The sequence below is a fragment of the Anas platyrhynchos genome, chromosome Z, assembly GCF_047663525.1.
Source record: "Anas platyrhynchos isolate ZD024472 breed Pekin duck chromosome Z, IASCAAS_PekinDuck_T2T, whole genome shotgun sequence".
Taxonomy (NCBI): domain Eukaryota; kingdom Metazoa; phylum Chordata; class Aves; order Anseriformes; family Anatidae; genus Anas; species Anas platyrhynchos.
The window spans coordinates 62,928,294-63,197,500 of NC_092621.1; the positions used below are offsets into that span (position 1 = coordinate 62,928,294).

General features: G+C 39.0%; 1 protein-coding gene and 1 long non-coding RNA gene across 7 annotated transcripts; both read left to right on the top strand.

Annotated features, from left to right (window-relative positions):
- The first annotated feature begins 12,159 nt into the window (after positions 1–12,159).
- Positions 12,160–136,579, top strand: LOC106018567 (uncharacterized). The gene is made up of 14 exons (XR_011805868.1): positions 12,160–12,448; positions 17,798–17,946; positions 18,367–18,599; positions 18,754–18,825; positions 20,913–20,993; positions 105,244–109,628; positions 110,139–110,479; positions 111,740–111,890; positions 112,009–116,921; positions 121,006–121,187; positions 127,207–127,283; positions 129,833–129,891; positions 129,960–130,047; positions 132,431–136,579. It is a non-coding gene; the product is annotated as an uncharacterized lncRNA (long non-coding RNA).
- Positions 136,580–169,281: 32,702 nt separating this feature from the next.
- On the top strand, positions 169,282–246,186 carry KCNN2 (potassium calcium-activated channel subfamily N member 2). Of its 6 annotated transcripts, none has more exons than XM_072030921.1 (9): positions 169,282–170,430; positions 170,513–170,608; positions 189,456–189,874; positions 217,535–217,694; positions 230,171–230,254; positions 232,047–232,157; positions 234,728–234,855; positions 239,940–240,009; positions 241,957–246,186. In XM_072030921.1, exons 1-9 carry the CDS (start codon positions 169,297–169,299, stop codon positions 242,242–242,244), a joined length of 2,490 nt encoding a protein of 829 aa, XP_071887022.1. In that variant the 5' UTR covers positions 169,282–169,296; the 3' UTR covers positions 242,245–246,186. The 6 variants fall into 6 exon arrangements, with proteins under 6 accessions (XP_071887022.1, XP_071887023.1, XP_038026379.2 ...); XM_072030922.1 differs by having other exon boundaries at positions 217,553–217,694; XM_038170451.2 differs by lacking the exon at positions 230,171–230,254.
- Positions 246,187–269,207: the final 23,021 nt, after the last annotated feature.

Genomic DNA, 269,207 nt, shown 5'->3' on the forward strand with positions numbered 1-269,207 from the left:
TTCACCAACTGAATCCACGTGCAAGTGAAATTAAAGCACTCCCCATTGGCACATAGAAAATTAGACCTGACAAGACAGCTCTCTTGGGTCTCCCTGTTTTAATTTCCTTTGTACTTCATTGTGATCACCTATGAGCAAGTTGAACACTCATTTTCAAGTCCAGAGGAATAGTTAATTTTTGGGAGGTGTGTCAGCAGCAAATGCTTCCCAGAAATAGTTGCTTATGATTCTCTTTGATTTCACAGAGCCATTTCTTATTCAGACTTTCTGACTGTGAAGCTGACAAACAACACTTGGCTGTCACAGTAATCTTTGTGCAAAGGTGATTTTGGTCTTGAAAGGAAAACAAGCTGCATTAGTGTACGTAGCATAACTAGGTCACTATTTCTGAGAGGAATCATTGGAGAATGTTACTTAATTTCTAGTGAAAAGATTTAGACTTATTTGTTCTCCACTGAATTATATCAATACTCCATTTCGTTGATAGCAGTTTCTAGCAAAGTTCAGAAAGAAAATAGTGTGTTTCTCCTCTTTCTCCCAGTTATTTGCAATCTAAGGGTGCACAAATAAGGCATTTTTATTTGTTCAGTTGCTACTGAATTTCTTTCCTGGCTAAGATCTGGCTAATTTCTGGATTTCTTTCCTGGCTAAGAAGTAGTCTCCCTCAGGAAGGAGTTCATACTGTGATACCAGAATATATGTTTGTTTAGTCTTGTGGCCCTTGCTGAAATTTGCTTGAGTTCAGTTAGCCTTATATTGAACAATCACCAAATTCACCAAATCATTATGCTAGGTGTAGTGTAGCTAAGCTAGCTGTAGTTGGTGAAATATCTTTGCACTGAAAATTCAGTACTGAAGCATTCCTCAGAGATGGCAGATGAAAAATGTTTCCACAAAGCATTGATATTTTCTAACTTGTGCATTGCTTTGCAAATGTATCAAATTACATGAATGAAAATGCCATCTTATTTTAAAAATTAACTATGTTTTTATTTTTCTGTTATTTTACTCTTTGCACTTTTTCAGTGCAGTCAGAAGTATTGAGGGTAAAAATCAAAACCCACAGTGAAGGGGTGAAGGGGAACTGTACAGTAGAAGATAAACAGGGTTTTATTAAGGTCTGTCAGAGTCTCTGCATGAAGTTAAGAAAAGCAAAATAAGGTTTCTAAAAGTGACTTTCATCCTCTTGGGCTATGCACTGCTTATCAGAAGATTTAGGGAGCTGTAATGAAGAGGTTGCTAACTGCAGTGACCTTATACTTGTTTAACACATTCAGAGCTGTGCTTGCTGACTGTAATTGCAGCCATCAGTGAAGTAGTGTAGACAAAGCAGTTTTGTTACATGTACCTTTGTGGTCACTATTTGCTGCAGCCATGAAACTGTGCTTCCAGTAATTGGGGTGGTTCTCTGTGTCTCAGGTTATCTGTTTCTTCATGAGCAAAAATGGATAAATTCCATTCCATTACCCTTCTCAAGCCAACAAAGATACCTGAAGATAAACTTAAAAGTATTGCTTCCCTTTTTCTTTTCTTTTACTAGCTCAGGATGTGTGACTTTTCCTTCATCCTTTCTGGCAGGCCACAGCACTCCACTCAGAGAAACTAATTTTTGAACAGGTGTAAGCATAGCTCTCTCATTTTCCCTTACCTGAGGGTAACTGCTGAAAAATTCTGCTTTCTGGGGCAGAAAATTGAACAAACTAGATTTTGGTTATACTAAACAACTGGAAAATCTGTCTACCATTTACAGAAAGCTGGTAATGTGAGAATTGTCTTTCTTCAGGAGAAAGAATTCAAAGAATTTGTATTTGGTGTCATTGAAAAAATATTAGCTGATAAAAAGGGAATAAAAAAGGTTAAAGATTATTATTATAGCTAACAGCAATGTCAATTCACTCTTTACATTGGTCTGGACAAAACTAAAACTGAACTCTTCTGTATCTTCCTACATTTTAGCCTTTAAAAGTCTTCACAATTTTAAAACTGTAATAGAAAGCTACTGTCTTTCAGGCACTTATGTGGCAGTGTTTTCCCACAGCTAATTTTCTGGTGTCCACTACATGGTAGCTATTAAGCTGGTAAACATGCATTCATGGGAGATTGTTAAAAGAAGTGGATGCTTTCACTACAGCTGTGTTAGTGTTCTGCTAAACCAGCTGTTTGTTTGTGTATATGTGTTTATATATATAAACACACACATATATATATATATATGAGCACAAGCCCGCTACATGTTTATGGTTAGATTTGTGTAAGTGAAGGTCAGCAATTTACAGACAAAGGGCAGCCTCATGCTTGGGTGAACTATGACTGACAGAGTGGCTCCTCAGGGGGCTATATGACCATTTGGTTTACGTTCAGGAAAATGGCCAGAGCCTTCAGACACATGAGCACAGACCTTGCTGAACAGACTTTGACTGTGTCCTGTGCTATGCTAATGCTCTTCTGCTGCATTGTCTGTGTGGTATATGAATATTTCCCTCTAGGAAATAAAGGGAACTCAGGATTTGACTTTTATTTATTTATTTATTTGTTTACTTTTTGCGTGGGTTGCATTCCCTTCAGGCTTGAGCATCGAGCATTGTAAGTCCTCTGTAGATCTTTTAAGTGATAAACAGTTACAGATCTAATATGCGGAAGAAATATTTCCAAGCAAAAATGAACAAACAAAGCTGAGAGATTGTAATGAATCTTTGTTGATTTTGTGAATAATGGAGCCTAAGATGTTTCTGGCTCAGCTTACAGATAGCAGTCAGTTTGCCTTTATAAGAGTCTGGATATGGCAGGCTGGCTGGCATGGTGAATTAGCACACTGAAATTTTTCATACTCTGGAGCTGTTCGGTTATCAGATATAACCAAAATGTGCAACTTGGCAACATTCTCAGCTGTCTTAAATCATCTAACAGAGCAGTGATTAGGATGTTTTTTAATTTAATTTATCAATAAAAAAAACCTTCTACCTTATTTCTGTATTGTTTATATTGGTGTCAAGGTGCTTTTGGTACATCTGCAGTAGGAAGTAGCCTACAATGGACAGGCTATTGCTTTGTCCATGGGCCTGAACATAGGGTTAATATTCTTGAATCCCTTGGGATGAATTTGAATACATCAGGAAATATCCATAAGTGCAGAGATGAGTTGTCTCCCTGAGTATTTACAGGAGTAGACTGTAATAAAGAGTTAGCTCCTCAGAATTCATGCAAAATAGTTCTCTGTCCGAAGGACAAAGTCTATGTGCTTTTTCTGACTACATTGTTCTGTAACCTGCTATGAATGTATAAAATTGCTTTTGGAAGCCAAGTCTTTTGGCATTTTGGAGGCAAATTTTGCACCATGCTGAAGAATTACAAAAAGTGATATAAAATTATTTAATAGGCTGTTGATCTGCAATAAAAAGCCCTTTGCATCAGGGTAGCACATGAGTAGCTGTTTTTACTTGCTGTAAATAAGTATAGGTAGCATAAATATTCTTAAATATAACTTCCTAAATATTCTTAAAGAATATGTATGAACAATGAGAATTGAGATATTGTTGCCTCTTTACATCTGACTTTGCAGAATATGAATTATAGGTCATTCCTCCTAGAAGGAGAAACTGCTGTTAAAATGTTTATATATGTTTGCAGCTTTGTTTATTGCTCTTTTTTTTTTTTTTTTTTTTTTTTTTTTTTTTTTTTTTAAGTGTGTATTCACAAAGAATGAAGATGAAGCTTGTTGCCATGATTACTATATGTTTCTTTCCTCATAACAGCAAAGGTCCTTCAACCTCTGAGCAGGTTAAAAACCCTTACCTAGGTAACTTCATTGTGAAGTTTCTTTTCCTGCTTTGTTCTTCTTCTGTTCCTCTTTTCTTCTTCCATACAAACCCCATTCACTTTAAATAATGCTGTGCTTTCTCCCCTTTTCCCTTCTATCCTGTCTCCCAGTTCAGATTGCTAACATTCTTGAGGCAGTCCTAAAGAAAGATATTTGCAAACTGTGGGTCAGTGCCCTCTCTCTGAATACCTACTGTTGCTCCTTTGAACTGTCATAGAACAAAGAATATCAATTGGAACACATGGGATTCCACAAGACTTCATCTAGACTTTATGTAATATAAAATCGACCTTAATTGTTCCACTTGAACAAGGCACAGAGCAAGAGAACTTCCAGTTTTCAAACGAGTCCAGTCCCCACTTTTGAAGATGTCAGTCGCATAATCTTATTCATAAAGTTTTCAAATGCAGTCTGAAGCTAGTTTGATTGCCAGACTTGTTATTAGTCAGAACAGTCAGAAACATTTTTACTTCTGTGGCTAATATGCATACATTTAGCTGGAGTGCAAATTAGCCATAAACATTACTTTTCCTCCCTTGTTATAATCCACATGGGCATCTCTGAGTAAAATCTGTGGTCTCATTCTGCTGTCATTTGGCTGGATTATCACACCTAGCTCTGTTTCTTTCTTCATATGAGAAATTCATTGTTCCTCCAATTTACAGAATGTGCTTTTAACCGAACATACATGATGTATGTGTGTATGTTCAGTTAAAAACACTTTCTGTGAATTTTGATCAAACAACCTCAGTGTTTTATTCTGTAGAGAGGTACTAATATTTCCTGAAAGAAATAAGCTTTAATATTCTCATATATAAACTTCTGTGTTCTCTGAAGGAAATCCATGATTGATATCCCTTAGAATTGCTTGTATTTTTCCCCCAGCTCCCCAGTGATTCATAATCACTCTCTGGTTATGCAGCTTGCTCTTCCCCCTCCCACAGATAAAGCCATATCCTGTAACAGAAGTTTCTCTTCTCCATCTGAGCAGTGGGACAATGGTGCTTAATGTTCCACTGCCCAGTGCTCTTGGTATGGTGTTTCAGTCCTCATCTGTGCTGAAAATGCCTCTGAGCGTTGTGACTTCAGCAAATTCCATTAGCATATTTCTACATGCTTTACCTTTAATAAGAACACACAATTCTTATAATCCATCCATCTCCATGCAACCTGATTTATTTTCGACTATAAAACTCCTTGCACAGCACATCTTTTTCTCCTTTGCTTAGTTCCTTACCAACTCACAATTCTTTTATTGAGCTGGCTTTTCCAGATGAACAGTTTGCTGTGTGGTACATTGTAGGGGATTGTTTTATGAGATTCAGCAAGACTAATTCTAGTTCATTTTCTCTGTTTTATGTTCTTTTTTTTGCCATTAGTGTCATGTTTGCTGTTTCTAGACAGGGAATCTTGCTGACAAATAAGGGAAAAATATTTGAGTCTCAATTTGCAGTTTAATGCAGGGATGGGAATTACTTGGTTCCCCAGTTTTCCTTCATTGCATTAAATTCTCCAGTTTTGCTTTTGCCTAACGTGGGGTGAACTCACCTCACTTGAAAAATAGATCAAAATGTTTATTCCTGTTCCTTCACATGAATAGTTGCTTTGCTTTTTTGTTCTTTTACTCATATCATTAAAGTATCTTATTTCTGGGTTGAGTTTACCGTCACCCTGACTTCTGACCTTCTAGATGTAGCTTTTTGTAGTCACTTGTCCATTCTTCTCTAATTTGAACCCCCCTGACTTTATTTAAGTGTTTATTTATCGAGGTTATCTGGATCTTTTCCCCCTGGTTAAAAAAGAATGCTACTAACAGAAAGACCTTGTCTATGCTTTGATTTATTTTAGGTTTATTCCTATTTGACCAGAGACAAGGTCATGAAATAAACATATATGATTCTGAGTGCTGTCTTTGGCATGTCTATAAAAATGAGTGCTTTTATGTAACACTATAACGGTGTGAAGCTAACTGTACAATTTGACACTTAGGGAGTTTTGATTTGCTATTAGCATTTACACTTGGCAATTACTACTCAGTATAACAATTCATCGACTTTATACTTTAATGACTAAGAATTCTATATATTTATATGAATTAAAAATTCAATAGTGTTCCTACATCTTATCAGCATGATGAATCCATCCTATTACTATCAGATTAATAATGCTCCCTTTCTCTTTCTACAATATGAAAACAAAATTGGTTAATTATTTTATTAGGAGCTCATTCTCTAGTGGTGTGTATTCAACATCAAAAAAATATTCTCCATTTTTAATTTAATAACTGTAGGAAAAGAATCTTGAAAATTATACTGTATATAGTGAGATCATAAAAAGGTAGTTATTTTCAGTTTATGAAAAGGTGTGCAGACTGAAAGATCTTGTCCTTTTCTAATCAAATTTCCCGAGCCTTATTACTGGGATAATAATGCTGACCTACCTCTGATGAGTGCTGTAGTTAGCTCAATTTTTAATGTTTATACATTTGAGATATCCAGTTAAAGTGCTACTGCAATAAAATGATAAATAAGCACTAATTAACATAGATTAACATTAAGAATATTCTTAATGATAGTTATTATCATAGCATCAAAGAATCGTTTAGGTTGGAAAAGATCTGTCAGATCATCAAGTCCAACTGTTAACCTAGCACTGGCAAGTCTACCAATAAGCTGTGTCCCTAAGCACCATCTCCACACATCCCCTCCAGGGATGGTAGTTCAACCACTTACCTGGGCAGCCTGTTCCAATACCTCACTACCCTTTCAATGAAGATACTTTTCCTAATATCTAAACTAAACCTCGCGTGGCACAGCTTGAGGCCATTTTCTCTTGTTCTGTTGCTTGTATGGGAGAAGAGGCTCATTTACCCTCCTCCCCCCAACTCCAGCCACCTTTGAGGTGGTTGTAGAGGGTGATAAGGTCTACCCTGAGCCTCCTTTTCTCTGCTAAACAACCCTGGTTTCCTCAGCTACTCCTCATAAGACTTATTCTCTAGACTCTTCACTAGCTTCATAGCCTTCCTCTTGACCTTTTCTGGACATACTCCATCACCTCAAAGTCCTTTCTGTACTGAGAGGCCCAAAACTGAAAAGTGTACTTGAGCTGCAGCCTCACCAGAGTCAAATTTAGAAGGACAATCACTTCCCTGGTTCTGCTGGCCACGCTATTCCTGGTACAAGCCAGGATGTTGGTGGCCTTCTTGGCCACCTGAGCATACTGCTGGCTCATATTCAGCTGGCTGTCCAACAATACCTCCAGGTCCCTTTCTGCTGGGCAGCTTTCCAGCAAGTCTTCCCTCAGCCTGTAGTGTTGCAGGGGGTTGTTGTGTCCCAGGTGTGGGATCTAGCACTTGGCCTTGTGCTGGAGACACCTCATACAGGTGGCTTTGGAGCATTGGTCCAGCCCATCCAGATTCCTCTGTAGAATCTTCTTACCCTCAGGCAGATCAACACTTCCGCCCAGCTTGGTGTTGTCATCCTCAGGCTTACTGAGGGTGTACTCTATCCCTTTGTCCGGATCGTTGACAAAGATATTGAAGAGAACTGGCTCCAGTACTGAGTCCTGGGGGCACCACTTGTGACAGGCCTCCAAGTGGATTTGACTCCATTCACCACAACTCTTTGGACCTGGCAGCTGAGCCAGATTTTTTACCCAGCAAAGCATACACCTGTCTCAAAGCCATAAGCAGACAATTTCTCCAGAAGAATGTTGTGGGAAACTGTCAAAAACTTTACTAAAGTGTAGGTAGACAACATCCACAGCCTTTCTCTCATCCACTAAGTGTGTCACCTTGCCATAGAAGACATCAGGTTTGTCAAGCCAGAGACCTGCTTTTGATAAACCCTTGCTGTTTGGGCCCGATCGCCTGGTTGTCCTGTAAGTGCTGTGTGATGGCAGTCCAGATAATCTGCTTCATCAGCTTCCCTGGCACCAAGGTCACCATGACAGGCCCTGGATCCTCCTTCCAGCCTTTCTTGTAGATGGCTGTCACATTTGCTAGCCACCAGTCCCCTGATAGCCAGGACTGCTAATAAATGATGGAAAGCAGCTTGGTGAAAGCACCAGCTCATTCATTACTCTTGGATGTATCCCATCTGGCCCCATAGACTTGTGTACATCAAAGTGGAGTAGCAGGTCACTAATCATTTCCTCTTGGATTATTCTGCTTCATTCTGCTCCCTGTCCCTATCTACCAGACTGGGGGCTGAGTACCCAGAGAACAACTGGTCTTGCTGCTAAAGACTGAGCCAAAGAAGGCATTAAGTACCTCAGCCTTTTCCTCATCTCTTGTCACTATGTTTCCTCCCACATCCATTAAAGGATTAAGATTCTCCTTAGATCTCATTTTCTTGATTATGTATTAATAAAAATATTTTTATTGTCCTTAACAGCAGTAGCCAGGTTGAACTCCAGATGGGCTTTGGCCTTTCTAATTTTGTCCCTGTACAGCCTCACGATGTCTGTGTAGTTCTCCTGAATGGCCTGCTCCTTCTTCCAAAGGTCATAAACTCTCTTATTCTTCTTGAGCTCTAGCCAAAGCTTTCTGTCCAGCCAGGTTGGTCTGCTTCCCCACTGGCTCATCTTTTGGCATATGGGGACAGCCTGCTTCTGCGCCTTTAGGATTTCATTCTCGAAGAGCGTTTAGACTTCCTGGACTCCTTTGCCCTTCAGGACTGCCTCCTAAGGGACTCCTCCAACCAGTCTCCTTACCAGGCTACAGTCTGCCCTCCAGAAGTTCAGTGTGGCAGTTTGGCTAACCACCCTTCTTTTCCAAGAGTTTCTTTTCCAAGAACTCTTATTAATTCATGATTGCTATGCCCAAGATGGCCTGTAACCTTCACATCAGCCACAAGTCCTTCTCTTGTTCGCAAGCAAAAGGTTCAGTGGGGCACCATCCCCAGCTGGCTCACTCACCATCTGTGTCAGGAATTTATCTTCCACACACTCCAGGAACCTCCTAGACTGTGTTGTATTTCCAGCAGACAGTTGGTAAGTTGAAATCCCACATGAGAACAAGAGCTAGCAATTGTGAGACTTCTCCCAGCAGCTTATAGAATACTGTGTTTGCCACTTCATCCTGGCTGGGTGGTCTACAGCAGACTTCCACAATGACATCTACGTTATTGGACTCCCCCCTGATTCTTACCCATAAACACTTACAGAATCACAGAATCATAGGGTTTGGAAGGGACCTCTGGAGATGATTAAGTCTAACTGCCCTGCTAAAAGCAGGTTCCCTACAGTAGGCTGAGCAGAAAAGTGTCCAGGCAGGTCTTGAATATCTCCAGAGAAGGAGATTCCACAGCCTCTCTGGGCAGCCTGTTCCAGTGCTCTGTGACCCTCACTGTAAAGAAGTTCTTATGCACATTTGTGTGGAACTTCCTGTGTTTCAGTTTTTGGATATTGGCACTTGTCCTCTCACTGCACGCAAATGAAAATGGACTGGCCCCATCCATTTGTCTCCCACACTTTAGATATTTGTAAACACTGATCAGATTACCTCTCAGTCTTCTCTTTTCCAGGCTGAACAGGCCCAGGTCTCTCAGCCTTTCCTTGTACTGGAGATGGTCCAGGCCCTTGATCATCTTTGTGGCCCTCCTTTGGACACTCTCTAGAAAATCCCTACCTTTTTTGAACTGTGGAACCCAGAACTGAACGCAGTATTCCAGATGTAGCTTCATCAATTTAGTTGGGCGAGTAATCCTGTCACCTTATTGAAGGTTATTCATACCTTTTTTCCTGTTATTGATATATTCTTTCCTGGATCCATACAAGAGACACAGATAGCTGTAGTAAAGAAGAGCAATGTAGTCTTACTGTATATGCTGGAAATTAAATCCTGTAAATGAGTAAAATTGTACTGTGCCCTAAGGAAATTCATGTTTGCTTTTGGTTAATTTATTTTTGAATGTAACTATTTGGTAAAGAATATGTATGTGAAAAAAACTCTTAGTCCACTTCAGTATTCCTGTGGGAGTATCATATTTTTTAAGGGCAGACTGGGCAGTTAGTTCAAGTACTTTGTGATTTACAGTTCCAATCTGAAAAGTAGATCTGGGTTCCCAATTTGATTGATTACCAAAGAACTTTGCTGAAATTCAGATATGATGAAGGTCTGGGTTTTGATATTGAGGAAATGGAGGTTTGTGTCTGTTAATACAAGATCAAAACAGTGTGTTGAGTATTCATGGAAGAATGTAGTCTAGGAGACCTTTGAAACTAATATGAAGAAGGCAGGTTCCTTGTGCCCTGCTATTTGCTGAATCTATGCCATTTTCATCTATAATAACAGCCCAATTTAAACACAACAAGTAAGTGCAAATGAAAATCAATGAGAAACAAATTTGGAACAAGTGGGAGAAAAGTTTTCCATGCAGAAAATGCTAAGTTTTTGTAGTGACCTCAGAGGTGAGGTTGTTGTGGAAGTACTTTAGTAGAAAGAATAATGGACTGTTGTGACTTTAATGTGATAATAATCTGAAATGATGTTGTATTGCCTTTACTTAGCATCTCAGGCCATGCTTTCTTTTAGGCTGCTCTCCTTACATCCCTCAAGGCTTCTTTTACAGTGCTTGGGACTTACGTTTGAGAGGGACAGCAGACTACTTGTTATAGTAATGCTGAGAGATGTCCAGCTTCCAGTGCAAACCATTCTCCAGTTCTTTTTCCCTTTCTGAGAGGAATGCCTTGTTGGGAAAGCTACTAAAAGAACAGTTTGTTGGCACTAGGAAGCTAGAATTATACTTGAGTTGCAGTTGAGAATTACCAACTGAGCCACAACAGAAGACAGTGAGATGTGATCCTACAGAAGCAAGTTACAGACACCAGGTAGTTTTACCTTTAGACTGCTGTGCAGTATTCAATCATAGGTGAAAATGAACTGAATTTTTATAGTAACTGTGCCTATTAATTTTAAACTGTGCTGTATTGCACACTACATTGCAGGAGTTTTCTGAAATATCTTTACCTTGGTTCTTGGCATTTCAGATATACTGTATAGAAATATTGACTCCCAGGAGCTCATTATGAAGTCAGTTTCTTGTGCATCCAAGCAAATTATGAAATCAATTAGGAACCAGAAGGGAATCTGTAACACTGTAGATAAAGCAAACTGTAACACTAACATATGGATTCTTTGCATTTCTAATTTGTTCTTTCCGCTAACATGTAATATATAAATTGGTGGAGAAGCAAAATCAATCCTGATAAATAATGTAATTATATGCATAAAGGGTTTATGAGGAAAAAGAACCACAGCTGCTATTTGCTGATTTCCACATATAGAAAACCAATATTTTCCAGTATTATTGTGGAAAATGCCACGATGATTTAACAGAGAGGTGTTCCTGTGAACAAGACCCTGTGCTTTATTGCACTTGTAAATCTCTGTTGAAGCAATGAAGTAGAGAAAGCAAATGAAGAAGCTTCTTTTGTCACTGAAATATACCCTCTAAGAAGACAGTGAAATTGAGAATTAGATGTTCTTATCAGCAGCTGGGTTCAGACAAAGAAACAGCTTGGCTTTTTTGTTCCTGGGAACATTCTGTTCAAAAAGTGAAATACAGCTGGTTATTTGGACTCTATGTCATTAGGCTTAGGTGAAAATGCCATAACATTATTTCAATTATGAACTGGAAAAAATTCTGTTCATTGTGAACATACTTTTCAGCTAATTTCTGAAATGTTACCATTCCTATCCAAACTTGTAGCTTTCAAATTTGTCAGGCTTTTGGGAGAATTATTTGTTTATGCTTAAAGCCTGTTTCATTTGTATACCTGTTTTCCAGATCCTTTTAGGCTTGATTTGTTATATATTTTTATGGTTGCGCCAAACACCCTCATTTGCTGGTCAGTTTGTAGCTTAAAAAAAAAAAAATCAAAAAAAAAAAAAAATCGGAGGTAACATGGTAAGGATTTTTCAAGATTTATCACGGAGCAGTTAACATGGGAAGCAAAGCAGGGAAAATGTTTTCTCTGTTGAATTTAGGCCAGCTTCATTTCTGAGAGTTTTACAAGGTATTGTTTACACGGTATAGTGGACTAATGCTTCAGGAGCAGAATATGATGGATGTATTTCTAGACCACCTCTGTTTGACATAGCAGTGGACTGACTTGTTTTAAAGAATCTGTTGTGTTCAGCAGGTGCTTGATGAGGCACATTGCTTGATAATGACTCTGGTTGCAGATCCTTGGTTTTTGGAAAAGGTTATATACTGACATTGACAAAGTAGTTAGCAAAAGTCCTTGAGTTTTTCAAAAATCCTTGATTTCTTGGCTGCATTTCAGTTCATGGTATGATACTGTGATTGCCTCACATTTCTCTCATTTTGGCAACACTACTGACTGTGTACTGGTGGTGATAATTTTCAGTACTCTGTATGACTTTGAGAATGTTAACCATAAGGTTAAATTGACCCCATTGTAGATCAGAACAGGAACAGGTGTCATTGTGCTTGAGGGGTATGACAAATAAGTGGAGGAGGGCAGTGTATTGTGTGTTGGTTGTTGTGATCATAGGCTTTGCTTGCAGGGGAGGAGATCACACAGGCAGCATGGATACCTGTCCTACCCAAGCTCCTGCTCATTTTCTTCTGAAGGCTTGTGGAGGATTTTTCAGGAGATAATGAGGTGGGTTTTTTTTTTTTGTTGCAGTAACTTTATTTTATGGATGATGTCCAGAATCTGTGATGCTATTTCATTTCACAAAAGCTGCTGATTGATTGACTAGGCATCACTTAGGATTATAGTTTGAGTGGTTGCAAGCTGGCTCAAGTACAGACCAGGTAAGACAGGAGAGGAGTAAGTTAATTTGTGCATAGGAGACAATTGGGATTAATGAACTAGACATCAGCTCTCCCATCACATTATTTGTCATTTTTAAGCCTGCTTCCTCCACAAAAGACAGAGTAGCTTTGTTATCCCAATTCTGATCTGATGAGGAGAGCTTTGAGTAAGGACAGAAGGTTGGCTAAAAGAGCCAGTATATAAAAATAAATGTGAATAACATGCACAAATAAATAAACAAATAGGAAGGACGAGGTGCTCTTACTAGTGTTTAGCTTCCTAGTGGTATCGATGATGAAGCTTTGGAACATTTTGAAGCAGAACAATGTGATGTGTCTGTCCCTGAATTTCAGAACAGGGCAGACAGACAGAAACTTGTAGCTGCCTTTCACTAGAAGATGAACAGGACATCCTGCTGGAACCTCTTTTGTGTGGTTGTTACTGTTGTAAGTGACTCAGGAAATGCCTTGGTTGCTACAGAATGGTTAATTTTCCTATTCTTACATGCAGTAGGTCACTTAAACATACAACAAATGCTTTTCTTCTGAGGTGGAAGTTTGTCTTTATAATTTATAGAGTATTCAGGTACAACACTAAATAGAGATTCCTGCTGAAAAGCTCAGTTCCTGGTTTTAGCATCTCCCAAATTCAGAGTTGTTTAGTACAGCATGAACAAATATTCGTGTATTATAGACAAAGAATATATGGTAGTTAAGAAGTGTGTGAAGAAGTTCATTAGTGGCAAAAATAGAAGATATGTGTGGACATATATATGTACAAATTTTAAAGTAGACAAAGAATAAGAAGCCCAGCCATTTATAGGGAGTCAAGTATTTATTATTAACTGATTATTATATTTAAGTAAATTTCCATTTTCCAGTTTAAAAATATTTTTTAAACTCAAAAGCAGAACAGACCATTAACCTTAGCTCTTAAAAAATTAAGGTAATTTAAAGAAGTGGTAACATCAACCAGAAAATTAATAGTAATGAGATATACTTTGCCAAAGTTCACTGTATGTGTGAAATTATCTGCCAGTTTGAAATCAGGATTAATTGTGTCCTGCATTGTCAAGCATTTCTGGGTGATAAAGATAAATTGTTGTAGACTGAAACCACACACTACACAAAATAGTTGTTTGCCATCTATACAAAGATGAGAACACATCTTTACTGAAGAGTTTCTTCCCTGCAGAAATGTGAAAATTTACCAAAGCATGAAACATGATTGATCTTTGAATTCTTGACACATCAAGGACAGATTTATGAACCATTTTGAATAGAAGGAAGAAAATGTTGGCTTTTGAAAATTGTTTCCATGAAGAAAGTTCATGTTTGCATGCTATTCTTAATGTCTTGCCACTTTTTTTTTTCTTGTGAACTCTGAAAAACTGATTATCAATTGTAGATTGATGCTGTGACCTTGATTCCATAGTCTAATAAGAACCATTCTATATGGATGTTGATACTTAGTCAATAATGTCTCTGCATATTAAAGTCAAATAATTAATATAAAATTGACTGGCTACATAATTCTTCCTGTTTTAGGCTAAGGAATTCAGTTCTGAAAATGCTTATGTGAAAAAAAAATAAATTAGCATGCTGAAAAATATTTTCTTGTGAATAAACTAATTTTATAAAGTAAAGTAGGGACCTACAAATTGTCTAGGAAAAAATATATATATATTTCTATTTGAAATTTAGAAAAGGAGGCTTGGGGGCTGTTTAACCCCTGAAGTGCTGGGATAAATAGGGTGATTTTTCTAAAGACTCAAGAGAAAATTTATTGTTACTCTCATGCCTGCCATTGATAATTTCACCTTTTGTTTCAGCAGTATCAGAAATATGTTGAGACTGAATGCTTTTTAAAAATCTGCTTTATCTGCCTGTCTATCACTGAATGATTTATTCCCTTTATTTTGACTTGTTGTTTTAATGGAGCCTGCACACCTGCTGCTGTTGTGGAATTTCTTTGGGTAACTGGTATGTAAAATCATGCAAATATGGTAAGTAAGCCCTGCAGTGTCTGCAGTTGAAGCTGTAACCTTGTCAGTAAGTTAAGTTACTTCTAAGTCATATAAACACATTACAGTTAAATTCTCAAATTCATTGGATTCTTGTTAACATTTAAAGTACCCCACTCTTTGGAAGCCAGCTCTGGATGAACAGATTTTTACCAGTAAACTGTTTGGCTCCCCTTCCTTACTGCCACATAGCATTGCTGAAAACATCATTCATTCCCATTGCTTAGCAGCTGGCTCAACTTCTTATTTGAACACTGTCAAATGAAGGGACATAGGTGAATGAGAAGATTAGCATTCATTGCCAGTGCTTTCAGTAGTAAAGGAAGATGGTGCTATGTTCAGTAGTTCTGATAAGTGAGAGTTAACTGTGTAAATGGAAATTAAAGAAGGTTAATAGCAAATTGCTGCAAAATTATTTAGTTTGAAAAATGCAGTGAACTATCCCATCCCTGCATATTTTGCTGTTTTCTGAAACTGTTGTCATGTGGTCTATTACCTTTACTATATTTTGAATTTGATAATTAGTTTTGCTTCGCTGTTGCTGCATGTGCACTTCAAGAGTATGAAGGGTGATGTTTTTTCACAGTGAAGTTTTAAAACACATCCATAGAACATCTTCTCACAAAGAGATCTTTATTATTATTATTACTATTGTTATTCAATTTTAAAGCTATTGAAGTCCATTTTCCATCTCACAGTGGAGTTTGTAACATTTGAAGATCAGCCCATCTTGTAGGAACAGTCTGTGTTTTGTGTCTTGCCTCTGCATTAATGTAGCACTTCAGCCCTGTGCTTTCAGCCCAGGGCAGATGAGGAAAAGCAAGGAATAGCAGTGGCTGGTGTGTTTGCAGCTACATTCCTGTTTGTCCTTGAATGGAGACTCATGCTGTGCTTCAGGAGTATAGGCTGCATATAGTCCCCGTATAGAAAGTAGATGGTCTTACTCCCTGTGTGCCATTGCCAAAGCTGTCTGAAATGTGCAAAAGTCCAAAAAAATAGAACATCTCACATGTTTTTTGTTGTTTTATTTTTATTTATTTACTTATTTATTTATTTTATTTTCCCTGAAAGGAAAATTATATAAAACAATACTAATGGGGAACATAACTGTAACGTGCTGACATGTACTGACTCTTTGGATCCACATCTGTGACATGCTTCTCTGTGACCACAGGGTACTCAACTCAAGGAGCCTAACAGTCCCTTCTGGGCATATGTATGAATGTAAATCGTCTTTTCATTAATAAAATACTGAGTTGGAACCATTGTGAGTATTTGGGTTTTGGCTTCAATGAAACAAGGACATCTTTCCTTTCCTGCTTTTTTTTGTTCCTTCTGTACATGAATCATGACACCATCTACTGTGCAATTCTGTGGTGTGGTTGCCAGTAAGGAGGAAGGATTACATTTGTCCCAGCACCTTGTAGTAGCAAAAAAAAAAAGTAGTCATTGATCGGTCTCTTGGTGACTGCAAGAAAAATGGGAGTCAGTCATTTGGCATCTGAGCTTTGGCTGTGTTGCCTACTCTCTGTAAGTTATTACAAATGCTTATAGCAATTGCCCATCTTAGTTTTTTTTTTCAGAACTAAAAAGGAGGATGTCATAATTCCTATTGTTCAAAAGACCTGACCTTGGTAAGAAAAGAACTGGTTTTGGTTAACTGTACACAGTGGGCTGGGAAAACAATGTTTTCACCATTTGGGACAAATTGAAATTTCATCTGCCTTTCAAATTGGAATGGAAAGCCAGAGTATCTGAATGCTTCAGGGAACAAAAAAATGTTTTGAATAAAGAATCTTTAAATGCATAATTCAGACTTTTTTTTTTTTTTCAAACAAAATATGCAGTTTCAATATTCTATTGAATATACATATTCAATAGACAATACATTTGGAAACAGTTTGAAATGGGAAGTTTCATTAAAAAAAATATTACTTTTATTTTGGCTCTCTAGAGATGACTTTTTTTTTTCTTGTCATTGTTAGGTTTCTCCATAAAAAATAGTGTTGTTTTGTTTTGTTTTGTTTTTTGACAATGAGATTTTCCACAGACAAACCTTGAAGTATAAAATTTCACCTAGCTTTTAGAACTGAAAATTCTGGGTGGAGATTAAGGTGTACTGGGCAAGTTTTTAACTGAAATATTGCCCTCCAGGGCCCTCATGATGACACAGAAGAATCATAATGTGGCAGTAAATGGGTGATGGAGAACTACATGGGTGAATGAGGGCTTCTTTAGTAGAGTAACAATTTAAGACTATGTTTGTCTCCAGGCTGGAGTGTAGTCATGCAGTTATTTCTCATACGCTACAGTATCAGCAATGTTAAAAATGCATTAAATAATACCTGGGTCAAAATTGAGCGACCTGAGCGACCTGATCTAGTGGGAGGTATCCCTCCCTGCACGTGACAGGGAGTTGGAACTGGATGGTCTTGAAGTTCCCTTCCAGCCCAAACCATCCTATGACTTTATGTACAGGTCATGCTTTTTCATCAGTTAGGAGGTGGACAGCGCTGCAAGTGAAATGTGTGTGTGATTCATCTCATCCTAGAGTGTACTTCCACAGTGGCCAGGCTAGGCTGCACTGGTGGGATTATCACCAGCTCTCCTTTGAGTGTACAGGGAAGATAGGCAATGCAACTGTGCATATCTGTATTATAAACACCAGAAATTAAATGAGTTGAATTTCACTTCTGAACAGCTTCTCTTTTCCATTTGCCCTTTCTGTGACTTATTCTTTTTCTGTGAGTTTCCTTTTAATTTGATGCTTCTTTTTCTTTTTTGCTTGTTGCCTCTTTAGTAGTTCTTGAAGTCCTTTCTCCAGTTTCTATAGTCTTCAGAAAATGCTGTACTTCTTATCTACTGGCTTTGTTTCCATCAATGGTTTTGAACCCAAACCCAATGAAACAAGGGAGAAATGTTTGTTGCATCCAGCTGATATCCTACTCCAGCAGAAGCAAGTGGTTTCTCCTTTTAAAATGCAGTATACCTGCTGGATAAGCAGAACAAGTTCCACCACAACCATATTCCAACTCGTGTTTAAAACTGTAATTCTCTGAAAATAAGTATTTCCTTAATTGTGAGAGGGTTTTATGCCTCTACAAATCAGGAAGATTTATATCAGTATGTAGAGAGAATTATGGGAGAAGATTAAATCCTTTCTCTTGCAGAATGTTCACATTCAGCAGTAGCTGTGAAGAGAGCACAGTGTTAATGTTATTGCCTTTCCACTGGTCATGCCAAAGGTGTCCTTCTCCTGCAGTGCAGTGCAGGAGCACCCTGTCAGTGGAGCTATGGCCCCATGGGATCAGGATAACAGGTAAGGTTCAGGTCCAGGGAGGAGCAGAGGCAAAGTTGCTCTGCTTTGATATGCCTGGTGGAAGGTGGGAATGCGTTGCACCAAACACTTTCTCGGGGGATGCTCCACTATTAGCCAATGTGTTTTCCATTGAGAACAACCTCCTTGGTGTGATCTGCATGTGTTTCATATACTCTGTGGGGGATCCGTGTGAAGCCCTGTCATGGATGCACTTTGTGACACACAGTCATTCCTTGCTAGTCAGAGGTGTGGCAGGAGTTTCTGAATGCATCTCAGTTCATGGGCGTTCCCCAGCTGACTATGCAGAGAAAGTGAAATAGCAGTTGTAATGCCATTGATCTGTGCTGCCTTCTCATCACCTGGAGTCTTTCTGCGTGGGGTTCTGCTGAGGAGAGATCTGCTGCTTGTTCCTCCCTTCAGTTTTCAAAACCAATGCCTGTGGCCAGAAATGACTTGCCATGGACTTGTTGTGACCCGACAGCAGAAAAAGTGTGCAATTCACCAAAGTGATGGAGATTGAACTGTGCCATTGTCTGGTGTGTCCCTTGTGCCACCTCCCAGATGCCTATTGTCTCCTCTGCCTACCTTCCCAGCAGTAATGAAAACACAGGGACATGGTCCCACTTTGGAGCTATTAGCTGTTGTATCACTTGGTAAGTTGGTGTCAAAAATCCCTGTTTACATTAATAAATCAGTAAGAACTGCTGAGTGCTTGTCCGTTTTGAAATGTAGATGTGTTTTAAAACCTAAGTCATTAAATGAAAGTGCATCAGGATGCAGCTGGGAATAATTTGCTCTCTTTTCCAGGTTTCTTACACCTATGGAGAATTTCCACCAGCTGCAAAAGGTGAAGCAGAATTTGCATTTCAATATTGTATTGTAAGTAACTTTCTTATTTAATCTATATAATCAAAAATATTCTCATGAATACAACCATGAAGCTTACAATTCATGAAGAGGCTATGTGTCAAACTTTTCTAAATAAATAGCGAGACGTTGAAACTTAATAATGAGCAAAAAAACACAGGTGAAAATCATTTCACAGAATATAACAAGGATGTAACTGTACCACACAATTGTTAAGCTTTAAAATGGAGCAACATATTTTTTTAATGGGTATTCATACTGGGGGATATTGTGCTATTTTGCTTAAAGACAAAAATAAATGAAAATGAGTCTGTTCTGAGTGATGTGAACTATTATTTTTAGCTTGTGCCGAGAAATAATATGGTTAACATCACTGGTTAATTTGTCTTCCCCAGTCCAATAGATCAGGTACATTTTGTGTAAACAGTTTCCTGTTAAAGGCATCTGATTGCCCAAAATGCAAATGATTTTTTTTTGCCTTTGTAATTCCTTCTCAGTTACTGGACCACTATACCTATTCCTTACCTTTTAATGTTATAATAAGGAGAATTTTGCAATAGAATTAACTATCTCTGTTTACCACTAAGAAAACTTATCTGGCCATAAAATCACATAATGAGAGTTGAGAAACTCCCCAGATGGAGGTTCTGATCCAGAACCTGTGTAAAGCCACTGGGACTTTGTGCTTGGAGGGAGAAGCATGGCCACAGATGGCTGTTCCCTCTAAGTTGTGAGAGATCCACCCCTCCTGCATCTACCGAACAGCACAGAGATAATCTGTGCACTCCACACATCTAGCTGAGAAAGGTGGTGACTGTTCAGCTTAAAAATACCTCTCCCATGCTTCTTCTTAAGATGCTTCCTTCCCTGTGTGAACAGTCTCTAATTGCTAACCTAGGAAAATTCCATATGGAGAAGTTCAGACTTCACTAAGTGACCTCCCAGCCTGACTGGAAATATACTGTTGATGACATATAAAAACAATGCTGTTGGATCCCAGCAGACTAAACTAAGACCTAAACTTGACAACTTGTAGCCCTGTAAATTAAACCTGTTTACCCTCTCCTTTCCTGAAAAATATTATAGGACAACATCGTTACAAATCTCACAGACCCATCTGCTCTTAAGAGTTTGTCACAATATTGCAATTTTTACACAGGAAAAAAATGTAGTTATCCAAAAAGTTATGCCAAGCAGGAAAATATTATCCTGATTTCCATGATCTTGTTTATTTTCAAACCTTGTTTAACAAATATTGTTCTTTGCAATGGGATGGCTGTGGAATATCCACTAATCATAACTTTTCTGTATGTAATGATTAGTTAATTTTATGAGGTATTTAGGTGTTTGTTGATCCTCTTACTCTGTTTCAAAGATTTGAAGTATTAGGAGGACAGTAGCAGTGGAAAATACTAAAATGAAATGCATGGACATTGCAAATGTAAGTGTTCTTTTAGCGATGGTGTGATTTGGATGCGGACAAGTAAAATCTCCATGAGAGCCAAGAGGTGCAGTTTAGGGATCATGTTGTGACAATTTAATGAGGAGGTAGCCAACTTCCCCAAACCACGTGCCAGAATTTCCAAGGACAGGGCATATACCTGATCCCATACCTGGGTTGCTGGTGCTGTGTTAGTGGCTTTCACTGGCTTGCTTCCTGTTGTGCCTGGGAGTGGGGATCCTGCAGGAGCTTCCATCAGTGGTTGCACACTGTTGTATCAATTCTGTGCTGGTACTGGCAGTGCTTAGTTGCTCATTAGTTGCTGCTAGCTGGCTGTTCCCGAAAGCTAGAGCTGCAAGTCAAGCCACTAAACCACTGGGTCCTTTGTTCTTTTGGGCATAGCTAATGTGGAAAAGAATATTTAGGGCATAGAGGAGCAATCTGCTGTAAAGTTGTAATTTCTTATAAGGCTTTCATCTCTGAGAAAACGAAGTAAAGAATATTGGAAAATCCCTAAAGTACCAATGGGAATACAAAAAGTCTCCCAGGCAAACACATTTTAGTGAGTAGTTGCTGATATAATGGATAGGAGTAGAGAAAAACAGGGATTATTGATCATTGTGTACTTAAGATATATTTTTAAACTTGTTTCCTGCAGCTGCATATTGAAAGCGTTTTTCATCTTGCTTTTTGAAGACAGTGGTGCCCGTTTTGTCTGCAGAATGGTACTCACAGTAAGGTACAGTAATTATATGAGAAGTGATGTTGAAAAGAACGTATTACTTTTATAAAAGTTAGGAGATGTTTTTATTAAGCCCTTGATGATGTGCTTGGATATTTTTCTACAGAAAGATTGTTTCTTTCTGTGCAGAAGATGGGCTACTCTGAGGCTTAATTAGTATTCTTTTGCAAAAGGGGTTGTGCTCTATCGTGTCATATCGTAGAATGGCTGTCTCTGTCAAACTTCTGTCTCATTTATTGTACAATCTGGAAGATGTGCAGTGGACAACAGAGAAAAGAGCAGGAGGAGAAAGAATGAACCAGTAGTTACGACAATGCTACCCTGGTGGGCTCTATCTGCATTTAAGTGAAAATCAGCAAGGCTATAGGAAATTGAAGAAAGGGAAGTACCAGAGAGGTTTAATAACAATTGTGTTAACAATCCTACCATTAAGGTAGTCAGATTTGTTGCTGTTGTTTGTTTTATAAAGCCTTATATTATTCCACATAATGAGTAATGTTTCACTCATTAGAAACCTTCTGCAATTTCCTCTTTGTTGTGAGCTAGATTTACTGTGATTATGTAAATTAATGAGGTAAATCAATTTGCCTGTACTTTCCATTTTGTTATCTGAACTGCCTCAATTGCTAGAGCCTTCAGAATCAATCTGCAGAGTTAGAAAACTTTCATACAATTTTTTAGGGCAAGAAGTACTATAAGGATGTCTTTTCTAATGATATTTTGGGGTTTCCAAGTTCTCATCCATGAGAAAACACATTTTGAAAATGGCTTGGTTTCCATAATATTGAGTGAGTATTTGACCAAATCCTCAAATGCTAGAATGAAACAGCTGTGTCAGAATAAGGAGTAAGAATAAAGAGCACACAGTTATTTACATGCTGTGGATCAGAGGAGGTGTGGGTTCCTGGGTTTCACCAAAATAGGATGAATGCTTCTTTATAGTTGACGTTTGTAGAATCTTTATAAGATGCTGAGAGAAAGCTGCTGGTATTGATGTAACTCTTTTTTTTTTTTTTTTTTTTCTTCTCCTGAGCATCTCAGGCTATGTAACTTTGAAGGATTAAGTCAGTACCTCCTGTGTGAGGGCATTGCCCCTCATCTCCTGTCCCTGATGTGTTCTTATGTAAAAGAGCTGCTTCCTGCAAGTTTTTCCTGTAGAAGAAGCAAAGAAAAGTTGTTCCTATGGAGCAACTTCCCTTCATGCAGTTTCTTCTTTTGCACTGTAGGGAATGGAATCACTACAAAACTTGTAGATTTTTTTTATAGTAGACTTATACAGGCTCCTTTCAATTGGCTATTTCTATATATTTTGTTTAGTAGCAGCACTGATTCTCCATTTGTCAACAGGTTATGTCTGTTAAAGAAATGCTGCCCATCATTCATCATTTTGGTTTTGACTGATATTTTACATAATAATTCCAGACCTCTATCACTGTGCAGTCAGTGGCTATTCCAGCAGAACATTTAATTGCATATGGGGTTTTGTTTATACATGAGTGTTTTTCTTTTTTTTTTTCCTTTTTTTTCCCCATGGGTATCTGGCTCTATAGAACATAAGAATATGACAGATAATCTTTATTTATACATTAATTTGCAGTTGGCTGCTTTGCTGCAAGCTGAGCTCCTTTTAGTAATAGTCCTCCCACTACATGAATAAACTACATGAATTTGAATAAAACACACAACTATGTGTTTTATTCAAATACAATATTCTTAAAGCATTACTCTGTTTGTGCACTAAATTTTCCTTGAGGACAAGAGGCTTCCTACTTTAGTGCAGTTCACAGAAATTGTGAACTTGTCTTGCCAATGGATCGTCGGATCACAAGGATGCTGCTACTTCCCCGCATGGATTTCCCAGGTATTCTAGTGTCTCTAGTCCATACTGGGAAGAGTAGTGGTCTTGAGATGTCTTCCAGTCAGTATGAGGGAGTGAACCTGGGCTGGGTTGTGGGAGCATTGTTCAGCAAGGTATGTATACAGAATCTAAATACTCCAGGCTTTCCAACAACACTAAATTTCAAGTCTCTAGAGCAATTTCCTGTCCAGTGTAACAAGTTTTAGACTTTTGGCTGGAATAAGGAATATTCAGAAGGCTTTGCAAATGCCAAAAAAAGGTTATAAAAATGCTAAAAACAGAGGGATGGTTTATTGAAGAAAATAATGCTAAGGTGTAGGAAGAGCCAGCTACAGATTGTCTTAGAGAATCAACATTCTGGGAAATGAAATCCTCCATAACAAGACATTGGTTACTGTGGTCTTCAAAACAGTAATTTCCCAGAGGCTTGCTATGCTTATAAAAATTGCTCTGGCAAAGATCTAGTGGTTTGAAAGGTTTGTGAACAAGAAGTGGAAGTCCTGAAAATTTTGTTCAAATTAAAATGCTGATAAAATGACTAAACATTTGTAAACATTAAGGCCAAGGAGCATGTAAATTTCGTGACTCAGGTCACCAAAAATACAGTGCAGCAAATTAGTAGAAATAATTCATATTGCCACTTCCAATGCTATTATTTTTCAGCCAAGGTAGGGAATCCGGTTAATGTTTTTGTATTTAACTTATCCTCACACTTTCTGAGTGGTAGAGTGACCTTGCTGTTTTCTAGAATGGCAAAGAGAAAGTGGGGCTAGTGTCCCAGTCATGAATTTCCTATTGTGCTGCATTTAATTTTAAGTGCCCTGCAGCATTCTGAATAGCTCAGAAACCAAGATTTGGGATGGGAAGTCATGGGGGACTTAAGACTGTTAATGTGATTTTGTGTTCCTCTACTCTGTCTATTTGTGGAAGTGCTTTTACTATAGGTATACATCGATGTGAAGCAATGATATACATATATGTGTATGATATACATATACTTCTATATGTCAAATAATTCATATGATTTTATAGAAGTCTGATTAAAATGTTGTACCATCATTTGCAACTGCAGCTATTATGCCTTTTGAGAAAGGTTGGATTGTCAAGTATTTAAGTGTTTATTTTCTCATACTGTTTCCTCTCCAGTGATGAAGATGTTTATACATGTCACTTTTATTGGTATATACCCTCTGATTCTGTCTTCCCACTAGATCAATTGTTTACCTGTGAGATTGCCTTTTCACTTGTGACATGGTGCCACTGCAAGTGAACCACACATTTTTAATTGAATCCCCATCTCTGTGTGGAAGAAATGCTGCTAACAGCATTCTTTGCGAACACTGTAGGACTTAAGAACAGTTTGTTGTCTTGTAGTAGCCCAAATTGGATGATTGTCCATGATACAGAATCTGTATACTTTGCTAGTGCATTTTGTATAGGGTTGGATTGGATTGAAATGAATTGAACTCCTCGGATGAAGAGTAACTTCAGGATTGATGGATCCACAGTTTACTGGCTGAGGGAGGGAGGCAAAATTGGATTGTCTTTGTCTGAATTTTTTTTCCCAATGTTTCCAGGAGCATTATGCGCACCTTCCAGTAAACAATAGGGTGCCATTATCTCTTAAGTAAGCCTCTCTTTATTATTGGAATGTAATCAAATAACAGCTTCCTAGTACAGTGCTCACAGGCCTGCTAAACTCTAAGGTCTTTCCTTCCTTTGTCACTTTTCTTTTGTTTTAGAATGCTGCTGTGCCACCAACCGTGCCTAGCAGGTGAGGCAGTGGTATGGATGGGATAGCTTTCTGTATCATGTTAGTACTATTCTTAAAGCTGCTCACACAGCAATTCTAGAGAAAAAGGACAGAAAATAAAAAACATTGGTCATTATCACCCGGATGTGTCAAACAAGTTTTCTTTTGTATTGATTAGATTTTCAATTTTGTCTACCTGGGCACAAAGTAAATTAATTCCACAGAAAGAGTATTGATTTGAAATACAATTGGAAAGAACAGAAGTGAAAAAAAAAAGATTAAAAAAAAAAAGTGTTAGTTTGGCAGTGCTATGTAAGCAAATCTATCTCCCTGAAATAGAGAAGAATATTTTGTTGGAAAATTAATTTCTTTCACTGCATTCAAACTACTGTGCTAATATGTTGGGTGGCCAAAATCACAACCTTCATTTGGGTGCACTTAAACCCGAATTGTTATCCCCTATATGCTTGACTTAAGAAACTTAGATACTCTCTTTAGATCTTAAAATGTAGGGCTTCTTGAGAAAACACATGCTGATATTTTGTGCATTTTGTGATGAGTGATAAAAGAATAACTAGAACATACTGTAGTAAGCCCAACAACAGCCTCCCTGTGCTACTATTTCTGGAACAGGTCTTTTTTTTCCCCTGTAAGAATAAGGGTTTTATTTGCTTGAGCTAACACCATCATAGAATGTGTTCACAGCCTAGTGGTGAGGAGTAAGAAGGAATTACTTTGCATCTCTCTGCAAAGGATGATTTTTTACCTAATTCTTTTTTGCTGTTGTTTTGGTCTCTACATGTAGAGAATTTATCTTCATCATAATCTTTTACACATATAAGACCAGTGTCTATCAATTGAACTCAGGAGGCCACATATAGCCAATGACTTGCAGATTGTGAAGTTTGCTTAATTAAGCTATTATAAAGCTTTTAATGCTAGTAATTTTCTAACTTGATCTTACAGTTGCAAAAAGTGATCTTAACAACTATATACTCATATTGATGCACATGAGCCTATAGAAACACAAAAAATAAGACAGGTGGAAAATGCTTTCCAAATATTATTTTGTTTTTATAGAGAGTAGCAGAGAATTTACATTTCCAAACCTAGATTTTGGAATCTAGGTAATCTTGTCCTTACTTCTGTCCTTTAGGGAATAATGGACCTCCAGGATCTTGCCAGGCAAATATTTTCATTCAGAAACAGGCCAGGCTGGGCTCAAAAAGTGAAAAGACACTAGAACTCTCATGCTTCTGTTGAAACATCTCATTGCTTACCTTCAGATGTTTTAGGTGTTGTATAGCCAAGTTCTGGATTTACTCTGGTCTGACAGACCAGTCTTCATACCCAGGGGAACAGTTAGTGGTGGACAAGCAGCACTGCTTTTTTGACAGGGATTTTCTGTCTTCTGTCATTTTAAGCAGATGCATGCTAGGTGTAACAGTATTATATAGCAGAAAAACCTTTGTTATTCCTATGTTGAGGAAGATTAAATCCCATTGTTAGCAAGAATTAATAAGCAGAACCTCCCTTACTGTGCCCAGTACTAGCAGGAAAGATGTTACCCCAGTATCTTACGCTTCAGCTAAGGCTTTTTTGAAGCAAGAGTGTGATGTTGCTACCTGAATATTCTTGGGGAGCTGATGGCAAAAATTATTTTAATAAACCCCTTACTTTTGTAATCTGTATTTCCAATTGTTTGTGTCTTGCCAACTCTTCTATCCTGGATCTTCTTTACCACTCAAAAATAATTTAACGTATTCCAAACAAAGTTTTTTTTTTTCTTTCCTTTTTTTATTTTTTCTTTTTCTATAAGCCTTAAAAGAGTCTGTCTCTCCATGCCTCCAAAGTCTGAAGGACTTTTAATATGTTCCTCCTCAAATGATTGTTTTCTATCTTTCTTTCTTTTTCTATCTTCTACCTTACCATTAATACTAAGAAAAATGTCTTAGGGTATGCGTGCCCTGAGACACTGCTAAACAACCCTCCAGTTCCAGCAATGCTGCAAAGCTTGGAAGCTGAAGACACATGAGTTTTGAGTTACCAGGTAGTTTCTTTATTCCCACTGTGCTCTGTCTGTACTACAGATTCCTTAGAACTACATGGGGTAGAAGAATACTTGCAAAATTTTCAATGTAGGCACACTCTGATTTCCCCAGCTTAACCTCTTTAATACACGTGATAATGGGCCATGCCAAAGAAGCTCTTTTCCAGGATGAAGAGACTGCCAATGCATTTTATGGAAGTGATTATGCAGGCTTTGTGTATAATTGCTGCTGATTGCTATTATTTAAAAGGCCGAAGACACAAGATACTCTTAAATACGATGTTACACTTTTCTCCAAGTCACAGAAATCAAATATGAGATGCATTATCTGTGAAATTCTTTGAAAAATAATCCATTTCACAAACAAAATTAATGTGTAAACTGCCACACGATCTTATTCATGCATAAAATTGCTTTGTACTGATTTTGCCTGACACTGCTTTGGACTGAGAGTTTTGTAAGCCTAGCAATTGGATTGTTTAAAATCTCTTAAGTAGAACTGTGCTGGCATTGAATTACTGATGGACTCAAACCAAACATGCCTAATTTAAACTACCTTCTTTTAGTTCATTTCAAACTGCTTGAACATCTGCCAGAATTGTTAGTCTGTTGGTGTCCTCGTGAAAGGAAGCAAGTTTTGAGCACTCTCAAGGCTATCCACCCAGATGGTCCTCTGGTCAGTGCAAGAGTAATTTCCCTTTTGCATTCGGATCCTCAGTGGGGCTCAAAATACTTTTGGTTCCTGAAGTGCACAACAATGACTAATAGAAGCATCTAGAGGTGGGTGCCTCGGAGTGCTCTTGTCTCTGTGTGATCTATCAGAGCCTTTGCACTTTCTACTTTTCTACACATTGGTTATTTTTAATATAAAAACAAACAGACAAAACAAGAAAAGCAACAAAAAGTGTGGTACAATATCCAGCTCTCTTCAGTTTTGCATTTCATGCTTGTCTCTGACTTCCAAATCTGGTAAGAGGAGGAAATTGAAGGTATTAACTGAATGTAAGGTTGCAGCTTTCTGTAAAGGGGAGATGAATGCCTCATTGTGAATAAACAATTGGGTTGGTGCGGAAAGATGTAAGTATTCACTCAAAGAAAGAAGAGTCCTGCAGTTTTTAATCCTACTTTTGCAAGAAAATAAACAGTGAAAATGAATTATTAAATGCTTTTGACCTGCTGTCTCCAAATTCTCAAAGTATTAGACATTTTAGCTGTATGTTAATATTTTGGCAAAACTTTTTATTTTCTCCACCTGGATCAGTGCAGTTGTTAACTATAGCTTTCTGATAGGACACTTCTACTGTACAAAATCAAAACCTACATTCTACCAATAATACCCAAGATTTATTAAAACATGTAATTTCCAATATTGTTTGAGACAGTGGGATTTTCCTCTTGGGATGAAGTTTAACTCTCTGTTGATCCCCAACATGATATCTAGGTGATAATTGTTTTCCCAGCTAATTTCTTCCTCATCATTGCAAATGGGATCTTAAGGCTAGTATACTTCAGTTCAGCTTTGACAACCTGGTCTTGAACACCTCCAGGGATGGGACATCCACAGCTTCTCTGGGCAGCCTGAGCCAGTGCCTCACCAATGTCTGAGAGAATTTCTTCCTAACATCTGATCTAAATTGGTCCTCTTTTAGTTTAAAGCCAATCGCCCTTGTCCTATAACTACACTCTCTGAAAAAGAGTCCCTCTCCTGCTTTCTTGTAGGTCTGCTTTAGGCTGCAATGAGGTCTCCCCAGAACCTTCTCTTCTCCAGGCTGAACATCGCCAGCTCTCTCTGTCTTTCTTCATAGGAGAGGTTCTGCAGATCATCTTCGTGGCCTTCCCCTGGACCCAGTCTTACAGGTCCATGTTCTTCTTGTGCTGGGGCCAAGAGCAGAGTAGTTCTGTAGTTCTCTTGCTACAGTGTTTTTTTTTTTTTTTTTTTTTTTTTTTTGTGAACAGACATATTGTTCTCCTTGTGTCTAATGAACAAACTCACATTTGAGACATACAAAGTGTCAGAGAACTGTTAGTCTGACATTTAACCAGCATGCTGTTTCCTTGGTACTGGGCAGTGTGTACCTCAATCAATGAAATGCTAATTGCTAAGTGATGCCATTTTGAGGCAGTTGGTGAGAGAAGATACTGTTTCAGGTCATTTTCTGTTTGTGCTGTGCTCTCCTAATCACCATGTGAAGACGGTTCTTTAATGACATCTTCCAAAATACACACATGCCAGCAGTGCAGACCAGGGGCTTGTCTGAATGAATTCTAAGGGAAGGTCACAAGCCCCAGTTTTTAATGCCACTGTACATTGAAAAACAAGTAATGACCAAGGCTTGTTTCACGTGCTAGGTTAAAACATTCTGGGGAGCAGTGTTAAGGAAATAGGATCCACCACAGTTAAATACATGATTAACATTTTTATTTGTTCCTGAAGTTTCTCAAAATCCTTCCATGGTTGTGTGGTAAATTTTTTCATTTGCATCACACCAGATACAATAATTTTTTTCTTTAGTGCCACTTACCACTTTTCCCTATTCCACTCTGTGGTGCATTTATTTTATTTTATTTTATTTTATTTTATTTTATTTTATTTTATTTTATTTTATTTTATTTTATTTTATTTTATTTTATTTTATTTTATTTTATTTTATTTATTTTATTTTATTTTATTTATTAATTCTGAGCTTATTGAAAATTTTTAAATGTAAAAGTTCTAAAAGTCTTGTAAAAATAATCCTTAAAATCTCTCCTTAAACAGTATGATTCTGTTACAGCTGCATATCATTCTATGTAATATGGACCAGGTGAAAAGTGGGATAAAACTTCTTCTCCTTACTTGAAATATTTAATTGCTTTGATTTTTATCCTCCCTGTTCTGTAAAGTTACTTCTTATATCATCCATGGGTTGCTTTCTGTGTAATCTTTTGCAAGTTCTTGCTGTTACCTGTTTGATACATGCTTGAAGTAATGTAATCTGATTCTTACCTGAGATAACCTTATGTACTTAGGGTCATCTAAAAGGAGTTTGAAGGGAAATTTTGTTGTTTGGAAAGATGGAAATAAATATAGTTAGCAAACATCAGTGCTTCTGCAGGAACTTTCTTTTGGGGATGATAGGAGTACTGGCATCCTTTCTGCATCATTGCTGTTTAATTCTTGTCGTTGTTTCTGTAGTGGTAACAAGTAGGTGCTGCAATGAATCTGAATGGTGTATATAGGAAAAAAAAAAAAAAAAAAAGTCTTGCACTTTCTGAGACCCAGAACTCAAAATTATATAGACTTTGTTATGAAAAAGTTTCTATGAGATGAAAACTGGAACTGCTGCCATGAATACACTTCCCTGCCTTAGAAATCTTGAAGTCTGCATTAACAGAGGATGGTGACAGCAAAGTGCCAGCAACTAGAACACTGTATGAAGTGCAAAGAATCTGGTTGCACAACTCATCTTTGTAAATGATTAGAGAAGGTATTTCCTTTGAAGGTTTACTCTGTTCATAATCTTGCAGAGCAAGTAAGGATAGTACCAAACTGCAGTACCAACAAGATAATCACAGTTCTCAGCTTTGCTAGAGACAAAAGCCATCAGTGACAGGATCTGTATTTTTTGGCTGTGAAACAACTGACTGGAACAAAAAGATCCTGTATGCTCTATCAATCATCTCTGATTATTTTTGTTCTGCTTCTATTCATATGTTTTTAAAGCTTGCAGAACCAAATAAATCATTCTTCAGTTTTTATTGAAGCTTCAGTTTACATATTTGACTTCTTGCCAGTATTGAATATTAAGATACACAAGAGCTTATTCCTTATTTCCACAAGAAAATGGCTGGAATCAGGCTATTGACATAATGAAACTTTGACCTTAGGTATCCAAGAGGAAGAAAATTCATCTACTGACAAGAGAAATGTGTCTGGGAGACTGAACCGTAGAATCATAGAACTGTTTGGGTTGGAAGGGACTTTAAAGACCACCTTAAAGTCCATCCCTCCCCAGTCTACCTGTAGGCCCCCTTTTAGGCTCTGTAAGGTCTCCCAGAGCCTGCTCTTCTCCAGGCTGAACGATTGCAGCTCCTTCAGCCTCTCTTTGTAGGAGAGGTGCTTCAGACCTCTGATCATGGCCCTCCTCTGGTGTCATTCTAACATATTCCTGTCCTTTTTTGTGGTGGGGACCCCAGAGCTGAACACAGGGCTCCAGGTGGGGTCTCACAAGAACAGAATAGACAATCACCTCCCTCGCCCTGCTGGTCACGCTGCTTTTGGTGCAGCCCAGGGCACAGCTGTCTTTCTGGGCTGCAAGTTTACATTGCTGGCTCCTGTTATTTTGTCCAACAACACTTCCAAGTCCTCCATGGGGCTGCTCTCATTCCACTCATGGTGCAGCCTGTTTTTACATTCAGGATTGCCCTGAACCAGTTGCAGGACCTTGCACTTAGCCTTGTTGAACTCCATGAGGTTCTCACGGGCCCACCTCTCAAGCCTGTCCATGTCCCTCTGATGGCATCACAGTGTGTTGACTGCACCAGTCAACTTTCTGTTCCCAGATGACCAAAAAGCTACTGCTGTTAATTTATGGATGAGGTTGTCTTCAATTTAAATGGCCTAACTTGACAATCTTGGGGTTAAACTTATAGAAGAACACTGAACACAAACATCTACAGTCAATAATTTAATTAGTATTAGGGAGTACTGTAGAAGGTAAAATACCATGTGTAGTTTCTTTGCTCAGTAAAGAAAGCAGAGTATCCAGCAGAGATGGGACTAGTGCCTTTTGTGCTTTGTTCCTTCCAGAGCTGTCCTAGCACAAGTTCAGTCCTGTTCAGATCTCAGAACAACATTAAGACTAGCTTCTGCTGGTTCTCAACATTTTGCTTTCATGTCACAGTCACAGAGGAGAGCATGTACAACAACGCTGGCTCAGGCAGATAAGAACTTCTTTGCTGTTGGGTTTCTTTGTCTCCAGTTCACTCTTCTATTTTAAGTATCCAGTTTACTTTAAGGGGTGAAGTCTAATGGATACCTACAAAGCATTTGAGATTCTTGTTTGAAAGAGTCTGTGTAAACTGGAACCGTTCTGAACACATGGCAATGTTTTCAGGTGGCTGAGACTTGGTAATTTACTTCACGGTACCTGGCAGATGTTTGCCAGACCTGTGGTCCCTAGGCAAAATGGTGTTGTGGAAATAGAGGCTTGGATTAAAACCACACCAATGTCATCAAGTACAAGACAGGTTCATGAGACAGTCTGATGAACTTGTATGCTAGAGATTAGTTGTATGCTGGAGACAGACAAGATACTGTTTGTGCAGTTTAATGATATTTTCCATGGTAGGCGTTAAGGTTTAAGGTTTGATGCCTTGCAAATTTCTCCATGTCTAATTCTCTAAATAGATCTCTCTGCAACATAGCTTTCTGAAGCCCAGGGTCTTTGCTGTGTGAAAATGAAAAGTGAGGCTTCTCAACTTATATTTCAAGGCAAATGATGGAAAGCTAGGTTCTCCTGGCTTTTTTTTTTTTTTTTTTTTTTTCCTCCCAAGGATAAACAGGCTGCAAGTTGAGAAAACCAATCTGCTTCTATTCCTGCATCTCTTCAGAGTCCATAGTTTGTGACTTTGGTGCCATTCATGTTCTCTGAGCAGCAGATGTCCTGAATGACCAGTCACAGGCATAATGGGTTAAAATACAGACCTGAAACTAATGTATTATTTCTCTCTAGTTGGAATTAAAACTGCATACTGATTTCTAGAATGTGTTGAACTCCAAACTGGACCATTCTCAGTTCTCATGGAATCTTGCCTAAAAGCAAAGCTTATGTGGTTTTCATACATAATTACTGTTCTGCCTCACTGTAAGAATATAAAAAATTTTCATCAGTGGGAAGTTTATAAAAAACGTCATCCTTATTTAATGATATTCTGCTTCTGCTTGTTTCAGAAAACAAACAGATACCACCAAGATTTATTATTATTTAGTATTTAGTATTTAGTATTTACTATTTAGTATTTAATTTACTGTTTACTATTTATGATTTATGATTTACGATTTACGATTTACTATTTACTATTTATTATGGCTGTTTAGCAATGGTAAGATGTATGTTGTTCTACTTGGCACCATTTACCTCACCTGAGTGAGGTTTTAGTATAATGTTGATGGTTTTGGTTCATGAAGGCCACGATGAAGTGGTGTGAATACAGTATCAGTCTGAATGCCTTTATGGGAATCTTTAGTACAAGTGTTTCTGTAATACTTCCGTAAGGACATTCCTGAAAAAAAAAAAAAGCCTTTGTTTACTCTGTATATAATGGTGCCATATTTATATAGACTGACTTAGGGTCCACTTGTGTAAATGCAGAACCAAGAAAGTGGGGTCCATACCTTTGTGCAAGAGCTGTGCTAGAGAGTGGAGCCCCGGGGCTGAATCTGCTCTGGCTTTTGCAACCCAGTGGATGTGAATTGGAAGCATGGGTTTGAATCACAGTGACCTTTCTCCTTTTCTCCATGACTTATAGGGTTAGGCTTGAAATAAATTATCAGAATTCTTTGAATGCTGTCTTTGTTTAAAGCTTTCAAACAGGGCAGTCCTCTATAGACAATAAGCAAACTCACACACTTCATGGTATCGACCTTTTAATCTATTTCCAGTGATGAGTGAGAACTGAAAGAATCAGCATAGAACGAGCAAGAACAATCTGAGTTTCTGTGATTTGTGTTTAGTCTCCATAAAGCGTCACACACTTAATCTTCCATATAGGTAGGTCACTCACTGCTTTTGGGAGCTTTGAGTCACTTTTATTCCTTCTATCCTTTCATTTATTTTGGACCATATTTTGCTGCAGTTAATTCCCTACAAGCCCATAACAAATAACTGCCTAAGAAGCAGCTTTTGTCAATGATCTGGCTTTGTGCTCTTTCTATTGGCTCATGAGGAAAACCAAGTAGCTCTTCAAAGATGAAGAGAAACTGGATATTTGGGCAGAAAACTCTTTGCTGAATCTTTTTCAAAAGTCAGGACTAAATTCTGACTGCATTTAAATAAGAGGAATTTCGCTGCTGACTTAAGATTGAATTTCTGGTGAAGTTCATGTTGTATACCTTGTAAAAATGTGGGTTAGTTATAGTGCTTTTGTTGAGATCTTTGCTTATTTTGTTATATGCATTCAGTTGAAAGGACTGAAGTACTTGTATTTAATTTCCCTCTGAGCAGATGTATTTCATTGATGTCATATTTCAAATGAGAAACTTTTTTTTTTTTTTTTTTTTTTCCTAAAGCCTCTGGGAAGTATATACCTTAATTAATTAGAGATAGTGATATGATTAGAGATCTCTGCAGAAGATATAGTAATTGTTAATGCTGTTTGTCATTTAGAAAATACCATTATTTGTGCTAGTACTGAACAGCCATTAAGAAACCAGAGATCCAATCCAAACTGTTCTCTTTTGGCATGAAAAGTTCAGATCAGAATTATAGTTATGATCTGTGTAAATAAAATCTGATACAACCTTTTTTTTTTTGCTGTATAATGCCTTAATTTGAGAAGGAGAAGTGGAGAGGAGCTTGGCTGATTCCCCTAAGTCTTTTGATTTCAGTTTATTTGTTAGGTGCTCAGCTTAGTGTCAAAGAATAACTGAAGAAATTACACTCTCAAGAAAATATTACTTTAATTATTTGTTCTTTAGACAGGTTTGTGGTCACCAAACAATCTGCCAGCTTAATATACTTGTTTCTATATTTTTGTCCTATTCAGAGGAGACTATTATTTAATGTTGGTTTTTCTTTTTCCCTTTCTCAACACAATGCAGATTGAAAGAGCAAAGTAAATTCATGAATACATAAGCCCTAAAGCCTGACTTTATAAGACTATTAGTGTTGTTCAACCGTGTATAAATCAGGGTGCATGTGCTTTCTGTACCAAACTTAATTTTCCTTGCACTATTGAACCAACTCTTATTAAACCATAAGTCTGAAAACACTCCTGTGCTAGAGTTCTGCTTTTTTTTTTTTTTTCCTTGCTTTTTCAAATAAGTCTTCAGTAGGAAAAGAGATGCTTATATTTTTTTTTTTTTTTTTCTTTGTGAGAACTTAAATTTTATTCACATCTTTGAAGGGCTACAAAACTTGCTTTCTATTCAGTGTCAAGGATTTTGTAGGATATACATTGTTAAAAGTGCAACCTTAAAAAACATCCCACAGCAGACCTCTACCTCACCTCTTTATTGGCACCCCCGTATTTTTGTTCTAAGTCTAAAATTCGCTAGCAGAGTTAGGTATATAATAAACCCACATCTGCAGATTTTTCCTGCTATCATTACAATTTTGGTCAACCTAAAATAGCATAAGTAACAATTAACATTTCTCTAACATTTGAGACAATATATCTCATGTTTCTTTTGTTGCCATCTGTCTCCAGAAATAAAACCCCCATGTGCCTTGTAAGCTTCTTTGTGCTTGCAAGTATTCGTTACTTTAGAAACATTCAATAATTTCTTTAGCTATTGTATACTAATTACCATAATTACATTGATAATAGGACAACTAATTGTCAGTTAACAGCATGTCCTCAATCTATTTCTGCCTGTCAGAAACACCCCAATTAATTTGATCTTTCTCAGGGGTCATATTTTCACAATTTCATTGTTTTTCAGATTTTCTCTGGTAACTCATAGCCAACCAAAAGAGTGGGACAAAAGGATTGTTTCATAAGTCATGCAGATTTTATTCTGCTTATACCTCCCTGAATATTTCTTAATACATGTTCAGCTCTTCTCCCTTTCTTCCCCTTTCTTCTGTTTTCTCCCCCATTCTCCTACTTTCTCTCCTTTCCTCCCCTTTCCTTCTTTTCCTCTGCAGTTGCAAATCTGTGTTTCCTGCAACTGTGTGCCATTTTATTCAATTTTTTGCCTTCATCCTTTTGTGTTGTGTCAAATGCTTTAAGACCATTCCTTCCAGTTGTACAAGATTAATTTTATGGTGTGAAAACCTACTTTTTTTTTTTCTCTAAAAAAAAAAATCTCTTGTTCCTTTTGTTTTCTTTCTTGGTCCTACATATAAATATAACACAATTAAAATATTATTGAAATGGAGTCATATAGAAATTTAGGTTAGAAGTCGGCCATTTGACCCTGTGTTTGGAGGAGATCTCACTTCAAAGCCATATCAGATTGCTCATAGCTTAGTCCAGCTGAGTGTTGAAAATCTCCAAGGGAGGACATGACAGTACTTCAAACTTTTTTTTTTTTAATATGTATTATTATTTTTTTTAATATGTAACTGTTGTAAAAGTAACGTAGACAGTATTTCAGGTTCGTGATTGTTGCCTTAAGCTGTGCTAATTAATTCATAATTATTTTTACAAACTAAGTGGTGTGCTTTCATTTCCCAGTTACTTATTAGAGATATGGAATGCCTTCAACATGAACAGATTTCTTAAAATCCTAAGCTTCCAGAAAAATAGTATTCAATTTCTTCCCAAGTGCTCTGGAGACAGACCACTTTGGTCCACTCTTTTAATGTTTTCCTGACAGAGAAGGAAACATTTAAATCAAGTAAGAGTAAGGAGAGAATGTATCTAATTATGTTTTAAAAATTGAACCAGAATATTTCCAATGGCAAAATTAAAAGGGTAGGAACATGCAGAGCCATTTCCTCCTGAAGACACTTGCCCATTTCCTAGCGGTATTATATAAGCACTGTAGGGCTGTAAATAAATTGTCATTGCTCCTGAGTCAGTGCCAGTCACTAACCATGCATTACAATTATTTGTCTTTAGGTGTGGAAATTGCCAGGGTAGGAGATATGCTGTCTTCTTTACATTTTAACTCTTCATCCATCTCTTTTTGGTGCTTGTCACCTATTTCTGCATCAGAAAGCAGTGTTTCTTCATGCCTTCCATTTTGTCTGCCTATGCTCCTTCCTGCACTGTTGCTCCTGAGTCCTTCTGACACAGCAGAGCAGTTTCCATCCCTGAAATCCCACACTGGCAGTGTTTTCCCAGAAATCAGGAGCCCATCTTGAGCCTCACAAGCTCAGACTCTTACTCTTATTTTGTCAGTCTGTCTCTGTGTCAGCCGCAAAGCAAGCGTCTTGGTCAGCAGCGAGCATCTACGGTCTCTTTGTCTGTAGATTCAGGGCTGCTCACTTGGACTAAGGCTGACAGCCCTGTGATCTGAGATGGAAGCTCAAAGCATTGTTGGTGGGATCTGAGCTATCTCTGCAGGTTTTCTGGGCAGCACAACTGATAACCTGGCTATGGCAACCTGGTCTGCACTGCAGCCAGAGGGGGATTCATGCAAGACTCCCTGTGAGTTTGTTTTAAAAGCTGAGATGATGTCAATGTAACCAGAAAAGCTGAGGACTCAGGGACATATTAGAGATATGTATCAGGGTAAGTCTCCCAAGTCTTTTGCTATCTCTCTAGTCATTGCACTTTGCTTCCTCTCATTTTGCAGTGTGGCATGATGGCTTGCCAAATCCAAATAGGAAATTCAATGTGGAGTGACAGGGAGAAGTGTAACACTGGTGAACATGTAAGGGGAAGTGTTTTTACTGCTTGAACTCCTAGTTAAAACCCATAAATTAGCTCTTATGTCTTGGCTTTCTCTTTCAAATTCAATTAGAAGAAATGGAGCACAAGAAATTGAAAGTCACTCTGCCATTTATGGGATACTTATGGGACATAAAAGCTTCAGCTTGTAAAAAATCATGAATTAATCATAACACAATGCTAGGATGTGATGATGTCATCATCGATTGGATTTTAGTACTCTATATTACACATATTTTCAATATTTAGATGCATTTTGGAGTTATTTTGACACACCCAGACTGTCACTTGATCTATCACTTTTCTGTGTTAACTGTAGTGATTTGGTACCAGATAAAAGGTTAATTTTTCCACTTGGATACTGATAATTAAAAAGAATACATAGATTTAATTTTCCTATAAAGAATTCATAGAAGACACTGAATTACATGATAATGACTATTCATATTATGCAATAGTACCACTCTTGATTTCATTATTATTCCTTCCTTGGGAATTATTAATAATTTCACAGCTAAAACAGTTTATGCCCTTCTGTTACAGAAAATTAAAAAGTAGTGGTAATGTACATAATTTTTAGATCTTATAAAATTTTGACTTTTTTTTTTTTTTGCTTTGTTATTTCTAAAAACAAAACAAAACATAAAAATTGTTTGTATTTTTCTTGTAATGAATTCTTGTACATTTTCTTGGCCTGACTCTACCTTCTAATGCTTATGAATGGTGTGTTGCAGTCAAAAAATGAACAAATATGAGCAAGCAGCCTCTGTGTAGTCAGTGGGACCATAGTTCAATTCTTGACCCAATGGTCCAAAATTTTTTCTTTTTTTTCCCTCCTTATATTACTTAATGACAGGTAGAAAGAGAAATGGAAGGGCTATGCAATTTTCACTTCATGCCAGTAGGCAAATGCCCTAGGTGCTTATCAGCATACAGGAAGAGACTAAATGCTTTGCTGGCATAGAGATTAAAGCTTGTTTATTATTATTTTAAGTGGAAACCTTTCACACTCTCATTAATGTGGATTTTCAACATGGAAAGATATCTTCCCTCAGTTATGCTCTGTGTATCAGCATGAGGAGCTGAACTAGGCCCTTCTCTAAAAGGTGGAGATGGTGTGGGCATGACAGATTTCCCTCTAGAGCTTCCTCTGGTACCCCGTGGCAATTTTATTGTCAGTGGGGAGCCACTGCTCTGCAGGGCTGTGCCTCCTGCCATTTGCTTTCCAGAGCCCATGCTCCCACCCTGTAGGCATTCCTGCTGTCTTCAGCAAGAGCAGGCTGCAGGTCTAGCGCCCAGAGAGAGAATAATGTGTGTCCTAAAACATGTAGGACAACTTTCAGGGATCCTCTGCCTTTGGAGGTGCAGTGCTAGTGCCCAGCAGTTTGTAGCCAACCTCATTTGCTGTCCTCTTCCATAATGCAGCCTGCGATGGGGAGGACAGCTTGCGGAGGTGCAGAACCAGCAAAGAAAAAACTGATGTCCCGGGAATGAGGCCAGCTGAAATCAGCTCTGCCTGGGGCTGTTTTCCACAGACTGGTTGGTAGGCTGCTCTGCAGTCCTGCTTATGGCAGCCCACACTCAGACGGACTGTAGTTTCCACTGTAGTAGTACACTGTGCCTGGGATTTACAGCAGCAGCCTCAAAAGAGCTGCTGCATCCTAGAAATAAGCTTACCATTTATAACATAAATAGATCTACATATCTTTTTCTGTATGGTGATGTTATGCCCCTACTCAGAGGGTGATGATATCATATCAAGTGAGTCATCTCTTTTCATAAATAAATTTAATATCTCATTCCTTAACTTGTGCCTGCAGTATTTCAGAGTGGTAGCTTTTTCTGCTTGGTCGTAATAGGTAGTGTTATTAAAACAACAACAACTGTATACAAATCTTCCCACAGAAACAAGCCAGTTTGCACTTCTATTATGAAATGAATGAGGGTATTCTTTAAACTTAGAAAATGGTGGTAGGATAAGATTTTTCTCACAAAATAGAAAAGCAGATGGAATTTCAGATGCAATCTCAGAGCCATTCATAGAATTTATGAAAATGTCATGTCCCCAGGAGGTTAGCTGAGCATAAAATGCTGAACAGCTAATGGTGAGTTCCCCACTGCAGTTGAAAGCAAATCTATAAATAGAACGGCAAAGGAATAACCCTCCTGCTAGTGAACAAGAGAACAAGAGATTCCCTCCTTGGACTTGCTTTGCATACTAATAAGGACAAAGAGTGGGGGAAGGGAGAAGGGAAGGAAGGAAGGAAGGAAGAAAGAAAAATGTTGGTAGATTACTCATTTACCAGATTATAGAGATGCCATGTGCTTGCAAGTTCATTTAAGTGCATTTTTCTCAGCACCGATCAAGAGGAAAATAATAGAATCTGTTTTTCAGAACATGACTTATTTGTGGATTTCTGTGACAAAGAGGGTGACTTGTGGCATTTTCCTTCTGAGCATGTCTTTTATTGTGACTAATGCCTGTGGGATGTACAAAGCAGAAAAGGGTCTGTGAAAGAGGCATTTAATTAAAAAAAAACATTTTTTTTTAATTTTTTTTTTTTTTTTTTTTTAATTTTTTTTTCCCAGTGGAATCAGATACTTTCTGTCATTCCAGCATTGGAGGTTGTGAATAGCTCATTGTTCCCAATGTCTGTGATACTGCAGTGATCCTTTGTCATCTATTGTTCCCATTCTGTCTGCTAACAATTATTTATCCAGTTGTCAAAATGAAATTTTTTCATTTGATATCTAGCACGAATTATATCACAGCTACCAATACTTGTAAAGGATTGACAGTAGGTAGATGGGAGCACACGCAGAGCTGTTTATCATTTTGGTAGCTTTAGCGCTAAAGGCCAGGCAGCATGCAAAAAACAGTTGTGCAGTAATCTTGCTAAGAAGTGCATTTTTCCACACTTGTACACTTGTCTAGATGCATGAAGAGCATCTTATATTATATGTTAGATCATATTTATGTAGGCAGCAAAATTCAACTCTGCATCTAGGGGAAGACTGCAGAAGTGAGGCAATGGGCTTTGTTTATAAAAGAAAAGAACATCTCATCTGTACTCTTGAGCACATCCAGCATTACTCACAATGTTCCAATTATCAGAATCTTGCTTTTAATTTTCAACTGTTTATTTTTCTTATTTTTTTTTTTTTTTAAATAATTATACTTTTTCCTATCCCTATCTGCTTGCTTAGCTCCTCTGCCCTCTTAAACCAAATAAGTGGGATTGAACGGAATTGACTGGTGTTCCTGAATTACAAAATGTTTACTCAAAATTTCATATGTTTTAGTCTTATAACATTAGCTAGATACCTACTAAGGGAAAACTCCTGGAGTATTAGGATGGGTGATGAAAATATCTGCTCAAAGGGTCCCACAAGTTTGTGCTGAGTCTGTGTTAAGTGAGGCCTGTGGTTAGGTTTCAGGGTGTCTCTGCTCTTTGCTGTACTAACTTTAATGGGTTTGGGAAATTAGATCACTGCCTTTATAGTCCTGTTCTTAGTAATATGGTATAATTGGCCGATTGCAAGATCCTGCACCTGGTTTGGGGCAATTCCAAACTTGAATACAGGCTGGGTGATGAGTGGAGAGCAGCCCTGTGGAGAAAGACGTGGGGGTGTTGGTGGACAAAAAAACTGAACATGAGCTGGCAAAGTGCACGCTGGCAAAGCACCATTGGCTTCGTGCTTAATAGCCCACGAAGCCAATGGTGCACTGGGCTACACCAAAAGCAGCATGGCCAGCAGGGCGAGGGAGGTGATTCTCCCCCTCTGCTGTGCTCTTATGAGATCCCACCTGGAGCCCTGTGTTCAACTCTGGGGCCCCCAGCACAAGAAGGATGTGAATGTATTAGAACAAGTCCAGAGGAGGGTGATGAGGATGATCAGAGGGCTGGAGCACCTCTCCTATGAAGACAAGCTGAAATATGTTAACAAATAACAATATGGAGCTATAGCCTGCATTTGCAGCATACCTTGCTGAGCTTACACATTTGTGAAAGACAATAGTATCCAGAGAGCCAAACCGAATTTTAATATTTTAGCAGTTTTACATGTTAAACTCAAAATGAGTCTCAGGTGGTTATGTACGCATATTTTTAAGGTGAGTGTATAGGCAAACCAAATAGAAGTACAAGTTATATTATGCATTTTTGGCATTTATTTGGGACTTATCTATTAACTCATATGAACTGAAAAGTCCTAAAAAATTAAGAAAATTGCCTTTTTCCTTACCACATTTTTTTTTTTTTAATACCTTTGAACACAGTAGAAGTGAATATAAGGCATATGCAATTTTGTCCCTTAAAACGGGAACACCTGCAGGGGACTACCAGTTAGGCAGTGGCTGCAATGCTAAAGAGTGGTCTTTAGTCATTTAGAGGCTGTGTTTATTCCTTTGAGCTCCTGAAGCTGCAGCCCTGATTCTTATTGACAGCTGTGACATCTTCTGAGGGAGCCTATGTTCGCCAACTGCACATTGCTGTGCTCAGCAAGCAGTTAGATCACTCCCTAGTGCAGCTCATCTTTTTGATATTTTCCCCCAGGTTTTGCATATAGTTCCAGTATATGCAATCAGCAGAACCTCTGGGCAAAATGTTTATTTGAAGTGGCTGGCTATACATGATCAAAGAACTCTTTGGTTATTAATCTTGACTGAATTTTTACATTATAAATTATTCAGTCATCAAGAAGAAATAGTACTGTAGAGATAGAAGTGTTTGCTACTGGATTAATAAGTGAAAACAATAGTATTAAGTGGGTTATCAAGGCACAATTATAGCAATTAGGCTTTCTTGGTGTTTATTTACGCGTTATTTCAAGGGTTGTACAACTGCAGAATGGAGGCAGCACTGGTCCGCAAAATAGTGATGGTTTTTCTTTTCTTAAACCTGCTTTCATCATTGCATTTGTGTATGCATTGATCAACACTCATTATATGAGTACTTCTTTCCCCCAAAGTGCCACTGAAGCAGATGTAAAATTTGCAGGTGCTCAGGGATCAACCTCCATTTCTTTTAGTCACCTGCATTGCAGAATATCTAACACTGCAGCATAGTTATACCCTTCTGATTTTCAGAGGTTTTTAAATCACTTTGTGAATTTATCTGATCATCTGTATTTTTCTGTTGCATTGTTGTTCACATTTTTAATAACTGTTGTATATTAAGCTGCAATCTTTTTATTTTGAACTCCAGAAATAGAAATAGTTAACACTCATAAAATCAAGTATTTTGTTTATAATCAAATTCTTTGTTTTATCTAATTAGTTGTGGTATATGACATTAATGTAGAAGTATAATTTCATGACTAGTATACTGAGAAATTAGTGATTTTTCATATTTTGCTCACTATAGATAAGTATCAAAGATTGAGAAATTTCATGTTTCTCCATAGGAATTAACTAAAGGTTCCTTCATTAACAGAGAAAACAGCCAAGTCTGGATAAGAGTTAGAACGGAGAGACAATATAATTCATTACCATAATATACTACAAAATAGTCCATCAGAAAAGCATAATTGTATGCTCTCTGCAAATTTGTCATGCAGACAGGTATTGCATGAATGTATTTTTAAGTAAATGTATGCAAAACACAGTTTTATGTCATTACAGTTTGTGATTTTTGCTCTTATGTCTATTAACAATAAAGATCTTCACAAAGGCAGGTATATTCACAGTTGCAGTTCTGTTTCTCCAGGTTTTCCCTATACATTGACAGTGCACTACTTATGGCTCACTGCATGCCTAGTCTGTGTGGGAACATACTCTAAAGAGAGAATTAAGAGTGAGAACATTGCTGAATGTAAAAAACAGAAATAAAAATAGTCTCAACTATATTTTTTTATGTATTTATTGATTTAATTTGTCTTCTAAATATTTCTTAATTATACAAGAACAATGTTAGTTTTGGGGAAATGGTTCAATGTACTATATGGGAAAGAAGACAGGTGATTTCTACAGAATATTTCCAGTGTGATAGGGATTTCTGTGTGCCTTTTAACCATGTAATTTAAGAGCTTTTAAAAATCCAGCCATGGTCTTTCTCTCTCTGTTAGTGTCCACATAGCAGAATATTTCATCTAAGGGGGAATTTCAGTCTTGCAAAGCAGAAGCAATAAAGACGAGTGTCAGCTTTCTTCAGGACAGCCCCATGTGCCAGTCCCTTCACTCTGCTTTGGAAGGGAGAGGTATTGGTGTCTGTGTTCATTTTTCCTTGAATCCAAGGTCAAGAAACAAAACAGTGTATGGTGTATAAGAGTGTACACAAGAGATGCGACTGTGGGTATCTTCTGACAAGGTACCACCAAGCAATGAGACATGCTGACAGCAGGCCTGTTCTTTGCTTTGTAATGGTACCTTGTCTTGCTCCATTTGTCACCTGGCTCCTATTCAGCTTTGAAAACAACAGAGAGGACCTGGTCCTGTTCAGCTCCTGCACTCAGAAACAGTAACAGAGGTGGTGCCAGTGGAGATTTTAGTTTAGATCAAACTGTAGGAAGCAGGGTTTTGCAGTAGTGATCCCTGAATTTTATTGCCATTAATGAACCTAAAGCCAGAACAGAACAGATGGTGGTTATGAAGTCTTGTACAGTCACAACATAATCAACATTTTTTTTAATTATTATTTTTTTGAATATGCTCAAAGAGAGAGATTTCATGTCAGTATATAGTGAAAGCTTCTCTTCTGCATAGCAAAAGCCTGTTTAGTTTTATCTGAAAGCTACAAGGCCTTGTAGATGTAATAGGTCTGATTCACAAGCTGTCTCCTAGAGAACAGACTATTCAGGTGGATGAGGTGGTAAACGACTTGCTAGGTCAGCTGTGTAACTTTGGAAGACTGTTTGTCAGCACTGTAATACTAAATGGACTCAGGTCTCTCTGGAAAGTGGTTTTCTGTGTCCTTTGATCCTTGTTTGTTACTTCTGTGTCCCTCAGAAATATGACTGAGAAGAAAAGCTCCTATCCTTTTCCTGCCCTCAGCAGTGATCAGTGTTTTGTGCCTCTTCCCAGCACAGACTGTGCAGAGACCATACCAAGGGTATGAAATGTGGACAGGAGCAGTCTCACCATCTCAAATTTCATTTGATAAACTGCTGAATTAATGCAGTGGTTGGACAACTTGGGTATATTTATCCAATTCAAAATTCCCCATATATTTTCAGAGTGCACTATTGAACCTGTTATAGATAGCTGTCCCTATTGTAGATAAATACTCCCTTTAGTTTCTTCTTGTTTATTAATCCACAACATAGCTTCTTCACAAATAGGTTTTCCCTAAGATGCCAATTTTTTGTTTGTATTTGTAGGGAGAACACAAGAAAAGCCAAAGTTCAGCTGGAGTTTACACTGGCCAATGTGGTGTCAAACAACAACAAAAGGCTTTTTCAAGTGTACCAACAGCAAGAGAAGGTCTAAGAAAAACACTGGACAGATACCCAATGCACGTAGTTACCTAACAGGTAGGGATGAGGAAAAAGTGGAAGCATTTTTTGTCTTTTTGCCCTCAGAGTTTAGTATTAACATTAGCATTTGGACTGTCTGGCCCTCTAGGTGGAGGACAATGACTGGGGGAGCAGTGACTTTCCATTAGTGGTAACCAAAATTGTAAGGGATCAGTTGTATCAGGTGAATATTTTTAAGTCCATGGGGCCTGGCATGATTCATCCCAGAGTACTGAGGCAGTTAGAAGATGTTATATCTGGACCTCTCAACAACTTATCAATGGTCTTGGAAGTTTAGTGTTGGTTGCAGGAGGTAGCCAGTGTTATATCTATCTGTGGAAAAGGTGTGAGAGAAGATCTAGGAACCTACAGACCTGTCAGTGTAACCTGGAAAAGTTACAGAGATTGTCCTGGGTGTTATTGAAAGGCATGTCAAGAAAAAAGCTACCATCAGGCCTTGTCAACATGGGTTCTTCAAGGGAAAATCCTGCCTTAATAACTTGATCTCTGGATTAATTTGCTCTCTGCAGCTTCCTGAGGAGGGGAAGGGCAGAGGGAGGAGCCAGTCTCTGCTCTCCGGTGGATGTGTGGGAACAGCAGAAAGCTGAGTCAGGAGAGGTTCAGACTGGGCGTTAGGACAAACTCCTTTACTGAGACTGGTCAAACACTGGCACAAGCTTACTAGAGAGGTGGTAGATGCCCCATGCCTGTCAGTGTTCAAGAGCCATTTGTATAATGCCCTCAATGACACATTTTAACCTTTGTTTAGCCCTGAAGTGGTCAGGCAGTTGGACTCAATAATCTTTGAAGGTCCTTTCCAGCTGGACTATTCTATTTGGTTCAGTTCTGTTGGAGATCAATTAGTTGGAGTTCACCTAAAAATATCAATGCTTCTACAAGACCCTACATCTGTGCAAATGTAAAATAAAGGCCAGGGAAAACATCAATAGACAAATATGACCCCAAGAAAGGACTTTGATTTTTTTTTCAGTCTTGTCAGGTTAGTCTGAGATAGATAATACATCCCCCTGCAAACCTTGACTTGTTTATATCCTTAGGCCGTCACAACTGCAACAATATTGCTACTACATTGACAAATTTCTCTTAACTGATTTTCCTTGACTTATATATATTGCAAGGAAGAATTGAGTCATCTTTTTCAGTTAAGAGTAGTATTTTTTTTCTGTCGTTCAGCCTTAATTCTATGAGGAAAACAGCCTTTCATTTCAATGAAAGAATTCAGTGAAATATTTGTAATATATATGAATAATATCAAAGAGGCTGTATTAGTCTTTGTGTAAAATTAACAATCATAACAATAATCAGACAAAGAGAAATAATAGGTGTCTGAATTATATACAGTATTGTAACTAGTAAAACCTATTGGAAAGAAGACAAAATATATAATACACGCTGTTCAATCTGCACTTATAGGGCCATTGCCTTGAATTAGGAAAATAGTTTTGTTTGAAATTTGTTTTTCAAATGAATCATGTTAAAGGAATATATTTAGGTTACTTATGAGTATCTTATTTAGTGAAAAATAGAGGAGAGTTTGTGCAGGGTGTTAAATATCTGCAAATACCTATCAGTCAAAAACTGTTTCATTTATTGGGTATAGCTTCTGTCAGATCTGAATAACTAGCAAAATGCTTGGCGCTTGTCAATATATTATATTTGTTCCAGCTCTAAATAAATATATGAGATATGAAAAATGCAAGACATGAAATTCAGGTTTTCCTGTTTCACTAAGTTAATAGAATATACTGTCATCTGTGTTAATTTTTCTGAATTAAGAGCTCACTCCAGTTTCTCAATTTCTGCACTGTTTCACAGGGTATGAAAAACAAATCTGTATATTGCTCCTAATATTGGTTTAAGTTTACTAATTATAAATCTGTAATCAAGCTGTGCTTAGGTATTAATTTCCTGTATGTGTATGTGGAAAGTATTTTACTGGTAGACCTCTGTGGTGCTAAAATCATGCTTCATGACTTTTCAAGACAATGGATTTTTGGGGTACTTTATCTCATGAAGATGTATTTGCCGCAAAATTTCAAGAAGTAGAAATGAGCTTGCAATCAATACTTAGCTTTTGTAAGAAGACATGGTTGTGAATGAGAGAGTGAAAAAATGCATTTCTATTTACACGTTGTCTCTTGTCAGAGGAAAGATGTGGGAGTACTTTCCCATTCATCTGAAGGGAAGAAGGAATGTCTCTGTTTGGACTTACCTTGCTTTAGGTTAGATACACTGTGCCAAATGTGCCTGGTGTGGGCAGTATCTTGCTCATCATTCTCTGCCTGCTATAGGCAATGCTGGAAACTTTACAAGATGTTCAGAAATGACGTTTTGCAGCAGTGATACAGGTACATGCACATGACATTTTCAGTGCCAGAAAACTGGCATGCCAACTGGCGTCAGGAGCCCAGAAGGAAAGGCTGTCTGAGAGTGCTTGGAAGGTGAGGGCAGGGAGACCTGCCCTGCTACATTCTCCTCACAGTTGCAGCTGCAGGAAGGCATCTTCCACGAGTTTCTCATGTCCCCAGGGGAAGCAGCTAACTGCAACATTGCAAATATAGGTAACAGCCAGGTGGAAAGCATAGCGGTGCACATGTTTGTGTGGGGGAATTGCATTCAGAATGGCACTGAAAGTAGAAATTTCCACTTGGTAAGGAGCAAATTAGCTAGACTTTGGGAACCAATTTATTGCACACTTTGCAGGGTTGTAGTTTGTCATTCATACAGCTGTTCAGTAATAATTAGTCCATTGATGAGTCACTGGACTGATGTAAGCAGCCTGAAATAATCTACTTAGAAGCAAGTCGTGTATGACCAGTAATGGGAAATTCCTCCAGTTCTTTACTTACTTCTGAAAAAACGATCTCTTTTAATAGCCTCTGTCATGCATCTAGAAACATCAAAGTGGAATTCAATTTAAAGCTGGAGGCCAATGGCCTGCCCTCTGTGGTGTGTTTCCTCTTCAGAGTTTGCCTGCGCTTTTGTTTTGGGATGTGTATGCAGAGAAATTAAATAGATGAGGTGGGAACTCATGAAAACAAAAACACTCCCACTGAAGTTAATGGAAAGACTAGAGACTTTGAAAATACCTGAAAGCAGGTGGAGACAACCACTGGGCATGAGTGGGACATGTGGATTTGTTGAGGACCTTCCTGTAGTGTTGAAGACCCTCCGTTGGTCTTCCCCATAGTCACACTGTGGTAAGTAGCTACTATGGCTGCTAAATGCAGAGTGGCAGATCACAGATGGTTGCTGATTTCTGTATTGCCCTGTATTTCTGTTCTGCACACCACGGTTATGCCTTTGGATATGGACCCCAAACTGTAATTTTTAAGGCAGTTATCAGCTATAGGTTTGGTGTGTTTGGCACTAACCCTGTAACCCCAGGCAGGAGGGCAGATAAATGCTTTTGCCTGTTTCTGGAGTTTGTGTGTGTTTCGTGGGCAGCTAGGAAAATGTCTGTAAGATGCTTTGCTCCTGCAGACCAGGGCTAAAGCCAGGAACAATGGAGGTGTGGCTAATGTAAGAATGTACTGCTGCTTGCTGTGGGGTGCTCCTTGGTACATGAACCAGGTAAATCTAGTGGGATTTAATCTAGTGGCTAAGTCTAGCTCATGTGGGAGCTCCCCCACACCTCTTGCAGCTTTAAGGACAACCACAATAGGAAACATGTGAGTGGAACTGGGATTTCTGTGGCTATTTAGACAGTAAGAAACCTGGGAATGGTTCTGACAAATTCTTCAGACAAACTTCCACGAAGGAATCCTTTGTGCTGAATAACCACTATGGATTAGTGAGGCGTAAATGTTAAAACTCTGCACATCCTGATCAGACTTACATCAGGCAAATGAATAAACAAAACACAGCAAAACAAACCCAAACTATGCAACAAAATTTCCATAATAGTTTGAAATAAGATTATTTTGCTTTATTTTTCAGTCAGTACAGAGTACATAAAGAAGGACAAGGAAAGCCCAATTACTATGATGTCTATGAAGACTAATAGTTACATCTTTGTCATTCAGTTAGAGCTCAAATTGCCTGGGAAAGAATGACTTTTAAAAACAGTGTTATCCCAAAATAGGAAAGTGTACTGATACCTGATATATTTTGAAATCTCATTAAATTTCATTGAAAGCTCATTTTTTATTATAGTAAATGAGGTTGAATTTTCACTTTGATTAATAGGCTCCTTCCATTTGGCAGAAACAGAAAGATTAATTTAACAGCAGAGGTAGTTTGGATTGTGTCCTGTGTTTTATTTTTAGCCTTTTATGTTGATCCAATATAATTAATCTTGCCATCTTATAACTTACAGCCAGGCCTTCAGCAGCTCAGGGTGCATGCTAGTATCATTTACCCTTTACCATCCACATCAATGAGGTCCTATTAATCAGTTATTGTAATGAGCTGCAAGTGTAGTGTAAGCCATTAATTCATTTACCAAAGCCAGCAGGGAAACTAAAGTCTCATTTGTTTCTTTGTTGTGTATTTAGCACACACTCTACCTGTTGCCCTGTATGGAGGCAACTGCCAGAATGGCTTCACTGAGCTCAGGCTCTGTTGCCTCCTGCTAGCAGCCCTATTTTTGCACCCCATATGAATAATCCTTTCCTGATATAAGGGGAAGGCTGTAGTTAGTCCTTTGCTATGGAAGTTGGCTTCAGAAAGCATTGGCAAAGGAGGATAAAAATTTGTGTCGTACATTAAGCTCCCTTTCTCCTCCCTCATTAGTTGCCAAAGTGTTTATTATCACTTTAAGTGAAATTTGAGCATGGCTTTTTATTCTGCTCAACAGTCCTTGTACCCAATGTCTGTGAATATATTCCAGGTCTCCCTTACTATTTGCAGCCTGGCACATCACTGTTTTTCTTGCTTCTTTTTCAGAGAAACTGTCTACATGTCTTTAACCCGCCTGATTCCTCTGCTTCACATTTCTCATGGACTTGTAACTCATGTCCAGATCTGCATTGCAAGTTAGGCTTTGAATGTGTGGAGGTGGATGTAACCACGGTCTGGTTTGTGGCAAAAGTGTAGACTTTTTCATGTTTGCAGATGAAAAGGAAATGCAACTTGTGAAGAAGGCTAAAGAGGTATTTTGAGCTTCAGACTCTGAAAATTCAGGAGCACTTCCCTTACTGAAACAGTATAGGCTTTGAAGGCAGTTCCTGAGGCCAGAAGTATTTCCTTTTTTCCCTTCTTTCCCTTAAATTTGGTCTTCAAAACCACCTAGGATGGGTTGGAGGAAAGAAATGCTAAAAGACAGATCAGATTTTCCATTTTCTTTCACTTAAAGAAGTATGAATTAACTGTTATTGTCTGAAACTGTTTGCTAAAATCAGTGTAAAATTTGTCAATTATTCCAGTGGATCTCTACCTTCCAAAAAGAAGCTTTTCAAAGTTGGAAATTTCATTTGAAGTGTTTTTCAATTTTGAGAAGTAAACCTAACCAAAATAATTAATTTGGATTATGTGTTGTTACAAGCTGTTCTAAGCATTCTCCTTCCTGAAATATCTGAAATATCTTAAGAGGTTGAATGTTTGTAAAACTATGAAATGAGCAGAAGTTACTTATACTTAAAGTTATAAAAGTTTGGTCCTGGGCCAGCATCAGTTTCTATCAGACTAAATACTTAAAGTGATTTCATCTCAATATTGGCTTTTTTTTTTTTTTTTTTTTTTTTTTTTTTTTTTTTCAGGTCAGCTTCTAATCCTAAAAACAACAACAAAATACCATGAAATTAAAAACATTTCTGTTTAAAAATGATTACAAAAACTGATTGTGGCACTTTCTCAAGAATGAGAGCCTGAATCCAGAACAAAAAATAAATGTAAAAAAAAAGTTTGGATTTCCAGTTCCTAGTTGCAGTTCTAATTTCTTTACTTTTAATGAAGCTGGGCTTTGAGCTGTAAGGAAAGGCTTAGGAGTCTTTCACAAAACCAGGAAGAGAGAGGAAGTGGTGCCAGCATCATTATTAGCTGGCAACTAAGACATTTGCCTTGATACTAGATGTTTGTAGAATCTGGCTTTGAATAAAGCACAGAGGAGACTTGAACTCATATTTTCTGTAAGCTGGAGGCATGACAGACACACTAAGCTAAAAATTAATGTCTTTTCTCTTTAATTAATGACATCTAAATATCTTCTAAGCTGGAATGAATTTACACATTAAAATGTGAAATCAAGATTCTTGTATATTTTTTTTTTTCAGTGTAATACCTGCTCTAGACTATTCTCTGATTTTATCTTAAAGTCAAAGCAAAATGTCCAAACCCTTTCACTTTGAACAGAGAATAGCCCATATGATTTATGTCTTCTGGGAACATGCTCTTTTCACCACATTTTTCTAAACAGATTTGATATTCCCTTCTGTGATATGTATGGCATGTAACTGAAGTGAGACCACAGGAACAGCCCACCTAGGTGATTACATCATTATAAAAGATGGAGTTGTGGCTTTGGAAACAAGCCAGAGGCAGGCTACTCACAGACTACAGGCTCCTGAAGAAGTTGTCTTGCTCAGGGTCTCGTAATGTTGTGTCTACAGCTGAAGTCTACCGAGTCTAGAGCTGAAGTCCATCCAGTGCATTCACTGGTCATGCTGCCTTTACTGAACAACGTAAGAAAAAGAAGCTTTATCATGGAAAAATATCTTCTTACCATTTCTTCCTTTCTTTTTTCTTATCTTCCTTGTTCAAATTCTCTTTCTCTCTCTCTCTATTTTATTTTATTTTTTATTATCTACACATAAAGATGTTTTATTTGACCCCATTATGCTTTTATTAATGGCATATAATTATTGGCTCAATGTGAACTCAATGCCAGCAGTAGCAAATGTGGAGCAGCCCTGTCCCTTAGAAGCATTATTCCCTTGGTGTGGGGACAGGTAACTTTACAGCTAATTCACTAAAAGCCTGTGCCTATTGATTACAGAGTCTGTGGAGCAAGCATGATTAGAACCATTAATAAAATCATATGTGAAGTAAAGAATGTGTGGTTTCAAGTGCCTTACTGCAGTAGAGAATATTAAATTACTTGTTCAGGATAGAAATTCTTCATATTGCACTTTCAGCACTATGCTAACAGTTTAGTTCACTTTAATGAGGGAGATATTTTAAATGTAACAGGAGAGGAGCCATTTAAATAACTGTAGGTTGTTACTGGGAAGTTATATTCTACAGCTAATGTGATAATAGAGTAAGATGATTTTAACTAACTTTAGAGATAATGAAATAAATGTATACACTTATGGTTATAATGATGACTGTCCTAAATGGCTGTCTCTGTCATGAGTGTGGTTCACTAGATTGCATTCTTGCAATCTAGGCTCTAAGGACCTTGGTCCCACGAAGTCATTCTTAAAACAGGGAAGTCAACAAAGTGCTGTAAGAAACCGTGCTTTAGGTTCCCTAGACTGCTGTTCGGTGTTACATTAATGCTTCACCTGTCCCTGACATCTGCAATGACAAAGATGATGCGTTCTCTGATTCTCAGCTGACAAGATAGGAAAGAATCCTGAATCACATTACATAGCCCTGCCAAAAATTTGCAAAGGTTGAGCTTAACAGGAGTTAAGTTTCCTGCCCTGCTGCTGTGATCGTAAAACCTGGTGCTGAACCCCAGTCTTTGCACTGTTCAGTTCTGGCTGTCCCACTGATCTGAACTATCAAGTTCTTGGGCTGTGTCTTTTCTTTACTTCTATTTGTGTCTTACTTTTAAGAGCTTTATACTGGGAGAGATGCTGTACTTAACTTCAGTAGTGGCACATACCGGCTCTCTGACATTAAATTTTACTGTTTGTAACATCAGATTATGGAGAAGAAATAAAATCTCCACAGTTTTGCTGTTCTATACTCTTAAAAATGAAGTCTGATTTGATCCTAGACAACTGGCGGTGGTGGTCTTAAATTATGAAGCACTGTGGTGAAAGCTCTTATATACTTTTATTTTCTTTAGACTGCTAGAACAGTTTGTGAGTTTTGATTTTGGCAGCTTATTTTTCATACTAGGAAGTGATTTTGGAAGTTGAAGTTGTTGGGGCCCATTTTGAAACACTTGTCGTAAGTAATTTAGAGGAATGTCATATCAGTTACTCCTGAAAAAGTTGGCAACAAATATGTAATCTAATTTTTTAATTTAATTTTTGTCTCTGCAGTATCTTGTGAGTTCCAGACATGAACTTTGTACTGTAAACTGAAAATTACACCTCCAGCTGTTCACCGTGTTGCACTTTTGAGCTCATAACTCACATCTGTACATATTGTATGGAAAGCAGGTCTCCTATAGCTGTCCATGGCAAAGAGCAATGAAAATATGACTCATCCTTTTTCTATTAAAATAATAATGCCATTTAGCATTTATATGACTCTGTGCTTAAAGTCTTTTACAGACATTAACCAATTAATCCTCATAACAGCACTCTGCTATGTTTAGCCTACAATTAGGGGTTGCGTTGAAAACTGACTTCTGTCCTTGTTAATTTCTGTGTGAAAGCTGAGCTATCAAGCATCAGCTCTGGGTTTGCTCATTTGCAGCAATACACTACAGCATTCACCTAGCCTCCAATTCTCTGCTAGGAAGCTTTCATAAATGTCGTTTTGGCCTGTATCTTGACCCGGTAATTAGAAACACTACATTTTCCCGGTCACTTTGGAGAATAAGACAGAAGTAAATAAACGAGTAAGTCACACCAGCACTCTGTTGTCCTTGTGTTTTCTAAGCTGGTTAAATTACTCATAAATAAGAAATGGGAAAGACATTTGTCATATAAGCAGACTGGAAGCAAGTTTTTTACTGAACAATGAATTTGTGATTACGTGTTTGTAACGTGTGAACCTGAATACCTACTTGGGTTTTGAAATTACAATGATAAGAAAAGATGACAAAAACCTTGTCTGTTAACTTCTTAGAGATTGCAAAAAATTCTGAAGTCATGAAAGATTTTTAATAACAAGATCGGTAGATAAGTGAATCATTACTACATACCTGAAAGATATTACTATTTTAAACTGGGTAAACTGAGACATGAAAACTTAATGGTCACATAACATAATAGTGGTGAAAAGAATTTACAGCTTGTCGCCTCCAGTTCTGTGCCTTTACCTTGCTCGTATTTGACATTCTCTTCCTAAGGCCTCCTCTCATGTCAAATGCCAAGAGCATCTGTAACAGGCTGTCCTTACAATTACAAATATCCCAGCCTTGAACTGTGAACTTTAAGATAGCAATTCCAATTACTCTGGCTTCTGCGCCATTTATTTCAGTTCATGTCACTGTGGGTGAAAAAGTCACCTGAAACTCCTGCATTACCCTTTTGAGATTCCTTGTGGTATTCATTAGAACATGAAGAATATCAAGGCTGAAATTAAACTTGCAGTAAACTGTGAAAATGTACTTTATTCCGTCTCCTCTATTTGTGTATAAAATGATACCTCTCCAAGAAAATGAAGATTTTGAAGATAAAGAGTGTCATGTTTAACAGCCAGCCTGTTCTTTATTTGAAAGTTAACAGCATTGATATACTTCCACATTATTATAAACAAATATAATGTTAAACTCATGCAAACTAGAGAACAATTTTGGGTTAAAAGCTGCCTGTTTGATGGTGCTTTGATTTTATCACATCCAAAAAGAACCTTTTTTCAAACTCAAGGGAGAGTTGAACCCTAACCACTCAAATGTAAAGAGACTTGATTTTATTCAATACTCAAATCTATTGTTATGATGTATCAGAAGCCACTGCTCTGTTACAGGGGTTGCTGGAAAATATTGGAGTTCCTGTAGGTAAAATAAGCTTGTAATCTTTTGTGCTTTATTCTATTATGAAAAACAGCCCTGCAGACTGCTTCAAATTGCTCATACTTACAAACATGAAAATTTCTGTTTTAAAATCTCTAAATAGATTTGATATTGCAAGAACAGGAAGGACAATTAACATCAAATACACAAAAACTATAGAAACGGTGTTTTGAACAACAGATTGTTGCTTAGCTTGCAGAGAGCTCCACGAGAGTGAGCACAGACTTGCTGCTGTAGCAAGTGGGGTTAGGGATCTGGCTGTGTTGATGGAGCATGGTCTGCCCTGGGCATCCTGCACAGCCATCTCCATCAGTAATGCTTGCTTCTCAGTGATTCTCTGTGACAAGGAGAACTGCTTTTCCTTGCTTGTACTCACTGTAGGCTCTTCTGCCAGTTTTTCTGCTGATCTTTTAGTCCTGTGCTACCTGTGCTACAGCACAGCAAGTACAAACCTAGTGTTTTGAAATGTCAGCAAAATTACTGACAATCCCCTACTTCTATTCTGTATTATTGGGATAGGTATTGGAAAATAAGCAGTTGTCTCCAGTACTGTTTATGGAGCTATAAACAACCATGTACGAAAGGAGCCAGTGTGTAAGAGGGAGATGTGTGATGGGTGACTGGTTTGGAGAAGATAACCATGTGAAGCAATAATAATGGAGTGACAATTTGGGTAATTCCAGTTTTCTGTGTGGATGCAAAGGGCACTGTGTCTTTAACAAGGAGTTGTTAAAGGGTAGATTGCTTGCATGAATAGAGGCATAAGGCGAAGAGCATCCTAAGGCAGCCAGTGTTCCTTAATTTCAGTTTCATATGTCAGTGCCTCATATCAGTTTCCTTGGTGGACTGCTGATCTCCCCACCGTATGAACAATGTCTCTTTTCTGGTATTGCAGTCAGAGGAGTCAGGGAAGTGCTGCAGCATCAGTTAGCTACTTGAGATGATTTACAAACATTCACAGGTTCCAGGTCAGAGATAATGTGGTTGTTAAAATCTCCTGCAATTTAGCATTTATTCATGACTATTCATCTCTTCATGAACAGATAGCATAAACCAAAAGAACAACTGACAGCAAAATAAGTCTATCACTTTAAGGTACATGTTCCAGGAAAATTCTGCTATCACAATTGCAAAGGCTCAACAATAAATTTCATGGATGCTCTGCAGTTCCTTCTTCACGGGCCTGGGCTATTCTTTGGAACAGTGTTTGCCTTCCAGGCTTGCATTCTGAAGGAGGAACTAGAAAGCAATAATGCTGGAGCAGATTCTTACTTTTCATTTATGACTGAGAAGTTTAGATTAATTGAGGCTCCAGCCCAGCTGCCTGCCTTTTATTTGGGTGTGTGCAAGTGAATGCTAGGGAAGAAAGCTGTCTCCCTGTGAGGCAGAAGCAAGACACTGATAAGACCACAAAGGCATCCTGCAAACCGTGATATGGAAGTATAGGCACTTTAATGCATTTCTACTTGTTTTGTGAAATGGGCCATTTTAATCCAGGGTTTTCTTACCTGATTACCCTTGCTATGATGGAGAGCTTGTAGTGTTGAGAAAGATCTTCCTATGAGGTTAAGAGGCTTAGCCTTGTGATCCTGTGGGATGACAAATGGCCTGATAAAGTAATATGACCATTGGTGAGGTTTAGTGGCTTAAAGATCTTCCAGTAGCACCAAGCTAAAAATAAATAGCTGCCTCACTGTGACCCTGGTGCATTGAAATGGAATGGATATTCAGAGACAAGCAGAAACAGAAAATGGGGGAAATTGTAAGATGGGATTTTGCTGTTGCTCATTTGCCAGGGATCAGCTTTCCATGCCTGAATACAGGTGGGTTTCTGGTGAGGACCTCTGCCTTTAGAGTTTGGTATCCAAAAATAAGATCTAAGTTTTATTTTCTTCCATATCTTTTTGCAGAGTTCTTTTAAATTTAGCTGTTTTTGTTGTTGTTTGGTTGGTTGGATTGTATTTGTTTTGTTTTTCTCAGTGAATTTATAATAATCTGCCAGCAGCAGGGTGGGGGAGAATGAATATGGACAGACTTATTTATTTATTTATTATAAATCACATCTAAAATATTACACATTCTAAAGGCATTAGAAAAACACATAGCATAGTACAAGAAACCAAAAATTAGCGGTAGCATTCAGTAGTTACTGGATCTAGTAGGAGAAATGACTGGGTGAAAGGGAAAAGAATTCCATCATTCTTTAATTCATGTAGTTCTGTAACATTTCAAGGTTGCAGAGAGGGTTTTTTTTTTGTTTGTTTCTTTTTTTTTTTTTTGGGGGGGGGGGGAGGAGGGGGCTTAATATATTGTGGAACAGGAGAGGACTCTTCAGTTAAACTTTTAGGAAATACCATTGGTTTGGACTTGAGGATCTTGAAGGTCTTTTCCAACCTCGATGATTCTGTGGTTCATTTCACTGTACCATTTGCTTGGTTGTTTTGAACAACGAGGCAGTAAGGATTTGGCAGCAAGGATAATTTCTGAAGTACAAAGGTCTTTGAGATCCTGTCAAGACACAATACAAGCCGGAGGGCCCAGCTGTAGAAAGGACTTAGCTAGCATGCCTGGGTCTGGGTGGGAGCAGACCTGAAGTCACTGAAGACCTGATATCTGTAGTTTGATACTTCGGGAAAAAAATTAAGAGTTAGATATATAAATGGAGAATGGCAGGAGCCGAACTGAGCTGTGACCTGCAAATGTGTGGTGACATTTAAAAGAATATGCAGTGAGTTCTAGGAGTCAACATACTTAATTTTATCTGCTGACCAAGGGAAAATTATAAAAACATACACAGTGTGCCAGGAATTTAATTACAGAGGCCTGCCAGCTGCCTCTCTGCTTGAGATCAACTCTTTCTGTCGCCTCCTTTGAATTTCCATATATTCTACTGCAGTAAAGCTGCTGTTGGGACAGGAGCTGTATTGGCCCTGACAGATTATGTGAAAGCTCCAGAGAAGGAAGAAAGTGTCTTTTCACCTGGTGCCTGGGTCAGAAAAGCAATGTTTGTTCTGCTGCACTTGTAGTGGAGTACAAGGAGTTCGCAAGATAGCTTAGGATTGATATCAGCAAAGCAGAGAGGAAAAGCTGATTCAAATACCTCCCAGTGGGCCTGGGAAGTGGGCTATCCATTTATTCTCTGTGTTGTGTGCAATCACATTATCGTAAGGCACCTGGAAGAAATATAGAGAACTAAATTCTACTTGAGTATATGTGAAATCTTCTGGAAAGCTAGAGTAGTGCCGTGTCTTTCATTGCAGTCACTGCTTGCACATGCCTGGTGTGAACCAGGACAGTTGAGCTCTATAAATGGGTGCTCTGTTGTCCATGGCTGTTCTGCAGTCAGAAAATGAGTGCATGATATTTCTTTTAAATCAGGAATCATGCCAGGAGATATTTGAGAGCAACATAAACACGGACGTTACTGATTTACTTACCTCTTCGCTGCCACGGAGTGGCAGCATGAACACAGCTCTGCAGTGAATTAATTCCTGACAAGTGAAGCCCTGGAAAAATCTGATGGAAGTAGTAATCTATAATAGAATAAATAAATCCTTTCAGTTTCTCTACTCAGACTTTAAAAGAAATGAAGTCTATGGCATTAAACAATGAAGAAGGAATTAGCTATTTGTTCAGACAAAGAAAGGAAGCATTCAACAGTAAAGTTAAAATTACTCCTTAATTGTATAGTACTGACAGAGACAGTGGAAAATGAGTGCTCTTGAGCTAATGCCTGGATACCACTGAAACGAGTAAGTTAGAAATGCCTCTATACATACTGAAGAGAGCACTGTGGATGCAAAGGTGGTACATCTGGAAGCGTAGCTTACAGTCTTTTAACCAGTCAATTGATCCCACTAGATTCTTTAAAACAATGCTTTTCTCCTACTCCCTCCTACTCCTGTCCCCTCTTTCACCCTCCCACCCCCCCCCCCCAAAAAAAAAAAGGAAAAAAGAAAATAAAACAAATTCCATTCGTTACATTTAATAACTTTAACACAGCTGAAATTGTATCAGCTCTGAGTGAGTGAGGAATGGGGAAATCTGTGTGATCCCTTCTGCAGAGTCCCTCACCTCTTAATGTCCTGGCCACTTGCACAACACCAAGGGAAGGCAAAGCAGAAAAAGAGCAGTGCAGCTACTCTGCCCCTGTCTCACTCCAGATGTGTAGGCAGATTCTGGCCTCAACTGAATAGGCATCACTGTAGTGTGCTTTCCAGATCATACACACATACATCTACAAGTACACATGCTTGTATTCCTCCTCCATGGCCAAATTACAACAGGGAACAAACACAATTAACTGTGGAGATGACTGTCTCCACTAGTTATTAATTCAGAATTAGGGAAATAATTACTGTTTTTAAAGAGTCAAGGAGGGATTACATTTGAGAGGGGATTACAGAAGGGGAAGGCCTCTTACTGAGAGCCCGAAGAAATGCAGGGCAGATTCCACACGCCCAAGATCACAGAATCACAGAATTTCTAGGTTGGAAGAGACCTCAAGATCATCGAGTCCAACCTCTGACCTAACACTAACAATCCCCACTAAACCATATCCCTGAGCTCTACATCTAAACGTCTTTTAAAGACCTCCAGGGATGATGACTCCACCACTTCCCTGGGCAGCCTGCTCCAGTGTCTAACAACCTTTTCGGTAAAGAAGTTCTTCCTAACATATAACCTAAAACTCCCCTGAAACAACTTAAGCCCATTCCCCCTCATCCTGTCACCAGGCACGTGGGAGAACAGACCAACCCCCACCTCGCTACAGCTTCCTTTAAGGTACCTGTAGAGAGCAATAAGGTCTCCCCTGAGCCTCCTTTTCTCCAGGCTGAACAAGCCCAGCTCCCTCAGCCGCTCCTCGTAGGACTTGTTCTCCAGACCCCTCACCAGCTTCGTCGCCCTTCTCTGGACTCACTCAAGCACCTCCATGTCCTTCCTGTAGCAAGGGGCCCAAAACTGAACACAGTACTCGAGGTGCGGCCTCACCAGAGCCGAGTACAGGGGGACAATCACCTCCCTAGCCCTGCTGGCCACACTGCTTCTTCTACAAGCCAGGATGCCGTTGGCCTTCTTGGCCACCTGAGCACACTGCTGGCTCATATTCAGACAACTGTCCACCATCACTCCCAGGTCCTTCTCTGCCAGGCAGCTTTCCAATCACTCATCTCCCAGCCTGTAGCTCTGCTTGGGATTACCGCGCCCCAGGTGCAGGACCTGGCACTTGGCACTTGGCCTTGGATGCCGTTGGCCTTCTTGGCCACCTGAGCACACTGCTGGCTCATATTCAGACAACTGTCCACCATCACTCCCAGGTCCTTCTCTGCCAGGCAGCTTTCCAATCACTCATCTCCCAGCCTGTAGCTCTGCTTGGGATTACCGCGCCCCAGGTGCAGGACCAAGGCCAAGTGCCAAGTGCCAGGTCCTGCACCTGGGGCGCGGTAATCCCAAGCAGAGCTACAGGCTGGGAGATGAGTGATTGGAAAGCTGCCTGGCAGAGAAGGACCTGGGAGTGATGGTGGACAGTTGTCTGAATATGAGCCAGCAGTGTGCTCAGGTGGCCAAGAAGGCCAACGGCATCCTGGCTTGTAGAAGAAGCAGTGTGGCCAGCAGGGCTAGGGAGGTGATTGTCCCCCTGTACTCGGCTCTGGTGAGGCCGCACCTCGAGTACTGTGTTCAGTTTTGGGCCCCTCACTACAAGAAAGACATGGAGGTGCTTGAGTGAGTCCAGAGAAGGGCGACGAAGCTGGTGAGGGGTCTGGAGAACAAATCCTAGGAGGAGCGGCTGAGGGAGCTGGGCTTGTTCAGCCTGGAGAAAAGGAGGCTCAGGGGTGACCTTATTGCTCTCTACAGGTACCTTAAAGGAAGCTGTAGCGAGGTGGGGGTTGGTCTGTTCTCCCATGTGCCTGGTGACAGGATGAGGGGGAATGGGCTAAAGTTGTTCCAGGGGAGTTTTAGGTTGGATCTTAGGAAGAACTTTACCGAAAAGGTTGTTAGGCATTGGAACGGGCTGCCCAGGGAAGTGGTTGGGTCACCATCCCTGGAGGTCTTTAAAAGACGTTTAGATGTAGAGCTCAGGGATATGGTTTAGTGGAGGACTTGTTAGTGTTAGGTCAGAGGTTGGACTCGATGATCTTGAGGTCTCTTCCAACCTAGAAATTCTGTGATTCTGTGATTCTGTGAAATCATCAATCTAGTCCTTAGCTGTGTGTGCTACTGGTTTCCTTATTAGCAGACAAATGACTTCTTGCACTCTTAACCCACTTCCTACAGAGCCAATCATAATGTTCCAAACTAGTATGAAATCAGTTTTCAGTCTGCACCTGCCACCACCTTTCTGTTTTGAATTGTAAGAAGTTGGATTATTTTTTTCAAGCCTGTAGCTTACACTAAATATATGTCAGTTTTACTGTGAAACTCTTTAAGCTTTTCAAATGATTTGAAGATAATTGTCCTGGTTTTGGCTGGGATAGAGTTAATTATCTTCATAGTGGCTGGTATTTGCCATGTTTTGAATGTAGGAGAAAAATAATGCTGATAACACGTGGATGTTTCAGTTGTTGCAGAGCAGTGCTCACACAGAGCCAACGACCTTTCAGCTTCTGGTGCTGCCCTGCCAGTGAGGACATTGGAGGTGCACAAAGGCCTGGGAGGGGACAAAAACAGGACAAGTGACCCAAAATGGCCAGAGGGTAGTCCCTTACCATGCAGTGTCATGATGAACAATAAAACTGGGAGGGTGGGTCCATGGAGGAACGCTGCTCAGGGACTTGCTGGTCATCAGTAAGAAGGTGGAGAGCAATTGCACTGTGCATCACTTATTAAAATAATATTTATAGTTATTTTTTATCATCATTATTATTTATCTTCTGTTTCTATCCTATTAAACTCTCTTTATTTCAACCCAAGAGATTTTATGTTTCTTCCTCCTGATTCTCTCCCCCATCCCGCTGGGGGAGATGGAAAGGGTGTGTGAATGGCCGTTTGGTGCTGAGCTGCCTGCCAGGTTAATCCATAACAGCAATGCACTAGAGTAGTAGTGGAAGAAGAGAAATGGCATTCAATAAACCCAAAGCAACTAGAGGAAATTATTCTGTAGTATAACTTATTATAAGCAATGACAGTCTTGCAGAGAACATTGTTTATGTCTTGCACGTTCTTGGTTATCTCTCAAAATAGTTTATAAAGTTTCCTGAGATGTTCACACACCCCTTACTCATACATCATCACAGATTTGTTCACAGCAGGTAAAGAATAGTTATCTGTTGTTAGTAGCAGAGGAGTTTTACTAACTTATAAACAGAAATGGCATACTAATTATTTTAGTTTGTTTTTCTTAAAGATAAATGTGATGATTCTTCAGGAGAGAAGAAAATTGGATGCAACATACATGCAAAGTCTCTTATCATACCCATAAAAAATGTTGCCTTTTCTCAGAACAATTCCAAGTATCACAGAACGCATGCTATGATAATGCAGCAAAGTTAACCTTGAATGCATATGCGCACCTGTTAGATTTAATAAATTTTTTTATTCCAAAGGGTTTAGTTTCCTCCTATGTGTCTCTGACTGACTCTTCCTTGGGGTTTCCAACACTGGCATCTTCATCTTCCCTGTTTTCTGCTTATGTTTAAGGTGTAAGTTATTTGCTATGGAAACTTTTGTCTTGATATCACAGAATCATTAAGGTTGGAAAAGACCTCCAAGACCATCTGGTCCAACCATCCTCCTACCACCAATGTCACTCACTAAACCATGTCCTTAAGCACCATGTCCAACCTTTCCTTGAACACCCCCAGGGATGGTGACTCCACCACGGGCAACCCGTTCCAATGACTGATTGCACTTTCTGGAAAGAAATGCCTCCTAATTTCCAACCTAAACCTACCCTGACACAACTTGAGGCCATTCCCTCTAGTCCTATCACTAGTCACTTGTGAGAAGAGGCCAACCCCCAGCTCCCCACACCTTCCTTTCAGGTAGTTGTGGAGAGCAATAAGGTCTCCCCTGAGCCTCCTCTTCTTCAGACTAAACAACCCCAGTTCCCTCAGCCGCTCCTCACAGGACTTGTGCTCCAGACACCTCACCAGCTTCATAGCCCTTCTCTGGACACACTCCAGGGCCTTGATGTCCTTCTAGTCGTGAGGGGCCCAAAGCTGAACACAGTACTTGAGAGGCAGCCTCAACAGAGCAGAGCACATAAGGATGATCACCTCCCTGCTCCCGCTGTCTACACTTTTCCCAATAAAAGCCAGGATGCCATTGGTCTTCTTGGCCATCTGGGCACACTGTTGGCTCATGTTCAGACAAGCATTGACCAACACCCCCAGATCCTTTTCACCCACAGCTTTCCAGCCACTCTCCTCCAAGCTTATAACGCTGCATGGGGTTATTGTGGCCAAAGTGTAGGACCTGACGCATAGCCATGTTGAACCTTATCCCATTGGTCTCTGCCGATCAATCCATTCTATCCAGGTCCCTCAGCCGGGCCTTCCAACCCTTTGGCAGATTGATACTTCTTCCAACTTGGTGTTTGCAAATTTACTGAGGGTGCACTCAGTTCCCTCATCCAAATCATCAATAAAAATATTAAAGGGGATGGGTCCCAACAGCAACCCCTGGGGAACACCACTCATGACCAGCTGCCAGCTGGATTTCACTCCATTCACCACCACTGTCTGGGCCCAGCTGTCCAACCATTTTTTAACCCAGCAAAAAGCGTACCTGTCCAAGACATGGTCTGCCAGCTTTACAAGCAGAATACTGTGGGAGATCATGTCAAAGTCTTTGCTTTCCTCATCCATCAGGTGAGTCACCTGGTCATAGAAGGAGACGAAGTTGGTCAGGCAGGACTTGCCTTTCATGAACCCATGCTGTCTGGGCCTCATCCTCAGGCTGTCCTGCACATGCTGTGTGATTGCATTCAAGATGACCTGTTCCATCACCTTCCCTGGCACCAAGGTAAGGCTGACAGTCCTGTAGTTCCCTGAGTTCTCTTTGCGACTCTTGATGAGCATCGCATTAGCAAGTCTCCAGTCATTTGGGACCTCTCCAGATGACTATATGTATGTAAAATATTATGGTAGAACATGTTTTTAAGTTCACTTTGTCATACTAAATGGTCATATTATGTCCTTTGACCTCACATTGCAAATTGCTGTGAAGGACAGTCAGATGCTGTGAGCTAGGTCCTTGGTTTGGCTCAAATCACAGATGGCTTGGAGCCTGGGTAGAAAGAACAGGAAGGAGAGACTGTTTATTCACCTCTAATTTGGCTGTATGGTCTACAGTATAAATTTAAACAGCATAAAGGCTGTGCTGGCCAAAGATTTCTGTACGCTTACCACATTTCATAGAATCATAGAATCATAGAATATCCTGAGTTGGAAGGGACCCTTAAGGATAATCAAGTCCAACTCTTGACACCGCACAGGTCTACCCAAAAGTTCAGACCATGTGACTAAGTGCACAGTCCAATCTCTTCTTAAATTCAGTCAGGCTCGGTGCAGTGACCACTTCCCTGGGGAGCCTGTTCCAGTGTGCAACCACTCTCCCTGTGAAGAACCCCCTCCTGATGTCAAGCCTAAACTTCCCCTGCCTCAGCTTAACCCCGTTCCCGCGGGTCCTGTCGCTGGTGTTAATGGAGAAAAGGTCTCCTGCCTCTCGACACCCCCTTTTTCTCGACACTCACATTTGCCTCTTCATTTCATCTTAAGTGGGATATTTTACTTAGCTGTGACATCTTTTTTGTTATGCACATTTCAGGTAGACAGATGAAGATCACCTCTGCCCCTTGACAACCTCCTTTTACAGTACACAGTAACACTGGGGCCAGTATTTGGTCTTATTTAAATTGCTACGTAATCTGGTCATCTTTTGAATTGTGGGACGATGCTGCAAATGACATGTAAGCTGCATATTCATAGTCCATAATAAAAAGAAAGTAAAAAGGGATAATACAAAAAGGAACAACATACTCTGCTAAATCTCTGTCCATGAATGAGACATTCCTAATGCACCTGACTGAGAATCTATTAAAATGAATGCTGCCAGTTTGTCTCTCTGAAGTACAATTTTATTAGACTGTCATTGTTAAGGTATTTCTGCAAGCACATAAGTTATGAAAAAGCTGTTCTTCACCACCTTCATTTCTTTGCTGTGCTTTGGTCATGTTCTCTTAACTCCTGCTGTTGTTGCCACTGTTTGTTGAGGTTGTTGTTTGTTTTGTCTTAATTTCCTTCTTCCTTTTCTTATGCTAAAGTGTTCACAGATTTTTGGAGGGAAAATAACCTATAGACCAAAAGTCTCTACCATTTAACTCTGAACAGGCTGATATCTGTGGTCTCAGACAGACGCTGCCATTGGCTATGGCACAATTTGATTTGCTTTGTTTGAGTTTCTATAGAGCAGCATACCTAAGCATTATTATTTTTGTACCCCTTAAGTTTAGTGGAGAATAAGTTAGGCCATTTTATTTTGCTTGTTTGAATGACTTGGTTACAACAGTTACATTGTGGTTGAAACATTATGGTGGTTCCTGAGAACAGGAACATGCAACAGTCATTTCCATTGCTTCACCAGGATACACATTTTATTAAGGTTATGTATGTGGCTCAGCCAAAGACTACCAAACAGTTTTACCAAAATATGCATTTTTTTTTTCCTGACATCTGGTGGACCAGCCAGTTGGTCAAAGCCTGGGGAGGGCTGTTCTGCACAGCATCTTGTAAGGATGTGGGAAGTTATGTGTTTGGTAATGTCTGTGCAAAATCTTCAATGCATCTACACCAGCCTCTGTCTGTCAAGTAACTCATATATTGGGATAGCAAATGTAAACAAACAGCAAAATGCTATTTTAACAGTACAGATTTTACTAGTAATGAAGCATGATAGATAGTATGTATGAAAATATAGCTATGCTATATATATGCTATAGCTGGGCTACATTTTCCTGTGGTAGAACTGATAATATGATGCGAGAAGCAGCAATAAATGCTTAAGCTTAAAGCTTATTTTCAAACCTGTTCTGGAAGGTAGTAGGCTTGACAGCTGCAAGGCAACAACATTAAGCTGAGAAGTTGTAGTGAAGGGAAACAGCTCCACAAAGAGACAGCTTGTCCTTCAGGGACAGTTTTTTCTGCATTGTGTTGTGTCCATTGCCCAAAACATAGAGGCACTCGCAACGCAGTAGAAAACACACTGCATTTGTACAAAGTCTTCTGCAGATCTGTTGGTCCACCTACCCATCTAAAATAGAAGAACTAAGTCTCTTTTATTCCTGTGGCTTTCATCTTTTTGGGGTGTTATATTTTCCCACAGTTATATACTGTATTACAGTGTTTATTTTGCAGCCTAGGGAACAGCTGAGGGACTGCCAAATGGCAGCAACATTATTTCTTTTAAACCTGCTACCTGCTGGTTCAGACTGTAATTCTAGGCAGCTGGGTAACCCTTTAATTTCCCAGGAAACATTAAATCCCCTTTTCTAGTCACTACTTGATAAATGCAAACTAGAGATCTTCACAACATTGTGTCTAATTCTTCTTAAGAAATTATGTCTGGTTTCCAAATAACCATTATTTTGCTTCCCTATCCTTTTCCTTTCAAGTACAATCACTTCAAAATTGGGAATGGTGCCAGCTGAAACCTACAGAAGGCTTCCAAGCCTTGGGGAATTGAAACTATTTAAATCTTCACACATTAGTTCTTCACAACAAGTTATGTGCTGAACCTAGCCTCCATTCTTTGCTCACTTGTTATCACTGAATTTGCTTTGGCTTTACTAGTGTTTGCTTCTTGAAAAGTTAGTGTGAAAACACCTCTCTACTTATAGCTTGTGTTTCTTCATTGCTATTTGTGATTTCCTCTTTTGCAGAGGGCCAAAACAATGTCTAATTGATATTTTAATCCCTCTTGCAATGGCAACAGTAACATATCTATCTCAGGCTAGTGATTGGAGGGCTGAAATTTAAAGTATCAGGTGGAATTCTTTACTTTTGGCATTAGGTTAGAAATAGGAGGAAGAAAAAGATAATTATAGAGAGAGTGTCTTAAACAGTCAAGTTATATTTAGAGATGTTTAGTTCTCTGGTCTTTTTTGGGCACATTTGCTTCCTCTTGACAAACTTTACTGGTTCAAACTTTCAACAGAGTATGAATTAAAGGAATTGAGAAAGCTTCTGATTTTCATTTATGATACCAAAAAAACTCTAAGTACTTTGGCTAATAGCTAGTTTCCAATGCTATTACACCTTGTTGTGCATTTATTTAGAATACTAAGGACACCTGTCACTTTTGCATGAGTACTTGGATACGTATTGGAGAACTTCATACTCCTCCCAGATCCCTTCCAACCCAAACAATTCTATGATTCTGTGATTTATTCTCCTGTGGAAAGAGACTGAAATGTCTGTCAGCATATCTCTACCATTAGGCCTTCTGAATCTGTCTTTTAAAGTTAGAACTCTTCAGGGCATTAACTGAAAATCTGCTTCCTGTTTGCATTATTCAATGATTTGACAAAGAGAGAAATAAATGCTAAAGGACAATGTCAGATATTTTTAATGACATTTACTTTTTACATAGTTAGACATAATGTACTTTTCTTATTAGAAGCTTGAAGGAAAGTTATTTTCTGCTGATTTTGACAGTAGCCATTTGTCAGGCAGAGTTTATCCTCTTTAGAAGAGAGGTAAAATTAATGATTGATGAGTAGTAAGATGAATATGATCAGGCATTTATTTGAGGTGTACAGTATTTTATTATGTCAAAACATTTGTATTTATTCATTAGCATAATTGATGATGACAGCACAGAACTTGGAAAGAGAGAAATCAAAAGTATATTATAGCAAGTACTTCGGTCTGTTAATGCCAGAATCAAACATTGCTATTCAGATCTCGGATTCATTGCCTGAACATCTCAATGAAGCAATTCCCATTACTATGAGAATATTAAGTATAGGCAACAAATAGAAAGAACAACAGTCCACTTCAACATATAAACTTACAGTTCTGAAAGCTTGTGGTCAACATCTTTGAAGACCAGCACAAATTATTCTCATTTCTAAGCCATTTAAACCTTCCTTGTTAATTCAGTTTCTTCATAATATTTCCCTTATTTTCTTATTCAACAATCTTTCTATACACAATTTTCTTTATGTCTTTTTGAGGATTCTATCTAAGAGGCTACTAGCTGCAGTGGTCTTCCACAATCTTTTTTTTTTTTTTTTCTTTTTTTTTTCAAAAAAGACCTGGTACTTTACCATTCTGTCAGATATCTATATATTACACATGGTTGACAAATTACTTGAGTTATTAGAGTACAACCTGTATGAAGATCTGCTTTTGGGGCTCATTGACTCTATCACTATCTTTTAATGATAGGTTTTATGTTTGTGCTGCTTTTCTGTATCCTTCATTGGAAAGACGAACCCCAAGGAGTTTGGGAAAGGCTTTTTTTTTTTTTTTTTTTTTTTTTTTTTTGGTCAGCGATAAAAGGTAGAAAGGTAGAAAATATCAGGTCAGTGTCTGCAAAGAAAAAATAAAGGAGCTGAATGAAGGAAAAATCGAGTAGAAAACAAAATAGATCATTGTGACAATGTAAAAAGAAGTAGTCATGCTTTGGCTCATTATTACAGGCAATAAGTAGCAACTGTTGTAGTTCTTAAATATTATACCCATTAACATGAAATATCTAGGAGAATTCCTAAGGTAATATTAGGTACATTTCTAAGATTTTGAAAAGAGTCAACATGTAAAGAGTTCTTTAATTATATTGATAGGAAAATAAGTTAAACAAAGACTTCTTGTTTCAAGGTTTTGATTTACTTTAATTAGAAAGCTTTTACAAAATTAATCAAAACTAAAGCTGATGAATTTCTACTTTGTGCCTTCTTGTTCTGATTTTCAGAATGAGTACAACCTTCTTTATGCTGCCACATTTCCCTAAAACCTTGGCAATATTTCCTGCCTAATCTAAAATTTTAAATCCAGAGATGCAGGGAAGAACAGCATGATGGTGTTTCTGACAGTAATGTCAGAACAGGTGCACAGGCTTCTGAAAGGAAATACATGCACTGTTGTATAAGCAGTATAGAGTACATGACTCAGAGGTTTGCATTTGTCTGATAGTCTGTTGTGGAAAGCTGCTATAATAGTTTCTGCTGTAAAGGCACTGTTTTCTGAAAAGGTTCTCTAGAGAGAGTCACTTAGAGTCATCTTTGCAAGGGGTATTTCATTTGGCTCCTATGTGAATCTTCTCCATCAAAGTTTCACGCTGTATGTGTGCCTGATTCCTACTTTCCACATAAAATAAACACCAGAAAAATTATCCTCAACAATAGCCACATATGTCAGATGAATACAACGTTTGATATACGTCAAAGAATAACTATTTCAGGTAGTACAAGCCTGTAAACAACCCTCTGTGAGAGACAGAGACATTTCAAATAAATGAATTTATTCAAGTGTCAAGGTTATACACATATCAGGATTCTGCTATAGCAAAAATGTAAATCTTCAGATAATGAATAGAAGCCTGGGAGATAAATTGTCACAGCGATTCATCACAGGCTCTTTTTGATTGGGTTCCAAGAGGCTCAAGAATTTTTGAATATGTGTGGAAATAAATTGGCTTCTCCTAAACATTTTTTTTAGGCACATATAGCTGAAATGGTGTAGTGATTTTGCTGTGCTCTATGTGAGTTCATTTTTCTTCAGTGAACAAGCTGCAGGAAGAGGCAAATGGATCAGAAATGGAAATTGGCTGTCAGAATGCAAATTGTTTCTGAAGCTGTCCATTTCTGTCTAGCACATTATGGTATTTTCTGATTCACAGGCAGACAGGATGCAGTTGAGAAAAAATGCTGGATAAATGCTCCCTTTGTGAGGATGTTGTGTAGAGCTAGTCCACTGCCCAACAGTCTGCCTGCAGGTCCCAAACATGCCATGGACAAGACACATGGTACCCTTCTCCAACAGAGGGAAAACTATGGGTAGTCTACAAGGAGTTCATCCTTCACAACATGAGCCAGATAAGCCCAACAAGCTACCAGTTCCACTGCCTTGTTGTTGTAGGCAGACTCTGAGATCCCAACTTACAGGCTGTCATTATGGACTCTTTAACTAGATTCAATTTATAATGATCAATGGTTCTACTCAGAGAGTAAAGGAAAGGATTGTGCTCTTCCTAGCAGGAATTTTCACATACAGTCCCAGGTGTGGTGGCTTTACTCAGGTGAGCAGCCAAGCTCCACCACAACTGCTCTCTCGTTCCCCTTCCTCAAATGGAAAGGTGGAGAAAATACTATGAAAATGGCTCCAGGATTGAGACAAGGAGAGGGAGAACACTCAATTACCATCACAGGCAAAACAGACTTAGTGTAAAGAGGTAAGTAAAAATTATTGCCTATTAGTAACAAGTTAGAGCAATGAGAAACAAAGGAAAGAAATTAAAGACACCTTCCCCCCCATCTACCCTCTTCTACATCCTCCCACACAAGCAGCACAGGGGAACAAGGAATGCGGGCTGCGCTCACTCATGGTCCCTCCCTGCCCCTGCTCCCCGTGGGGTCCCTCCCAGGGATGCCGTCCTTCCCCAACTGAGCCTGCGGGGGCTGCCCACAGGCAGCAGCTCTTCAAGCACTGCTCCCACACGGCTCCGTCCCACGGGGTCCATCCATCCATCCATCCATGCCCCAGGAGCAAACTGCTCCAGCACGGGTCCCCCACGGGTGGGGGCAGCTCCCCCCAGACCCCCTGCTCCTGCGTGGGCTCCTCTCCACGGGCTGCAGCTCCGGCCCGGGGCCTGCTCCTGCGGGGGCTCTCCATGGGCCGCAGCCTCCTCCAGGCCACATCCACCTGCTCCAGCGGGGGCTCCTCCACCCATGGGGGGGCTGCAGCGTGGAGATCTGCTCCATGGGGGACCCATGGGCTGCAGGGGGACAGCCTGCTCCACCAGGGGCCTCTCCCTGCACAGCCCGCAGGGGAACTGCTGCTGCCTGCCTGCCTGCAGCACCTCCTGCCCTCCTGCTGCACTCATCTGGGGGGCTGCAGGGCTGGCTCTCACTCCTCACTCTGCCAGCTGCTGTTTTGTTGTTGTTTTTTCTTTTTTTCTTTTTTTTTTTTTTTTTCTTCTTCTTCTCTTTCTTTTTTATTTTTATTTATTTATTTATTTATTTATTTATTTATTTATTTATTTATTTATTTATTTATTTTTACTTTTATTTTTATTTTTCCCTTTCTTAATTCTGCTCTCACACGGGTGTAAACAATGTTGCTTATTGGCTTGGCTCTGGACAGCAGTGGGTCCCTTTGAAGCTGGCTGAAACTGGCCCTTATCTATCAGCTGCTGTATTCTCACAGAAGCCACTGCTGCACCTCTGCACTACCAAAAGCTAGATGCTATAGGCATCACATCACAAATAAGTGCATGGCTAGTTGCTGGTTTGAGAGTGGCCCTGGCAGACTGCTGATGGAAAGGAAGTTTCTCAGTCTTGTTGAATTTGTGAAGCTGCAGTTTACTGGCATCTGTTGTGTATTTATGTAAAAATTACTTTATTAGAGTGATTACTAATAGAGAATAATAGTATTGATACATACTTATGAAGTCAAACTCATTTTAGACTTTCTGTTGAGGTTAATAGTCAGTCACCCAAAATAAGCTCTTAAAGACCAGTCACCAGCATGCTCTTAACAGCACAATTACACCAGTATAACACAGAATCACAGAACTCTATTATGTACATCTACTTGTGTAGAGCTTTGGTACGAGAGTGCACACAGATGGGTGGTTGTACTGATATTAGGCTAGTAATATAATTATTCTACTAACTTTTTTTCCAGTACATTTTCTTATATAAACAACTTGACATTTCTGGCATAATGAATAATGCCACTGTACAGAGGAACATAGGAACTATATAAAGTTTTGTAAATTTGCTAGAGATTGGCAGCAGTGATAACAGCAGAAAGTAAATACATAATTATAGAGCAAAATATATTGTGTTGATGGTAACACAGTGGTCCTAGGAATGGAGGTCAAGTGACTTTGAAAGAGTTTCACAAATTGTAAAGAGATATAGTATTTTGAATAAGTTGTGGACAGAAGGTCAAGAATGTTAAACAGTAGAAATAGAAACTGATCGCTAGAAAAAATGCCTCAGATTATTTTATAATGATTTATACTAGTAATCAAAGTCAATTGAATTATCTTATTGAAATTAAATAAATATATGAGTAAATGTGTCCCAGAATATCAATTTAGAACATGCCAGCATATGCAAAAATGTCAGATCCTGAATCTTTGGCAATTTGAAATTGCAGAGCACTCAGGGGTAGACATTGTCCAATCCAATACCAAATGTGTGATTAATCTTTCCAGTCAAGGCATTTCCTGATACCTTGTGAAAAGTGGTTATCAGCATCCTAAAGATAATGTCCAGGTCTGTGGTAATTACCACTGTCTTTCATTTATTGATGTGTAAAGTGAGCCATTGCCTAGAATCCCAGCAGAAAAGCTGGAATATTTTTACCACAAACATAAAAGCATTTAAATATATATATATATAGTGGTAAAAAACAAAACAAATCAACAACAACAAAAACAAAACACTAAACACTACATTTTCTATTTATAAGATGTGTAAATTGTGATTTATGAATTAATACAAATTAATGGTTTTGTCATGGAAAAAGACCTCATTTGTGCACCAGCCATCGTGTGAAAGAAGGGAGGAGCTTTTGACAGAAGTAAATGGAAGTTTCTGCTTCAGAAATGTTAACAAATACAATAGCAAATAGAAATTTTGTCAGCAAAAAATTCTAAACACATTTTACTGCTGATGTAGTAGGACAAAATGTTTTCTTCATTGATGTTCTCAGCAGGAATGTCTAGTATACAGAAATGAAAACAAATAGTCAGTCATTTCATAGTGAAGCTGAAAGTTAGCAGCAATGTTTCCAGTCACATGCTAGCCTTTATGCCAATGGCATAAAACTGCTTGCAAAATGTAATATCAGAAATTTCCAGCTGAAATGCTTGCATGACACATTTGAGCTGTGAGAACGTTTTCAGTCTGAGTTGTTTTAAGTTGAATTTTGTCATATGATTTAACCTGATGCTTGCAAAACTGCTTAGCTGAGCTGGCTCATCATTGTTTTGTGCCTCTGTTGTTTCTCAAGGAACAGAAACACTTCAGTCTTTCAAAACTCAAAAGACTCAACTTCAAACTGTCCTCTTCAAGTCTGTATTTTCACTGTGGTACTCTTTTTGCTCTTTATGCCATGACCAGTGGAATATATTATAGCACCTGATTCCTTTGTTTCAGCAGCGTGGTACAGCCTGGGTGTTATATCAGTTTCTTGATGGCTTCATTTTTCCTCCTTAGTTGTGTCATTTATGTTTGAAAAGTGCCAGCTATAGAGATAAGCCATCGTTTCAGCTTGGAAACCTTGCCTTATCTGAATTCACATTGCCCTGAACAGTTAACTTTATGTGGAGAAGAACTAGAAATGATACTTAATAATGCTACTGCTTGTGTAGCAAAAGATTTGCAAAGCAGAATATTTCTTTAATCTGAAATTATTCTCTCAGATGGAATGTGTAAAATTGTCTGACAGATACTGCTGGTTTCTAAAAATCTGAGCATAGTTAGCACCCATGTTTTCTCTAATTTTCTTCTGTTATTCTTAATTAGGCCTCTGTTAGTTCTTAGTAAAAGTCATTCACAACTAATGAGTCTGGGTTGCTGCTAAGCAAACAGATGGCTTTATATAGCAGAAGGCAAGCAGAAAGAAATGCTCAGTTATGTGAATTGAAATAGGAGAAGGATATTAATTGCTGTTCAAGCCATTAACATAAAAAGAAACCTAGAAACAGCAATGTGTTTATGTTTTGAATAGGTATTAAGTATTTTGAGAATTCAGGCTATGGTGCAAAAGCTTTGCAGAGCCATGCCATTATCCTTTAACAAGCATAGGAAAAAGAAATCAGTCAAATAACAGCTTTTCTTTTCCTTAGAAGGATTAGGAAAATTCACAGCACCCACCAAAGAGGTGTCAGAACTCAACACCAAGCAAACTTGATAATCATAGCACTACAAGAGTATGCTTTTGAAGGCTTGCAAAAAAGAAGGCTTCAATGAGATAGTCTAATTAGGATGAAGAGCAAGCGTGTTTGCCCTGTGTACACCTTGTTTTTGGGAACCTGACACACACTCTGAAGTGGTGTGCACTGTTCGTTCGTTCAGTGATCCCTTGGCCTTGTGCCTTGGTAGATATGTACTAGCAAGCCACTCAGTCAGGAACTCTGATGCAGTAGTTTAGTGCTTTTGGTAGCCTATTCCAGATTGTTTTCAGCATGGCTCTCCATTTGACACGAATCACAATAAGGCATCTGGCCTTTTCTGTTCAGGCAGGGTTTTATAGGTTGTGGAAGCAAAAATTTTTCTACAGAGTCCTGAATTTACAACTGCAGGAGGGTGACATGGACTATGCTGTCTGCATGGATAACGTAAAACTCTGCAAACCTGGCACACACACAGCATTGCAGCATGGGGAATCACATGAGAGAAGTTTGGGATATGCCTCACAGGGAAAGCATGGAGGCTGAACAAGGGCAATTTGGTAGCCATGGATGCCATTGTCAGGGACCTGGTTTTACCATCTCTGATGCCACTCGTGGCATGCCCATGGGCAGAAGGTTTGAGGTGAGCAGTGCTCTGGTGATGCTACTAGGCTTGGTGCACACACATCACTTGCTGCTCTCCTTGCCTAGCTGTTTGGCAGCAAGCAGAGCTGACTCCAGGCATGGGCAGAATAGGCAGCTGTCACCTTCATCAAGCTACTGAGGACCATGAGATACTCCAGAGCCTAAAGTGCCCTAGGTGGAGTAAGAAAACCTCAAAATATGGCTCCTTCAGGGTCACCTCAGGGCATGTGCAACTGATGGCAACTGCTGGGCAGACCACTCCGGGAAGCAGTAGTCCCAGTCCCTTGTTCTTCTGTCATTTGGCAATCTCTGCTCTTAGAGCCCTCCCTTGTGTTCCATGACTCTTTCACCACAGGTGGAAAAATTCACTTTTGTCTACACAGTTGGGAAAACTGGAACTGTCTGTGAAAATAGCCTGTGTTATGTGGCACAGTTTAAGAGTCAGTCCTTGTTATATAAACTTAAACAATATAGTAGAGGGGATCTGATAATTACTGTGCCCATTAAAAACAGAATTTATTTAATACTAGGAAAAGATAACATAGTAGTGTCCTACATTTATATATATGTCTCTGTATGAAGTATAAAGATTGTTAAATCAAATTTTAATTGATTAATTAAGTTTTCACATTTAACTGCTCTAATAAATTTAATTATATGATTAGAAAGAAGTTATTCTCCAATCTTATCTGCAATCTTCAAATAAATAACAACAGCAAAAAGTCTTTTGTCTATTTCTGTATCCTGTGTGTAATGAATTTGTATTGCTCTATTCCTAAAGTTTGTTTACTTACAACTGTAAAAATTGTCTTGTTCAGAAACTGCTAAGTTTCAGGCAAATAGTGCATGAGAAAGTACATGTATATCAGGAGAAGATATGTACCTTGTGTTGTTAGAAATACAGATATGCCAGTAACAGTTATTTTCAGAAAAAAAATTTAGTAGCCTTAACTAAAGTTACCTAACACTCTTTTGTAAATGTTTTGTTCTATTCCATCATATGTATTGCTAGTAAATCCCTTTAAAAGTTAATTTTCTTGCTCGGAATTTTCTACTTATCAAAAAGAAACTTTGAAGCAGCAGTCCTTTGATGGAGTGGAACATTTTCATGTCTGTGTTCTTTAGAGTAAGCAGCTTTATGAAGTTTTCTTCTGGATAATACAGCAAGAACCAGGGATTTATGTGTCTAAGACTCTTGTTTACTTATGAAAGGATTAGGTGGGTGACAACATGAGATATTTGTAGTGAAAAATTGCTGTATTAGCAACTTCACTCAGTCATTAATAGCAAAGTATCATATTAATGCCTGATAATTTAAGCAGTGTCAGGGTTGGGAAGGACACTTGCACCTATTTAAGACACAAAAGATTTAAAAAATAAATCAGGAAACTATTTGTAAGAGTGATTTGGATCAGTCAGACATTTCCCTCATGTCTTTCTCTCACTTTTTTTCTTAATCCAGATGGAGATTTATTACATCTACTTTTACTTATTTGTTTCACTGCTGTCTTTTCATCTCTTCCTTCCCCTAGATAAGCTGGAAACCCAACACAACTCTGAGATTTTAGGCAATAAAGTCTGCAATTTTAACTAACACATCAAAGGACATTCATATAAATAAAAGACTAAATCAAGACAGTAAGTATTAAGAGAGTATCACTGAATGTAACACGATTCAACATAGTCCATGGTATTCTTCAAGTGATGCTTTTTCAACAGAACTTTTCTTTTATAAGATCATTAATTTGTTTCCCAAAGAGCCAGCAATCACATTGGTGGCATTAAATTGTACTGACATTCCCTTTTGAGTCTTAATTTTACGTATTATGCAAACTTAATTAGATATCAACATTAATAGACTTCTTAGGGATTATTTCTGCTGCATTTAGGGAAAGGATTTTACATTTGTTTGGAGTCATTAATCTCTCTCTCCCTCTCTCTCTCCCCTACTATCACTTGATGGCATATATCTGTGAAGGCAAGTTTTGTATGCAGTCCCATTTGATTGACTGATGATGTTATGCAGCAGGTAGCACAAGTCTGTGCTAAAGCACTAGGCAGTGTGATTAATTACCCTGCTTATTGATACGTTGAGGCCAGCTCCTGCTTGTGAGCTTTTTATGAGCTTTGTGGAAAATCTATTATAACTGCTAAGATTGGAAGGGAAGATAGCATGTCTTTTCCTTTACCATCTGTGCTTGCATCTTGCTGTGACTGACAAATTTAACTGTTGCTTGATGTTACTGCTGTTTTGTGTTGATGATAATGCTGCTGGCTTGCTGCCCTAGACTGGGATCTTCTGCCAGTTTTAGAGGCTTCTGGATGATATTTGTGTGGATTTTACTGCTTTGCCATTGCTTGAATTCTTTAAGATGTCATTAATCATGTAATTGAAAACTTAAGTGAGTGTTAGATTAAGCAAAACTCTGGATACTCTGGCCCTGATGAGGTGAAGAAGTTAGTTTAACTCAAATTTCAAGAAAAGTTGTATGTATCACTGAAACATAGAAACACAGAATGGTTTGTGTTGGAAGGGACCTTAAAGACCATTTAGTTCCAAGCACCTCAGGGACATCTCCCATGAGACCAGGTTGCCCAAAGCCCCTTTGAACCTGGCCATGGACACTTCCAGGGATGGATCATCCACAGATTCTCTGTGAAGTATGTGAATGTTCAGGCATGGATTCTGTAGAAAGCAGAGCTAAGGGGCCTTGAACTGGCTCAGACTTACTACGGAGGTAGGGAAAAAATAGTGTGAGGGATCTAAACTCCCTTGAGATAAGAAGCATTGTCTTGGTTCTCAGTAGAATAGGAAGCAGCCCAGGTCCTAGGGTAAGTTTAAGCTGCACAGATATCCTTGGAGCAGGTGCTGAGCACGGTCCCTTGGGTGGCAAAGCTGGAGTGCATCCAAACAAATCCTACTGTGTTGTTGCTGTTCTGCTTCTGTATTTGTCCATATGTCTTGGCAGGATACCCTCTGATCCTGTGAAAGAAAGGGTGAGTGCGAACTTCCCGTGTCCATTGATTTAAACTATACAAAATGTATTGGAAGACTATCAGACTGAAAGGAACTTGCCAATGTCCTTCTTGCAAAATGATTGTACTTATGGCTAAACTAAAACACAGCTCTGTTGTTAATCCATGATTGCAATCTGCTAGCAAGTAATTGCTAATGCACAGCAGAAGCTTGATTTTCTTTGGAAATACATTCACCTGATTGATGTCAGTCTTCTCTTATTCAGTGAAAGGATTTTATGATTTTCAGAAATGAATGACAAGCTGATGATGCACCTGTAATATGCAAATGTAGAAGGTGTCTCATAGAAAATAAGTAATGCATTTTATTTACATACTAGCTATAAAATATAAGAAAATATGCTGTAAAGGAATATTAATTATTTATGTCCTCAAATGCTTTGTTTCCTTAATGCTAATTTATATTCTATCTAGTTTATTGTGATATGGGGAACATGGCCAATAATGCCCTGTAATGGTCAGGATATTTAGTTCTGTGGTTCTGTAGTAGGATTATTGAATTTAGGCAGTTCATCAGCTGAGTCCACTCCAATGCCCTGGTCTCCACATTCTTGCAGAAAATATTGCTTTGATGATTGTTAAAGAATGTTAAAGAAATGCTTCCATTTACCCGTCTGCCTGTTGAATGATTTAGCTATTCTGATCTTAACTTCTTTGCCGTGGAAAGATCTTGAGTTTTCTCTAAGTATTACGAAGAAGATGACATAGCAGCAATGAGGATCTAAAACAGGGAACTACTGAGAAAAATGAAAGGACCAAGTTTTTGTAGTGGTTCTAGACTGCATGCACGTAGGATTTTTTATTCTCCTATAATCAAATGCATATGTTTTGTGAAGCCACAATATCCTTGTAAAAATAAGAAATAAATCTACAGTTAAGGCAGTGTTGTAGCAGATTTTATTTTCTACTTTGCAATTTCTTTGTTTTTCTTCCCACCTTCCTGCCCTTAAACTTTATCTAATGAAAGACACACCTTAAATCCCAAACAGTGGTCAGAAAATGGTGGTTAAGTAACAGCTGGTTATACTGTTTGCTCAGGCAAAACTTCTTGAATTGTTCCCGGGAGGTATGCAAATGTAGGTGGGATTTCATGCCAGATTTTAATTGTGCAAGAACTTAATTGCATGACCAGTGCTTGTCCAGGACTAGCTCATCACCCATATGTTTTCAAGGGAATGTGATCCCATATTTCTATTGTAACACTCTCAGCTAGCCTCCTCTCACTTCCCAAATACATCTGCTGAGTAATGATGCTGACCAAATTTATGACAGAAAGATGATTACATTCCTGGAGAACTGTAATCCCTGTATGTAAGAAGATAATATGTTGCTAATCTTTGCTACATCCTCCACTTTCTGATTATAATACCAATAAGATGCCCATTAAGAAAGCAGACACATTTGAAAGCATTATATTTGCTGGAGACATTAGCTACAGGAGCATTAACCATTTTTAGGTAGAATATAACTGTGTTTTCTGAGTTATCTGTACGTGTAGGTACTTGTTATCAAGTACCTACAATGACCGTGGTGATGAGTAAGCTTTGCATCAGTATTGCGAGTACTTCTGAATTCTTAAATCATAGCTTTATATGTGTGTGTTTTACATTAACATCTCTGTCTTGTGGATCAAGTTTGTGAAAGAGCTGCCCACTGCAAATACCGTGTGAATTAAATTCAGGAAAGTGACCTGAATTCACAAATTTATTCTTGGCTTTGGCTTCTGAAAGTGATTGTGATTGAGACTTTCCTTGAGCTAGAGAGCTATTGTTTTGGCCTTTTGCAAAAGAGATGATTAGAAATTGCATGACAGGGATTTTTCTTTATGGATAAAAATATGCAAACTGGAAAGAGAAAATTTTACTTAAAATTTCTTTTGATGGTAAGTATTCCTCCAGGCCAATTCCCTTCCTGTTTGCTCTAATCTGCTCTGTCATTCTTCCACTTGGTCTTCATTCTGGTCAAACTTCTGCAATCATGTTCCTAACATCTACAAAGTAGCCTATCTTCCTTCAAGTCTGTTCTCTCTCAGCATTATGTGTCCTTCCCTTCCCTTCCCTTCCCTTCCCTTCCCTTCCCTTCCCTTCCCTTCCCTTCCCTTCCCTTCCCTTCCCTTCCCTTCCCTTCCCTTCCCTTCCCTTCCCTTCCCTTCCCTTCCCTTCCCTTCCCTTCCCTTCCCTTCCCTTCCCTTCCCTTCCCTTCCCTTCCCTTCCCTTCCCTTCCCTTCCCTTCCCTTCCCTTCCCTTCCCTTCCCTTCCCTTCCCTTCCCTTCCCTTCCCTTCCCTTCCCTTCCCTTCCCTTCCCTTCCCTTCCCTCCCCTTCCCTGCAAAAAAGAACAAAAAACATCCACTACCACAAGAACCATAGAAATAATACAGATACATATGGATTTACAAATGTGTCAAAGGGCGAAAAGTCAAGCAGCAAATATTTCTGTGGTTACAGAGATAAAGATTCAGCTACTTTATAAATGACTTAGAATATTAAAGATTTCTTAATTTTAGTAAAGCATTTTTACTGAAATTTACTTCTCTTCTAGACTTTAATTTACTTAACAATAATAAAACTTAAGCTTTATTTGTTGCATTTAAAAAAATTTACCTAGATGTTTCCCAGTAACAAATTACTTCATAATGAATGAAAGTCCCATAGATTCCAAGGGATTAACGTAGATTTTGGTAGAACTTTTCTTTTCCCACAGTGACTAATAGTGTATATAGCCCCCATTTGCCCTTTCCTTGTCTCCTTTTATCCTTCCTGATGCAAAAGACATTGACAAGTCAGCAACTTCAGTCCGGACCAAGTGCGGGAGCCATGAAGAGTGCTACTTGTGTGAGTAAGAGGTAAAAGCTGGATGTGCTGGATTTGGAGTGCAGAGATGAGATGCTACGTTGCAAGGAAAACATGTTAAAAACTATTAAACTATTTGTACTTTGTGTCACACTTTGTACAAGTTTCTGTTGTGAAGGCTGCCCCATCAGATGTGTTCTTTTATTTTCCATTTTCTTTGCTGTATACCTGTTGGAAAACAGGGTAAAAGGCCTGGAAGTATCTTGAGATTTCATACTTCCTGTGCATGGACCAAAGCCCTGGTCCATGAAATATGTAAGCCTGTACTTTAACTATGCAAAGGATATGAATACCTTGCATCCTTCAGTAAAACACTAAATAAAACACATGCTTAGATTTGCATCATTGGTAATTAACAGCTTATTTAATGTTTTAGCTGCAATAACCTTTCCCTCTCTCTACTGTCTCTCTGCAGTCACACGTTTTCATCTGTCAGTTTTTCTTTGTTTTGCACCTGGACTGAAAGCACTTTGAAGAGGAGTCTATACAAACACAGGACTGAAGGACTGTGAGGTTAGCAAAGTGAGGTTAAGGTGCCTGTAAACATAGTAGTAATTTGTATAGTTAAGGCTGACTTACTGATACCTGCAGACATCCTAGAGGATGTCTCTCAAGCTCTGTCTTTACTAGTATTGTCCTTTAGTTTTACCCTTTTTTAATTTTCCATGTCTTCAGTAGGTAAAGTTGTAATCCCATCTCTGTGTCAAAGGGCAGTGCCTGTTCTTCTGTGTGCCAGTGGAAAGATGAATGGGTCTTCAAAGATTGTGTGCTATTTCTTTTTCTGGAATTGTTCCGGAGAGGTGTGCAAGAACAGACTTAATGTTCCTTGAAAGTCATACTGATGCAGTTGCATAGAAACAAGAACATTTATCTCCCTCCTCTCATCCTCTCTCCCTTCATGGACAAGAGGAATCTTGAGGTGAATCAGTTGAGACTAACATTTATACCAGCAATTGTTTTGCAAGGCTGTATACGTGTTTAAAGATAATGATGATGAAGCAGATAAAACAGCCCCCTTTTAGCTAGAGACCCTGTAAAACAAGCAATAAATTATCAAATCCACTTTCCATCAAATTAGTTTTTCTGGTTTTAATCTAGACTGGGTGATGTTTTATAGTGCTGAATCCACAATAAATCTGTTTTTGAGATCTCTATTTCTCATGACATTTTCAACTTAAGGCTATGATTATTTTTTCCTGAAAAAGTTTCAGGAAATAACAATTCAGTTAGTTTCCAGAGTTAAGTTGGGAGAAAACTGTTCTCTACTGCCCATAACAACCTTCTGTGTTTAAAGGACATTTAATTAAAATGCTCTTGCTTCTGAAGGTTTGAAACTGCATTTCAAGTGTCTGGAGACTCTAACATCACTACCATGATGTTAGAGTTCATCCTGCCTTTTCCCATTTCTTTTATGGAACAATTGTCCATGAATTTGTCTAGTCCCTCTTTGAAGCCTCTGTCTGTGTGCACAGCTTTTGGTGGCAGCATGCTTTGTCAAGAATTTTGTTTTGCTTTTACATGTGGGCTAAGCAATCCCTGTTCTCTGGCAGCCTCCAGCCCTTCTCCATTTTGATCAGTTCTGACTCACCCTGAGCAATTACATTTCTCCACTTTATGTGGCCCGCAGCCCCAATTCAGTTCTCATGCTCACCTATGAGGCAGTACTCCATTTCTGACCTGTTATTCTGAGTATACTCACTCTGATCATAACTTGTTCTCTCTTATCACTGTGAGTTGAGGGCTGCCACCATGCCTGCCAGTTGGTCTTTCCATGATATCTACCTTTGGTACTTTCTCACCTTTTCTCAGCTCGCTACATGCTGTCTTTTGTTCCACGAATATTCTTGGAGATTCACTCAATTTCTTGTTCATTTTTTATCTTTTGGGGTCTCCGTCCCCATTCCAAAAGTTTCACTCTGCCAGTTTCCAACCTTGTGTTCTCTTGTGGAGTCTGTTTTGACTCAGGGTGTCTATACCTGTGCTCCTGCTCAGTTGTCAATATGTAGTATGGGTAGGGCCACACCAGACATTTGTTCTGCCAACCCCTGTTCTTCCATCTCCCTTTCTAACTAGCTGTACTTCTCTCCCTTGGTGCTTTGCCACTTTTGACTCCTCAAGTTGTCATCTCCTCCTGCACTCTTCACTACCTAGATTGTCACTGAGAAATCACACCGATGACATGCGACATAACTGACCTCTTCCCAGCTCATCTTCCCCTCATCTCTTTGCAGCTGTCTGTTTTTTTCCCTCTTGAGGTTTTGACATCCAATGTGCAGGTACTGAAGACTTCCTGCAGAATATTATTTATGTAGCCACACAACTGAAACCCTTATGTCATATCCTTACCACTTGATTACAGCAATTGGCTCTTCTCTGGCCTAGAGAAACACATTTCTTAGCAGTGCAGAAAGTGCAAAAATCAGTTTTGATCATACTAACTTTCTCTCTTCATCTCTAAGAAGTTCTTTATCATATCAGTCATACATACGTTTGTATTTTCACTGCCAAAGAACACAATGCTCCCTTGCTTATCTTTTGTCTATTATTTGGTGTTAAGTAATCCATCTTCTGAATAGATCTTCCTAGAAATCCTCCTAATTTATGAAGTTTATTTCAAGACAGGAACTACACTTTCTCTCATATGTTTACTCACATTTGGGAAGAGCTCTCTGCAAGTGTATGCAATGCTGTTTCACTGTCAAGACAGTCTTTTGTTCAAATGGTTGCAGGTGTTGTGGCAACAGACAAGTTACTGTTGTGTTGAAGACACACATCTGCTGGTTATATGTTCTCTTCTCTTAGCCTATTCTCTCAGTTGTCCTTTGCATTACACTGTGGGCTTTTTGAGGCAGGAAGTGTCCTGACCTTATATTTGCATGGTGTTTTTTATTCACCTTCTTTCTTGTGTTGAGCAACTTGAGAAATTTCAACCAATTCCAATACCAAACTGCAGTACCATAGGATCTCAACTAGGAATTTAGGAACTCTGTAGGCAGGGTAGTGTTTAGATACTCAGTGGGTTAAATACCAGTTTTCATCTCTGGGAACATGAATGCTAGTTCACCCATAAGCACCTTTGCTATTGTACCCAAGGGAGAATTAGGAACTGTTTATTTTTCACATCAGTATTGTATCATGAAGTTCTTCCATTATGACTGAAACCTTGATAAATGGACTGCTCTTCCTGGTGCAGAGGGATAAAAGATCAGCCATAAGTATGCGTAATTCCTTTGACAGAGCTACTTACTTTAACTGAAAGAATTATTTCAAGATACTTAATAGAACAGTCTCATTTTCAAAAATTGTCTGTTCACAAATCTGTCTTCTTACTGACAGACATCAAGCATGACAGCAATAATTTCGTATCAGAGCAGCTTTATTCCTATTTGAATGTAGAATTTTGGCCATAAATATCAGTGCTGTTCTCTGGATGGAACTTGTAGCTGCTTCTATCTGCATCAATGAAAACAAAAGTTCCACGCATCCGTTTTTGGAGGGAGTGGAGGTAGGGGAGAATTTTCTTTTTTCTTTTTTTTTTTTTTTCTTTTTTTTTTTTTCTTTTTTTTTTTTTCTTTTTCCCCTTCCCCTTCCCCTTTCCCTTCCCTTTCCCCTATATACATGTATATAGATTTAATGGATTAAATTCAGTTCAGGTTTGGACTGATAATATATATACATGTATATATATCTTGTATATATAACATATATTCAATATTATATATATATTATATTAAATATATATATATATTTAAAATATAAAATATTCAAAACTGGAAGTCACATATATATATATATGAATATATATATATATATATATATATATATATATATATATATATATATATATATATATATATATATATATATATGAATATATATATATATGTCACATATATATATGTGACTTCCAGTTTTGAATATTTTCCGAGAGCAGAAATCATGAAAAACTACAGCCTACATTGGTCTACTGTGTGGAGTGCAAGATCCTGTATAATTTTCTCTATTTCCTTAAGAGAGAAAATAAAAAGACTAGGTTTCCAACCATCTAATTGTAACCATGTAAATATGGTTTACATATTTACTAACTCCTTCTGTGATCAGTGGAATATATAAATATGTAAGTAAAATATGTATTCCCAGAACAGGACTCAGGTGGTAGAATAGAACTGTAGAATCTATTTCCACTAGGGCATGGCTGCTTTTCTTATTACAGAAGGAACCCACTCAAACAGCTCTGAGGAGATGCCTGACTTTCAGATGCCTGTGATTAGTCATAAAGTCACAGAATCATTTAGTTGGAAAAGACCTCTGAGAAGATCAAGTCCAACTGTTAACCTAGCACTGCCAAGTCTACCACTAAACCATGTCCCTAACCACCACCTCCACAACTCTTTTGAATACTTCCAGGGAAGGTGACTCAACCACTTACTTGGGCAGCCTGTTCTAGTACTTCACAACCCTTTCAGTAAATAATTTTTTCCTAATATCCAACCTAAACCTTCCCTGGCACAATCTGAGTTCATTTCATCTTGTACCATCACTTGTTGCTTGAGAGAAGAGGCTGACCCCACCACACTACAACCTCCTCTGTGGTAGTTGTAGAGGGCAGTAAGGTCTCCCTGGAGCCTCCTCTTCTCCAGACTAAACAACTCCAGTTCTCTCAGCTGCTCCTCACAGGACTTGTGTTCCAGACCTTTCACCAGCTTTGTAGCCCTTGTCTGGACACACTCCAGGGCCTCAATGTCCTTCTTGTAGTGAGGGGCCCAAAACTGAACACAGCACTCGAGGTGTAGCCTCACCAGAACTGAGTACAAGGGGACAATCACCTCCATGGTCCTGCTGGCCACGCTATTCCTAATACAAACCACAATGCCGTTGGCCTTCTTGGCCATTTGAGCTCACTGCTGGCTCATATTCATTTGGCTATCAATCAATACTTCCAGGTCATTTTACGACGCACAGATTTCCAGCTCCCAGCCTGTAGCGCTGCATGGGTTTGTTTTGCCCCAAGTGCAGGACCCAGCACTTGACCTTGTTAAACTTCATACAGTTAGCCTCAGCTCACCAATCCAGCCTATCCAGATCCCTCTGCAAAGCCCTGATATCCCCAAGGAGATCAAAACCTGCACTTCTCTTGGTGTTGTCTGAAGAATTCCTGAGGGTGCGCTCAACCCCCTCATCCACCTCATTGACAAAGATATTGAAGAGAACTGGCCCCAGTACTGGAGGTACCACTTATGGCAGGACTCCAAGTGGATTTGACTCTATTCAGCACAACAATTTGGGCCTAGCCACCTAGCCAGATTTTTACCCAGCAAAGCCTACTCCTGTTCAAGCCATGAGCAGCCACTTTCTCCAAAAGAATGCTGTGGGAAATGGTGTCAGAAGCCTTACTAAAGTCTGGGATGACAATATTCACAGCCTTTCTCCATTAATTAAGACCACAAATCTCATTTGTAGCCTCTATCCTACCACTTGTTTGCTCTAACACTATATTAATGAGCACAGTTTCTGAAATGGATATACAAATCTAAAATAAAAAGAGAGACCATTTGAAGTAGACATGCAGCTTGTCTTCTGATATGCATCATTAGGCTAAAAGCAGTTTAGTTTGCAATATATTTTTTTTTTCTGAAAAAAAAAGAGAATAATTGCTAATTGAATACTCCAAATGGTTCTGCTGTTTGCAAGGAAAGTAGATTGTTTCAGGATGCTGCTGAACCTGGCTGCTTCAAACTATTTTCTGTTTGATTTGTTATGATGGCAAGGCATGGTCCCAAAGTGTTCCATATGAGACATTTTTTGCATACTTCTTAAACAACAGAAGTAGTTGGGGAGTCCAGACAAGCTAATTTATAGAGCTCTTCACAAAAACTGGTATAAAAACAGAGAGATGCACTGTAATTAGCACAGTGTAGAGACTAATTTTTCACTAAATTATTCATGTAGAAGTAATCCTGGCAAGGAAATGCTTTCCAGTCTGCAAAAATGTGAGGCTGATATAGTGCTCCTGTTCTGTTTTGAACAAAGAAGGTGCAGCAGAAAAGAAGGCCCTGTCTGCTATTTTCACCCAGCACAAAATAGCCAGTAACCCAGGAAGAGACAGACCAAACCGTGACCTGAGGAACCTGCACACTTGTTGGAGACACCTGAGATGACCCCCTCTATTCCCAGGCTGTAGTGGCTCTGGGGTTTGTCTCATACACACACAGTTTTAATGAGAAATTTTGTCACATTTACTGTAACACTGTTGTTTCTCAATAGGAAATCAAATTGACACAAAATTTTCTTCTGAAAAGGATCAGATCTGAAGAGAAATTCCTCCCTGATTCTTCATATTGCATTGCTTGGTGTCGTGTTTTAATCAAGGTGGCTCAATTATTAGCAGTCTCCTCTGAAATGCAGCAAGCCGCTGTTGTAGTTTCTGCCACTATTTCAAGACTTTTTTGTATTTACACAAAAGATTTAATATGTGTTAATATTAATGTTTATCAATGTGTTTTGCTATTTTAGACTGTTTTAGCATCTTCCTACCCTTTGTTAACTCAGGTTTTGAGTTCAGAACGATGGTAAATACATTCGTTCAGCCCTTCAGTTCTTTCAATTTACCATGTCTTCCTGTCTTGGGTAGAGATTGAGTGAGCAGCACTTTCTTTTATGAGCCCACATGTATTTTCTATGTTAACTCAGGAAGCTTTAAACTGTTTGTGAGAGAACACAATTTAAAAAGTCATTTGTATAATATTATTAAATGAAATACAAGATAAAGTAACAATGCCAAATATCAAAAAGTGGTGAATGCAGTTTTTTACAGACAAACACTGTAAGGCAGGTGGGTTTATTTATTTATTTATTTGTTTGTTTATTCAAAAAGTAAGCATTTTAATGTTTATTTTAATAAGTTAGAATAATGTCCTGTATTATATGAATGCTTTTAAATTTCTGCCAGCGAGGAATATTTTTTCTAGCTGGATTACTGCTTAGTGTTGAGTTTTAGCTTCTTATCTTTTAAAGACGATGATGATGAATTTGTTAATTGTTGAGATGAGTTATTTTAATACTTAATGATTAAGGAAAATATGAATGCTGAATGTTGTGTCTAGTTTGAATCATTCTTATTTTAACTATAATTTCTGTAGATTGATTTTTTTTCTGACTATTCATTTCTGGCAATAGAACTTTCTCTTCAAGTTAAAGAAAGAGGAAAAACAAGAGAAAGATGAAAAAGAAAGAGAAAAGAAAAAGGAAAAGAAAAAGAAAAAGAAAAAAAGAAAAAGAAAAAGAAAAACAAAAAAGACAGAAACAGAATAGGAAAACAAACAATCCCTGACAAAGTAATTTCACATTTCAGTCAGATGTGATAAACATTGAAACATTAATATAAAAAATATCTTGGTTCTTTCATAAGCTTCTGTGTGTACAGTGTGTGAACTGCTATTACTCAGGAATAACAATATGCATACCCAGTATACTCTTTGCCCTTTTCAAATAAATCAGCTTCTGTTCCCAACACTTGACTAATCTTATCTTGAGCTTTTTTTCTTGGTCTTGAGAAACTGACATCCATAGATCTCCATAATGACTATAAAATTTCAGAAGTAATGGCATCAGCTGTATTAAAATTGCTTGCATAGTCTGTTACAATGCCACTATTTCCTCTCAAAGCTTTATTGTGTCATTTCCAATTATTCTTTAAAGTCCACTTTGATACATCTGGGAGCAGGATTGTGTCAGTAGATATTTAAATACCAGCTTGCATAGTTTGTCATTCTGCTTCTTCCCTTGCATATGTGTTAAAAAGAACAGAAATCTAACTTGCTTACTGGACATGGCTGTTGTCAAATAATCTTAGACTTTCACTGAAAAACAACTATTGTCCATCCTTGACATCATCAAAAGAAAAAAATTTCAATTAAAATACCCAGATGACTATTAAGATAGTTACATATATATATTAATATATACTATATATATATAGTATATTATATATTATTAATATAATAATATATTATATTATGTTTATATGCAATATCATTAATATATATCATTAGTACATTAATAATATTATGCATAGTTATATATTATATTATATTATATTATTAGATGTATTATATATCTATATCCCCTTATATATTATATATATATATATATTCTGATGCTGTCTTGCATAAGAGGAAATAAGATCTTGAAAAATACAATGTGCTTTCATAAAGTTCATATTGGGCATCTTAAGATTGCCATTTTCTGTCATGCCCCTGAATAACAGAAACTTAGTTCATTCAGACAACCATGGAAAGGCAAGTGAAAAGCCAAGAAGTTTATATTGATTATGACTTATGAAAAACTTATAGTGCAAAAGACTTGCAGTAGGACTTGCCTTCTGTTTTTAGTTTTCACACCATGTCTGGCAGGATAGTGGCTCCAAAGAGAATTGAAACCTGCTGCTCTAGTAGAAAAAAAAACATATTGTAAAAGTCACCATATGCTCAAACACATCCACACCAACATTTCTGTTATCTTAGTTGTGAATGTAAACTGCATCAGCTTGGCATGGACTAGAGAGAAAAGGTATGAGGGGCATAGACAGGCCTTTATTGAACTGCCAAGCTGCTAAGCTGCTATTGAACTGCTAAGAATAGGATAGGGTGGGCTAGATGCGCTCACTTTTTTTGTTGTTGTTGTTGTTTGTTTGTTTGTTTGTTTAATTTATTTTATTTTATTTCAGTGAAGATGGGAAGGATGGATTTCAAACCAGTTGTGCCAGCCTTTGGATAGCATACTGTGCTGTCTTTCTGTTCTGATGAGATATATCAATCATTTGGGGAAAAACAAAACATAACAAAACAAAACAAACAAAAAAACAAAAACAACAACAATGCCATTATAAAGTGGTTGCTTGCAAGGATGCAATTATTTGTAAGGTTTTAAAGTTATTAAACACATTTGTGTATGTTCATACAAGTGCTGTGTATCGTAATTGGCTGTATAACACTGGCTGCTGCTACAGCTACAAGCATGTTTTTTTTTCAAACATATACAATCATAATTGTCCTGGAATATATTTAGAGACATAAAACAGATACTTTTAGGAGGAAGCAGTTAGAGTGTATGCTGCGAAGAAGGTTTCTTTCATTTCTCCTGGGGCCCACTATGCATAACAGTATGTTTTTATGGTGTCTCACCAGCCAACTCAGAAGTGGTTTGTGTTTCTCAAGCCTGCTAGCAGGCACCACAGGTCTATGCACTATGAATAGAAACTGGCTTGTGCAGTATGTCACACCACGTCTTTCTGAGTAAGCATGTTAAGCATATACGTATGGTTTTTTTTTTTGTTTGTTTGTTTGTTTGTTTCCCTCTGAAAATCCTTTGGTCTGTTATTTGGTATTCACATAGTCATATTATTTGTCAACTTTTCTCTGATTTTTGAAACAGTAAATATGCCCAGAATGATTCTTTGGAATTATGATTACATTTTTTGAGAAATCCAGTGGTGACATTTTATGGCTTGCAGATGTATGTGCTCATGAACTTCAGAAAGCAGACATGATATGGACTCTGATTCACAGAACCACAGAATCACAGAATGACCAAGGTTGGCAGGGACCTCTAAAGATCACCTAGTCCAACTGCCCTGCCAATCAGGATCACCCAGACCACATTGCACAAGATGGCACCCAAGCAGGTCTTGGATATCTCCAGAGAAGGAGACTCCACAACCTCTTTGGGCAGCCTGTTCCAGTGCTCTGTCACCCTCACAGCACAGAAGTGCCCTCTCATATTGAGCCAGAACCTCCTGTGCTTCAGTTTCTGCCCATTGCCTCTCATCCTGTCACTGGGCACAGCTGAAAAGAGACTGGCTCCACCCTCTCAAGACCCACCCCTCAGATATTTATACACATTAATGAGGTCTCCCCTCAGTCTCCTCTTTTCCAGGCTAAGCAGGCCCAGCTCTCTCAGCCTGTCCTCATATGACAGGTGCTCCATTCCTCCCATCATCTTCGTAGCCCTCCTTGGGACTCGCTCCAGTAGCTCCATGTCCCTCTTGTACTGGGGAGCCCAGAACTGGACACAGCACTCCAGACTGTAGGAGTTCATCATGTACCAAAGCAAAAAGGACATACATTAAAAAAAAAAGAAAGGATTGAATCTTGTTCTGTAGGTGCTTCATAGTAATAGAGTCCAAATTATCATTATAGCACCTAATTCTGCAGTAAGATATCTGCTGCAATTTAAAACAATCATAACATTTGAGGTTTCATTTCTATTTTCTGCTCTTTCATTTTTTAATTTTTTATTATTTGTTATTTTATTTTATTTTATTTTATTTTATTTATTTTATTTTATTTTATTTATTTTATTTTCATGTGTGTTTTGTAAGTGTCAGACTAGATAGGAATTCATTAGTTCATTATTGTTTGTGTATACTAGGGTTTCAGAAGTCATGTATGCTTGAGCATGTTTGAGCAGCCCAATGATTGGTATCATGAACAGTGTGAAAAACTGACATATTTTTGATATCCTGGAAAGTCCAAGAACTTGGAAGAAGAAGAAAAAATATATTTCTGCCCTCTGTCATGTTACATTTTAAAAGTGATATTAAAGTGAATTTCAAAATGAATTTTAATAAATTTCTCCTTTGAATTTTTTTCAAGGCTTGTTTTCGCACAACTAATTTGTTGCAATTGACACAAATGAACTAAATATTTGGTTGGACATGTATCTATTTATTTTTATTTTTTTTTTGTCACAAGTGTTTGTCTTAAAACCTGGACCTATTTTTATCATATTAGTGCTGGTTACTTGCCGAAGGTTAGAAGACTTCAGTGGAACAGATGTAGAAAATGTTGTCAATCTGTTTAAATAAGTTGGTTAGGTTACCAGAAAGTTATAAGGTAGCAGGAACACATTTGGAATTTGAACTTATCATTGCCAGTCATAAGAACTACAGCTTTGTATATTAGTTTTAAAGTATATTGGAGGGGTTCTCTGTATCTATATGCAGTATTGGAAGAGACAGAATTGAGGTATGGGGAAGCTCAGGTTTTTTTCATGACTGTATTCTAAGAGTTGTGTATTATTCATCCATTGCTATTACTAGTTACAATATAAAGGAAAACTGTTGACATAACTTACTCTGATAATTCCTTGTCAAGAGTGTCAATTTCCATCGGGTTTACTACCTCACATGGTCTGTGAGACACAAGAAATTTCCAAAAGGTAAACACACGATACAGAATGTCTGCTTTCAGAGAATGTCTCTCTATCAAAGTCTTGTTATTTGCTCCTCTGGGAAAGCTGTAACATTTTCTGGACATGGCCTATGGATAAAATATTTGGACAATTATGAGTCTTCTCTTTTTAATGATATCCTACAGAAAAAGGATTTGTATGCTGGAAGAAATCCCAGTAGAAAATTTTATTGGAGGTTATGAGGAAGACAGATGCAGTCTGTTTGGATTTTCCCCTTTTAAGCTTTGTCTATTTACTTGCGGACTATTCCAAGCCAAGAGAAATTACCTGTATAATACAAAGAGAAACTGAACTTTTCTGTCAGCCTGTAGGCATCTGTGAAACACTGAGTGGTTCAGAACTTGTTCGTCATATGAGAAGAAGAATGGTAATTACATATTTATGATGCAGGGTGTCAAGAAGAAGCAGTTGAAACCAGAGGGATATGTGCTATATGGTCAAGACCTTCTGTGATCATCTTCCAAAGATGTGTGTTGCAAGAAGTTTCTCTGTGCATCAAGGATCTGGAGGAATCAAAACAATGCAGAGGTTGAAATGGCTTAGTTACACATATGGATTAAACATTCATCTCTCTTTTAATCACAACAGCTTTTTGACGTGTCTTCTCTTGGGAAAAAGGATGGTATTTCTATTGTGGTGGAAACCTCAACTTGAGCTGTTCAACATGTTACACTAAAAATATAAATAATTTAATTCATCAGACTGGAAGGCCTGTGGGACAAGGGTACCCTACAAAAAGGTAGTTACATTACGTATGCAACTGCCTCACTGGCTGCCTGCCAAACTAGTCAGACTTCATCATCCTACTGCTAGTATTTGTAGCAAAATTTGAAGAAATTTTGGAATTCTGTTGGTGACGTGACTGGTGTGAGGTCACTGTCAGTTCCACCGAGATGTAACAGGTTTGTTTTGACCACTGTTTTTATCAGTCTGGCAGTTACTTACTGGAATTTTGTGGTTTTGAAATATAGCAGTGCTCTTCATCCAAATAATTTTATTGATTAAATCATTCCTTGCTTGTGATGTATGTTTCCTTATAACCAGTTCTTCCTAGATGTATCAGTTATTTTATGAATTTACCTTATAAACCGTACTTCCACTTTTCTTTTAAATGGTTGATGGATAAGGCTGAAGAAATTTGCAGAGTTATTACTCTTTATTAGATTTAATTCTATAATTATAGGAGTTCTTAAAATTATGTAGTGGATACTCAAAGTCTAGGTGCAAACTGAATGTTTTTATTAAAAGAAATGCAGGCATGAATAAATATTCTACTTGGGGACCAGACCTTCCTACTTCTAGACATGATGAATAATGTTTTACTTAATAAAAGGTGCACTTATATCATTCAGATAGCTTGTTGAGTAGGAAATCATTCATCTGAGAATAGTTATATGAGTATGGTTCATTAAAATGTATGTTCATTATGTGTGTGTTTGTCTTGCTTCATGGTACATTTGGCTATGCATTAAACATAAGTTTGATGAATTGATAAGTCTTCCTTGTTTTGGTATTTAAAAAATACAGTTAGTTAATTGGAGCCCTGAATAAATCTTATTTATAGAACTACCATGATAGAGTTCAGACTTTAGCTGCTTTTTTGTCCAAGGTGCTACACAGCTTATTGTTGTCTGTGTAGCTTGCATATATGGCTAATGAAAAGGAACTTTGAAAAGAAAAGATGACATAGCAATTGGCAATAAAAATTGTACTCTGGTCCAGTTGTGAACTTGAAGCCCATTGAGATTTGTGGGGTCTTCCACAGCTGTTATCAGATCCAGTGTTATAGTACGTATTTGATAACTAAATTTACCACAACCTGCCACTTAGTGGGTGTAAAATAGCAATTTTCTGCATGTATTCTGGACTGTGAAGGAAGTAGGAGAGGGGATTTATTAAAATATGATAGGCGCTCATCAATATAGACGTTCTCTTTTATTAAGTTGTTTCTCTGGGGAGAAGCAGAATAAAATGTGAAGATGCTTGCCTGCATCTCACAAAATTGGGAATGAAGTTTAATGTTGTTGTGAGACCATATGGATGGCTTGGATGGGATTTCCTGTAGATGGAGATAAATATCAGTAGTTCCTAATTGCAGTGTTGATGTGTAATGTTTTGAACAAACTTTGAGTCTGTTTTGTTATGAAGTAAAAGTCATTTAAATGTGCTGTATGCAGATTTTTTCCCACTTCTGCTAATGTATCCACTCTTCCTTACATCTCCCAGAGCACACAGCTTTTGCATGTACTCCCTAGCCCCAGCTTTGTCCGGGTGTGGTACTGCCATTCAGATCTGCATCTCTCACAAAAACGAGGCCTTGCCAGCTTGGGTCATGTGTGTCCTGTGATCTTCTGAACTCTGCTTATATTAGCCACCCGATCTGCCACTTTTCTGGAAAAAAAAAAAAAAAAAAATCATATGAAAATTAGATTCATAAAAAAGTAAATTTTTTCATAAAAAAAAAATTCACCTTGCTGTAGCGAGGTGGGGGTTGGTCTATTCTCCCATGTGCCTGGTGACAGGATGAGGGGGAATGGGCTAAAGTTGTGCCAGGGGAGGTTTAGGTTGGATATTAGGAAGAACTTCTTTACTGAGAGGGTTGTGAGGCATTGGAATGGGCTGCCCAGGGAAGTGGTGGAGTCACCATCCCTGGAGGTCTTTAAAAGACGTTTAGATGTTGAACTTAGTGATATGGTTTAGTGGAGGACTTGTTAGTGTTAGGTCGGAGGTTGAACACAATGATCTTGAGGTCTCTTCTAACCTAGACAATTCTGTGATTCTGTGATATTCACAGGCCATAAACTGACATAGCTGCATATACAAGTGATACAACTTGATATGTCTTCCTTGTTTTGCTATATAAAAATGCAGTTAGATAACTGGAGCTTTTTGAATATATACCTTTTTGAATATGTTTCTGATTATTTACACTGTCTTCATTATTTTGGACTATTACTGCTCTTTCTGTCTGAAGAAAACCTGCACTATTCCATAGAGGGCTTTAGAGGAAAAAGGGAAATTCTTTCAATGAGAATTCTCCATTAAGTGAGGTGTTTTGTATCCTGGTTTCAGGTAGGATAGAGTTAAATTTCCTCTTATTAGCTGGTACAGTGCTATGTTTTGGATTTAGCATGAGAATAATGTTGATAACACAGTGCTGTTTGACTGGTTGCTGAGCAGTGCTTACACTAAGCTAAGGGCTGTTCAGCTTCTCACTCTGTCCTGACAGCGGGCAGGCTGGGGGTGCAGCAGGAGCTGGGAGGGGACAGAAGCAGGACAGCTGACCCCAACTGGCCAAAGGGGTGTTCCATACCATACGGCGTCATGCTGGACAAGTAATGCGGGGTGGCTGGCTGGGGGACTGGCAGGGGTACTGTCTGCTCAGGGATAGGCTGGGCATTGGCTACTGGATGGTGGTTAATTGCATTGTAATCACTTGTTTTGTACACATTATTAGTAGTAGGACTATTATCATTTTTATTATTATTATTTCTTTTCTGTCCCATCATGTCTTTATCTCAGCCCACAATCTTTTACTTTTTCCTGATTCTCTCCCTCTTCCCACTGTGGTGGGAAGGTGAATGAATGGCTCTGCAGTGCTTAGGTGCCAGATGGGTTAAACCACAGAAATATGTCAGACTAAATCAAAACTAAATTGACCCCAACACTGTTTATCAAAATCTGGATTCTTAGTTATATCCAGCCACGAAACGGAAGCAAACTATTTGCAACATTTAAATTTACTATAGGACTTGGAACTTTGTGTCTTTTGCTTGCAAAGGACTGGCACCTGCCCTAGGCCAGCTGCGAAACACTGTTAACCCAAGTATGCATAAAAAAATGCTGGTCACAACCAGCTACATTTATTGGTGTTCAAATACTGGAACAAGGTCTGCACTCCGATAAATTGATGTGTAATTGGCAGATTATAAAACTGAAGGCTGTGAAATAAGTTCTCCATGTTTATATATATTTTTACTTTGAAATTAACAATAATTTAATGCATCTTCGAGCAGTGCAAAATAAGAGTCTTGTTCATTTGGTTTTCCACAAATAAATTTTCATGAAGTAGAACTGCAGTTCTGTGTCCTGATGGCTTTTGTGATGTTTTTGTCACGATGAAGATACTATTTAGAGCAAAATATGTTCTTGCTTTAGTAAGACTTATTCTGTATGCCTATTTGTAATGACTGTCCTGGCTGCTGAAGCAGTTTATGAAGGCTTATATATTTCATAGAAATATTTCATATGTCTTCAAAAAAATATTTTGAATTTTGTTGGCTGTATGAGTGTATATACCACAAGCTCTGGTCTACAATATCATGATAAATACATGTTACTGAGTCAGCTGCATTTGAAATAGAATCCTTTTTAGAAAAAGAAATTCCTATCCCACTGTCCTGTCAAGTGGTCCATAGGCTACCTGATAGTTTTGTGGGTATTTTGAAATATGCAATAATATCTGGTCAGTTTCTATTTCTCTTGAAACACCATTTTGTCTGTCTTAATAATTGATAGAACTCTAAAATCTGTAGTTTAAGGATATGCAAAAATTTGCTCAGACTCATCATTTTCTTTCCCTACAATGAAATACATGTCTTTCTTGAGTTTAATTAACAACTGTTGCAGATGAAAGCTCATGGTTTTAATCTGAAGATTGGTATTTAAAGAAAATAAGTCAAAGCATATCTTTGGTAAACACAATCAATCTATCAGGCTGCTACATGAAAATTCTTATTACTTTGCTTTGGGATGAACTACTATAATTCTTGCCTGAAGATATTTCAGATTTATATGGATGAAAAGGATTTGGTGGAAGGATATCACTTGCTGGCATAGGACCTGCTTCCCTAAATCCAGCAAAAGAACTGCAGCAATAGCCTTCGCTGCCCCTTGCTGCAGCTATTGTTATGGGTGACTCTTGCTCTCAGAGATCCTGTTTTGCCTGACTGACATTTTTAGGCTTAAACTGGAGAAGAATAATTATCTAACCAAATTCAGGAAGAAGCAGAAGAGAAAGCAGAAATGTCTGAACAAAGGAGAGTGTTAAAGGAGCAAATAAGCACAGCATGTTTTTAAGTGTGTGGTTGGGGGCGGGAGGGAGCAGAAAAAAAAGCTTTGTTACCACAATGATGTAAAACTGAGCATAAGGGGAGGTGAAGGCTGGGTGCATGGCCAGCAACCACACATTCTTCATTCAGAGGCAGAGCAAGAGAGATATTTTTTTTTTATAGTGCCAGTTATCTTTCACTTATATATGTGCTACGTTTCAGGAAAAAAAAAAAAAAAAAAAAAAAAAAAAAGCAGAATTAATAACAAGGAACTATACCCCCTGTTTCTGCTTATGGCTACTCCTCAATACATAAAAAAAGATATTACCTCAGTCCAGAAGGATATTGTCTTTAAATGACATCGGATTTAATATTTAATTAGACACATCTTCCCTTCTTTTTCCTGGGAAGGTACTCAGTATCTGCCCTGTCTTGTCTTTGTGTTCCAGCTCTGATAAGGGCAGTGGGCTAACAGTACGATGTCTGAAAACGAAACAAAACAAACAAACAAAAACACTGTAAAACCCAACCCTGATGTAGTTTATGGAGAATGGTCATCTAATAACAGAGCAGCTAGTTCCTCCAAGTAGCTGAATTCTCTCTCTTCCAGTTAGTTATATATGTACACACTGAAAATCAATACAGTGTCATTTAAAATAATTTACAAAGTCATCAATTTTATTAACTGCTATTGTCAAACTCTTAAAATCAGTATAAGTTACCACTACTGTACAACTTTCTGGTAATGTAACCAACTTCTTGAAACAGACCTACAACATGTGCTCCTGTCATTGCACTCAGAGGCTCACTAATTTCTGGCAGGTAACAACCAGCGCTTCCTTTTAAGCAAAAATTTATTACATATTGTGACTACATATTCTCCCCAGAAGATTATTTCCCTGTGATTTTTCTTAGACTACACACGTGTGGAAAGACTTTCTCTAAGTAAATATCATATATACCAAAGTATTTGAAAAAGAGGAGTTCCAAAAATTGCTTGTTTGATTCCGTCTTATATTGACTAATACACACTAAGGTTATTTGAAAGGATAAGATCTTCTGAAGACAGCAGAGTTCAACTAGTCCACATCACAGCAGAGTTGAAATTGACTGTTGTATGCAAAGTGTTAACAAGTGCAGTTGAACGTTAGATTCTGTCCTGGTTGTACTAATGAGGAACCTGTCAGGGGTCAAAATAGAAGTTCTTTTACCTATGTTTACTAATACCTCTACACATCAGTTGAAATCCTCATAGGGATGGAAGCCAAAATTCCATGTTTTATGCATGAGCCTTAGTTTGAATGATCTATGTATTAGAAAAATGAATGACTCCAAGTCTTGTTTTGAGGCAAATGCGGTTACAGTGATATCGATGCAGATCGGCTTGCACTTGGTATTTTACAGACTGCCCTTGGTTGCCCTCTGCTGCACCGTGGGATGGCAACACTTGTGCAATGAGGGACCTGAAAGAGGTTGTTAACCACAGGTGATGCCACTCACCTCCTTACTTCCTTTCCTCATGCAAGGGTTACAAAACTGTTGTGTCTCTATTGAATTAATTAACAGCGTCCCCCCTGACAGGTTAATGAAACAATGCAAGCCTTTGGGGTCATTGTTAAAGTTTATTATTATTTCATATACACACTACCAAGAATTTGCTCTGTTGCATGAGTGCAAAACATCACCTAAAACTCCTTTGAGAATAATGCCTAGTTCTGCCAAATCTTTCATGATAGCATCACAAATACTTGTGCAATTACATGTTCTTATATGTAATTAATTTTTAATTTCCAGGGGTGGCTTTCCAAAAGCAAAGTTAATGAAAAAAATTATTTCCCTTATCAAAGCAATGTCATTGTGTGAACAGTCAATCAGAAACATTTTCTGATGAAATTTGTTTTATTTTCTCCAGGAATAAATGTTCAGAATTTGAATAGTGATTTTGCAAAACAAGTGTGCATTTCAAAGAGAACTTAGAGGTCTCCTGTGGTCTGGAAGCAACTGCCAGAGTCTTAAAGGGTCAGAGGTCACTGGTGTTTCCTGTGGGAGACCTTGAAGAAGATCAACACAAGATCACTCATTGAAATCTTGCTGTGCTAAATACATAGTTTTTCAGCAATATGTAAAAGAGAAAAGCACACCTACCAAAACTGCAGACTTATGTAAAGAAATAGAGCTGATAGAGTGAAATTAAACTAATATCATTTGATGCAGTGCTAATAAGTGATGCATTAGGAGCAAATGTCTCACTGAGCACATTAGAAACTACTAAGTGATGAAGCAACCCTGTTATTCTCTTTTTCTGCACATTTATAAAAACCAATGTAAATGGGTGGTTTATAAATAATGCTCTTTATTCTTGTTATGTCATAAGATATCACACAATACAAAAAATCATGCTTAATTAAATTTCAAAAGTTAAAAGATTGCCTCATTTTGGAATATATTTTTAATGGCAGCAAAGTATGAGAACAAAAGTGTAAAAACACATTCATAATTGCCATAGCAGGGGGCTGAAACAGAGCAGAACTACTGCTAGAAACTAGGCCCATTTTACAAGAGATGAAATGCTCTTAATTTGATAAAGCCCAGTACATGCAGCAGCTAGTTTGGTTTCTTTTTTGCTCACCAAGATCTTCCACAGCTTTGTTAACACAGTTACTTGGGCAGGAAGTAGAAGAGGAAACAGATCTACTAATTTGCTGATGTCTTCATTGCAATTAGTTAAATCTTCTGTGTTTGGTCCATTTGCTAACAATTTGAGTGTATTTGAGTGTGTGTATCTATAATATAGCAAATTTTCATGTCTAAATTCCATTTAGTATCGAACAGTCTTTCCCAAATGGACACAGTGCTCAGAATATGAACAACTGAAAGCTGCACACACAAATACTTTTATGTATAGGCTGAAACTGGCTTGCCGTCAGCCTTGTAGTAGTCCACAGAATATAAACTCCATTTCCAAATTTGAAGCTAATGTGAAATTTGACATAGATTTTCTCTAGCTTAAAAACTCATAGAAATGCACTGAAGTTCATTTTTATTACATCTGCCCAATCTGCAGTCTTGCAACAAAAATCAAAATGATTCAGAAGTTTGAGTTTTATTAGTTTAAGGGAGAGATCTGAGATTTGACTAATTTTAACTTTTTTGAGTTATTTCAATAATAGTTAAAATAGTAATAATTAAAAAAAAAAGTGCAGCAACACAAACACTGGATGAGAAAACTGATGTTAGTAGTACTGCTTATTTGGAAGGAAATAAGTGCCCCAGGTATGCAAAATAAGAATGTTCATGACAGGCTCCAAAACCTCCTTCCTTACATTTTCTAAAAACAAATGCTGTTTCAGCATCGTTTTTGTGCTCCTACCTAGTAAAGACTGAACAGCAGCAGTGAATGAATTTACAATCTGAGATAGTTTGGGGCTTGTAATGGTGACAAGCATTAAAGAGGGATATGATTATTTTTTTCTTTGTTGTGAAAAGATAAATATGGTAACTAACTTCTAGCTGGCCTGGTTGGCACTAAGATACTTAGAAAATGTACCCCACTTGGTACAATCATTTACATTTACAGCCTTTGCTTTTTATATTTTTTTTATTTTTTAGGGTTAAAATTCAAAGAAGAGAAGGTTTTTTTGATAGTTCGGAACAAGGCAAATGCAAACAGAAAGCATGAACAACCTCTTTTAAATACTGTTTGATGTCTTGTTAATTGTGTCAGGATTTTCTGATCAGAGTTCTTCAATACGCATTGAATTCATTATTACTTAGCTTGGGTTCAAGGTGTTCAGGACCCTTTGTGTATGCAAAACATTGTTCATGTCAGGAATGTAAGATTCAACCCCTTTGTTTTTATTGTGAATTAGATGCACATTTTATTTTAGCAATGGAAATAATAGTTCAAATGTTCAACTGCTCAGGCTGTAATACAGTGATGAGCTACTGAGTTTTTCTGTGCTATTTTTGTTCCAAGCAGATCAGTACATTCCTATTTATTTCTATTTTAGAAATCACTAGTTAATTTGAATACTTTTTTTGGACGATGACCCATTTGGTTGGCTTGCTTGTGAAGCGAGAATAGAAAATTGCAATTACTTTTATCAGCCGGTTCAGTTCTTCGTCCTTGATTTGCAGTGATAGATGTGAATCAGTCATGCAGCAACTTCTGTAAGGTTATTGATATGCTGCAGCTGCAAAACTCCTTGAGGCAAATGTACAGAGATGGAGCACGAAGGAGCAGAGGATGAAATCTTCATGAGAGAAGAGAGGTGGAAAATGAACGCCAGTTAGCATGAAACCCTGCATTAAGAAATAGTATGGCAAGTGCTATGGATTGATGCTATGGGGTCAGGGAGCCAGAGAAGAGCTCTGCATTTCCCTTTCCACTGGGTGCCATGCTATGGACAGTCCTGTTCAGCCACAGAAGGTCAAAGTGTGAAACCACCACCACTATTCTGGTTTGTGGCCTAAAGACCTGTTATAACCTGCGCTTTCATTGCAGGCATATAAGGAATTTTTAAATGTACTCCTATTAATGTAAAATGTCACATCAATGCATTTGTATGTGTGTGCAGCTGTTTGTAACATTGGATGCTTGGCTTGTAAATATGTCAAAAGGTGGAAGAATAAATATGATACATTGTGCTGACAATATAGGTAAAACAATGGTGGATGGAAAACCAAAGCCAAATGGCCTTTAAAAATTGCATTCAGCCATATTGACAGCACCAGAACTTCACTGCTGTTTTGATTGCAACACGGATTTGATGCTCCCTAAAGTTCAACTTTATCTTTCATATTTTGCGTCTTCTAAAAATAGGCATTCCCCCAAATGAAATCAATTATAAGAAACAGAATTTATTGAAATCCTCTTAAAAAGACAAGCCAATGGCAGAAGAAAACAAATGCAAATTCTAATATACAAAGTGCTTTTATATCAAATACCCATTGGTTAAAATGAATGTAGGGACTAAATGACTTGTTGAGACAAACACAGACAAGGGAATAAGGTCTATTGGTTATTATCAAGCTCCTTAAAGAGTGACAAGAAAATTGCTTAGAAAAGGATGGATGCTGGTCATGAATAGTCCATTTCATATAAACATCAGAGTCTTAAATAAGACATATGAGATATTTGATGAATATAAATATATATTTTAGAGGCTTCTTGAGCTATCATTATAACAATGATGTGATCCTTTATTAAATTTTGCAACGTGATTCAGAGTCTTATGCCCTCTATTCAATTTTATATATGTAATATGATATTTTGTGAAGGTTCTAAGCAAATGACTGAGAATTATACTTCGGTTTCTATTTCCAGAATGCCAAAAGATTGTAAGTCGGAACATTTGAACTTATATATTTCAAGTTTAGATGGTTATTGTTTTTCAGCTTGCTAGGAAATGGTTAGTGGCTTGAGTTCCATTGAGAGCTAGAAGACTTCAATATCAAGGCTAATATTATGTATTATTGAGATATCAAGCCAAAGTAACAAATGCTAAGAAAATACATTGAGTCCTAATACTGACTGGAATTTAAAGGTAAGCTGAGAAGTGATGTGTAAGTTATGCTTGGTCAAATTATCCAGGGACTTGTTAACACCAGGGAACTGACTGATGTAGTATAGTACATGATAACTTGGTATTCAGGGTAGTTCCAAAAAAGGGTATTAATTCCTGCTAAGGATTATCTAAATTTTAGTAGGGCTCATATATGTATGTAATGCTTACAGAAGAACGTTACTCCAGAACGGATGTGCCATTCATTTTTCCTATATAGACAAATCCATTAAGACTACTGACACTCATAGCTGATTCTAGATATAACAACAAAGAATATTTGTGTTTCAGGCTATTTTCCTCTTAATATTCCCCTCTTTGTCTTCTCTATTGCCTATTTATTTCTTTTCTTTTCTTTTCTTTTCTTTTCTTTTCTTTTCTTTTCTTTTCTTTTCTTTTCTTTTCTTTTCTTTTCTTTTCTTTTCTTTTCTTTTCTTTTCTTTTCTTTTCTTTTCTTTTCTTTTCTTTTCTTTTCTTTTCTTTTCTTTTCTTTTTTCTTTTCTTTTCTTTTCTTTTCTTTTCTTTTCTTTTCTTTTCTTTTCTTTTCTTTTCTTTTCTTTTCTTTTCTTTTCTTTTCTTTTCTTTTCTTTTCTTTTCTTTTCTTTTCTTTTCTTTTCTTTTCTTTTCTTTTCTTTTCTTTTCTTTTCTTTTCTTTTCTTTTCTTTTCTTTTCTTTTCTTTTCTTTTCTTTTCCTTCATAAATCTTTACTCTTTGAGCCAGCTTTGGTCTTTCCCATGTTTTCTCCTCAAATGCAGTATTAATAACACTAGGAATTCCAGTGGAGAAATGTAGGTGAAAAGAAGGCATATTTTGATTGAGTGAATCTCAAGGATATTTCTCTTAAGAGTGTTTAAGTTATTGCAAGTATAGCTTATCCATCACTTTCAGTGTTTATTTTGTGAATTCAGAGAAACTTTAAGGAACTCCATATGAGTATAACATGGTCATTGAGAAGATGACAAGGAAGTGCCAAGCACTTAATCCAAAACTCTCCTGAGAGCTTTTCAGTGTTCTTCAACTTGCAGGTCACCAAAATGTTTTCAATGAAACTGCAAATTCTTCATGTAATGAACTCAAGCCTGTGAATCTCATAGCTTTTGACTATACACCATCCAAAAGCAGTTCTTGCTTCTTCCTCCCCTTGATTGTAGTGTCAGAGCTGAGTGCATCAGCAGCCTCTCCCCCCTCCTGCAGCTTTGGCTGCCTGGGAAGGGGGCCAGATCCAGCAGGGCAGCAGTGCAGCCTACTGTCCGAGAGGTGTGAAAAGCCCTGGCTGGGGATTTGACCTTCCTTTCTCTCGGGGCTGGCTTCTGAGATGCGGTCTTGCCCTTGGTCTCCACCTGAGCTATGCTACGGGGAGGCTGTGCCTAAATTCACACTGTCCTCACTCTGGCTTGCTGACTTGCCTTCCTGAATAGACCTTGGGTCTGCTTTGTTGCAGGGGCTGGAGTGGCAACCACAGGTCCTTTGGCCACCCCTCTTCACTGTCCTGGCCCCTTGTTTCTCTTTTAATTTGGGCACGGCAGACCTGTGCCCTTGTCAGTGGGTCACTGCCTCTGCTGTCCTTGTGATGCTTGGTCCTGGTTCATCTTCCCTTGCAGAGCAGCCTGACCTTGCTGCTAAATGACACGTGGGTAGAAAACTGCCAACAAGAACAAATTAGACTAAAGCAGTGAACATCATCTAGGAGAAACAGAAGTGCTTATTAATGCATTCTGCCCAAGCATGCAGTCAGGAAGAGCAAAATGACAGAAGAGTGAATTACATTTTATTATTTTTCTGACTATTCTGACAATTCTTTGCCTCGAATGTAAAGCATGCATATCTAGAAAGATTTTAATTTAATTTCTTGTAATCTTTTCCATTTGTTTATTTATTTATTTATTTATTTATTTATTTATTATTTTTTATTTTTTTTCCTTCTTGAAGGGTGATTTGGAGACCTAGCTGTTGTATAAAAAATATAATGAACATTTTGGGAGAGTTTTTTTTTTCTTTAAATATCGCATTTTTCCTCCACTGAAGTGTCTAGAAGGTAGAGAAGAAGCATTATTCATGGAATATGCAGACTGAAATGTCATCCTTCATTTGAATTTAATCTTTGACATTTCCCTTTGAAAGAGGATATTGGTTGGATATTAGCACATGTTGGCAGAGGTCTGCAGTAATTAATATGTACAAGAGAAGATGCTAACAAAACAAAAAAGGGAATAGCTTGCAAATATTAAACTCAGGAAGGTCTTTGATATAACAGTTGATGACAACACCTGTTTACAGATAGGAAAACTGCATAAACACTGATGAAGGAAAGAGTGGGACTAGATTTGTCTTGTTTATTCAAATGCTCTTAAAATATAAGGAGTCTTGAGTTTTATCCATGCTAATTTTGAGTTTACTAATCAAAATTGATGCCTACAGATATTAAGCAAAGGGCAAAGAAACGTGTTTTTTTCCTAAGGTCCTAATAATTCTTTGTGTTTCAGAGTTTCTGCTGAAGGTTTGGTGAGATGTCATAGAGGGGCATTACATGCTCCATGCAGCATCAAGTTACCAGAAAGCTGAGAATGGCAGTCTCTCCCCCTGTTAGTACTCCACTGTGACACTTTGGTAGGGAAAAGCTGTTGGTGAGGGAGGGAGGGCTGCTTGTTCATACGTATTGGCATGATGGCTACATTTACCAGAATGTTTTTTTTTTTTTTTTTTTTTTTTTTTTTTTAATAAAAAGTATGGGTAACAGAGTGTTCTCCAAGTCAGCTCCAAACAGATATTATAGATATTAAGAGCTCTAAATTCTTCTATGGTCTTTTCATGCCCACGTTTTCATTTTTCCAGTTCAAATTACATGCACATTCATGCATACTCCTTTGCACACCTGATGGAAATAAGATATTTCTGCATCTGAATTTGTCAGTGGATCGCATGGATAAAGTTTCACTCAATGCAGTGTTGTCTTCTGTGTATCCTACTGTGAACACTGGCATGCTAATGGGGGGTAAGAATCCCATGAACAAAATAACATAGGCTATATAATCACAAAGTCTACTAAACTTTGAGTCTTTTCTTTTCTTGATTTTCAGTGGCTCTGGATCTTGATGACTAATTTGTGCCTACTTTAGATCTAAGGAACAAATTGAGAGACCCAGGCAAAAGACTGGTTTGGGCAATGGCCCTATGATGAAAAAAACCTTGCACAGCAGCTGAGGCTGCCATAACCCAGGCAGTGGAGTGGTCTGCAGCCTGCACAGAGAGCTGTGAGGAAGGAAGTGTTCACATCTACACAGTGACTAATCCTTCTTCCCCTTCCACAGCATCTCCTTGCATCTGGCTCTGCTTCACTTAATTCTGCAGTCCCTCCATGACCGTCGTGCTTGGCTCATCTTCTTCAGCAGAACTGTGTGACACTTACCTGGGATGAGCTGAGGCTTGCCCTGCAGCTGTGATCCGCATCTACAGATACCTGCAGTGAGATGACTGCTGGTGGAATGATGGGAGTTAAGTCTAGTTTTTTTTCATGTTCTCTGGATAACTTTATCTATGATGATAGCTACTATAGTTATCTGTGAATAAAATGGATGTCAATTTTAGATTGGGACTATAATGACAATCATGCCAACAAGTGTTTAATTGCCTGACTATGTCATTAACTTAGAGGCAAAGTAACTTTTTGGCAGCTCCCACATGATCCAAAACCAGATTGCTTTCTGACCTTCAGAAATTATACAATACTAATAAAACTATTTATAATCTTTAATGAGAGCTTGTGTTATCAGAAGTAATTTAAAATTCATTTTTAGGCCCTTTATGCATTTTGAATTTTGTAATTATTATGCATGCTTTAAGTTGATAAGGGATCAACATATATTCCTCTGGTTTAGAACAGTTTTGTACTTGGCAATTTTCTCTAATGTATATTCCCTTCCCTTGTGAATGTACAAATTTATGTCTGGATTAACATTGTACTGATTGGTTTACCGAGACCAGCAAGAATTAAAGAAGCAGCATGTAGAGGTTGAGTGACAAAACTCACAGGTGCTGTGACCTATTCTGAAATGAGTGGTGTTGATGAGAAATATTTAGAAGGTCTGTTATCTATGCTATGTATGGTTGCAAGGGGGAAATATGAGTAATGATGGCCCCCTTACAAGAAGGCCAAATATTCACTCATTTAAAACTCCCAACATAAGAAGTGCACGTTCAGACATGAACACTGAAGCATGGTTTCAACTTGCATATGTTTAAAATCATTTGACTAACCTTGAATGTTGTTAGCTAAAGCACGTGTTGTTATTGACCTGAAAGGAGGGGGGGGTTCAGATTACACTGATTATTTCATAGAATGGTCTTGAGATATTGAAAACATTTTTATTATTATTCTGTCTTCTGCTGTTTCCTTTCTGCTGAGATCACACTAAGCTTAAGGATGCAACTGTAACCAGTGATTTAGACTCTGTGTCTTTACAAGCTCTGTAATAATACTCTGTGGTGTAGTAGCCCTGCATGGATTTTGTGTCCATCCGCCACAGAAATAGTTCTTGTGGTTAGGGGCACAAGAACTGTATCTGCTGTAGGGAACCTAGCCCTAAAATTGCATATTTTACAAATGGGTTATAGTGGCCTTACCTGTTTGTTTTGTTCTTATTGTTGTTTTGACTGTTAGTCTTGCCTTTACTTTTTTGTTTTCCTGTTCTGACTCAGCTAACGTAGGATTGTACAGAATGGATCACTAAAGGGTTAATTTTATTTGTCAAATGCATAACATTTTTTTTTATTATTACTCTTGGATCAGAGATATTTTTCAGTATAAACAAGAGCATGCCAAAATCTGGTAGGCTGGTGCAGAGTTACAAAGGGGTAGGGAAAAGGATAGAATTTGTATGACTCAACAGATTCTACACTTAACTCTTCCTTTCTTTTCTTGAGTGCAAATTCATACCTTACCAGCCTGCCAGAAGAGGCCATAAGTTCTGGGCAGAATTCTGAAGCAAAGATCTCTTATTATGTGTTTTTAGAAGAAGAAGAAAAAATCCTCCCAAGCCTAAAGGAACAAATTAAACGATTATGAGAAATGAAGAAATTATAAAGGAGTCAGAACAGAGCTGCACCTGCTTCATCTTATGCTACAACATAAACTGAAAAACTGTGACATGGATTATAAGGAAACCTGATTTTCCTCATTGTTATTTGGTTGATTGAAAGGAGTATCTGATTATCACAAATTTTTGCTGGTGTCCTAATGGGAATATGCTTCATTTTCTGAATGATGTAGAAAAATTAGAGCTTGATACACCAAAATATTTGAGTAAACAGGTTGGCTTAATGGTTTAGGCTGAAGACATATTTAGAACCTTTGCTGGACTGGAGTAGATGTCTCATTCAAAGCACAAAATATGCTATTAGGAGGTACAGGTAATTCTGTCAGTCAGCAAAGTGGGTTGCATAGTGGTGGTGGAGGAAGTAAGGCAGCTCCTAGGTGAAATGTCTATTGTTCTTGGTTGTTGCTCTTGTGTTGTTCAAATGTCTTTATTGATGATCAACACTTCCATGGCATAGCTATAGCCATATGGAATCATTTAATCGACTGAAAAGGTGTTTTAACGTATCACCTTAGACCCATATTAAAAAATTATCATTTGGGTTTCATGCTCTACTGAGGAAAAGCATAAAGATGTAGTGTAGGCAAAAGGTGATGTCTTCATATTCCTTTCTGGGCCTCAAGGCCAAAGGCTTCCATCAGGTAGAAAACACTGGCCGATATTCTCAGAGGCATATCTTGCACCGATGTCTATCGTGAGAATGGGTGTTGGATCAACAGCTGGGGAATACAGTGGGGATTTCAGTCTGGTGTCACATCCTGTACTGCGTACTTACCTTTTCAGGAAAAATTCATTCATGATCTCCTAAAATTCTTTTTTTTTTTTTTTTTCTCTACCAAAACAACTTAGGAGCTATTCTTCAGTTGCTAGAAGTTTCCATTCTGCAACTTGGGAAGAGAAAGGAAGTAAAGTTGTGAGACACATGTGGTGATGTGAAGAGATGAAGGCGGAAAGCAGGCAGTTGAATGTGATGGAGCAGTGATAATAATGAGGCCCGGCCCTGTTGCTCTAGCTTTCTGACAGCCTTGTGGCCACTGCAATTTTGATTTCATACCCTTTTCCACTGGCATTGCATTGCCTCTCTGCATGATATCTGGGGACTTGTGCTCTCATCTGTCCACCCTTCTTTTTTTTTGAGTTAGCTTCTGAGGAGCAAACAGTGCAAATGTCCCAGAATATGCTTCTTGGATGAAGGTGAAAAATTGCTGCAGGTTGGAGTGTTCTTGGTGTGGTGTCTCGTGGTAGCAGTACCTCAGCAGGAAGGATGGCTGGGACTGCACAGAGCTGAGTCCTGTTGGTCTGTTCCCTCATCACTGCTGAGCTTGTGGGATTCAGGTGGGAGTCTGGGTAGGTGTCAGGACCTTTTGGATTCTTACTTTCTCCTGTTTGACACACTCTTACTGTGCCATGACAGTTGTTTTCAGAATAAGTTATCAGTCACTGCTTCTTTCCTGTCCTTTTACTTTCATTCCAGTAAAGTTCAGAGGCAAGGATCTGACTACAATTTTACTGTCTTTGCTTTTGACACCTCCATAGCTGCCGAGCAGAGTGGTTATCTCTATGAAATGTCATTGCTAGGACTCAGATCCTGAAGCACCCTCTTGCCCCACACCCCTCAGAAGGTGATGTACAAACTACACTAAGGGGCACCCGGTACCTTACAGTATTGGCAAGTTTTCCCTGGCATTCCTGTGGTGTTTTAGGTGTGGTACTTAAAGGTAAGTGTTAACAGATTGGTGAGGGCACAGAGCAGCTCCAGGCCAGGAGAGATCTGTGGCAATGACCTCCTCTCTAGTGAACATGAGCTGTGAGGAACAGATTAAGGAACCCCAAGAGCTGAGAGGACACGGTCTTCTGCATTTACAGACTGCTGCAAAAGCAATTAAGCTTATCTCTGCTCTGTTATGGGGCAAGTTGTAATGGGCTGAGGTTTGTGGTCAGGAGGGTTCAGTTAAAGTGGTATGGAAAACTTGTGAAGAAGTGAGGAAATGCTAAATATATTGGTGAGGTTGGCCAGAGAGCATCTGTTTTGGGAAACCTCTGAGAACAGATGAACAAGTGACTAGGTAGGGGTACAGTAGTGGTCCTCAAGCACGGGAATTGTGGGACCTCAGGGGGTAACTCTGTCCTGGCCAATCCTTCTATGATAAGAAACATCAAAAAGTAGTGTGAAAGGAAGACTGAGATTGTATGTATGTTTCACAAAATACTGGCTACAGCAGTAGGCTACAGTGTTCAACAAAGAGGGTAAATGAGAGCCATATCTGATATTAGTCATAGGCTGAGGACATATATGCAGGTTTTGTATCAGCAGTTAAGCCCATGGAAATTCCTGATTTTCCACGTATTTCTGAATTTGAAAGAGTATCTGAGACCAATTTTCTCTCTAACCTGAGTTAGGGCACATGTTGGGGATACTGAAGACTTTCCATCTTGAGCTGCCATGCAAATGGAATATATACGTTCAGAGACATGATGAATAGGCAATATCAAGAGCTACCTGACCCAGAAGAAGTCTGGAGAAATCGAGCTGTGAAAGTATTCCTCCTTTAAGTACTTGGTGGATGACAGAGTTGAATGCACATAAAGCGACACTACTGGTAAGTGTTGTAATTAACCAGCAATTACCTCTCCTGATCTTACTTACACTTTGTTCATTGCTTTCCCTGTTTCAGTTTTCTTTCTTTTTTTTTGTCCTAAAAAGTTGACATCTTGCTGATAAAGAATGGGAAATATTTCAAGTTTTCTGGGATCAGAAAGTAGCTTTTCCATTCATCTGCTTTCACCATTTATAGTCCATATATAGAACTTTCCTTTCCTTTCCTTTCCTTTCCTTTCCTTTCCTTTCCTTTCCTTTCCTTTCCTTTCCTTTCCTTTCCTTTCCTTTCCTTTCCTTTCCTTTCCTTTCCTTTCCTTTCCTTTCCTTTCCTTTCCTTTCCTTTCCTTTCCTTTCCTTTCCTTTCCTTTCCTTTCCTTTCCTTTCCTTTCCTTTCCTTTCCTTTCCTTTCCTTTCCTTTCCTTTCCTTTCCTTTCCTTTCCTTTCCGTTACCATGCTTCCACAATTTTATTTATTTATTTTTTTTTTAATTGACAAATTTGTTATATTTCAGCTTTGAAGCCATGGAATGGACAGAAACATTGCAGCACCTTTGGCTTTGCTACATCCCTACATGTTTGTGGTTACTGCTTTTATAGCAGTGTTTATCGGCTATTGATTTTTTTCAAAATAACTCAACATACCAGACCTAAATTTAAAAAGAAAAGAAAAGAAAAGAAAAGAAAAGAAAAGAAAAGAAAAGAAAAGAAAAGAAAAGAAAAGAAAAGAAAAGAAAAGAAAAGAAAAGAAAAGAAAAGAAAAGAAAAGAAAAGAAAAGAGGAAAACACCAGAGTTACATGCAATGAACAGCAGGACATAAATAAGATTATGCTTACAACATAGTACATAAAATAGGTAATTGTCTTTCTGGATTAGATGAATAATCCATCCAGTCTGGTATTGTTCTGATAGAAGTTACTGTCTCTTTCTCAGGAAAAAAATGTCAGAAGTTATTCAATGAATAGTTACTGGAATAACCAGTTGTCTTGAAAACCTGGGGTTCAAATCTGCTCCATTTTGTTTACAAATGACAGCTATGGGTGTTCTCATAAGCTATATCGTAATGACTTTTTGAATCTCACCACATTGCTTTTCCTGTCTTGTGGCCTGTAGTCCAACAATTCAACCCAGTTATAGGAAAAAGTTCCTTTTTATCTGTTTTGTAATTGTTGTTTTTCAGATTCATGAAGCGTACTTGGCTTTGTTTTCTTCCAGTCATTCACTGTTCTTACACCCATTCTTGTTCTTTCTCTAATTGAACAGTTCCAATTTACTTCAATCTATTCTCACGTGTCTATGTCTCCAACTGGATGAAGCCTACTTGTGCCTACAGCAATCTGTGGCATAACTGTACTCTCCTCTCTATGTCTCTGTTTGAAAGAAGTGCTGCTAGATTTGACAGTCACATTAAATTGCTGTATATTGGACTAGACAGGATATAATTTTCAGTATTTCGTCTTTATTTGTTTAATTGAACATTTTGTTTGCTTGCTTTTATTTCTGTCTGTTGCTGAGCAGAGATGTTTTAATTCCTTGATCAATAAACCTTCACTGTTTTCCCTGACAGGTTAATTTGGGACACAGCAGTATATGTATATATTTTCTTTCCCTTGTATTATTTTTGTCTGAAATAAATTTCTTTCTGCACTGGGGTATCTGCTGGCATGAATTTATTACATTCATTGGTATCTTCTCAAAATCATCCCTATAACTAAGTAATATTTCTAATAGAGAATTTTAGCCTGCTCCTGGCTGTGTCCTACTGTTCCATTATGCCATCCCAGCAATTGTCCCTTGAAGGCTATCAGTGCCATCTGTCACCTCCAGAACCACTCAGCTGCAAGGCGTCCACTGCCGAGTGTGTCTCCATCATTCTGTCACACACTCTTCAGTTCTCCTGCATTTTCTCTAGCACCTTGTGGCCCGATACACTGCCAAGTACTCAGGCCTCTCACTGCCTGCAGTAGTTGTGTCACAGGAGCATTTTCTGATGAACACCGAGGTTAGCAAAGAGCAAAAACATTCCAGGGGCTGCGGGTGAAACAGCAGGGACTTCTCCAGTGTCAGAAACACCTTTCGTTGCCTGGCCTCTCATATCTCAACCTTTCATTGCAGCTGAGAAGGGCCGGGTGCTCCTCAGCAGTGTTGCTGCTCCCAGGCCTGTTGAAGGTACTGCTGAACCTTTCCCAGGAACTTGTCTCTGCATGCTGTGAAGACAACACGCTCTCTGCTGTTTGGATTAATGCTACAAGGACCATGGGAGTTGGTGAGGTTTTCTTGTTGAATATAACCTGTCTCTTGCTCTTCACATGAGCTTTTTAATAATTTTCTAATATTGCAAAATTCAAGTCTCTGGTGGGTAACTGGGAAATGTTTGCCAACAGCTCTTCTGCAGCGCAGGATTGACTTCTGTAAGAGGAATCATTGCGGGGACAGGATTCATTCACGATCCGTATCCTTCTCCTCTTCACTGGGACAGCGGTTGGCAGCCAGGGGTTGGCAGATGCTTATCAAAATGTCTATTACTAAACAAAAACTGGCTTTTAGTCTACATGTGTTTCTAGCTAATAAGGAACTACCTGTTTGTATCCTTTCCCCAGATAATGCGAAGTTGGTTTATTTTTCCCAATTAATGCATAGTTCTTTGGATTAAAAGCAGGCTACGCTGTGTAACCCTCCTGCCAAGTACTTAAACTCCTAATTAACTGGTCCTCTTAGGACTTGGTTCTTTTCTATGAGCAATGCCAGTATTGCTAAAATTTGTAGTGTGGTCAAGAATAGACTATGCTTTCTGCTTGGCACTTCCAGGAACACTTTGTTCATGAAACAAGATAGGCTTTCCCACCTTTATTTTGGGCATTTTTTCCCTCTTTTTGGACCTGATGGTAGCATTCTCATCTTATCCAATTTGATCCACATATTCCCTTACTCATCTATCTGAACATCAATAAATTTATTGCCAAAACTTTAGTCTTAAAAAGAAACCTTACCCCATGCAGAACTGGCCTTGGTGATACTGTCTACACAGCTGTTGCCAGTTAATGGAGCAGTGGGCTCTTCCTTTAAAAAGAAACGGTATTTAGGGGCTGGGGAGGAGAAAGTGTTTTGAATGAGACCTTAGTGAGACTGTGCACCAGCTGGAGCATGGTGATTTTTGCTATGCAGTAGGGAGTTTTAACATAAGTTCAAAGGTAGTAGTAGGGGCTCTGGGAATGCAGGTTGTCCAGACTGCTGGTTTAGTGGCTTATTGGGAAGCGTGGGGAGGATGGGATGCCTTCCCAAGTTTCATTCCTCAGAGAGACAGGGCTCACTGGAAGGAAATTTAGTGCCAGAGAGCAGCTCTGGCAAGGAGCAAGACAAATCAGTTATTTCTCATATCACAAGCGTGACAAACATTGAACCCATCCTGTATCATTTCCTTAAAGCAAGGTGTGCCAGACACAGGAAGGCTTTTAATTTCTATCACTAATTTGACTAAAACACAAATGAAAATGATGTGGCTTTTAAAATAAAACAAATTCAGGTTTGCTGGATGAGACAAAAAGGTCTCCAGGTAAATCTCTCTCTCCCATCAGTGCCTTTGTGTGGTTGGTGCTTTCCACTTTGTGCTCAACCTGTTTCAATGGATAAAAATCGATGTCAAGCCAATGAGTCTCAGGGAAGGGGTGCCTTGCCTCACTTGTGTCAGTCAACTGCAAGCCCGCTTTGACTCATCTGCAGGTCCCCACCCCACTGGCCTCCCAGGCATGCTGTGGGGTTTGATTGCTCCTCTGCATCACCAGCTGCAGCCCTGGTCAAGGAACACCACAGCCCCCAGCATGAGGAACCTGCTGGAAAAATAGAACTAGTAACAGCAAAACTCCAAACCTGACCCTTTTTTCATCTTCTTCTCAGATCTTTGATGATGTTTTCCAGTTTGGTCTCTGTGTATCCTGAAAAGCTGCATGTGAAACACTTTCTCAGCAGACTGGGAATTTGTACCTCTGGGAATTTGGCTTTGGGGTAGATTTTCACTGGTCTTGCTGTCTTAAAAGAGTCCCAAGTTTTGCTAATATTAACTACTGTTAACCTAACTATTGGCCAGCTAATCTGTTTTTATGCCATTCTCTGTTGCTATGTTGTGTACATTTTATTTTTTTCCTTCATCTCAGTCTTCAGGAGAGGCAGATTTCTGCATTTCTCTGAATTTTCTTTAGTGCTTCCTTTTCTACTTTGCTGCTTTGCATTTGTGTTTAAGCTTATTTCACTTTCATTTGTTTTACCTTTAAATCAGATGTTTTATTATTATTTAGTAGCTTGCATTTTACTTGTTGGTGTATTCTTACCAAACAGTTGTCTTTCCTTCGATTATGTCATGAATATCTTTTTGGTACTAACCATTTACAGAGGAACTATTTGACTTCTCATTTCTGTGTAACTATATGGAGATGGAAACTGTAAGTTAATTACAAATGTGAAGACCTATATTGTAAATAAATATTAACTAAGTGAAACCATCTAAGGTACTCCAGATATGTAAAGGAAGAAGGAAAATGATCAAAGTATGTTTTGTATTGAAACTCATTAACAGTGTAAAGAATATCTATAGTTGTTCTTAGGCAATGTTTTACAACATAAGAGCTAGCAGAACATTTTTGTGAAATGGCTAAGTAAACTGAAATGAGAAAATTTTCCTTTTTCTCTTCTTGAAGAGATGACAATTTCAGAGGTGTTGCAAAGCTGTAACAAATTTTTCTTTACAGTTGACCTGTGATACTGATCAGTTCTTGCCTTGAATGTTCAGCAGCAAATGTGTTCTGATTGAATAAGGCTGAAATGAAATGATGATAATCATAAACCTTGCCAAATTGCAATAATATAAACTTCCACTTTTTCAAAAGTTAACTTTTTTTTTTTTTTTTTTTTTAAGTAAATAAAAATAAATCACCATGGTGGAAACGCCTCATATTTTAACTAAACTGTCAGTGCAAATGTATCACTTCATTATAGCCTATTGATTATGTTTATCAAGGAAAGAAGCTGAAAAGGTTGCAAAAATAGTACACATTAAGTTAGCTTAATGATAGAGTAAATGATTGACTACATTAGAAATTGAAGTAGTATTCTCCTCAGTCCATACTTCAATATAGTTCGGTTTTCTTTGCTGAGAAAATAATTGTGGAACCATGTATCCCAGTCTCATATTCTGTAGGGAATTGCCAACAACCCATATAGAAGCTGATTTACTGCCTAAGAGGAAAATATTGATTTAGATTTTTGGGGAGTGCTGATTTATTCAGTCATTTATCCCTGGTAGGGATTGGGTTATTACTAAGGGTGAGAGAACTAACCTGGGGTTCAGTGCTGTTTTATATATGCACTAGACAAAAGTCTGCACTATAATTTAAGCCGTATATTTCATGTAGATGTACAGGGTATTAATCATTACTGAACTTGCTCCTGGAGACTTTTAAGTTGGGATAAAAAAATTCATTGGGATGAAAGGCACAATGAATAGAGGAAAGAAAATTAGAGTACAATGGATTTTTTGTTTGATGAATGGGTTTGTTACAAGACCAACTGCTCTGTCTGATATTAAGTATTCTGTATCCAGAGGAAAACCATAATTCATCAGCTTGGTATCTTCTGTTTAGCTATCTTATATGTGCATATTTTTATATACAGGTAAGGATGAGTTTTTTTGTTGTTGCGTTGTTTTTAAGGATTTAGTAAGCTTTTTAATGCATAATGGCTTATGTTATGTCAGATGCATAAGTGGATGATTATTAAATTAGCTACCTATATTACCTACCAAGTATGAAGTACCAGTGTTCCAGGCTATATAGTCATCTTGTTAGCCCTCTATGTCAAGTGACTTGAAAGAGGAACTATTTCGAATTAAGAGAATTGAGTCAGACAATGGGAATAACTTCTGTAATAACCTTGTCTGAAATAGCCTGAAATAATCTCCAAGAAGCATGGCACTGAATGGGTGTATCACCTCCCCTACAGCCTACAAGCATACAGAAAGGTTGAGAGGTATAATGGATTGTTAAAGACTATGTTATGAGCATTGGGTGCTGGACATGGAAAAGCTGGGATGTGAACCTACCAGAAACCACTTGGCTAGTTAGCACCAGAATATCCAACAACCGTGCTTGTCCTACTGAAACACACCCCCTACACACTGTGAGGGGAGCCACAGTCCCTGTAGTGCATGTAGGGAAGTGGATGGGGAAGAGAGTGTGGGTTGCACCTGCCTCAGGAAAAGGCAAGCCCACTCATGGGATTGTCTTTGCTCAAGGACTGAGTGGGACATGCCAACTATGGGGATATCAGGTGTGTGTATCAAAGAGATATAACCTTGAGAGAAAACTAATCTTTAATCTAAGTTATGTGTTCTAGGAAGACACTGCAGAACCAATGACCGGTCAACTTCACAAGGCAACTGGCAAGTTGCAGCAACGACTCAAGCTAAGCTGGTACTGATGTCCAAAAGTCCTACTCTGCCTGTCCTGAGTGGCCACTTTGGAACATGAAGCCCAAATCATCTGCAGTTCTTATGAACCTTTAGGGAGAGGCCAATAGAATGTAAAGAAATACCTATATATGTATCTGTTAAAGGATAGAGAATTGTGGCGATGTGAATACCTATGTACAAAAGTATTTAGAATGTGAGTGTGACACATAGAATCATTAAGGTTGGAAAAGACCTCCAAGATCATCTGGTCCAACCATCTCCCTACCACCAATGTCACCCATTAAACCATGTCCTTAAGCACAAGGTCCAGCCTTTCCTTAAACATCCCCAGGGAGAATAACTCCACCACCTCCCCAGACAACCCATCCCAATGCCTACATTTCTGAGAAGAAATGTCTCCCGATTTCCAACCTAAACCTACCCTGACACAACTTGAGGCCATTCCTTCTAGTTCTATCACTAGTCACCTGTGAGAAGAGGCCATCCCCAGCTCCCCACACCTTCCTTTCAGGCAGTTACAGAGAGCAGTAAGGTCTCCCTGAGCCTCCTCTTCTCCAGACTAAACAACCCCAGTTCCCTCAGCTGTTCCTCACAGGACTTGTGCTCCAGGCCCTTCACCAGCTTCATAGCCCTTCTCTGGACACACTCCAGGACTTTGATCTCCTTCTTGTACTGAAGGGCCCAAAGGTGAACACAGTACTCAAGCTGCAGCCTCACCAGAGCAGAACACAAGGGGATGATCACCTCCCTGGTCCTGCTGGCTACGCTATTCCTGATAGAAGCCAGGATGCCATTGGCCTTCTGGGCCACCTGGGCACACTGCTGGCTCATGTTCAGGTGAGTGTCAACCAACGTCCCCAGATACTTTTCCTCTGCACAGATTTCCAGCCACTCTGCCCCAAGCCTGTAGCATTGCATGGAGTTGTTGTGGCCAAAGTGCAGGACCTGGCACTTAGTCATGATGAACCTCATCCCATTGCCCTCTGCCCATCGACCCATCCTGTCCAGGTGACTCTGCAGGGCCTTCCTACCCTCCAGTAAATGTTATGGAATGCGGTGGATGTTGTACTGGGTATGGATGGGGTGGAGTTATCTTTCCCTGCCCATACAGTGTTATGCTCTGCACTTGTAGCTAGAACAGCATTGGTATCACAGCAGTGTTTTGTCTATTGCGGAGCAGTTCTGCAGAGCAGTTCTGGCACAGCATCAAGACGCTCTCCAAACCTCCCCAAAGTCAGTTTCCTTGGGGGTGAGCAAGAGGTGGGGAGGGAGCTTCCCCAGGGCAGATAGCCTAAACCAACCAAAGGGATATTCCATGCAATATGGTGTCACACTCAGCAAAAAAAAAATGGGGAAGGGTAAGTAGGGCAGTATGGGGTACCTATGAAGATGTCTGTCCTCTCAAACAATCACTATGAGTATTGAGGCCCTGCTTCTCCGGACTTGGCTGAACACTGTGCTTCTGTGTAGCTTTTTTTTTTTTCTCCTCTTCCTTTTGCCTTTAATGAAATTATCCTTATCCTTATCACAACTTTTTATTTTTATTTTATTTTACATTCCCCTCCCCCCCCCCCCCCCCCCGGCATACTGTCTTCTTGTCTTCTTTCCCTCTTCTTCTGAGGAGGGGGAGTGAGAGAGGAGTGGTTGTGGTGGAATTCAGCTGCCCAGCAGGGTAAAACCACCACAACCAGCCACCAATGAAAGCTGTCATCCTGCAGTGTTTCTTTTTCTCTGCTCATGAAAGGCAATGGAAGGTATACTCACTAACTGTGGGAGGTATTTTTTTCTTTCACAACTTAGGTAACTGCATGTATTAGGTGCCCAAATTGCCTAATCATTTGTCATGATGACATTTAGTCTTTTAAGGAGAGGCATTTATTGAAGTGTTGGCTTATCAGTCTAACCCTGACCCTTGAAAAGATTCTGATTAGAAGTTAGTATTGTTTATAAGCACCTAGAATGTAAATAATGAGATAAATAAATAAACCAATTTAAAAAGTCCACAGCCCAACAGATGTATTTAATATCTAATAGGCTAATACAATTTTGTTCCTTGTTATATCAAATGGCTTACTGAGGAAGAAGGTGAAGCAGGGTGTGACTTATCTTGCCTTTGTGCACAGTCTGAGAGTGCTCTATGAGACATTATTTACAGTCATATAATGAAATATTTTGCAGTTACAATGGATTAGAAACCGACTATTCCTTGAGTGGTTGTCACGGTTTGGTATCAAAGTGAAAAGGCTTGATTTCAGTGATTTCAGAGAATGTTCGTAAGGCAAAAAAGCATTCAAGTCAATTAAACGATACCAGTGTTAAGGAGGCAAACACTCTTCTGTGGTTATTCTCTGAGAAAGGAGGAAAAATATCAATGCTGCTCTGTCTGGGGCTGCTGCAGTTCCAGATGGAGGGCTGTGTCCAGCTGTAGGATGTGCTTCTTTTTAAAGAAAAAAAAAAAACAACCACTGTGCATCAGAAGGACAGCAGTTGAAACAACATGTTTCAGCAGCATAGTCTAAAGTGAAAGAGGTGTCACGCAGAGAATGGTGGCTGTCTAAGTCTACAGGGGGGATGAACAGGAAGAAACAAATGCAATCTGAAGGAAAGTGCTTGAATTTTGTAACGGGAGCTGCTTTCTAATTGTGTACATTGTTGACTTCATATGGATGGGCATTTTAGGCCATCTCAGGAATTCTCCCTGAATGTGTTGATTTTGTGTAGAAAACCAGGCAGTGATTCAAACCATCTGTTCCTTTCTCTGACCATTTTTGTTATAATCTTTATCAAATTCTCTTTAGTACAGTAATTAGTCCTGTGAGGTACCACTTTAGTTTCAATTATTTTGCTTTGTCTTCTGTGCAACATTCATCATATAAAATGAATAAGCAAAATGCTACTTAAGAAATATTTAGAAATTAAGCTCTTTTGCCAGAAAGAACTGTGAAGTTGGAAGCACCTAAAAGAAATGGTAAACCGTGTAAACAACCATGCATTGTGATTTCAAGGAAGTTGGTGCATGCATTTTATTCTCTCTAAAAGTATTTGGGATTCATCAAGTTGTTCATTGCATTACTTTGTTCTTACATGCTTTTGTCCATGCCTAGCATGCTAGATATAACCTAGGTAACTAATGATTTTACATAAGTCAATTTACACAGAGTATCCTCTCCCTAACATTTTTTTGTATCATATTCTTTTCATCCCTGTCAGAACTAGATGTTCTGGACTAAAAAATAGCAAGCTGTTCTTTTTCAATATTTGTACCTGGAGATTTACTTAATTCTAATACCTACTCCAAACTATGTTTTCGTTGCAACATAGAAATGTTTAGGCTGCATCATAAGATGTTATTCATTCCTTGCTACTTGCACTTTCAGCATGAACAACCACCTGTGATATCCATCTCCCTTCAAATTATGTCAAGCTATTAATTGTTTAAAAGCAGCAGACCATTTTCCTACTTGGTATTAAAGACGTGTGCTGAGACATGAAATTGAGCATGTTCTGAATGTCCAACACACTTTCAAAGGACAGTAATTGGATGCAATTAAGAAAAAAGTAAACCTACATGAAAAGTTAGATGAGAATGATCTTCAGTGATTGATTCTCATTATGGAAAGGCTGTATGCCCAGAGATGAAACACAATTTGTTGTTCTAAAAATATACAGAAAACTGAGTAGAGTCAAGGAAAAAATGAATCTACGACTTAATGTGGGAAATAAAACCTATGATCATTAAAAGTGAAAAAGCCTGTGTGAATTACTGAAATACAGGGTCTTTAAGAACTGGTCTGTTAACATTGATTCCACCAAGATGTTGATTGGTGTCTTAATTTGAAATGCAAGAGCAATCTCAGTGTAATGACTATGTTACTCAACACTGGCAGGATTTGGCAATAAGGACTTTGTCCAAAGTAGTTTAAAGAAAAAAGGGGGGTGGGGAAGGGAGAGAGAGAGAGAGAGAGAGAGAGAGAAAGAGTGGTAATGGGGAGGGTATTTTCTTTTCCTTGTCCATTCGGCCACGTTTTCAGGTATAGCTGATAAGTGGAAGGTTGTGTTTCTGCTTGATTTGCTGAATGTGGAATAAATGGCAGACCGGACTGTTGATCTCAAGCCAACATTTTCCTTTAGCTTTCAAAAAGTACGTAAGGCCAGATGCTGCATAACACACACTGCTTGTCTTCTGAGGATTTTGATGGATTAAGCATCTCTACTAAAATCAGTGAGAACACTTAACAAGAAAAGGGTGGCATAGAATGATAAAACCTGTCCCTTACAAAATAAAATTGATATTCTCTCAATATGACGTTCTAGTTGACCTTTCTCCAATGAAAGTGACACCAAGTGTAAAAGTCTAAAGTATTTAAATTATCTGGTCTTTTGTAAAACTGAAGTTATTAAAAACTCATGATGTTTTATAAAGTACAAAGATTACAAGAGTAATCTTTAAATACTGAAGCAGAGAGTACAGCAGAACTATACCTAGAAATGATGAATTTTGGAGCTGGTTTAGAAGTCAAATAGATATATTTGACACATCTTGTGGGTATAAATACAACTAGCCATGTATTATTTTCGCACCCAGGTGTCCCTTCTTGCACAGGGCAGGACAAAGAACACATATCAAAAGGAATGGTATCCAGGCTGTTAGTCATGCAAATGTTTCTATAGCCAGTTCTCTCCGCTTCAATAAGCTGTTTTCCAGTCAGATCTCCCTCCTATATGCACAGAAGTTCCTGTGTGTTTTTTGTTTGTGCAAATGATCTTTTTTTTTTTTCTTTTTTCTTTTTTTTTCTTCATCTTCTGCTTTATCAGCCTTAAGGGTGTGCAGCTTAAAGTGACAGAATAATGGTTTAGCTGGAAATGGTGAGTGAGTGAAGTAAATCTACAGATTTTGCCCCTCTCGTACTCACTCCCACAGGGAACTCTTGAAGTGACACGCAAATGGGCAAGCTGGGAGACTGTGGTAGAAGAGCTTGCAGCCTATGATTAGTCAACCATGTCCTAGGAACAAGAGCCTTTAAGGGACAGTCTTGCTGATCCCAAAGCTGAAAGACAAGGTACCTGTACAGGACCCTTCTGAGCTGACAGTAGGATAAACAGGTAAGCTGAGAGATGATTTTGTTCTTTGGTAAATGTAGTTTGCATGCCAGTTAGGTGCATTTAACAGCTGGGATGTCGTTTCAGGTGAACACTCAGAGAAGGGAGAAGTGGATTATATAGTTCTTATTTATCTCCTTCTTTAGCCTCTTTTAGTATCATGCAATCCCTTATTCTTTAAGTTTACTCAGCTCCTCAGTTAGCTGATGTTCATTTAATTGACATGTGCTTTACTTAAGAATGTGCCTTTTCTTTTCCAAATCTGTGTTTCACTGAGGTGAGCAGGGCTACCTAGATTGTGGGGTGCTTTCCAGTATAAATAAAACAGCTGGCTTGGAACCTGGCTGGATTGAGAGCACCTCTCAAATGTTAGAAATTTATTGCTTAACTTCCAAATAATGAACAGAATACACTTATATTATAGCTGCACTGGGGCATAGTGTCACCTCTAAATTTGCAGTATAATCTGATGGAATACAAGTGGCAGATGGAAAATGTTGTCTTGTATTGTCTTGTATTATCACATGCAGTTTATGTCTTACTCAAACTACCAAAGTAAGGAACTTTAAAAGCTCTTTTCCTCCACTAAATTTTACTTATGAAGAACACAAATGATGCATCACCTATTTAGGAACTGTTAGAGATAAAATAGACACAGCGACATGCATTGTCTTGCTTGAGGCATTCACACAATGAATATTATTTTTTTAAATTCAAAATCACATGTGACTATAATTATTGGATTACTTTAAAAGTTCAGTGTCTTTGCCTTTTGTTACGCCTTTACCATGCTCCTCATTAAACTGTATAAATGTTATCAGTATTGATCTTAGATCTTTTCCAGATCACTAGAATATACTTCAATATTGTTCTCTTCTCAAATTCTTGGCTGTGTACTCTGTCTTGTAGACTCAGCACAAATTATTATGACCAAACTTCATTTCATCCTGTTGCTACTTTTCTGTGGCTTTTTCTATTTCACAGCCTTTATACATTGTTATAAAATCAAAGATATTCTATTACCAGAAGATTCAAACAATAACCTGTAACATTACACTTGTGTTAGCCTGCTGAAAATGCATCTTAAAATACTTAGTTTGAAAGAGATCACATCCCTGATTATGTTACAGTGTACATCCACAGAAATATATTAATGTTTTACTTTTCATTGGTAAATTGTTTTAATTTTCATTGGCATGGTATAGTGTGGTACGAAGAACAGTATATTTTCCTGATGTTAACCTGATCAAGAATACCTGATCAAGAATATTCTTGGTAATTTTTTTTTTTTTTTTTTTTTTTTTTTTTTTTTTTTTTGGAGGGGCATGGGAGCAAGGAGGAAAACTTGCAAAAACTTTTATTCTTTCCTCAAGTATTACTACTGCTGCAGCACATCATACTGTTTTTGTCAGCAGCCTAGAAAGTGCTGGAATATAGCCACAGATGCATGAAGCAAAAGTACTGAACAATTAATCATATTGGCTTCATCTTGAAAACATGCAGCTTCAGTCCATGAACATTTTATCTCATCTTCCACCATGGGGTAAATTGCTACCACTTGCACACATTGAAAATTTATTTAATCAGTTGTGCCCTAACAACAAGGCACAAGACATATATTCCACCAAACTTCATCTTGAATTTATTGGAAATTTGGAATAAAAGCCTCATAAGTTGCTTAGAAAAAACCACTGGCTCTTCCTCTGCTCACAGAAAAATGTAGAAAATGATAGGCAATTCATGTGGTCTGTGGCCATTTGTAACCATGTGCTGCAGTAGATTCATCTGTGTTCTGTCCTAGTGGATAGCTTATACAGATCAAAAAGCCATAAAATGTCTTTAGACTGGAGTGCTTGTCCATGCTGATGAGCTACTTAGTCATTTTTTGGAGACCCAGTGTTCATATGGTGACTTTTTTTTTTTTTTTTTAGTGTACTGAATTAGAAAAGAGTCCATTTCTACATGCTGTAGATATAATAGTGAGATTTCATTCTGGTTAGATTAAAATGTACTCTGAGAGACTGTTTTTACCTATATGTCATAAAAGTTAAAAAATTCTGTATCTCACATCAGAGGTGAGTGCATGGTGGCTGTTTAGAAGGCATGTAGAAATTTTAGTAAAATTTTTGTAAAAGTCTTTTTGCTTTTTCTGTACTTTCTTCTGTAACATTTGCCTTGTACAACAGCTAGGCCTTTAGAATGGACTGCAGGTGATAAATCTGTGTGCAAAAATAACGTAACATTATTCTGACATGACTTCTTGACACTCTGCAGATGCTATTTGTATGAAATGTTTCTGATGTGCCTTGTGTGCCAAAAACACTTACTGAAATCAACTGTAAGGCCTCTTAAGCCCTAGCCACACTGTGCCAATGCAGTGCTTCCTTTGAAGTTTGTTGGACTGCCCAAGCTCATGGATTAGTCTCAGCGTCAGGGCTCGTGTTGGCTACTGCACCCTGTCTGTACCTGGCTGATGTTTCCTGTGCAAATCTGTATGAATTGGGTTGTCCTTCTGCAGCTGTATCCAGGGAGAGGTTAGAGAGCATGTGAACAGTAAGATCCACTGGACTGGGAAGCAGAAGGGCTGTGTTTTGTTCTTGGCTTTGCTACAGTGAATTGCTGCGTGCCCTTCAGTAAGTCCTTGTGGTGGGACAGCCCTGGCAACCAGCCAGTTTGCTGCTCTCTTACCACTCCCCCAGAGGGCTGTAGGAAGAAAACAGTTTGAGAAAACTCTTGGGTCGAGATAAAAACTGGGAGATCACCTGCTAGTTACCATCTTGGAGAAAAAAAAAAAAAAACACTCTTCTTGTGGAAAGCTGATTTATTTTCTATTAAAGTAGATTTGGATGGGTAGAAACAAAGATAAAAATTAAAACAACCCCTCCTCCACTTCCCTTTTCCAGGTTCAGTTTTACTCCTTTGTCCCAGCTCCTCTACCTCCACCTGACCCCTCCCTGAGCGGGGCATGGGGCATGGTCAGTCCACCACAGCTCCACTCCGCTGCTCCTTCCTCCTCCTGGTCTTCCCCTGCTCCTGCGTGGGGTCCCTCCCATGGGATGCTGTCCTTCATGATCGACTCCAGCATGGACTGCAGTGTGAACATCTTTTTTGCCTTGGTGCACCTCCTCCACATCCTCTTATTCAACCTTGCTGTTCACACTGCTGTTTTGCACTTTTCCTGTCCTCTGGTATTTTTCCCCTTTCTTAAACCCGTTTTCCTGAGGCACTGTGTCCTGGTTTCATCTCATCTGTGGGGCCCAGCTGTGCCCTGAGGTGAGGCTGCTGGAGCCATGTCTGGCACCACTGTCTGGGGTTGCCGTAGCCTTACCACATGCTGCAGCCCTGCAGTCCCCTGCCGGCGCTGGGGCACCCGCACCCTGTGTGGTCACGTATGGGACTTCTGCCCTGCCTCATTCCTCCTCATTCGTTCATGTTTCCCTTCCTGTGTAAGACATTTGGAATGCAGCTGGCAGAGAGCCCCATGTCAGTGCTAAATGTTTTACTCTACAACTGTTGCAAATATAAATGAATGATATTATTTTATTGAGAGCCACAGGTGCTTCCATGTCTCTACACCTGAAATCATGTAATTTAGGCAGTGGCTGTTGAAAGTTATAAACTGTCCTTTCAGTTAGAAATAATACAGCTCTAAACATTAGGAAAAAAAAAAAAAGGCTGAATATGCTGTGCAAATAAGTTGTCAGATAAATACTTGCAACTATAGATTGCATTCACCAGAGAAATCCATAATATAGAACTTAGGTTCATTTTCCCCTAGTTTTAGTACATACTAAAACTGACCCCCACTATCAAGGAACATCGAAAGGAGGATCAGATTCAGCACTCAGCTGTGCTGCACACCTGTATTGGGTTCACATAGCAAGGGCTTGGTAGAGGGGAAATTCAGGGGTGGCTTCTCTGAGAAGAATCCAGCAGCTGCCCTGTGTTAGGTAAGGGCCAGTTTCAGCTGGCTCCAAAGGGACTTACTGCTGGCCAGAGCTGAGCCAATAAGCCTTGTTGTTTGTACCTCTGTGTGAGAGGATTTAAGAAAGGGGAAAAAAATGCAGTCCGACAGCAGCTTGGAGAGTGAGAAGCAGCCCTGCAGACCCCAGGTGAGTGCAGCAGGAGGGCAGGAGGTGCTGCAGGCAGGCAGCAGCAGTTCCCCTGCGGGCTGTGCAGGGAGAGGCCCCTGGTGGAGCAGGCTGTCCCCCTGCAGCCCATGGGTCCCCCATGGAGCAGATCTCCACGCTGCAGCCCCCCCATGGGTGGAGGAGCCCCCGCTGGAGCAGGTGGATGTGGCCTGGAGGAGGCTGCGGCCCATGGAGAGCCCCCGCAGGAGCAGGCCCTGGGCCGGAGCTGCAGCCCGTGGAGAGGAGCCCACGCAGGAGCAGGGGGTCTGGGGGGAGCTGCCCCCACCTGTGGGGGACCCGTGCTGGAGCAGTTTGCTCCTGGGGAATGGATGGACCCCGTGGGATGGAGCTGTGTGGGAGCAGTGCTTGAAGAGCTGCTGCCTGTGGGAAACCCATGCAAGATCAGTTCAGGAAGGACGACATCCCTGGGAGGGACCCCATGTGGAGCAGGGGCAGAGAGGGACTGTGAGGGAGCAGCAGAGATGAAGTGCCAGGGACTGACTGCAGCTCCCATTCCCTGTTCCCCTGCACTGCTCAGCAGGCGGAGGTAGAAGAGGGTGGATGGGGGAAAGGCGTCTTTAGCTTATTTCCTTTGTTTCTTGTTGCTCTAGCTTGCTAGGAATAGGCAATAAATTTTACTAATCTCCTCACACTGGGTCTGTTTTGCCTGTGATGATAAATGCTGAGCGATCTCCCTGTCCTCGTCTCAACCCTTGAGTTTTCATTGTATTTTCTCCCTCTTTCCCTTTGAGGAGGGAGAATGAAAGAGTGGTTGTGGTGGAGCTTGGCTGCCCAGCTGGGTAAATCAACCACAACACTGGCTGAACAGTTGATGGTGAAGTTTTTGAGGTCATGGCAGCCTTCTCTGGGCTCAGGCAGTGGAGGAGAGCATCCTGTGTGCAGGCCAGGAGCAGCACTAGGTGCTGTCTCCAGACGAGGGCATTGGGTGGGAGCAAATTAAAGGCTGAATGTCTGGAGCCATGCAGCTAGTTTAGTGCGGGGACTACTAATGAATATAATGCTACAGCCAAGTGTGCAATGCTTCTGAGTCCTGGTTCACAGCACAGCTAGTGGATCCAAACTGCTTGTGGTGGAGGTCTCTGTGGTAATAACCTGGTTGTAAAACTTGCAGCAGACCAGCTGTGCAGCTGCAACCCACCTCATTCACGGGTCATTGTACAGCAGGTGTTGAAGATCTGTATCACTACTGGCAGGTAGAGATATTGCTGTATCAACTACATAACAAAATGAGGTATAAGTAAATAATTTTAGAAATTCTTCCTCAAGTAATTACACTGGTGCGCTCTCTGATTACTGCTTGTGTCTGCAATCAGTCTGCAGGTTCCTCTTTCTGTGTAGCAGACATCTCATCAAAATATAACTTGTTTTTAAGTCTTGTAGCTTGTAGGCAGTGGTGGGGACACTGAAGTCATTCTGCTGCTTGAATGTGAGTCAGTGGTTATTTTTTTTAATGTTATAGAGACCCTTAAACCTGAAAAGAGCCAAGAAGATAGAAGTCTTTAAATACTATGATTTTTCTCTGGATTTTTAAACTTCATCCAGAATTCAAAAACTAGTATTTGATACAGAAAAGACTTGGTAGGTGTTTCTTGTAGTAGGGAAATGATGACTTCTCCCAGTGCTGCTGATTAGAGGTGAGCTGAGAACCAACGTACTTCTGCTATTGCAGTCTTTGGCAGTCCTTTAAAGCCTTTAAAATGTGCTAACTGGTCCCCAAACTGACGTGTTGGCTCACTGCTGGACATAAATAACCACTAAGTGTTACAGTTGATATAAACTAAAATTATGGGGGAAGAGTAAACACCTGCCTCTTCCATGTACTTTCAACATTTTTTTTCTGATACACTAATGTAGTATTTCACTTTCTCCAGAGACACTCTTGCTGCTGCTGGCTCAGACAAACACTGATCTTTGCTCTGCTGAGGAAATCACATTACTGTAAAAACAGGTACTATTGAGAGGAATACTAAGCCTCTGGGTATGAAACTTCAGATTCCCCTTATTTCAGTGACAAAGCTTTCAGTGGCCTCAGGAGGAATGATTCCCTATGCTTTTTGTCCAGTGAAGGATCCTCATGTTCCGTTTGTTCCTAGTTTCCTAGTTTTCACACCTGCTTGCTGAATTTTGAACATCTCTCTCTGCACGTACTTCTTTTTTTTTTTTTTCTCTCACTCAATTACTTATTTGGTTTCCAGCACTCCTGCTGCCAAAACATTCTGTTGTAGCTGTGATGGCCTTTAACTTTTTTGATGTGCTCAGTGGTGGCAAAGTACGACACAGGCTTTCCTGTAGGCTCAGGACACTATTTGATCTAACATGTTGGCTGAATGGAGTGTCAGACTTGGCAGAAAAGTTGAACGATACCTATGATACTTAATGTTGAGGTATAGATGAGGTGTAGTTGGAAGACAAACAATTTGAAGGAGTGGAAAAGACACATGTAGGGGAAAAATAACTGAAACTTCACTGAGTGACTTGGCAAAGCTTTTGACTTTAGGTCTTGGCATGTAGGGTGCACCACTGTTGAAGATAACAAAACAAACAAACAAACAAAAAAACCCAACAAAAACAACAACAAAAAAAACCTCAGACCTGACAAGACATTTATGTTCCTTTATAGTACCACCGTTAAAAGAAACCCTTATTTTATAAAAGTTTTAATTGCACAGAAGGAGGAAGGAACAACTGCACTGGCCTTTGCAAAGTTTTCTTTGAGGAAAGGCCATTGGAGGGACAGTTTTCTTAAAATTATTGTCCAAATGGTGGGTCTGAAATTGTTTTTGATAGTTTCCTTCATAATGACAAATCTGAATACAACTGGGAAGTTTTATCTACTCCCTATAGCTATGTTCTTCAAATACTTTATGTCAAATTGAAATATAGTGATTGTTTGTGTTCTCATCATTAATGTGGAAATTCATGTGCTTTCCCTGACAGAAGAAAGGATTGCCTCTGTGGCTCTCCTAAGTGATGTGAGTATAGCGTAATAGAATCTGAGACCATCTACAAACTAAAGCCACCTGTTTTACTTCTGGACTTATGGTGTCAGACCATAAGATGAAGTTTCCTTTGAGTTTTGTTTGCAGCTTACCCTCCCTAGTGATTTTCAAGTATGAATGATCAATATGCAGTTCATCCTCATGCAGTTCATCCAATCTGTAAGATGGCTTTAATTAAATGAATAGTACCATGAGCAGAAACTAGTGTTGATTAAAATTTCTCTTGTTCAAGTCTGAAGAGTGGATAGGATCTATTTTTTTTTTTTTTGCCTTCCTATTTCACTTTCTCTTTTCTTTTCTTTTCTTTTGCAATGGCCATGTCAGTAACAGATTCTTTGTCAAAGTGCCTGGAATCAAAATATGATATACATTTATACAAATTCCTTTCACCTTCGTGTAATGTTGATATAACCTTTTTTTTTTTTTTTTTTTTTTTTTTTTTTTTTTTTTTCCCTTCTAACTTTAAGAATGTGCCTTGTCTTGAAAAAGAGAGCAACGTCCTTGAGGAAATTAAAGTAAAAGAAACTTATATTTCAGGATGAGCCCAAGTCTCTTTTATGGCTGGAGTTTGCAGAACAAAGATGACAGAATGGTACAGGATGATCTTAAATGTATTTTAAGGATGTATATTCAGGAGCCTCTATTCTGCTGTGTCAAACCTTCTTTTCCCAGTGATCATAAGCCTGAAGCCTTTCATTTTTTGTTATGCTTAATGATGGTGCAGCTTCACCACATGTTCCCCTTAGCAGCACAGGGAGCTACTTCCTATGGAGAGCTGGCTGAGCTGAATATCAGACCTTGCTAAAGAAAAACCTGTGATAAAGACTTGGTGGCAGTTAATAAGAGATATAATAAAAAGGAACCAGCTGCAGGGAAGCAAAAAGCATATGGGAAGCTGTGCTACTTGAGGATGACGATGAGGTTCTTGACTGCACCAGTTCACTTTGTGACTTTGGACAGGTCAGTGCTCTCTATACAGGCTCTCTGTACCCCAGGGGAACAGTACTGCCATCTGCACAGAAGGTTACTCGTCTTTAATGAGGGTGAAGGAATGCGCTCCTCATCTTGTGTCTGCATTAAAACATGGAAATAATGTAGACTTTCCTTTTTGTGAAGCATTTTCAGCTCTTTGAATAAAAACTTGAATTTCTAATTACCTTTGTAATCCTTTGCCATTGAAAATTATGTGCATCTCTATACACTAACAAAGCAGGTGGTTTTTTTGTTTGTTTGTTTGTTTCCGTGTTCACTAAGGGTGTTTTTACCTAAGCTCTTGCAAGTTTGATACTTATGTAATCTTCTGTATATAAGTGTAGTTAAAATACCCTGATTTTGATAGCAAGTCTTCCATAAAGCTTCTTACAGGAGCTTTACATGTGCATCCATTATGGTGTTAATAATCCTTGGGGAAGGGAGGCAGTGACATATGAAACAGCAGTGGCTATTGGTTCGCTTATGCTGGTTTGTTTATGCTGCCTTGTCCTGCCCTCTCTTTCAGGTTCCAAGGGATTGTTTGAAGGGAAGGAACTGTGCTGATCCTCATCTACTAAGGCAGCGGTAACACAGGATCTGGGTGGTAACAAGTCCTCATCTCTGCTGATAATCACACTATCTCTTGCCCACAGTACATCTTTGTCTGAGGAACCTGGGAGAAAATTAGAACAAAACAGATTTACTGGGCCGCAGGGTCTAATTTACTGTATTCACAGTCAGGTATGTCATATAATCCCTTTCAAAATATGATCAGGCTCCATCTTTGAACTGGCTAGAATTATGATCAAGCTCCATCTTTGAACTGGCTAGAATAAGTAATAGCAGCAGCCTCTGGGATGCTTTCAACTTCTGATGCCGTTATGGGGCGTTGTTCTGATCTCTAGTCTAAACGTATTCACGGTCGATTTATCCTGTCCTTCCTCCCTCTCCCCTTGTGATTTGGGCAAAACAGTGCTTTGAGTTGTTCCAGCTATTAATGTTAATTTCCTGTGACCTTTCCATCCTTCACTGCAATTGCAAACTAGGTAGCTGCAAAGATGACTTTTCCTTCTGTAAGGAAGCTCTGCTAATGAGTGGGTTTTTAAAATATCTGAGTTCTTTCAAGAGCAATAGAAAATAGCTTAAGGTCAAGGCAAAAGTTCTCAGCAATGTAGTTACACCATCAGAGTTGCAGTCGTTTCTTGTCATGTTACACTTCAGCTGTGTCTACACTCCTAAGTAGCATAGCCTGGTAGGAGCTGCCCTGCAGACTGAAAAGGTTAATGCTACAAGCCTGATGTCAGCACTCTGCCATGTTTGGGAGGTGGGATGAGGTTGTTTCAAACAAGTGCTAGTCTGGCCCTCAGAGCTGAGTGTCATTAGTGGTTGGAGTGCATTAGGGAAGTCCATGGGAAGCATTTACATCTCCAGTGACATTCAAAAGGAAAATAGTTTTTGGGGTCTGAGCATGCTCCATAACATGAAGCAACAGACAAGGAGGAGATTGGAAAATTCTCTTCAAAAGTGCATTCTTTATCTGGCCTAAAATGCTAAAGTGTCTGCATCCTTATTTCTTCTTACTGTGGAATACTGTTAAAGGCTGTGTTTCTATGACTGGCATTCCTCTGCTGCAGGCTTAGGTGATGCCCCTGGAATGCTTGAGACAGACTCTGAGTATTTCTGCAAGTGGAACCCCAAGACATGCAAAGTTTAAACAAAGCTTAAATTTAATCAAATTTAATCACCCTGTTAATAATTAACATGTTAATATTTCTTTCAGTTTAAAATGAAACCATTGAACTGTGTCTACAGATTGCTCCCTCATTCCAAAGTTTGTACTTGGTATTTTTAATGGGACTACTGATAAGTTTGATTCTCAGTGTGCTTTTATTTCCTCTTTTTTTTTTCTTCCTCTTTTTTTTTTTTTTTTTTTTTCTTACTCCATGCTGTGACCTACTGAGTTTATAATTGGAGACAAACTGAAATAGCACCACTGGAGACTGCTGCAATGATCTCATTAAAAAGTCAACATTTGCTAATAAAGAAAAACTGATGTTGAAAATGCCTTTAGGTGGAAAGTCCTAACAAATCAGGTCTTCTCTATACTGATCACTTATACACCTATTAAGGCTGCATTTCCTTTTGAGAATTCATCAATTTATTGTAGAAATACTGGATGAAGATGTCATTTCTTCTTTGACATGTCATTTAGAAATGGGCTAAAATGCCTTTATTTGCCATGGAAACAGAAAAATGAAAGGTTTATAAGTCTGGAGCTTTTTTTTTTATATATCTCAGTTTGTATTGCTGCCGTTTAAATGCCCAATATCTCTTTTATATTGTTTGTTGTGAAGCCTTCCTTGGGTGAATGAAAAAAAAAAAAAAAGCATATTTGAAAACAGGGAAAAATAAGCACTTGACAGTACAATAGTTTAATAAAGACTTATATTTCAGGTTTTAACAGAAAAGGAAGAAAAAGTCCTTTCTGTCTTAATGTAGGATGCAAATTTAATCCAAAATCATCTAGGTGATGGTCATTAACTCTAATAACCATCCTCATCATGCAGTTGGTTAAAAGGGTTGTTCGTATCAGCCAGTATGTTGAGCATGGAATGGTTGATGGAGATTTAAAACCAACCTAAACATTCTTGTGAGGTTAACTAACAGTAAAAAAACAAAGAAACAAACACACACACACACAACTCTGCTAAGCTCTTTGTGGTTTCCATTAAAAATGGGCATAAGTCTCAGTGGGACTGACTGCGATTGCCAAACCCAACAAGGCATTTTACTTTGAGCACATGAGCAGTATGTACATTCACATAGACTGAACTGCACTGGATTTCTCATTCCCCAAGGTAGATTTGTGAGTTCAGAACTTTTGTGGAATGGAGATTTAATGGATCATAGAATACTGTTTAATTTTGGGAGTTGTCTTGCAAAGATGGGATTTGATCCTGGTAGGAGCAAAGACCATAAATACCTTACAGCAATACCCTTTTCTGGGTGGGCAAAAATGATTTTCCAAACGATGGTGTACGAATTAAGTACCTGCCAAAATCTTTACTTGTGTCAGAAAGTCCAGGATTTCACTTAGTGTGTTTGCTTCTCTGCTGGTTTTCAGACATTCAGCAAGAAATAAATGAGGGAATAAGTGAGCAGATCTTCTTCCTGCTTTCCCACTTGAGAATGGAGTTCTATACTTTGGGTGACACCCACTGCAGCTTCACAGGAAGACGAAATTAGTCATCAATATTCAAGCTGAAAATCTAAATTGATGTTCTCTAGAGATCAAGGGTAAGGCCAGACTTTCCTTGTGGGATAGAGATGTTGAAAAACTTCAGTTTCTCTTCTGTTGTACTTGAGTGAGTGGAACAAATCAAGGTGAAATTATACAAAACATGACCAAAAAAAGTATTTATGTAACAGATATGTTATGGAAGTGTCTGTCATAGTATATTAGAAGAAAGTAAGTAAAAAACTCAGGTTTTGCTTGCATATTCAAAATGGGATAATGCATTGTTCACATTGAAGAGCAGCCTTTATAATTCATTTAATAGAAAAACCAGAAACTTTAGGCTTTTCTTTCTAATTAAGGAAATGTTTATGGTATATGCATAAATGGTTCCAAGATCAAGGAAGACAGTCTTGTGAATATAAAGGGAGAGAGATGACAGAAAGCGACAGACTGACATTCAGTCAAGTATCTTCTGGTGGCTCATCCAAAGCCTTGAAATGAATGGTTTCTATGGGTTTTTATATTTAGTCTTTCCAAAGGTGAAATATTTTTAACTGAGGAGAAATGACGTTCTATATTATAGAGGCCAGCCTCACATTGTTGTAAGTGGTCCCAGTTTCATAAAATGTATGCAGTAGCTGTCTTGAAGTCAGTTAAAATTCTTGTTATCACTTTTCCTACTGGAAAGCTTCTATAGGAAACTCACCATTCCCTCCCTGCATCTATCTCTTAGCAGGAAATGCTATTTTTGTGAAAGACAAAAGCAACCAACATGTCTAGATACGAAACAGCTTGAATCCTCAGTTTATGTAATTAATCCAAACTAAAAATTTCAGCTGAAACTTTCACAGACTCAAAAATTCAGTCAGATGCCAGCTGATCACCTCTCTGTTTTTCAAGTACAGAATCGACATTTAGTCACAATTTGGCTTAGAAAAAATAAATGTTTGTCTAAGCTGTTGTTACAGTTTACAGAGACTTCTAGAGTATTTGAAGTGTCAGGTATATACACAGTACCTATCAAATAATCACGTCTTTTTTTCCTGTTTTGTTTCCTTTCCTTTGTAATGTGGCTGACATTACAAGAGAATTGACACAATTTATGGGCTTGCATAAATTGCATCAACTGCTGAGAAAGTTTGAAACAACTTCCTGTAACTGGTGACTCTAAGAACTAGCACCTTCTCTGGGTAAGACACAGATAGGAACCCTCTAACATAATGAGCATTAGGTTTTGCATTTCTTTTGATCAAAAAACCTTGAGGTGTTCAGGAGATACATACGATAACTACTTAAGTTTAGGCTTAAAATGAATCTCTTTCATCTGCTTCATCAGGAGTTGAATTGGTGAGTTCAGAGTCAGACTACAACTTGGATGAGGAGCTAAGGATTTTGTAGTAGGGGACGGGTGTACACGCTCAGTCTCCTGTATAGCTGTTGTGCATCTGGACCACAGCAAATTTCACTGCTTTCAATTTTTTCCTAATTGTAGAGTCTGGAAATAACATGATTGTAGAGTGGTTGTTTTAGCAGTTCAGTAGAGATAGGTGAAAAGACTACTTCTGTGCAATTCCCTGTAACTAAGAACCAAGTGCCAGCTGTGAACAGAACTTGCTCTACTATAAAGGAAAAAGGCTGCCTCTCCCAACTTTCTTTCCCACTGCAGTCCCCATATCACCACAGCTAACTCCTTCCATCTCATATGATCTCCCTGTAAGACTGAGATTCAATTCTGAGGGAGCTTTGTCTTGCAGTAGCAAGGGCAGGCAGTGTGATGTGGGAGCCTGACATGCAGCTGATGCTGCTGGCACCTCTTCTCCTACTGCATTGGTCTTACAGTGTGCCCCTAAACAAACTCTGTCTGCTGCTGATCACACTGCACATATCCAGAATGAACCAGCTGTGGTCTCTGTATTGTATGGGGGCTCTGTTCTCCCACTTGCAGGTGGTAAATGTGAAAACTAGCATCAGCTTCAGTGCCTCTGTGAAGCCCATGCTTGCTGACTCACTATAGTGCAAACCTTCCACTTGGTATCTGCTCTCCAGGCACAGAAATGGTGCAAACCTAGAAGATGGGCAACTGCTACTATTGGCACAATAGATTATGAAAAGCACGCCCTCTTCCTGTTGTGTTTATACTCCTGAGATAAAACAGCTCTGTAGCAAGCTACAAGGGATGATGTGGTTGAGAGAAAGGGACATGTCATGTGTCTTGATCTCACTATGAATGAGTCAGTGCTCTCCATTGGATTTGCAGTGAGGCACAGAGTGTATTTGTGACTGCTAGCTGCACAGAAAGCCTGTGGCATGTCATTACACCTGAAGCACCCTGGCTGGGCTGGTGGCATGGCCTTGACTGGCAAGGCACTGCCCTGCCACCCTCCCCGGAGGTCCTTTCTGCTCCCAGTGCCTCTTCAGTTGACTTTACCAACTGGTCTCATCTAGACATCACTTTGCTGCAGTGCAGTTAGAGCAATGGTGTGGTCTCAAGGACCAATTAGACTATTGTAGGCAAACACTGAAAAGAATGTAATCCCAAAGACACAGCTATCATGCATAACTGAGCAATACAGGCAGGTAAGGAAAATTCCAAACATATGAAACACTTAATAAAATAGAAACCTAAATTGCCCTACTTGGAGTTCTTCTCCTGCCGTTATTGAAAAACACTTCATTAACAAAAACGGGGCACACATTTTACACAAAAAAGGCCTAAGACTGCATTGATCTCACAAATTTGACTGTGATCTGAATGAAAACAATTACTCACAACCCTTCCCTCTCCCTTCCCCAACTGAATCCATTTTTCTTCAGTTTGTGATTAATTTGTAGTCATCTGAAACCTGAAAGGTTTCAAGTATTAGCTGAAGAAATGAGCAGATGCAAAAAACACATCTGAAAGGCCAAGAATGGTAAATCCAAAAATTTATAGATACTTTAGAAACCTTGTTTTACTAATTAAAAGTTTTACAAATCAGAGTCCAGAGAACAATAGCAGTAGTTTCATTGTTTAATGCAAAAATTATGCCTGCCACATCACCTACACTTTCCTCCAAAATCATTATTTTTTGTGAATATACCAGGTACATTGCCGATATCAGTGTGCATAGACATACTTTAGAAGTACAGTGAGTGAAGACAAGATTTTTGGATATGCTGTAGCAATAAAAGTCTATTTTAGAGGACTGCTTGCATCAGCATTTCAAAAAACATTTCCTTGATGCATTATCACATTCTACAAGTCATCTGTTATCACTGATAATCATTTATAAGGCAATTTCAATTTCAAAGATCTGTTACTAATTTTTCAGCTTTTCATTATCATACCCTTACACCCTTCATAGAAAAAAAAGTTCAAGGATGTTTATTTTGATAAAGAAGATAAAGTGACCCAGTGCTGCTTTTAATAACACACTTTCATATACAACAAGCCAGCCAGGCAAAAATGTATTCAGCACAATTCTTAAAAATCATGGCTCCATCTCTTTTAAAAATGACATTATTTTCATTACTTTTCAAAATTCTGGAAGCAAATGAATATTTTGATGCCATGTGTTACATAACAACTCAAAGGACATTCTGCCATTTCTTATCCACCAGGCTATTCTGTTGCCATCTTGTAGAATGGTTGGATATGTTAACGGGGCAATCTCCAGGCTGCAGTGTAAGAGAACTGAAGGGAATTAATATGTAGTGATGCCACAGAAGGTACCTAGACAGATACAGGACAAATCCAGTTAGATGTTCAGCACATTTGATCTACATGATCCAGCAATTTATGGAGAGTTTACATTTTAAACATCAGAAATATATCTTTTCTTTATCTAGAATGCATAAATGGAACAGTTGATCTCTAGAACTGTGATTCATTGTGAAAATGAGGACCTAAAGATTGAGAGGTCCAGTGGGAGAACATCATGCAAATGCTGATCAAATAATTTTTTTAAGTAAATGAGCTGGATTAAGCCTAATCAAGAAGATGCAGCTGCCCTTCCCCTGTATACTGATTCTTAAATGGTATTAAAAAGTAGCAGTAGAAGAGAGAGAATCAATAAAACAGGGGCATTTTAAAATGTTTTTGTTTTTTGTTTGTTTTTCCAGGAGTAATTTATTTAGGAAAAAGTGTTTAAAAATTAAAAGATGTAGTTGTTTATGCTGGTTGAAAACCAAACTGCAGTGTTATTACCTGCTTTCTGTGGGTGAGTCACTTAAAATCAAAATATTCTCTGAAACCAAAGCTTTGGGTTGCCTCCAGTTAGGTGGCTGGCATGAGTTTCTCTGTTCCTTTGAGCCTACTTTGAGAGCAAGTTATAGGAATTTCACTAGAACAAGAGATGAGGATTAGTGAATCCCCATTATACATTGGCTTACAGAGAAGCAAATACTGAAGAGTATGTGTGTTTCTTCAGTATCACTTATTTCTCAATGCACTGGCGGGACTGTCAACATCTTGTCTTATTTTGCCCACGTCTTTTCATGTTTTTTCCTGAGGAAGGCCAAACTGGCCATCTTTCAGACAATTTCTGCTGCTGCTTTCCTGAAATCCAATAAGTGAAGTGTGTTTTTCTGTTTACTGGGTCTCTTAATAAGACAAAAATTACAGTGGTGAAAAACTTCATGTAGCACCTTAAGAGACCCAACATAGCACGTGGCACCAAAAGATTGTTACATGTCTAACATCTGCCTTCAGAGACTTGCATTAGGGACAGGGTTATCTTGCACTGTTAGACACTTTCCACACACAGCACAGAAATTGTCTTTGCGCAGGACAATTTATAGGTTATACTCAAGTATTAGCTGAAGAAATGAGCAGATGCAACAAACACAAGAACAAAGATGAAACAACAATGGAAAAAAATTGACTGGTAAAATAAACAATGGTCAAAGCACACCATCTGCTTTTCTGCAGAGCCCACAAATCACTGAACAATGGCTGGAGTGACTTTGAAAGCATTTGAGGAAAAATAATTACTGTTGCTGTGGTTTCTGAGCATTTGGGAGAGAATGGATTCCAATTGTGTCCACATCTTTTTCAATAACTCACAGACTATTACAGTCCAAAGCTATTTTGTTCAAAAGTATTTATATTTTTGAACCAAATTTCTGACGGCCAAATCAGCAGCTATGTTTATAATTCAGAGGCACAGCTCTGCTGTCAAAGCTCCAGGAAAAGCAGCTGTGTTGGAAAACTTTCTATGAGCCAGTGGTAATTTCTTTCTTTTCTGAAGATGCATGACTCAAAGCTGCTGTGACTTGTGATTTTGTTTTTCTTCCTCAAAACACGTTGAAAAATTGCTACCTTCAAGAAGGTGGTCATATGTTAAATGACAATAATGTTCACTGAGAGACACATCATTGAAAATATATCCACATGAGAAAAATGTGCTTCTGCTTCTTCTGACAGCTTCAGTGGGAGTTGGATTTGGATCAGATAAAGAATCGGTGTTGCCCTTTGTTAATGGAAAATTATTATTTTTTTATAGGAAGCTGTATGATAATACGACAGGTACTATGAAATACTCCCTTTCTTCCCAAATGTGTTAATGGCCCAGAACTTGGATGCAAAATAACACTGTCCAGTTCCATGTCAGATACTTCAGCAAAATTGTCATTGTGGCTATTGAGGTATGCCAGAACATTATGAAGATGATGCCAAAGTCTATTGCATACTGTACATATTTGATGTAATCAGTCATTGTGAGCTATGAACCCAGTGCCATATACTTCCTCTCCCTGCTGCACCCATACTTCCCTCCCCCAAAGCTTATTATCATGCACATTAGAAAACTGCAATCTTGCCAATTTGTTATTGTCACTAAGGGCAAAGCACTTGTGTTCATATTAGGTTGTTAAAGCAGGATTGTTTTCAATCACTTTTAAACTGTTTTCTCACGCATGACTTTAAGTTACAAACAGTAGAAGTCAGAACTCAAAGTAGAAGTGTTATTTCCTGCGGCTCCACTTCTAACACTCCATTCTCAGGTATTGTTGTTTATTCTGTTGTTTATCTCCTTCCCTTACCTTGAGTTTTGTTGTAGGTGCAGTTCTCCAGATAACTGGAAAACAAACAACAAACGCTGTTTGTTTCCAGTCATTTTTTGTAATGATCAAATACTAGGAAGTTAATATATCATAATTTCCAATGGAGGAAAGCAAGAAGAGGTAGAACTGCACAGGTTTTAGGATTCTCAGTCCTGGAAACTAAATTTTGTTCTCTAATCTCTGTCAAAGTGTAAATCTTCAAACCAGACTATACTGCATATTGTAGCTAATCATCAAGGGACCAGTCTAAATTCTGCCCACCTGCTTTTGCAGTGTGTCAGGAAATATTTTGGGGCTTCTGTAATCTTTTGTGGGTTTTCTTGTTTTTAGTTTGGTAGGTTTTACTGTTGAATTAGATCTCAAGGGATCATGTGCTTATTATTTTCCTGGTAGCTAGCAGGTGTTGTCTGTGGATGGTCTGCTGTTATGCCATTAGCTCTGTAAGAACCTCATATTTTGTCACTTGTGATGTAACCTAATGAGATACAAGACTCTTACTTTTCAGTAACAACAATTTATCACTCTTCAGAGGGTGTGCTGTTAAAACAAATATTTTTTCTTACACATGCATAAGGGCCACATTCCCACTCTTTACTTGCATCTTGCATTGTTTACCTCAAATGATGATTTGAGACTTGCAGTGGTTGTTAAAAAAGTAATTTATGTGGAAGACCTTACAGGTGTTCCATTTTATAACAATTTCAAAACAATAAAATGTGAATAAAATTCCCAGTGATTGTTTTTCTCTAGGATGGATAAAATCATTAACAGATATGAAGTTTAAACGTAGTGGGTGTTCTCCGTTTACATACAGGGAATCTGAAACACTGATTTCTGTAGATATGCATGTATATATTCTAATTCTTAGAGCGAGGAGAACAAATCTGTAGAGGGGAAAGAATGGCTTCTGCAAAAACATGGAACACTGGCAATCTGTTCCTGACTTGGAAGTGTTAGAAGAATGCTGCTTAGTCCTGCCTTATTTTTTGCCTTGGATCTTCAAGCATTTAACCTAGTCAGTTAGGAAGGAAAAATAGAACATTTTTTTTCTGAGTGAGGAATTATTTGATTCTCCAAGTAGGTGTGACAATATACATTGCAAGCATTTTTGGAGAAAGAATGATTTTAGACAGTAGAATGCACTTGGGCTAGGGAGAAATCAAAACTCCTCCACTGAACTCCTGTCCCCAACTGATACTTCACAGTGTGTGCTTCTACCTCAGTTGTGTGGCGTAACTCAATAGAGTGGATAGTGTGAGAGAAGAAACAGTACGAGAAAAAGAGAAACCCCTAACACTTAGAGCAGCCCCTTGGAAAATAACTTGAACTTTGGTTCAAGTGCAGTCTCCACCAGCTACCAGATCTGGAGGTTTGTTTCCAAATGCCAGAAATTCTTCTGATGAGCATACATGTAATCTGACCAAAAAAAAAAAAAAATTCATCCTGGCCCTGTGGGAATTTTCACTTTTTTTTGACATCATATGTAATGGATGTCCATGTGATCAAATACCATCCATTACATATGATGTGATGATTTGATCCATGTGATCAAATACCTGAAGGGAAAGTGCAAAGAGGACAGAGCCAGGCTCTTTTCAGTGGTGCCCAGTGCCAGAACAAAAGGCACTGGGCACAAACTGGGTCACAGGAGGCTGCTTCTGAACACCAGGAGCACTGTTTATGAACAATGAACACTTGCACAGACAGCCCAGAGAGGCCATGGATCTCCCTTGTTAGAGATCTTCCAGGGGACCAAGTCCTCTTGGCATGGTCCTGGACACCTTGCTCTGGGTGGACCTGCTTGGGCAGGGGGCTTGCACCAGACGACTTTTGGACATCCATTCCGACCTCAGCCATTCTGTGATTCTGTGATAATGTAAAGTAACTAACTCCAGGGCCAAAATTGTTTATTGCTCCATTATGGAAAGGAAAGTGTAGATGTAGCTGGGTGAGAGTTCTTGGTCAGTAAAAAGAGAATTCTGTCTTTTTTATAGTGAGTAACAGCCACTGGGAATTTTCCAAATACTAGTTAGGTGTGAGCCTAGGTGCTATAGTTCCTGCAGCCTTTCAGGGGCTGTCACGATCTGGAAGTTTAATTGCTCTGTCATTCCTTGAGGCTCTTAGAATTACAAGTGCATCCAACTTTCCTCTGAAAATATTGGAGCCTGGTTTAATTTAATGTGTTACTATAGAAAAAGCATTTTATTTACTGCAGTGGATTCATTTCTTATAAACTGAACACTTCATTGCATGCAACTCAGGTTGCCCTGAAACAAAATCACTGAATGGTTTTCATGTTAAGTATAGGGTGAGATAGATAAATACATTGTTTGTGTGACTAACCAAGAAATCAGTTCCCATAGCAACACTAACTACTTTCCAATCCTTAAACTCAGCATCCTACAAGATCCATACAGCTGCACTAAACTATCCTAGCTCAAGATAGGGTCTCCTCTATGCTGATAAAGTAGAAATGTGAAAATATATGTAGTTCTTTGGGACAAAAACATCTGTCTGAACTGAGGAAAAGATAGCAGTGAGTACAATAAGGTATAGGAGGGTAGTTACAATATAGGGATAGCTTCATAGATAACAACATGCACAGTATGATGAGCATTAATCATAGCTGTTTCTTTTTTCTCTCCCTATTGTCTTGTAGCGATTCTGTCAGCTACCACAGTGCCTGCAAGGAGTCCACCTGCAGATTTTGACCACATCTCTTCCTCTGATCTGTTTTGTTGCTTACGTTTGGTGGCTCAGATGAAGAGAAATCTAGGAACTTGTCTTACAATTCAGGTGGAAAAAGACTTCCTTCCAGAGGGTTCCTTGTTGTGGTTTAACCAAGCAGGCAGCTCAGCACCACACAGCTGATTGCTCCTTCCCTCCTCCCTGCCCCTGCAGGGGGGACAGGGATGGGAATCAGGAAGGAAAAAAAAAAAAGTAAAATCTTGGGGGTTAAGATGAAGACAATTTAAAAGGACAGAAAAGGAAGGGAAATAGTGATGATGATGATGACAATGATGATGGTGATGATGATAATAATAATAGGACGTACAAAGCAAGTGATGAATAATGCAATTCCTCACCACCTGCTGACTGATGCCCATCCCATCCCCAAGCAGTGATTCTCCCCACCCCAGCCAGCCCACCCAGTTTTATTGTTTAGTATGGTGCCACACAGTATGGGACATTCCTTTGGCCAGCCTGGGCCAGCTGTCCTGGCTGTGTCCTCTCCCAGCTCCTGGCGCAACCCCAGCCTCCTCACTGGCAGGGCAGTACCAAAAGCTGAAATGTCCTTGGCTCTGTGTGAGCACTACTCCGCAACAACTAAGTCATCAGTGTATTATCAGCATTATTTTCATCTTAAATCCAAAACACAACACCATGGCATCTACAAGGAGGAAAATTAACTCTAAATTCACTCAGGACATCCCTTCAGGTACCTTTATGTTTGTGATAGCTCTCTGGAGATACACAGGTTTTTTCACATACATTTCTAGCTCTTACTTACTGAGTGCTTCCCAACACCAAAATTTCTAAACAAATCTAGAGCCAACTTTAAAAAAAAAAACTGGTCCCTGTCTCTAACCAAACCAAGTCAGAGTGAGCTCAGTTTGGACTCTCCTGTTTGCAGGGATAAAATTAAATGAAATTCAGCAGAATTTTACTACCTGATGGATACATATGTTAACATTATTCTTAATTGACAAAAGATTACTAGAAAGATTTTTTGAATCACTTAAAACATACAAGTAAATAAGACTGTTTAGGACCCTCTTGTAGTTAAATCCATAAAGCCAAAATTAAAATGCCAAAAATAGAGCAAGCTAACCTACTATATGAGACTGGATAAATGTTAAAAATCACTCAAAAGCCATGCGATTTCCCACTTGTGTTTGATAATTCTCTCATATTTGGAGCTTTCAAAATAAGCTCTAAGGACAATGTAACTTAGAAATTTTGTTGTTGACTAGCTAATAAATTTTGTTGCCATTCTGTCTATAATAACTTCACACATATATTTTTGATATTTTTTTAGGTACATTTACTTCAGCTGATCTAGTTCTGACTGTTACTAAAACAAACTGATTCTGAAGTTTTCATTTTACTTCTTCATATGTATGGCCAGTCCAGGTTTTTTTCCACTAGCTATTTGAAATACAATCTATTTCTCTCATCAATGAGTGTCTTGTGTCATCACACGGCACTTACAAGGCAACCAGGTGATCAGGCCCAGTCACTATGAGTTTATGAAAGGCAGGTCCTGCTTGACGAACCTGATCTCCTTCTATGACAAAGTGACACATAAGGGAAAGGCTGTGGATGTGGTCTACCTTGACTTCAGCAAGGCTTTTGACACCTTTTCCCACAGCATTCTCCTCAAGAAGCTGGCTGCTCATGGCTTGGACTGGCGCACGCTTCATTGGGTTAGAAACTGGCTGGATAGCCGGGCCCAAAGAGTTGTGGTGAATGGACTCAAATCCAGTTGGAGGCTGGTCACTAGTGGCGTTCCCCAGGGCTCGGTACTGGGGCCGGTCCTCTTTAATATCTTCATCAATGATCTGGACGAGGGCATTGAGTGCACCCTCAGTGAGTTTGCAGATGACACCATAGGCGCATGTGTCGTGTTGATCTGCTCTAGGGTAGGAAAGCTCTGCAGGAGGATCTGGATAGGCTGGACCGATGGGCTGAGGCCGACTGCATGAAGTTCAACAAGTGACCATGACACCATGTGATGTTCATGTTTTACATTGAAATATAAAGTGATGGGAAAGTATCATCTGACTTTCCAACAATGAAGATACACTGCTTTATAGACACTACAATGGAAGCTTAACCTGGCTCAGACTCTGAAATGGATCTATTTAGATCTCAGAGTGAACTACCCATGGAGGACCAAAAGATTTCTAAACTCAGAAACTCTCACTTTTCTTTGAAAAAGCTGGAAGGGGAACTCTTTTGAAATAAACAAAACATAAGACAAGAAGTTAGGACTGCAGTTAAAAGAGGCTGTGTAAGACTTGCTGCCTGACGTTCTCTTGGCAGACAAACGCTGTTGTTGCTGGAACATCTCCCCTTGAGATGGTGTTTCTGCTTCAGAAGGGCCAACCTCCTTCTCTTTTCCTCTTTGCAGGGAGCTCTGCCTGCCTCAGGCTTCTTAAAACAACATACAGATCCAAGGCAAGAGAACAACTGATACCTTCTGTCTTGGGCAAGGTGACAACACAGTGTTTTTTTCTTGGGCGTTCCTTCTGATTTTGTGGTACAGTGGTCTTGTGGGTGGAAATTATATTTAACAACAGTAGTAAAAGATCAAATACAAAGCTCTAATGCAGCAAAGCTGCAACCGTTGATTATTTTTATATGGAACTTCTTTCATAAGGTATGAAGATACAATGGCATTTTAATTTTTACTTTAGCAGTTGACTGATACATGCAAATAATTAATTAAAATATTCTACTGACTAAAATGATTATTAAAAATAAAAAATAAAAAGGAAAAGAGGTATTATAATCCAGAAGCAAGAGTGCCTCCTGCTCTTTAGAAAGAGAAACTATTTTCAATGCAGCTAAAATGTCACTCAGGGTTTAGAAAATACATGAAGAAAAGTTTTGGCAGAGAAATTTCACTTCTTGCTTTTAACTACTCAAATGAGACATCAGTGTACAGAAAACCCCAACTGTGAACAAAATTAATGCTTTGCAGCTATGCAAATTTTAAACATGCATAGAAGGATAATAATATGATAAGTTAAAGTAGTTACCATGCATTGTAATATTGCCAGTGACTGTTGGATCAAAGACAATGTAAAAATTTGATGATGTGTATCACGTCGTGATAATGAATCTATTAATTAGCACACACTTTTGTGTGCCAACATGTTCGTAGATTATGCAGCTCCCAGCAGAATCGCAAGAGGCCTGGAACACTGGTATAATAAAATTCAGGGTTTGGTTTTGAATTACTGAATAAGTGGTTGCCCAGAGTGTTAATCTGCATTAGTAAAGTTCTAAAACAACTGTCACCTAGGCAATGCCCTAGCAAACTAGATTTGCAAGGCAAGAATGTCTAGTGGATTGCAAGGAGCTTTTTTCTTTTCTTCCTCACATGAACGATGCGTCTCTGGAGTGACTGCATCTTTGAGAAGCTGTAATGCAAACAAACTAGAAATCTTTGGGCTTCACACTGACAAACTGAGACAGATTTTGGCAGGTCATTTAATAAAATGTTTCTACATTTTTATTGCTTCTCTACTCCTGGATGGGGAAGATACATATAGCAAGATTGCTGCTACCAGGTTGTCCTCTTTGAGGATTTGTAGTTTTTAGCCAGTTGAAGATATAAAAAGGCAGCTGTGCCATTAGTATCACTCCATTCTGTTGATTTAGTGTTAAATTTTATTCATCTTTTGTAAATGGAGACAATTTGGGATGCACTGATAAGATTGTGTTCTAGTTAATTTTTTGAGGCAGTCTGTCCCCTGACATCTCTAATTTCAGTCTTGCCTGGCATCTGCACATTGAAGGCTGATTTCAGACCTCCGAGTTTAGTTTTCATTAGTTTTTTAAATGTTTTTCTTAAGCGAGAGTGAAGATCAAGAAGTAACTGGAGAATTTTCTGTATCCGGCATTGCAATGAATATCAGACAGGATGACAAGCCTGAGACTTGAAAGCTTACTAGTAGTGGACACTGGTATTCACTCAGCCAAAGTATGGCTTATTCTTGCAAATTAGGACCAGGAATTGTTCTCAGCACTGTTATGCAATTTTCCATGGAGGTGGTGGTTGGGAGTTTTGCTGGAGGTAGTTTGGCACTGATTTAAAAGAGATAGCAGTGAGAGAGGAGAACAATGTTTGGCTTTTTTCTTTTTCATTAGACAGATTACCTACACCATATTTAAATTATTTGTGTCTTGTAGTTGTTTTTCTGTAGCAATAACAGAGAAGAAAGGATGTACATACGGCTTTGTTTTCTATGGATATCAGTCCAACTCTTTTACCAGAACTAACTATAGTTGAAATAAAATAAAAACCATTTGCTGCTCTAAATTAGAAACAGAAAAAAAATCTATTGTTATGCTGATACACTGATGTACTTGGCTCAAGGGGTTATTGCCATTCACATGCTGCAGACGAAAGATGACACATGGCATCGTGCTGTATAGCATATTGTACTCCAGTGGGCAACCTAATACAATGTTGTTCACGTTTGCATCATATGGCATTGGCATAACACCAGACTCCCAAAATATTGAGTAAAGAGAACTCTGTATGTGCCAATAGATGGAATTTTTAAATCGTGTCATTGCTGGAGAACTGCTGATGAAAAAAAAAATCATGGTTGGAAATTTTTAAAAGAAATCTTAATGAAAAGCCATACACTTTATGCGTTTGGAACAGGGATCTGCCCTCTGGTAATGAGCCATGGAGACAAACTAGGTAGGTCAGGAGACAGAGGCTTTTGGTGGTGGTGCTGGAGAGGTCAGTGAGAGACAGCAAGCAGTATTGACTGTGGTAAGAATGGCATGCATTCTGTAGATGAGGTCTGTGGCAGGAAATTAATGATCTAAGCTGGTGAGCTATTATATACATTGTGCCAAGAATATGTCTTGGGGTTTTCTAAAGCTAGCTGAGAGAGCAGGAGCTGGATGTTCAGCTCTTGTAGACAGAGAATATCGCTAGAAAGGACCTTTTAACTGTTTCTACTTCATTCCCAAGCCTTACAAATTTCCTAGCAAAAATGTTGTGTTTTGTTGTTGTTTCTTTCCTTCTTCCTCTTCCTCTTCCTCTTCCTCTTCCTTTCTCTTCTTCTTCTTTTTCTTGTTGTTGTTGTTGTTGTTGTTCTTCTTCTTCTTCTTCTTTTTTTTTTGAGATATTATAATCTTTCCTACTCCCTCTCTTCCTTAACCAACCACATGATTAAAAATGCCTAAACTATATTAATTTCAGAATTATTTCTTCTCTTCCTTCATCCAAGACAAAGGGAAATTTTAATTTTCTCATTGCAGTGTAGTCCCTAGGCTAATTAAGTACCCCTGTAATTTCTGCCTCCCACATTCACCCTGACACTTTTGTTTCCAATTGTTAATACTCCTATCTGAGAGCTTTCCACTAATGCTAGTTTCTAAACAGTGGTGCTAGCAGCAGAATATTCCTGTTAGTAAGGCTTTTACTCACCTTCCTTAGTGAGTCTTGACTATTAATACTCCTATTGTTACCTCATATGAAATCTTATTGCAAAAGTACGAGTTGGTAAAGCCTCTTTGGTCTCAGTCACTCCATCCCCGGCTGCCTTCCTGCAAAGCTGCTGCACAGAGGTACTTCAGGTTGAATTTGTGTCTTTGATTACTGCCACAGAAACATAATACTGTGCACAGATTATTTCCTTGATGTGTCAAGATCATTTTAAATGCTCTCTATCTGCCAAAGTGCAGGCAATCTCTTCCACTTCACCTATACGGAAGCATATTAAGTGCACTGTCTACTCAAGGATTCTGATCATTAATGTGAAAACCCATTTGATATATTTTTGCAGTTTAATGGTGAGTCATTAAGAACTACTCAGAATATTGTTCTTGTAACAACTTTTGTATTTGTTTTATGGTACCCCCCACTGAAACTGTATTTCTGTGGTACACTTATAGAAAGGTCATGAGGGACAGTCACCATTCCTAAAATAAGAGATAATGCATCTGCTGATTTTTGTCAATCTGCAAAGATTGATGAGACTTTTTTAGCCTTTGAGGAGATTGTCTTGGAGGCCAATGTATTTTCCTTCACTTGTGTTTTTTAGGTAATGCTAATTGGTGTCAGGAATGCTGGAAGGGAATTGGCAAAGAGAAGTGATGGGATGATACCTTGAGGTCTATTTCATCCCTGTTTTCTATGATAGAAACTCAGTGCTGGCTAGATTACTCTCTGGCACTCTGCTAGCTTTATATAAGCCTGATGAATCCAGCCTACAGAGATTTATCACATAAAATTCAATTATTTGTGCTCCAGGAAAGAGCTGCAACAAAAAGATATATTGGGTTATTAGTGAAAAACATCTTTAGGGAAATGGAAAGAGGTTATTCAGGAATACATCTCATCCTTAAGTAGGGATTGATTCCATAGTAAAATTTCAGTTGAGTCTCCACTCCATCTCCTTATTAGTTGTATATCTTATGCTTCAGAAAGGTAAGTAACTTGCCAGTTTGCACTAGAATCCCTTAGCTCCCTTCTGCTCTGCTGTCTTTTTTTTTGTTGTTGTTGTTGTTGTTGTTTTCTACTTGCAAATCAATCAACAAATCTCCAGTGCCTTGACACTGAAGTCTTGAACCCAATACAGATTAAAGTGGACCCTATGGAGTTACAGGAGCCACTTGCACATACTTGGTTCAGGCCTGGGTCCACCTCTCTCTTTGCAGAGTTGCGATGTGGCATACTTCAGGTTGTCATTTCAGAAGGAACAATGGGCTGAAAGAGTGATCTGGAAGCCATCTTTTAAAGACCAGTGTGCTGAAAGGAGTTGAAAACAGATGTAAGAGGCGTTTCCGCTCATGGGCATCAGGATTAAGAAAAATACTGGGAAAAGAATATAGAAGGGATAAACGTATTTTTTATGCTTTACCTGCATATAATAACTTTTGGTTGATGTCAGAGTTGCCTCCAGCCTAAGTTAGGGTTCATACCCACCCATCACCTATGGTGATTACTATCCTGACAGAAGAAGAGTGTAGTACTCCTTAACACACATGGTTTAGGAATTTCACTTTTGTCCCTACCAAAATTTAGCTTTTCATCGAGTAGTAGTTATATAACAATGCCTTTTTAAAAACTTCCTCAATGACTTTTAAAATAATTGTTATCTAAAGCTTAATAGCATGAGTAATAGTGCTTAATACCTTATTGCCATGTTTCCCATTGCACAAGCACATAGAGCAAGTACGTACCAAAAATACATGAGAGTTATTTCACTATTTCTGTGAAGCTTATACAGCAAGACTACACTCCACAGAAGGTGGGCAGAAGCAAAAATCAATGTTCTGGGTATGATATCTCTGGAATCTGAGTACTTTTTTATTGATGTACTTGCCAGTTCTGTGTTCTTTCAGTGAGAAACATAAATTTTCCCCCTCTTTAAGGGGGAAAATGGCAACTCCTCTGTTTCAGTAAATGTGAATTGTAGAATTTGTTATGCTATTTCTTGTTGTAATCAACAAACAAAACCATCTTTCTTATGACAGGGTGGATATTCTTGAACAATCTTAAGAAAACAGCCTTTTTTATGTGTGCATCCAATGTTTCTTTGTTGTCCAAGTGTTCTGTTAAGTCTGTAGAACTTCCTCAGTAGCTTTGATCTTGCCTAAGCAAAGGCATTCTGGATTCCATCTAGAGTATTACAATAGTCTCACATATAATTTGTAAAACAATTTGTAATCTTTCATCCCTTATTCTGTAGATGCGAGCATGCATACTGAAAACACTGGGGTTACAGATGTGAACATTCAGACGAATACTGGTGATTAACAACACAAACACTGGCATTTAAGAAACACTGTGCATAACCTCATATTGAATTTTGATGAAAAGCTGCATATTTCTGCCCTTTCCTCCTTTCACGCACTCTTCCCAAATAAAAAAATGTATCAAATTGATGTTGTACCTGAATGAAAATATTGCATTTATCATGTAAGGAATCACAAGACCTCATTATTAATATTTCAGTAAATATAATAGTGTTTTCACCATTCTGTTGCAGACAATGTTACGGCGGAGCTACACTTGACTGTTGGGAAGGAGTCAGGGCAGTTCATCCCAAGACTGAGTAATGCTTTTCTTGCTGCTATTGCCAGGTCTAGGCTGCTGAGCTGCAACTCCAACCTATGCCACAAGGATGCAACTTGCAATAACCCCATTAGGGTTAGTCCTTGGCCTGAATCTTTTTCCATCTATGGCCTTAGTCAAGTCACAATATAATAAGAATTGCCTAAATACAGAGCTTCTGCTACTGAAATATTTTTGCTTTGTTTCATGCCTGAACACACATATGTGAGTCACAGTCTGTTTTCCAGTTTAAGTAATATCATGTATCTCTTAGAAGAGCATTACAGAGCATACAACTTTTGTTCATTGAGCTAGAGGGGTCTTAATTAGCCCAACCATTTGTGTAAAAGATAGATTCTGCTCTGAGTTACCAACTCTGGAATGATTGGAATGATGGTGTGAATGAAACAACACCTTTAGCAATGAACAAAACCTGTCCCAAGCTTTTATTCATTTTATTCATTCTAAAATATTTGTCAGCCTTTACAAAAATCTTAAAACTGAACAACCACCTTTAACAATCTTGTGTAAGGTGCAGAAATTTTTGTGAATAAAGGCACTGTGGTAGCCTCTTTAGCTTGCAGCTGTGTCAATGTAAAAAAAAAATCAAGGAATACTTCAGATCCATTACAAAACAATAATCCAAGTCTGAGAATGTCAGACAAAGAATTCAGGTGTCAAATCCCTCTCAAGTCTAGTGCAAACCAGAGCTATGTTGTTTCAAAGGGATAGGGGAGAAAGGTAAGTGTACGTGGAGAGACATTAATATTCAGTCTGTCCCAATACTAAATGCAAACTCCAGTCCACTTTTATATCCATGTGGCAGGGGATAAGGCTCTCTCCCAGAACCCTACAGTGGCAACTGTGTAGTGGGTTGTTCTGTCTGGATCAGGGCTTCCAATATGCTGCATTATGTGCATGTATTAGGTCTAACAGTTGTGGATTTTTTTCAACTTTTTAAGAAAAAGAATCAATCTTAATATCCACATGTTCTACCAGACACTGCTCTAGTGTTCACATGCTTCAGAAATTTCTCAGACTATTATTAAGGGGCATCAAATATGTAATGAATCGAATCTTCCTACTAGTATGTCTACTATGCTGTCATCAAATGAGTCTGTTGATTATCCTAATACCTCCATTACATGTTAATACTTATGCGTATGATGATTTCACTAGCATCCTCTGTGCCTGCACTTAATGTTTTATATGGCTGAATATGAGGTGACAGTGTAATGCTTTATATGGCTGAATATGAGGTGACAGACTGTAAGAGTGATAAATAATGGAAGTATGAAACCCATGCTATTTAAGAGCAGGAGCCACAGATGTCTTGACTGCTGAGAAAACAGAACATTGCCTCTTAGAACTCATCTTAATTGTAAAAAACGTGCAGGTACCTCATGGGTATTCTGAAAGCTTGGCATGATGTAAAACTGCTTGCAGAAGGGAGCCTGCTATGCCAAGAGGCTGTTGACTTCTCATCAGGGACAGCCTGACTGTGTTGAATGGGAAAGGAATGTCAATTGTTGAGCACTATGTTTGTCTATTTGGAAATATTTATTCTTTTCACTATGTTATCAAATTAAATCCCAAACCATTTTAGTTTCCTTTTTAGTTTAGAAGGATGTAAAAAAAACCTCAGGGGCAAAAGTGCTCCATTTTCATCCCTTCAGAATGGCTTAGAGGAATGATAGACCATAATTACAGATCACATCTTCAAATATTTATCTGGCTTGGTGACTACAGCTTGGATGATACTGAGTTTAATCTATTTAAAATTGATTGTATTTTTAGAGGAAAACATTTGGGGTCAAATCCAGCCTTAGTCATGAAAGGTACAGAACTCAATAGCTTAAATCAATGAGAACTATGAATACTTATTATATCAAGAGGTAACGAATTATGCTTTCAAGTGTGTAGCTCTTCCTAAGGCCTAGCTCACAATGTGATTAATCATGTAGGTATGACAGGTAGGATCTCAACCATAACAGCCTGGTTAGCATGTCTAAGTATATACAAATAGTGGTGAGAAATAAAAGAGGCATGTTTTATGCTGCAAAGTGGCTTCTTGACCTTCACTAATGTAGGTATTCTAGTGAATTAACTGTAGAGGGATTGGACTACCTGCATACCAGTGTAGCCAAGCTCCACTTTCCGAAGTGCTAAGACTGTATATTGCACTAGAAACAGGTATCCCTAGTCTTGAGACACGAGCAATGTAAATGAACCACTTTCATGGCTTGCAGACTCACCGTGCTACTGGAAGACAGGACAGGAGCTGGCCCCCATACAGAAAGATGCCTGTAGATGCTAAGGGAAAATGGAAATTACAACAGTCTTAAAACATGATGTAAAAACACTTCAGTTTTCATAAATCTATCGGAAATGTGGTTGGGAAGCAAGAAGTATTTCAATGGGAATACCAGGTGAAGGCTCATGGCCAAGGCACACACAACACACATCTTGGTTGTTCTGGCTGTGTGCTTGGGCAAGAGTTTGACTGGGAGCAGACAAAATGATGAGAAATCATGAGCACAGGAGGGCATAAAGCAGAAATGACATCTGTAGTTCTGAATAAATAGGATTTCTTCCTTTTGAGTTTGTCTGGGGCATCACAGAAAATGGAGTAGATATAAACAGAAAGATACAAGTTTTCCCCTCATCAAAGATACAAATAGTAGAACAGAAGCAAAATTTTACTTCATTGTAGCTTGAGTTCAATAAACTTATAAACTTATTTTTACAAAACCCTAAAGCTTTTGCTGATGAATCATAAATAAGAGACCTCAAATGAGCCATGGATATTTTGTCTTTTATTTCTTTTTAGAAACCATTCATATGAGAGATGTAGGCAGATTCTGTATCTATGGAGCAATGCAGGAATGTCAAGAGATGGCAACACAAGAGAGATGAGGACTGCAGCTGTGATTTGCTTCTGTATAGATACCTAAATGCATGAGATGGGAGGGCTTTTTTATACAGACTCTTCTCCTTGTCCACTTGTAAGCAACTTACAAAAGATGATAAGTATTTACAAGGGCAAACGTTTTCCTGGGAGCTTTTCTGGGGCCTGCTCTGAGCAGAGGCCACATTGTGTCTTCCTCTACTGACTGCATGCAGAATCTCTTCTTTCCAGGCCAAGTGTCCTTTGTGACTGTCCCATTCTTCCCCAGACCAGTTATAACATTCCATTCAAAAAAAGAAATGAGGTAAATAAAATGAGAGCAGCGGGCACCTCTAAACACCCTTTAGGAATTAGTGTTGCTCAGCCTTTGTGGGACCTAATCCACAATCATGTTAGTTTTTGTCTCTAAGGGTTTCCTATATCTGTAAGCAGGGCTTTATCATTTCTGAACCATTACCATATAATCTCACTTGGATACAGAAGCTAGATGTCCTTCAGTCTCCTTGAGGCAGTGGTCCACTGGTTTTCCTACAGCACATACTACACAAAATCTACAGGACTGCGATTTTAATGAAATGTAACCAGAGACATTGCTTTCTTCAAAACACAGCTAGAAGCAGAGATGGAGGAGATACTTCTGGACTGATACAGGACAAATACCAGAGTCCTGGGCATTAGGAGTGCCCTCCTCATTGAATGCTGAGCCAGTAGGCAGTACTGACACACTCTTTTTCTTTTTCCTGAAAGGCTTTTTTCAACACTGTAGCAAGAGAGAGATATAGACAGTGAAAGAGCAGTTTGGGATGTTTTCCAAAAGGTAGGAGATGATTTTCTAATCCCAAGACTGTGGTGCAGATGGGAAGATGCTGTTCCTCTGTCTGGCTTTCTTCTAGATGGACATTTCTGTTTGGAAGAGGTTTCAGGCTTTGACTTCAAGGTGGAGAGAGGAGCACACCTCTGATGCTTACTAACCTGAGAGAGAGACCACACATGAATCACTTTGTCACCACAGTTGTTTTATCATGTATTGTGCTAAAAGCGACATTAACAGAGAGGGTAGAGTACCTGATATTACTGTACACAGTGGTTTGGTCCAGCATCTATTGAAACTATTTTATTTATTTATTTATTTATTTTTATTCACGTACTTTAGTAGGCATTTGATGCTACTGAATATTTGATTTTAAGGTGAAGAATTGGACTTGAACTCTTCAGAAAACAGACAACTAAAAGATCAGCTAAAACAAAATTCTGAGAGTGATTTTACACAGGGATTGATATTTCACCTTGCAACAACTGCAATTATACAATAAAAATAGGAAGACCAATATTTTCATAAGCTTGCAATGATTTTGGAACCACTGCTTTCACTATTCAGCCTCATGCATTTACAAGGCTCGATAGCTGAGACTGGATTCTAGCACCTTCTGAAGTGTACAACTTTTTAAAGTGGCAACAATATCCATGAAAAAAATTGGCAGCCAAATTTTAAAGCCACTTCAGAGAAAACCCTGGCTTTACTAATACAGCAATATTAGGTACTTCAGCAAAGTTTCTTTATATAGGAGCACTACACTTAGAATGTAGACTGATGAATTAAGCAAATGAACAAAGGCATAGTTATACATATAATGGGATAGAAAACATACTGTGTCATGGCAGCTCTCTGTTTAGGAAGAGATTACCCAGTTCTCTGATGCCTCAGTAATTTTTGATTCCACTCCCCCAAACTAAAATCAAAGCGTTTGCAACTCATCTGCAAAATACAAATACTTATTGGAAGCAGTATAGAAGTAGAAAGCTGTCTTTTCAGCAATACTGAGTGCTGCAAAAAGCTGTAACTAAATATAATATAGATCCTTTGTGTGTGTGTGTGTGTGTGTGTTTGGCTTAGTCATATGAGGTAGTACAGTAAAACAAAGAGTTTGCAAAACAATGTCCTATATATTTATAGATTGGATATAAATAGTCTAGCTGCAAATGTTGAAGTTCAATTTCTTCATTTCTCCTTTATTTTTCTTAGATTTATAAGGTTACAAGATGAGCACAATTCTTTTTGTGCTCCTAATGCTGCTTCTGTTAGATGAAAGAGAGAGAATTCAAAGGAGAAATTAATATACAAAGTGGATTTGGCTTATGTTTCATTAACTGAGTATCTCCACTACAGAAGTTCTTCTCTTTTGGTAAGATCAGCATTTCTTAGGATTGTTCCTCTTTTTCTCTTCCACTATCAATAATCCTTCTACATCTTCTCTGTTAATGTAATTGAATTCAATATTGTCAGCTAAAACTGATTCCCAAATCTACTTTACTGAAAGAGATATTCTGCAATGGAAAATGAGCAAAATCCTAAAACATGAGACTTCCTTTACTCTCCCCCCAACCCCCACCCCACAGCCCCCATGGCAAACTAATATTGGGCATAAGATTCCTTTTGGGAATGTGATTAAAAATGCTGCATTAAAATTATTGATCAGCTGTCAGTGACTTAAGGATCCCATCTCCTTAAAAAAAATAAAAATAATAATATTAAAATAAACAAATGTAAAGCAAACAAACAAACCACAATCAGCCTTCAATTGCATATAATTATGTATAAAACGAAAGCTATTGCAACTCTATGCAAATAGGGTGCCAGGGAAAGGAAGAAATAAATGTACTGTACAAAAGATGATTCTGCGTGTCATCCTTGATAAAGCAATTGCTTTCGATAAAAGTCAGTTCATTTTTCACTTTAAAATCTGATTGCTCTGATTATTCAGCTACCTTATTGATGTGAAGAGTCTTCCTCCAGAACCAGAAAAAGAAATATATATATATATCAGGATTTAGTTCCCTGAAGTTTGCTGGGCGACTCTCTCCCTTTGTCCACTGACTAGTCACTGAATTTTGTTTCCGTGACTGTGAAACTACCTGGCCATCTTAGGAGAGGTATTCCTGCCACATGACTCACACCCTCAAAATATAAGTACAGTATATTTTAGTGCAAAGTTTGTTCATATTCAGCTACTTTTATTTAATTTACTTGCAGTAAGGCCTTAGTGGATGAGCAGATAAGACTATCAGGGCTGCTATGCATCCTCTTAGTACTTAGTAAAGTAATCTTAACGATGATATGCAGAAAAACAAAAACAAACAAACAAAAAACAACAACAAAATTGTTAGAATTAATGTCGGAAATGTTTTGTTGCAGTGACTCACTATTCTGCCTCGGTAAACAAAATGATTTAGTAAATATTAGTGGTGTGGCCTTACCACATAAGAGTTTATTTTAATGTTTAAGGAAAATTATACAGAGGGGAAAAAAAGTAATGATTATTTACCACAAATAGAACTTGATTTCAGGTTCCAACTGAATTGCCTTTTGAAAATCCAAATGTATTAAATATTTCTGCTTTCTTAACACACTTGTGTTCATTTTTTTTTCAAGGAAATCCTGCTAATTCTTAGATATGCCCCTTAAGGGCAAGAAAAAATGTTGATTCTTTCCTAGAACCATAGTGATCCATGTATGTATTACTTCCATCTTTTATTATAGTTTTCACTCACTTTTGCTATTCAGACAACATGTTTACTGGTCTGTAGTATTGCTTATCTTCCTAGGAACCTTGGCATCATATTGGCCATTTGCCAGCTATGTTGTGTTGATACAGTTTTAAGCAAGGGTTTACATATTCTGCTGTTTGTGATTCCATTATTTCATCTTGAATATCCAAGTGCATACGTAAATACCGACCAATTAATCTCTCCTTTATTTGTGTTCCCCATATCCTCTTTTACTGAGAAAGCAGTAAGTAGGGGGTAGGTATTCAAAAGGTTGGTCAGGATCCCTTCTTTTGGGGGGATTTATTAAAATGCATAAGATCAGGGTTCAAGGCTTCAAGGCCTTGGTTTTCACAGAATCACAGAATTTCTAGGTTGGAAGAGACCTCAAGATCATCGAGTCTAACATCTCACCTAATACTAACAAGTTCTCCACTAAACCATATCCCTAAGCTCTACATCTAAACGTCTTTTAAAGACCTCCAGGGATGGTGACTCCACCACTTCCCTGGGCAGCCTGTTCCAATGTATAACAACCCTTTCAGTAAAGAAGTTCTTCCTAACATCCGACCTAAAACTCCCCTGGCGCAACTTTAGCCCATTCCCCCTCGTCCTGTCACCAGGCACATGGGAGAACAGGCCAACCCCCACCTCGCTACAGCCTCCTTTAAGGTATCTGTAGAGAGCAATAAGGTCGCTCCTGAGCCTCCTCTTCTCCAGGCTGAACAAGCCCAGCTCCTTCAGCCGCTACTCATAGGACTTGTTCTCCAGGCCCCTCACCAGCTTTGTTGCCCTTCTCTGGACTCTCTCAAGCACCTCGATGTCCTTCTTGTAGCGAGGGGCCCAAAACTGAGTACAGTACTCGAGGTGCGGCCTCACCAGAGCCGAGTACAGGGGGACAATCACCTCCCTAGCCCTGCTGGTCACACTGCTTCTGATACAAGCCAGGATGCCGTTGGCCTTCTTGGCCACCTGAGCACACTGCTGGCTCATATTCAGCCAACTGTCAACCATCACTCCCAGGTCCTTCTCTGCCTGGCAGCTCTCCAACCACTCCTCTCCCAGCCTGTAGCTCTGCTTGGGATTACCGCGCCCCAGGTGCAGGACCCGGCACTTGGCCTTGTTGAACTTCATGCAGTTGACCTCAGCCCATCGGTGCAGCCTATCCAGATCCTCCTGCAGAGCTTTCCTACCCTCGAGCAGATCGACACATGCACCTAACTTGGTGTCATCTGCAAACTTACTGAGGGTGCACTCAATGCCCTCATCCAGATCATTGATGAAGATATTAAAGAGGACCGGCCCCAGCACCGAGCCCTGGGGAATGCCACTAGTGACTGGCCTCCAACTGGATTTGAGTCCATTCACCACAACTCTTTGAGCCTGGCTATCCAGCCAGTTTCTAATCCAACGAAGCATACGTCAGTCCAAGCCACGAGCAGCCAGTTTCTTGAGGAGAATGCTGTGGGAAACGGTTTTGGGGGTGCCCAGGACTAGAGACTTGCACATAATGTTAGGGTAAGCTCCAACCTTATGTCTACGCCTGTCAAGAAACAATCAGTTGATCTTCAGTATTTCTCCTACCTCTCTTACCATCACAGCCAACTGCAACAGGGATTGTTATAAATCATTACCCAGTTTTTCTCCTTCCCTTATGCCCTCTTCAGAAACAGAGGTGCCACTACCCCAAAATTAACTTATTAAATAATCCTAAGGGTTACGAATGTCCCCTAGCATAGGAGACACCTGTCTCTTCTGTGTGATGAAATCTTAAATCCCTTTGAGCTGAATTCTCTAATTGACAGAATATAGGGTAAGGTTTTCTCAATTACTCTTACTGTTGAACAGAATAATTAAATAGCCATTGCAAAGCTCTACAGACTAATGGCTAAGGAAGTCACTTGGGATTTTGAAGCCTGGATTCCAGTCCCAGTACTAATGAGTGTTTAAAGTATATTCTATTAAGAGTCCCATTTCAGAAAACCCTCTGGGTTAGCGGCTACAGCTCTGAGCTGAAAGACGCGCATTAAAGCTCATCAAGCAGAGGAGTATATTGACCCTCTTTGTTCTGCATCTTGGGTGTGTGCTGAGCAGACAAAGTATGCACAGGCATCATGGCATCCTCTTCTTCCCTTTTCAACCACCCCTGCATTTTGTAGAGAGTGGTGATGAATATTGTACCCCAGGAAACAATTTGGATCTGGGAGTCTATCCAGTGTACACTATATTGGCATCTTCTGTAAAGTGCTGTGATCCTTCAGATGGAAGTTGTCTGCTGGCTAGATCAGGTTCCCATGTTTCCACTCAATGTCCCAGTTTGATGACTAACTCTTTGTGATGAGCCACAACAAAGCCTCCACACTCTCCATTGGACTTTCTCAATGGCCATATGGGACCATTAAAGGGCAAGTAAGTCTTGCTGACCATTCCTTGGCTCTCCAGTCGATGCATCAACTTATGGATGGGAATCAGGGAACCTTGGTTGGTGTGATATTGCAGGTGGTGCACCATTATGCAGTTCAATACCTGGTCTTCTTTGAGCCTCAGCACAACACAGCATACTGGGACCCACAACAGAATGGTCCTCCAAGAGACCAGGCAAGGCAGACAGCTGTTTAATTTCCTCTGTTTCTAGTTGTAATCTGCAACTAAAGGTAATGGATTATATTAGCTGCCTAGATAGAGAACAGTTATAATGCTGAGAAATACATCATAACTTATACTACAAAAGCTACTGAGCAGCTGTTTAAAGCAGCTTGAAATGAGACAGGGTGTCCAAGAATACATATTGTGTATGTTTCAACTTTTAGTGAGCACCTTTTCAAATTAATTTCTAAAGCCAAGTAAATACAGATTCAAAGATAAGATTGTGAAGTACTGTTGAGCTCCCTGTGTAGATTCTCTTTGTTTGCCATGGTGTTTTGTGTTTCACTAATTTGCCATTTCTCAAGTATCAGGATTTTGACGCATCTCCATCCCAGTTCACTTAGTGCTAAACTGTATCACTGGAAAAAGCTGACTGGAGACTGGCAATTTGGTGGCCAGAAATGACTCCCAAAAAGTTTACTCCTGAAACTGAAGGATGTCAGGTATTCAGAGAAAATTAAGACAATACAAAAAGATTTTTGAACAGATGTTATAAAAGTGCTGATTTTCTCCTTGCTAAAGGAGAGTAATTTTACTTAGCTTGTTTGAAAAATGCATGTCTATGATGGACTGGGAATGGTACTGCTATAAATATTATTGCTATATGCAGTAGCTGTGGGAAAAAAAAAAAAAAAAAAGCACAGCTAATTTAAGATAATTCATTGGTATTATTTATTTCTTTGGAGCTAAATACCTATTGTTAAACATCTAAAGATTCATCAGTGACCTTCTTCTTTCATTTTATTTTAGTTTGCTAAAACAAGAGGGATTCTCTTTATTGAAATGGATGCAAAGGGATTACTGCCTAGCGCAAAATAATAATAATAATAATAAATATATATATATATATGTAGATTTACACAAAATTGTTATCAGTAGTTCTTCTATTTTTGGAAAGTCCTAAGAACTTACATGGTGCCAGACAGCTACATAAACCTAAATTAAGGATTTGTGCTCTGTAAGAAGTAGAAATGGTCTTTTTATGCTTTGAATCTCCTTGCCTGTTTCATTCGTTCATATATAACTGAGAACACAGAGAAGAACATGCTTATTTCATAAACATATTTATGCAATCTCTTCATGCAGAAATATGAAATTTCTGCAGCAGGTGAACAAACCCAATAATACTGTGCACAGATCTTTGACTGTTAGATACAAATTTCTTAGCGCTCCCCCTGAAAGTTTTTCTCATTTAGCATGTCTCATTTGTGTCCACAGTCATATAGCTACTGGGAAAGTACTTTCCAGTTTTCCATTACCTCTGATTGCAACACTTATTGCTTCTTTTCATATATTTTGTTTGCCCCTTAATTAGCATAATTCAAATAATCTATTTTAATATGATGTTTGTATTCTTTTAATACTCTTACTGCAATGCTACAAGAGAATGAAAGTGACTATAAAAAATAGCTGTCCTCAATCTAACCTACTGATTATTCTAATGCTTTCCGCTCAGATGTTGCACATGCCCAGTATCTATTTTCTACATAACCTGATGAAAAACATTGTTGCATTTACATTATTATATAAAAAGGCTTTATATCCAGGGGAGTGACTCATGTTTTCTTGCACTGGCACTGTGCCACTTCTTTAGATCCAGACTACTTGCCCTCCTCTTCTGCCTAGTACCAAAAGATAAAAGCTTGTACTAGAACTAAGAAAGGGTTCTAACTGTTAGTAGTGCAGTAATTGGCTTAATTTTCAGAATCGCTGAACAGCTAATCCAATAGACATTTTGGCAAAATAAATCAGCTAAAAAATTCCAAAAGATTTAGCACACTACTTTTAACAGTCTGATTGCTGAGTGCTTAACCCATATCCTTCACAGTTATAGCACACTAGACTGTCCTCTTGACTCTACTGGTCTGTTACACATATATTTAGAAAAACCTGAATATTCAAAAGTCTCCTGAAAAGTAAAGCAAGTTAATCTTTGTACATGCCTTAACAAGGATAAATGGCATTTGGGGCGGACCAGTAATTGCTAATTATGAGTTCTTTGTTTGGACGTTGTAGATAAGCTTGGCTTAAACAAATGTTATAAAGCTGGGAACCCTGGGAAGCTACTGCTTTAATGAACGTAATAATGAAATGAACCATAAATAAATAAACAATTTTTAGTCTTCTCATACAAAGTCACCTATGTAGGAATATTGCCTGTCACTGCAGGTAGCTCAGTAAAGCTCTTCAGTATGCAGTCACAACTGGAGATGCATAAGTAACAGGATGAAGAATAACCATGAGAACAGTTTAATGACTTTTAACTGAAGGCAATGCTACAGCATTCTTCTCTGAAATGCTGCACTGTGACATTTCCTTCTAAGAAGGGCAGCTTAGTGCTAAAGGAGGCTGAGAAAAGGTTAATTTCCATTGGTAAGGGACAGAAAACACTTGTGAGAAAACACTACATGCCCATCTAATTTCTTAGCTTTTCTGAGTGGTCTTGTAAATATTTACAACCCACAATGTTAAATAAAAGGGCCTAGAAACAAAATATGCTATATGTATAAATAAAATAGAACAGAATTTCTGTCTTCTCTGTTTTACCGGAAAAGTTAGTGGTAATGAGAATATTCAAAATTTATAATGGGGTTCTTTTCCATAAAATGCAAACCTTTTCAAATTACTGTCCTGGTAAGCCTGAGTTTTCAACTGAGAGAGATTAAATGGCATCTTGGGTATCAATTTAGATTTATATCTGGCATTTAAAAGAGATCTCGTAAGGGAGATCAGACCTATTATCTCACAGCCATTGCTGCCAAAGCTATTAGGAAGCAGGCTGAGATCAGATGGGCAGGCTCTCCCTGGGGCCTGCTGCACAGTGGGGAGTGCTGGGAGGGGGCACCAGCAGCAGAGCTCTGCTTGTCCTGATAAGCAGCATCTGATAAGCAGCATGGGATAAGCTTTCCGCTCCGGCCACCACGCTTCTTTGACCCAAGTCATTTAAAGTCAGCTTGAATGTGTCCCTGTTGCCCTGCCCTCAATATTGCCCTGCCCTCATACCCCAATATTGGAGTATGAAGCAAATTACCCCTCTGTCTGCTGCTGCCTCCTCAGCACTCCTTAGCCTACAGAGTCCCCGGTTAGCCCCTATGGGGACAGATACTCGTCTAACCCTGGATCCTGGGCACAGGCTACAAGGAGGGGCAGTCCCGGAGCTCACAGACCATATCCACCATGCTGAGCACAAGAGGAGGTTGCTGCAGCTATCTTCTGAGGACACAGACCATTTGCAATGATGCCGAGCTCTCTGGTGGAACTGCTCTTTAAAGGAGTGTGTATCTTACACCAGCTAGCCAACTTTTGCTGTTCAGGACTTAGGCCAAAATGGTATTTCGCATTCTACACGGATAAAATCTCTTCCCAGAATTTGTCATTGGCATTTAATTACTGACATTCTTGCTTTTTAAGAAATTCAGTGCTGGTGGCACATCAAATTTAGACAAATTCTTTTGTATCTGTACTGTATGATGGCCAAAACATCACCTCTCATTTTTGTAATTACACTTTTCAATTCCCATATCTCAGTTTCTCTCTCTCTCTTTAAACATCTGCTCTCACTTCTATTTTGGAATTGCAGCTTTATTTTTTTATTTTTTATCCCCCATTTTCATGCTTTCCATCTCATATAGTTCATCCTTACAGTTTGAGTATTCCTACATAGTGACTGCTGTCTTATTTTCCTTTCTAGCTCTGTTGTCATGTATTACTTTTACATTGCAGGTCAGAGACTAATGAGCAATACTGATCCACTTGAATTGCTTTTAACTATTTACAAAAATATTGTTTACGAGCATAGTAGCTGGCATTATCATGCAAGTTCACACTTTACCTCATACAAGATGTGCCAATTCTCCCTCCAGTCTGGGAACCGTGTATCCATTTTCACTGTTTTGGCACTTCTAACTTTCCTGTCTGCTTGCAGTCCTGAAGTTACAGGTGCTCTTGCAGGCACAAATGTATTGGCAGAATTCATGCCTACAGTACAGCAGCCACCTTTCTGCAAATGCAAGCTATTGTGTTTCACGAGAAAATCACACATGTAATTGCACGACATGTATGTTTACATCCACAAAGGGATACTTGTGTAGAAAGACATAAACAAACATCCTTTGGCACCTGCATTTGGTCTGTGTAAATTTTTGCTTGTAGAAACAGGTATATTACACTTGAAACAGAGCTGAACAAATTGAAAGGAGTAAAGCAGTGTGAATAATTTATTTTTCAGCTAGAGAATTTGGAAGTTTAGATTCTAATCAAAACAGAGTCAGGACTTCCTTTTGATTGCTGATGGGTTCGAACCAAAAACACACAGTAGTAATCTGTAGTAGTATAACACAGTAGTAATAAAATACTACTACTACTACTAATATTAAATAATAATAATGATAATTTGTGCCATCCCTCTACTACATTAGAGATTGATTTTTAGAGCCCACTCTCTCAGATGGAGTATGTGTGCCAGTCTCTCTAGGCTGACAGAAAGGAAGATCATATTTTCTTCCCTACAATGTATATGTGGAGAAGAAGCATCCAGGTCCACCTAGCTGACATTTAAGAGCACACGATGGCTGATGGTGTTTAAAAGAAAATGCTTAGGCTCCTACTCCATGAAAAGAGATTTCCAGGCTACAAAACCTGCATAGGAGATTCACGTTGGTCTTGAAGAAGCATCTCTATCCTCAGTTTGTATTCCTGACTAGCACAGTCTCTGCATACTGGTTTGTTCATCCCTCTAATTCATGTGCTTGAATGCTGTGGTGGGGTCTGGTGCCTAGAACTGATGTGTGTGAAGGCAGATGTAGATGTTACATCTACATCCATTGGGAAAATACTGTCTGGCTGAACAGCAGAACTGTGTCCTCAGAAAGAAACTGTCTGCATTAGTGAGTAGCATGTGACAGAGAATTCAACAACTTGCTGCTCTCAACACTGTCTGACATCTGCACTGCCATTCCCAAGGCAATACAGAGAGATCTCTTACCTATGTACCTTATTTGTTCTGCAGTAATGATCACAAAAGGGACAATGTATTCCTCCATGTCTATGGGTATCTTTCTTATCCAGAGAGGAGGTTTCAGTGCAGTAGAAAAACTCGTTTTATTCTGATCTGATCTGCTTGAACACTGATACATTTTTAATATTAGGAAAATTAGTCTAAGAAAGAATGTCTAGGACATGCTCTATAATAGTTAGAGCAGAGATTTCCTAGAAGATCTTTCCATTTTACTCCTTATTTTGATCTTCCAAAGAGATGAAGAATCTAAAATGGTTCTCATGAGTGAAGAAACCATTATTTATTTATTTATTTATTTATTTATTTATTTATTGTTTATTTCCTGTCTTGACTACCTGAATGTAGTTTCTCTGTAGAGTATACATCTTGAATGTGTTTAGTTGTAGACAGAATGACAAAAGTTAGTTTTTCTTTAGAGAAATGTTCTGTTTATCCTAACTTTTTAAAGCAACCTAGCTGAAATGTTGGAAGTTTAATTCTTTAGAAACATCTTCTGAATGGGATAAGATTTTATGGGTTATGTGAAAAGTCTTAATCCCCATCTTATTATTATTATTATTGTTTATTTATTTATTTATTACTACTTTCTAGTCTTTTCCTCAAAACCACATTTAATTTTTCATAGAGTAGTATGGAAATATAAGGAACAAAGGAAAGAAGCAAGAAGAATTACACTCCTGAGAACAAACATTTTGTAAAACTTTCAGGACCATTTTGGAATATCACTTCAAGCAGTGGTTCAGTTGCCAAGCTTATCAAACCAGAGCCAGCCTGAAGCAGAGATTTCTTTAATAACCACCTCCTTTGACACCAGCTGAGCAGCAGAGTTCTCCCCCGTCTTCCAAGCTCTGACCTGGCGGGGCTGATTTCTGCCAACAGGTCCACCACATAAACTTATATTTCAGTGTGTTATGACTGTATCCAAAAGGCTTTAGGTATGATTATAACAAGAAGCAAACAGAATTGTGGGATTTGAATGTGCTGTAGAAGTTGTGATGTCTTGGCATGAATCAGAACTGCAGAAACAAAAAAAAAAAAAACAAAAAAAAAAACAGAAAACACAACCAAGTAAGCAACTTTCCAGTTCCTGTTTTGATTTCGGTTGATTGCTGACTGTAAGAACCAACAGCGGATTTAAGATTTGAAAGCAACCATATATGCCACACATTTACAGTCTGATAAAAGGAAAGTCCATCTTTCACATTTCATAGACTAGTAGGGGATCATGTTATTAAGAAAACTAGTATAAGCTTTCCAAATACAACGCCACTGCAAATCCATAGTAACTACTTTCTGATGGCAAACAGAAGCACTGATGATGAAGTACCAATGCAAAAACTTATTTAATATTTTTCAAATATCGGCAAATGAAATGTAGTTGTTTAGAATCAATTGCTACATGAGTTAGAAGTGACATACTTTATGGAGATGAAAAGCACAGCTAACATCAGCTTGTGCACTGCCAGCTTTGCAAGGTGCAATCTTATAGTTAGATGCAAGCACTCTCACTGATCTTAATGAGTTGAAATTTTTCAAATACGGGATTCTATGAAGTTAAAAGTAAGCTCACACACTTGCTAACCCCCACACACTTGAAGTCACTCTCTGTATTTGCATAGGCTGAAATAGAAGCAGCGCATGATCTTGTAATTTCAGTAACTGTGCTGAGTTAAAGGTCTGTTTCAAAACTGCAGTCAGATTAAAAATAATGTAATAGTCACCTGCTGAGCACCTGCAATGGCCATGAAAGATAGTATTAACACTGATGCAATTAGCTAGATGAGAAATTCCTTGTAGGTGGCAGCATCTCCATAATGAGAAAAAAAAAAAAAAAAAAAAAAGGGACGAGAAAGAAAGTCATTAAGTTTGTGTGACCTCAAAGTACTGTAGAAATACTCAAAAAGGATGGAGAAGTGACTTAAGGGAAGAAACACTTTTCCTAGCTGCTTCCTAGACACCTTTTTTTTTTTTTTTTTAAATAGTACCAATAATTTGTTTTAATTATAAAAAAAAAGTCCATCCCTTGAGGTTCCCTCGACTGGAGGAAAGGCATGTAGCAATTCTATGCATTTTTAAGCAACACCCCCAAGAATTAAGGCATACATACTTCTGAAAATCTGTTGGTTAACCTAAACCCCCCTTGTAACAGGTGAAGGGTCTGAACTGGAATGAATCTGCATTTCTGCTGGTGATACACCGGAGGTGCAGAAGAACATGCAGATTAGTGGAAGAGTTTATAATCAAAAGCAGAAGCTGTAAAGTATGCTTAATACCATATGCTGCACGGAATCATCATGCAGTATTTCTTCTCCTTCTCCTGCTACTGCAGCACGTTATCAGAAGGCCTCTGGAATCAGCAGAGGTGCAGCAGGGGTGGGATGCCAGCTTGCCATCACGACTACGTGATGGAAGCTGCTGGGGTGAATGTCAGAGCCATCTGGTGGGTAAAGCCCTGCCAGATGGTACGCGGAAGGTAACTTACACATGTGGCTCATGCGGGTAGTTCACATCTCATTGCCTTGGCAGCTGAACTGCAGTCGTTTTGCTGTGGTCTCACAAAGCATTTTTAGATCTGCATGGGTACCTCTGAATGATCTTCTGATATCCTGCTGCTATCTGTGTTACCTCTGTTTTTCTTGCTGTGACTCTGCTTCCATTTGAAAGGCGTCTTCCTGTGTGTATGCTCAGCTATGTGCCCGCTTGTGTTTTGTGAACTGAACAAGACGTTTCCTTTAGTGCTTTCTAGAAACTCCTGGGCCTTATGCAGAACACACTCTGAGTTCAAAATACTGGTACAAAATGGAATTTCCTAGACTTTCTTCATTCCTTTTGTTTCCTTCTACTTACTATATTCCTATATCCTTTGACATTTTTATGAGTGTAGAATTCTCCGTGATTTTAACAGCAGCCTGGCACGTATAGGGGCAATAGGATAGCAGCCAAAATAGCTTTCTAATACCTTTTATTGTAGCCTGTAGGTGTTGTATCTTCACTGGATGTTATGTGAGCTTTTGAAACCACTAGCCATTAGCTGTCACTTCAAATATTTCATAGCATTTTTTCCCTCTCAAAAATCTAATTTTTCCTGTGTCTGCTGAGCTTCTTGTCCTGCTACTGACAGTTTTGTTCCACAGAATTTATCTTCTTCTCACAGTTAGTGGGTTTAGAGAAAAAAAAATAAAAATCTGTTCTCCAAAGATCTCCAATCATCATAATTACTGAATGAGATCTGCAGGAATTGTCTTTTACTTTATGAAAAGATGCATGTGCAAGCATGCACACACATGCACACGTATGACACGTGCACATGTAAGACACACATGCAAAACAGCCTCTTTGGCAAAACAGCAACAGGACCTACAATAATCAGTAAGAGCAGCTCCATCCAGTATATGACAAAAAGGTAGAAAAAAAAACAAAGCCCCCAAGCTCAAACTGATAATGTTTGGCTCACTGTTACTGTTTTAGTATGTTTCAGCAGCTCTGAGCTGCCCATGCTCATTTATTTGTGATGGGAGTGAATAAATAGCAACTCAATTCAAGTGAAGAATATATTTTATTTCTGCAATTAAACACATTTAGTTTTAAAAGTGAACTTTAAAAATACTTTAAAAGGGAATATACTAGTTTAAATAACATCTTTTTATTTCAGCTCATTTGCCAGTGTCATAGAGAGGAAGGTTACCTCCCTAGCTGTGAGGAAAGAAATTCTCACCAGTTCTTAGTGTAGACCTTGAGACTGTGATATCCCAGGTTGTACAATGGAACTGAAATAAAACCTCTGGCAGATTAGTTTTATAACATGCTGTGTGATTAGTATGACCTCTTGTGTTAAACATAGGAATATTCATTTGTTTATTCGCATAATGAAACAATCAAGAAAGCAGATGAGATATCCAAAAACTAGTAACAGCAGCGTGCCCTTGCCAGTTCTACATATGAAAGGGATATCAACAGGAGATGTATTAAAATCGGGATTTGTAACTGCTATGTATGAATTTGAAAAATAAACATAATCACTTCCCCACGTAGAACACAACTATCATATATTTTTAGGCTGTCAAGATTTTTAAAAGATCAAATCTTTCTTCACTATTTCATTAAACCTCGCATGACCAGACTGGATGAAAATACAGGACATAGACACAGTGACTTCTAAATAAAACATGGAGATTTGCAAATTTGGTAAAAAATCTGACATGGGAAACTAGGTCCTGAGATCTTCTGTTAAAGACAACATGTAAGAGGTAGTACCCTTAACTGAACACGAAGGACATGACATGAACAGAAAAGGAAAGATGAAGCCTAAGAGCATTTAAAGCTTAAATTAGTTCAGAAAACATAACAACAGGACAGCAGCTCTGTGCAGGAGCTTAATTCACACAGTGAAAAAAGCACAGGCTCCCTAAAATTTTTGTTTTTCAAGATCCACGCGATTCACATGTGTTTGAAAACACAGGCAAAACAGAGGTACCAAGGTGGAATTACAGCACCACGCTTTTGCAAACAAAACGACGGAAGATGTGAAGCAGTGTTAAATGTCCTGTTCACTTTTAAAATTTGAGCTTCCTTTTATTTTTTTATTTTTATTTTCGGTATCTCTCTGGTGCTCAGGAGAGCTGGCTGTGATGGAGATGGACACGTCAGTGCCACGGCGCATGTATAATTTAAAATCACGGAGTGATGTGTTTGGAAAGTGCTTTATCATGCATGTAGGAACGTGTTGGTGGATTTTTTGTGCAAAACTCGATTGTTGAAGGCGTTCTGTACCTTCACAAGGCCTCACGCTGCTGTATGTTATGCGTGCTCCAACTGCGGGTGCTCTTTTCCACAATGACCGATGGTGGTACTCGGTGATTTACGAATTTCTGGTCCACCTACGCTTCGGACCCGCGGTGTGCGCAGCATTAAGGAAGGCTGCTTGATTGTGCGTGGGCTGGGCGTGCGTGCTGTAGGAGGTACACCTGGGCTAGCGAGGAAGTACCTGGCATCCAAAACCTTCCTGGCAGCGCTTCCCTGGGCTGCCTACCACGGCAGGGCACCTGGGCTTGCTTCTCCTAACGCAGCAGGGTGCTGGGGGCACGGGAATTACACGGATGCGGGCTTTTATCCCCGGAGAGCGCTCACGAATTTTGCATTTAATGTTAGGGAGGAGGTAAAGGGTGCAAAAAAAAACCAAAAAACAAAAACAAAAAAAAAAAACACACAAAAAAACAAAACAAACAAACAAAAAAACAAATCAGAAAACTTACATTTTTTTTCTTTTTTTTTCTTTTTTTTTTTCTTTTTTTTTTTTTTTTTCTTTTTTTTTTCAGCCTTTAAGAGCCCGGCGGAGAAAAATAAAAAGACAACGCCGGGGTTTGGGAGGGGGGGGGGGGCTGTTTTTGGGTTGCCGCCCGTGTGCCGCTGTTGCCTTGCAGGGCGGCGCTGGACAGCTCCGGGGCGAGGCTTGGCGAGGCCGCGCCGTGCCGGGCGCCCATGTTCCGGAGGCGGCGCAGATGTGAGCGGGGAGCGGGGGGGGATGGGGGGAGCGGGGGGGGGGACACGGGACGGCCCCGGGAAGCCCCGGGCGGGGGGTCCGCGGGGGGCGTGGCCACGGGGGTGGGCGTGGCCACGGGTATATGGGGTGTATAGGGAGGGGGCGTGGCCTCGGGGGAGGGGGCGTGGCTTCGGGGGAGGGGGCGTGGTCCCGGCGGAGGGGGCGTGGCCTGCCGGGGGTCCCGGCGCCTCCCCCGCCGGCTCACGCCTTGCCCCCCCCCGCCCCGCCCCGCCCCGCAGGTGACGTGATGCCCGTTGTTTTGGCCGGGCCGACCAATGGGACGCGGCGCCCGGATGCTACGGGAGCCGGGATGGGCCCGTCGTGGCGGCAGCAGGACGCTCCCCTGCCGACCGTCACGCATTGCGCAGGGTGCACCACCGCCCGGTCCTGCGGCGGCTTTAACGGCCCCGGCATGGAGGCGCCGCGGCACTTCCCGCCGGGCTTCGGCCCCGAGCAGCAGCAGCAGCAGCAGCACCACCAGCAGCAGCCGCAGCAGCCGCAGCAGCAGCGCCCGCCGGCGGACAAGGCGAGCCTCCAGCAGCAGCAGCAGCAGCAGAGCCCGTGCCTCCAGTGCAACAACTGCGCCTACTACGGGGCTGCTGCGGCAGCCGCCGCCGGGGACCAGCTGCCGCTGCTGCTCCGCGCCTCGTCGCCCCTCGCCCTCCGCACGCAGCCGTCGCCGCTGTCGTCCGCCGCCTCGTCCCGGCAGGGCAGCCAGCTGAACGTCAGCGAGCTCACGCCGTCCAGCCATGGCAGGCAGCCGCCCCAGTTCGCCCAGTACCACCAGTGCCACAGCCTGCAGCAGCAGCAGGCAGCCAGCCCCAGCAGCAGTGTCAGCAGCGGCAGCACCCACCTGCACCACCTCCACCACCACCACCACCACCTCCACCACCAGCAGCAGCAGCAGCAGCGCCGGGAGAGCAACCCCTTCACCGAAATAGCCATGAGCAGCTGCAGGTACAACGGCGGCGTCATGCGGCCGCTCAGCAACCTGAGCTCGTCCCGCAGGAACCTCCACGAGATGGACTCCGAGGCGCAGCCGCTGCAGCCGCCGCTCCCCAGCCCCGCCGCCGCCGCCGCCTCCTCCTCGGCCGCCCCCGAGATCGTGGTGTCCAAGCCCGAGCACAACAACTCCAACAACCTGGCCCTCTACGGCCCCGCCGGACCCGGACCCGGACCCGGACCCGGCCCGGGGGGCCCCAACAACGGCGGCGGCAAGCCCAGCAAGAAGAAGAACCAGAACATCGGCTACAAGCTGGGGCACCGCCGCGCGCTCTTCGAGAAGCGCAAGCGCCTCAGCGACTACGCGCTCATCTTCGGCATGTTCGGCATCGTGGTCATGGTCATCGAGACCGAGCTGTCCTGGGGCGCCTACACCAAGGTACCCGGCCCCGAGCCCCCCAGCGCCGCCCCCGGCCCCGTGTGGCGTCGGTCTGAGGGTCCGTGTTGTCTTTCTGTTGCAGGAGTCGCTGTATTCCCTCGCTCTGAAATGCCTTATTAGCCTCTCCACCATCATCCTGCTCGGGCTCATCATCGTGTACCACGCGCGGGAGATCCAGGTAAGGCTTCCTTTGGGGGACGGACGGGGGTTGGCAGGGACGTGCTGGCGAGGCGGTGGCTTTAGGGGCGGCCGGTGAGCAGGTCACGCTTCCCCGCTGGCTCAGAAAGCACAGAGAGAAGCTCAGCGCTCACCAGAGTTCGGTGAATGCATCCCAGCCCTGGGGAGACGGACAGCAGGCTGCCTGGACGCACATGCTTTGCCTGTTCGGTGCTGGTACCTGCCATCGCGCTGTAGGACCCCTTAGCCCTCAGGTTATAACACGCTTTCCGTATGACATGCCTGCTGTCTTCTGTAGCAGAGGTGCAGCAACAGTCTCCTGTTTCCCGTTGACTAAATTCCGTGCCGTGTGTTTTCTCTTGGTGGCAAGGTTAATCATCCGCACGGTGCGAGGTATGTGATCTTCCCCGTGCTGCCTCAGGTATAGCATGCTCCAGGAGAATACTTAAAAAGCAGGGGAAGACTCGTGTCCGACACGTCTTACTTAACGCCCCGCAGCCGCTGGGAGTGGGACAGAGGAGAACTGTCAGGAAAGGTAGGGCTAAGGGTAGGGGGAACGTGCTGGCCGAGGCTGTAGAATAAGTCCAACAAATGCTGTCGCAGGTTCTGCCCGAGAGAATTAGTTCTAATACCAGCTGTAAATTGTTTTGACCAAGACATTAAAATACATGTTTTTAGTTGAACTGAAACATACAACAGATAGAGTTCAAAGTTTTGAAGAGAAAAATGCCTTACTCGTAGATCTGTCCCTGCTTTTGCTTTTCCTAATTAGAACCACCTCCAGCGACAGGCTGAAATGACAGGCTTCAAGGGCAAAGAAGACTTTTTCACTGGTAGCAGTCAGTAAAAAGAGAAATTAACGATTGTTTAGTTCCTGTCTTCTGCACAAACGAATGCTGTAGTTCCAATGTGAAAGGGTACCATGCTCTTAAGATAATGTTAGAGAAGTATTACGTTACTGAAGACTCTTTGCCAAATTGGATCCTGTTGTGAAGTCCTTACACATGCAAAACTATTTCTGGCTCAGAACCCAGTTTCTTTGTGTGAATATCAAAGGTATTGAAAGCTGTTTAATAATATTGTACTCAATAAGCAAGTATTCTGGCAAAAAAGGTACTCTATAAACTATTGGAATACTGATGAAGAGGGTTCTTTATCCGTGTAAATAAGTATTGCTGCTGCACGTCCGAGCCTTCTTCTCTGGTGTGCTGTTCTACAAGTGGTGCTTGAAGCATTAAGAACAAGCCTTGAAAGAAAGCGCTGCAAATGTTTGAATTACTCAAAGCATTTTACAGAAACTTTAAATGGAAATCCTCATGTAGGATAACCAAATAGCTGTAGATTTCTACGTGCATCAGCTCGCACTAAGTAATTTCTTTGAGACTTGTTTTTTTTTCAGGTTAGTAGTTACATTTTTTCATTCTTTTAGAAATGTATTATCTATCAGGAAAAAAAAAAAACAACAAAAACAAACAAAAAACTTAAGATGTAATTTCTTTTTGTATTGGTCGTTTTAAAGAGCTTCTTCATGTGTGAGGCTGCTTGGAAGGAGTTATGCAATCATGTGACTTAATCAAGGTTAACATAGTTTTCAGTGCTGCCTGACAGTGTAGAACACCAGGATAGCTGCTGTTAGAACAGTAGTGCTCTCTGATTTTGTCTGAGGGACTGCAGTAGCCATGGCAGGACCTGGAGCGAGCTGCAGACCCAAAGAGCTGTCATTCATCTGGAAAATGGAAGGGAAGTTCTGTTTTCAGGGAGCCCGTTAGAAGGAACGAGCATGGTACCACCCTTAGCTATCCTGTATCTGACGGCTTTTTAATTTTGGGAGAGTGAGTTTTTGTACATAGACGTGTCTTTTTAAAAATAAGGTGAGGAACACGCAGAGCAAAATGTACATCCATCAACAGCGGTAAACTTGCGTTACACCTGGCATCCCAAAACAAGAAGTACCTTTAAAACACTTTTTCTCAGGAAGGTGTGGAATCTATTCCAGGCAAAAGAAAATACTCTGTAAACCTGATAATGTGGTGGTTTTTAAATAATCTTTAAAGCTGACTGTTTTCTGACGGCAAACTTGTCTCTAATTTAAACAGATATCCTGCTAGAGAGTCTTTTGTGAATTACGTCTGTAGAATCATGCCCACAGATGGCTGGTTGTGTCCTGGAGCACTGTTTGTACCACCTATTTGTCAGTCCTGTGCAAGTTTAAACCTTGCTTTCTAATTCTTCTCTGAAACATGCTTAGACTTTATGAGTGAGTGTTGTGTAAACTAGCAGGATTTAATTGAGAGAAAAAGAACTCTGCTGTAGAACATCGATGTGTTCTGTTTGCAGCGCAGGATGCTTCATACCCAGATGCACACTAACCACCCTAACTAAAAGTAGATTTTTCTACAAATCTTGAAAGAAAATATGATGAGGAATAAGATGACAGTAATAATTATTGCTGCTTGCTGATTTAGTCTTCAGAAACACCTGGCGACCTAAAACTCCTTCTAACAGCAATCTGCTTCTCCTTTCGTTCCGTAGTCCATGACCTTGATTTATGGGTGGAAGTCCGAACAGCCCTGCAAGCTAGTGGCTGTGCCTGGCAGCATAGCAGGTGACTGTAGTCTGTGCATTAACGTGACCTTGCCTGTACGTTTTGCTCTGCAAACAAGTCATGCAGACAGCAGAACCAAACTCTTGGCTTCCCTGGCCCGGCTAAATGATCTGAGGGAGTTGGCAGGGAGTTTTACAAAGACCCACTGGGCTTCATCCCCAGAGCCAAGAGCACTGCAGAGATGCAAGGTGAATGAATTTTGTGCTTGCATCTCCTTTTCCCATTTTATCCGTGGCCTGGAGGGGGACTGGGGGCAACCCCATCCTGCCGGGGCAGGGGGCTCCTTGTCTCCCCTTCAGCACCGAGGACAGCTCCAGGCACAGTGCGGGGCGGTGACGGGGGGCAGCGGGTGGCAGGGGGCTCCTGCGGCACCGCTGTGCTACGGGGGTCCCGACACCCAGCTGTGGCTCCACACTGTCCCGGGTGGGACGGAGCGGCTGTCCGGGCACTGCGCTGTCTCGTGGAAGGCCAAAGGAGAGGGCTTGGTGGTTGTGTGGTGTTAGTTGTTCCAGCTCCGCAGCAGGGGCTGCTAATTTCATCAGTCGAGTTGGTGTTAAGGCTGTGCCAGTAGTGGAATGAAAACAGCAGGTTTAAGTGAAGCAGGTTTAGCTTACGTTGTCCTTTCCAGAAAAGAGGAAGAAAATCCCTTCCTTTCTCCCCCTCCCAGAAACAAACAAACACAAAACCACAAACTGCTCTAACGATGTTGGAGCTGAGTGTAATGACAACCCCAAACCTGCTTATTCTCCTTTTGGTCCATTGTTGTCATGCCTGTCATCTTAAAAACATCAAACCTGGGAGACTGTGGGCTATTCATTACTCTGTCTCAGAGCTTTTGTGGTTGCTGATTCACTTCTGCGGAGTAAGTGTCCTGTGTTAGGAAGATTGCTAGGAAAGATGTAACTCATAATTATCCCGGCTTTGAACAGGTCTTTCTCTGACTGTTACTTCAGTTGAGAGCTTGGAGAGGTGAAGGAGGGAAGAGCTAAGAAGGTAGCGTTATCCAATTATCATAATAATTTAAAATGTGTTAATTACGTGCTTCACGCATAAACAGTTTGTTACTTAATGCTATTTTACATAATTAAAGCAGCAGCATGCAAGATGGTTAAAACTGCTGGTTTTTGACAGCTTACTACTCCATTCCACGGTTCTCTAGTGGAATTTTCTGTTAGATTAATAATGGAATTTAAGAAAGTGTTGGATTGCAGTTCACATGGTGAAGCTGCAGGAAGGAGGTATAGTCCCCCCATGTCCACTGGAATACTTTTGCTTTGGTGCTGGACTACTTAGTTTATCCCTTCTGTAAATAAATGTTGCCTATCCTGAATAATAACTACCTGTGTTCTCCTGCACAAAATCTGAGCTTCTTTTCCCACTGCCTGATTCAGATGCTGTCACTCATACAGAAAAAAAGAAAGTTTTTGTTTTGTAGAAGTGAATAGAAATCCTCTCCTTTTTTTAATGTGAATTGACCATTTTTAAGCACTTCTACATCAGTATGAACTAGCAATACATTTTAGAACTCCTGTACAAGGTCATGCAAACTCGGAGGCTGAGGTTAGGCCATTACTTTCACAGCAGAGCCTCCAGGGCTGCAGGGATCAAGCACCTTTAGTTCTCAGATTCATCTGAAATGACGGGGAAAATAATGTGTTGCTGGTAGATTTGGAATGTAACTCTTCCCATCTTCTTTAATTTTATGGAAAGTTATCATAGATGGGAACTCAAATGTCTTGTTGATGGTTTAAGAATTTCTTTTTTTTATTTTACCTGTTTCCTGAAAAGTTGCAAAAATGGAACAGGCAGTACCAGGAAACAAGAGTGGGTGTTAATAAATACATCGTGTGAATAAATTCCATAATGCATGACTATAATAAAAACTGCTTACAGGCCATTCACCATCCTACTGCCATCAACAGAAAAATTCTTCCTAAAAATCACACATTCACTAACAAAAACGAAGTTAAACTCTCTTGCAGTTTCTCATCGCAAGCAGTAACTCATTTCATGCCGGCCAAATTATGTTTGGTTGTTTCACCTTCAGTGTATATGGTACATATTCAGCTCACTGGCTGTGTCTTTGGTGCTCTGTTGACTTTTTCCCGAAAGAAACAGAGTCTAGCTTGCCTTCGCCTAGATGTGTTGAACCATGGGAGCTAACAGAGACTAAAACTTCTGCTGCAAAAACAAAAAAGCAAGTCAATTGAGTGACAGGTGAAAATCAATGAATAAACTTTGAGTGATAATTTTATTCTGATCTAAAGCCTGTTGAGAATTAGTGGTTTCTTTCTGCTTATTACAACAGGCCTCTGATCGGGCAACAACAAAACTGATTATGTAGCAGTTTTGAGTTAAGATACAGTAGCTTCATTTACAAACTTAAAAATACCTGCTACCAGTCACCTTTAGTACATGTTCCATACAGCAGAGAATCATGTAGGGATCCAGGGGCGCCATATCTGTCAAATTAACACTTTGGCATATTTATGTGAAAAATACTTGCTTTTAATTCTATTTGGTACATTTTGGATGAGATTATCTTTGCAGAGCACCCAGAAGAAGGTGCAAGTGCCCGATGTCTCTTGGAAGCAGCACTATTGTGCATACGGCACGGAAGGCAGGATAGGAAATCCTATAATGTTGGTCAACATCCAAAAGCATCTCAAATCTTCTGTGCTGAAGTTACATGTAGAAGATGCTTATTTGCAACAGCCGCCATTAATATTTATGAGGACGTTGTACCTGATGGTCAGGGCACTGAACGGGCACTGAATGTACCTGATGGTCAGAGCCTGACAATGCTTCAGATTGCCTGTTCCCATGCGCTGTTGTTCTGAGCAGTTTTTATTAGGGCTGTTAGAAGTTCGTCAGGATGTGTGTAATGAGGTAGGAGAAGGCGTGTTATTGCCCCACTTGGAGGAGAGCATTTGTAAACAAAGATTAGATCCTGAATTTGCATTAATTGCATAGTTTAGCTGAAGTTTAGCAGAGATAACTGCTGTCTACAATCTTCCAGACATTCTGCACGAGCATCTTAGTACAGAAGTATTGTACGTATCTGATCCTTTGGCTATAGGGACTTCAGATCTGAAAATTCTGTCATGTGCTTGACAACAGCTCTGGTTTACCTAAATTTTAGTAAAAGTGTACCAAACCTGACAAATGTAGATTAATGCTCTTGTGATTCTGGTTATGGTCTGTACGTGGTCTACTAAATGTAGTATTCAGGGCTTTGAATTTGATTTGGAACATGCTTATGGTCCATTTTGAGCAGAGATCAGGATAGGAGTGGCTGTTGTATAGGACTTGGGAGGTTCAAAAAGCTGTGTGGAGGCTGCTATGCAACTTCAGTCAGTTGTTTTCACCCTTGATTTTGATGATGAAAGTCATTGTCACACTCCCTTACTAGAGGATGAATAACTGCTCTGAGCCCATAAAGCTCCTTTTAAGACGTAAATTACCCCTAAGAGAAGAGGCTGTAATTGATCTTGTAATTAGCTTTCAGGTAAGCTGGGTATATTGGTCATTGTACAAACTACCTTTTATTAACTGAAAATAAACTCCTAAGTATGCAGAAGAGCAAGTAATTCTGTGGGGAAATAAATTATGGCTCTGTCTGTTGAAAAGAAAGAAGTTACACATCATGACAACACAAAGAAAAATATTTAATAACACTTTTTGTTTGCTTGTTTGTTTTTTTTAAATAATATAAGCTACACTTTGTTGAAAACATGAATGGAAAAACTTTCATTCAAAAATATCCATGTCAGTTTATTTTTATTGAAGTTGTGTAAATTGGCTTTGTCCAATAATTTTAATGAGAGTGGCATTAAGTAATTTCTTATCACTGTCAGAAGATCAGAAGAGACTGTCATGAAAACGTACCTACAGCTTGGAAAGAATTCTTAAGTAAGGACTTTGGTGAAACATAGGAATTTTACACTTTAAACAGATGTATCTGAACCCATATTTCTGCAGCCAAAAATGTTCAGTTAATACAGCACATCAATATTTAATATAGTACTGTTTTAATGTAGATGCCAGGAATCATGCAACTGTAACTTACTGATTCATTCAGCTCTTGCTTCTTGAATGGTCCCTGCAGTTGTACTCATTCATTGGTTTGAGCAGTCCTTAATGAAAATGGTTTTATGTTGACATTTTAAAAACAAAAGAGTGTGAAAGTTAGATACATTGTGAAAGAGTGAAGAGGGATGAATTCTGAGGAGAAGCATTCTGCAGCAGCATCCACCTTCTGAGCTGCTTCCTTATCTCATTCATTTTGCTGAAGATTGACGGATACTTCAGAATGAAATCCCTTTAGAAGTAACACTAAGCTTCTTCGTGACAAAAAGGAAATACACCTGTGAATTCCATGTAAACTAAATCCAATGGCTAGGCTTTAAATATCTTCATATTTGTAAATGGCCACTCTTAGTCCTTTTTAAAGTAATTTTTTTTTTCTCTCTCTCACCCCTAAAGAATAATATGTTTTAAAAGAAAAACGTTCTCTGTCAAAGGGGCACCTTCTAAACTTTTATGCTTGTTAATACTGTAGAGCTGTCATGATGGAAAGGGGAGAGCTGGGTTCTGTGTTACATTCTTGATTAACAGAATAGGTTATTGATTGCTCAGTGAACACACACGACAAAGTTATTGACAGGAACAGGAACTGTGGGCATCATAAATGGACACTTAAAAGGCTATACAGGTGTAACTCACAGTGTAATTTTTCTTGCAAAACTACTGCCAGTGTTAAGGATGCATCTGCAGGAAAGGACAGTACTAGTTTAGTACTGAATTTGGGTAGTCACGAGAGGATATTGAAGGCAAAGGAAGAAGTTTTGCTTCTAAAAGAGAATGTTTGCAGTTTTAAAAAAAAAAAAAAAAAAAAAGAGAAATAAATGCATGTGGGCCTACGTTCATAGATATTATTGTCACCTGTAGGTATAGAGATTCCAGAGCTTTCTTACCTGCGGTGTGCAATAAATACTGTTGCTTGTAGTGTTTAAGCGTAGCTGCCTGTCTCCCGTAAACAGTTAACACATCAGTTCTGTGGTTTGATGGGTAGGTGTAAATCAGCCTGTAAAGAAAGGAATGAATGCATGTATAACAAGCATTTGTATTGACTTTTTCATTGTCAAAAGGAGTTCTGTGGATGAATCCTCACATTTTTTTTCTGTAAGTTGATGTTTTTATGATGTTTTTATAAAGGGGAAAGCTGAGACTAAAAGTTCAAATGCTCTGGAAGTAATCTAGGGAAGGCTTTATATCTATATTTGAAGCTCAGGCTTGTCTGTCTTGTGCTCTTATGCTCAGATCAGTCATTTGTCACATAAATAAGATACTGCTGTTGTCATCCAGCCATGCCTGTAGCTTTCAAGAACAGCCTGCTGTAGCAGATGTCCCAAACAATGCAGAGCAAAATGAATGGTGTGCTCCACAGTATCTCCTAATGAGATACTGTTGGGAAATTCCGTGAAGCATTTGATTCCTATTACAGTTGTTTATTCCTTCTTCCATAACTCTGCAACCTCTGTCATGTAGTGTTACTACAGTGCTAAGCACATCTACCCTATCCCTGACCTCTGACAGTAGCATCACCTCAATAATGTGTTGTGCAGCAATACTTCATCTTCAGTCTTACAACAAAGCAGATTCAACCTAGGGGGTGGATGGCATTTCTTGTTTTGAGAAGATCGTTATATTTTTAAGAATAAGGTCTGTTGCAGCCAGGGAATGAGGCATGTCTTTAAGTAAAAATAAAAGTTACATGGTAGTGTTGTTTCAGTCTGTACCATTGCATCCATAAAATACACATGCATAGAACTCTAGGAGGCTGTGGGAGAAAGACTGAATGCTCATGTGTGCCAATAAATTATTTCCCATCAGAAACAATATGACCAGTAACAATGATCACTAATGTCTAATACAACATTTTTACACCAGTCATGCACACTTAAGGTGTGTTTTGACTTCCAAGAATGATCTGAATTTTCAAGTGTCTTACTTAGTAGGATCTTCAGAGGTTTTCATGATATGGTATCTTCAGGTGTCCTCATGATATGAGATTTGATGCTAATGGTTTGATCCTTAAAACCTTTGTCATTATTAAAGTATCTTTTCCTGAAGATTTACAAACTCTCGAATAGACATGGTTTTAAGAATAAGCTAAGGAGGCTCTATCTGCTTTTCATTTTCCTTCATGACTTCTCTCTGCTGTAGCTGGAAAATTCTGTTTTGAGCATGGAGCTGCAACACCCAGATTGTAGTGGGCTTCTTTGCTTGCAGATTCTTTTGTAGGATATTTGTACAAGAGCTGTTCCTGGGCATAAGAAATGGACTGATCAAGGAGGAATTCTAGTTAATCCAAATTCCAGTATCGCTGAAAAGGTACTTCTGGCTCATGTTGCAGCACGACTGCTACTACAAAATACGATCTTGATCTGAATGGTGTTGTGGCTAAAGTGGCTTCACAGTAAGCCCAGCCTTTCCTTTTGTTCTCATTCAGTTTTGGGCTCATGGTAAAAGCCAGTAACTTGCATTCTATTGTGATTTCTGCAATGTGATTGTTTAAAATAACTAAATCCTCATGCAGTAGAGCAGATCTGTTGCGCTCCTCGTGTATTCTCAGTTCAGCTTCCATGTATTTTTAATATAGTATAATTGCAAACATGGGGGAGACAATTGAAGGAAGGTTACCCACAGCCAGTCTGCTTTCCTGGTTTTCTTGTCAGGAAACATTTAGTTCTTCATCTTATTTTGTAGACATGTACGAATAGATATTTGCCTACTTTCCACCAACAGAAAGGGATGCAGCGGAGACAGATGAGAAATTTAGCAGTATAGCTATGAGCAGGCAGATCATTCTCAGCACTTGCAAGGAAAGTAGAAAAGATGATGAGTTTTTATACCCAGGTTATGGTTAGAAAAGTCAGTTAACTTATCTAAAATTAGTGAGTCTTATATTTCATCTGTGGCTTTTGTATGTATGTTGGTGTAGGCTGGTGTCATTCTTTGCTCACTGTTGGACATCAGACTTTTTGCTGCCATGGAATAACTTATTGACTGTAATGGTTGTGAGCACAAAACTGTCTAAAACATTTTGAGTAGCAGCTTTGTGTTTAAACCACTGAAGATAACAGGACTGGCAGCATGCAGTGTGACCTTGCTTCACTTATTGATTTGTAGACTTTAAAAAATAGTGACTTAGAGAACAGAGCCTCTAGTTATGTAAACTAGACCGATTTGATGAAGCTGTAGCATTCACATAATTAACAGGGTAGCGGCAAGAGCTGTGTATGCCAAGAGGCATTTGACAGAATATGATGGGATTTTTCAATTATTGTTATTATTTTTAATGTTATTTATTTTTGTGCTGATGACGCCATTTCAGTCGTAGTTAGGAGTGATCAAGTAAATCACCATTTTACTCATAAACAAATACAGGTAAATACTTGGAAAGAAACATGTGTCTACATTATTTAATATGATGTTGAAAGTTACCTTCTTAAAGATATTTTAACTTAATCTTTGAAGCAGTCTGAAGACCTTATCTGCTATGTGGTTTAGCCAGAAGCTCACCTCAGATCTTCAGGAGAAACAGGTATGAAACAGCAGCCTTGTTTCTGCTCTTTCCCAGCTTTACCTGCCAGGGTGATTTACAGGGGCAGTTGTTGCACGAATACTTCCATGCAGACAAGATTAGTTCATGACTATGTTTATGTAGATTTCTAAATTCACAACTCCACTCTCTCTCTCCTGCTGCCCAATTCTTGGTTTTCTAAGAATTGGTCCCACTGTAGGACAACAGTTAAATACTTAGGCTTTACATTTAATTATTCGAAGTTACTTTAAACATAGCCGCAAATGAAGCTCCCAACTTAACTGTATCTGAGGTGATGAAAACACTGTGGGGACTTTATAATTCCAGTTGTACTGATGGGTATACACCAGAGTCAGTTAAATGGAAACTCACCAGTTAAGAAACAAACACAAATTTTCCCAAATACCCAGCGTATTTATGTCATACATAAAAAGTAAGGGAGGAACTGAGAAGATAGATTCTTGTACATATGATGTGTTGGTGCCAATTGTTCCATAAAAACACATTCCCAAATTTAGAGTCACAGGTGCAGGTGCACTCCTTTGGTAGAACAAGTGAGTAAGCTCATTTTGTCTGGCTTCAGATTCAGCCTTTCTTCTTTTGATTTCTGTGTCCCCTACTGACTTGCAAGAATATTGCCAATTTCTTCAGTAAATACATCCTTTTTTTAATTGGTTCCCATTTCCCTAGTAGTAATGAAGCTGATCGTCCCTGAAGACAGTGAGGCTTCTCTCACATTGGGAACAGTGGCAGATGGCAGCCGTTTTGAGAGATGGCAGTTCTTTATGCAGTGATCTGTAGAACATATTATTTTTAGTACTGAATGAAGAAAAACAAATCCTAAATGAAGAATTGTAAAATAATGATTTAACAACATAAAAATATTGAAATGTAGATAGTTCTCCCCAGTGAATTTTGCTTCTGCGAGTGGATTGTAGAATCAGAGTTACTTAATTTTCGAGGTACTTGAAATGTGGGAAAATATAACAGACCATTAGGCTTCTCACACAATGTATTCTAAAAATTAGTTCAGTAAAATAGCTCTGTTGTTTTGTGGGCAGATATGCTGTGTTCTTCAAACACAAAGTTTTGGAATTGTTGTTTCAGTATAGAAATTCGTTCACGGTGGCCACTTGCTTATATTGGTGAAAGTGCAGAGGGACCCATAGCAATTCATTCAATATTTTTTTTTTTGCAACTTTCCCTTTCAGGTGTAGTGATGCTGGCATAGCTTGTGTCCTGCTGCGCTCTCTGAGCAGTGAGAGCGAGTCAGGAGAAGCAGGGTGCAGCGCGTGGTGGTGGCTGATGGAAACTGGGTTCTGAACAAGCTGTATTTGGGTTGGCTTAGCTGGTGAAACATTTCCTGGCACCTTGCTAGAGCCAAACAGCCTTGCTCTGTCCTTAGATTGTTGCGAAAAAAGCTGAGTTTTAAAACTATGTATGTTTTTCTTTCCATTGCTGTCAAATGTACGAAGCAACTATTCTGGATTGTTCTGGGTCACCCAGCGTGTTCTCTAGTAAACATGGCTGTTACATAATAACATTTATTTTTTATTTTCCTCTTCATTTTTTTCCTTCCTTTTTATGCAACAGAACGATAAATAGTGTAAAGCAAGAAAAATAACTTACATGTATATTCCCATTTTGCATGCGTATGCAAAAAAAAAAAAAGGAACAGGAGTCTCATCTCCACTGTTCTCCCTCTTATTTTTCCTGCACTTATGTTGTCTTCAGAAATTCATTAAGTCTTTCTCCTGTATATATGCTTGGAGAACACTTTTGACTATCAGCCCCAGCCACAAGAGCTTGTGGGAGCTGTTGGTGCTGGATGGAAGTCTTTTAGACGTGGTAGCTTAAGGAAATTGTTTTCATTGTGTTTTATGCAGCTGTGTAGAGTGGGATCTGAATCTCTCATATAGTGGAAGAGCTGTTAAATGACGGATGATATTGCAATGAAGAAGTACCTGAGCGAAGTAAACTTCGTAGGAACTTCTTATTCATCAGTTTAATTCTGTTGCTCAGTGGTGGGTCTACTGAGTATCTCGAGTGTTTGAGCAAGATTCCAAACTAAATTAAATTAGGACAATGCTTTGTGAAATATCTTTTTAATAATTAAAATGAAAAAAAAAAATCTGTTATCAGGCCTTTTTATTAATAATAATAAGCTCATTAATTATTTGATATTGTTATATATACAAGCTATGACGATTTCATAGTTGGATGTGTAAATACACTTTTCTCAGGGGGTTCTTCTCTGTAGCATTGGGAGAGAAATCTGGATATTTAGGAATATAATTTTTTTCCCTTTGGAGTCCTCGGATGTCATTTCTTAACACTGTTCTCTGCGTAGAATGTTACCGAGTAGAAAGAACAGCAGATTTTGGAGCATCTCACCTTGTGTGGTTTGCTAATGCATATAAGCACATAGATATGGAGGGAACTGTATGAAAAGAAATTACATTTTCCAACTTATGTGATTCTGTGGTTCTACAAAATCACCCAGAAGTTGCTGAGTCTTGCAATAGTCCTTTGGCTTTGTATGCTGCCGGGGGCTAAGCTGCTTCACAGTTGTTTGGGGCAAATGATTGAGCTGAAAGTCTATCCTGTTTCATTGAAAAAGGTTGAGTAATGCCTCTGAGTATTTTTGGAGAGGAAAAGCGAAAAAGAGTACTGTCAGTATGTGATTTAAAACAGAGGGAAAATACGTCTAGGCAGAATTTAGCTTTGTGGAGTTACAATTTAACTCCATGCAAGATTGTATGATCGTAGATGTTCCATTTTTTGAGAAAAAAATATCAAAAAGTATTTGGGGTAAGTTTTCTTGTAATGATCTGAAGGACAGAGGTTGAAAAAGATGTAGACAAACCTGGTAAGAGTGTTGATAAGCACATATTTGTTTTTGAAGTGTTCATGGTTATGTTCCTTTATGTGTTTGGCCTGCCAGAATAATTGTGATGTATTATTCATGTGTATTTTAATGTGCAGGTTTTGATGCTGCACTTCTGAAAACATGGTTCACAAGGACTGTAAGTGGTCTGAGACTTTTACACATCACTTCCAGAGATTGCAAGGTTTAACACTGTCTTTGAGTGAAGTATTTTGAGCCTGCTTAGCCACCCGCACACATTAACATGAAGTTTTCTTTACACGCTTTGACATTCATAGGGTTTATAGCAAGATATTGGTAATTTTGAAAAACTTGTGCATAGAGGTAAAAAAAAAAATAAAATAAATATACTATGCAAACAATGATTTTTATACTGAAACTGAGTAGTGGACATATACAATTATCCATCTAACTTTATAGTTTTATAAGTAGGAGTGTGTACATATATGACTGATAAAAGTTTAGCATGCCCATTTGAAAAAAGTAAGTTAGTTTTGTTCAGAAAATAGCTATATGCACTAGATCTATATCCTCCAGGGTCCATTTCTAAGAGAAAGTTTGGTCATAACTCTGGATGTATTAAATACCCCAGTCTTTAACCATTCTAAATATGGATTTTTAAATTAAACATTTGCAACAATGTGTTTGTGAGCACACTTGATTTCCCTTCTGCAAGGAATGCTTCCAGGAGTACACCTGATGCTACTTTATCATTGTTTGTAGCTTCCCTTTTGCTGCTGTGTTCATGTATCCCTAGAGTTGTTCAGCAGGCTAGTGATACTATTTTTGTATGTTTATTTTTCCTTAGAAAATGGCTGATTTCCTTGAGCTTTGCATTCACCAGCATCCTGTGATAACTTGCTATGTATCTTTTTGATATACTAATGATCTACAAAATCAACTTCTCTCCTTTTGTTTTAAGAAGCTTCAGGGAGTCTCTGATCTAAGTAGTTATTTTGTGCATTCTGCCTACTCTGAATGTTTTATTTCTTATCTGTAATTATATGAATTTAACAAGGTGTTATGTAAATAGGCACGCACCTATATAAATGTCTATGCTCTGATATTTATTTTTATGCTTTTACTCTGTGACATTACAAATATCAAGTTTATTTGTAGTAAAAGATTGGTTTAAGTCTTAATTTGATATATGACTTGCTGGAAATACATTAGATAATTTCAGATGAAAATATTTTTTTAAATTTGTGTTATAGAATACAGATGAAGTAAAAGGTAATGCTGTATTTGAAGAACCTTGCAGAACACTGATGAAGCACTTACATTACATTTCAACAATAAAGTAATAATTATAATAAATCAGAAAGCTGTGAGCAGGTGTAACGTCTTTGACCTTGACCGGAGGAGTTTGGCCCTGTCTGTGGAGGGCAGCACTCAGTCCTACAGGAAGAGTTTGTTCACTACTATATTATGTTCTTTTTTTTTTTTTTTTTTTATTACTAGCATCATTCTCTATTCATACAGGAGTAGTATCTGAAGATTAATGCATGGTTATTATAACAGAATTGACTGAAAGCAGCTGAGAGGGTATATGCATGCATGTGCCCTTTACATTGTGCTGTTCAGCTGTTCTTTCTCTTCTACATTCATCTACCTTTCTCACTTTCCAAATAGGAAACACACCCATACAAGCAAGCAGGCATTCACAAATATTGTTGTATCTTCCCAAATAAAAGCAAAATTCACATTTAGTGGGTTGCATAATTGCAAGTATATAAAATGTACATGAAAACCTGCACTGACCCATATGTGGTTTTTTTTTGTCATGTCCCAATTCAGTTGTCATTCACAGCCTATTTTACAACCCTGTACTTATTTCAGAGTGTTTGATATCCACCATGATTTGAATGCAGAGACACATCACTATATGAAAACTTGCCTCAAAAATGTGTTTTTGAGATGTTAATAATTTTATGAAATAGAAATGTTTTTACTGGATCTGTGGTCTCCTGTGGCTCTGGGTGTTTTCTCCTTTCCATGTTTTCTCTTCCTAAATATCATTATATGACAGCTGAATATATTATCACTTTCAAGTATTATTTTTCTTAGAAGCAATTGGTACAGCCAATTCAAGGGAACTTGATAGTGATCTGTGTCTGCAAACATAACCCATTTTACTGTGCACTGCTGCAAAACTTCTTTCTTTGTAGCATGTTAGGATTTCTTCTGCTGACAAGTGAATATGTTCTCATGTATGTATTTTGAAATGCAGCCTTAAAGTTTGTTTGCTTGTTTAAAAAATTCAATGATTAAATTAAAAAAAATCTTTACAAAAAATTGTAAGATCAGATTTTAATATCTAAGTTTAACTCGGTGTTTTTCTATGCTAATTTTTTAATTGAATTCATACTTAAGGTATCATTTTTCTGGAATTGCTATCTGCATATAGTACTATTTTTGAAATTCATGAAGATAATAGGTAAAAAGGACTGGCAAAAGACCATGGCTCTTCTCAACAAATTATGCAGTTTTAAAAGAAATTCTAAAACATTGTCCATTCAAAATGCAGTTGAGAATGCTTAGCCATGCTGTTCACTTGTGCTTTTCACCAAGAAACCACATAGTATTTGAGAGATTTTATATTATTTCTTTAAAACAAACAAACCAAAAAACTGTTTAGTATTCATCTGTATTCTGGATGCTCTAAATAACTGCACCTGTCTACAGCTGGTTTACCACTCCTTTGATCTGACTGACAACATTTGGAACCTAATCACAAGAACCAAATGGACTCAGACCTTACAGTAACTGAAAGTTTGTCCCTTCATACCAAATAGTACATTTTCTAAGTGCAAAACGCTCTCTTTTGTTAATAAATAAACAGATTGGTTTTCCTGTCAGTATCAATTTTACATTTATGCCTAGTATACGAAGTTGGCAGACTGATCACATACAAAAGAATGTGTATGTGCTTGTACTGAAGTGAGTGTGCTTCTTTAGCTTAATTCAACACTGTGTTTCCTTGTTGTTAATAGTATTGAAGTGGAGCGTGGTGGGTTGACCTTGGCCAGTAGCCAGATGCCAACTCAGTTGCTCCCTCACTTCCCCTTCTCAGCTGGACAAGGAGAGGAAATAGAGGGAAAACTTGTAGGCTGAGATAACAGGGAGATCAGTTACCAGTTAGAATTGACTTGGGGAAATTTGATTTAATTTATTGCAAATTAAAAGTAGAGCAGGGTGGTGAGAAACAAAGATGAAAACTAAAACACATCCTTCCCTGTCACTTCTTCCCTGGCTCTCCTTCACTCATTCAGTCCCAGCTGCGCTACTTCTTCCTCCTCAAGCAGTGCAGGGGTGGTGGGGAATGTGGGTTGTGGTTTGGCCATTACAGGTCTTCTCTGCCACTCCTTCCTCCTCACACTTTTCCCCTGCTCTTTGTGTCTTTGTGGGTTATAGTTCTTGCTGGGAGAATCCGCTCCAGTGTGGGCTTTCCACAGGCATCAGTTCCTTCAGGAAATGTCTTCGTGCTCTGTCAGGGACCTTCATAGGCTGCAGGGAATACCTGCCTTACCACGGTCTTCTTCATAGGCTACAAAGAGAGTTGTCTTACTCGAGCACCTGGAACACCTTCTCCTCTTTTTTTTTTTCACCTTGATCTTTGCAAGATCGTTTCTCATGCCTTTTTTTTTCTCTTTTTTTTTTTTTTTTTCCCCCTGGTCACTCCTCACTGGCTGTGCAATATTTTGCCTTTTCTTAAGTATGTTTTCACAGAAGCAGCAGCAGGCTCAGCTGTGTCCTGTGGTAGGGACATTGCAATGCAGTCCCTAACCTCCTCTCACAGAGACCACATTTGCAGCCTCTCCAGCTACCAAAACCTCGTCACCAAGACCCAGTTCAGTAAGGTAGAGGGAAAGAACATAAAGGGATGAAAGACAGATCCACAAATGTAAAAATCTGTTTTGTTTTATTTCTTACTGTGGTTAACTTTATTTTGTTAGCTGTTTTTTTGAAAGACAAGTGGAATGTATTGGGAATAGGATGCAGAGTGTATTTTTGGTCTCTAAAAACCATAAACAGAGAGATCAAGCTCGTGTTTCTAAACTCTAGGAAATTCATGGGACTGTCATGGGCTGGAAGGGACCCACAAGGATCACCAAATTCAACTCCTGGCTCCACACAGGACTACCCAAAAATCAGATCACGTATCTGAGAGTGATGTCCAAATGCTTCTTGACCTCTGGCAGGCTCTGTGCCATGACCACTGCGCTGGGGAGCCCGTCCCAGTGCCCGACCCCCCTCTGGTTGCAGCACCTTTCCCTAACCCCCAGCCTGACCCTCCCCTGTCCCAGCTCCATGCCATTCCCTCAAGTCCTGTCGCTGTCCCCAGAGAGCAAAGCTCAGCGCCTGCCCCTCTGCTCCCCTCGTGAGGGAGCTGCAGGCCGCCATGAGGCCTCCCCTCAGCCTGCTCTGCTCGGGGCTGAGCAAACCAAGGGACCTCAGCCACTCCTCATAAGTCTTCCCCTCTAGACACTTCATCGTCTTCAGAATCCTCCTTTGGATACTCTGTAATAGTTTAGCATCCTTTCTATACTATGATGGCCAATACTGCACACAGTGCTTGAGGTGACCCGTGCAGAGTTTAGTGGGAAAAAGGTAGATGGAATGGGGTAAAGAGGAGTGCAGGTGACCAGTTGTGTTTTTTTTTTTTTTTTTTTTTTTTTTTTTGCAGTGTGCATGCAGTGTAACATGCAGGAAATACTTATATTCTTATATTGAGGAGAGTGTTCTTTGTGTATCTCCTTCTCAGCCCTTAATTTTTTTTTTTTTTTTTTTTTTTGAACAAGTGAATTTTAAGTCTTGCAAGAGTTTATTTCTTCTTCCCTATTACTGAACAGCCCTATCTAGACTCAGGCTGCAGTTAAAGTGAAGGTCTTCTCCTGTCACCAAGTTTATATCGTCTTTGTCATTATGGGTTATGTCTGTTTTTGACAAGTTGCCTATTTTACATACTCCCTACTAGCGACAAATACTGTTTGATGAAGCATTTATTTAGTAAATCATCAGGAACAACATTTATTAAACAGCATGAAATGTTTCAGTACTTTTGTTCCTGGGTGGTAAACTGAAGGCTTTGATTATGGAAGAGGCAACAAATGCATTTGATTTTCAGCAACTAATAGACATCTCCTAGTTGCCTGGTCTGCTCTGATATTTGCAGGCTTTTGCTTTTCAGATTTTAACTATGAGATATCTTTTTGCAGTTTCTGAGGTAGTTCTGTATTCTGCATTGGTCTATATTGGTACTTGAAGTCTGAGAAAGCTTGGATAGCTCCTCTGAAGCTATAAAATCACCCTGGCTGAAGCATGGGTATGATAAAGGGAAAGCTTAACCCTGCACCTTAGAATGTTCAATTTGTAATTTATGTCTCCACTTAATTTTTTCTCGATTTTATGAACTTTGAGTTAGCAATTGATTTTGAAGGCACAAGGATCAATTGATCCAGAGTTATGTTTTATGGGAAATGACAAAGTATGAGGAATTCATAGTAAGTAATATGTGAAAATTGCATTTCACATACAGTTTTAAAAACAGTGCATGAAAAAAATACTTTTTTTCCAAAATTATAGTTTACTTCATAGCAATGTAGTAATATCATTTGCTGAAATGGCATATTTATTTTCTTTTTAGTGGCCATTGGCAACTGTGAAAGCTATGGTATTTAAAAATTGAATTATAACAAGGTTTGTTAATGATGTACTAAAGTTAACCTTATATTTTATTATTTCAGTTGTTCATGGTGGACAATGGAGCAGATGACTGGAGAATAGCCATGACTTATGAGCGTATTTTCTTTATCTGCTTGGAAATACTGGTGTGTGCTATACATCCCATACCTGGGAACTATACATTCACATGGACAGCCCGGCTCGCCTTTTCTTACGCTCCATCCACAACAACAGCTGATGTGGATATTATTTTATCTATACCAATGTTCTTAAGACTATATCTTATTGCCAGAGTTATGCTTTTGCATAGCAAACTTTTCACTGATGCCTCATCTAGAAGCATTGGAGCATTAAATAAGATAAACTTCAATACCCGTTTTGTTATGAAGACTCTAATGACAATATGTCCAGGAACTGTACTGTTGGTATTTAGTATCTCATTATGGATAATTGCTGCATGGACTGTCCGAGCCTGTGAAAGGTAAGGTTGTTCCATTTGTTTAGCTCTTTCTTTCTTTCTTTCTTTCTTTGTATTTTAATCTCTTCTTTTGCTCCCTCAGTTTTGTTTTCAGGAGACCTAAATACTTAATGGAAAGGAGCTTCTAGGCACAGGATATTTGAAGTGCTGGTTGGATTGTAGTCTGTGTCACAGATTGTCAGGAATACTTTGCCTTTTAATTGGAAGTAATTGTGAAAAGATGTTTGTGCTGTACAGGTTACTGTGGCATTACAACTTGATTCCGATGTTTTGCTATAACTTAAGTTTACTAAACACAGTGGACAGACATGTATAATGTCTCTAACAGTAGTTGCTGATACTTTGCAGTGATATCAGCTTTCATTTATTTGTTTGTGAGTAGTAATTTATTGAGGATAAGATAGATGAAATAGCAATGTAAAATTCCAATAAAATGTTTGTTTATCTATCTATTTATTTATTTATTTATTTTGGTTTTGAGTTTTATAGATCTGTTTAAGGAAAATAAATATAAAATGCAAAAATCTTGTTGGCAAGATATAGAAGAGGCAGAAGTTACAATAATGTTAACTATTTTTTCTTCCCCTAAAATTCCGAAAAAGTACATTCAAGAGTCAGACTTCCATTCATTTCACGTGGTTTTCCAAACTCCCTTCTCGCTCTCTTCAGTATTGGTGCAGAATAAATAGCCATCAATGCTGACACCTTGAAAGTGAGTTTCTCAACACACCTTTACAAAAAAAAGAAATGAGCTTTTGATTGGATGGGATTGTTTAGGAATGTGAGAGGTTAGTTCTAAGGAGACAATTGTGATGATTCTTTCTGAAAGACTTGACGGATGAATTTCAGCTAACACAGGCTAGAAGACTTCTACATATTTAAGGCATTTCAGCTGCTGTGTGCGGAAATTTTGTTTTTCCTCTTCCTTACCTTGTCTGCCTATTTTGGAAACAGTTTAGGGGAGTTATGTGTTTCAGTTAGCTGATTTAAGTCAGTGGTTAAAGCGCATGCCAACTGTTATAGCCAGGTTATTTGCAGAAGTTATTCCTTGGGTTTCTTAATTTCTTTAAAAAAAAAAAAAAAAAAAAAAAAAGCTTATCATCAGAATAGAGATCATGTTGACATCACAGCTTGTATTGTTTACGTTGCCAGAATTGTAGAATGCAGTTTATTACAGTAGATGCTTTATATAGTGTGCTTTATATCATGTTATGGGAAGACGAATAATTTAAGCATATTCTAAAAATGCTGGGTTAACAGTGACATATTACAGTTTCAAAATGTTTCACATAGTGGTGGTTGGTGGAGCACTCTAGACATTGAATCAATCTATAATAGTTATATTTTAATAAGCATGTCCTCATTTCATATGCATCTGACTTTTGCAAAGCCTCTTTTTTTGTCTCACATTCTTCACCTCTGTTCCCACGAGTTTCTTTCTGGAGAACTACTACACAGGAATTCCCAAACATCTACTCAGGAATTTCCCAAATTGTCACTTGCAAAGTGGCTCTGAATAACTTCAGTGTCCATTGCTGTCACTCTTTTATGTATCACAGGTTTGGTTAGTAACCTGTATTATTATTACAAAGTAGCAGTAAAGAGCCTGTGTTAACTTTTTAATAGATGCACATTCAAAATTGACATATAAAATCTGTACATTTCAGTGAAAATTTCTGAACAAGAACTGAGGCACTTCTGCATGTCTGTGAACCTGGGAATAAACTTATTTGTGGAGTCAGGGACACTGAACTCAGGGTTGCAAACAAGGCTGTTGTCTTTTTTTTCAACTCTGTACTAAACTAGTAATAGATTTTCTACATTTGAAAAGTTGCAGTTGATATTCTGTGGTTGTTGGTGTAGTAAGCTGGATAACCATCAACTCCTTAAAAATCACAGAATCACCTAGGTTGGAAGAGACCTCCGAGATCATGTAGTCCAACCTCTGACTAACACTAACAAATCCTCTGCTAAACCATATCACTAAGCTCTACATCTAAAGGTCTTTTAAACTCCAGGGATGGTGACTCGAAACTAAACACAACAAAAAAACCAAGTTAACTATAATTACCTTCTGTCAGTGGAATCCAATCAGAGATCACGCTTCTTCAAATTTAACAAAATCATTAATTTTACCTTTCAAAAACACTAAAAAAGCTATGTTTTGGCTTTGGAAGTTTGTGTTGCTTATTATAGTTTCACACACAATTTGTGTGTTTTGCCTCAGATTTTCCCTTGAGGCAGTATGTGTTTTGCCAAATTAATGGTACTTGCACTAGCTTCCACTTACTAATTAGTCTACTGAAAACCTGTACATTCATAGCCCATACAGAAACATAAATAGCCCCCCCCCCCCAAAACAAACAAACAAACAAACAAACAAAAAAACATACCCTCTCAGGTGAGAACCCCCAGATCCCATATAGATTTGTTCTATATAGGAAAGCTTTTAGCACTCTGCTGCTTGAAGTTAAACATCCTGTTATTCCATAGCTATAGACAGATATAATAGCTATTTGTCACAGGAAAGGGCAAATATGGCCACTGAATCCATTCTGTGTAGGGGTTATAGTCCTGGGAGGATGCATCCTGAGATCTTAATGGCTTTGATTTGCTCCACAGTTGGTTTCCACTAATTAAATACATTTCTTTCACCTGTTCGTTAGTTGTTTTTTTTTTGTTTTTTTTTTTGTTTTTTTCTCAATTTTATCTAGAAGGAATCTGTATTTGTTGGAGTAGACTATTTTATGTACTCAATGTAAAATAAGTGTTAGCCTTAGAAGGACTATTTACTATTCTGCTTGATATATGTGGCATTTTGACACATTTAGCAGAAATTACAAATTAGTCAGCAATTTGGTGGCATCTTTTTTTCATGATGGGGGAATTTTACATGAAATTTAATGTTATTAAACAGTTCTCAAAATCACTCCAACACCAAGCTCTTGAGGTAGCGCTGTGTAGTATTTTTATGTAAAGCTTTGCAGTAGTGTTTTCAGTATTTCTGTATTGTGTCCAGGCCACCCAAATCAGAATGAGATGATGGAGATAAGATTTAATAGTCAGATTAAAGTATTAAAATAACGTAATGGAAATTTAAAACTCTCATGCAATTTCCAGTGTCCTTGATGAGGGTGGGGTGGCCTTAGGCAGTGTCCTTACTGTGAGGTTATGAATTCTCAGTAAATGCCCTTGCTACTGAATGAAAGCAAGATTTTGAGACTTGTTGTTCTATTCAAAATTGGATCTTTGTCCTTGCAGGCTGTCCTGCAATTGGGAAGAGAGACATGGAAGCACTGCATTTCATAGTGAGGAAGGTAACATGAAGGAGCATCATTATCCATCTCTTCTAGGAGAGCTGTGTGGAGGCAGGTTATGGGTTGAGGCAGATGAGTTCACCGTCCTGTGATGTTCTCAATAAAGACTTTGCTGCTTTCATGGTCATCTAACTGATCACTTGACATAGGCTGAACTAAGGCAGGACATGTGTCTTTCTCAGTGCCTTAATAGCTGTATTGTTAGCTCCCAGAAGGCTAATTATAGCAAGTGACACTTTGGGTTGATGAGCAAGGTATTTTCCAGCATTGCAGTTTAAGGTCATCCATGAGGGCAGAATGTGATACAGATAATTATGGTGGACAGCCCTCATACACGGAGTGCAAAAGGGTTGCCAGTGCTCCAGAGTAATGTGGCTGAGGGAGTTTGGGAAGAAAAGATGGGGAAAACACTGCAGTCAGAAACTCTTGCTTTTACTTGTATTATTTTTTTTTGGTCTGTTTGAGAGGAAGATTACATTACACAGGTTTGAATATCTACCTTTTCATTGCCAGCATTGGTATATTGCTGTCTGTCATACGTGGGTTTCATAATGAAAACCTAAATTTTTTATTAGCCCTAACTCAATAGAAGTTTGTGTTTATAACATCTCTGAGGCACATGATCTGGAACACTTAGGAATATATTACTTCTGTAGATGAATCATGAGCTCTGTAAGCAGGTTCCTTTTTGCAGTCTCTTATACTGATCTTGTTATTGAAATACCTCTGAGCATGGTAGTCAGTTGTTTATAGCTGTTAAAATAGAACTACTTGGTTTCTCAAGAAATTATGTTAATATGCATAGCAATTATCCTTGAAAAGTCTGACAAATTTGCTTCACACTTTTGGAGAAGATGCGTCTCTGCTGTGAGATTTGTGTTTTGCTAGGTTACATAGTGTAGTTACAGAGTGTGGATGCTATTGCTGATCTTTTATTTTTTCTGTGCAAAGGAAAAAAGAACCTTGCCTTCTGAATGCATAGATGGCTGTAACGTACCCTGTGTATCAGGGCAACGTGAGCCACATTTGCCCACATCACACACTGTTGTGTCCAGAACAGCTCCTATCACATGCCCAGAGTTACTGTGGATTTACAGCAGCAGAACTGAGAACAGAACTGTATTTTCTGCCTCCCCAGAGGGCACAATTTTGGCACCGTTTTTGATCATGTTTGTACCACTCCCCAATGCCCACCAATTAAGTCACTTCAGGTTGAGTGGTTTGTTTAGTCAGCATTTCTTCCTCCCTCAGCTTCTGCTATGTATTCTTTCCTTGATTCAACCAAAGCAAAACAACAACAAAAAAGAATTGTGTTGGTGTGTGAAGGTGAAATGGTTTTGTGCTCTCAGTTCATTATTGTTGTCGCCTACAAATACATAATTCTGCCTTAATTCCTGGAAATATGATGCCATCACAAAGCTTTCAGTAAGCAGCTAACACATGACAACTGTTAGGCAGATGCTAAGGATTCATTTGATACAAGCAGGTGGATGGACCAAGACTTTCAGTTGTAATTCATGCACAAAAAAAAAAAAATGGTTCTTAGCTCTCTAATATTCCCATAATATCTGTTTGGCTTCTTTGGTTGGCTTGGCCTTCTCTGAGATTGAACACAGCATGTATATTCCATAAGCCACACTCCACTGGAAACTGTCTTTAGCAGTTTCCACAATGCCAGTGTAAATGTTCTCAGTAGCAGTTTATTTAAGAAATAAAAAATAGCCTTGGGTATTTAAAAAAATATATTTTTAGCTCCAAAAGCTCAGAAGCAAGTTGTATTTTTTTTAATTCTTTTTTTTTTTTTTTTTTTTTTTTTTTTTAGTTAATATGCCTAATTATTGACAACAGATAAAATAATGCCTGTATATTGGTGGTAGTATCTGTTAATCACAGTTCTTCACATTCTCTTGGCTCACCAAAACTAGAATATGCTACCTGCAGTCAGGTTTCTCCAGTGGTGGTAAAAGTCAACTGTTAAATATTCAACACAGCAGTGATCAGATGTGGTCCATTATCATCTTGGCGTGAATCTGTGCTATAAAAGGTTGAACGGTTCTTTGCCTTCTAGTCTTCATTCTTGGTTTTGCAGACTCAGTGTAATTTAACATTAAATGTTAGGTTACTCTTTTATAGAATTTTTGTCTCAAGGCAACTCATGAGTAAATATAGATGTAACTATATAAAATTATCCTTTTTATGTTTGTTATCAATAGACATCAGATACACTGTTTGATCAGATAATGAAGCCAACAAGAGAATCTATCACAGAAGTATATCATTCTATGTTTGATGTACGTAACGCAGACCAAAAAGAGAACAATTGATCAAAATAAAAAAATTGGTTTCCCTGATGTATCTAGAAGGATTAATAGCTAAATGATGTGTTCTATAGCTGCCCAAGGGCAAAATAAAAACAGCTTATATATGTTTAATGGAGGAAAAAGAGGCACCTGTTCTAATACATGAAGAATGAAGAGTTTAACAGCCATTCTTTTAAATCCCTTTTTCCATTTTCCATTTCAGTTGAGATAGTTCTATTTGTGGGATTTATTAAGAATTTAGCAATACCAGTAACAACATACTTTTCAGTTTGGTTTTATGCAATTAGTCTTACAGTTATGGACAGTAAACAATAACTGGTGCGATAAGTCAATGGATTTAGTCATCATCCCTTAACAAAACTTTTTCAAGCCAGGCACTTCAGTGCTTCTCTAGTCCAAAAATAGCAGACCCAACATGAGGAAAGGGAGCACAGAAGGCCAAAACAAAACAAAACAAAAAACAACAAACCAAGGTCTCCTTGCTAATTTGAAAAAGATGGTCTTAAGTTATGACTGCTTTATACTGCATTTCAAGGTCATCTAATTAGAGCAAGAAAACATTTTTTTAGGTTAAATTCCCTTCTGTTTGCAAAGGATCTGTACATGCAACAGTTCTATGAGGACAGGATGAAGTGGAAGAGCTCGTGCATAGCTCCAAGGTCTCAGAATAATGACGAGCAAAGTGAAAACTATTTCTCCAAAGGCTGAAGAGGATGAGAATACCTGTAAAGGGGAACTTACCAGTTTTCAAGGACAAAACTTACTTTTTAAATTCATCTGGAATCTGCAGAACCTAACACAGGGAATGGTCCTTTGGCAAGAAGAATGGTCATTCATGTACCCATTCCAAATCCTTTCAGATGAGAGCAATTTATGGACATTTTCCTGTCATCAATTCACTACTGGCTCTGAATAAGAATCCTCTGGCCCTTGCATTACATTTTAAAAGCAGTAGTTATTTTTTTCCCTCCCCATTTTAACCAACACCTTAAACTGTTCAGCATATTCTGCTTCAAAAGGAGCCAAAACTATTTATGGTATTACTTTTTAAAAGCAGTCCTTAGAAAATATGGTCATACTGAAGCAGAAATCAATTTCTTATCACTTGAAAATGTAATTTGTTGCCCTAGTAACTTAATGTATTTTTAAAAAATACACCCTGAAATGGAGATTTAGGCTTTACAACCAGTTTTCATTAGCTTCCTGATCTGAATATCAGGCCACAGCAAGAAGTTTGCATCACAGTAGTCAGTTCACTGCTAATAAACTGGCAATATGCTGAGTGAACTCTGACTGTAAATATTAAAACATGCCTTTTATTGGGAATTTACAATTCAGTCATAAAAATCCGGGTCAATAAGTTGAATTATAGGAGATGGCTGGTGTGGGAGGAATTACATAGTTTAAAGAAATTAGTGGTTATATGAAAGCAACATCAGAAGGTGCCTTTAAAATTTTTTATATGTTCTTGATTTTCTTATGTTCCTCCTGTTTTTTATGTTTCAGCATATTCAGTTTTTTTCTTCTCCTTCAGTAGTTTTCTGCCTTGAAAAGTTCAAAATCAGCTATAGTTCTTGCCACAGCTGTTCCTGAGACTGGAAGTGACTTGCAGCAAGTCTCTGATCAGCATTGCAGAGGTGTCACATCAGCGGCCAGCTGACACATGGAAACTGCCTGGGCAAACGCTGGCCAGGTGCAGCCCCCCATATACTCCCCATACAGTTAATCTGTATATGGGGATTACAGATCACCAGATGGATCTCTGCTGCAGATAAGTGCCATAGCTTTACATATCTATGGGTTATTTTAGTTTACCAGGTAGTTTGGGACCATCTTGTTTCTTTCCAGCTAGAAAGGCATTACACAAAGACTGCTCAGAGGATCTCCAACCATGTTTTCTTCAGTACAGTTTAGCTATGAACACAAACCCATAATCCCAGTGGAAATGTACAGTATTTGAGCGTGCAACAAAGTTGCAGAGAGCCCTAATTCTGTGTTAAGGGTGGTGCTACAGACCAGCATCCTGTGAGTGGCAAGGTCCCATCACTGCCCTGCTGGAATATAACTGGGATAAGATACCGTGACACCTTGCTGCATGTTGGAGTCATACCAACAACTTCTTTTCATCAGAATACCCTACCTTATAACAACTGAAGTAGGCTTCAAATGTTTGTCTTTAGGCAAGTGAGTCTGGAGGAGTGCATTATGATTTATTTATTAAAAAAAAAAAAAAGCTTATTTGCTGTTTTCCTCCACTATTATGAGTGTGTCTATATGCATTCTGAGGATTGCAGTGTTCTTGGGTGCACAGTGCTCCCTGTCAATGACTCTGGGCTTCAGGCTAATGTTACATGATTTTCTAATCTTCTGTCTCTGCAAGTGGTGGTGCGTGCTTCCAAAACCAGTGATGTTATACTAATTCTGAGCTTGTAGGCTGCTCAATCAAGAATACTCCTGAATTAGAAGATAGAACGTGAATCTACTTGCATTTTTTTTCTCCGAAACCCAGGGTTTATCTCAGTGATGCCCAGTATTTCTCTTTAAGCTGCATTCTGCATTAAATGCAGTCCCCTGGCACAATCCCCGTGGGTTTCCACAGGAGTGACTCACTGTACCGAGGTATGTTAATGGAAAGCCGAAGCTACTGGCGCAACATGACTTGGACAAGTGCCTCCAACTCTTTACGCTCCTCGGTCAGGGGCTGTCGTGTTTGCACACTCTGCTCAGCACAGCGGTACCTGAGAATAGTGCTTCCGTGTACAATATTGCAGTGCTGATAAACGTTACGGTTTCCAGAGTGGGCAAAAGAGAGCTAAACGCTCCTGGAGACTGAGATGAAGATGAATTTGGGTGCAGTTTAAGCAGATCTGTTGGGTGTGGGTGTATGCCGACGGCTTGTGCTGAGAGTGGTGCCCTGCTGGCCGCCTCCTCTGCCTGCCACGTGGAGAGGGCAGAGGGGAGCAGATCTGTATCCCAGACCTGAATATTCAGCACCCAGCAGGGCAGACGGCTGTCCCACGTGGCACCGTGCTGCGAAGGTGCACCCTGCATGTTCAGCTGGAGTGGCCTGGGACTAAGCCGGTGCCTCCGTGGCATCCTGTCCTTTATGGGATCTTTATGGGATGTGTGATGCAGGCTGTAAGCCTCTCTTCTTAGGCCAGGAAAAGAGGCTGTCTCTGATCACTGTGAAGGTGCAGTGAGGATAAAAAATATATTTCCAAAGCCCCAGAGTATCAGTTACCTGAATAGTCATAAGAGCAGGAAGAGGAGTGGATGGTGTCACAGCCTGGTCTGGAACCCAATATAAAACCAGTGGAAGCAGTGGGCTTCCTTTGACATTGTGGTCCTCGAGGATGGAGCAAAAATGATTGCATCCTGGCTGTGTAATCATGCCAGGTCGTTAGGATAAGCCTCGGATACAAACTTAAGTATGTGTTGTAAGGAATTGTGTACAGGTTCGAAAGCAGGTTTCGCGGTGCTAGAAGGGGCTGAAAAAAATCTGCAACCATTGTTGCTGTTACTGGTGGTGGTGTGCATGAAATGCAATGTTGTTAATCACCTGGGAGTATCTAACTCCGCTCTGTGAGAGGGAAGGATGTCTGGCATTAACATCAGCTGTTTGTTGTTGTTGTTTTTTCCATTAATAAATATTTACAAGTAACATTGACTTGTGAGAGACTACTTAGCAAGGTGAAAATAGTAAAAGCTCAAAGTGTGTGCAATCTTTGATACAATAAAACATATTGTGATACATAAACTAGCAATGACAGAATGATTAAATAAGTAATTGTAGGACAGAAGATTTTTATTAATGATAATGCTAATGTAGGCTTCTCTGATAATGATCATGATCACCTAGAAGTGTAAATTAGTGATTCGCTTAATATAAACTGAATAGGATTTATAGCACTACATATTGTGGCTACGCCAGGACTGCAAGGTTGCATCCCAGGCATTGGAGTGCAGTAGATATATCAGTGTTTATTTCGTTTTGGTGGCATAACAAAGTAGAAAATTATCATGTTAGATAATATTGTTCAAAATCACAAGATTTAGTAGATACAGTTGTAGACACATAGCATTTGTTTTGTCTTATGGGACAGGTTGCGTTAAAATTATTTTCAACTGTTTGCAATTTTGGGATTCAAAGAAAAAAGGTTTTAAAACCCTTGGAACTGGGAGTTGTGTGGGCTGAACAAATGAGCATACTCTGTCAGAGATTAGGATTTTGCAGAAGATTAGCATACTAAAAACTAGTATTTCGAGAGTCTTTGCAGTCCAGGGGCTGTCACCTACTACATCTGTGCCTTTGTTTTCTTACTTGTAATGCTGTGACCGCTCTTTCGGGTAAGATTATTTAGCAATCTTCAGCAGGTGCAGAGACTCCAGGAGCAGGGTGTGCGTGAGACGTGAAAGTGCAAAGCCTCTGTTACCTGCTGGTGTGCCCAGAAGCTAGTTGGGATGCAGTGCACTGCTAGACCTGCTGTTTGGGCACTCACCATGCCACCAAGACTCCTGCAGAGGTAGGAAGTGAAAGGCCACCCTCCATGCACCCAGTTTTTTCCTCCGTGCGCTGGTGTTGCCAACTCCCACAGTGCCACTGGTGTTGGTGGGTGGGTGATCCATGGACCAGCCTGCCTGGCCTTCTGGTTTTGCCCTTTAGGACTTTATACTTGCCCTTGCTGAAGTTTTTCCTCTTGAATCCTTGAGCTGCAAGGACTCAATCTCTGAGCCACAACTATCCCATTACAACAGCCTGGCCTCTGTAGCTTGTCTCTGGGCAGGCTTTCTCATAGCTCCTTCTCTCCTCAAACTCCTTTGTGTTTATAAGGACTTAAGAGTGTTTTCAGTTCAATAATTCCACAACAGTGAATTTGTTTTAATTTTAAATTCTATATTGGGAGGCTTGTTAAGCCTGACGGAGATAAAGAAAGAAAATCCTTCACAAAATCCATTTGGTTTAGCACGAGAAATTCCAAAATGGCAGCTGCCACTTCTGACACCAGCTGTTTTGTTTTAACAAAGTACCCCTGTACGGGCAGCGCGTGGTTGCTGTTGCTGGTGTATCAGAATTCAGAGCATCCTACATTGCTCGGTCCTCTGAGAAACAAGAGTTGGCATGTAAATAAAATTAGTCCCTGTCTGATTCATCTTACTTGCTTGATGTTTCAAATGCATTTTTGTGGGAAGCATTTGTTTATATTGAATATAATTTGTGTGAACTCATAGAAGTATCTTTGTTAACAACTGTAATCAGATAGGTGACAGCATTGCTAATTGCTGATATCAGGAGGCTGTAGTTCCTGCTGGTTAGAGAAGAATTTAGTGATTATGACCCCAGGCGCAGCTAGCTCATGCATATCTATTTCAGAACATGTTTTTAATATGTAGAAAACCGAACATTGGCATCTTATAACTCAGGCAGAGTAGCTGAATTTAGAGTTTATTTCATCCTTGTATCCTTGATGGGATGTTTTTTCCCTAGGATCAGTGGCAGACCAACAGAGCTGCAAGGCACACCCTTTGAAAGCACCATGCTTCTGGTCATTGTGCAGCAGAGCAAACAGATAAGTAGAGATTTTAATAAAAACCTCTAAAAGTTTGGGGCCCAGGTGTAAAACCTATGCAACGTCAAGCTGTGGCCCAACAACCTCATGCTCTCATAAGACAGCTTGAGCCATGAAGATCTGTATTCAGGGATGGGTAGTGGTTGAATTACTGGTGCTAAATCATCTAGGAGTAACTGGTTCTTCAATATCTAAGTGTCATTTTTGAATAAGACTTAAACCAGTGTCTAATTATTGTCTTTAAATTAGGTGATAATTTTTACAAAAGTGAGAGATAATATTTGTTTATTTAAAAAAAACAAAACAAAAAAAAAAAAAAAACTTGTCTTTGCTTGCAAATTGCACTTTGAACCAACAGTGCATTGTGTTTTGTTGGTTTTTTTTGTTTGTTTGTTTTTTTCTATTATTTTGTGCTATTAGTTGTCTCTGGCTGTTGGGGTGTTTTTGAGAAGATTCAAAAGGCATTATTTGCTCAGCTGACCATGTAAGTGTTAAACAGAAGGAACTGGTGTGAAAGGAACAAGAAACATTTCAGGCCTCTTGCAGCTTGATGCGGTCTGAGGGGAGGAGTTTGGCTGAATGCATCTGCCTTTTTGTTTTGTCTCCTATACTGCTTCCACCTCCCTAGCAAGACTTAAATAGGATGTAAAGTTCAAAGAGGAGATGCTGCTCCCTTGTTCCAACTCATGAGAAGAGCCTGGAAAGTATCTTGGTTAATATTGTGTTGTGTCAGAAGGTTCAATGGCTTTGTTCTGAATTTAGTATTTGGCTACAGTACATCTGAGGGGGAGGCTTAAACATGGGCTTATGAAATAAAGCATGCCAACTGCTGGATTGGTGGTGGTGTGGTGTTAAGAACAAGTGACACACTGGGTGCAGTCGGGCTTGCTTCTGGTAATTGCAGAGAGAGGTTACTTTCTGACCGGTCTCCTTCAGTCACTATATTATCTGTTGTTACTGAATATCCTAAAATTCACCAGTTGTTTAGTCACTTATTTTGATTGGCTTGACCAACATCCAAAATGTTTTCTATGCAAGTTTAGTGTCAGTCCAGGGGATGGACTGTATATTTCTGGGTATGCAATAGCATATATGGAAAATGACCTTGCAAGTGATTTGCATTAAGTAATAGTCATCTAATGAAAGCAATTCATCTCTTCTGTATTTCAGAAAGAAGATACTTTCTGTTCTAATTCCTTGAGTTAAAGGTGATCTCTGTTATTCTATCCTTGGAACAATGCAGTAGATGTAACCTGCAAAGCTTCCCACAATCTAAAATCATAGAGATGCAACATGGCCTGAAATTAACCAGTGAGATTTCAGATTAAGTATTCATGCCCAAATGTCTTTTTCTTCTGACTTTGTTTTTAATCATTCATCTTTTCAGAAAATCATCGTACGCCTTCAGACTAATGAGCTGCTAAAATTGTAACCTTGACTGTTTAAACTTCAGTGTTAAATTGCAGTCTTTTACAGTAGATTCTTTCCAAGGTATTCAAAAGAAAATTGTATGTTACATTTAGTTAATTTAACACCAAAGACACTTGTCAGCTCTCAGTAATACTTGCAGCATTAATTTTCTCCCTTTCCCAAGCATACCGACATTTAGCAAAAGTTGTGCATGGTAATTCTTGATAATTCTTGCATTTAGAGTGATATTTGCTCAAGCAGTTGCATCTCCTTGCAAGCAGATTGCATCGGAAGCCTCCCTTGTTCTTTGTGTGCTGGGAGGCAGAAGACCTGCTGACGCAATCAGTGTACCACAGCAGGATGCTGTTGTCCTTCAGTGATTGTATTTCTGGTGGAAAGGAGTGTGATTTCTCTTAATTTTTGTAAAATGAGGCTTGGCACAGATAATCAGTCAAGAACCAGATGCTGTGGGTTGATGTTCCAGTGTCTGTTGGAGATGCAACAATCTGTACCAGGAACTACACATTAGAACAGTTCATTTTCATTTCCTTTTGAATGAAAATATAAAAAAAAAATACTCTAAAATAATTTTAGCATGGTGTTAATAAGATCACCTTGTTTGCTTTGCTGTTATTCAGGTAACAGCAGTAGGGCTGTGGGTAGGAATGCAGTGAAGGTTTCAGTACACCAGCAAAAAAATATGCTAAATATATATAAAAACTTATAAATTCCTAAAAAATATATGTGAAAAGTATTGAAAATGACATTGGTAAATGCAGTTAATTATACAGAAGACATGTTTATTGAAGATTAAAACAGAGAATCCACCTTAGTTTTCTTGTGACCTTGAGCAAAGTCACGTAAGCTCTTTGTGTCTCTTCCACGCAGAGAATTATATTTACCATTATTGTTTGGTGTATTCTTCCACCGGATAACAAAATGATTCAAACTTAGCTAGCAGAAAGTCATATTAAAGTGTGATTGCCATGCTAGAGGTTTCATATTGCATAAAATCATTGTGCAACCTCGTTATACCCATTCTGTGGAGGAAGGGTGTCTATGTGAAAATGCAGGAAGTTTAGTTAATTCTGTATGCTTACTTTTTGCTTTCTCACTCTCTGGGGAAAGACAGTTGGAAAAACATGGACCATTTTGGGCAGACAGCTTTGTGGCTGTAATTTTGCTCAGCTCATACCTCTATTTTATCACAGCTCCTGAACCTAAAGGAGAAATTAACTGGATCTGGGTGGAGTGAAGTAAAGCTGTGGATCTGACGTATTTTCCAGAGATTTTTAGTCTGTATGGTGGAGGTCTTTGTCCTCTTTAGTTTGAGGGACTCAGGACTCAATTTCTTGAATGCAAAAGTTGCAATCTAGAGAAACCCAAGATTATTTTCCTTTAAGGTAAAGATAAAAGGTAACTTTTCTCAGATATTTTAATGAGTTAATATGTCTTGTTTGTACATTTTTGTAATGAATGTTTTGTAGCTACAGAAATACAACTTCAGTATTAAGTGATCCCAGCACTATCAGAATGAGACACATGCTTTGAGTTCAGTGTCTAGTCCTCTTCCTTTCCTACAACAAACATTTTCTGCTGTGCCTCTCCGACTTGTTTTTTCTTTAATCACAGAACTCTGGTAATGGTTACGGTATCTTTGACCTGTACATTGGTCATAATTACTCACTTAAAATGAGTGGCAAAATCCAAAAACATAGGTTGCTTCTTGCTGTTCTTTGTAATACTTTCAAATGATAATCTCAGAGACCTTCACGAAGCAGAACATCTGAAAAACTAGAACATCAGAAAAAGTTGTAGCACTGCAGTCATGTTTACGTGGAGCTCTACAAATGCCTTTTATCTTTTTTTAAACTGGATTCAGTTCCTGTTGTATATGTAATGTCTTGCAGATGGCCAGTTATGCCAAGCAAGTGAAAGGAGGAAGATTATTAGCTCCCCAAGGACAGCATTCTTCCCTCTAGAGCTAGACCTGCTTGTGCATATACGCTTCTCCATGCTTGTCCCATCCATGAGCTCGCCTTGTTTCTAGGGCCAAGAGAGCACTGTAAATTTCAGGTTCTTTTAGTTGCTTGCTCATACTGTCTGTATTGCAATTTAATGCTAATTATGTTAACTGCCTTTAAGAACTGTTCCACAATCTGGAAAATGAATAATTAGCAATGGGTGAAAGTAAACAGGTGAAAGTGTTGCTATCAAGCACGTGAAGCTGTAGATAGCATGGCCAAAGTCATGTGTTCCCATCCCACACATCCGTAGCTCAGCATGACCCCTCATTTTGTGCTTGCCTGCCTGAATCATGACAGAAGAGTTAAGTCTGAAAGTCACATAGATACACATATACAGTATGATTTGCACAGGAATTGGCAATAGAGGAATCAATAGGCATTAGGCAAATTTTGTATTATTATCAGATTTTTCCAACACATTCAACTTGCAGACTGCCAGATGCATGCTGTAGATGCAGCTAGTGCAAAAGGTAAGTTCAGTTCAGGGTGAGTTCAGTGGCCACTTCAGGTTTTTCCCTCCAGTACAGCACTGAGTGACTGCTCTTGTAGCTGCTCTTTCTCGTTGAAATGTCACCTGCTGGAATTCCTTCAGAGCACAGAATTTTGTTCCTTTCTTCACTGCGTCACCAAAATCAATGGATATGAAAGGTCAGAAAGTCTTGAATGAAGGAAAAGATATCAAGCAACAAAATCATCTTGGCAGAAAAGAGCATGACAGTAGGAAGAGCTCTCTTATGTGCGTGGTATTTAGAGAAAATAGTGCAAGGTATTTTTCCCTGTTTATCTCCCTTTTTCATTAGAATACATGCTTATGTTGGCAGAATTGTTGACATTCTCATGAAGTTTGGATGTAAAGAATGGACTTTATGGTTCTGGGCTTATACTTTTTTTTTTTTTTTTTTTTTTTTTAATGCAAGGAAATACATCGGTTTCTGCTGTAGATCTTGAAAATAAGTAATTTGCCTAGTGATAAATGCAATTAGTTCCATGAGAGAAAAGCCTCTTCAGAGAGAGCACTTGGTTTGCCATTTTCTCTGAGATTTCAGCATCATCTTTTCTGTGCAGTTTGCCCTCCTCCTCATTTCTCTTCACTTTTGCAATGTACACATACAGAAAAAGAAAGGCTAACCTTTACCTATTTCTGCTGTGGTTTGGCACAGAGGAAAGGTACTGGGCTTAGTTTTAGGTGCATAATGATTATTTCTAAAAACCTCTATTTCTGAAGTTTTTCTTCAGCAAATTACTTCAGATTCTTTATAAATCAACTGATTATGCCTGGAGATCTCAACTTAAAAAAAACAAAATAAAACAAAACAAAAAACCAAACCAAACCAAAACAAACAAACAAACAAAAAAAACAGGCCACAAACCTCCCAATAGGGGTTTGAGAATAAAACAGTATCAGGATATCTCCAGAGAAAATACAAAATGCAAAATAAAGAGAGATTTTAGCAGGGTATTAATTGCTACTGAATACACTGAGTGATTCACAATAGGGCTCATTAAGAAACTTCCTTTGATTTTCAAAGATTGGTATTTCAGTAATGATGCAGCTTTAGCCAGTTCTGTGACAGACATTGAAAAGCTGAAACAGATCTTAAAAATAATATTAATTCTTGCTGCATCCACAAATTTCAAACATTGTACTTTCTAAAATTCATGGCTACAGAAAAGAAATATACGTGCATATGTGTCTTTTAAAATAAGAATACAAAATACTGCATTAAAAAATAAAAGTTTTGCCCCAAGGTTGTTTGTGTTACTTTGTATTGGCCCACTTACATTTGTGTATTACAACTCTCACTGAACTGAATGTATATTGATAATGGCTTTTTTTACTGAGCTTTAACTGATAAAAATGATATACTGAACTGAAAGAATGAGAAGCTCCTGGAGTTTATTTTTATTTACTTAATTTTTATTTGTATTAGTCAACATATTCGTAGTCCTGGGACTCTCTGGATTACTTCTCAAAATCTGCTTTGAAAGCAGAGCTATTCTTTCCTCAGAGAGTGGTTTGCCTGGGATTGGCACTGGAATGTTTCCTTCCCCAATTCCCCTTCTAAACATTTTAGGTAGTATCTCTGCCCACTAAATTGAAGAGCCATGCTCTCTCTATTTCAAATTTAATTTAAAGTTGGAATAGCTTCAAAAAAGATGCTATTAGATGCTTTCCAAACCTGTACCCTTATAGGTACAACAGTAAGATGAAGATGTTGAGGTGAATCAGCATTGCCACCCATGGTGAAGCCTCTGGCCATTGAGCAGCTAGGGAGCAACTGTTCTTTTTCCTGTACATTGTGGGAAGTCTGATTAATTAGTTCTTCTCTAATAATATTTTTGATCTGTGTTGTTTCACTTATGTATACTGAGGCATTTCAAGGGCTTTGGGACATTCCTTTATTTTTGGCAAAGTGAAGAGTTTTGTTGTTACTTCTGGATGTTTAATTTAATAAATTTATTCTTAAACATGCAAGTTGTTATAGAGGACTTTGAGTTTGTTGCGTGCAAGTCAGAGTTTTGAGCATCTAGAACTTTGACAAATCGAACTGTGAAGAGTGGAGCTGAAAGCTCAGGATGCGAAGACCAACAAAATAATGCTAAACTGTAACAAATATGGTTAATTTCATGTAGGAAGTCTCTTAGAGAGCTATGAGATATTAAAGTCTGCGTTTTCATTTCCAAAAAATGAGGCAGAAAATTGTATGTACTGTTGTTTGTTTCTGTATGTACTGTTGTTCGTTTCTGTTGCTGAGCTGTACTTAGCATTGAATAATATGGCAGTGTGTTTTTGTGAAGGCCACGAAGCAGCATGTGTCCCTGGAGTTTCAGAGTGCATCGCAATGCCTATGCTGGATATCACGAATCAAGACTGCTCTAGACCTTGCCACGAGTATCAGTGCCTATTGCTTCTCTTGATCCAGCAGCTAACGATAACCATTACAGTCTGACTTTGCCTCTTAATGCTTGAGGGATATGAAGCATGCTGCTTCTCATCTCAGTCTGGGTGTGCATATAGGGGTTGTCATAGGCTAAGGAGTTGAGCTTTTAAAATCTGAAGGCAGCTCTGTGGAAAATAACAAAACTGGGTTTTCTTTTGCTGAATAGAGAACGACACCAAATGTAAATTCCAACAGAGCTGGCAAGAACTGAATCCCTGACCCTGCTCCATAGCAAATGGAAGCTACATCTATCTAAATAAATACAAAGATTGTCTGAATATAATAAAACATACTAGTCCAAATAATTAACACTGGGCAAAATTTTGCACAAAGAATAGGTAATGTAAGTTTTTTAAAATGAGAATAATGAGTTGTAACCTTAATGATAACTGCTGCTCTTAGTCCCAGCTTTCATCTATTAGAAAAGGGTGTTCGTACTGGCCTTACTTTCTTTTCTAGTTCTTTTGTGCATATTTTATTTAAATGGGCCTTTTTAGATACAGTGAACCTGATGCTTTTTCCCCTGCCTTTTATTCACGTTGTTCTGAAGAAGAGCAGTTCTAACAGTTGTGTTTAACCTTGAATTTCCCATGAGACCAGTTGATTGTGTGACCCATGGTTGGGGGAATATTATTTTGGATTTTCAATATAAGCAGCAAAGAATATTTTGAGTTTGTGTTTGTTTTCTTGTTTTTTGTTTAACTGAGTTTGGAGGCGGGGGTGGGAGGGAGAAGGAGGTCTGTTTCTACAGGTTTTTTCCTTTTTGAGACAGATCAATAAAATTCCCAAATGATACTTTTAAATAAAAAGAAACCTAAGATAAATAAGTTGGATGCAGAACATAATCAGTCATGTCAGACTGACCTTAGGTCTTAATAACTTAGTAGCAGAAAACCTTTTGAACTTGCAAAACTGGCTTATCTGTTCTTGCTTACTTGGACATTCAAGTTGGAGAGACCTTCATCTACCATTTTTCCTAACTTTGTCATGGAACCACAGAATCACAAAATTGTTTGGGTCAGAAGGGACCTTAAAGACCACCCAGTTCCAACCCCCTGCCATAGGCAGGGACACCTCCCACCGGACCAGGTTGCCCAAAGCCCCATCTAACCTGGGTGCAGCCTTTAAGCCAATTCCTTGTCCACTGAATGGTCCACCCTTACAGTCTCTCCACTTTGGAGACCAGAATGTTGTGTGGGACCATGTCAAAGGCCTTACAGAAGTCCAGATAGATGACATGGGTTGATCTTCTCTTGTCAGCTGATATAGTCACTCCATCATAGAAAGCCACCAGTTTGGCCAGGCACAATTCGCCCTTGGATAAACCATGCTGGCTGTCTTGAATCCCCTCCTTGTCCTGCATATGCCTTGATATTGCTTCCAGGAGGATCTGTTCCATGATCATCCCAGGCTCAGAGGTGAGGCTCACCGGTCTGTAGTTCTCTGGGTCCTCCTTTCTAACCTTTTTAAAAAGGGGAGTGATATTTCCAGTTTTCCACTCACCAGGGACATCGCCTGACTGCCAGGACTTTTCATATATGATGGAGAAAGGGTTGGCGACTCCATCAGCCAGTTCCATCCAGACCCTGGGATTCATGTCATCAGGTCCCGCAGACCTGTACCTGTTTAGATTCATCAGGTGGTCTTGAACCTGCTCTTCACTTACAGTAGGTGGGACTTTGCTCCCCCTGCCCTCATCTTCAGTTTCAGTGAGTGATGTGGGAAGCCTAAGGGCTGAGCCACACCATTCATTTTTCTCTTGTGCTTGGCACAGAAGCAGCTATTTCTGTTCTTCAGTCCTGTTCTCAGTGACCTGGTCCCTAAGGACATTTATATTTATGTGCTGGATGTGCCAGAATTCGTGTGAGGGTGAGGGCCTGCAGGCTTCTGCCCACCACCCCTGTGAGCAGAAACAGGGGCATGGGCCTGGATCTCGCTCTGCTGAAGGTGTGAGGTGTGATGTGGCCTTGGGCTTGGCCAGAAACCTGTAAGCGCATCCCAGACTTGTACATGGCACTATGCCACGTGGTGGGCCTCCTCTGCTTGGCTCCGGCTTGCTCATTCCAGCTTCCTGTCTTCTGCTGTGAGGGGCTGATGCCCTGTCTGCAGGGCTGGGTGGTAAGGATGGTGCTTGCCATGCTGCTGCCCTGCCATGAGGTACAGCTGTAACTGACTCCTGCTTTTACAGACACACATCTATATTGTTCATTTTTAGCATTACTTTTGCTCTAAATCAGATAATCACAAAGAGATTAACAGATCTATCATACCTGCTTATAGGCATAACTTCTTCCTAATCCCTGATATTTAGGGTTTGCCTTGTGCTATGAAACTTCAAGATGAGTATCTTGTATACATTTTTATCTTGCTACTGTAATCTTGGTTGTTCTTGTTATGCACATAACCCAGTTCAGTTTTAAGTCCTCCTAAAACCTAGATCTCCCATAATACTGAGAAAATACCACGTGTTAATAATGCTACCTCCTTTTTTCTCTGTTTGGCCTGTTTCTCCCTTCTTCAATACCTCAACCTAGGAATTCTGTTTTCCAAATAATATACAGCTTTTATGAAAAAAGATCTTTTTAGTAGCTTTGTTCAAAGAAAAAGAATACCCTCAGTGCTGGTACTTCCACTGAATAATTTTGGCAGGTTGATGCTAAAATGTGTTACAGCTAAACATGTAAAACTTTTATTTATTGTTTTCCTGTCACTTTCAATAATTTAATTATATAGAATTTCTGTGAATTCTTCAAATTTAAAACTGGTAAAAATGCTGAAGTTTTGACACAGGCAAGAGCTATTAAAATCAACTGTTACAAAATACAGTACCACGTGCTTTTTATATGTTTAAGACAGTGTTTATTATTTTGTAGTAGCTCACGGTTATAGGTATTGTAACTATCATTAATGTTTATTTTCACTAGTAACCACACTATTCTATTTGTCTAAAAAAAATGGAGTTCTTTATGCTGCATTGGCCTAATGAACAAAAATGGACAGACAACAGTATGAACTAAGAGAGTAATGGCCAACAATGGAGTCTAAGGAAGCAATGAAATTGTACTTTCTAAGATAAAGAATGTAAAAGCATTTAAAGTTAGTAAGTAAAGTATTTCAGTAAATTAGACCAAAAAAAAAAAAAGTCTGAAGATCTTTTTGGCTCTTATTAATATTTTTGTTCAGACAGTCGGCAGTGTAGACACTGAAGAAATGAGAAATGCACCAAGAGGTGAAAGGAAAGTGGAGGCTATTTATAAGTTGCTGCAGGAGTATGGGGATAACAGAGTTAGTGGGGAGAAACAGTGCTGCTTCTCAGAGTGGATACATCTGGATGTCTACAGGAAGTGTTTCTGTGTTGTCTTTGTCTTTATTTTTGTTTTGTTTTGTTCTTAAAAGAATGCCTGCTGCATACATGCAGAAAGTAGAGCCAGCAGAGCTCATTCAGATCTCCAGGAGGTAACTGAGGATCTTACTGGTTTAACACTTATGGTATAGTTTTCCAGGATCTTTAGTTTGTTATTTTACTGAATCACAACGAGCATACTGGAAGTAAATATATGTTATAGCTAAGTCTAAATCCCCAAACGAGCATTTTATTTCATTATTATGCTTCCAAATGTTGAAGAGGAAAAACATCAAATTTTCTTTTTAGTTTAATTAGCTTAGCAATTTTATTAGGATGTTTCTTGATAAATGTAATCATACTGGTAACAGCGGAGCTTTCTTGGCATCCAAAATGTGAGATGAAGACAATGGCAGAGTAAGAATTCTGAAATGAATAAGCATGGGAACACTAGCTGGTAACATTTAGGGGATGATCAGCTGAAACTCAGACACACACACACACGCAAAATAGAAATCTTGGTCCCACTGAAGTCAATAGGATTTTTGTTGCTGACCTTAACAGAGATAAAATTTGACCTCAGTTATGCCACTGCAGGGGGGGATGAGGGGACAGAAAAAAAAAAAAAAAGGGCAAAAAAAAGGCTTGAAATTGCCAAGAAGTGGGAGAATGAATTTGACTATATTAGGAAAGGAAAGGAAAGGAAAGGAAAGGAAAGGAAAGGAAAGGAAAGGAAAGGAAAGGAAAGGAAAGGAAAGGAAAGGAAAGGAAAGGAAAGGAAAAATGAAAACAAAAGAAAGAAAAGAAAAAGGTGGAGTTAGTGTGTGTTTCATAAGTGGGGCAAAAGAAAAGTTTTTGAACATACTGTTTTTAAATTTTCTTATTAAACATATCTGTTTTCATACAGTCCAGGACCTGAAGCAATAGTTCTCACTTTATTCCCAGTGCTTCCTATTTGTGCACAGATACTGAGCACTCCTATCTATGCCACTGTTCATCTTAGTGGATTGCTGTCTCTCACAAATTTACAGGTTTTCCAATTTCCCAGTACTTGTCGAATTGGTTCAGCAGCTTCTCTTCATGCTCTTACACATTTATTTAAAATAGGTCAAAAAGAAAATGGACGTAATACTTGCAGGCAACTTCAGTTGCTTTGGTATATTCACATCATGCTTGCAGCCAAATGGCTTCTCTTGGAAAAATGTACACTGTTTACATCTCCCAAGGCTGCAGACAGGCATACTGATTCAGTAGAGCATCAGCTCGTTACAGCTCCAAGAAAACAAGGCAAGACCTTTGCCAGTGGCAGTCAAATAAAAGTTTGGTGCCTCTTGAAAAAAGAAGCCTTCACTTCTTTACCCCTTTTCCAAGCATTCATATCTGAAAGCAGCTAAGGATTTAGGTCCTTATGTATGTTTCCACACCTGTGTCTGAAGTGCAATTTATATTCAGGAATAACGATAAACTTTCTTAAACCATGCAATTTCACTGTTCTGTTTTTGTGTTGACTTCTTACTATCCCATCCCATCAGTTGTTTTAATTTTATTGTTTCTGTCCATCTAAGTTAATATAGCACATATGCTACTTATGCGATTATACTTAACATTTCCCTGTTGTATTACTTCTCCATAAATGGCCCGCAAATATTCTTAATAGAAAATAATTAACATTTTAACCCCTGTAGAAATAATTCAGACTGCTTGATCACAGTGGTTGCTTATGGTTGGGTTCAGAACTGCTACTATTGTGAATCTGTCTGTGAAATCCAGGCATTTGCCATAGTGTTTTGCATTTCCGTGGAACAGCTTTATGACAAGAACATTTTTGGTGCTGTGCATAAATATTTGGAGGATGTCAAGAGATGTGTTAGAAAATAGAAAAGTTGTGACATCCACTTTTCAGCCTTTCGTGATCCTAAACTCATGAAGGTGGGCAACATTTCTTTCACTGACTTCATTAGTCAAGGAGTTGGTGCACCTATTTCTTCTAAAAGCAGTTATGTTTTTCTTTTTGTCTTTCTTTAAAGCAGGGGGAAATGGGAAGTAATAAAAAGACCTATTATCACCACTGTATTACCAGAAAAAAAACCTGCAAGTATCTACTGTTGAAGAAAGACTAAAAAGGCACTTGGTAACAGAATGGCCCGGTGCTGTGGGAGAGCTGTAATAGCTAGTTAGATCAATCAGTGTCTCTGCTGAGTCTTGACAAGTTTCTGATTTAATGGGCTGAGCCTGTTTCCATAATTACTCTAAAAGTTTTTAAGGGTTGACAAGACCAAACTGCCCAGATTGGCTTTGTACTGCAAGCTTGGGATTCCTTTAGGTCACTATAAAAGCAGACTATGTCGTCCCTAGAAAAATGGTCTTCTTTTCAATTTTTTTTTTAGTTCTTGACTTGTTAAAGAAAACACACCAAAGAGTGCAAAATTATCAGAGGCTGACTGTGGAGGCCAAGTAAACTGAAGCAAATCTGCTAGGCACGAATTAATATGCTGGTGGTTAAGTTACATGTTATATTTCATTTCTTGTTACTCATTACTTAAGATGAACGTGACTTAGGTGTCAAGATATTCTTGTGTGACAACTGCCATGTAGCTAAAAAGTAGATGTTTTATCAGTCAGGTGAAATGTCACCAAATAGAAACATAATTCTGCAGGAGAGCAGTACTGAAAATCACAAATCTGATAGCGAAACCAGAAGAAAAGGACTGCTGTTCGATACAGATTCTGGAATATTGCTTTGACAACCCAAACAGTCGAGTAGTGTATTTATGCCTTCCTGAGATGAATGGTAAAAGTCCCACACATTTTGGCTTGGGAAGGAATCAAATCATTCTATTTTTGCACAAATCGAATCATTCAGTTAATTTTGACTGAAATTAAAGTTGTGTCAGGACTAATACATGCTGGCTGGTGAGAACAGACTTAGTGGCGTTTCACAGGATGAGGGTTGTCTTGGAGAGTTTCAGCTGTAGTACCACCTGTCTGTGAGCACATTCCTTACTGGAGAAGGAAAGAAAAAGTGATAAATAAGACTTATGCTTGTGTGACTTCAGCCAAGGATTTTCCTACCTCAGGGGAATACACAGCTTTTCTAAATGACCCTTTATTCTGCTGCTGTATGAGGCTGGATGTGATCCAGGACATCAAACTGTATATAGCTGTAGTTTTAACACAATTAAATACTAGCCCTTATCTTCTAATTTAAATGGCTCACCATGTTTCTAGTGCAAGATTTTATTGACTAAGAATAGTGGATTTTAGATAATGAGATACTTTGTAGTGATTCAAATAAAAAAGACAAAACCAGAAGCTTTATGAAATATGAGAATCTTTATCAAACTAAAGATTAATGCCTAAAAGCTTAAGTTTTAGAATTTGGTTAGTAATGACTGGATTTTGGTTTAGTTGGAACTTAATCTCTGAAAGGAAGCATTTCTTTTTTCTTTTTATTTTCTTCCTGAGCTTTTCATAGTGCTCAGAGTGAATGGATAGCTTAGGAAAACTGTAGTTGCAATTTGGAGTCTGTTACATCGAACCTGTCTTTCACGATCCAGATGGAATGAGGAAATGCTGGCAGAGGTTGATGGCTGCTGACAGTGAGTGAGACAGCTTTGTTCCAGCTGCTAGTGCGGGTGGCATTTCTCCTCATCGCAGTGTCCGTGACCTCGGCTCTGCTGGAAGGAGAACACAATGATGTGGATGACTTTTTTTCAGGCCGTCCAGTGGCTTGAGTGCCACGCATTAGAGGTACACTGATAGATGAGCATGGGAAAGGTTAATTTCTGCTCTGTTCATTTTACTGGTCCCTCCATGAAAGGAGAAGTTCACCCTTTCCAGCTGTGGTAACTTTGAAAAGAAGTTGGAATGGCGATGAGTAGCTTTCTGCCCAGCTCCTCAAAACAAAGCAGTTCAAATGCCCCCCATACAAATTTACAGTGGTTCTCATGGCTGTACGAATGTGACATTGCAATTCTTTTTTTTTTTTTTTTTTTTTTTTAAGAAATTGCTCTTCATGTTTTTATGTATTTTGGTGGTAATTTGATGGTGGACAGAGTATAGCCAAAATCTAAGCTTGTAGGTTCTGTTGTTGCTCCCACAAAATAGAGAAGACAGAATCCAGGCTTGGATAGTTTGGGCGAGGATCCCAAGTGGCTGCATGGTGTGATGACATGGCACAGCACTTGACGGTGTATTCCTGTCATTGTACCAGAATCAGAGAGGTTTATGCATATACCAGAATGGTTTAGCACAGAGACGCAAAAAAATCACAAAACAGGTTACAGAAGAAAACAAAAAAAAAAGACAAAACCAGTCCACCTTCCTGTAAATCTGTCATAGAAGCCATGGGATTATCAGGACAGTATCCCTCCTTTTACTGGTGGATTTTTAACATGAAAATCCCCTCCTTGAACTTTCCCTGTAGAGTTTTGAGAGAATAAGTATTTTTTGGTCCATACGGGGCATACATCATATTCTTTGTGTCTCGGTCACAATAGAGTCATAAATATTGATGCTGATTTTTAAATAGTGTGCAGTTTTACCACTGAACTATAACCTCAAAACCACAACTAGGTGAGACAGGTTTTTATGTTCTTTATGTGAAACAGGTGTTTATTTCACAAACTTATTGAGTTGTATTTGAATGTTCTGTTTTCTGTCACATCAACATCTCTGTAAGCATCACAATGTAGAGCTGAAAATTTAAAGGATGTAACAGTTTGGACAAAATATAGGAAAAATGAAGGGCATTGCGCTGTATTTTTATCTTTGTAGGTAAACTGTGTTTTGTCTGAAGTACAGAAATGACCAGGTTCAAAACCCAAAGATGAGCATTAAGGAAATGTCTCATAAATATTTGTATAAGCATTTATTATTAGTTAGGGTTAACTTGCTGGCTTTATACTATGTGTTGTGGCTCTAGGTCACTTCTGTGAAGCTTGTCCAAAGCCTGTGGTCATATCACCTATGTGATACTGTGTAGAGAACTGCATGATGTGCAGGCTCTCTTTTGCCTCCTGAATGGGATAAATCTCTCTCTCTCTCTCTGCATCCATAGATTTCATAGACATTAGCTATTTCATATCTAACTCTGTTAAGTAAAAACTAAAATCTGTAACATCTGGCATCTGCAGTGCAGGCTGGAAAAAAACAACAAACCAAAACAAAGCAAAACAACAACAACAAAAAACACAATGTCAAATCTTTTTGTTGTGCAGAACTTCATGGTGATGAGTTAGATCAAGTTTGCTGTTGTGCCCTTGCTGCTGTTGTGACTATCAGTATTTCTATCACTCTCATCCTTAGATCGCCAAATGTGGGTAATTCCTGCATTGCTCTAGATGCAGAACAAAAATCCTTCAAAAGCTTGCATGAAGTGTGTGAGAAGGACAACACTGATGCCAACAGAGAGAAGGGTACAGGCAAACAGTGGAACAGACTGATTTGGAGAAATTGCTGTAGTCTCTGTCAGGCAGAGTTTTCTGTTTACTGTAACCATCCGGGCAGAGGTGGGAATTTAAGAAAAGAATGGAGGTGTTTTGCCTCCATTACAGCAAATATCTTGCAAGAGAGAGAATAGGGGATTTTCCTGAGCTTGCTTTCTGCCCACTCAGCATTCCTGCCTGCTCCAGCATTGAGGGTGAGGTCCAGGAAGGAGGATGACTGAAGCAATTATTTTTGTGGTCAAAAGCAGGTTGCTTACAGATTTGTGAACTAATTCTCTGGCGGTACTCTGTGACCTGCTGTTTTGGAGATTGAATAAAATAATACTTGTGAAGATCCAGCAGCATACATAAACAACCTGAGGCTTCACAGCAGCTGCAGGGGTTATTGCAACCTTGAGGCTGCAGTAGCTGTCACAGTCTCTGCTGCAGAGCTGCTCTGAACAGGGAGCAAAATACCATCTACGTTAGGCTGCGTTTTCCCCTGCAGGCTGAGTGTTGACAAGAGTTTTTATTCCTACAATGTGTCATTATGGCTTCCCAGTTGATTAGCTATACCTGTCATATGAGGACTAGCTTATTCATCAGAACTTGTTTTCTTTGAAGGAGAAAATGAGTGTATTCCATTAGAGTATTAAAACTAGGACAACAAATGGCACATCAGGAAATTACATTTAATTAGCTGACTTAGCACAAAAGAGAGGTTTTCTTATGTTTATGGTGAGGATCTTGTAATGATGAGGAATACAATACTATTTATCTTGAACATGCTGAAGGAGAGGGAAGATACTAGGTTTTCTCATAAAGCATTACACGGTAGTTCATTATTAGATTTCTGATCACAGACTTACTGTTAGGCAAAGGAGATGGAATTTTGCTCTGATTTCTGCTTGCCCATACAACCTTTTCTGACTTTCTTATATGCCTCAGCCTGCAACAGACTTATGTCTTATGCCAATGCAGAGGATTATCAGGACTGGTACCCCTGAGGAAGTTCTGTTAAAAAAACTTTGTATCCTGATATATTACAGTTTCTGCTATTTTTCTGCTATTTTATAGTAGTAACAGAATACTAAAATACAAAATATCCAGAGAATCTCTACTACTTGTGCTATTGTTTTGTCTTCAGTTTCTTTACTACTGATGCCTTTGTATTTTAGTTTTATTTAGTTCTTTATAGCTGCTTTTAAAAATAATTAGCTGTAGGATACAGAAACGGCTGTATGAGCAGTTACTGAGATTTCTTTCTTACGGAATAACAAATGACAGAAATTTTCATGGTAAAGTATTAGTTTTCTTTTTCCTTCCAGGTACCACGATCAACAGGATGTTACTAGCAACTTCCTTGGAGCAATGTGGTTGATTTCAATAACTTTTCTATCCATTGGATATGGTGACATGGTACCTAATACATACTGTGGGAAAGGAGTCTGTTTACTCACTGGAATTATGGTGAGTATTTCTGAATTTATTCATTGGATGTGAGATTATTAGCAGCAATTAATCCCCAAACTTGTGGTAGATGTAAAGAAATATTAATTTGCTAGCCTGTATAGGATATAGACTGTGTAGGATATAGATTGAGGTAAAACTTAATAGTTGTGTAATGAAATACAGTGAAACAAATTCCACCCTGACATAATTTTCAGCTTCAAAATTTTAAGAGTTTTTCATTACGTTTTAAGGTATCACATCTTCTCAGTTATCTTTGGACATGTGTAATTATTACCAGTAATAATGAATCTACAGTTCTGAGTTTTGTTTCTTAAAATTAAGTTAGTCACAAACATAGAAACTCAATGGCTGCTAGTCTTCTAAAGCATTTTACTTGTACGTAGTTTTATTTATTATAAGTCTAATATATTACACATAGTATTCCATTGCTTTAAGTGGACCTATGTAGTGCAATTTTCACAGTATGAGTTTTTGCTAACAGTATTACAATGCAGCAGTTGTTGGTGCATGCACATTCAATATATATTTATTAGCTGTTCTGTATATGTGCTTTAAATTTTTGTCAGTATTGCACCATTTGGTCAAAGTTAGGCAAGAAGTAGGATGATATATTATAATGTCTGGGAAATTTATGCACATCTATAGTAAATCAGAAGAAGAAAAGCTCATGATTGTGCCACTTTTATTTATATTGACTCTTGTACAAATGTCCCCGTGAATGAGATAAACATCATATATGCTACATATGACAGCGAGATGCATACATGTTTCTGAAATCTTGCTACTGATGATAAGTGATGCAGCTCCAGTATCTACATTCTGTTAAAACAGGTATATTGGGATTATGACTGAAAACAAATGGTAGCAAATAGTTTCCCCTTTAAAACAGGTGTTTGGCAAATTTGTTGTTTGTAAGAGTGTATTTTATGTCCAAAGAGTAAAATAGATGAAGGTGTTTGTGTAATGTTTTACAATTTTTCCTTTTTTTTTTTTTTTTTTTTTTTTTTAACAGCTTACAGGTTTCAGGTCATTGACCTTTCATAAGAAAGATGTCCAGTGCATTTTGCTGGTGGTTGCAAATGCTTATCTCTTTAAAAACAGAGTTTGAATTTAGTTGGAAGGTACAGGCTGAAAGCAGAGGAATGACTCAGGCGGCTTTTATAAAGGCTGTTGACTAAGCTCAAATCTGCCATCTTCTGGAGTATTTGCCTTTGTTCCTCATTCTGAGCTGCATTTTGATGCCAGAGAGAATAAAAATTGGTCATAAGTTCATTAGGAAAAAAGGAGGACAAGCAGTATACATTGCCACAGGGATATGCAGAATGGGGGCAGAGCCCTGTCATAATGCTTTTCTTCTTCCCAAGCAGTGTTTAAGAATAAGAAGAAAATACTTCAAGATGCAAGAATCAGATCATTATTCATCCTCATTATCATCTCTGACTAGGCTTTCTGAACAGCAGCAGCTAAATTCTAGGTTAACTCGTATTGAGTATGCACTCATATTCAACTCAAGTTCTGCACTATTTGCATTTCAGTATAAAAAAACTTACAGTAACAGAAATCATAGGAGCTTCAACACCCTGCAAAAGTGCAGTGACAATAGTAATATTGATGCGAATCATCCACGAGTTTCACCCTGCTATTAAGTTTATGCTAGTGTAAATGATAGCAGCATCCAAACCATAATTTTGAAGGCAGTAGGTACACTTACGATTTTATGATGATGATGGTGATGAAAACAAAGTAAAAATTAAATCACAAAAACAGACTATAGATTATTGCAGATGTTGTCCTACACACCAATGAATGAATCAGACAGAAGAAGAAATTACAGGATGCATTTGTCATTTTGCATTTGACAGCACCATTTGGATTCAGATATAAAATAATTTATTGCAGTTGTTTCTATTGCTTGGGAGCAAAAGTGAAGTACTGATTAATATGTAGTGTTTACACACAAGACATTTCTTTTTCACAACAGAAATAAGATTCACTCCTTTGAAATTAAGCGTGTGCAATGTATACATTATACCTTCCTATCTTTGTTTGTATTTTGTGATTAAATGTTCTGCAGAAACTTTGGAAGCACTAAGGCTGTAATCAGAATCACCTGGTAATAATTTAAGGATTAATAATCTCAAGACACAGAAAACATTATTAACCAAAAAAAAAAAAAGGGGGGGGGGGAGAGAGGGGCAGGTGGTTAGTTTGCAGTGTTAGTAGTTCTGAAAGCCTGACTCTTAATTACATTCTAAAGGGTATCAGCCATATGGCTTTGGCAAATCATCATCTTTGAAAAGAAAATTATGGATCAGTGAGAGAAATTCAGATCTTGGAATTACTTTTTTGTTTGTTTGATTTTTTTTATATATTTTTTTAAAATTTTTGATAAAGGATCTGAAAGACATGGAATATGAAACCATGAACACAGTAATGAATGATCTTCCAGCCTAGCCTGCAAGACTAAAAAGCTTATAGGTCTTGAATACGATTCTTTAAATACAGTCACTCTTCTGAAACTCTTCTGAAACCAATTAATTCATATTTGTTGTGGAAAAGATAAGAACAGGATACAGAAGAGATGGGTAGACCTATACTATCCATCTTCACCATGCCATGCAACTTGCAGGATTATTTCTGCTCACTGAGTATGCAGTGGTTATCACTAAATATGCACGCTGAATATGCAGTAATACCCAAGTGGACCTCTCAGATCCTGGTCAGCAGGCTGAGCTCAACTACAGTTGGAGCACTTTGTGCTTGTACTGAGTGGAACAGCTTATAAACAGAGCATTTTCAACTGCTTAATGGCTTTATGGTGTCAGGGCTTTGGAGTGGTTTGCCAAATTTTTCTTGCTTTGTGAGGATATGAGGAGGATGGCAGAAATTTGGAGAAGGGAAATAGAAATTGATAGAAGGAAAAGGAAGGGGCAAAAGGGAGAAGATATCGGAAGGTGTGTAACTGTTGACTGAAAGATGGGAAGAATTGTAATGAATGAATGACCTATTGAAGCTATATGACGAATCCAGAGGATGTTGAGTAGTTTCTGGTCTTGTGTGAGAGCAGGGGGTCTATTAATCTCTGTTAAGAACCATTACAGTTGGAAAAAGCAAAATTGCCTCTTTCTGATGCATTGTAGTAATTCCATGCAATTTGTGCCACAATGACTAGCAAATAACTATTTTTAGATAATTTTTACAGGCCTTTTTCATTTTTTTTATTTATGCAAGATGAAATAATAGCAATACATTCTTATGACTGCAAATAAAAGAATCTGCTGCAAGGTTTGAGAAGGACTTTTCCTTTTCTGTTGAGCATTACGTTGTGAGCTTGTGCATTGATTGTATGATGCAGAGATAAGGATGCAGAATTTTCCTAACGGGCTAGCTGCCAGCAGTTAGAAGACATGAAGAACTTAGTAGGTCAAACCAATTTTGCCACAATAAAATGAATGAGTTGCAATTGTCCTGTCACAGGATGCACAGAGTGGCTGGCTACAGGTTGGGTGAAGATTGCTTTAGATCAAATAGCTGTTCTTTTAGAGGCTTGGTCATGCTGTTGCCAAAATTGCAGCAATAAAAGGTTCTGTTATTGAAAAGAACTCTGAAGAGATCATTAAGATCATAAAAGAAAGAAGTTATGAAGATTTTCTTAAACTTACATCATAGGGGTGGGCAACATTAAATGTTTCATCTAGAAACATTTTAAGTAGCATCTTCAACCATTATATTTGAACTCCATTTGTATAACTGAAGAATTCTTATTTGAGTAGTCACAATATAGTCAGTGTGTACTATCTGCTCCTAGGGATGCCAGTTTTTATAAGTTCTACATGGTGAATTAAAAACGAATCAGATCCCATTTTAAAACATCTCATGCTGCAACTTTTAATGTACATGTGGAAATATGCATTTAATTTAAAAGAATCACAATTCCTATCCCACATGTGCCAAAAAAATCAAGAGGATTAGGTGTTTCTGAGAAAAGGGGACTCTTACCTGTGGTTAAATTCTCTTGTTTGTGCATACAGTTTTATATCAGACTCACCCAGTTCGTATCAACATACGGCTGCCTACACCAGGAACGTGGCATCTAGAATAGTGTAATTTTTAATCATGTGATTTTTATTGGTAGGAAAATCTGAATTGTAACATCTTTGAAAATTAGTAGTTTCTAGATTGAAAAAAAAAAAAGAAAAATGAGATTTTAACTTTCTTGTTAACATTGGCTACATTGGCTGCTGAAAGTAAAGAAAAAGAAGTTAAACAAGATTGGAGCAGTGTAATATGAAAACTGTTTTTTAGAACTTTTATGGGTAATTTACTAAAAGGTCACAAATAATTTTGCATAATGATGCCTAAAACATTGTGGGATTTTTTACAAAAAAAAAATCTTTATATTTAATTCTGTAATGAGTTGCAGAAACACATAATTGTTTATGAGACACAGAAATGTACTTTGAATTACACTCAGAGAGCTGAAAAGGTATGATTAAGACCAATATGCTGCTTTTTGGCTAGATTTGTATTATTAAGTGATAGAAAAGAGTCAATTATCTATAATAACAGTATAAGAATAATAGGTTGTGTTGCCATTTCAAGGTTTACCTAGAGCATTTTGTACATTGGTTATCAATGTGTAATATTTTTACCATGTCTAGTGCCTGGTGGAAAAAAGGTGAGAGCAATGTTGTGAATAGTTTTGTTGATGAGAAGCTTACTGGAGGAATTTCAAAAATGTAGAACACAGCTTGGTTTTTATTTCCCTGAAAGCCCAGAGAAAAAAAAGGTTTTCATGTGAATTGATAGTGGTTTTGGTCTACATTTCAAATATATGATAGAATTTAATTCAATCGTTTCTGAAAATTAAATAATTACCATAAGTGATGTCAGGATTCACAACAGATCGTTTTTGTTCCTTCTAACATAATAGCATGTAGCTGGACAGCGTATCAAGCAGAATCATAAAATGGAGAAGACATTTAATGGTGTTTGAATTATTCAGGGTTGGAACTAGAAAAAGTGCAGGTCAGAAAGTCCTCAGCTCCTCTATTATTGTTGTTCGAGCACACAAGTTTGTCAAAATGGAAACTTTTTTCAGGAACAAGACATAAACATACTTCTGGATTATTTTAGGTCAATGGCTTATTCTGATGAAATGTCTAACAGAAGTAAAGGAAAAATAAATTATTAAAAAGTTGAGTAGCTCCATATAGTGATCCCTAAAGCAGCACTGATTAGGACAGTCATCTGGAGTGAGAGAGAATGGCAGAGGCTGTCTTCTACCTCCATTTAAGTAAACAAAAACTGGAAGATGTAACTGTCTTTAGAATTATGGAAAAAGTAAAAGAAAAAAAACACCTTCAGAAGGCATACTGGGTTTACATGGCAATGCTTTTGTGGTGGTGGGACTGGAGGGGTGGTCTGTGTGAGCCGAGCCCAGCAGCTGCCCCGTGTCGGAGCAGAGTCAGCTCCACCTGCTCCAAAAGGGACCTGCTGCTGGCCAGAGCTGAGCCATGAGTAATGCTGGGTGGGCCGCTGGGAGAGCAGAGTTAAGAAAGGGGAAAAAATCTGCTCGGCAACAGTAGCTGAGAGAGAAGGGGGAGAACCAGCTTTGCAGACACCAAGGTCAGGGCAGGAGGTGCTGCAGGCAGGCAGCAGCAGTTCCCCTGCGGGCTGTGCAGGGAGAGGCCCCTGGTGGAGCAGGCTGTCCCCCTGCAACCCATGGGTCCCCCATGGAGCAGATCTCCACGCTGCAGCCCCCCCATGGGTGGAGGAGCCCCCGCTGGAGCAGGTGGATGTGGCCTGGAGGAGGCTGCGGCCCATGGAGAGCCCCCGCAGGAGCAGGCCCCGGGCCGGAGCTGCAGCCCGTGGAGAGGAGCCCACGCAGGAGCAGGGGTCTGGGGGGAGCTGCCCCCACCCGTGGGGGACCCGAGCTGGTGCAGTTTGCTCCTGGGGGATGGATGGATGGATGGACCCCGTGGGACGGAGCCGTGTGGGAGCAGTGTTTGAAGAGCTGCTGCCTGTGGGCAGCCCCCCAGGCTCAGTTGGGGAAGGACGGCATCCCTGGGAGGGACCCCACATGGAGCAGGGGCAGAGAGGGACTGTGAGGGAGCAGCAGAGACCAAGTGCTATAGACTGACCGCAGCCCCCATTCCCCTGAAGTTCTCTTGCACTGCACCACCTTGCTGTGAGAGAGTGCGAGAAGATGACTGGGTAGGCACCTGGTGACCAGCCAAGGTCAACCCAGCACAGAAGGTTTTCAGTTCTGCCTCTTCCCCAGCAGATCAGGGAAGTTTTTGAAGTGTCGGAGGACAGGAGAACTGTCTTCTACTTTGATCTCATTTAGGAATTGCAGATGCATTTCAGCAAGTTCAAAGGCAGTCTGTTACTGACTGGAATGAACAGCAATTGTCTCATGATGTCTTTGTTTACATAAATATGCCTGCAGCTGATGATTGTTTTAGGAGAACCTCTACTTTGTTGTTAAACCATGTAAGTTGGTTTTGTTTCATCTACAATAACTTAAGATTTAATAAAGGAATTTTAATATACTTTTATACATATTGTTACAAAACTTTTTTTTTTTTTATTTACAACACACACATTGGACAAGAATATCATCAGTAGGTCTCATTCTGAACTACTAAACGAATGTTTCCCATCAGCATCACAGGCTGGTCAGCCTGCTGCTTAAGTGAAAGCACCTCCTTGCTCAGCAGAAAGGTTTTTTTGCATGTCAGGCAGTGTCATGTTTGCCAGGGTGTTTTCAGCTGTTAAGACCACTCACAGTTTCCCAGGAGTCCAGATATCATGGTGTGTTCTGTCATTGTGCTCGTCTGAGCTAGCACCACTGTCATTTTTAGGTTCACTTACAGAAGCCAGACTTTTTTTTTTTTTTTTTAGGAAATGTTTCTTGTGCTGTCCCAGAAGCCTTTCTTTCCCCATACTCAGCTTGCATTACTAAAGAACAGAGTTCACTTCATCCCCCCTGCTACTACCTGATACAGTCTGGGAGTACTTAATCCGTTTCATTTTTTGTGTATGACATGTAATACTCCTCATTATTTTTATTATTTCTTTGTTTTTTTGCAACATTGCCAGAACTTTACAGACTAGTGGGAAGTAAAGAATCCATTCATCTGCTGTTCTGTAGATGAGAAATCTACATGTTACGACCAAATTCTAGCTGTGGTGCAGAAAACCTCCACTGAAGCCAGGCAAATACTGAATATACGAAAATATAAATAATGCAAAACTATTTTAGGTCACAGCTTTGGCTGCGATGGTATAGTTGTTGTCCTATTACTCATCCTACTTTGTTTCAGTGTTGCAAAGTTACACATCCGTCCCAGTAAACAATGACAAATGCAAAAATGCATTTATGCAACACCATTTCCATAGCCTCTGTCTGTCTTGTGGATGGATTCCTCCCTTGACTTTTGCATTGCTTGTTTTGGAGAATTTTTTTGCTTCAAACAAGATTATTTTTTCCCCTTCCCAGGTGGTCCTCTAAGTCCACCTTTTAGAAAGCCAAATGAATAGAGTATCTGTTTAAATTCTTACAGGTTTTCATTTTATACAGAGCAGCAGGAAGAATGTTGTGCCTTTTCTGGTGCAGAGCTAAATTTCCCACCAGAGCCATATGTCTGCAAAGCGGACCTTCTCTCTCCCTCAGTGGATCTCAAGGGAAATGAGCAAGAAATGTGGCAGCTGCCTTCTTTCAGCTACAGGCAAGTATAGCAGGACATTTTTGTGACAACTACAGCGCTAAAGACTGCACTTCACTTCCAGTCCAGTAAACCAAAGCTGCCAGGAGACTTTCAGCTGAGACACTGATAGACCGTATTACTTTCTTTCTCACTGATAATACCCTCTGGGCATATATATGTGACCTCCAGGCAGTTGCAGAAATTTCTCAGTTCACTGTTGTCTGTAAATGTATTTTGGAGCCCTACCAAAGAAAGAACCAAGTGGAAATGCCAGAGGCGTTCTCTGAAATGCAGGCTTTTAAACTGCTGACCAAGTGATGTTTTCAGTGCAGCTTATCAGCCAGTGCTAGCCCTACTTGTCACAGATTTTGAAAGACCATGAAAGCAACCCCTAAACATAACCCTTTGGTTGAAGAGTTGCGAGCACCTCTCTTTGGTTTTCACTGGAATGGGACTGTTGCAAGAATGCTAATAGCAAGCACTAGACTTTATTTGACATCTCAGTCTGAACTCTGCAGTTTTGCAGTCACTGTATATTGGATCAGTGTGAACCTCAGTCTTAGCAGTTGTGAATGGTAGGAAAGACATGATCTTGATCCAAGCTTCTTAGTCTCGTACTCATCAGATAAGAGTTCTGTGATTTTAGTCGCTCTGGGCAACAACAGATTTTCCTTCTAGCTGCTGTGACTGACTGCTGTGGTTTGCCACGATATAAAATTCTCTGTTGTAGCTTTAAATTAGCCTGCTCAGGCAATCCAGGTGATAAGAGCAGAAAGCTCAGGGTGGGCTGCATTAGTGAAGGAAGGACAGAGGGCTGTGATTAGGCTGCTAAAGTCATCTCATCTGTTATAGCATGTAAGATCGATGCATAACCTCAGCAGAGCCCAACAGGATCTGAAGGAGAAAAAAGGACAGGAGAAAAAAGACAAAGACAGGTCCAGTATAACGATGTGTACAGTACAGTTGGTTAATACAGACCTACCACCTTCATTTATTCTTATTTATATTACTTCAGTACTCTAAACACCTGCTCTTAGTGATACCAATACTGTATAAAGACAGTAGAAACACATACTCCAAATTCCTAAACAGCTTAACATCTTCATAGTGCAAAGAAAGCTGGGAACAAGGAGGTGTTACGTGGGATCTAAACAAGTGATCCTTCGGCACACCAGGAGTCTGAAGTATTGTTTCGTCAGACTTTCTAGTAATAGCCTAAAAATGACGGTGGTCAAAATTTGAAAGGAAACTCAAGATTAGATTTGTACATGTTTTTGGTGAGTTTTTCCTCAATCAAAGGACAATGCAGTGTTTTTTTTGTTTGTTTGTTTTATTGTTTTTGTCTTGTTTTGTTTTGTTTTTAAGTGGGATTATCAGAGCAAAAATATACACAGTTTCTATACTGATGAACTGGAAGAATGTAGAGTCATAACATACTGAAACTGAGGGCAAATGTTTTATATGTGATGCCATGGGGAAGGGAATAGATGAAAAACTGGGCAAAAAGGATGGGCAGAGAAAATAAATCATTGCAGCATTCTCCAATATGACTAAGAATGGGATAATTTGCTTGAAAGCAGATGAAAGGAGGCTTGCAATAATTCAGAACTAAGTGCCGAGAGGAGAGCTTTAACTATGTGGACAGAAAAGGAATGCTGTAGGTCTAACAGCAAAATGAAAGAAAACATGAAGTAATAGTTACTTTGTTCTGGAGGGCACATTTAAGCATTTTGTTCAGTTGCTAAATTTAAATGCAACTCAAAATAGAATTAATTTCACCTTTCGTCTCTTGCTGTCTTAAAATTGTGTGGGCTTGATGTTAGAAAGCCAGTGCCTCTTTTCTGGGGCCAATCTTCCACTTTTCTAAGGAACATAAATCATCATTTAGGCTTGTGTAACTGAGGAAAAGAATTAGCCGACTAGTGTTTAAAAAGTATCTAAGTACATATGTGAGTCAAATAACCACACAAGCTTATTTCCATCCATGCAACATTGTCCGTATTCTAGTCAGCAAAGAAGATCGCTAAGGAGAGCTTTCATGGACTATTGCTTACCTGCATGAACGTTTGAGTTTAAATCATCGTTCTTTGTCCTGAGCAGGAGCAGCATGTTTAGAATAAAGATATGAAGAATGTCCTGATGTTGTCTGCAGATATATCAACATGTTTTCATACAGGAGAGCAGCGAAAAAGTTGACAGTCAAGGAGAGTTCTGACCAGTGTAAATGTCTATAAATCTTATGCTTCAAGATTGTACTACTCAGAAAAGCAAGTTTTACATCAACAGAAGAGATTTGATGCCACTGTGCAGTCTAATCCAAGCTGGTGCTTGTTTTGCCCAATTGAAAGACTGAGGATGTGTTATATATTTGTTTTCAGACTTCTTGCTTTTACCAAAGACTAAGAGAAACTATTTCATACCAATCAAGATATGGTATGCATTCAGGATGAGGTCTGCGTACTTCAACTTCAGATCATTTTAAATGGAAAATAGGCTTATTGGTGGAGTCTTGGTCTTGTCATTTTAGAGAAGCCAGTTTTCAACTGGGTGATTGTTTGGGACTTCTCCTTGTTTATAAGATAATTTTGTTCAGCCTGCACATCCTTCTGGAAAGCAGAAAAATTCAGGATGCTGAGCTTATAAACTTTATGGCTGCTGGAAAGCCTTTGTTCACGTAGTATTTGAAAGAAATTAGTTGCTGAAAGGTTATCTGATACTATTTACTTGAAAGTTTCCAATAAATGGATCAAATTAGCAACACAGTTAAGCCTTCATTTTGGCTTGCCTAGTTTGCTCACACTGTACATATTACTATTTTTTTAACACATAATAACAAAGTTTGTGCTTTTTAACAGCTGTGATGGTACCTTTCAACACAGCTTGTAATTGTATAATGCTTCATTTCACGGGTGAGATCATGTCAAACGTTTCAGCAGATTTGAGAAACTATGAAATCTGAATTGTTTTTTAAATTTTCCTCAAATCATTAGAAATCTCAATAGTCAGCAAATATATTAATATTTAATAATTGGTCATTATTTCCCTCCTTTGTGGAATAGTACTAAATCAGAACTTTCTGTTGTACATAGTTATGAACATTTACTAACTAGCACAAAAAGATGCTTTTCTTTAAAATCTGACATTTGCTTTTGCATCATTTCAGCCACGCTTTGAATGGATGGTTCTGTGAGGTGGAACTCAACGAATTTCAGATGTATATTTATCTAGATAATGTTTCAAAGGACTGATGAGGGAATGTTACAAATATTCTTTCATTCTTTTTCCCCCTAGCTATGGATATACTGGAAGTCCTAAGTGCCCTTAAAATTGGTCTGCTTACCAAAACAAAATAACAGGCAACTCAGAAATGGAAGAGAAAGACAGGGACTGACTGAGGAATACAAGGTCCAAATAGAATTAATTACTGCCTTAATACTTGAAAATATGCATATTCCTGCCCTTTTCATTTTCTTTTGATGATATATGATTCCCCTGAAAGTTGAGCAGGAGCTTGAAGCAATGATATAGTTTATTTACTTCAAAACAGGATAAAAAGAATGATGAATGAAATTATAAAATGCAGTAATCAAATATAAGACTTTTTTAGAATTTTATTCTCAAAAGAGCCCTTCTTGCAGTTGAAATAATGTGGTGCTTTTATTTAGCCTAAATCATTTTAGTAAGAAAGTGACTTCTAAATTCTGAAGTATTGATGAAAGAAAAAAAAAGGGGGGGGGGGCAACTGAGCAGGAATTTATAGAATTCATGTGACTTATTTTCATGTCAATTGTGCTATTCAAAAACAGCAGGCATGATGCTTATGATGCTACCATCTTAAAGCAACAGTATTGCCTCCATTTCATTTCTGCAATTTGGAATAATTCTCACTTTCTGAGTATTTTTAAGGAAGCTGAAATCTTTAGGTAAGCTGTGTAAAAGCACAGAGCGCTGTAAAATAAAATATTAATTTGAATTTTGTTCTTTAGGTAGTATTTCAGTGTTATCTCTGTAAGCTGTTCAAAGGATCACTATAATTTGGTTTCCTTCAAGTTAGTGCAAAAAGTAAACATGCAAAGAGTATACTTCTTTTTTCTCATGCAGAGTTGCTAAAAGATCTCATTCTCTTATACTGAGAACCATCATAACCCACAACACCAAGTGTATAATTTGCATCTAGACCACCGTGCAGTTGCAGTAAGTTGTTCTGGTGATGAGGAAGATAGCAGCCCATTTGTGACATAGAGGTGGCTTTCACAGCGAGCCAGTGACACTGTTTTACTGCTGCAGGTGCTGTCTTTCACATGAGATATAAAGCTTTTTTTTAGCAGATATTGGCCCTTATAACTCTGGTGCCACTTTAAGGCATGAGAGTTAGTCCCAAAAGCCTGGGATAATTTCAACGCAAACAAATTTGGCTCATCTGTCACCATTCCTCCAGTCCTTTTTTGTGTGTGTGTGTGGGGAGGGTGGGGGGGTGGGTCTAATATTTTTCTTCTCTGATTATTAAGCATAAACAGCTGTTTTGTGCTGCTTTGCCAGTGGTGAGCAGGCCTCTTTGTATTAACAGCCTCATCCCATTTTAACATTCTCACTGTAAGCAGGCAGAATTCAAATCATGTCATTGGATCAACATTTGGCCCCATTTATCCTGACATACGGGATCAAAAGATCAAAAGATTTCATTTTTTTTCCTCTTTTTTTTTTTTTCCTCTTCTTCCTTGCTATTTTATGGGGTCATATTTTTATTCTTTTTGCCCACAGGGAAGTCTTCTGCATTTTAGTACTTCCTTCCTGCACTCCTTCACAGTAAGGAGACTGAAGAAGAGCTGTCTATTTTCTGAGGAGGTAGGGCATACAGAAGAGCAGCTCCTGCCCATTTCTCTTCTCAGCATTTCTGAAACTCTCAATCTTAAGCTGCGTTGGCTGTCTTCTTCCTTTTTGTTTCTGAGTGGGATATGGGAAAGCAAAGGATTAGTTATAGCCCCATTTTGCCCTTATCTCATGAAGAGAGAAGGCAACTTCAAATAAATGTGAACTTCGCTCAGCATAGGCCTAGAGCACAGGGGGAGAGGGCACAGCAAAGCCTGAAAGGTTAGTACGGAGGACAGGAGAGAAGCTGGAGGGGGAAATGCAGCAAAATTATAAAGGATGTGTTCAAGGGAGAGTTGAGGGCTGTTGGGGATAGAAACTTGGCTAAGTAAGAACTAATTGCAGAGGATCAGGTCCTTGTGAGGAAGCAGATGAATATCTTGGAACAATCTACCAGTGGAGATTAATTAATTGGACACTCTGACAAAATTAATTGGGTGCCTCAGTAAGGAAGTAGAGAGGGCAGATTAATTTTTTTTGAGGACACTATGTGAACAAGGGGTTCCAGAGAGTTAATTTATTTTCCATTCTCTGTGTATTTAGTAGTGGAATTTGTATTTTGGAAGTTGGATTCAGGAATTTGGGCTGCATCTTCTGGAGATAGTAAGGCAGGCATGGGGGAGTGGGGAGGAATGGAGAGAGAGTAAATTAATAGGAAAAATACAGAAAGAGTGGAAGAACATTGTTTCTAAAAGTGTATTAAGATTCAGTGTGCAACAAGAGACTGCTTTACACTGGAGAGTAACTGACACAGGTGCAATAACAACTAGATGTGGTGAACACAGCCTTGTGTATTTAATGTGATTTTTATTTTTTAAGAGCATTTTTGTTTGTTAAATAAAGAGAAGAAAAACCATGAAACCAGCAGTAGTAATGCTAGTAAGAGCATTAGAGAGTAAATGATACCTTGAGATTTGTATAATACATACTGTTTCTCCATTCCTGACTCATTTTAGCCAACTTCTTCTTCTCTCTTCCTCACCTCCACAGAAAAATAAAATACTGTGATGCTGATAAAGATATTGCCATTTCAAAGAAACTAACACTTTGTCCGGTTATGAACATGCATGTCTGTGCATATGCATGTGTGTGCATACATATACACTGCACAAATTAGTAACTTGATATTTTCTCTATTCAGATTTTGCTGAAATAATGCTTGTATGCTATTTTTTATGTTAATAAGAAATTAATAATTCCTACAGAAAAAAATCAGTGAAAGCTCAAAAAACAACAGGGAAGTATACTAAAATGATTAAATACTAAATTTATGATAATTTTATTTTCAGGCTCTAAAAAAAATCCTAAGAAACTTTTTAGTGTCCTAAATACTAATCTAATCTTCTTCTTTAGCAGTTCTTGTAACCTCAAGACAGTTATTAAGAACAGGGTATTTTGCATTTATTTACTAACATTGTGGTTTCTAAAAGTTGTTTTGTTCACACACACCCCTTTGTTTTGCACTAGAAATGGGATGTGTTCACATTTTCAACCCCTGCAGGAAAAAAAGCAGAACTTCTAAATGATGCTGATCACTAATTATTTTGATGCCTTGACAGTATACCAGCCTGTAATTGCTGACTCTTCCTATTATTTTGAATGGAAATATCTGTAGCATGTTCACTATATTTACCAGGGATGAATACCTGATGCCTACCATATTTCTACAGCAAAGGAGAAACTTCCACCAAAAAAAAAAAACAAACAAAAACCAAAAAACTGCAAAATGCAGTAGTAACAACTTGGGGGTTTGTTTTATTGTTTTCAGGGTGCTGGGTGCACTGCACTGGTGGTAGCTGTGGTGGCAAGGAAGTTAGAACTTACCAAAGCTGAAAAACATGTGCATAATTTCATGATGGACACCCAGCTAACTAAAAGAGTAAGTCACACTTTATATTCACAGCTGAAAAGGAAAGGTATGTTAATTTATTTCTGGATTCATTTTAAATGGTCTCCTGCTCCGTTCCTCTACTGGGCTTTTTCATGGGTGTGATTTTGAAAAGAGGAAATGGGATGCCCTGAGCTTTTCTTTGAATTGAGGGTAACTGCAAATTCCTGGAGGATTTTTGAGGATTTGAACTTTTTCCTGTAGAAGATCCTTGTAGATGGAAGATAATTGGTGTAACCACCATTTAAATGCTGTAAAACTAGAAAATAATATGTTAAAGTAAAAAACTTTCATGCAGCATATGAGAAAAACTTATAGCTGCAACAGGTGAAATAACTGGCATGGGAGGATTTAAAGCTATGAAGAAAAAGACATGTTCGTAGTTTGCAAGAGAGATAATTGCTTGGACGCTGAGCAAAGGGTTCATTTAGCTGCATACAGTACTGAAGCACAAAGGCAGATGTTTTGTAGAAAAAAGAAATATGTTAAAATGGATTATTTAAAAAACAAACAAACAAACAAACAAACAGAAATCATTAGAATTCATTTAAAAGTGCTATTTTAAATTTATCTTGAACTTTTTAATTTTTTCCCAAACTGGCAGCCGTGATTCTGCTCTCGGTGTGGAGGTTGGCTGCATCAGCAGAGCTTCTTGCACCAATGCAGCCCCAGACCCCCAGCTGGGGACAGCCACACAGTGTCTCCACAAAGTGTGCTCCTAGCACGTCAGCACACAGGTCTGGTGGTGCTGGCTGCCACGTATCTGTGCCGGTCACCTCTAAATGCCTATACCTCCCCTAAGCAGTCACAGGGGGGAAAAACTAAGGATGTGTGTGGGAAGGCAGTTCTTACACAGGTTAAAAGGGTGAGTTCTTGTAACTTCAGTTGAGGTGTCCATCTCAGGGTGCCTTAACACAGCTATTACAGTGAATTAGGGTCCTGCTGATACTAGACCACAGGCAATAATTTGCCCTTTCCTAACACATTTGGAAATCTACAGTAGTGACACCAAAACTGAAGTGAGTCTTACCTGTATCAGCTCATTTGATTACAGAAGGAATCGACTGTAAATTTAGGAATTTGGCTAGGTGAGTCCTAGCACAGGGAACTAAAATGTGAGGAATATAAAATAGTAATAAACTAAAACAGTCTCTCTGACTTCTGGTAACAGAATGGCAGGTTTCAAATACAGCAGTCTGCTTTGATTCTTGCCCATGATGAGGTATGAAGCTGCTGTTGAAAGATCTGACAGGAATATTTTTCAACTGTAATCTGACAGATGAACTAAAATGTCTTTTAGGAGGGAAGAAGATTTTGTCAAGATTGGTCAGATTTTGAGCCAGGTGTTCATTTGTGCCTTTTAAAATTCACTTGTGCCTTTTAAAGATCATTCTATCCAGCTATTCTTCACATATATCTAATTATCAATTTAATGTATCTGAGTGGTGCTTCAAACTCATGCAACTCAAAGCAAATGAAAAGCAAACCAAGCAAGCAAATCTGAGATGCACATCAGATTGCAACTGCATTACACGGACACTGGAGAGGTTTTCCCAGGACCTGAAGATAACCATATCTTATGGTAATATGCAAGGGCTAGATAAAGTTTGTGAGGAAGTCTCTAAAATGCAATTTGGCTTCCACTGAAGTCAGGACCAAGGTTGTCCAACCCATTAAAGGTACAAGGTGGGAATCTCCTGCGGGGAGGAGCTGCTGCAATGTGTTCCTACAGTGCCACTACCTATACAGAGACTTAGCTCTGATGCTGCAGTGACAGGCATGATATACAGCTGGGGAGAGAGAAAACAAAGATCAGCATCCAGAACAAGTTGCCTTTGCAAGTAACCTAGCAATTCTGTTAATAAACACTGCATTGAAATTCTTTGTCAGTTGTTTTCAATCATTCCTGAAAATATTGGAGGGCCTAGGAAGGAACTGTAGGTACTCCTACCTTTAACATTGTATGGAAAACCTCATTTAAAAAAAAAATATCAAAGCACTTAGGAAAGAAAACAAAAGTCACATTAATTGACAATAATTTTTTTCATCTCTTCTGAGAATGTTAAGAAAATAACAAGAATGAAAAGTGTAAACAAACAACAAAAATTCCAGCTAGCTCCAAACAGCTCTGGAATTTTTAAATGGTGGTAAACTGCAAAGAGAAATAAGAGGTGATAGTGATACAACAAGAAGGGGAGAAACTTTATGGTCTTATAAAATAGTTTAGCTAATTACCATGCAAATAATTCATTAATATTTCCTCACTGTAATTTATATTGCCATAAACACTGGATGATGCTAATTCTTTTTAAAGAAGGACAAGTAATTCTCAGATGCAAAGATAGCTGGTATCATATTTGTAAATAAGACAGAAATTGCTCAGTATTTAGTTCCCTTAGTCCAGCTTCCGTTTTCTGCTGTCACTGCTACAGCTTCCTGATGTAGTCATTTCCCACAGTATGGCAGGGTCTTAAGTGTTTTAGAAAGAGTTTATGCTAGAAATGATAAAACATGACATACTGCTTTTTTGGTCAGCCTGGTGTTTTTGTTTTATTAAACAGGTGAAAAATGCAGCGGCCAATGTACTCAGGGAAACATGGTTAATTTATAAAAACACAAAGCTGGTTAAAAAGATAGACCATGCGAAAGTAAGGAAACATCAACGCAAATTCTTGCAAGCTATTCATCAGTAAGTACTATTTTGCTTTGTTTTTCCTCTCCAGGTGTTCTCTCTTTTTCAATTCTTTTCTCTCTTTCTGTTAGCTTCTATCTTACACTCTCCCCTTCTCCCTTTTAACAGAATATTGCTCTTGAGTTTGATTTTTTTCTCTGAGTAAGACAAAAATAAGGTTTTACTGTGCTATCTGTTTACAAAAGAAGGTATGCTGAAGGTATGCCCAACACAGTTTAAATCAGAATTGTTTATAGGTTTTATAGGAGTTTTCCATGCTTCTTGAAATAGCTATGACTTCTTTATCCTTTGCCACAGAGAATGTCCTTTGTTGTTATGTATTTGCTTACAGGTGGTAAGATACAAGCAAGCTGCAGTATATAGAAGAAAAGCAAAAAAAAAAAAAAAAAGAAAAAAATGTAGTAGTTATTTTGATAATTTCAGATCAGAATGATGTGATAAAAGAGAGGCTATGAGTGTGTATGTAGCATTTAATTAAAAAAGAGTATGCATCAAGCTTCATTTTTACAGCTCAACAGTAATTTGTTGCCATTTCCTCAGTGGATAAAAGCAAGTGTTGGTCAATCAGCTACTACCCCTGACATAGAGAAAATGAGAAAATACACCAACAGACATTTTATGACCCTTGAACACCTCTGCCATAATTCAGATGACTTCTTTCCCTCTGCTGAACTCCAAAACAGTTGAAGAAAACCTGAGAACTGTGAACGGTTTAGTAGGACTAAACTGAATTATGGTAATTCCAGTATTCATCTGAAACTCCTAATACATATTTGTCATAAAGCACATAAAACCCTGAAGAATTTCATGGTGATTCAGTTCCTTTTCCTTGGACTACACAGAAGAAAAAAAAAGAGACTTTTGTCACCAAGAACCACAGACCCATCATAAGGGATGGTTAGGACTCATGCCACTATTTGTTCTGTTTGATGCCCCATCCAGCCTCAGGCTGCCATTTGTCTGGCCTATGAAAAGGGTTTTCCAGAGATACTTGAGGAAATGTAGATAAATTAATCAAGGTTCATTTTATACTGATATTTTGATAACATCTGTGTGAGTCTGTGTGTGAGCCAGCCTGTGAGGAGAAGTGAAGGAAGCATCCATCTGACCCACGTACGTTCATTTAAAGGACTCCTATGTCTCATCTTGCATGGTGAAGAGAAAGGAAAAGCCAGGTTATCTTATTTCCTATTAGTAAATTTAGGCTAACAGTCATTGCTTCTCTGTTTTGTAATTGTGTTTTAAAAGAATAGGTAGCTAAGCTTTGAAGGTATGAAGTATTCTGTAAGCCTTGATTACCATATCATATTTAGCAGACTTGCCATGTTAAATGTTACTGTGCTGTTACAGACATACTTGAGGTAATGAAAGGACTGCAGAGGTTGAGGCGTTTTCCCCAAGGATAAAAAAGTATATTTGTGCAGTATAGTCATCCTGCTTAGCTTAAAGGATTGGGAAGCAGGGAGGGGTGGGAGAGGGTCCTGGGGTAGAGAATGGTGTGTCCTTTGCATCCTTTGCCAGACTTGAATGCCTTATTGAAAAACTTATTCCTTAACATTTTACCTTTCCTATTTATTGTTTGTGTGTGTGTGTCTTGTGTGTGTGCACATGTATTTAAAGACAAATCTAAAAAGCACAGCAGGCTCGATCTGCAGCTTCATATATCATTCAAGTTCAGAAGAACTTCACAGGGTGTAAACTATTGTTCTGCACCTGCCTTAAAAATTCATTAATCAGGTGGGGTGGTGAAGGTAACAGTAAGTTTTTTCCTAGCTGTGCCAGCAAAACTTTGAATAGCTGTGTTAATAATATATTTCCTAATGTTCTTTAGCACTCGCATCCCATTCCAAAACCTTGTATTTAAGAACAAAAATTTAGATATTTTTCTCAGTATTCAGAAGAATGTCCCATGGATGGAAACATTGCTCTAGCAGTTTGCTTTCTTCCAGCTGCAGCAGAGTAGCTGGGTGTGATTTATGTTCTCTCTCTTTGCATCCAAACTTTTCTCAAGGGACCAAGGTACTCATGGTGGTATATGGCTCTCTTCCATTTTTCTGGATTCTTAGGATTTTTTTTTTAGTCCTCCTCCTTCACCTTTTCAGTCATTTGGCTGGAGACGGGAATAAAAGAAGTGAAGCTTCAGTTTTATACAACAAACAAGAGCAGATCATGTTAACAGTCTCAAACTCACAGTCACAGCCCTAAAACATGATTATCCATGACTGTGCTGCCTTCCGCTGGTCTGGATCATTTTTGCTTCTCATGCATACTAAACAAGGTGAAGGTGAAATCACCACTCTAAACAATATCATTAAAAAGACTTTATGAATTCTATGAATAAGAAAATGTACAGATGATAGTTAATGGGAAGGTTTCAAGGTACTGAAAGTACTTCATCATGACAGCAGGTGGATTTAGACTCCACCTGAGGCAATTACTGGTTGGAAGCAGAGGCAACTAGGACTTCCCACCTGCTGAATCGAGCCCACTGTGCTCATTTGGTTGTTTTAGTATATTTTACAGTTTGTTTTCTTTTGTTTTGTCTTTTTATTTCAACAAAATGAAAATAGAGCTCGGAAGTAAGTTGTATGAGCCGTTCCTTTCTAAATTTGCAGAGTTTACCACTGTCTGCATGCAAAAAATAGAGTCTTTATTTGTGAACTTCGGTGGTCTGATTGCTACCATGGAAACGCGATCCAGAATCATGATCTTTTGCTGTGATAAGTGAAGTTTATAAAATCAAGGTGTTTCATATTTTCTCTTCGTGAACTTAAGAACAAAAGTCCATCAGTTTTCTTTAAATCTGGCTGCTGCAGCTAAAGACTTGCCATTACCTAGGTATACGTTTTTACAGACTAACATCTATCACACTGGTGTCAGTTGGTACATGTTTTGCTACATTGTCAATGATTTGCTCAAAATTTTTAAGTGGACATATTCACTGGAAAACAGGTGTGACAAGGAATCTGAAGAAAAGTGGAAAAAACATGTTCTGCAAATTGTCTGAGAGATGTTTACCAAAACACCAGGATTGTCATTCTCCAGTCAAGTCATTACAAACTTACCTGAGTATTAGTTACTGAGACTATGATGATACAGCTCCATACTTTGGAAGTGCTTCCATAGTTTTGCTTTAGCATTGCTCCCACTCACAGACTCTGAAAGCAACATTCCTACAATCTGTATTTATGTTGTGCTCTAAAGGAGGCCTCCAGGGGAAGAAGAACGTATTGCATTCCAGTAACAAGATGCTGGAATGTCAACTTTATGCAAACAGTTGGTTTCTACCTTGTCGGAGTTATTTCCATGTGCTAAGAAAGATACTTCAATCTTCATAACTTTCTCATGGAGGTTAGCCTGGATAATAAAAGAAATGCTTGGTAACCAAAGATTTGGACACAAACTTCCCAATTCTGGTGTATCTTGAAGAAAACTTCCATTAAAAAAAAAAATATATATATATATGTATATATTTATATTGCTTCATCTGTTTCTTATCATTTAAGAGGTCATTTGTAGCCCTTTTCCCCAGATTCCTTTGGAAAAATAAGCACCTCTGCGCAGGATTCCTTCCCCAATTCCCTCAATTCTGCCTCTGGATTAAAATAATTTGTAGCTATCTTGGAAGCATCGAGCTGCTGGAAATGAAGAGAGTTGTTTGCTCCCAAGAGTTTAGGGAAATAATCCTGATCCCAATGAAGCCATTAGCAGTTTCGTCATTAACTTAAAGGGGGTCAGAATTTCATCCCCTACATTCAAAATACAGAGGAACCAAAATGATTTTCCACATTGTTGTTTGGAGCACTTTGAGGCTTACAGAAGTGAAAAAGAGTAAGTCCTTCTGAACTGCTGTGGCTCTACTACAGAGACTGGCAGTGACATGGGGTTCTTTTGTGCCACTGCTAGAGTTTACTTTTTGTTTATACAAGAACAGGTTTATATGCCTTTGTGAAATCATGTTTGTTTTATAAGATACACAAAATTTTCTAAATAACATAATAATTGAGAAATAGGCAGAGTACACACTGGCAACCCATGTGCCACAAAATATTGCCAAACTTACTTTGATTTGACAGCTAACCAAATAGTTCACTTGGCTGGCCCATGGCATACTAGTAGACTTACCAAGTCTCTTATAAATTGATGTGCTGATTTTGAAAAAGACTGTGTCTTGCTTCAAACATCCAGCAGAAAAGTCGCTAAAAGTTCAAGTAATCCTCTGTTGGGAAATGTTTAGCAAAGCACTCAAATAATAAAATGCCTATTTGTGAAAATCACATCTACAAACCCTTACTTTACTAAACATTTACTTTGATTCAAAGAACCTATAAGAAAGATCATGTTCCAAGATTGTGTATAACTAATTAATAACAATGCAGATAGGTAGGCATCAGAGAAAAATACATACTTCTTGTATAGTTTCTCAATTCTCTCGTTTAAATAGTGCATTGAAAAGGTATATCTAATATACATTTAAAATGTAAGCATATTTAGATTCACAAATTATGTAAGAAAATGAAGTGTATTGGCAAGTACATTGTTTATTTAGCTGCTGGTCAGATGGAAGTTGTGTTTAAAGCAATAAGAAACTCACTTATCACTGTATCTCCATCAGGTTCAAACACCTGCTAACCCAATCCATTTCCGACAGAACAGGGCTAATACCTGTATCTAGTCATGTAGACATGGGAAGATTCTTGATTACTACAGCATTAATGACAAAAAACAATCGTTCTATGTTTCTTCCTATGTCTACTTGTCACGATACTGAGGCTTTGAGGAATGTTTTGGCTTTCTTTCATGTAGTCTGGATAAATTGTTATCTCCCTTTTTGAATTCAATTTTAACCATGGCAAATAGTATTCTCAAGGACATCACATTTCCTTGCTCTTTCCTTTTTTGCGGTGTTGAAGAAGCATGCTTCTCATTGTAGCAGGCACATGACCAATTCTGAATTTACACAAAGTACTCAAGGCATTGTCCATGCAGTTATTTGTTCTTGTAAATTTTATGCATGCTTTTTAGAAATCCTTGCATGACTACACAAACACACAAATCTGACTTAAGATTCCACTTTTTAGATTAAGAAGTGTAAAAATGGAACAAAGGAAACTGAATGATCAAGCCAACACATTGGTGGACCTGGCAAAGGTTAGTAGGCAATTATTCTTGTTTTAATGTTTCAAAATGGAAGAATTTGAAAGTGAAAATATGCACTGTATGTGCAGGTATTGTTGACAAGTTTTGTATTTTGGTTTTGCTTTTATTTACAGAAAAAGGAAATATGCATCTGTTTTAGGTTGACACCCATTAAGTGAAACATCTTGTTTATGACTGACCAAAGTTTGAATGCACCATTTGTTTTTTGGGGGGTGGGGTTTCATATTTGAGAAGGATTTCACAATCAAGAGGGTGATCCTGACTGCTGATAATGTGAAGAGTCACCTGATGGATGAGGTGACTGCAGTGATCATGGTAAGTCCTGAACTATGGCTAGGCTGTAGTAGTGTAATGCTGTGTAGTTAAGGGGTTACCTGTCCAGTGACAGTGTGTTTGCTGTGAGGAATCATAGTATGCAGGCCGAAATTGAAGGTTCTGGTTTTCTGTTCCTATTTTCATATGAAGCAGAGACATTGGATAAGTTGGTTTAGGTCTGCATTTGATCACATTTTTATAATGAACAATAGCTGCCTACTTTGCTGATAAATTGTAAGAGTAAGGGTTCATTAAACTTTCTTCAGCCCTTCAAGATAAATTGCAAACTGCTTGTCTATTGTTGCTGGCTTCTTTTTTTTTTTTTTTCTTTTAATATGTATATAATTACTAGAGAATATCAGGGTTGAGCTGAGAGCATTCCAGGTTTCACATTAGACCTCAATACATTTAAGGATCTTAATTTGAAGCTATATTAGAAGTGTCCATTGCTTTTACCTAAGGGTTTCTTGTACACCCCTTTCAGGCATCTCAAAGCCTGCCTCAATTTAAAGTACATCATCAAGGCAAAGATTAAATTCTTCAGTGTTCCTTTGCCTTTTGCTTTAGAGAACCACCTGACAGCCTCACTTGCTGAAATACATTTCACTCTATGGTTTCTAGCAGTAAATAAGTAATTTTCACATGCTATTTAATGTAGAATAGTTTGCCTTCAAGTAATATGCTGGCATCTTGAAATATCAGGCAGAGAAATGCATTGTCAACATTCACCTGATAGTGAAATGCTTCATACTTCAGACAGTCAACCTTTCAATTTTCATTCCCTTTGAATGGTTTATAAACTTCAGCCAGTTTGTCTACTGAATTACATCCAATTTTAACTTTAGTTTAGTCTAATCTGAAGTCCTGGAAGACGGAGAAAGTCAGTCATTTTTAACCATTTTCTGGCCTCAATGGCAAGAAAAACTAATGGAAGTGGCAAAAAAGTGACAGTTCCTGTGAACTAACATGTTTCAGATTACATTTTTATTGACCTGTATGGCATTTAAAATTGTCACTATATGCTTTCTGTAACCAAATGTGGTTTTGCAGTGGGCAAATGGACAGGGGAGCACAGAAGCAGAGGAGTGTACAATTCAGCTTTTAGTCCTTGTCCTGCAGTTCAAAAACAGCCCACCCAACTACTTTTGTTACAGCCAGTTCAAGGAAACCTGTTAGTTTAAGGAGGAAGCAAAGGAACAAAATCTGTATTCTGCTTAAAAGTACAAAGGTGTTTAAAGTCAGAGAAAATGCAGAAGAGTCAAGAATGCATCCCTGCTGTGGCACATGAGTCTTCTCAGGGTTTACACAACTGTTTCTTGGCGTGGTGCGTTTCTAAGCACCAGAACTTCTGAAAAAAAAGGTCTGCTGTTTTGTCTAATTCATTTAGATCTTGGTATTCAAAGTGCTACTCAAAATGTGTTATGTTTCTGCTCAACAGAGTTAGTAAAAAGCTTGTTCTGAATTTTTATGTAAAATTATTTCACAAGGCTATATCTTTTTTTTATTACTTTTTTTTTTCCTTGTGGAGTACAAAAGTGTTTGCAAGCCCTTGTAGATTTTACTGCATGTTACAATATTTTTTAAGATCTATCTAAACCTTTGTTTACGTCCTTCTACTTTCAGACTCAAAACATCATGTATGACATGATTTCTGACTTAAATGAAAGAAGTGAAGATTTTGAGAAGAGAATTGTTACTCTGGAAACTAAACTGGAAACTTTAATTGGTAGTATTCAAGCTCTACCTGGACTGATTAGCCAGACAATCAGCCAGCAACAGAGGGATTTCCTCGAGGCTCAGATACAAAATTATGATAAGCATGTTGCCTACAGTGCTGAACGATCACGATCTTTGTCAAGAAGAAGGAGATCCTCATCCACAGCACCACCAACTTCATCAGAGAGTAGCTAGAAGAGAATAAGTTAACCACAAAATAAAGACTTTTTGCCATCATATGGTCAATATTTTAGCTTTTATTGTAAAGCCCTATGGTTCTAACCAGTGTTATCTGGGTTCTGATGTCAGAATCCTGGAAACCTGAACACAATGTTTTAGGCCAAAATGAGTGAAAACTCTTTTTTTTTTCCCCCGTCCTCCTCTCAGATGCACAGTGAATGCACCTATTATTGCTATATTAGATTGTTCCTCCTGTAATTTCACTAACTTTTTATTCATGCACTTCAAACAAACTTTACTACTACAATATATAATATAATAAAAAGGTTAATTTCTGCACATAGTTGCTTGGTTACTTGGACTTTAACAGTTTTTTAAAAAGCTCACAATCAAAAGGCCTAACTGTAAACATTTAAGAAAGAAAATTGAAGCTTAATCATTATCCCTCAGTATGAAAACCAATTCACTAAACTTTGCTTGCAGTGGAGGGGGAAAAAAATCAGTGTTCATCTAACAGTGTGCTGAATAATATATAGTCATTTTAAAAGGTCACTGACAGCTTCAGTTTCTGAAGGGATTACTTAAAAACATAGTTTATCCTAGAAAATGAGTTAAGAAGTATGCTATGGGTTTTTTAAGATCTTCTTAGGGCTTTTGTTTAACACGCATTTGTACACACGCACATAGATAATACGTATACATATATATATATATGTATATAAAGTTATTTATGCCATGCCCATGGCAAAGATCTTTTAAACTGACTATTTGTAAAGCTGCTGATGTGCAAAAAGCACAGGAAGGGTCCTATTCATTTATTTGGAGTCTCATAATTACTCCAGGTAAGTATGTCCAGACAGAAGCATCACTTTCAAGCTGGAAGTCTCCCATTAGTGCTACTTGGTTTTGGAAATATTGGGTTGTTCCTAACTCTCTCTGCTTCCTTTTTTTTTTTTTTTTTTGTATTTAGTGCTTCTGGAGTGAATGACTGACACACAGAGTTGGAGTGTACACGCTTGTGTGATGGCAGCACAACGTCCTGTATACATTATGCTTAGATAATCCCTGTGGTTTCTGCTATGCCATCAAGTTTAGCAAGAAACTTTTAACAATATTTCCAAAAAATTGTAGTAAACCTGCTGTAGACCGGAGTTATGTGAGTGGGGTATCTGTACTATGTTACTTCCATGCAGAGATAATAAGGTCTTCTTTCTTGAGAAACCAAAGCATAGTGTACATGTTTGTGAAAAAGTTCTGGCTGACTTTTCTCCTTGTTTATATTCCAGAGTAGCAAACCTATGTAAGCTTAAATGCTCAGCACATGCAACTTGCATTCTTGATTTCTATTTATAAGCAGGAAGTTATAAGACTTTATAAAATATTTTATCATATTTGATATTTATAAAATACACTAGCCCTGCACCCTCCCCTCTTAATTTACAGTGAAAGGTGACACAATAGCTAAGCGTAACAAGTAGGTATGGCTAACTGTTTCCAAGGAGTACTACATCTGTCTAGATGTAACTGATGTGCATGTTGTAAGGAAATGATGATTGATCTACAGAAGTTTTTGAGTTCTGGTCAGTAGCAATAGCCAGGGAGGACAGTAGTAGAGAAAGTCAGGGCAGCGTGGTGCTAGATAAGGCAGGGGAGCGGTTCTCTCCAAGCTCCTGAAATTCCCCAAGCCAGGTACAGAATCTGAAAAACAACAGACACTTTGGGCCTATTTATAATAAGTGGTTTGCCTTTTTTTTTTTTGGTACAAAGTATAATAGATAGATGTAAGTTACATACAGTGGCATTGCTTGTTTATAAAAAGCTCACGTGTTTCTCCAGCACTTTTATGTCTTTGAGAAAGATGATGACTTTGCAGTATTTCCCCCCTGGATGAGCAGCACAGTTGCATACCTTTAGAGTGCCTTCCTTATAGACTGTGGTATTTTGTGACTGGAAATAATAAGCTGTATGTGCAGTATTTGCAGTTCTGCTTTGGGGATTTTTCTGTTTTTGTGATGTTCATCTCTCTCAGTTACCAAAGGACAAAAAAAAAAAAAAAAAAAAAAAAGGGGATATTATATAGTGCTAATACTTTACTAGTCCTAAACTGGGTGAGATTTTGAAGGGTCATGAGCCCACCTTCTTCATCCTGTTGGTAGAATTAGAAGTAGTGATTAATAATACTGGAATTTAGTAGTCAAGTTGCAGAATTCTTCCTTGAATATTTTTCTTTTTCTCATTCTCCCATTTTTTGTGTTTAATTTAAGAATGTTTTTCTGTCATTGAAAGTGAAATATGTGTGCTGTAGTTTAAATGCATCCTTTGTCTTGTCAGTGTGAACTAGCTCTTTTCTTGCTTACTACATCTTTTTTATATTTTAAGATTCTTTTTTTCCCTTTTTCTCCTCTGGGTTGTACAATGGGATTTTAAAAGAACTGTAGTTCCATGTTGAAAATTCTTGCCAATCTTTCAGAGTTAAGTTTGACTTAAGATCTGTCTGCAAGTATTGAGCTGGTTTATTCTGATGTGAGAGACCTACTGTCATCTTTGACCTCTCAGTCTTGTGTTACCCATTACAACACAGGAGACCAAACCAAGCAAACCTACTAACTTCTTGCTGTAGCTTTATGCAGGGAGGGCTGATGTGATGCGACTATCACCATCAGTTGGGTTCTATAACAGTCTGCCAAATTCTTTTGGATTTCTTTTGTCTTAGTTTTTAAAGTAAACAGCAAATGATGACACCGTGAAATATTCCAATTCAGTTTCTTAATTCTCTCTAAAGATCACTACAAATATTTTATCTGCATTTTTTGTACTGATGAGTCTTTTCTTCTAATACCTGGTTTTGCAAAGCACTTAAAGTACTCCATTTGAATCCAATCCAAGACAAGACATACACAGACTTACATTCGGGAGAGCACAAAGTACATGGGTTTAATTTTCTGACTCCTAATACAAGATTCCCTTTCATCTTTCCTTATTAGAGTCTTGTACCACAAATTCCATTAATGATTTTTTATTTCCAAAACTCAAACTCTTTCCCCATGTTCAGCATATCAGCTAACCAAAAGGAAAAGTATCGCTATGACTGATCTCTGAAACTGCTTGTGTAGTTGAACATAGATTTTTCTTAGGTTTTTATTTGAAAGATCACTTACAAATGACAAGGAATCCCTCTCAGAGCATATAGCATATTTACTATGTTACAGTTGAAAACCTTCATGCATACCCCTCTTCACTGATTGGAAAATTCAGCTTTCACTTGTGATTGAACATGTCCTTTTCACTGTTCCAGGTACTAATTTAATTTATCAGTTACTTTTGAGTCATGTTGCAAACTGCGGCATTTTTAATGACACTTAGCAAAGATATCTTGGCTGTAAAGACTGGAATGTAAGATCACAAGTAGGCCCATTCACCATGCTTAAAAGTAAGTACATTGATTTAAGTAGTATTTGTTTTAGTTACATTTAAGTCTTTGCAAAATCAGAATAATATGTTCACACCATAAATAACTTGGAAATTCCTCTGTAGTTCTTAATTCTCTAAATCATTATCTTTTATAAGCCTGCAGATCTTCCTGGAAAAGACCCGTGCAACTCGGCCATTCTTTACCTCCCATGTCTCCGTAAAGATGGATCTGATTCAGAAAGAACTTCTCTAAAAGTTAAGCAACCAGCTTAGGATCTGTGAACACCTTCTGGAACTCCATACCTTTCCTCATGAGATGTTCAAAACCCATGGTTTCCTAGAATGGGTCTGAATCACTGTTATAATGAGAGGTCAAAGATGGGTGGTAGGCAAACTGTTTTACTGGTGATCAGTTTGTAAGACTCTTTCTATGTCAGATCATACATGGACATTGATACAATGCACATTAAAAGCATATCTACGTATGAAATAATAAATGGTTTAAATATGAGTGTCTCATATTCAGAATAAAACCTATTACCTTAATCAGTAGTACAAATGTTAATTGTCTGAAAGCTTTTTTTCCCCTAAGACTCGTGAAAAATCCTCACTAAGTTTTATCTTCAGAGAGAAGGTTTTCTGATTAGTGAGTCTGTTCTCACCATCTATCAAACTTTTTGTTGCTGAAAGATATATACATTTTTTTTTTCATTGAAGGAAGCCTTTAAAGTCCTTTTGCCTTTTTAGTCCACTTCTCACAAAACATTTACTAAGTGGTGAGAAGCAGCCAAGTAAGGGGATGGTGGGGAGGTGGGGTGCAGGAAAAAGCTAACACAGCAGTGTCTCACTTTTAGCAACCTGCTTCCATCAGGGTATCTCCGTGCTCAAGTAGAAGCAGACACAAATTTCCCACCCCACAGCACTCTGGCCATCATGCAAGCCAGCTGGAGCCCAGAGGAGCACTGACACAGTAGCACCATCCTGATGTGGACCTTACAGAAATGGTTGGCTCAACAAGAGTCAACAAGAGTTCAATGAGAGTATGTTGAACTTTATATATGCATAAGAATAAAGTTAGCCTACATCTGTCAATCCATGCCATCAGGACTCATGAGTCTGATCTTATGCCTGCCAGCATGCTGGGCTGTATCATCAATTAGCCTTTTTCCTCCAAAACAGTTAGGAAATATCTACAAGGGTCTTTGCCCTTCCATAAGTGGGAAAAAAAAATAAAATACTTAGGAGACATGTTGTGGTCAGGTGTGCACAGGTATGTCTCTGACCTGCCCAAGTGCCTCACCATCTGCATATCAAATCCTCATCCAGAAACCCCATAGTGAGCAAGCACAGCACGGAGCACATCTCTCATGAACAGCTTGATATGCAAGATGAGCAGAAGGAAGAGGAGGGTAGAGTGCTGGTAATTCATGCAATTCTGCTCAAGCCTTACGGCTGAGCACAGTACCACGCCTAATGCAGATGCCTGGCTTCCTGCAAAGAAGTGCTTGCAGCCAGGCAGCTCGGCAGAGGACTGGAGCAGGTGCGGTATGGTCTGGGCTCGTGTGTGCAGATGTGCCCTACAGAAAACTAAAATGCATTCAGTTGCCAGAACTGGCATGACCATATTGCTCTATATTTCACTTTATCAGAGATGCTGTTAAAGTTTGGCTAGGTCAATAATTTCCAGGCTTTCCTATGAAGAAGTTTCTCCTGCAGGGGACCCTTTCTGCATAATATATGTAGGGCATGCAACACAGCTGCAGTGCAGGAAAAATCATAAGCTACAAACATGTACCTGTTGTAATCCAATGTGGCAAGTAACTAAATCAGATGGAGAAGTAAAGCCTAAAGTGCTTTATGCTGACTTTCCTCGAATTCAAATTCATTTAAACCCAGTAGTATCTTCAAATATTTAGGAGAATCAAGAGAGTTTTCAATTATACATGAAGAAAACAACAAGCTTTTAGTTAGAGTATGAGGTTCTGCTTTAAAAGGATGCTTACTCCGACCTCTTGTTGGCTTCCAAACCTGCGTTTCCAAATATGCCAAGTCTAAAGAGGAGCTGCGTGTTTGGCTCTGTGGTTACAACAGCACAGGTCTTGAAGCTGAAAAGCATCTCTAGTCCAGTTAAATGATCAAATGTCTTGTGGCACCAGGAATAGTCATGAATTTAGAAAAAAACACAGAGGTCTATACATTGACCAGCTACAGAGCTTGGCTTCAGATCTGAGGAAGATTTAAGTGAAGCCTCACTCCAGGTCTGAAAGTCGTGGGCATTAGACAAAGGAAGATACCATGCAATTACACTTCCTGACAATGAGGTCTATGAACACACTGTGCATAATATCCATCACCTTACAGAAAAGTCATCAAACTGTTACAGAGATATGAGGTCAGCTTATTGCAAAAAGTTAAAGCAAGATTTTTTTTTATTTTCTTTTTAACAAAGAACTCCAAACTAATAGAAACAAGGAAAAATTCTGAAAAATCTTGTGACAGATAAATGTTTCGAAAGGCAGGCCTCTAGCCTCCAGAAAAAAAAAAAAAGTAAAAATAAACATGCAAGAGATGAGGTTTCATGCAAACATAAAGCAAAAATCAATCAACAAACAAACAAACAACAAAACAAAGCAAGCAACAAATCACAAGAACAAAAGCTACGTAAGGAGCAGTTTTAGACACTCAGAATTGCTCTTCAAAAAACCTTTATGATGTATTGAGTAGCAAAAATATGTGCAAAATGTAATGTGGCAGTGCTCTGCCAACCCAAAGTGAATGAGACCAAATTCCTGCTGGAGCAGGATTTCTCCTTCCTGTGTGGGAACCACAAAGGTCAGCACATGGACATGACATACACGTATGAGAACAAGAAGTCTATTTTAATCCCTCCTAAATTTAAACAACTGTTTCCAATACAAGGTGGCATAACAGTAACTTTCAGACCCCCCAATACTCTAATTTCACAAATATCACTTACCACAATGGTGATCTGAAAGGCAGGGTAGCCCCAGGCCACTTGGGAGCAAGATCCAGTCTGAAAGGTCACAGCCCCCTTGTTAAGGTTCATAACCTGGGAGTCCATTCTTCCACCTGCATCTCTATATATTTCACTGCATTTTTATATTTCTCAGATAGTCTGATGGACCGAACATCACATCTCAAGCACTGTAAGTCAGCACACATTTTGACGGTCTGTAATGCTGCTGTGCGGAAACCACGGGGTCTGCTGCTCCACTGCAAGAACAGGCAAAGCTGTACCACGCAGCAGGGCCTCCTCTTCTGACATGTGCCAGCCTTTGAGATCAAAACCACCAGCATCAGACATCAAGGCTCAAGAGGAACAGAACTTACTATGGTGCTCTGCCTGGCCAGTAAGATTTAGGAGCTTAGCTTATAAGTAGTTAAACATTAAAGTCTTATGAAGAAGAGAGAGAGATGAAATAATTGTGTCAGGCCTTGTGTGAAGACAGGCATTGACTAGCCCTCTAAAAATTGTAGACTGCTTTTCCAGCACTCCAATACTCAAGATTGTATTTCCTGGTTTGCTACCCTGTTTTCTCCGATGTATCGAATATTTTTAGTGATTCAGCTCTACTTATTTTCAACTGGAAGGAACTGCTGTAATACAGCAGCAAGAAATACGTGCACTTCCAGAAGTGCTGATACTCTTTTCAGCAGAAGGGAAACAGAAGAGGGATGGGCAAGTGGTGGATAGGCTTTCCAAACAAGATTTGCAATCAATGTCACAGAAGTAGAAGTAGGACAGAGGGAGGGTTTGATCCTCAGCTGGGACAGCCTGGCATCTCTCTGTTAGTGATCAATGGATAGGGTTAAATTGTTCTTTGATGGCTGTGTCCAAATATGCCATGGAAGAGCATGGGCTAGCTCTACAGACAGTGTAGGCAAGGGGTGGTGCCTCGTGGCAGCACAAGGTATCTGTCTGTAGCTCAGACTCCACCAGTGCGAACATCTACTTCCCCTGCCGGTGTTCTGCTCAGAGTTGTCCAGCTGTTCATACAGTATTCAAAGAGGACTAGACAAAAAAATCAGACAGATAAACTGCTCCCATAGAAAATATTTGCTTTTGACTATTTAACATTTGCCTTCTTTTTTCTCCTGAATTAAAAAGATTAAGAAGGAAGGCATATGAAGAACAGTGTCAGTTTTATTCAATAGGAACAGGCTGTTTCCATGACATTTATGCATTAAGCTTTTTCTAAATGACAAGCAGGTTGGCAAAGTCTTCTTTTTGAAGGAGGCTGTCTTCACCCTCCTCCCTTTGATCTTTGCTCATTGGGTGTAAGAAAGACATTGTCAGGCAGAGGACCTTGTGTAACCTTCCAGCCTGATGAAGAAAACGCTTCCTATTCGTGTATGAAATGGCAAGGTGATAACTGCTGGCATTTCAACGCAGAATTCAGGATATGAAGTTCCACCTGCTTTGACTTGTTCTCCTTGTCCTGCAAGGAGCTAGGGAATAGCACACCTTGCATGGCTGCACAAGTGGCTCTGTAGTTATTTGACCAGCCCTGACTCAGTTCAGCTGAGCGCATGATAAATAGACCGAGCACCAAGGCTAGCTACAAGGCAACCACACAATAGAGCACAGGAAAGGATGTGGTGATTTGGGCCTTGTGAAGAACAAAGAAGCATTATGCCACTGCTCAATACTTTATTTAAACAAAGCCAGAAGTTTCCCTGAAGTCTCTCATGTACTGTGGATCCACATAACTCTCAAGATGACTGTCATTAAATCTTGATGGCAAGTAAATTCATATTTCTGTTTTATGGCATTTCTGATAGATAACTCCCCCATGGAAGGGAAGTCACTGAGAACAACGTTCATCTGTCCAAATTAATCTATAGGAAATACCACTCCTTTACCTGAGATTTGATTTCACACCCCTCAGAGATGGGGTCCCTCATCCATAAATATACTTGGAGTTCAGTCATTTTGCCAAAAGAAGAATTTTTGTTTGTTTGTTTGTTTGTTTTTAAGAGAAACAGCTAAACAAACCCCAAACCTGGGTACCAATGACCCTATTTGGTTCTATTTGGCTCAGCTGTCTAATTTTCCATATGTGCTCAGATGACTCAAACAGAACTGTACTTATTAGAGCCAGAGGCGTCATGCAGATTTCTTCTCCTGATCCTTTCCAGCTTAACCACCCATCAGTCAGCTTTGTGCCCTCTGTGACAGGATGCTCTCCCTGAGAAGGCAGGAAGGATGGGTTCTAAGGCCCAAACAAAATACCAGGAGCACATTTCCCTCCAGCCTCTCTCTTGTATTATTGGCTGGGAGGAATCCCTAGGGACTTGGTGCTTTGCTCCTTCTTCTTTAGAGAGTCTGAGACAGTCTGAACATTGTTATCAGGCACCCTGCACGTGTCACATTCACAACAAGACTGTTTCTGGTGGGATTTGGAAGTGAACTGACACAGAGCAGATCAATGATTCAAGTGCCAGAAACATTTTGAGAACTAATCACAGAATCACAGAGTCATAGAACTGTAGGGGTTGGAAGGGACCTCAAGAAATCATTGGATCCAACCTCCCTGCCAATGCAGGTTCCCTAGAGCAGGTTGCCCAGGCAGTCATCCAGACGGGCCTTGAATACCTCCAGAGAAGGAGACTCCACAACCTCCCTGGGCTGCCTGTTCCAAATGCCATTGGAACCAATGCCATTGTTTGATCCATCTTGTGAAGTCAGTCCTAGGCTTTTTCTGTTACCCTTGCTTTCCAGAGAAAGGAAAAGGAAAAGGAAAAGGAAAAGGAAAAGGAAAAGGAAAAGGAAAAGGAAAAGGAAAAGGAAAAGGAAAAGGAAAAGGAAAAAGCCTATAGTACTTCTGATAGACAAAGCAAAAAGATAATTGCTGATAATTGTTCTAAAAGCTCCTCTACAAATGAAGAATGAACCACCCCTATCCCCCTACCCCACCCCCAAAATAATGGAATGATTCTGCATTTTGGAGACTAAAGGCTCCCAAGGGAGCCTGCAGCTTCACTGGTTCCCCTGCTGACACAGTGCTTTTGTTTTCTGATAGCTGCATGCAAGTGTGCCGTGTTGACATCCAGAAAACAGAAAATCTTCAGCATAACAGACACAACATTTTTTGATATGATGAGGAAACCATGCACTGCTCTGTGTCAACAACCAGTTCGAAAGCTGCTCACCTGGCCAAGCACCATGTCTGAACACAGTCACATCCCACAGATGAGTAGCACCAAAATGTACCACATCAGCCAGCAGATCATTGGAGCAGAATCTTTTGTTCATATAGTGCCTGCACACACAGCACTGCCCCCTGATTGTAGAAGCTGGCCAGCACTTTGGCCTTCCCATTTGTTCTTCTTATAGCCGTATTGCACCAGCTGTACCCCATCCAGCAGGTTACTTTGGTCCAATCAAGTCCAAGTAAAGAAATATGGGTATTTACATGAATCAGCATGACTGTCTTGAAAGGTCACAGAGATGAGTGCTTGATATTCTACTAGAGTGCTGCTTTAATAATAAAGGATGTGCTTATATTTTTATGGCATGTTATGTTTCATATATTGCTATAAACCATCAGGAAGACAATGTTAATGTTGTTTTTGACTTTTCTATTAATGCCAAATAGGCAAAATCTAGCAAGCTGTTGAAAGTTAGGCTATGTGCTATTTGAGTGATGGTTGTAGGAAAGCTTAGTCTGATCAAGGTTAAAATTGCTTAGGCGTAAAAATGTACTGAACAGTTTTAAAGAATTGCTAAACTGAGAATTTAAGAACATTAAGAGCACGGTTAGCTACCATTTTAATGCTGATTTCCCATAGGAAGTTTTAAGTACCTGTTGTTCAATTAGCAATGAACTAATTAGTGAGAACGAAGATAAGGACTCTCCCCTATAGTTGTGATTTAAGAGGCAGTCAAATATAACAAGAAAAATCTTAACTCTGAGAGAAGTGGAGTGATGAGCCCAAACAGGGGGAAGTACTTCTTATTAAAAGCCCAAATCCTTTTCCCCCAACCCAATTTACCTACAGATCTTTGTGCATGTAGGCATTTTTCTTCTAACCATGATTCCTAGCTGTCACCCAGAAGAAACTGACCTACTACAAAAATCTGTGCATGATGAGTTAGTTGTCCCCATTACTCCATGAGAGGCTGAGGATTCCAAAGGACAGCTTGACTATTTTGGGAGGTGGTGTGAAAAAAACAAGTACTGTGGCACCCAAATTTTTTTAAGAGCCCTTGTTTTAAAATATCTTTAAAATATTTTAAATATAATTTCAATTAAATATGTTTAATGTTATAGAATCATAGAATCATAAAGGTTGGAAAAGCCCTCCAAGATCATCTGGTCTAACCACCCCCCTACCACCAATTTCACCCACTAAACCATATCCCTAAGCCAGGTCCAAACTTTCCTTGAACACCCCCAGGGATGGTAACTCTACTACCTCCCTGGGCAACCCATTCCAATACCTGACTAACTTTTCTGAGAAGAAATGTCTCTGAATTTCCAGCCTGAATCTCCCCTGGCACAACCTGAGGCCATCTCCTCTAGTCCTATCACTAGTTACCTGCGAGAAGAGGCTGACCCTCAGCTCCCCACACCTTCCTTTTAAGTAGTTGCAGAAAGTAATAAGGTCTCCCCTGAGCCTTCTCTTCTCCAGACTAAATAACCCCAGTTTCTTCAGTCACTCCTCACAGGACTTTTGTTCCAGACCTCTGAACTCCCAGAGTACTGTGGGAATAGTATGAGAATTTTTGTAGAAAACACTTAAACAAAAATGCCAGAAGAGTTATACAGTAAATAAAAGGAAAAAGCTAAAACAACAGTATTATTTCAGTTTACTTTTCACTTAAAATATTGCAATAAGTTAATGATATGTAAAATGCTGCAAGTGCTTTCTTTTACAATAAGTTCAATGATTTCAGAAGTAATTTGCAATATGCAACCATTAGGGCATTAACCAGTCACTTGAAAAGAATAACACGGGGATTTGCTGCTGAAATATTAACACTGATGAATAGCAACGTCACTGTTTTCAATCATGCTAGACTTTCAATGATATACATTGGATAAGTTGACGTTATATTTCTCCCTGCTCAGAGATTTGAATTATTTGAATATTCTTTGACTTAGTGGCAAGTTAAGCAGTGCTGGAGTTTGAAGAACAAATTCCATTAAAAGTTTTAAGACTTCTTTTTGAAAAATTGTGGTGGTTTTACTCAGGTGGACAGCTGAGCTCCACCTCAGCCGCTCTCTCACTCCCCCTCCTCAAAGGGAAATGGGGAGAAAATACGATGTAAAGGGCTCAAGGATTGAGATAGGGACCGGGAGATCACTCAACGATACCGTGACAGGCAAAACAGGCCCAGAGTAGGGAGATAATAAAATGTATTCCCTATTGCTATCAGGTTAGAGAAGTGAGAAACAAAGAAAAGAAACAAAATATACCTTCCCCCTATCCACCCTCTTCTACATCCTCCCCCCCAAGTGGTGCAGAGGAACAGGGAATGGGGGCTGCAGTCAGTCTATAGCACTTCCTCTCTTTTGCTCTTTCACTGTCACTCCCTGCCCTGCTCCCAGTGGGGTTGTGGGGTCCCTCCCATCGGGTGCCATCCTTCCCAAACTGCTTTTCCCAAAGCTCCTAAAGCACTGCTCCCACACGGCTCCGTCCCACGGGGTCCATCCATCCATCCCCCAGGAGCAAACTGCTCCAGCACGGGTCCCCCACGGGTGGGGGCAGCTCCCCCCAGACCCCCTGCTCCTGCGTGGGCTCCTCTCCACGGGCTGCAGGTGCTTCTGCCACCCTGCTGCTGTAATCCCAGGAAACTACAAAGCCACCTAGCTGCAGAGGCATTGGCGACAGGGGTGGGGAGACAGTTCAGCATTACATCAGCTTGTAATGTCTGATTTTGCTCTTTACAAGAACAGAAACAAAATAATAATAACAATAACAACAACAATGACAACAATAATTCAAGATTTTCAAATGTGTTCATGGTAAATAAAGAGGATGTATGGCTTGCTGGCAGGGGTACAGGAGTGTGATATTCCTGGAGATCCTGGCTCAAGCCCAGATTTGTAGCACATATAAGACCAGCATATTCCTACAAATCAAATAATGGTAGCATATACTTGCATTGGACACATTTCAGCTCCATCCTCCTTTACAGTTCAGCAGGAGTCTCCCTCACTTTTTCCAAATTCTGAAAGAGAACAACATTTCATGAAATATTCCAGCATCATTGAAAATAACTCTTTTTTTCCAAAAACACACTTGGCCAATTTCACCCAACAGAATGTGTGCCCTTTCCCATGCCAAAGTTTAGTTGACAGAGCCTGCGTGGAGCAGTATTTACTTCTGCTTACATGGACCAAGGTAGGAAGGCAGGGTCCTACAGACATCTAGCATTTGTAGATTGAGTCAATCCCATGACACAAACTTCCTACTATGTTTTATTTACTCTTAGTAGTAGATCAGCTGTGCTACACAACTGCCAAATGGGCAGTTAAACCTTTTCTTTTCTGAGCAGGGAAGCAAAGTGTGGTGCTACTAGTACAGGCAGATACAGGGAACATAGGTCACAGGGCACAAAGATGAACAGCATCACATTCCTCATCACTTAGTGCAGCTGCCACCTTGCTCTGCCAGTTTTGCTGTCTTTTAAAAGCCTGGAGCATTTCAATTGTATAATATGTCTTTTTATACTAAGTACAGCCTCACATATTTTTTTCCTAAAGGAACGATTTTCTTCACTTAGTGTAGTTGCTTATACATTATTCATTTGTTTTCCTTCAATCCAGTAACAGCAGAGTATCTCCTTGGATTTTCTTTGAGGCACACAACATCACATTTGTTTTCCCAAATCTGTTCATCTTTGAAGTTACCTAATTCACAGTGCTTCAAGCTGTTGGACATCTACCAGCGCACTAAACAAAAACTAGCATAACGAAAGCAACAGGCTCGTGAAATGAATAGGTGTAATCATCAGATACAATGCATCCTCACGTCATTGAAAATATGTGTTATTTTCTCTATTTTATGTTCTTTGGCTGTGCAGATGGGTTACAACTGGTACAATACCTCCCTGTAGGTTTCTGAAGATAGAAAGTAACCTGGCATCAGACTTGTGTCCCATACATTTCCCAAGCTCATCTAACATGTTTTTCTTCCCTTGGATTTTTTCAATACTTGCTGATCATCCTCTGAGTCAACAAGTGAAAGAACACTGAAGAGGAAGACCTTATTCACTAACAAAACACCTCCATGACATATACATCTCCATGACATACACACATTGTCATAGTATATATAGACAATGCACAACACATGGCTAGGAAAAAAAAAAAAAAGAAAAGAAAAGATTGAAAACAGCCATTTTCATCAAAAGACAGGAGACCTCCTGCTCGGATTTTATTCCCTCTCAAATCCTCATTGCTGAAGTCAAATATTACCAGTAGATCCATATTGGCTGCAGGGCAAAATAAATTTATGCTTAACAAAGATAAGGGTTTTCTTGCATTTTGGGTGTCACTGTGCACAGTGACACTATCCTTTCCCTCTCCCAGCAGCACCTAGGTCTAAACAAATTTGAAAGCACAGGGGTAAATTCATTCACCAAGTTCACCAAACAAATCTGTTGCGGAGTTTGTAGATCTCAGTCAAGAATGGAGCCCTTGCCTGGTAGGCCACCTGCTGCTACCAGCAGGCTCCTGGCTGCTTTTGTTAAGCATATGGAATTTTTATATCATATTTCAAAAAGTTATAGCCTTTCATATATATTGCCTGCAAATCCTTGACACCTAACTTTGACAGTCAGGGTCATGCAGGATAAACAAAGAAACACACACCTCTCAAAAGACCAAATCTTTCATATTGCTTTTTGGTTTTTGTGTCCTTCCTTCCTTCCTTCCTTCCTTCCTTCCTTCCTTCCTTCCTTCCTTCCTTCCTTCCTTCCTTCCTTCCTTCCTTCCTTCCTTCCTTCCTTCCTTCCTTCCTTCCTTCCTTCCTTCCTTCCTTCCTTCCTTCCTTCCTTCCTTCCTTCCTTCCTTCCTTCCCTCCTTCCTTCCTTCCTTCCTTCCTTCCTTCCTTCTTTTGTATCTTCCTTCCTTTGTATCTTCCTTTCTTCCTTTCTTTCATCCCATTTTCTCCTATTTTCTTTCTTCTTCTTTTTTTTCCTGTTCTCTCTCTCTCTTTTTTCTTTTTTTTTCTTTTTTTTTTTTTTAAATTTTTTAAAGGCTAAGTACATGACTGTATCAATTTTATCAATAGCATCTTTACCACACAGCACTTTCAACCCAAGATATCTTTTGTCTAAGGGAACTTCTTTGAGCCTAAAAACCAAGAAATTAAACTTTTTTTTTAGTAAGGCTTTATATTTTTCTACTGCTGTTAATGGGGTTTCTCTTTCACTTTTCACTTTGTGCTGTTTCAGGGCTTCAGACCTGCCTACAAATGCAATGCAACTTTATTGGACTTGGCAAATAACTGGAAACAGTACCAAACACCACCCATCTAAAATTAAGAAAACTAAATAAAAAGCTCAGATTGTACACAACCCATTTACAAGATTTTATATGATAACATGTATTTCTAACATTAATTCACCTATACATATAATCTATGGTATTTTCTTTCTGTTCTTTAATTACTGTAAGTTTGTGCAATTTTTCTGTGTTTTAAAATTATTTCCCAAGAACTTCAGTCCTTACAGTCTTGCACAGTTGCTTCCCCTTGAGGGAAAACAGCAAGGGACCAAACAAGATGCAAGCTTCCCTGGGGAATCCAACACACTCCTCTAAGAGAAAAATTGCTCTAGCAAAAAAAAGTAAGCTGGAAAAGGCAGGAGAGGGGTTCATGATAATTAAAAGCAGTGTTGTCAGTTATAAGAGAATATTATTGGGAAATTCTTTCATGATCTTAGGATTTTCATTACAAATACTTGCAAGTTTTAATACAGCTGTTAAAGCAGAAACAGAGAGCAAGTGATCTCTAAGCATGCCTGACTCTTTCACTAGTCTTTACCAAAACTAATTAGCCAGGTAGCTATTGCATAGTTATTGGAAACACAGAACTAACTGAGAAACACAGGCTGAATCTCAAAATTCAACACCCCTACAATTGCAGAGAATCCTAAAATGATATCTAGCTCAGAAATCACCACAAGGCTTTTTCCATGCACAAGTGAATTAAGTCTCATGGCTGACCCAAGGAAATGACATGCATTCTACCTCTCAGAGGGAGAGGAAAAACATTTTTTGCCTGGAAACTCCCAGCACGTTCTTCATGCATAAACTACAAGACTGTCCAGAATGCACTGACAGTTCCTTATGTGTTGGAGCCCACAGCTTCTGGAATATCTTAGACTCTTACCAACAAGGCTGCAGTTTATCAGTCTATGGCAATCCAGTCATCCAAATATTAAAGTACAACTACATTTGCCCACATACACATGTAGAAGTCTACCTTCTGCTCACAGCCCACATCTACTGTTGGTATTTTTTATCTTACAAGAAAGTGTGAGATTATGAAACAATTTAATTTCTCAATTTTCATATGTTCACTGTTACATTAGGACAACTCAACCCCCCCTCCAAAGATCTTAAGACATGAAGGATAAGGAGTTAAGATGTAATAATTTTTGTAGTTCTATTTAGCTGGATGACAAAGCTGAAGATTTTTGTTCCCTCCTTCCACATCTCCATTCTACCTGATACCCTAAACTTGCACTTTTTGGGGTATCTGTGTATCTGTGTATCAAGAGTGACCTCTTGAACACTTCTGACTAATAAACATATCTCCGTCTTTGGGATGCATCCCACTGCACATGGGAAATAGGTAACAATTCACAGCTATTCCTACTAATTCTCAACTTTTTGTGCACATCATGGCATTCAAGTCCAATACTGGCTGTTTTGCAGACTAAGTCTGCATTTCTGAACACACTAATCAAGGGTTACTCCAAGGCAAGTGGGTATACATTGCATTCACAAATGTAAGAAGAAAACCAGAACAAGACTCATCCCCAAAGCAGGTTATCATTAGTGCTTGTTTGAAAATAAAATTCTTGCTAATATTCCTTTGGCACATAAGTTAAGAAGTCTCCTTTCTGGGATACCCTTTCCTCAAGATTTTTACTAATCAGCCCAGCTCATTATATCTGAACATCTGTCTTGCTTCCACTTGCCACATACGGAAAATAAATGAAGTCTTTGAAAGGATGATACTAAGTGAAAAATAACTGTACAGAAAACAGACGTCAATAAATAAACCAAATGCTTGGTACAGTACAAAGCACACCTTGATTTGTCTAAACACACTAAATAAACTTCCAAGTTTTAATGTAAGACTTAGCTATCTTTTGCACACAATTATGTGGTCACATACTTCTGGGTGAGCAAGCTGGTGGAGAAATATTGATTTCCTCATGTTGACCTTAAAATTGTGCACATATAGCTCCTAAATCCATATGTCAGTACATAAATAACCAGCTTAATTTTAGAAGCTAATGCATTCTCCAAGCTCTATCAAATATCCTGATGCTTCATATGTAATGCAACATAATAGTTTTATAGTAGTTTGTATTCCTAAACAACAACATAATCTCTTGAATTTTGAAAATCCTGTCTGTTATAACTAGTATTAGTATGCAAATACTTTTTACGTATTCTGAGAATAAATAAACTTCAGCTTTTAATGTTAAAGGAAAAAAAAAAAAAAGAAAAAGAAAAAAAATAGTCTAATTTGATAAGCTAAGTACATCCTCTTCTGCTGAACCCTTCAAAACAACTGAATTTTAACTGTATTTGAATAGTCTGCTTCTGCCATTGCAAATACCAAGTTCCTGTTCTCTTAAATAGGTTGAATTTTAATTGATTCCCATTTCAAGAAGTTTTTCTGGGTCTTTTCAACTTCAGTACAGATTCAGGAAATAAGACAGGAAGGGCCATTGCATGTTTTAGTTTACCAAAATGAGTCCAGGACAATCAACAATGCAGAAGGAAGAGTTTCTCAGAACTTAGGTACACAAAAAAGACAAATGTCCAACTGCAACATCTCTTGAAATGGAAGATTTCCATTCTATGCTAATAAAGTTAGTAGCAAAAAGAACAAAAATCATCCATCTTTACAGTTATTTCAGTGATTGCTGGAAGTAAACAGGATAGTGACAGAAAGCAAAATGGGAAAACAAAGCTTTTGCAATAAGATTAAACTGGACATGAAAATAAAGAGTTCCGCTTTAATTACAATATTCTCCAACAGAGGAACTGAATTTCTGTCATATAGGTTTTAAAGCCAAGATGGCATAATGAAACCAACCTGAGTTGCTGCAGAACTGTTTTTCTTCAAATAAGTTAATGCTGAAAAGAAAACAAAAAGTTCATATTAAACATGATATTGCAAAATAAATCTTAATTGAAGCCCCTTGTACATACAGCAGCACTCTACCTCTTCTCATGTGAAGAATTACCTTGTCATCTGGAGAACAAGACACAATACTGACTGTAACTGAGAATTAATGCAAAGATCCACTGGTAGATATAACAGGAAACAATTGCACCAGTGGGCTCTGGTCCCTTAACACATAAATATCAAAGACGGACTCAGCCATTGTCACAAATACCCAAAGACACTTGGTCTGCACTCTCCAGTGTCTGATACCAACACGTTATGGTATCCCAGTCAGTTTTCTTTCAATATATTATGTCTTCAAACAAAACAACAACAACAAAAAAAATTTCCTTTACATTTAGGGAAATCCTCTTTTGACAAAAAGCAGTGTATTTTCTTTCTAAACAGTCTGCTTTAGGATAGACATGGATCAAAAGCTTTACATAGGTCTTCTTTTTCCTATATGTTTACTGCATGAGATAAAGAAGAGACCAGTAACCAAGGGCAAAACTGAAGCAGGTTCATCTTAGCACAGCCCTTTTGAAATTGTAGCTTGAGAAGTGTACCTCAGAGGTGCTATATTTTGTTGGAAGGTGCTAAAATCACAGTTTTACAAGATAAACTTTTTACTGAATGTCGTTCTGTCTTCCTAACAAATGTTTCCTGATTCTAAACATGTCTAGGCAATGATACTTCTAGCCAAGTTTACACTAGAGTAATAATTCTTTTCTGGCTACATGAGCAGTAAAGGACTGTGGACTGTGTTCTAGCATAAACTAGACTTGTTTTTCCCAGGACCACTAAATAGTGGAGGTTCCCTGTGCAGATGTAAGTCTTACCTACACACAGTCAGTGTGCAACTGGAGTAAGAAGCACACACTGGGTCTGTTTGTCCTTAGTACAAAGCAGCTGTAAAGAAAGAAGGTCCGAGCCCTATGTGACATTGTCTTGCTGCTTTGCAGTCCTGACCAGAGGATAATGCAGCTAAGGGACCCAGCTTAGGCTTACTGCAATCGCAAAAAATTACAAGGTTTAGGACTCTGTAGGAATACCACATGTGCCGCATAGAGCCACAGCTGCTCAGCAGTAACTTGAAATGTGGTGGGGACAAAAGAAGTGTGTAACTGGCTTTGGTTAGTCTGGATGTCAGTCATGTTTCTGGACTGAACTGCCTCTTTTTGGGAACATACTGCACTCCTCCACAGACCCTGAGCTTCAGCAGCTACCCCTGCCCACCACAGCAGCTGCTGGCCCACATGGTGCCAAACAAGCTCAGCATCTCTGTGGCTAAGCTGCCTTGACCGATACAAGCTGGTTGCTTATGAACAGGAAAGCATCTAAACAGCAGAGTTCGTTAGTGAGTAATAGTCTTCTATAATTAGTGAGTAATAAGTCTTCTTCAGAAAGAAGACCCTAGCAATTACAGGCCTGTCAGTCTCACGTCAGTGCCTGGTAAAATCATGGAGAAGATGGTTCTCGAACGTATTGAGGCGCACCTGGGGGACAAAGCAGTCATTGGTCCCAGCCAGCATGGGTTTGTGAAGGGTAGGTCCTGCCTAACTAACCTGATTTCCTTTTATGATAAGATCACCCGTATGGTAGACCAAGGGAAACCAGCTGATGTGATTTTTTTGGACTTCAGCAAGGCTTTTGACACGGTTTCCCATAGGATCCTACTGGACAAAATGTCCAGCATACAGCTAAATAAAAACATCATACGATGGGTGAGCAATTGGCTAATGGGCAGGGCCCAAAGGGTTATGGTGAATGGGGCTGCGTCAGGCTGGCGGGCGGTCACCAGTGGGGTCCCTCAAGGCTCCATTTTAGGGCCGGTACTTTTCAATATTTTTATAAACGATCTGGATGTAGGAATAGAAGGCATTTTGAGCAAGTTTGCTGATGACACCAAACTTGGAGGAGTTGTGGACTCGAATGAGGGTGGAAAGGCCTTGCAGAGGGATCTGGACAGGTTGGAGAGCTGGGCGATCGCCAACCGCATGAAGTTCAATAAGAGCAAGTGCCGGGTCCTGCACCTGGGACGGGGAAACCCTGGCTGCACGTACAGACTGGGCGATGAGACGCTGGAGAGCAGCCTAGAAGAGAGGGATCTGGGGGTCGTGGTAGACAACAAGTTGAATATGAGCCGGCAGTGTGCCCTGGCAGCCAGGAGGGCCAACCGTGTCCTGGGGTGCATCAAGCACGGCATCGCTAGTAGGTCGAGGGAGGTGATTGTCCCGCTCTACTCTGCGCTGGTGCGGCCTCACCTCGAGTACTGTGTGCAGTTCTGGGCACCACAGTATAAAAAGGACATGAAACTGTTGGAGAGTGTCCAGAGGAGGGCTACGAAGATGGTGAAAGGCCTGGAGGGGAAGACGTACGAGGAACGGCTGAGGGCACTGGGCCTGTTCAGCCTGGAGAAGAGGAGGCTGAGGGGAGACCTCATCGCAGTCTACAACTTCCTCGTAAGGGGGTGTCGAGAGGCAGGAGACCTTTTCTCCATTAACACCAGCGACAGGACCCGCGGGAATGGAGTTAAGCTGAGGCAGGGGAAGTTTAGGCTGGACATCAGGAAGGGGTTCTTCACAGAGCGAGTGGTTGCACACTGGAACAGGCTCCCCAGGGAAGTGGTCACTGCACCGAGCCTGACTGAATTTAAGAAGAGATTGGACTGTGCACTTAGTCACATGGTCTGAACTTGGGTAGACCTGTGCGCTGTCAAGAGTTGGACTTGATGATCCTTAAGGGTCCCTTCCAACTCAGGATATTCTATGATTCTATGATAATAAATCTTGATCCTTTCTTCCTCTAGCATATTACTCAGGTCACGTTGTGAATCCTAGCCAATTCATTCAGCTAGAGCACTCAGCATCATTCCTCTGAAAAACCACAAAACCAGAATTAAGGACTTCTAGCTTTTAGAGGAGAATTTATAAAGAGTATCAAGAGTTTGGTGACTGCCATTAATCGGCTGACAATGGCCAGTTCATGCTACTTTGTGAATGTGGAAACACGCAGGAGGAGTGAATAAAACGGTAACATACTGCCCTCTAACAGAGCACAACTGCTGCTTTAGGACAGATAAACTAGAAGATTTGCAAAGATACTTTGGACCTGTTTTGAATCTGTGATGGAGAATCCTGTAAACCAAGTTTTCATTTACCTACAGAGAAGCATTGTGTACTATGAAAAACATAAGAATAGAAGCAAGGTGTTTTCAGTCAGCACCTACATTAAATATGTTTAACTAAGTAACAAGATAATAATTAAATGGCTTTTTTTTTTTTTTTGGTTGGGTCACGAGGAGACTCTCACAGTCACAAGCTGCAAAAGCTTTCACTGCTATTCACAGGGCACCCAAGGGAGAAAAAAACATCATTTAAATATTATAAGCTATATTATAAATATTTAAAGTTGTTTTGAGTGTGTGTGTGTGTTTTTGTTTTTGTTTTTGTTTTTTTTTTTGTTCTTTTAACTTCACAAACCCATCAACTTATAGCACCCATTCATTTCTGACAATAGTCTAAAAGTCCAGGGCAGTTTAATATGAGCAAGTTGATGAAGAAAGGAAAAAAGCAAACTCTGTCACCACTTCAGAAACTGAACTGTTGTGACCACAAAGCTTTCTTTCAGCAGCTGGCTAAATTCCACCTACGGCCACCTTCTAGTCCAGAAAACTAAGCCTCCTCTGAGATCCAGGTACTTCTTTAACTTAATATTAGCAGAATATCCATTTGGGGGAATGAAAACTTAAATGAGGTTGCTATAAATACCATCAATCCCAGTGTCATAAGAGGGAAGTTCAATTAACTCAGATCAGAACCAAAATCATATTCTGAAAATGAGATAATGATGAAACACCACATGTTGTTTTTATTATTTTATTTTATTTTATTTTTAAATTAGCTGTTTTGTCAGTAGCTCAGAGGGAAAGCTCAACAGTCTCAGAAACCAGGAGTCTTTTCTGTTGAAATGCAGCAGCTGTTTGTAAGGGCTTGTTGAAATCACCATGAAACTTGAACCATACTGGAGGGAAGACTGTGAAACAAAATAGCCTGTAAAGAGCAGCTGTGTCTAAGGAGTTCAGCTTCAGTGCTGTTAAACTGTGAGCTCCTTGCAGAGAGATTTTTCCAGCCTCAGGAAAGAATACTCTTGAAAACAGAGTCAGAGGAAATTTTAAAACCTCCCTCAACCAGAAATCTCATTTAACTGTTTTGATTTTCATTTTATTTTTTACTAAGACCATCACACCAGGCTTTAAAAAATTTGATAGTGGTCCTCTCACTGCTAAATGAGTAGAACAGCCACCTAATTGACTCATCGGGAGACAAAACTTGACCTTGCATATTAAATAAATAAATTAATACATCCAGGATTGCTTACAACGCAAGTTAAGCCATTTTGTTTTCCACTTCTCTCCTCTGCTACAGAGCATAGGACTCTCCTAATAGTACTCTTTTCCCTAATGAGGTCAAAAATAAAAATCCATAAGCACTGCCAAATAATTCCTGACCACTTCTCTGGGTGTGGCCACTACATTTTTATGTAGAGTCACAACACATGTATCTTTTGCAGAATTTTCCAGATATGCAAAGGAAACACTGGGATGCACAGAACACAACATCAGCTTTGTAGCACTGGCAAGCAATTTACAGAATCACAGAATCACAGAATTTCTAGGTTGGAAGAGACCTCAAGATCATCGAGTCCAACCTCTAACCTAACACTAACAGTCCCCACTAAACCATATCCCTAAGCTCTACATCTAAACGTCTGTTAAAGACTTCCAGGGATGGTGACTCCACCACTTCCCTGGGCAGCCTGTTCCAATCCCTAACAACCCTTTCAGTAAAGAAGTTCTTCCTAACATCCACTTCAAAAAAAAAAAAAAAAAAAAAAGTGCAAAATCTAAACCAATAGGAACAAGGAAATGATTTCAAGTGCCTGCTATCTGTAGATAAAAGAGCCCAAGAAGAGCTACCCAAGAACAGCAGTATCTCTCTGTATGGTATTTATCTCATCTGCACCAGCTTACTTGTTCCATAAGTGCTGGCGCATACGGGGCAAGAGGACGTGTGTGTTCAGTGTAATAAAAACCCAGAGCATAAAGCCCGTTAGAGCCCAAAGCACTGTTCTTTGCACAGATATTGGAAGGTATGTGGGTATACCGGGGATGCATGAATTTTGCAATATTTGTAGTAAGTGAACGAGTTATGTGTGGATAGAACAAATTGGCAGTCTGGGGCCCAATTCACATGTAGGGCATGAGGGAAGATTTAATACTTACAAGGGGTTTGAACAAACACAGGCTCCAGAACTTGAGCTTTAGTCCTCCCTCTATTGTTTACAATCATTGCACACCAAGCAGGAGCTTGTGGCTGGAGCAAGGGAGCAAAGAAACTCAGTGAGGGTCCTTTCCTTCTCTCCTTCAATTTCAACCTCCCCAGTCCTCTTGCACAAGCTGCCACAAATGAGAAACCCAACCAAATCTGCAATACTCTTCAGAGGTGAAGTTTCTCACTGCTCGCAGCCCAACTTGGCAGCCTCATGCCTGTAATTCACCACAGCATAGGAGGCAGGACAAGGGCTGGCTCACCAACACAAGGGCTGTTCCTGTTCCTGGGTTGGACTTACAGGATGTTAGCATTTAGACAGATCTGTCAGAACCTTGCCTTTGTTTGACACAACACCCAAAGCTACAAAACCCATCATGACATAACAGACAACATATGTACAAAGGAAAAGAAGAGGGACATTTTTTCCTGACCAGTTGAAATAAAACCTGATTTCGCCTTCACAAATACAGACCTGTCTGTAGTGTGCTCCCCAAATCTGATCTTTCTATTTTATTATTTGTTATTTATTATGTTACCACATCAGATCAAAAGGGGAGAGAAGAGAAAACAAAGATGGGAGCTCATCCTTTGGAAACATCAAGGTCATTTGACTGTAAGAAGTGGTACATTACCCTTTGCAAACATGTTCCGTGCATTCACAGCATTTCACACCCTGTCCTTACATCCTTACACTTACCTACCAGTGTGGGTATCTCAAGAGCATCTGGTAAAAAAATATGGTATTATGGCATTAGGGTTAAGACTGAGCAAAACCTTGCCTCTTTCACATGCCTTTCCAAAGCCTCCATCCCCTTTAGCGCAGCTGCTCATTCACCTCCCTTCCTATGGTGTGGTTTTCTGGAAGAGCTTATGCCAGAAGCAGGTTTAGAAGAAAAGAGAAGGGAAGGATCCAGAGGAGTACTCTGTGGCTGCCACTCTCATTTTTGGAAGTCAAGAGCAGAATTGACAGGAACAGAAGTGGGGAATCACAGATCTCAGTTGACAGCACCCTACAGGGGCAAGGCAGTCAGCCAGGACAAGGCTAAGTGCTTGCCATTTCTAATGTTTTCTGAGGTTGCAATGCCCTGTTGAGAGGAGGAGGTCAGAAGAATATGATTTCACAACACACATTTACTCTGCTTATTGGCAATTGAGCCTTTGAAGAAAACCATCTTTATTAGCATGCATGATACATTGCTATTTGCAGGATAATTCCCAGATCCATAATCTGTAGTGCAATGGGTTGACAGAGATAGCTGAGAAGCCATGAAATATCATATTACCATAAGGCTGTAGCTGTCAAAATTGCATAATTAAGTGAGAAGGAGGTCTTAAAAGTCCTGCAGGTTGTCAGGGCCCTGTGTGAAGAGGGGAGAGTCTGTAAGTTTTTCTGCCTGGTCCTCAGGGTTTAGCAACCTGTGTTCAAGGTTGGCTTTGCCAAGGTGTAACCATTCAGCCCTGGATGAAATCTCTGTGAAAACAGCTATGTGGTGAGGAAGAGCTGTGAGAGGCTTCATGGAGTGCTTCTTTCTCCTTGGGTCAGGAGATGCATTTAAGTTCACGCTCTTCCTAATTGGGCCTTGTTGGAGCTGTCTTGCAGGTGTGTGCTTCCTGGCCTCGCATCTTGCTCGCCCTGATGTGCTAACTTGGCTCCATGGCTTGACCTCAGACAATCCTTATCGGTGGGGCTGGCATGGTGGTCATGGGTCCTTTGGCTGTCCGCACTCATCCTGCCAGACCTGTGCAGCTATCCTTTTGGGGTACTGTGGTTCTGTGCCCTTGATGGTGCAGACACAACTCTGCCTGCCTCTCCACCACCCTCATCTCCCTCCATTGGCAGAACAGCTGGTCCCTGACAAAGTGCATCTTAAAAACCAATCAGCTTTCAAACTGGATGAAAGTCCATGTCTCAGCATCACAAACTTGTCCGGATAATGCACCAAGCTACCCCTTCTGCAACTACATTTGCGTTTTCTTTCAGGGATGCCCTCCCTGAAACATTCCCAGCAGCCACTGCCCTGTCCTCCTCTGCCTGTTTTCTTTCAAGACGTTAAGCAGCCAGCTTGCTAAGGGCAGAAAGCAGGACAGCATGGTAGAATCCTTCAGAATTCATTCGTGTGTAAATGCGGGTGGGGAAATCCGCAAAGAGATGTTTCTTCTCACCCTGCCTGTAAAACTGCATGACAAGCAGCCTCTGCAGCCTGTGCAGAGTCCCATGAGTTCTCAATAACAGAAATCGGGATGAATTCTCAAATTATATCTGCCTCAGGGAAGAGACGTTCCCGCTCACGTATTTGCTCAGCTCTGATGCACTGGAGCCCCAGGCACCAAGTCAACCACCAGTAATTTCAGTTCTGCTTTAGGAACAGGACGTGTCAGAATCTCTGAAGACACAGCCGGCTAAGAGCAAACTGCAATCATTCCAGTGAATAAAGTGCCTATTAGGAGACTTTAATTTCTTTAACTTGTCTACACAGGAGAGTTACTCTAATCCAGAGCACTTTCAAAGTTTATTTAGATCACCTCCAGTGGATCATGCAGTTGCTACTTCCTATTCCCTTTCACACAACACAACACAAAAATCAAATGTTATCCAGATCACTGAATAGCTTTTTTTTTTTTTTTTTTTTTTTTTTTGTGATCCTTAGAAATATTTTGAGCTGAATGGGAAGAATGAAAAATACCTCATTCCTATTCCCTAGTGCAATAAGTATATGTAGATGTTGTGAATCATTTCTCTAAATGATCTCCACAAAAATCTTTAAAATATAAAATATCACGTTGGAAAGTCATGTGGGTGTTTCTTGAACAAGTTGTGATCTATTTTTAGTCTATGAACTATATAGCAAAAAAGTCTCCACCATAAACATGTAGGCTTTTTGCTTTTTTAAAAAACACAACTCCATATTCCCTAACCACAAAAACTTTTGCAAGGTACCAGAATATAAATGCTTCTACTCCAAGCTATCTCATCATACAAATTCAACATTTTCTTACCCTGATTTTATTTAGGAAGAGGTGTTTTTTGTGTGTGTGTGTGTGTGTTTTTTGTTGTTTGTTTGTTTTGTGTGTGTGTTTTGTTTGTTTGTTTGCTTTTACAGAGGTTTACATGTAAGTATTGAGTTACCCCCACATACCACTCACATTTTGTCCAAAAGAAAGCAGTTTAAGTTAACTGTTTATTTCAAGCAGTTGGTATGATTATACTAGCATAAACACACACACGCGCTCCTCCTGTTCTGTTGTATATATCAGTGTATTCAGACATTTTGGATGAGATTCTGTTTTCAGTAACAACTGCCGTATATTGACAGACATCCAGCTGGCAGCAGAACTGGACCCCAAGACCTGTCACTGCTGCTCTTTATTCCAAAGTCACTCAGTGTCAACAGGGGTTCTTAGTTCGATACTCTTCATTCTTCCTTACCCCATCACTTCCACTTTAATTTAACAAAATCATCTCATTTGCTCTCATAGTCTGCCATACCAGCCTTCATTCCCAGCAAATTACTTTAAAAAGCACCCACCACACCATGCAAAAGAAAGGAGAATATATTTCTGGAGCTTTTCAGCATCTCCCAAGTATTCTTTACTGTGTATGAAAGCTGCTGTGCTTCCACAGCAGCCTCTCCCTCTTTGAAGTTTCACCTTTGCATCCCTTAGCTTCCTTTGCATGTTTACAGGACCAGCCACAGTGCAATGAAGCCATAGCATCACTCCACACATAGCAAATACTATGGCCTATAACCAGCAGAGAAATACACTTTTTTGGGATAGGACCACTGAAAACCACCGTTCCCCATTTTCCTTTGTTTTCTTTCAGTAGAATACAAGTGTTCTCTTATCAGG

Coding starts and splice junctions, on each gene's coding strand:
- KCNN2 (XM_072030921.1), top strand. CDS start 169,297: ATGCCCGTTGTTTTGGCCGGGCCGACCAATGGGACGCGGCGCCCGGAT. Junction 170,431..170,512: donor CCTGGGGCGCCTACACCAAG/GTACCCGGCCCC, acceptor TTTCTGTTGCAG/GAGTCGCTGTATTCCCTCGC. Junction 232,158..234,727: donor ACACCCAGCTAACTAAAAGA/GTAAGTCACACT, acceptor TTTATTAAACAG/GTGAAAAATGCAGCGGCCAA.